General features: G+C 38.2%; 2 protein-coding genes across 3 annotated transcripts; one reads left to right on the top strand and one right to left on the bottom strand.

Annotated features, from left to right (window-relative positions):
* Nucleotides 1–67,840: 67,840 nt before the first annotated feature.
* Nucleotides 67,841–81,945, top strand: SLC5A12 (solute carrier family 5 member 12). Its single transcript, XM_063397312.1, has 15 exons — nt 67,841–68,197; nt 70,258–70,323; nt 71,333–71,384; nt 72,663–72,730; nt 73,716–73,870; nt 75,045–75,185; nt 76,363–76,492; nt 76,837–76,925; nt 77,831–77,943; nt 79,056–79,123; nt 79,476–79,562; nt 80,193–80,371; nt 80,576–80,679; nt 80,930–81,051; nt 81,787–81,945. Exons 1-15 carry the CDS (start codon nt 67,841–67,843, stop codon nt 81,943–81,945), a joined length of 1,890 nt encoding a protein of 629 aa, XP_063253382.1.
* A 2,452-nt stretch (nt 81,946–84,397) lies between these two features.
* ANO3 (anoctamin 3) lies at nt 84,398–231,769 on the bottom strand. Of its 2 annotated transcripts, XM_063397999.1 has the most exons (27): nt 231,096–231,769; nt 189,239–189,451; nt 188,281–188,352; nt 181,749–181,885; nt 167,412–167,564; nt 165,661–165,761; nt 161,861–161,905; nt 154,709–154,840; nt 153,306–153,412; nt 151,955–152,010; nt 149,488–149,609; nt 148,124–148,258; nt 136,673–136,769; nt 129,776–129,836; nt 105,304–105,386; nt 104,225–104,365; nt 103,700–103,864; nt 102,351–102,387; nt 100,166–100,277; nt 98,923–98,980; nt 97,207–97,304; nt 95,876–96,021; nt 95,617–95,769; nt 94,831–94,978; nt 93,538–93,618; nt 92,602–92,707; nt 84,398–91,842 (listed from the first exon to the last, which is right to left on the bottom strand). In XM_063397999.1, the coding sequence occupies exons 1-27, from the start codon at nt 231,139–231,141 to the stop codon at nt 91,660–91,662; spliced, it is 2,988 nt and encodes a 995-aa protein (XP_063254069.1). In that variant the 5' UTR covers nt 231,142–231,769; the 3' UTR covers nt 84,398–91,659. The 2 variants fall into 2 exon arrangements, with proteins under 2 accessions (XP_063254069.1, XP_063254070.1); XM_063398000.1 differs by lacking the exons at nt 188,281–188,352; nt 189,239–189,451; nt 231,096–231,769 and adding an exon at nt 182,384–183,435.
* Nucleotides 231,770–238,011: the final 6,242 nt, after the last annotated feature.

Genomic DNA, 238,011 nt, shown 5'->3' on the forward strand with positions numbered 1-238,011 from the left:
ATTTATTGAGTGAGGGTTATCTCCCTCACTCAGCCCTGCAGAGGTTTGTGGATAGAAAAAATTGAAAGCCTATTCTGCCTGCTCAGTGCAAGGAGTGGACAGTTAGACAAGTTAAGAATCCCTCTCTTTTTCCTAGCTTGACATTTTTCTGGCTCTGCCCTTGATTTTCTCTGTACCTGTGTGTAGGTCACTTTCTTTTGTGTGACTTAATTTTTTGTGCTATTTTGAGAGCTGATGGGTACTTCTTAACATGATATAGAACAAGTCTTTGTAGGAACACAGCTTGTGTTATGTTCTTGGAACTTGCATCTTCATGTAACCATTTAGGTTGTAAGTATCAAGGTATAGGAGGACCATATGGTATGAAATATATTTTTTCAGATATTACAAGAATCTTACCTTATGGAGTTTAATTTCTGGGACAGACACTGTCCCTAGTGCTGTCTTACCTTATGGACATAGTTGATTCTTCTGGATGTCAAGGCCAGGTTGGATGAGGCTCTTACCTCGTTGAAGATGTCCCTGCTCATGGCTAGATGACCTATTGAAAGGAGATAGCAAAGCTGGCACTGCAGGAAATTCCTGGGAAGCATGAGAGAAAGTGGATTACACACTTTTTCTTCGAAGCCTGCAAACCTTGAGGAAACTAACAGTCAGGCCGATGGATTTATTACAAGCCTGCAACCAGGTTGCGTGGATTGAACAAAGATTCTCACCCTAGGTGTGTAAGTACGGTCTTAACTCTGCAATAAACAGGTTCATTTTGCTCTCAGTTTGTGAGTCTTGTTTTCATACACTACAAATGGCTCCCAATTCAACAGGGACTTTGTTACTACTGGCCTGATCCAGTCACGTGGCGCACCCCGATTGAATAAGGCGTGTGTGTGTTCAGCTGATCACAAAGGAGATTCTTTCATCGCTGGCTATAGAACAGGTTAGCCATTTGCAAAGGATTGGGCAGCATTATTTATAATGGGCCAAGGCACAGTGAAATCCCAAACCTGCATAGAGACTGTCTGTTGCACATCACCAGGGAACAGAGAGTTATAAACTCCAACCCCAATGCCTCATCCTGTATGGGCCAAACTATTTTGTCCCTTGATGATCCATCACATGATCTTACTCACTGGCAAAAGGTCGGTGAAAGTTTACACACCCTCCAAGTTTCTCATCACGATGTCCACCCTTGATGATATTATTACTTGGCATGTGGTGTACTTGGCTTTGCAACAATTTAAAGAAGCAGATCACGTCCTTGTGGATGCTCTGCCAGCATCACCATCAGAGTCTGTTATTTTTGTTAATGAAACATCCCCTGAGGATAATGATCCAGAGATAAAGAATCCATTTGATCCTGGTCCTATTGATTCTGGACAAGAACCAGACGTATATCCTTCTTTAAACCCAGTACATGCTAAGGCAGAAGGTGCTCGTAGCGCAGAAGAAATACTACAAACAGCATGCAAAAAGACTGCAGTAAATATTTCTGAGATTCAACCACTGTCTTATACCTCATCCCATTTCTCCAGCAACCATGATGAGGAAAGAATACCACCTATAGGACCTGAGCCAGAAAGGTTTATACAAAGATGCCAGAGGTGAGCACTGGAGGAGAATGATATTGACTTTTTTCAAGCAATGCCTGTTGAATATTGTAATGAAAACCCACATCATAAACAACTGTTGTATGAGATGGTAAAGGAACTGAGGAGATTGGTGAAAGAAAATGGTTTACATTCCTCCTTTACAATAATTTGTTTGGTGCAACTGCAGAAGGACATACTATATTACCAGTGTATTGGAAATCTCTTTTTAAGACAATTTTGACAGGAGAGCAATAAATACTCTGTCTGGTGGATGGGGTTTGTAGATTTGGCTCAAACTCAGGCATTGAACAATGGTAATCAGCAACCACCCATTAACATCACTGCATCACAGCTCTTTGGCACAGATGCATGTGCTACTGCTCCGGCTCAGTTAAGACTCCCCCCACAAGTGTGGGATCTGTCTACTGTTATTGCCATGCAGGCACTACAAAATGTACCTGATACAAAAACATTGTAGTCTGGTTTTGCTGCTGTGAGCCAGGGGCCTCAGGAATTGTGTATTACCTTTATTGATCAATTACAATCTGCCATTAGACGGCAAATTGATATGCAGGAAGCTGATGCGGTCCTTAAATCTTTTGCTTATGAAAATGCTGGCAATGACTGTAAAAAAGCCATGGACCTGATTCATAATAGTGCTAATGTTGAACTTTCTGATTATATCAAGACATGCGCTGATATCAGCTTGGAACAATTCAAAGCAGAGCTAATTGCTGCTGTGATAGCCCAGCAGCTAGAAATGGCCAGAGCCTGATAGGATATGATCTGGCAGTCACACATCTCCCTATCGCTGCAGCAGAATTAGAGAATCTGTTCAGGGATTCACTCGCATTTCAAATTGCTCTTGCAGACTTCATTGGTCAGTTTTTTCACATGATGCCTCAATATGCCCTGCTACGATCCTTCAAAGAACTCCCCTTTCAACAATGACGACTGCAAATGAAAACTCCTGTACCTTATGCAAAGACTGTTTTCACTGACAGATCAGGAACGATGCACAAAGCTGTCACCTTCTGGAGAAATGGTAAGGGACAGTGGGAACATTCAATAACCTTTCAACCTGGATCTACCCAGCTAGTCCAGCTGGAAGTTGTGGTAGAAGCATATTGCCTTTCTTCACAGGAACTTATTAACGCTCAGTGTGATTCTCTTTATGTTACAGGAATTGTCTAGAGAACTGAGCATTCATTCCTGAAAGAAGTCTCTCACAAAGGGCTTTATGTGTTATTAACCACTCTGTACAACTTTTTACTTCACAGGTCTCATGAATATTACATTTGCATCTAAGGTCACACACCACTCTGTCTGGATCTATAGCAGAAGGTAATGCGAGGGCAGGTGCCCTCACCATGACAGTCACTATACCACAAAAGCTAGGGCAGGCAAAACTTTCTCAGGAGTTTTACTATCAAAATGCCTGAGCACTGGCAAAACAATTTGATTTAGCTTTGCCACAAACACGGCATGTAGTGAATTCTTGCTCACAATGTCAGCAGACTCTTTCTTTGCCACAAACATTAGGTACAAACCCACAAGAATTGAAATCTGACGACATTTGGCAAACAGATGTAACACACATATCAAGCTTTGGGACTTTAAAATATGTCCATGTTTCTACTGATACCTTTTCAGGATTCATAGTAGCAATAGCACACAAAGGTGAGAAATCAAGAGATGCCATCCGACATTGGCTCCGTGCCTTCAGCATGATGAGTGTTCCTCAACAGATAAAAACAGACAATGGATCTGCATATACATCTCATTAAACACAAGAATTCTTCCACTCTTGGGGTATCAAACATGTCACAGGTATTGCCCATTCCCCAACAGGGCAAGCAATAGTTGGAAGGGCGCATTTCACATTGAAAAACATGCTACAAAAACAAAAGAGGCAGAATCCAATAGGTATAGCTCCTTAAGAGGAGATTGACAAAGCAACCTATGTTTTAAATTTTTGAATCTGTCCAGTAGAGATAACTTCACTGCATATAAAAGGCTTCTGGATCAGATCACTGATGGAGTTCACCCAGAAGTTACATAAAAGGATGTACACAGTGGTCAGTGGAAAGGTCCAGCTCCACTGTTAGCTTCGGGAGGAGGTTATGGATGTGTTTCTTTACCCACAGGACCATACTGGTTCCTGGCAAGATACATCAAACCAAATCAAGGATGACAACAATGAACCTTGTTGTCTTTCTTCTGCTGTACTGCCATCAAATGGCAGAAGGGAGAATCTTCTGGGCCCACATCATTCAAGCTTTGCTGTTTTGGCCTCTGACCTGGTAGGATCCCGAGCCTGCCCTCAGCAACAATGGAACAGAATGGGTAGGAGGAACTTGGCCTCCTCCCCTGGATCAGGATATTGTAGATACATATAGTATTAACACTGCTTTTGTTACTGATTTACTGCCAGTGTGTCTAACATGGTGTCTTGGGTCGCAATACAAAATGTAACTGGGGGTATGTATTTTATTCCCATCTGTTCAAACCAGGTGGGGCAGTGTTCTTCTTCTGCCTTCCTTAGCAGACACCTGTCTTTCCAAACCAGGACACACTGAATCAAACAAGTACCTTTTTACCTTTACCTTGTGCTAACAGTTCTATGCAATTGCATTTAATATGCACACACTCAGACAATGCAAGAAAATTGACTGCTAGTACACTGCCAGCCATTCTGTCTACCTCCAGCAAATCTGTGGATGCCACTCCACCTAATTTCCCAAAATGTCATTTTACACCCATCTCCAATATGCGGTGTTTGGAATGGACATCATATATAGGACAGCAGCACAACAACAATTCTTACAGTATGGGAGGGTACTTGATTGGGGACCACATGGTAGTGGGATCACTGCAACCATTCTTCCATCCCAAAAGGCAAACCACAGTGTTGTTTGGCATGATGGTGGAATAGCTGAATCATTAATTCAATATTTCTTAGGTAATAATCAGTTTCATGTGCACAAACACTTGTGGAAAATGTTGTTACCTGCTGTTGCTAACAGGATATACTAAGTAAAATTAGATAAGAATGCAACAATTGCTACTTTAACACTGCAAGAGGAACAATTACTAATGACTTGTACTTCACATCCATATGTTTTTGCTTTAGCTAATGATTTCTTGATAGAATATAGAAATTGTTTGTATTTTTTATCCACTGATTCTTTTGTTTTCAAATCATGTATACCCTATGGAGATATGCATAACTATTCTGTCCTTCTTCCATTTAAAAGATCTGAAAATTTGGTACCTTACTCAAGCGTGGGAAGGACAGGATGGTCTCTCGCAACTGGCTTGAATAGTCCAAGAAGAAATCTGAATGAGTTCACAAATTTCAGGGTTAGTTAATCTTTGCTATTGTTTCTGCTGTAATAATATTAACCACAGCCTCTGTGGCTGTTGCTGCCTGAACTAATTCCATTCAAACTGCCCATACCATGGGACAAGCTTTAACTAATCTCACAAAACAATTAAAAACACAAGAAAACATTGATAAAGAAATAATGGCCAGATAGGATGCCTTGGAAAGTGCTCTTATGTGGGTAGGCAAGAGAGTTGAGGCCCAAAAACCTCATCCATCCCTGTACTGTGATTTGAAACATATCCATGATTCCTTGTGTGTCACTCCCCTTCCACGGAATGACACAGAACAGAATTATGAGACAGTTAAATACCATCTCCAAGGAGCCTTTGATAAATCCTTACAACAGAATATACAGTCATTTCACACTCAATTAAAAGATCAGCTCAGAACTTTACAAACTCTGCAGGAACAAAAGGTGTTGACAGATCTGATCATTTGTGGCTGAATCTGAGAAATTTTTTTTCTGGGATAAATTTAAGAGTTTGAGTTTTCATTGGACTGAGTTGTCTGCCAATTATATTCTTTTTATCTTCTGTCTTGTCCTTTTAACATAATCAGAACTGTTAAAAGCATGCAAAAACAAGTCATGGTTACCTTAGCCTTTTCTATCACTCCTTTAAAAAGGAAAGGAGATAGCAAAGCATGCCAGTGCAGGAAATTCCTGGGAAGCATGAGAGGAAGTGGATTACACACTTTCTGAGAACAGGAAAGGAATCCTGTGTCTTTGAAGCCTGCAAACCTTGAGGAAACTAACAAACTGTCAGGTTGACAGATTTATTACTGGCCTGCAACCGGGTTGCATGAGAAAGACTGAACAAAGATTCTCACCCTAAGTGTGTAAGTACCATCTTAACTCTTCAATAAACAGGTTCATTTTGCTCTCAGCTTGTGAGTCTCATTTTCATACGCGACAAGCTATAGAAGTTCTTTCCAACCCAAGCCATTCTATGATGTAACTGGAATTCAAATAAAGAATATCATTGGTCTATACTAGATTCAGAATTCAAACATAAATGTGAACACAGGAACAGAATTAGACAAAAATAATCTAAAAAACTTGGACCTGAAGTGCTTCACTGGAGTGCCTCAGCCTCATCATATTTTCACTGAACCCAAGACAGGGATTTGTGACTCCCCTGACAAGCAGTTTCCCAATGCTATGGCAATTATTCCCAGGTGAAGTCCAGACACTACAAATAAACATTACTCATTAGCAACAGGTTTAAGAATGACTACTCCACTGAGCATCTGAAAGAGCCACTTTGCTAAAAAGAGTTGATTTTAGTTTTATTTAACTCAAGCTAGACTTTGAGGAAAATATAATTTCCTGGAGGCTTGAAACCTAGCTTCTCAGGGACCTTCAGAAATGAATTTTGGATCCCTGAGGATAGTCCTTGGCTGCTGTGGTGGCTGATATGTATAATCCTTTCCATTACCTGATTGCATACCTGCTTTTGATATAGCTGACGAAGAATGACACCTTAAAATATCTTATGAAGAATTTCACAGGAAACAAGATTTTATTAAATCTTCAATCATAGTAAGAAACTGTCTAGGTTTACTAATAGATCACCCTTCAAAGGTAAACTGATTTTTAGCCTGTTCCCAGAGTTAATGGAACATTCTTATCCCTTGTTTAGGTCTACTGTGATATTCCATAGAATACCTGGAAAATTCTGCTTATGAATTTCTGATTGGATTATTTTTCCTTTGTTAATTTTCTTCATGCAACAAGTGGAGGCTAAAAGAAAAAAAGATGTCTGTTACTTTAAAACAAGTAAAAATTAAAGTGTCATGTTAAACTAACAAGTACAGCAGCCAGATCAATTTACTTGTTTACCAAGTATTTTTACATCTCTACAATAAGACTGCTACACTGTATTTCATTCTTTGATTAATGCTGTTCTAATAACATTTTGGAACACTACAAATCTTAGAATCACATAATGGTTCGGTTTGGAAGGAAACATAAATATCATTTAGTTCCAACTGCCCTGCCATGGGCACGAACACCTTCCACAGACCAGAGCCCCATCCAGCCTGGCCTTGAACACTTCAGGGATGTGGCAGCCACAACTTCTCTGAGCAACTTATTCCAGTGGGTCACCATCCTCACAGTAAAAAAATTCCTCCTAATATCTAACAAGTTAGAGAAAATGTAATACAAAGATACTGTGGTTTACAAATATATGTTTTCGTGCCAGTAATGACTATTTGGCAGTCCCCAATATGTTATAGAAACGGTTGTTAGTTGCCATCAAAGCAATGTACAGATCAGGGGTAAAATTAAAGAAAAAAAGTTACAAAAATTGCAGTCAGCATATATGCTAAGGGGGGATGAAAACAGAGGATGGAGCAAGGTGGAAAGTTACAGACATGTTATAACAATATATAAAATTCCAGAGAGAAATTGCTTTTGTTACTCCCAGGATAGAATGCCTGACTTCCCACCCACAATACATGCTGAGGGGGCCTAAATGGAGGTTAAAGTGGAAACATCAAGGTCAGGCTTTGTTGAAATTCCTGCAAAAGGGGATACTAGGTAATACCTTGTGCCTGATAAGCCACATAGCACCTGTCAAATAAGCAAGGAAAAAGATTTCTTGCTGTCAAACCAGCAACCATGGTGAGATCACAGGTACCCACCTTCATTCCAAAAGGTTACCTCAGATGCAATACTGATGTTACCTACCTCCAAAGTACAAACATCTGCCACTGAACATGATATATGACTGGTCACTCAAGCTCCAGCTAAACACAAAAATTAGTATAAAAGTAAGTTTAAAATGGAAAGAAGATAGGCAAGACCCCATTGATGCTTCTGGCATCACAGTTGACAGGCTGAACGTATCTTCTCCACCAAATAGATGTCTATGGAGTAAGAAGTGTAGTCTGTGTGCAGATCGCTTAGCTCAAGCTAGGTTTTTAAGTGATTAGAGCTTGATAATATATTGCTTTGAATAGATTTTTTCTATCTCCTTTAGATACTATCATCTTCAATCTTCAAACCTTAACCTTAACAATTTCTATTATATTAATAGTGCTCCATAAATTATTATGTGTGAGTCCTTCAAGGGGGCTACCAGTTGCCAGCAGTAGATAACATACTTGACTGTGGAGGCCTGGGAGGGGGTGTCTCCTATGCTGTTGGTGTGTGTCTCTGAATCTTCCCTGAGGCACTGGCAAACTAATTAAAGGCATGAAGACTTGGGAGGAGGTATTTTGGTTTCCATGTGACCCTGAACTGCCCTCCAATCCACCAGACCTTTTAGTGAAGGGTTCCCATAACTGGACTCTAACAGATTTGGTTGTGCGCTACGGTTTGAGCTGAGCCAAGGCACTGACAGACTAATCAAACACAAAGGGTTTGAGAAAATCACCTCTTTCACATGACAAGACCTTTGAATTTATATGACACCATTCGTGCAAGTGTTACAGTAACTTCCCAGAAAACAAAATAATAGCCAAGATTTAAATAGTGAATTGGAACAAAAAAGGTTGCTAAGAAGAGCTCATTCTTTAGAAATAGGCAAAATATGTAGCTCACATATTACTGTTTTCTTCATTGGTAGACATAATAATTCCGTTTTGAGCTAGGTCTTTGTTGACTCAGATAGAATAACATATATCTTTAATACTTTAAAGTACATCCAGATTTTGTGATATAAACTAAAGAATCCCTTATTTTCTTGTCATTTATTAATTTTCTGTAAAGACAAAATATACATCACTGACGTGCATCATCCACTCCTCCTCTCTTGTAAGATGATGCAATTCAGTTTTTGCAAAATCTATTTCTGTGACACCTGGTAACTTAGGTGACTATTAACTTAAAACTATGTGAAGAAAGAGAAAGACATGTTAAAACTGTTTGCTTTTACTGTGCATTTTTGCTCAGTATGAAAAGGGGAAAAAGAACACACTTTCATTGTCCAGGAAGTAAATGAAATTCTCATTAATTCCTCCTTATATTTTAAGCTAAGTTAGAAATTTCAACTGAGCTAAATCCTGAAATTCAAACCAAACGAAATTATCAAAAGAGTGAATTTTTAATGATCCTGACAAACCCCTCGCATACACTAAACAGAGCTGGGAAAATGTAGCATCTAAATTCACAAGGATGGCAAATTTCTGCTACGAATAATGTTTTTGTTAATGAATGATGTCATCATTGTTAGTGAGTGATGTTAATAACTGATGGGATTTTGCTTTATGAGTCCAACATAGTCATGCTGTCACAAATTGCTCAAACTCCCCAAATTGTGATTTTATCATTTGTTATGACATGAAAATACTTATTAATGATTTTAGAGGAAAAATCTTACCTCTAAAGTAATCAGCAAGCATTATATAATCCAAGATAAGTCTCTCCTTCCAGAAATACTGAAGTGTTCCTAAGATGCAACATCAGGTCCACAATTGCTTCTACTGTAATAAAATACAAATATCCATCTTCAGCAAGATAACTTACTGAGTTCTTAAAGAGCTGTTCTTGGAACTAGCATAGTTTAACAATTTCATTAGTGACTTCGCCACAAAGATCTGTAACTTTAACTAAATATGATGGTGCCCTAAAGCAAGAAGACTGTCGTGGTTGAGGAGGAGGTGAATTTTCCAAGAAGTTGTGGGCAAACTAATCAGTGGTCAGGCTTTATGCTGGCACTCAGAGTAGCCACTGGGAGGTTTGGACACGCCTCTGAGAACACAAGGGGTTAAAAGCAAGGACTCCCGAAGGGTCTGCCTCTTTTGGGTTCTGGTTTCAGCAGAGAAACATCTTTGCCTCCTCCCCTGCTCAGCTTACAAGGCTGAGTGGGGAAGGGGAACCACACGGCCGGGCTGAGGTAAGCTGGAGCCCCAGGGTGGGGGGGGCAAGAGAGTGAACATGACTGGAGCTGAGCTGGCCCCATCCAGGATGGAGGGGTGGAAAACTGTAGAGGTGCCTTCCGTCCCGTCCCGTCCCACCCACCCCCCCACCCCTCCGGGAGAAGGTGCCCAGCTGCTGTGGGAGTTGCCGAGCCTGGGAGTGCCTGAGCCTGCAGCCCCTGCTGGGAGCCAGGAACTGTTAACCCTTTCTGAGGCAGAAGGAAACTTTTCCCAGACATTGATTCTCATGGCTAGTGGTTTCAGAAGAGGGAGAGAGACAGCCTAGGACCAAGAGGATAAAAGAATATGTAAAGAAACCCAGATGGGCAGAGATGAAAGAGGAGTGGCTTTTGAGCTGGACTTCTCTTGCTTAATGTTAGCCATAGACTGAACTTGAGTCTTTTGAACATAAACTGCATTTGGGTAGATGCAGCTGCCTCTACTTTTGCTACAGTGACAGGCACTTTAAGAGTAGAGCGAACAGAGAAGAGAGGGGGAGGATATGGTGGTGCCCTCTGCCCTCAGGGGAGACCTGCTCTTGGAACCCTCGGCCCCAGGGGAAAGATGGGGAGAGCCCGGCATGCAAGCGTCCTTAAAAGAGCCCTATATGCAGCTTTGGCCCATGGACAGTGGTGAGAGCGCTAGACATAGAAAAGAGAGTGTCACCCTGGCAGACTTCTCTAGGCGGTGCCACAAGTGACATAGAAACACATAAGGGGTAGACCTATGTTTTCTCTGTAGTGCGAGAGAGACTCCTCTCTCCCTTGCTGAATTGAAGATTAGTTTTTTGAGTGGTGATTGTTTGATTTAAAACCCAAGGTTTTGGTCTATAGAGAGTAACGTGTAGAGGGTAGAAATTAGGGGAGGAGAAGAAATGTTCTGGGAAGCTTTCATTTCTGTTTTTGTGTGTGTTTAAAGTTTTCCCTTCTATTTCTGTTCTTATGTAATGTAATAAAGTTTTGTTCTCAGTTTTCAAGTTTTGAGCCTGCTCTGCTCTGTTCTTGACCACATCTCACAGTAGCTCATTAAGAAAAACATACACTCATGAGTGCATTAACATCTTGCCAGTGCTAACCCATGACAAAGACATAATTAATATAAGGAGGATAAAGAAGAATTTATAACTTGCAAATGGAATCAGTATAAAATTTGGCAAAAACGTGCTCTGGAACTGAGAGCAAGAATTTCTGTCTTGAGCTTGGAACTCAGCAAACTAAAGCCAGGAGAAAAATCTTTGGATGTTAATTGATCACAGGATAACTAAACCACTCTATTACAGCTGTTAAAGAATCTGAGTGAAGCCCATTCTATTTCAACCAAGATATATTGGACAGAAATAAATAAGTATTAGTGTGATTGTATTAATTGGACACTACTTTGCAGTGTGTTAGCAAAAAATTCCTGTTAGAGCAAAATCATTTCAAATTAAGAAAAACCCCAACAACATAAAACCAGAAATAACTGCCTTATGACTCAGACTGGAAGACACTGCATTAAGGCTACTAAAATAAAGCCAGAGGAGCAGTATAGTTACTTTCTATAAATACACTATGAGCTCATAGGAACATATGAGAATGATTTAAGCTAAATTACTATATATGTGCACATACATACAGCAGATAGACATAAACTGGAGAGAAATGAACCATCAAAGAAAAAGAGTTCTTGAATATCCTCCCAGTAAATCACCACAGGCCAAGGACTGATACAAGCCAGAAATTAAGTTTGAGCAGATTGTGAAAGTAATTATCTGCTGTGGTTGAACCTCATAACATGGTGATGCTTTCTGTGAGCAAAAGCACTGATGGATACTGAGGCCCAGGTTCTTGCTGAGCTCAGTTTGATGAGCAGAGAAAAGCCCAGGAACTAAACAGCACAATTCAACAAGTCTGGATAACTCACAATTCAACAAGTCTGGTGGGTGCACATCAGCAGAGCAGTTGCTACCAGGGACATGGAAAAACCTGTGCTGAACAGGAGATGAATGGCAGCAATTAAAATTGCTGAATACTGTGATACTGCTGGGGTGGTTCGTACCACCCTGACTGGCACATGCAGAAGGGGCAGGAGGAGACTGGAAGGGGCGGCGAGTTACAGCTGGCTAGAAAATCAGCTGGAAAATTATATCTGCCGGTGATGCACTTTTTATTTTCCAGCTGCTTAACTTGAAGACCTAGACTTAATCTTTGTTACAATGTGTAATTTTGTGTTTTAATACCCTATGGTTTATTCCTTCCCGCCCCCCCCCCCCCCCTTCCTGAGGTGGTGGTTTAGCCTGGGTTGTCTGTCTTCCTTGATACCCACTGTTATTCCTGAATGTTCCCTGTCCATCCTCCCTGGTACCAGCCCCTGCCTGGACAACCCCTTGGGGAATCCCCTATTCTTCAAAGCTCCATTGGTTTGTTTATATAAACCTCCTTATATTAGCCTTCCCACTGGTTTTATGTTTTGTAAGCTTTACTCTGTGTCCCTCCCCAGTCTTCTCCCTATTGGCCCCTTGACCCTAAACCCCACCTAGATTCTGTCCTTTAAAACCCACAGTCCTGGCTTTGTCTCTTGTCTCCACCTGTGCACAATGTGTGACATGATAATGAAGAAATCTTGGACTGCATGTGAAGCCCACTTCACTCCTTTCCACGCAGACCCAGCAGTGACCACATAGGACTCTCAGGACTGTGGGGGCTGTACTGTGGCTCTGCAAAGTGCCTTATCACCAGGCACGTGATGGCAAATCTTGAAAATTCATGCACTTGAAAAATCTAGTCTAAAATTTCTTGCACTGAACACTTCAAAATACTATGCAAGTTAGGTTCTCAGACCTCAACTGACTTCAATCTTCAACTGAAAACACTCAGCATCTTCTATGAAAAACCTTCACACAAATCTTTCATATCCAGTTGAACAAACATTTCATTGAAAGATTCTACAATAAAGACTAAAGACTCACACTATTTTAGGTATTTCTCTAGTAAAACACTATCTGTGTTCCTTAAGTGTACTTTGTTTCTTGGCTGCCTTTTCAGCAAAATCTTCTTAGCCTCAGCATACATTATCACAACTGAAGTATCTATACCATATATATACAATGTCTAATTAAACTGATGCCATTTCTTACTTTCAATGTCATTGGGAGCTAAGTCTTTTCAGAAAAATCCTGTTGTAGGTGGGGTTTTTTGGTCTATGGTTTTTAAATATAGAGAAATACTGGAGGAATCTATTTCTCTGCTGCCTTCAGAAAGACCATGCCTTATACATATATACCTACTTCCCTCTTTTTTTTCCCCTTCTGTCTTGGTTTGAGAGACAGGTATCTGCTAGGGAGGGGCAGGACCTCCCTAGGGATGGAGAATCCAAATCCCTTCCCTCCAAATTGTTATGATTTAGAAAATTAAAGGGTCTTTCAAGAAGAGGTATGGGGATAGGAATAACAGTTCTTTACTGGTATGTATGGCAAAGCAAACAAACAACAACTACAGTATTAATAATAAACAGAATCAGAAACCTCGATGGCTTTCTTTCACAAAGCCCAGGGCAGTTTGCTCTCAGTGCCCCTGCACTCCAAGAGACTCCAAGAGACCAAGCTGGAAGGGTGGAAAGTCCTGGGCTGCTGGATGAGATCAGATGCTCTGCGCTGGTAGCTGGAAGAAGACACAAGGGCGGGATGGCCAGCCCAGCAGGGCAGGAGGAGGAGAGCACAGGATTCCTGGGCACACGAGCAGATGATGGTGGATTTCCCAGGACAAGACAGAGTGATGACAGTGAACTCTTCCCGCAGTGTGCAGCAGCCCAACCATCCTCTCCAATGCCCAAAGCAAGAGACCCAAACTGCCCCAGCTCTGTCCTTTACCTCCCACAAACCTCGCATTATCTCCCTGCTATGAGAGAAAACTCCCACAGACCCAAAAACAATAGGTATAGCCCAGTGATACAATCTCCTTTGACCACTTCCTTGTTTTGGTCAAGCACCCAGTAGTTAGTCTTCTAGGAACTTATGAGGAAAAATTCTATAAGTAAAAACCAAATCCAACTCCCAACACCTTGGTATATTCATTGTCCACTCAAAACAGGTGTTACTGTAGTTCTTTACAAACTTTAGGTCAGAATTTGATGTATCCATTATGGTGGTTAGTGAAACCTCTCAATTAAAATGTCACATAGACAAGTAAACAGTTATATTGCTGTTTGTGGAGGGCAGTTTAATTGGAAAATGGTCAAAAAGAAATGCCTGCTCCACTGTATTTTACAGTGAAAGAAGTAATTTTTCAGGTAGCATGTTCTTTGAAAGGTGGATGCGTGCCTGTGAGAGATTTTGTGTTTGCAGTGCAGTTGGAGTGGAGTCCAGGGCTGGTCATAATCTGCATCCACCTAATCCAAGCCACATCCAGAGTCACAGATTTGGTGTGCACAGTGGCATCTATCAGCACTGGAGGAATGCTTTTGAAAGGCGTAAGGAGTGTGATTACAAAGATATCACTGAAGATATTTAGTTACAGCTGAGCAGTTGGCTGTGCATCCCTTGCTAGGTGCCAGGTCCCAGAGCAGAAAGGGCTTGCAGGGGTAGCTTGCAGGGCTCAGCTGTGAAGGGCACACAAGATGCACACAAGCCACACAAAAAAAAGTGCTGCCTGGGAAAGAAGGAAGTGACGAGGGAGGCTTTGAGAAGAGGAGATGCAACAGTGAGTAGCATCACCACTGATGGCAAGAGGTGAGACCATGAAGGAATGTCTGAATGTCACACATACAGGCACATGTTGTGCCTGAATGCTGAGGTGTCTTGGTTTGAAAGACAGGTATCTGCTAGGAAGGGGCAGGACCTCTCTAGAGATGGAGAATTTAAGTCCCCTCCTTACAAATTATTCTAATTTAGAAAATTAAAGGGGCTTTCAGGCAGAGGTATGGGGATAGGAATAACAGTTCTTTACTAGTATATATGACAAAACAGCAAACAAACAACAACTCCAGCATTAATAATAAACAGAACCAGGAACCTTGAGGGCTTTCTTTCACAAAAGCCCAGGGCAGTTTGATCTCGGTGCCCCTGCAGGACTCCGAGAGGCCGAGCTGGAAGGGAGGAAAGTCCCGGGCTGGTGGATGAGATGAGGAGCTCTGCGCTGGCAGCTGGAGCAGCAGGGGTGTCCCGGCAGGGCTGGGCAGGGCAGGGACACAGAGTAGCAGGGAAAAACCTCAAAGCTCAGAAGAAGCAGCGGCGGTGGGGGGAGGGCTGGAGAAAGCGAGCTCAGGATTCCCGGGTACACGAGCAGATGATGGTAGATTTCCCAGGATGAGGTGGAGTGATGGCCGTGAACTCTTTCTGCATCGAGCGGCAGCTTGACTGTCCTCCTCAATGCTGAGAGCAAGAGTGAGCAACTGCCCCCCCAGCTCTGTCTTTTACCTTTCCCAAAGCTCGTGTTATCTCTCCCCTCTGAGGAAAACTCCCGGAACCCAAAACAATAGGTGTAGCTTTGTGCTGCCTCTCCTTCTGCTACTCCCTTTGTTCTGGTTAAGCACTGTCATTAAGTTTTCCTAGCAACTTATGGGAAAAAATTCTTTAAGTGAAAAAGAGGCAAATCTAACTCTAACATGAGGGAGGAGATGGCTTGACCTAGAAGGAAGCAAACACATAGGACCTGCAAAAGTTGTAATCTTCCTAAATAGCTTTCTTGTAATGTAGTTTAAGTTTACACAGCTCCCATCTACAGTAGTTGCACACTGGCAACTGACCAAGTTGTTTCAGCCTTACTGTCCATAAAAAGTTCTCTGACAATATTCAAATGCAAGCCAGCTTCTGATTGTCATGGTAATGTGTTTTTCTATGCAAATACAGACCACAGAAAGACCTCGCAGGAGTTTTGAGAGGATTTAGTAGTATTCCCTCTCTTCCATATCGTCACCTGAGCAATTTTTTCCCTTGTGTTATAAATGACATGGGATAATTTGTGTTTTAAGAATATATTTGTAAAAGTATGTGTGTATAAAATAAATATAACCAGCAAGCTGGGATTTGCAACGAGAAACCAAGCAAGCCCAGGCTTGTAGAAGTTGCTTTTCAAAAAGAACAAAAGCCGTGGCCAGGTGGAGTTGACAGGGAGAAGTACGGCCATTAACTAGAAGAGAGGAAGAAGGAGCAATTCTTTCTGGGCAAAGAGGACTGTTAAGTGCTCAGCCATCAAGAAATACAGATCTCAGCAGCACTATCGAAGGAGACACACCTCTATTCATCAATTCAACTCCCTATTCAGACACCCTGAATAATCAAAATTATTATTCATCTCTCCCCGGGAAAATTTATTTTGCAGCTGAGAGGACCAACCGAAAACCCAAAGTTATTATTCATCTTTCTCCGAAGAGCCTATTCAGAAGATGGGGCGGGAAAATAAGATAAAGAACTTTGGGTGTTGCGAGTTAAAGTGTATTTAAGGGGGTCCCCAGGACGGGTTTCCCTTTTGTGAACAGGGGAGGGTCACAGTGCAAAACTGTGGCTACTGTTCACCCAGTGTAGATCCCGGGTTATCAGCACTGCACTTTCGATTGCTGGTTTGACCAAAATTTTTGATCTGTAATTCTTTAATTAATAAAAAATATTTTATTAATCAAAATTGGCTCATATTTATAATACTTGGTAATATATTTAGACCTCTTGAAATCTGCACTCTGCTTGGGACTGAGCATGTACGTCCAAAAAGCACTCATGACCTGACTATCTGCAGAGGCCAGACTCTACCCACAATTACCACAGTCACCAAAAGGGATACAACTAGGGAAGTTAAATCCAAATTTCAGAAACATAGCAATAATATATTATGAATTTATATGTAATATATCATTATATGTTATTATATATTATATATTATATAAACCCCATCTCAATATCAGTTCCCCAGTTTCTCCAGTCTTCCACAAATGATATCAGCTCTAGACAGAGTTACTTACCCTTCCCAAGAATGACAATGTAGAACAATCCTACATTGCTCCTTTTCTACTCTGACTTTTTCTCCTCAGGAAAAAAGCCTGTCCTTGGTTAAAATTATCAAATAAATTACATTGTTTTGATATGGCATTGTGTGCTAATAATTAAGAATTTGGATTCTCTTTTGATAAAGTTTGTTTGCAGCAATGAAAATGTAGGACTGCAACAATTAACCCTTGGCTGCAAGTTACTTTCTGTAATAAAATATGGACCGATTTTGCCTCTCTGGTAGGCTTAATTAATTAGTTGTCAAAAAGACCCATGTAATTATAATTAAAATTGTATGTAAGCTTTACAATAAATTCAACTGGCTAAATTCCTTTGGTTATTCTGTTTGAACATCTAGTTAACATAGCTGGTTAGAAACTTCTCTATGCGTACTTGTGCAGATGTAGTTTTAGCTAAATTCTAATTTGTATTATTTTAGTTGAAGTAAGTAAATCTATGGTGTCTAGACTTTCTTTCCCACATGACTCCACTGTGGATGGTTTTGACCAGCACTGTCCCAACCTGTGTAATTTATACATCTGTAGTATATTTTCTCTGTATGCAGGCCAAGTTCCTGTGTAGATGGATCTCTGCCAAAGAACTTTTCCAGTCCTTTTGTTTGATCACTCAAGCCATGATTCTAATACTGATTCACTTCTTGCTACAAACTGACAGGAACCAAACACATTTGTTAAAAACTATCCACTGAAAGTAAAACAAAATCATCTTTCTTTTTATTTTTCTGGTTTTATGCTTTTGTTAGTATTTTAAATTTGCAATTAAATGGAATTTGTCAAGCTATTTCTTGGTGGTAGAAGAAGAAATCTTTTCCATTTCTTAGCTTCCTTTTGATTTCTTACAGAGGGGTCAATGGCTGTTGAAATATTTTAATTAAACCTGAATATATGGAATGTAAGATGGTAATTTGTTTCAGGCAATTCTGCACAGACATTTTTAAATGTACTGCTCCAAACAGTCAGTTAAAAGACTCTATAAAAAATGCTTTTAAAATAAAATATGAATGATAATTCAAGTCTAAACTCTAATGTCATCTCACCTGTAGATTTTGCCCATTTTGGAGAAAAGGTATTAAACTGATTGACTTTTTGAAAAGCAACAAAACTACTATCCTGGCTTTGCTTTAGGGTGAGATTTTATGTGCTTTGATAAGCACATAAAATGCCTTGGGCCCACTTAAACAGTGGGGAGACAATGTTTAATCACCAAAATACACAAAGAATTTAATGAAAAATATGGTTGACAGGGACATAAAATTACTTCAGCCTTAGGGCTTGGTCATAACATGTTTTTCAGTAGTTTATTCATATTGCATTTAATTGGCTAATTGGAAGCAAGATTTAAGTCCTGTTGGTGTCTAGCTTTTCAGGATCCTGCTGCAACTTCCATAGTATCTGAATCAGTAGCTCACACTGAAGTTCATTTTCATGGGTTGTAACACTTGTTGTTAATAGAGTAATTGAACGACTTACATGGTGAAACCAATTTCATGTTTCACCCACAAGGAAAGGAGAAAGGCAAATAACATGATGCTGACATCATGTTCCACTTCCAGGGTAGTGACTACTTGAATCATTAGACAAAGAGAGAGAGGCGATGTGTATCTGAAGATATATATTTACTCTGTGACTCCTTTCCCCATCTCCAGAGCCAAGCACTGCATTCCAATCCTAATGTGCCTTGCTGCATTTTATCATCTCTTTTTGCCAAATCTCTGAAGCACCTCTGGGGTTCCTTGAGTGGTTCAAGATGATGAGTTATAGCCAATATCTTTCCTGTGAGATTTCTGGTGTCTTTTGACTGGCTCAGGAGTTCTGAGCCCTACTAAGCCTTTTTTGCTCACTATGTCCTACATCCTTTCAGCCTCTGTGAAGGACCAGACACAAGCATGTTTTGTCTCAAATGTTCTGACTGTTATGACAGTCAGATGGAAAGATGCGATTGGAAGAGAGGGTCCCAGAGAGATGGGGCAGGCTTGTTCTGAATGAACAACCTGTATCGAAGGTCCCAGGCTCCTGGGCTCAAATCCTGGCTAGCTCTAGACCCCAGTGTGTTACCCTGATAATGGACCAAAGGCAAAAGACAGAGGCGCTCTTCTTCCTCAGGACCACAGTCCCACTGTTTTATTTTAGAACTCACCTCCCAGCAGCAAAGAAAGAGGGAGAGGCAACCTGTTTGAGGAGTTTTATGCCTGGGGAAAAGAAGGTCGGAGAGAGGGGGAGGAACTACAACCAATGGGAAACGACCTCGGGAAAGGGAGGGGGCGTGGGGAGGAATTGAATAGGGGATACCAAAACCCAGAGAGGGGGAACTGAATATACCATGAACAAAATATAACAAAACTACTTCTGTGTGCAAATACACCTAATCATCCAGTGCAGTATAAAATGAACTAGGTACTTAGTGCACTGCAACAATCCTGCTCCACCTTGGGACTGATGCTCAGTGCACCTGCCTCTCTAGTCACTTGCTGGAGAAAGGTTCAAAGGGACTGCCTGCACAACTGAAAACAGAACAACAAGAAATATCTAGTTTGCATAAGAGGTATGCACCAAGTTAACTGTAAAAGCAAGTGGATCAGGCCCCCTTGTGCTCTTTTTCTTCCCTTTCTCTTTCACTCTTATTGTCTACCCCTGCTCTGGACCATCCATGTGGCAGGACCAATGCAGCATCTAAGAACTGGTGATATTCTTTGTTCTCTTTCTCTATTTTGTCTTTATTTCTGTCCTTCTTTGCTTTGCCTGTGGAAAGAACATATTCTACCCCAGACTCCATACAGAAGTTTGTTGCTAGAGGGGGGAGCTTGTGGAAGTGTGTTGTGGTCTGTTCTAGTACCTTTGAAAAGCAGTATTGTGGCTTATGCCAGCACCTTTGAGAAGTGATGTACTGTGACTTCTTAGCCAGCAACTTCGAATACTGTACTGTGAGAGTTGAGAGCTTTTTAAAGTGTACAGTAAAAATTAAGGGCATATTAGCCACTGCCTCTGAGAAGTGTTAAAATTTAAGGACTTGTTCACCAGTGCCTTATGTGTCTAAAGAGTGGGCTGGTTGCTGAATCTAAGGCAACTATATAATAAAAGCATAAGAGTTCTTTGACACATAATCTTTGTTCAGCTTGAAAAGGAATTAGAACAAATATCATGCCCCATACCACTGCGTCATGACAGCCTCCAAAGCAGCCTTTCTGCAGCATGTGAGACTTTGTTAAGCTCTCAGCTATTTCCTATTTAATGATCCTCCTAAACTCCAATATCAGCAGCATCGAGTGATCCTGGAACAGGCTTTTTCAGGAAAACAGGCTTAGTTTCATTAGCCATTCTCATTTGAGCTTCAGGGTGGCATGTGGAAAATCCATGATATCCTGCCTGTCACTAAGAAGGCTACAAAGCTGCTGCCATGGTTTAGAGAACTTGTTCCTTATGGGTATTTATTTTCCAACCTGTTATACTGCTGGTGCAGTTTTCCAGCCTTACAAAACCAATCTTCTCATCCTCAAATCTTGTTTTTTTCAGGATACACATTCTGCTCTTGGTATTCAGAAAGATGCCATCTGCATCTGCATGTCTGTGAATACTATGTACTTGTATATGTGTACATGTACACATACACAGTTATATATATATACATACATATACATATATATATATAATGTAAAACATCCAGTTGCCACCTCTAAATGGAAAATATTCTGATAGCTCACAATTAATTTATTTAAAAACCCACAAATAATATGATTTGTATTTATAATCACAAACATCTTGCTTCACAGCAGAATTACAAGCCACGTTTTTCATGATATGACACGTGAAGAATGAGCCATATGTCTGCAAAACACAACACGAAAGTTGCTATGTAAAAGCAGAATCTATGCCTTTCCTACTTGGAAGCAAAATACACTGGAGTCAGATTCAGTCACAGCTCAAGATAATGTAACTCAGATTAGTTCACTGCGGTTACATTAGTGTGAACACTTTTTGAAATCTCAAGACAAAAGCTTGTAGTATAGATTATTTCAAGTGATAAACCCTACAGTACCGCTGTGTGGCATGTAAAAACATAGCTCTTTCTCTGCTGCAGTCATCCACCCTCCAGCAACTTCTCCCTTGCTAGAGAGATCCATGCAATTTCCCCATTCAGGTGAAAGTTATCCCTCTTGACAAGCCAGCAAACCTTCCTCCTCTGTGGCATTGAAGGTAGTTTGAAACAAGAGAATCCTTTGTTTTCCTTTGTTTCAATGACAATCTATTCCTTTGGCACAAGAGGAAGGCAGTTTTTTCCCTGTGGCCCCACTAGCACACGGCTTGTCCCACCGGCTACACCCAGAGGCAGAAGGAGATTTCTTCACTCTTGATGCAGAACCAGCTAAACACAAGGGCTGCACTATTAGCATATTTCTCTTTTCCACAGATGCTCTTTTACTGTTAAGTCCTCCCTGGGGTCTTACCACGGACCATTCTGGAGTTACCAGTTTTTTGACTGAAAAGATAAAAATTGCATTTATAGAGACAACAGATATTCCTATAAATACAGACTTCGAGATATCTTTGGATGTCACAGAAAATGGAATTCCATCCTTTCTTGGCCTGCCTCCAAGCTTGAAAATAGTTTCCAGAAATAAGGAAGGTTTTGGTTATTCTACAAACTTGTAAGATCCTACTACCAAGTAAAATGAACAAAAACTCTACTTCAGAAAATCATATTTTCTGATTTCATAGATCATATTTTTAAAGATCATATGAGATCATATCTTAAAAATGTTATTGTAACGATCATTGATGACAGTTTTAGAATTGGTCATCTACAGAGAATTGCTTTCATATACTGAGCAGTAAGGATCACCTACACTCGGATGCCAGAGTATGCCCTTGGAAATGATGTGCCAAGAAGTAACCCAAGTTTCTAGAGAAGGCAGAGGGGATAGCAAGGAACCATTTGGTCCCCTTGGGCTGTGCTACACTCACAGTACATTGACCCTTCAGTGCAGTCAGTACTAAAATACAGCTCGTACTTTCCTTGAGTGCTTGTGATACAAAGCTCCATATATTACATACTCACCAATGCCTAAATTTCTCTGATTTCCCAGTTTTTATTTTCTTTCCACTCCCTTGCAGCAGCAGCTACATTTGTTTTAAAGGCTTCAAGGAAAAGCCTGTCTACATAAAGTCTAGTCTTGTAGTGAGACCTACAGCAGTTCTAACACCTCACAGAATCCCACCATTGTCTGGTCTGTGGATGGCTTTATTTGTGGTCAAATATTTGGGTTAAATTAGGCAATAGGCACTTCAGTTGATGTTAAACATGATGGGTATTGGATAATACCCATTCTGGGGTTGCTGTAAGGACAAAAACTTTACTGTAACAGTAATAAGCTACAACTTCTAGGTCTACAGCTTCCAAATTTCCAAGGATATTTTTTATTCTTAATGATTTCATCATCCTCTAAGAGCTTTTTATGGTAACTGCAAGTAAAATTGAACTTATTTTCACAGATCCTGTACACTTTGCTATACTTAGTGCTTAGTGATATTAGAGGACTGAATCTGCTGCAATGTATCCCTTCTGCTGTTCCTCTTTAGTGCTGGTAATATGTTGGATAGTCTTTGGTTTAATGCTAATGTAAAAAAAAATCCAAACTCTAACTAATATCTCTGTTTATGTTTTAAATATACAGAATATGAGGCTAAACTTCTCTGTGTTGACAATTTTAAACCATGTCAGTTGTGGTGGTCTGGTGCAGAAGTAGATGTGAAATGCTTGAAGGCCTGCTGTCTGCAATTGGAATTTAATAGTAGTGGTCAAATCTAAATTTTTTGATCTAAATCTAAAATTATTCAATCTTTAAAAGCGTTAGAAAAATACAGTGACTGGTAATGAGAACAATGTAATTTCACTTTTTTTTTCATAGAGGAATCAGATGGAAATCTTTTTTTTTTTTTTTTTGTCTCCTTCAGGCTTCAGTTTTAAAGTTTTTTCATTCTGTTGCACAATGCTGCAGCATTTGGAAGAGACCATATGCCTGGTGGGAGACTTGTTGCCTTCTTTAAATATCAAACCGAATAAGGATACAGTTTAACGGTTTAATACATTTCTCAACTTTTACTTTAATCTTGGTCCTAAATTCTTTATAAAATAATCAAAATAATAGCATCTGAGTGCGCCAAGGTAAGGTTCCAAAACATGAAGGGTTTTTTCCTAAAAACACGAGTGCAGATACATGCCTTGTTTTCTCATGTAATTACAGATTAAGTGTTTTGTGTATAAAAGCCTGATTCTTTTGTACTCTCCCTTGATTCTCCCTTGATTGTATGGCTTTGACTATTGGATTGACACAATTTTTGTTTTCCATTACAGAGAAGGACACTTCTTTCCATTTTGAATACCAGAAGAAATGTGCCCGTAGAGCTTTCAATTTCTGTTAGCCTTTAGAAAGGATTTATCACTCTTGCTGATGGAACAACCTCAGAGCTTGGATGCACAGAAATCTCAGCGCCCACTGCAAATGTACCTCCTATTAAAATTAGTTTCACTTGAATTCTTGTTTGCAAGAAAGTTAATTGCACACAAACTGTGGAAACTTGCAGCTCAAGATAAAACTGAGTGTGAAACACCAAACTGGTTAAATTGCATTGAGAATGCCAGTGATCCAGTTCAGCAATCAGCCAGAAGCAAAGAAATGAGGCTTTAATCCTGGTCTCAACCTGTTTTCCTTCAGTGGACAGACAAGTGTCAGAACAGGCAGGAGCATCTGTAAGAAAACAGTGCCTAGGAGGTGTTACAGAAGTGATGTCAACCCTGGTCTCAGGGACAAGCCTGTCCCCTCTTTAGCTCTTTCCAGGGGAGGGGAGAACCACTCCTCCTCAACTGCCCACCTCCTCAAATCTGCCTGTCCTTTCTCTCAAGACAGAAGGATACCAGAAGCAAGGACCATTAGTGTACTTCTGTTGCATTCCATACAATAATGAAGAACGGATGCCACTTGATGTTAGAAAAAGTTGTGTCATGTTAAGACTCCTTGCAAGCTACTAGTCATCCATCAGGATGGTACAGCTTCACAGCAGATTAAAGCATACTAGTGCTCTACAATTTAAGCCTCAGGTTTATAATAGCCTTATCATAGGCTGAAATCCCAGAAGTGTCAACTCTTCCTTCTGGAAAGAGAAAATTAGTATTATGCAGGTGGTTTTCATGCTCATTTCAAGCGGGGTATAGCTTTAAAAATAAAGGGTGTTTTTATATGCGTTATTCCAAAGTACTTTCTTTAAAAGGGAAGGAGATTGGTTTGGTTTTCACTTTCTACTTGCTTTGAAAGCTGACCTGAACAAACAATTGGGAAACCTAGAGCAATCCCCCAAATTCCATATGTATGTATATGTTTATACACATATAAGTGCGTGCATGATATTGTATTAACATTCCATAATAATAATTTATTGTTCCTTATATTGAGTAGCATATACAAGACTCCAATACAATACTCCCAGGCTTCAAAACAATACTTCAAGGCTTCAGTACTCTTGCAGATCAGACAGCAATTCATTTGGGATCAAGTCCACAAGAGTACAGAAGGTCTTGCAGATACTGCACGTACTGTGTTGCAATCCTGTGCAGGAGTCAAAGTGGACATTCTTTGACATTATTCTCCCTAAAAGCCAGTTACATTCTCTGTGTTCCATTTCCCATTAATGGATCCTTTGACAAAGTCCCAGCCACAGCTCTTAGATATGTGAAGCAGAAGTGGGAGACGTCAGGAAGTCTGAGCTCAGTTTGTAGGGGCTTATCCATCTGGCAGACAGCCTCACTCTAATGGTAAATTGTCTCACATTTGGCCAGTAGCCTCGGGGGCAAGATGCCAAAACACAGAGGATATTTCCCCAGCAGCAGATAAGCTGATGACTGTTCATAGTCTCTCCATTGCCAGCTCTTTGGTTGTTTCATGTCTTATGAGAAGAACTCCCACAGCTGCCTTGTCTTCCTAGAAACTAGATGGTTGACTGACACGCGATTATGTTGCAGGAGAATTAATCACAGTTTTCTGGCATGGAGGTCTTTTGTCACTGAAAAATAAAATGTGCTTATGTGTCATCCTCACTTTTTATCTCCAGATTTTAAGACAAAGTGGTACTGCCTGGTCAGCCCTACAAATCTCTTTCTTTTGAATCTATCTTTCCTCATACTCATCTTGCACAAGCAGCACACTGAACAGTGTTGTTGCTTAAATAAAGGAGTTACGGACTGGAGTTCTAGTTACCCACAAATATACAAAACATTACTGCAACCTGTAAGTGAAGGAATTTCCAGTCTCTCATTTGTTCTTACATATAAATTTAACTTATTTAAGGTTGCAAGTCACAATTTAAAGGGCTGAAACTAATATCACTATTTTCTCTTGACACTGAAATGATATGCTATCTCTAATGCATTGAACGTGTCATGACATAAAATTTTACACCGCTTACAGGGCTGCCATACATTATTCATTAAAGGCTGAAGTTTCATAGCATGAGTATGTGCACTGCTGTCATTTTTTCTAATGACACTAACAGTCTGAAGGCAGTAGGGCATCTTCATGGGGTAAAATTTCATATATCTTTGCAGTTTAAGGGTCTAATTAATTGTACAAATTTCTAAGTCCGTAAATACCAAAGGACAAGGAATTCCAATGACTTTTTACAGCAACCATAGAGCATGATCAAGATCTGCTGGTGTTACTCGACTAGATGCATCCCAGCTCCCCTGTGTTGAGAGAACCCTGAGTATATCTCTGATGAAGGTCTCCATGACCTTTTACAGGGTGGGACACACAGCTGCTGGCAGAGTTTGTATTCGACAAGAATAAAACTCTATGGGGCAAATTGGACCTCCCATCAAATATCAGCAACTTCCCACTACCTCCTGTATAAATTACTATGACTGTGTGTGTTAAAGTTGCTCTCCATAGGGTTTGGATAAGTTTGTTATACACAAACACATCCTAAAGAGTAAAGATGGTGATAGTAATTAATTTCCCATTGCCTAATATACTCTATGTGGGTCAGAACACAATAAAAATACATGAAAGTATACCAAACCCTTTACAATATTAATACTGACTTTCTACAAAAGCATTCTGTCTCTCAGTCTTGGTTATTAATAATTTTTGTGACTTCCTGCATTGTTTCAAAAAAGGTTATGCCCCAAATGATCTCTCACTTGTCAGGAAACACCTATTAATTAAAATATTAAGGAGTGAAAATTTCACAGGAAATAGCTATATCACTACTCATACAGGATTGCTTTAGATTACATTAGATTACAAGTTACAAATAATTGATAAACTGTGCCAGCATCACTAAACCAGTTCGCCAACACTAATCAAACAAAACTCTCATACATAAGCATGTACTGTTGGTATGTGTAATTCCTGGAATAGATTCAGAAAAAAATCATTAATGTGTCAGGTATTTAGAAATAGCTCCATTCAACAGCAGAGAAGTGTGTTTGACTCTCATTCCAGATTCCAGAGCAAGAAACAAATAAGAAAGTGCTGGTTTCAGTTAAAATATAGCAACTTTATTACATTCCATTACCTCAGTACATTTATAATTCTTTTGGGGATTATTGATAGTATTCCCAGAATAATGTAAATTTCCATAAAAATTTGCATTCAAGGATTTTGAGCATGACAGACCTCAGTAACAGTTACCGTACTGTACTCAGTTTTACGTGTTGTTTGCTAATCTTTATATTTATGATTGCTATTGCAGTGGTCAGTGAGATCCAAAGAACATGAACGCTGTCCAATGTGGATGCTGAAACCTAGGTCAGAGAGAGAAATCAGGCAGCAGCAGATCCTGTGGGAATCCAAGTAACATAACTTTCTCACACTGGCTTGAGAAATTGTGAGGAGGATCGTAACAGTCCTTGAACAGTTTGCACAGGTGTTGTTATTTGTCCTTGCAGGTGTGTTTGCCTGACTAGCTGTTCATTCACAAGTGTGTTTGAGGGGTGTTGTTCTGAGTGTCCAATCTTTTCTCTTTTCTCAGAAATGTCTGTAAAAGGATGGTGAAAATCTTTGCCTTCTGAGAATGGAGAGTCTGTGTCGTTGTTCTTCTGCCATCCTGAATCCTACAACAACAGTCCAAGAGCAGGCCAAAAGAAGTCCCCTGCTCAGAAGGTCCCCTGCTGCCAGCAGATCTGATCTAAAAAAGACAAGAGAGGCAGGAGCTCAGCCGTCATCCTCCAAGGGAAACTAAGTAAAAGTAATGTGCTCAAAGCTCAGAGCACACTGGGGACCTTCTCCCTCTGCCTTGGACTTGAGCTATAGGATTATGTTTTCTGGTGGTGACAGAATGAACTCTGACAGCCTAAATCTGAATAATCCTGGCCCCAAGAATCACTTATGTAACTGAGAACAATTGAGAGCACACCATCCTGGGTTTATCTCTCACCTTAGTTTGTTTTTTTTTTGAGTTGTTCTGTGGTTAGGCAAAATGTTTGCCCTGCTCCAGCAGTAAAGAGCACACATTACTTGCTGCCATAACATCTTGTCTAGCCAGCTGAGATGCTTTGGGAAAACACCTGTGATGCAAGTACATGTTGTGCTTGCGAGCGTTGCCAAAGTAAACCTTTAATCCATGTGAACATTGCATCGCTTTTCTTTTTTCCCATCTTTTATTACCAGATCCCTTTTCCACATGATATGGAGTAAAAAGTAAAGATGCACTTAACCTCAATGCAGCCCTATAGGCAGCACATGCTCAATCACTCAAAAAAAAAAAAAAAAGAATAAACATCCTGTTATTCTTTTGCTGGTTAGCAAAACTGGAAACAGCTTGAGCACAGGCTGGTGGGAATGAGCCAGGACTGTGATATTCTGCAACTGGAAACACTCACTTCTGATGTTCTGAACTTTATTAAATGTTGTTATTGCTGTGTGGTGGCAGCTTCTTGGGCAACTGCTGAGCACATTCCTCTTGTTGTCTGGGGCTGTCATGGGAAAAAGTGCTTTCAAGTGAAGGCTTCAAAAGAAGACAAAGAACTGTCCTTTCCCTACCATTAAAGACTCTAAGGATGGTAAATTAAAAATAATAAAAACAGACACTACAGTACCACTATGTACAACACTGATAGGAGGAGGTGATGATGTCCAATTTTGCCAATCCTTTGGAAATAGTCTGCCGTAAAACAGCAACTTAAACTCTTCTGCATGCCAAACAAACACCTACATCTAAAGCTAACTGCTATGGTCCCCAAAAAACAGAAGTCATGAGTTGTCTTAGGGCATTTATGACACTTAAGGTAATGAGAAAACCAAGAAATGTACCAAAGGTCTTGAGGACAGAATCCAGTCATACTAAGTTGGTAGGAAAATAAGTTTAAATTTACATATTAATAAAGGAGCAGTTTGCACATGTAGGGAGCCTAGTGTGTGTAGCAGGAAGGGAGATGTAATTGGTAGCAATTTTTAACAGGTTTAAGCATAGAAGGAGAAAATTGTCAGAGGGGAGGCAAATATTTTCTACATAAAAGTGTCAGTATCATAGATTTTAAGAAGAAATATGAATGTAAGCATGAAGAAGTGGAGAGTAATAAAGGTTTTCAGTCAGTCTTGAAAAAATCTGTTGCGTCTGTTCCAAGTAAATAGTGGCTGGAAGCAAATTGATACATACATGTTCTGAGGACATTTTCTCTCTCATTACCATCAGTTTTTGTTACCAGTTGCATGTAAGGCTCAAGACTGGAAATTTTCATCCTAAAAGAAATTTGGTTCTAGCTTCAAGATTCTCAGTTTCTTTGTAAATAACCACCTCAGTCTGCTCATCTATTGCACCATATTACTTGCTAATGTAGACACAGCAAATTTGATATAAACCCCAGACTTTCAGAACAAACAACATACAGGTCTGAAAAATGATCAAATTATCCCAACCAAACTTCAGACTAAATCTGAGTCTGGAGTTTTGAATACAAAGTGAATTGCAACTTTTTTATCAAACAGTGAGTGTCTCAAAATATGTGCTGCTATTTGCATTTTGGTTGCCACAGGACCTAATTCAAAGCTCATTAAACTCACTAAAGGAATTCATTCTCTGGTCTGCAGTGTCCTTCCTTTCAGCTCATAATTATTTGTATACTTGGTTAGGAAGGATCTAACCAACACAATTTTTTTTTGTTTTGGAGAAAATAATCAAGTTTTTTTATGTTTGTGAACAAATGAATATCTGTCCCCCTCTCTAATGCCAGTTAGCTATCTTTCAAATGGTACAAGAATTCACAAAAAAAAGCAAGTTTTTGCTCCCCATAAACCCAAAGCTGTAAAGCTCTTATTCACAAACCTTGCATCACTATATCAAAAACCTCAGTCAGTAAGGCCATTTCAGTATGAAGGAGCAAATGGAGTTTTGTGTCTGAGGAATGGTTATAATTATGAACAAAGACCAATTTTCACATTTGTAAGCAAATTTATATATGCAGTTATCCTCCCTGTGTTATGCAATTGTAATTTTCCTAATGACACAAACAGACTCAGTCTTGGCAAAATATGATCCCGGATCTTTGCATGAATAGTCTAAGACATTACCTTTAATTTCAGTATAGTTGGTGCTGCAAATTTCACCACCACTGAAAAATTTCTTTATTTATTATGTTAAAAATAACTAAGTGAAAATGCCATTTCAAAATAACACAAGACTAATAACTAATAACTTTTAGCTTCCATGCCTTTCTTTCTGCTTTGGAATATCTTGCAGGGTCATATTATACCCACAGTCACTGACATGCTTCAAAGGCTACCAACATTAATTTGGCAGCAACAGCCAACCATTGTGCCAAAGCTGACTACAAATTCTTGTATTTCTGCTGTGTTGTTCAAAGAAATATAACTGAAGGGTGAAAAAGAGGGATTCTTCTTGGAGGGATTTTAAATTGCAGCCACACATCTGCAGTTATTGCCAAATAACTTTCAGGCAGCCCTCCCCCTAGAGGCTCAGGGCATTTATCATTACCCTTGCAAAAAAAGCTTGAGCATTCAAACTGCCAACAAAAACCTAAACAAAGGAAGAATGAAAAATTAACATTAAAGGCAGCAGAAATATACGGAAATGTAAATAATTTGTTTTAATTTTGATGATGATAAAATGTGGCTTTAAGAGGCTACTCTTGCAAATAATAACAGCAATGAATGAATGAAGCAGCCAGCATAAGTGCCAAGAAACCAGTGATATTCAGCAGAGACAAATGGCTCAGGAGGAAAGAAATCTGCTTGAAAGAGGATGAGATGTAATGGCTTCAAAATGCATATCAGTAAAAAAAGTCTTTCTGTCTAACTTTCCAGGTATACCCTTCTGTGAGGATTTTAAACACATCACAGAGGCAGATGTAGGTTTAGTTTCACATAAGAGAGCACTCCCTCTGACACTGAGATGTCCCCCATGCTACTAGAAATGTTTTCTTTGGTCTTTCTTCATGCTGTGGATGTAAAAATTAGTATTAGTTTAATGTTGTCCTAAGTGCAGAGCGCTCCCTTTTGGTGAGGGATAGTTGGTGAAAATGGGTGCAAGAATAGGTTATGACTCCATGGTGCTTAAGTACAGCAATTGTATGAAGACTATATGGAGTCCAAGTGAAACACTGGTTAAAATGGTATTAAAAATAGTCATGGGCATATGTTAAAACACTTAGCTGATTTCAATCATACATAGCATTTAGAGGAAATTTAGCAAAGTTCCAAAAGCAACACTGATGTCTTTAATTAAAAAAAAAACAAACAAAAAAACCACAAAAAAACATAAAAACCACAAAAAACCCAAAAAACCAAAAAAAACAACAAAAAAAAACCAACAAAAAAACCAAAAAAAACCAAAAAACAAAACAAAACAAAACAAAAAAAACCCAAACCAAACCAAACCAAAACACACAAAAAACCAACCAAACAAAAAAAACCCCACCAAAAGCTAATAGTTCAAATAAGTTCTAGAAATAGCCAGGAGAGGTTAATAAAAAATATCTCCTCTTGATGACCTCTTGAAGACATTTCCAGATTATAGAGTTTTTCTTATAAATGGTTAAAATTGCCTACAGCAATATACCACTGTCTACCAAAACTCAGGTTTTTTAGTACTTGTACATATATATACACACACACACTCCTATACCTACACCTCCTGTAGACACATCCCTATGCACACACTATGTATATAATAGTATATATACTGTACCAGTGCACATTCTAGATTTACTGTTTTATATAAACATATATAAGAAAAATGTTTTCTGCTGTTGAACACACCTAGCATTTTACCAAATCAATGAAAGGAGAGGAAGTATAATTTAAGTACTATGCTTTCTATAGTGGCAATTAATAGAAGAGATATCAAAAAATTATGTATTGTGATTTATAGTAAGGTATGGCATATAATAATGAATGAGAATTAAAGATGTCAAAATAACTACTAGTATTCAGCAACAAATGACATCCCTATAAAATTATATTATCTATGGGCATGATCTGAAATAATATACTGCCATTTATTTTATATAAAGGACTATTTTTTACATCATTAGACATATTTCATTTATTTGTAAAAAGAAAAAATAATGTATATAACTACAACAACATCTATAATTTTTAGAAAGTGCAACAGTTAGCATTGGATGCAGCTGCTATTAATGTTTGTTAAAGACAGCATGTACATTATATACCCACTGGCAAAGTGCATATATGTTTCTGTGATTAGGTGAGTGAGTGTGAGAAAGATGTGTACAAAATCTGTTGCCAAATTACAGCAAAATTCTCCCAAGCCAAAGCTAACATCCTTGTTCATCCATCTTTATCTTTGGAAATCTGTGCTTTATTAAGTGATAGAACTGGAATATGCCATTTTTTTTTTCTTTTCTTTTTTCTTTTGTCTGAGTTTACTACCTTGGGTTACTTCTTTTTAAAAACAAATTTGCATCATGCACATAAATGAAAGAGATTGTCCTTAGCTGGGCATTTCAGCAAATTGGTTTCCATTGGTAAAACAAGCAGCTTTTGCTCAATGGTCTTAGATGTATCAAAGGCATCATACTGTTTTTACAGAGTCATATTTTTGATTTGTAGGCAGTCATTTAACATCAGACTTTGGAGGTGAGATCACAAATGCATGGTACAGTGGTTTATATCCACCACTCAAACACTGTGTGGTTGACACATCTGAAAGACAGAAAACCATCCAGCAGGACCCAGACAAGCTTTAGAAGTGGTCTCATGAGAATCTTGGTAGATTTAACAAGGCCAAATGTAAGGCACTGCACCTAGGTCACGGCAACGCTGGGCATCAGTCTAAGCTGGGGATGAACTGATCAAGAGCAGCCCTGCAGAGAAATACTGAGGTGCTGGTGGATGAGAAGCTGGACATGAGCTAGCAATATGCTCTTGGAGCCCAGAAAGCCAATCCCATCCTGGGCTGCATCCAAATCAGTATGGGCTGCTGACTGAGGGAGGGGATTCTGCCTCTCTGCTTTGGTGACACCCCACTTGCATCCAGCTCTGGAGCCCCCAACACAAGAAGAATGTGGACCTGCTGGAGTGAGTTCAGTGGAGGCCACTAAGATGACGGATGGATGCACTTTCCTGTGAGGAAAGGCTGAGGCTATTGGGATTGTTCAACCTGGAGAAGAAAAAGCCTTGGGGTGACCTGCTTGTGGCCACCTCTTGCAGAGGGAGCCTGCAAGAAAGATGGAGATGGCTTCAAACTGAAAGAGAGTAGGTGTGGTTATGTATAATTTTTGTTTTAATACCCTATGGTTTGCTCCTTTTCCTCTCCCCAGGTTGGTGGTTTAGCCTGAGTTGTATCCACCCATTAAGCTGTCAATCTTCCCTGATACCTACTCCTTATTCCCAAATGTTCTCTGTCAATCTTCCCTTGTACCAGCCCCTGCCTGGACCACCCATTGGGGAATCCCCTATTCTTCAAAGCTCCATGGGTTTATATTAATCTCCTCCCATAAGCCTCTCCATTGTTTTGTGTTCTGTAAACCTCACCCTGTGTCTCTCCCTGGTATTCTCCCTATTGGCCCCTCAACCCTAAACTTCACCCTGATTCTGTCCCTTAAACCCCCACTCCTGCCTTTGTTCTCAGGTCCTCACCCCTGCTCTGCATTTGAGTTATATGTTAATAAAGGATTTCTCAGACTTGTGTGCGAGGCCCGCTTTGCTCCTTTTTACGCTAATCCTGTGGGACTGCTTAGGACTCCCAGGACCCTGGGGGTTGTGTCGTGCCCCCCCCAAGTGCCATATCACCAGGCACACACCAACAAGTAGGTCTAGATTAGATATTAGGAAGAAATTCTTTACTGTGAGAGTAATGAGGCACTGGAACAGATTGCTCAGAGTGTTGTGGATACCAGCAAGTGTTCAAGGCCAGGTTGGACAGGGCTTTGAACCACCTGGTCTGGTGAAAGTTGTCCCTGTGCCTCTGGGAGGTGGGTTGGAATTATACGATCTTTATTGTGCCTTCCAACCCAAGCCATTCTATGGTTCTGTTATTCTGTGATAAGTATTTTGCTGCAAAGAGATGGATTCACATACTTGTATTCATAAATGCACCAAAAAAATTAAAAACCAATACAAATCCAAAGCTGAGTATCTGAGCTTTTGCAGCCTACTATGAGGACAGATAGAGATACTTTGCAGATATTGGCATGTTGTCATGATCCACCAATATAGGCGCATATCATGATGGTTCATTTTTAATCTTGGAGTGCAAAAGACACATGAGGGGACTTCCAATCAATCTCAACAGCAGTGCACTTTTATTGAGTGCTAACAACACAAGCATGCGATAGATGGAGAGGAAAAAAGAAACAAAGGATAGAGAGAAAAGAGGGTGTGGGTGAAATAGATACCAACAGAAGAGACTATGTCCTCATGGTCATTCGCCAATAGATTCATCTTCTTCCACAGGGAGATCTTAAAGTCTTGGTAAACTTATGGAGCTTCTTACAGTCTTTTCAGAGCAACAGGCAGCTTGCCAAAGGTGGAGAGATCTGAACAGTTCAGCAGCAATCGCAGCCAGGCCAGCAGCAAGCCCAGCCAGTCCTGCCCATTGTTCCCACAGTTCCCATGGGAATGCATACCAGTTTTTGGTCCAGCAAGCACACCTGCAGGCAACACTTGGCAGGCATCCCACCTCAGCCAGGCAAGGACTCCTGTGTTGGGGTTTTAGGGTTTCAGTCTCTGTCCTTGGGGTTTCAGCCTCTGTCCTTGTCGACAATCATGAGGGGATGATCTTCAGATCGTCTCTTACACATGTATAAATGAATGATATCTAAAACAAAGATTAAGCTGCTTGTATCAAATTTAAATGATCATATTCTTCATTGCTGTATAGACAAGAAAGGGTGTGAACAAAAAAAGGTTCAGAAAGAAGATGTATATACAGGGAAAAAAATGCCAAAGTTCAGATTAACCATATTTTAGTAGGTAATCCTCTTGTATACCCCACTTTTTGTGAGGAAGCATTTGTGGGTACAAAATCATGTTTCTTTTTGGCAACATATGTATGGAAGGAGATAATGGCTCCACTTTAGGACTGTATTTTCAGAGAAACACAAGGTGACAAAGCTCAGACTCATGCTCTGACCTCGCTTCACATTGAGAACATTTTGATATAAAGCATGAGGATATCTGCCCCCTCTGCCCCTCTCTCAAAAGTATTTATAAACAAGGGATGCAGAAGGTCCTCCTAGGTCATGGCTGCTACTGCTGTGCTTTTAGTGCCGGCACAGTTCCAGTCTGCCAACTTCATGTTCATTTTAAAAGACCTGGCAGGCATGAGGATTTGAGTCATACCAGTCCAGAATAAATGAAAATTTGGAAGGTTTCAGAAAAAAAACCCCAGAAAACCAAAACAACCAACTGGAAAAAACCAAACCAAAACCAAGCAAAGAAACTCCACCCTGAAATGTCATATTCTTTTAAGTGAATTTTTCTTTCCCCCAGACTGGAGCTATTTTTAAATCCTATTTCCTTAATGTTCTTTCCAAAGCAAAGCAAAATCTCTCCTTCATACTTACAAGTTAAAGTTGCTTTCTCTTTATTTGCACAGGCCACTAAACCATTCTCATGTTCCTTATGGTTCAAGAAGTTCATTTTGCAGAAGAAACTATTATATCTGGGTTACATCAAGTAATGTTCACTCTGGTTCACAGACAGCAATTTCCTTGCCAAGTTTTATATTATTAATCCCTTGGTAACCAGAAAGGAAAAATATCTGGTCCTAACTCCTCATAAAGGGAAGAAGGGAAATCCACCCTTGTGGAAGCAGGGAGGGGGGAATAAAAATTTAATCTGTGGAATTTTAACCATATTTATGAACAGTGCAGTTAAAAGTAAAGGAATAAGAAAGGTTGAAGTAAATTTCAGCTCCTAATAAATACAATTAATTAAAATATTTACAACAAAATGGATGTTTTAAACATAACAACTAGGTCATTTTTAATAAGAAAACACTAAGGAAACTCCAGACTCTCTCATGTGTCTTAAAAAATTAATTCGCTCCAGATATGATAGGTATTACCTTTCCCCTACATATTGTAAAATTTATTAACTAAACTTCTCTGGCTGGATCAGCATAAAGCTGATGTAGATGTATGTGGAAACAATCTGCTTTAGGTGAAGATATTCCAGTACAGGTGTGGAAAAATGTGGAAAAGTGCTTAACGTGCACACTTTCCCTTTATGACAGAAGGCAACCCTTGCCATGTCAGCCCCCTCACTGTTGATCTCTGGATGCAGTATCCTCACAGACAGCCACAAAGTACACTTTCTGCATTTCCCTCCCTGGATTACTCAAAAGAGAGTAATGTGTAGAGTTTATATATAATGTTTTACATTCTTTATGTGTTCCTTAAATCCTGAAAATGTTTGTAAGAGTAATCCATAGGGCAAATGTGTTCTCAATAGTGACTTAATGAGAATTTTTATGTACAAGTAAGGAAACAACTATCACTTTAATAAAATGATGTTTCTTTGTTGCTTACTGCCATCAGAATCTGAGGTAATCTATCCTGGTCTTGATAATTGCTACAGTGGCAAACTGCACCCCAATATCCCAGCATGCTGGTGAATGTAAGTATAGCCCAAGGCAAAACCTGTTTCACTTGGCATTAACCATGAGTGCAGGCTGGATGCTTGAACTGCACACAAGCCAAAGACAAACCATCTACTCAGCTGCCTGGTTAGTCAGCTCCAGTGGACTGTGGAAACTCAGATTTAAATACTGGAATACAGCATTCTAAGGTACAGGACTTCAAGAATACTCCATTTTTCCTAGCATTTGCTTTTCTTCCATTTTATTTCACTCCTTCAGGAAATCTGTCAGGTATCTTTTAGTGTGAGCAAATATGTCTACCAAAGCATTAGCAAGAAAATATCTTTGCAAGAAATGATATGCCAGAATATTTAGGACAACTCCTTCAGGGTTTTATTACATGGTACTTAGTAGCAACAGCTAGATCAGCAATATTGAAAAAATGTCCAGATGCACAGGACTGCATTTCACACGTGTCCCCATTCCTATGATTCTCCAAGCTCATTGTGTAAATATATTAACTTATCTCTTTTAAAAAAATCAGTCAACTGTTTTGACATGCTAAGTTGTTTGAAAGAAAACACCATCAAATTTTTAATAGAAAAGTAAAATAAGCTCAGAGAGTACTCAGGCAGACAAATTCCTATTTGAACCATGATTTGAAACCTTATTCCACATCCCCTGCACACACATAATATATTATTTTCATTGTCACAACAGACTTCTAAAGCATACATTTAAATAAAATACGAATTTTCCAGATTTCAAAACTCTGTGTGAAACTCTGTCTCACTAATGAGACATAGGCATATGGCCGCATCCCTATGGGGCTGATGATTAAAATTTCACACTGAGGTAAATGCTATGTAAATTCAAGATATCAAGGAGGTGTGGTGTAACTTGAGAAGGTCCTCAAGTGCTCTAAATTCCACATCCTAACTCCTAATCATAAACAAAATATAATAAAGTACTCTGTGGATATTTGCTAGAGGTTCCTCTTCAGGCAACCCTTCCACTGAGCATGTCTTTTCCTTCATTCAAATAGTCGTAGCAGAATATGTCCTTAATGAATATGAGAGCAAATTTTAAGGTTTTGTCAGATCCTAATAAAAGAAAAGTTCTTTCAGAAGCCTGAAGCATACAGTATACAAAAATAAGATGCAACAATGAGAGAAATAAAAGCATAAAAGGGGAAAAATGAGACAGCTGTTATGCAGTCAACTTGAGCTGATCATAAATTTTTATTAAAGTAGCTTTACTTGTGAGTTAAGCCTGTTTAACCTGGTTATGGGATTATAAGTTTTGCATAGTATAATATTTTGTGTTTAGATACGCCTGTATCTTCTGCTTCTGCTATCTTTTACATACTGCATTGAGATGATTCACTCCATAAGAAACGCCTTTTCTTCTTCCCTTACTAGATCTAAAGCAGAGGTATTCTTGTAGATTTTGTTTTATACCACATTTCTATGGAATCATCTTTATGTATTAACTCAAATGAAATATTATAACCCAGTTCATTCACATTTGGAGAGAAGGATGCAGGGCTGCTATGGAAAAGGAGGCAACAGCAACCTTTGGCAACACAGTCCTACATGGCAAAGGTGAGAAGTTCTCATGCCCAGTGTGCTTCAGAAATCACTATATTTCTACATGAAAAAAATCAAAACAAAACAAACCTTTCTCCAACTCTGCAGCAGCATTTATACTACCTGACAACCATTTAAGTTTCCTGGAGTTGGAATATGATTCGTTTTGCTCACAATTCATGCCATGGCACAAGACTAAGAAGCAAAGCTCTTTACTTCTACTGGGAGTCTCTCAATAACCAGTACAGTAATGTTTGGTTTGCCTCACAAGCTATGGTTCCTTAATGAGAAGAAATCATACAAGAGAAAAAGAATGATGCTGATATAGATTGACAGAGACTGGAAAGGTTGACTGGAAAGACATTTTGGGATGCATGTGGATAGGTAGGGCACAGGTCAGGCCTTGCCATGGTGAGGCAGTGAACTGCTCCACAGCCCCCAGCTCTGCAGCCTCTATCCCAGCCCAGCAGTGGTGGCAAGCACAGGCACACTGGAGGCAACGCTCCACTCTGCCCTAACCCAGCTCCTGAGTGGCTATCCTGGTTCAGGGCAAATTTGGGAGGAAACTTCCAAAGGGACTCCTCTAGAAAGCAGATTCAAGCAGCCCTTCCGCCTATTGGTTCAGGAAAAGATTTCCTTGCAGAAAAGTGGAAAAACCTGTTTATTTAACAAGCAACAACAACAACAACAACAAAGTAGTATAATATTAAACAACGGAACCTCTTTCTGTTCTGAAGAGATGGCAAGTTCAGGAAGTCCCTTTCACAGAGTGTAGCTTGGCTCGCTCAGTCTCTTGTCACTCCCTGTGGCGCTGGAATGCAGTGTCCCAAGCCCCGGTGGGCCACAGGTGTGAGCTCTCACTGTTCTTCTGGGTTTTCAGTCCAGAGCAGGTTTGAACAGATTTAAGAAAACCACAATCCAAGGAACTTCTTTGCTTGAGCTAACTAAAAAAACCCCAAACTAAAAGCAAAGGAGAGCTCTCTCCTCCTCTGTGCTGCAGATAACACAGTCCATGAGAAGGAATTATGGGGGAGCAAATGAAGTTTCTGAAAACAAACTTCTTGCTTCTTCTCTGCCCCTGAGCTCTTGGAACCAGTATTAAAGGTGCAGAAATTATTTCTGGGCTAAACAGACAAATGGGGATACAATTCAGCACCATAAAGTCACGCCAGGACAGTGGCCAAATGATCCGAAGACCCACCTGGGAGAAAGACCTAGGGGCATTTAAGGCCGAACATGAGGCAAACCATTTGTCTTGATCTTACGTTCATCTTGGAGTTTCTATCTGAATATTGCTATATGTGAGCTTTTCTGTATATTTTCTGGTTTTCTCTCTTTCTTTTTCTTCTAATTACCTCTTCTTGGAACACTTTGAGTAATATAATATAGAATGAGTTTAATATTTGCCAAGTCAAATGGGCCAAGTTAATGCTCTGAGATGTGTTTTTTGTTGATTGGACGTTGTACTAAATCTTTTACCAAAGCTTCCTGACTTTCTAAAGTTTGCCAGTAAAGTTGTTTTGACCTCTTGAGAATACCTGGTTGATATTTCTCCCATGTGCCTTACCTAGAGTTACAAGAACTATTGTAACCCCTTTCAAAAGTCTCATTGAGTTAAGTTTATTGAGGCCTCACAGTGGATATTATTTGTTCATTCCAGTACCATCCATTTAATGGCAAACCCACCCTTTTCTTTCCAGTCTCTATCTTCCGCATGCTAAGCCCTTCTCTGGCATATCCAAAATTTAGCTGCTTAGGGTGCAAAATCTGAAGCCATATAAAATCTAACTTTCTCATTTAAGAGTTTAAAAATGCCTATCTGATTAAACTGTGGTCTTAAAACAGTCATTACTGTACCAAAGAAGAAAACCCAAACAAAACAAAATCAAACCTAACAGCAACAACAACAAAAAATCCCAAACAAATTCCAAAACTAATAAATACAAAGAATACATGCACAGGTCTGTGCTAAGAGAGGAGAGATGCATCTTATACATAATATGTGCATCCATATTTTTCAAACATGTAAAGTCACAGGATAGGTCTGAAAGAACCACTTGGAAGTTCTGCAATTGAATGGTGGGAACACAACACTATAGATTACTTATATGTATAAGAAGATTGTCATTGCATGTAATGGTATTTATCCAAACCATTTTTCAAAAGATGTCGTTCTATTGCAACATACTTAACCTACAGAGATGGAAAGGTAAGATAAAGTAATGTTCTCCTTCTTCTGACTTCCCTTCAGACAGAATTGCCTGACTCCTTGTGTTAGCATGGATAATACTTGCACCTCAGCTCTGAGCACAGACAAACTATCTAGCTGCTCATCTAGCTGCCCCTCTTCAGCAGTAAGAGTAAAACCCCTCTGCCAATCATTCAGGAGTGGTGGTCAGATTTAAATCTAGTAAAAATTCTTTTATTTTATTTCACAATTTTCCACTGGAATAAAATACTACTGAGCAGGAGATTAATGTGGGTATGGGGCCATTAAACATTTCTGCGTTGCATCAAATGCAAGGTACATAATTTTCAGAAAGTGTCAATGTGTTGGATGTTTTCTGTTCCAAAAAAAAATCTTGAGTCCTGTAGCTATAATAGCAATGTTTAATAATAAAATTCACATAAATTATAGCCATAGTAAAGCACTGCTTGTGTCTTTCATCTTTAAAAAATATAACACTTATGTTTTAACACTTATTTTACACTTACGTTTAAAGTTGGTTTTTATTAAATTAGATGTCCTGACATTTAAACACTCCAGGAATAGTTTCCTTTTTTTGTTTACACCACAGGAAAAGTCAAAAGTATCCAAAAGGAAGAAATAAAAAATAAACCATTGCTGACAGTAATCCTCTATTGTGCTTGTGACATTTTTGAAAAACAAGATTTTATTACTTCTATTTCTCTTCAGGTTTTTATCAAATTACTTGATTTTTGAAAGATTATATGCTAAAATTGGCTAGTTGTACCTTGACTCAGAGAAAATTATTGTGTTTTTTCTCCCTCTTATATTCACAGGAAATCTGTTACCAGAATCAAACTGTATGTCACTAACATCAATTTACCTTCCAGCGGTTTTCATTTTAACTTTTCCAACAAAACCAGCTGCTTCAAATCCAAAACCAGCTTATCAGAACTAGATTCTTTTATAAACACTGTAAACTATTCAAACTTGAAGATAATCTTTAAGGAATTAAAAAGCAAATATACCACTTCTGTTTTGCCCTAATTTTGATCATTTCTCTCGGAGATGTATATTTGCAAGTATTGAGTAAAAACCTGATTATTTTTATGTGAATTGTGAAAGCAATACGTGAAAATAATGCTCCTCTTTCACTTTGCTTTATATAGTTAAGTGTATTTTTTTTAACATCAATTAACATGTTTTTGGAAATTTATAAGCACACTCATTAAAGTTAAAGAACTGAATTTTCCATCCAAGTATTTTTAAAAGGGAAATTATTATCACTTCTTGAATTACTGGTAATTTTAAAATTAACAGCCTTGAAACTATTAAATAGGTATAAAAGACTTATTCCAACTTTAGAGTTGGAAATATAGGCATATGAAATATATCTGCTTTGATTAATTTAAATAGAGTTTTAATTTAGAATGTTAAGCTCAGGAAAAAGATTATTTAAAAAATAAAATCATAAAGATGGTAAAATTTAAGCATTCAAGGTAAAATACTGTTATTTTCTCAACAAAAAGGGAGATTACAGATATACTGACTAAACATTTTAACCAACCCTTTAGCTATTTCCAAGACCAGCCTGTTACCAAAGTACATCAATAAATAATTAACCAGCACAAAGTTAAAGTCCTGACAGAGGGGAAAGATACTTCCCTTTTGTGTGGATATAGAGATTGCCAATATTCTTCCTACAAATTTGTAGGGAACATCTTTTTTGTCACAGCCTCCAGTCATTTGTATCCTTACAAAAAGTAGTTCTTATTACAAAAGTCTAATTAAAAGAAAATAAAATTTCCGTTGGCCAAGTTTCTAATGGGTCTTCACCTGAAATAGTGTTGGAAGTCAAGTCAGACACTACACTCAAGAGTGCTTCATTAAAACATCAGAAGGCTCCAAGCATCAGCACCTTGTTATCTAGCAGTGTCTCATACCTTTTCCATGCAGTCTCCTAAAGGTAGCTCCACACAGCTTTTAGGGTCTGTCCATTCATGCCAGCAGCTAGTCTGTAGACTGAATGATTCAGCTCTTCCTCACACACTGATGAGGGAAGTGTGCCCAGCTCCATCCAGACTGACCTGGGACTCTGCTGTCTCTAGCACACAGCTCCAGCTCTTTCTCTGAAGTCTTCCCTCTTCCTTCTGCAGTTCCAGCTTACTCTGTCCTGTCCCTAACATGACCACCTAACCCTGTCTGTCCTACATACAGCTTCTTGCCTTTTCTGTCCCTTGCACAACCTCCTGTCCCTTTTTCTTCACAGCACACCCAGCAGACTCCAGCTAACGCCAACTCCTGGATTATTAACACAGCTGTAATATATTAAGGGTAAGATTGCTTTTAGTATTATCTTTGTCTCCCCACAATCTGTCTCCCCACAAAATGGGACCTGCATATCACATGGGAATGGATATATTAACATATTTTCAGGGAGATCCTTTCATAGGCATTCCCAAAGAAAATGTATATACAACTGTTTGTTGGTTTTGTTCTGTCATACTCTCAATTTTCCTGTTATTTAGTATTAAAAATAGTCAAAATTAATTTTGGGGACATTCTGGCTCCTTGTTGGTCATCACATTGGTTGAGGGAGGATAGAAGGGATTTACATTACTAAAATAGCCAGAATCATATCCTTGGAATTGCTTCAAAGGGAGAACTCTGAGGATGCAATCTGATGCAATAAAGCAGTTACTTAACAGGACTAAAAATATTCAGTCATTGTATACAATACAGCTCCGAAGAAGCAGGAAAGGGTGGGTAAAACCTTCATCTGTGCTTTGGTTGGTCTTTTTTTTATTATTATTATTTCTTTGTTTTACTTTTTTGTTTTTCTTGATAAGGTCAGGAATTCCTTCTTTTAAGCATGATCTAACTTCACTAAGGAGAGCATTGCTGTAATTTAAAAGGGAATAAGCTGAAGTTACAGACTGAAAATATGCAAGAGAAAGGAGGAGAAATGTTATGGATTTGAGAAAGCAAAGAAGATTTTGAATTTTTGTGACACTGTAAGACCTACCTAGCATAAAAATTTCAAGACAAGTGATTTGTCCAAATAAACAACTTTAGTAGTGGGAAAGTTAGGCAGTGGAATATTGTCATCCCAGGAACTTCACTGTGATCGTTGCAAGGTCAGAGCAATATACCACACAGTTGCCTTACTGGACACAAATTTGGCGGGGGGAATCAGTTTATGTCAGTGGTGTAAAATCATTGTCAGAATTGCACAGAGAAAATGCTAAAGGTTGTGCAATGCTGTCATTCACTTAACCTCCCTGAGGAATGACTTAGGGGAAAAACAGAGTATTTAGTTTAATCTTGACTTTTCCTATAGTGTATTCATATTGAATCTCTCTACTGATTTAATTTTCTATTTCTTCAATATAGATTCAAAATAGTACTTAGATTATTCAGCACTTCGCAGTTCAGCAGCAAATACCAAGTAGATGCACTTTGCAAAATATTATTCTGAGTACTTCATCTGGGCTAATGGCCATTTATTATATTTATTTGATTTGATTTATTTTATAAATCACTTTACAGAGTGATTTAGCTTTAATTTATTATGTTTCAGCTTATCAATAATTGGGTTTTTTCTGATGCCATGTCATGAAGAATGTTGAGGATAAATTCTAGTTTCCTCACAGTTATAAAACTGCTTTTTGTTTTTCTCATCTCCTTACAAAAAGATGGAGGGCAAAACCACATCATACCTGTGAAAAGCATTTTGCATCAAATGATAGTGGAGAGGAAGATACTGGAGAAGAAAGACATCACCACCCATGGATCCAGCTACAAGTCTTGATTGCTGCAATTCAGACGTGTGTTGGTTGAAGTGATGGACGCTGTCTTGATCTGTCACAGTGGGAGAAGCCTATGAAACAAAGAGTTTGATGCCTTGGAGTGGCTACCTAGAACAGAGGCTTGACAGAGTTAAGAGAATAAGGTGGGTATTTATTAAAGGCCTTCAATAGATACACCTTGGGCAGTCAAAATCCTCCCAGAGACGAGACCCAAGATGGATGATGGTCATGAGTTTTGGTGTATTTGCATATCAGGCATTAATCCTCCAATTATGGCTTCAGGTAATGAAGTCATATTTCCCCAGTTTTCCCCCTAACTCATTTCTGTTTATACTTTTCTGCGCCTGAGGCTCTAGGATGTCCTTGGATCACAGGCCCAGAGGGACTGTTTTGTATAACCAAAATATGAAGACAGTTAACTACACTTTATATGGAGTTTAGAGCTATGCACTAATGCAATATAGAATCTGAAAAATATAAAATCTAAAATCTTAAGGCATCAAGTTGAACAGGTAATATGTGTTCAGGTTCAGGTGGGAATGTCCAAGCACCTCCCCAGGGGGATAGTTTCAACACTGTAGATCATACATAGTCCTCTGACGGAACCCCACAGAAATGAGTCTGGGGGTGCTTTGTTGGTCACTGGTGGCCACAGATGCCATCTGTCCCATAACTTATGGTGACCTTGGTTGACTAGTGATATGTGTATGAGCAGTTGCTTCCTTTCCCAGTTTGCCTCAGTTGGAATTTTTGTGTGGATGTGTTAAGCAGAATGAGCTAACCAGATCTCATCTCCACCAGGCCTGGAGTTAGCGCCTTCCTTTCACAAATTCCTCCCTTCTGTGCTTATCTCAAGTTCCTGCTGTGGTGGCTTTTCTTATGGCAAGTTCTTTTTGTGGCTTTGACAGTGTTTGAGACAGGCAACTGTACCCTTTAGGTCCTTACAAATGAGGCTGCAGAGTATCTTTCCTTTTGTAGGTCTAATAAATTAGGTCTAATAAAATGTGATTCTGAAGTCACATTTAAGTTACAGAATTTTTAACCATAGTGTGCACATCACTGTGTACTGTTGTGTCTTCACTTTCTTCTTAAGAGGAAGACACTGTAGAGAGGATGAATAAGCCACAGAGAAAACATACCAGATCTCTAACCAGGTCACACTGGAAATTAAAAAATATTTTTCATATGATAAGCTCACATTACTTTCCAAACCCTTTAAGATTCTCAACCCTTCCAAATACAGGAAAGCAATAATAGAAAAATGGATCACAATGACACCAGAAGTAAATTAAACATTCCCCCCCTTTTTTTCCTCTAACAGCTAAAATGTATTTATGTTATTTACAACACTGTTCCTGGTAAGAAACCTACTTAATACATTCTTTATACCATATCAAGCTCCTGTGTAAATAGTGGTCTTGCTAGCTTTTTTGTAGCAGTGTCTTTTCTCTGTTGGAAGCAATCTTGAAAGAACAGGAAAAGCTGTAAGCCAAGGAAAAAGTCTCAATTACAAGACATATTTTGGCAAGTGTCAATGCAATGAACATGTGGTAAACATTGACTTGGCCAACCTAAGCACCACTTGCCTTGTCAGATAATACTATTGTAGAAATCACTTGTTTCAGGGTGGGCCCTTTCAAGACTCAGTAATTTGCAGTTTATCTGAAGCTAAATATGCAGAAAAATTGGGGGTTTATGCATATGTAGAAAGTTTTTTTACAGGAACGTGCAATTTTTTTCAAGATTTGAAACTGGCAAATATATGTTTCCATTTTCAGGGGCTATTATCTCCTTCTGAAGAAAAAAGATTGATGATTCCATATAGATTTACAATGTATTTTTTAAAGTGTAATTACTTATGACAATGATTATCTTGGTCCTTCAGAGTTTATATAAATGCCAAGAAGTCCGAAGTAAACATCAATTGCTTATTTTGACTATCTTTTAGAGAAAGTATATTCTTTTTTGAGGAGAACTAGAAAAATTAGTAGAACAAATTACTAGCACAAGGAGAAACCCAAACTAGCTTTTCAACCTATGGCTATAGTGTCATGTGGTGGAATGGGCTTGAATATCAGAAATAGCACAGTGTCTGGGCTAGGTTATCCCTCTAGAACAGTTCAGTTGTAATCTCAATGGTTTGGGTATCAAAAACTCAATAAAGGCTTTTTGGAAAGGCTGATAGAGATCTTACAGTTCTTGGGAGCCCCTTGGAACTTTGCACATGCCAAGAAAATAACTCAGGATCATAGAATCACAGAACGGTTCAAGTTGAAAAAGACCTTCAGTATCATCAAGTCTAGTTATTGACTCAGCGTTGTCAAGTCCACCACTAAACCATGTCCAGAACAGCCATATTTGCCCATCTTTCAAATACCTCTAGGGATGCTAAATGCAAGATCGTGTTTTTCTGCCCATTTTAAATGAATCAGACTCACAGAAATATTCATCTGAATATGAAAAGTATATGAAGTTTCATTTTGCCATCTCCTACAGGTAGTAGAGGAACAACCCAGTATTTTGTTGAATTAGGATTATCTTTAAGCAAATTTTTTTTCATGCATTATAATATTTAGGGCTATTTAGGCTGAGCAATTAGTGTATTGGCATTTCTTGAAAGTGAAAAGAAATAAATGCACATCTACTGCAATAAAGACAGAACTTAATGAAGATGACTTGGGACATAAAAGAAAACTTTGATTTTTATCAAGCCTATTGTGCTCTGTTTTTATTCATTGAGGTGTCATGGGTTGGTGCTGGCCAAATGCCAGTGCACCCATGAGTGTATATTTTTCCTAATGAACTACTGTGAGATGTGGTCAAGAACAGAGCAGAGCAGGCCTAAAACTTAAAATAGGAAAAAAACTTTATTAGACCAAATACCAGACAATAGAAAAGAAAAGAAAACCCAAACACCTAGAAACAGAAATGAAAACGTCCCAGAACATTTCTTCTCCTCCCCCCAATTTCCATCCCTTACTTGCTCAACAGTTAACACTTTGCACATTACCCTCATCTTACTTGCTTAAAACTTCCACAACCTTGGGTTCCCCATCAAAGTCATCATCCCTTAAAAAAAATAATCTTCAATCCATCCAGGGAGAGAGGAGTCTCTCTCGCACCACAGACCCCCCACAGGAAACACAGGTCCATCCTCCCGTGTTCCCATGTCACCCATGGCACCACCCGGAGAAGTCTGCCAGGGTGACCCCCTCCTTTCCATGTCCAGCGCTCTCACCACCATCCATGGACTAAAACCACATATAGGGCTCTTTTAAGGATGCTTGGCCAAGTACCAAAAACCAGCCATCTTCTCATATTGGGACAGCAGTCCCCCCCACATTTACCCCTGGGGCTGAGGGTTCCAAGAATGAGGCCACAAAGTCTTTGGTTTCGAGCCAAAATGCATCCACCCAAATACAGTCTTATTTATGTTCAGGAGACTTCAGGGTCCATCTATGGCTAACATTACACAAGAAAAGTCCAGCCCAAAAGACCACTCCTCTTCACCTCTAGCCATCGAGGGGTTCTTTTCATCGTCCTTTATCATCTCAGTCCCAGGCTGTCTCTCCCTCTTCTGAAACCACCAGCCATGAGAATCAATGTCTGGGAACAGTTTTCTTCTGCCTCAGAAAGGGTTAAAAGCTTCTGGCTCCCAACAAGGCCACAGGCCCAGGCACTCGCAGGCTCCGGCAGCTCCCACACACAGCTCGCAGCTCGGCACCTTCTCCCTGAGGGGGAGACGGGACGAGGGCAGGGGGGACAGACAGGGGAATGGAAGGCACCTCCAGAGTTCTCCACCCCTCCATCCTGGATGGGGCTGGCTCAGCTCCAGTCCCATTCTCTCTCTTTCCATCCCCTGGGACCCAGGCCTACCTCAGCCTGACCACCTGGCCCCCCTCCCCCACCCAGCCTGGTCAGCTGGGCAGGGGAAGAGGGAAAAGCGGAGCCAGGGAGAGGAAGTCCCTCTGGGAGACCTTGCTTTTAGCCCCTTGTGTCCTCAGAGCAGTGTCTAACCCCTCAGTGGCCACTCTAGGTGCCAACATTCAAACCTGGCCACTGATTGGTTTGATCTCAGCTTCCTGAAAAACTCACTTCCCCTCAAACCAAGGCATGAGGTTAGTAGTATTCCACACTATAACTGATCTTCTCAGCAAGAGGTTTCATGAGAGCACCCTAGTATTATATCCATGTTTAGAACAGGAGACGCCTATATTAAAGATAAGCCACGAAGAAATTAGTATTATACACTTGAAATATAATTAGTTCTATACATAGAAGTACATGTCTCATTCCTTCTTGTAATACTGGTCCCAGGGCCCCCAAAAAAGCAAAAGATTGTGTACAGGTACCAGTGATCCACAGCCCTGCCATATTCTCCTCTGGCAAGGGACAGCCCTTCCATCAGGCTGGAGCATGATCCCAGTGAGAGCACAGTTCAATAGAGCTACAATGCAACTTTTTGGAGGTACCACTGGAATAAGTAAGAGGAAATACCTACCTTCCCCGCTCCATTCCTCACAGACATTTAGTAACTAATTACATTAGGCAGTCTAAACTTAGAAACAAACCAGTGTAGTCAACAATACATTTTTACTGCAAGTACTGTGATACTCAGGTTGTGTTCTTAAGCCCTGGAAACTGGAGCTATCTATATTTCACAGTAATCTATGCTGTAGAGATGGCAATTCAAAGAAAATTTTTAAAATATTTTTATAACATTTAAAAGTATTTATTTTTAAAAATAAAATCTTAGTATTTTGAAGGTTCAAGTCACCTCTTTAAAATTCTAAAATAAGAAACCGTAGAAATAATTGTTAATTTCAAAAAAAAAAAAAATCTCCAGATTAACTTTCTTGGGATTGATATATTCAGCAAGTGGAATGTTATTTCTAGGCTGTATAATCACATCCTAGCATGCAAAACCATATGGATTTAGTTATCAGTAAACTGGAGCTGCTTTTAAATGGTAGTAAATGATTCTGCATTCATTCTCCATTTCATTTTAACATAAATTACTTCTTTCCTCTCTTTGCTATAAATAAATACTCAAGTCTGGAAAAGCTCTTCTAAAATGCCAAGGTAAACATAAGAAAAGTCACATGCTTCCATTTACCCTCTCCAGCTGTTTCTTGGCTGCTCTGAACTGTAGTCAGAGCAGCCCTGGTGGTGACAGGATATGTATGTTGCATCATACGAGCTGAGGAAAGAGCAGCTTAATAGAACCTCTTTGATAGCAGAAAATAAGGTTATTCAAGAAATTAGAAAATGTACTGATTATATAGATCAAAGCATTTCTAATTTTGCCAGAAATATGCAAAGTGTATGTGAGCATGTATGTTTACATACAATATATTTTAGAGATTAAGTATATAGAGTTTAATTACAGAAGTTTGAAGCCAAATTATCAGAAATTATGAGAAATATTCCCCAATGCCACTGACATTAGCTCAGCTAGTTAGAGCATAGTACTAATAATGCTAAGATTGTGGGTTTGATCTTTCTATGGGCCATTCACTTATGAGTTGGATTTGATGATCCTTGTGGGTATCCTCCAACCAGAATATTCTGTGATTTTCTTATGAGCAGGCCTGAATCCTGACTTAAATGAAAAAAATTCCAGGGATGGGAAAGCCACAGAGATCTCTGGATCAGAGGACATGAAGGTAGCTTCTGATGCAGGATCCTGTGGCCCAGGGACAATGCTAGTAAAGGGGAACGCTGCAGATTTCTCCTGCATGGTCAGCCACCGACCCTGTCCCTCTTCTACCTCCTCGTGTCCTGCACCTGTGTCCTTTCTGTTCCCAGGGGAGCAGGAAGGGTCCAGGTTTAGTGCTGTGGCAGTAGCCACAGTATGTCCCGTTTATAGATGGACATCTCCCTCTCTGACATGCTGCTCAAACAAGCCCATATGAAAAGAGCTCCATCTGATGAAATTCAGGAGAAATATCTTTATATTTTAGTTCTAGCAAAGGTTCCAGGAGTTTGTGGAGGGGGATGGGGATGGGACAAGGATGTGGATGCGGATGCGGATGCGGATGCGGATGGGGAGAGGGAGAGGGGGAGGGAGAGGGAGAGGGAGAGGGAGAGGGAGAGGGAGAGGGAGAGGGAGAGGGAGAGGAGATTCGAGGAGAGGAGATTCGAGGAGAGGAGATTCGAGGAGAGGAGATTCGAGGAGATTCGAGGAGATTCGAGGAGATTCGAGGAGATTCGAGGAGAGGAGATTCGAGGAGATTCGAGGAGAGGAGAGGAGATTCGAGGAGATTCGAGGAGAGGAGAGGAGATTCGAGGAGATTCGAGGAGAGGAGATTCAAGGAGAGGAGAGGAGATTCGAGGAGAGGAGATTCGAGGAGAGGAGAGGAGATTCGAGGAGATTCGAGGAGAGGAGAGGAGAGGAGAGGAGAGGAGAGGAGAGGAGAGGAGAGGAGAGGAGAGGAGAGGAGAGGAGAGGAGAGGAGAGGAGAGGAGAGGAGAGGAGAGGAGAGGAGAGGAGAGGAGAGGAGAGGAGAGGAGAGGAGAGGAGAGGAGAGGAGAGGAGAGGAGAGGAGAGGAGAGGAGAGGAGAGGAGAGGAGAGGAGAGGAGAGGAGAGGAGAGGAGAGGAGAGGAGATTCGAGGAGATTCGAGGAGATTCGAGGAGAGGAGAGGAGATTCGAGGAGAGGAGAGGAGATTCGAGGAGAGGAGAGGAGATTCGAGGAGAGGAGAGGAGATTCGAGGAGAGGAGAGGAGAGGAGATTCGAGGAGAGGAGAGGAGATTCGAGGAGAGGAGAGGAGATTCGAGGAGATTCGAGGAGATTCGAGGAGAGGAGAGGAGAGGAGAGGAGAGGAGAGGAGAGGAGAGGAGAGGAGAGGAGAGGAGAGGAGAGGAGAGGAGAGGAGAGGAGAGGAGAGGAGAGGAGAGGAGAGGAGAGGAGAGGAGAGGAGAGGAGAGGAGAGGAGAGGAGAGGAGAGGAGAGGAGAGGAGAGGAGAGGAGAGGAGAGGAGAGGAGAGGAGAGGAGAGGAGAGGAGAGGAGATTCGAGGAGAGGAGAGGAGATTCGAGGAGAGGAGAGGAGAGGAGAGGAGAGGAGAGGAGAGGAGAGGAGAGGAGAGGAGAGGAGAGGAGATTCGAGGAGAGGAGATTCGAGGAGAGGAGAGGAGAGGAGAGGAGAGGAGAGGAGAGGAGAGGAGAGGAGAGGAGAGGAGAGGAGAGGAGAGGAGAGGAGAGGAGAGGAGAGGAGAGGAGAGGAGAGGAGAGGAGAGGAGATTCGAGGAGAGGAGAGGAGATTCGAGGAGAGGAGAGGAGATTCGAGGAGAGGAGATTCGAGGAGAGGAGAGGAGATTCGAGGAGAGGAGATTCGAGGAGAGGAGAGGAGAGGAGAGGAGAGGAGAGGAGAGGAGAGGAGAGGAGAGGAGAGGAGAGGAGAGGAGAGGAGAGGAGAGGAGAGGAGAGGAGAGGAGAGGAGAGGAGAGGAGAGGAGAGGAGAGGAGAGGAGAGGAGAGGAGAGGAGAGGAGAGGAGAGGAGAGGAGAGGAGAGGAGAGGAGAGGAGATTCGAGGAGAGGAGAGGAGATTCGAGGAGAGGAGAGGAGAGGAGATTCGAGGAGAGGAGAGGAGATTCGAGGAGAGGAGATTCGAGGAGAGGAGATTCGAGGAGAGGAGAGGAGAGGAGAGGAGAGGAGAGGAGAGGAGAGGAGAGGAGAGGAGAGGAGAGGAGAGGAGAGGAGAGGAGAGGAGAGGAGAGGAGAGGAGAGGAGAGGAGAGGAGAGGAGAGGAGAGGAGAGGAGAGGAGAGGAGAGGAGAGGAGAGGAGAGGAGAGGAGAGGAGAGGAGAGGAGAGGAGAGGAGAGGAGAGGAGAGGAGAGGAGGGACATGTTTTTACTCCTCACTTCTGGCTAATGCTTGCTGTTTTGCCAAGTCTGTCAATTTTAGTTAGTCACGGAAATTAATTACTTGTAGTAATATCTGGGAACTGGCTAAAATTCAATATGTAAGGCATAATATTACATGTAGGTATAGCTATCTATGTTTGTAGATAGATATACAGATGCAAGTTTTGTATTGAACTTTGCTTACTCTCTTTACAGAATTGCAAACCAGAATCACCTGCTTTACTGTTAAAACGTCCATGTAATTTTCTATTTAAAAGTGTTTAACTTCAATAAGAAAATACTTGTAGTATCAAAACCAAACGTTTGTTTCAAATTCTTTGTTACAAAAAATAAAGTCACTTTAGATCTCTTTCTGTGTTTTTTTCTGATGAACAGCTTACTATTCCTTAACATTTATAAACATATAGGTTTGGAGTCTGAGTAACCTGGTTACTGTCCCTGCCCATGGCAGAGAGGTTGTAACTAGATGGTGTTTAGGGTCCCTTGCAACCCAAACCATCCCATGTTTCTATGATACATTTATTCTGTTGTTCTTCCCACTGAATGGAGAACTCTTCCATCCTCATTATGTGTCTTTAGAGAAGTTGTATTCTCTTACCTTCAGTTCAGCTAAGACAGATTGCTATTTTTATATCTTAAGTCCTGCAAACTTTAGCCTTATAATGCCACACACTGTTGATTATAAATAATCAACAGTGTGTACCATCTCACTTCTCCTAACATCTAGGAACAAGACCTCAAGGCAATAAGCAGGTGGGAAAACATAAAACAATAGTCTGAAAATTCAAAGGTGATCAGTGATCACAACACAACGTCTGCTTGTCCCTGGCTGAATGTTTTTTTTCCTTTTTTAACTCTCAAAACAGTGATGGATACTGACCATGGAGTCTAATGGTCTTGTTATATCCTATGAGACATTTCAGCCCTGTGTAGGAAACAGCATCTTTCCATCCCTTGGGCAAAATGGCAGCAGTCAACAACAGAGAGGCAGGATAGTACTTGCTATAAAATAAATACCTGCTAACATTGTCTTAGTCTAATCTACAATGTATAGCATGAGTCAGGAAAACAGTCAGGAAAACAAAAGAGTTATGTTTTGTTAGCATATCAAAGAGGAGTAGACTGCATTTCTGAACTCCTTGGAGTTCACAAGGAAGGAGACAAGCATACAGGAGCACATATTGCTTTGAAGTGAAAGATTTTAGAGCTCATGTTTTATGATACACAATTTAGAACAACTGCTATGCCCATGGAAATGTCTGAGACAAACTGAGATTTCAGCCTGAACAAAAGTAAGCTCTGAATCAAAGAGGTAGTCAGGCAATGATCAATAAAGAAACACTAGCTAAAGTCAAATTTCTGAACAACTCTGGTCAGAAAGAATCAGGTGGTGAAAAACAACCAAAGGAGAGAAGCAATTTTGGAAATTAAAAATGAATCCCCATAAAAAGTCAAATGGAAATATCTTTTATCTCATAGCCAGTATTAGAGAGATTTTGACAGAGTACAATAAAATAAGTCAGTTTTCAATAAGAATACACTTTTCCCATGATTCTACAATTTAAATAATTCAAGAAACTGCCAGCATAAAATCACCAAGTGGAAAGATATTTCAAGCAAGCATTTAAATACTACTTGAATTTGTTTTGAATTATGACCAAATGCTGCCCAAGCCCTGACAGTATTCCCATGCTTGAGATCCACAGCACTATACATAGAATCAAAATGCAGGCCATCTGCAAACAAGCTTGTAGGACTACTACACATATATTTAGAGTGTTGTGCCACAGAGGCTCTGTCATCCAAGTCTGCTAGAGGAACAAAAGCGGTTTACTAAAGTCGTATTTGGTAATAATACTGAAAGACCTTGCAGGATAGAGGTCCTCTTTAGTTGAGGCCCCATGGAAGTATGGTAAAAAACAAATATCTGCAGATCATTGAAATTGATATGAGGGAGAAAAGACTAATAGCTAGTTATAGTCCTTCAGCCAACCCTCTCTCCTGTTACAGCAACAATATTGCTGACCCAGCTCTCCCTGGGCCCTCACAGGAGCTAGAGGAATACTACACTTCACAGTCAGACTCAGAAAAGTCCAGAGGCTGCTTAGGGACCTTTAAGCTTTCATTATTTTCTAAGTCATACAGTATTTGTAATTCCTCTGAAGTGATTTTGAAAAGGATTTGGATAAAACTAGTGGTAGGAGAGTGTTCACAGTAACTCACATTTTCTTCATCAATGGAATGGTGAAGCAGATGTTTGCATTCAGCTCACGTAGTTAGTTATGATTGCACAAACCACAGTGCTAAACTAGCTACAAACAGATGTTTGTGACTAGAGTTATCCTTTTATTTTTAAAAAAAGCTAGTGGAATGTATGTGTACAACTTGTTAATTTAAAAATTTGTAAATAAAGAAAGAACACAACATATTCTCATTGCAAAATGCTTTCTAATCTGAACTAATATTAATGGCAATTTTGCCATTAATGACTAGAGGGTGAATTTCCAAAAGAAAGGGAATGTCACCACCTAGACTAGAACAAGACATAGCTGTAATTTTGTTCTGTGTCCCTCTGTCCCTAATCTGCTGTTTACCCTTCAGAAAGTCCCTCATACTGAAATCTTATTGGATTTTTTTTGAAATACAATATTAATTACTATACTTTCATATCATGGTGAGTGTACCAATTTAAATAAAACAACACTGAATCTTTCTAAGAAATGTTTATCATCTGCTGCAACACAACCTATATACTCTTTTGGTTTGCTTTAAACATTATTTCCATGCTTTTTATAAGATATAGATGTTAAATTAATGGTTCAGAGTGTTTCAAACTGGCTCTCCATTCCCTGGCAATTATTAAAATATTCGAATGTCATTTGATACCACATTTAAATGTTCTGAAACCTTATATGAGTTAGGAAATTTTTATAAAGTTATATAAAGTTATTACCTCTTACTTTTTCCTTCTCTGCCTCCTTTCAAAACTCATTATGAACATGCGTTGTAAACTTGCGGTTTGTTCTAGATTCATCCCTCACCCAGGTTTTTTTAGTTATTTATTCCTGTGTTTTTCTTCAGAAAAATGCAGGAGATGCTGCTAAACAGTACTGTGGTGTACTTTTTTTTTGTAGCGAACAAGATGTCTCAACTTTTAATTAAACCACCACTGTTCAATTATATTTACTTATTTAAATCCTGTTAATTTAGCACATTGGTCTTTAGGAGACTTCAAGCCAGCTTAAGAAGTGAATATTGTTCAATTTGAGATGCTGCTGTCCCCAGTGAGCTGGGGCAGTGCTTCAGGCTTCCAAAATGCATGTGGCTTTGGACACCCTAGTGTTTTCCAGGGAAAAGCCAGCAAAAGCACTTCTGAAATGTGCTCAGGGGCTTGGAGGAATTAATAGCACATACTCCTATTGTGTCTCATAGGCTCAGTTGTTATTACTGTTGAGGAGGGGAAAAAGAGGATTTCAGGTTTTGTTTCAAATTTAGTAAAACTTGGACCAGAAGGGCGAATGAGTGATAGGGCTGGAAGATACATCTACTGGATAAAATTATCTCCTGACTGATCTGACAGCTCCAGTTTTATAAATATGCTTGCAACCTTCTTTCTAAATGCTGTATTGCTTTTAAGCCAGGGCAGCTGTGGAATCCTCCTGTATTTAGGAATCTGATATCTGATCTCACTCTCCTTGTGTTAACTTCTCCCTTGACCTAAACCCCAAGACTGCTCCCCTGCCATACCCTAGAAACCCCATGACCCTGCCCCTGCTCTTTCTCTTAGTCTTCCTCTCCCTCCCTGGCCCTGGGGGAAATAAAAATGGATTCTCAAGCTTAGCAAAACAGAGACTTGTCTTGTCTGTTTCCCTGCCGGCAGCTGTACCTCCCTGGACACGATTGTGTGTGGATCATCAAAGGGTGAACAGGGACGCAGCCTCTAGCACACTGCAGTCCCCCCAAAGTTCACAAATTGACCCCGTTTGGGGTCCAGGTTTTATACACTTTGTTTTGCCCCTGGCATAAGATTTCCCCACAGTTCTTTGTTTCCCAGGACTAGTTATTCGAATTCATAGCAGTCGTTGGTCTGCATAAAGGAGTCTCCTCTGGGAGGGAGAGATGCCAATTTTAGTCCTCCGGTGGGTGAATGAAAATTGAGATTTGTGAATGGAAAGGCCTTCTCCTCCAGAGATCAGTGTGATGATGATGTTCTGATGGCTCTGCTGCCCACGGGAGGAAGGACTGATTGCTTATCTTAATGTGTCCTCTTTTCTGATGCCAATGATGGTGCCTGGGTTCCCAACATTTCATTGTTTCTTCCTAAATGGTGGTTTCAAGGTGGAGCCTGCCTCAGAACTCGTAAATTCCGCGGCTGGCTGGAACTAAGGTTATGTTTTCATATAACATATTTACAGTTGGTGCCTATGATTTTAACATATTATAATCCATAAGAACACGAATTAAACATACCATATTTATCACAATTCCTCCCCCTTTTAACTTTACCATTTAATTTGTGTTCCCATTAATCCCAATAATTTTTCCTTCTAGAATCTAATGAGTTCCTTTGGGACTGTGCTTCAAACCTTGCTAAGGCTTGTGCAGCTCTTTTTTCTTGTTTTCTTTTTAGATGCATTATCTTTAAGACTTCTGTCCCGTGTGCCATCCAATATAGGGGGCCTATACACCTGAGTGTTAGCTGGGGAACCATTAGAATCCCGGCTACCAATCCTAGTAGTAACAACCCCACTATTCCTTCTCCCCTTTTAATTATCCACCCCCACCATGGGTCTCCTGAGGATATGTTTTCCTTTTTAATAGGTATTTGTTCTTTCCTATAATCCTCCTCTTTTTCCCTTTCTGTTAGAAGATATTTTACCTTTTCTAATTGCTTATTTACCAGGTCTTCAATTTTGGCCCAATTTTTGTCTTTTAAGATTTTTAGGGTATAATTTCTTATAAATTCTATAGTCATCCACAATTTTTTAAACTCAATTTGTACATCATTTACGGATTTACAAGTCCCTCCCTCTGGTTTAGGCGACAGGGCAGAACTATATGATCTTACTGGTTTTAAACTTGCTTTAGGGGCCTCATTCTGTGGAATATCAATGTGTGGACGGAGCAAAGTTGACCAGCGATCCCTAGACAATGCCTGTTTGTTTGTGCATTTTCTGCTCATCCAGACCCCCTGGTCCCAATTTCCCTTAAAAGGGCAGTTCCTGGACGGACGGAGCTTGGACTTCTGGGCCATCTATGTCAGGCAGCCTCAGGCAAAGTCCAGTTTCATTGGGCTGGCCCTTTATTGGGCACACATCTAGGCTCATAACCACTAGAGAAATCCAGAGATATACTCCTCTGTCTGTGCCAGTTACGGTGACGATAAAACCGGGATCTGGGACGCAGCCTCTGGTGCACTGAAGTCCCCCCAGAGTTCACCCTTTGATGATCCCGGGTTTATCGTCACTGTAACTCCACTGGGGGTTTTTACCAAAATTCTGTAATTTGATTTTTAATAAACCAAATCATATTTTCAATTGGAATATTGAATTGGCATTTATAACACGATGATCACTGTTGCCACACAATGCAACAGGCAGCATTTGTGTTGGTTTTGCTTGGCCTTGTTTTTTCATAGCAGGGTGGCCACAGAGGTGGCTTCTGTGAGAAGCTGCTGGAAGCTTCCACCATGTCTGGCACAGCCGATCCCTGATGGCTCAGAAGATGGACATGTTACTGGCCAAGGCTGGACCATCGAGAGGTTGGTAATGCCTCTGTGATAACATATTTAAGAAGAAACCAAAATAAAGGTAGGGGCACAGTTTTAATTCCAGCCAGAGAAGAGGAGGAGGTGAGAACACGTGAGGGAATCAACATGGAGACCCCAGGATCAGTGGAGAAGGAGGGAGAGGAGGTGCTGCAGGCACTGGAGCCAAGATTCCTCTGCAGCCTGTGGTGATGACTGTGGTGAAGCAGGGTGTCCCTTTGAGGCCCATGGGGATCCACAGGGGATGCAGAGATCCACCTGCAGCCTGTGGGGAAGGTGCCCATGCCAGAGCAGGTGGAGTCCTAGAGGAGGTTGTGATCTGGTGGGAGACTGGGTGGGGAGAGGGACCCTGCTTCAGGCTGGAGCAGCCTGTTTGTGGAAGATGATCCACATTGCAACAGCTTTGGGAGGACTGTGTGCCTGTGGGAGGAATTCACGTTGCAGCACTTTTGGGAGGACTGCTGCTCGTGAGATTGGAACCATGTCAGTGAGGTTCTCAGAGAACTGTCTCCCCTGGGAGAGTCCCCATGGTCTCATGGGGAACAAATTCTCTTCCTGAGCCAAGCAAAAGAAAATCTTGGGTGCTGAACTGACCAAAATCTCACTCTCTGTCTCCCTGTGCTGTCTGTGGGAAGGAGGGAGGAGTTGAGGAAAAAGATGTTTTGAAGGGCTTATTTTACTTCTCATTATCCTGCTCTGATTTTGTTAGTAATAAATTCACTTTGTATCTGTAAGTTGAGCCTGTTTTGCCCTTGGAGTGTTTTCTTCGGGTCCTTATCAACTCATGAACCCTTTGTTAAATTTTCTGTCCTCTACCCAGCTGTAGTAGGGGCAGGAGAGTGAGCAGCATTTGTAGGTGCCTGGCATTTGGCCAGTGTCAAACCATGACATCTTCTAATCTGCAATACTAATTGAGATTAAATAAATCTGTGCTGCAAAGGCTTAGATGACATTTCAAACCCTCTTGAAATAACAGAGCACTTTGCTTCATCTTCTCCTCTAAAGAAAACAGAGGCATCTCCCAGGCTTCATTAATATGACAGCAGTAAAGAGGGGCCATTCAACTACCTTTTAAACAAGCAAGAATTTAAGTTTACTTCTAAAAAGCAGTTTAAGTTTGTACACAAGGAAAATAAAATAATCAAATAATCTCTTTAGTCACTCTTGCGTATGAAGTCTGATGTTCAACCCTTCTTTAAGTCCCTTGTAACAAGCAGAAACTTAAATTTCCCCTCCACCAAAAAACATCAACAAATCTCCATCAATCTAATTGGGATTTGCTTATCTACTACATCAGGAGAATCAAACCTCTAGTGTTCAGGAAGAGACTCTATTTCCAGCTCCCATCCACGGGACTCCAGGCAGACTGAGAATAGTAACACTAGTAGCCAGAGTACTGAAAAAACGATCTGCTTCTAAACCTAAGGAACGTACTAATTTCTACATCAACACACAGACTCAAAAGTTCCATGTATTTGAAAAACCATGTTATATGATCCCCACACTACAATCACCCAGCTCTGTGTCAATATTTTTTCCTGTTTCTTTTGATTTTTTGTTTTCCAGATGAGGAATGGGGTGATGGGAGCTAAAAAATATATATATATTGAAAAAGCATTCTTATTCTGTAGTCTTCTCTAACTATGTTAAAATTAGCTTCATTTTTGTAAGTCCCCACTGTTCCTGATTTACTGTTTTTCTTTCGTCCTGATTTATTTTCCAGATGGAGAGCTGTAGAAGGCAGACAATTTTTCAGCATGGTGTCTTATTTCCTGCTGGGTTATTTTTGTCTGTCCAAGGAGCTATTAGAAAAGAGAAGACAAAAATGCACTTATGTTGCTGTACCTGAAAAAGACACACATAGCTACACATGAATTTTTTTTTTTTTCAAAGGCTTTCACTGGCGATTTCACAGGCAGCAATATGCTTTTCAATTACATTAGTAACAGACATTAACTGCAGCAAAGTATAACAAAATACCTCTACTTTCCCCCCTTGTCCTCCACTCCCTCATCCCCCATTTTGCAACCTGCCTGGCAGGGTATCTTACACACACATACACACTTCACACCTTTATTTATGATGACTCTGACAACATCATCTGCAATACCAGTTTTAAAGCAGCAGCCATGATGTAAAATAAGCCCAGTGAAAGGTTTAGAAAAGAGTTTCATAAAGTGTAGTGTTACATTTTTGTGAAATGGTGTGCTCTGTTTCACCCTTTGAAAATGTATGGTTTATTCCAAGTCTGTAATCCTCCCTGAAGTATCATGTATCTGTAATCCCACTGGCCCAAGTCTTATTCCACGCCTATTTTGAATCTCCCTGTTAAACTGTGCAGGGAGACGAGAAGCTCTCTTGCTCTCTCCCTTCTCTTGGTCCCCTCTCTCCCTAGGCTCTCCCGCCCCCTTACTCCTCCTTCCCCTCAGAAACCATGCTGCTCCCCGGAGTTAAACCCCCAAATAAATCCTCATCTGACTAGCACCCTCAGAAGCCGTGTGGAGCCTCCTTGCCTGCCTGAATATGAACATACAGCTTAGGGGGCCCCTAAAGCACTGCAACAGTGTAGGTCATAGCCATTCATTTTTTAGTGAAATTGCTCTAAAACTTAGTAACCTTCCAAAATTAAAAACAAAACCACATAGAGCAAGATCCAGTAATGTCTCAGTTCTTTAAGCATCTGATCAGTCTTCTATTTTTGACCATACCTACCTTGTATTTATTGTGCCTCTCAGATATCTTCTCTTGTCTTGATCCACCTTCTTTTTTGCCTTACAAAGAGGCTTCACACAGGTTATTTACATTCACAAAAATGACATATGCACACTTTGACACAGGGAAATACTTCTGCCCAGAGAACTTGTGGATGCTCTATCCCTGGAAGAGTTCAAGGCCAGGCTGGATAGGGCCTTGAGAAACCTTGTGTAATGGAAGGTGTCTCTTCCCATAGCAGGTGATCTTCAAGGTCCCTTCCGATCCAAACCATTCTTTAATTTTAAGATTGTACTTGAATATAACTGTACAGCTATAGTCAAGAATGAAGCCTTACTTCTGTGAGAAATAGCACTACTCCTTTTTCCCAGAGAATTTACAACTTTTATGAAGGCAAAGAAAAGAGTGGAGACAAGCAGGAGAAGCAGGAAATACAGTGAAGAAGTAAGAGAACAAAGATAATGTTGTAAGATGTAGAACTTTCTTCATTTTCCCCAAGGACTTTCATCAGGGTTTGATTTGCTTCATTAATATGAAATTTAGTACCAGGAGTTTTCATCCACTGAAAAATTAAACACACCACATCAGTCTGAAAATATGAAAAATACCAAGAATTAATATATAGCAGATGTGATATATTTAAGTTGAGCATGAGAAAAGTATGCATTTGTGTGAATGTATTTCAGCTGCAAAATCTTCAGAGCATGGTGATACAACTGTCAACCTTCTGTTGTGGATAATGCCACTGGTTTTTCAGCTATTCATTCAGCAAAAAATGAGATAAATTCTCAATTTATAAGTTACTTATATATAGAATACAATAATGAATTAAAATACCATTGTTTATGAATCAAAACAATGTACCATGACTGATACTGTGGCCCTGAGTAGAATTACACACCAGCCCATGCAATTAAAAAGCGATTGCATTGTTTTCCAAATGTTTCCCACTGATTTACACACGATTTCAATTAAAACAGAATTTGAGCTAAAAATGTGAGGAATTTATGAGACTGGGTGACATTCCATGTGGATAGGTTTATGAGATTAGCAGTATCTAATTTTGAGTTATCTTGAGGATAACATGTTCCCAGTTTTTTCAAACTGTGACTCTATAGAAAACCAATATATGCAATTTCTATTTCCTTGGAACATCATCTAAGGTTGTCTTTGGAAATAATTTTTCTTTCATTTCACGTCATTTTATTTCTTTCATTTCTTTCATTATCACATGGTAAATCCAAGCAGCTGATTCCCTAGAAGGAAAGCAATCTCTTGACATATTCAGATTTCTGTCTGACAGAGTGGCAGGATGTGGAGCATCACCTGCCCTCTTCCAGGAAAGTTTATACAGAACAGCAACAACCACATAAAATCTTTCACTAAGCATCAAAAGAATGTTTTGCTTTACATTATCTTAGGATTTACTTTAATATTTAAATATTAATTACGATAATATAGTTATATAATAATTATTACTTATAATTTAATTAATTTAATTAGGAAAGCTTTGTTTATTCCGTTCTTGGAAAAAGTCTAAGCCCCATCTTCTTCAGCTTTCTTTGTTCAGAATTGTCCTACTGAGATAGTTGCCACATCTGTATAAGCAAGATTATGGGGTTAAAAACATGGAGAGCAAGAATTATATTGGATTTCTGGCATGGGAATAAGTATAATTATACTAAGTCTTATATAATACAAATATAGTATAATTTAATGTATAATAAAATATATAATAATATATTATACTGTAATTTTACGTAGAACCCTATATAACATTATATAAATAAAAACATAATATAAAAATAAATATATACTAAACTAAATTATCAGTATAATTATACCATGTGTCAAGTAGATTGTGGTTTTGAGTTCAGTATTGTCTATTTAGCTATTATTTAAACACCATCTAAACCCTCACAAAGCCCAGAAATAATATTCACTAGAACACAAACAAAATTGTGTTGGTATAGGAGTTTTATGCCTATTATAAAGGTGTTTACTCAATAAATTATATCCAGTCCTTATGTCTTTTTTCTAAATTAGTCAACTCCTAAGAAAGTAAAGCATCAATACTCTTCCTATGATTTTTACTACTACCCATTTGTAAGCAAGATGTTTAATCACACTGCCTATGCCTTCATAAATATAAAAGCAGATCAAACACTGTACTACAAATTTAACGCATAATTTCAAAGAGAAAAAACTTACTCCTTCCAAACCACATGTTTTCAAAACAATATTAGTCCAAGCCTTATATACAGTTGTGTTCCAAATTTTTTATTATTATTTTCAGTTTATTTCTATCTCATTTCTTCTCCCAACTTGTCAGTTCTCAGCTGTTTCTGTGTCAGGCAGCTGTGCCTAGTCATCATCTCTTAGGAAGAAAAATTGTAAAGAACTATACATTTTGCAAAATGAACTCACAAATATTTAATGTAAACACCAGTAATCAGGAGAAGCAGCCCAGTGAGGGCTCCTTTGTGTTAGCATAATCAAATTACCAGGTTAGATAACATTTTGACTTCAAAGTGTCCTACAACTTGTCCTATTTATATAGGAGCACAGCAGATTTTCCAGCTTGTTTTGTTTCACAAGCAGTCCTGCACCAGTTGTTTCACACCTTCACCCCACTCCAATCTGTTATGAGTGCTATCATTTGCTATCATTTGGGCTATCCAGCCTGTGATCTGACTGCAACAGCCAGTCATTTATTTTGAGTGATATTTGGATAGAAATATCTTTCTACATCGTGTCTGTGCCATTTCTGGGAAATTATTCATTTGCTTGTTTCTATTTTCCACATAGATGCTGTGGCAAATACTTCTTGAATGGTGGGATTGGGAAATGTCCCGTCCTGTTTTGGATCACTCCCCAGTTATCTTGTCAGGACGTGATGTGTCTCATACTTGCTCTGCACTGGTATCTGTGTAAATTTATAGATTTCAGAGGAAGATATTCCCTGGGCAGATGAGCAGCAAATTACTTTCCTGTATCCTACTTTTCCCTCTACAATAAAATTCAAGGGAACTGAAGGGCTGGTTGGTGGCTAGCATGGACCTGTGGAGGGGCCCAGCAGAGAGGCAGCTGGGAAGATGTGAGGACAGCTTGGGGCTTTGGGAAACTGCAGCCACAGAGGGATCCTCATCCCCCACAGTAGTGGAAGGGTAAATGATAACTGACATATAATTTTAAGCTGTTTATTGCTTCCTGAAAATATGACTATTCAAAATACAGGGTTTCAGATTGTTTATTCCCATGCAACTTTCTAGCTCTCTTTGTAGAAGAAAATCCAATTCTCAGTGTAAACCAGGCATTTTTCTCCTGAAAAATGCTCACACAGTGAACAATTGTGTTTGCAATCAACTCCACAAACTTTTCATCCTGCAATGACAATAGAGGGAAGCAGGACTGGATGGGTCTTGACCACTGGCCACAGAGGCCACTGGGTGTCCTGATGTGACCTAGCACTTCCAGGGAAGAACAATCCATGGGGAGGACTCTGTGTCCCCAGAGAATGATCTGTTTTGAAACTCTAAGCAATACCTCCAGTTCCTCATACTACTGGACTAGAATGATCTTTTTTATAGATAAATGGGCATGGCTTTCTGAGGAAAGAGTAATCATTAAAGAAGAACCTCTTAGAGGAAAATCAAAGTCCACTGTCAAGGGAAGATAATAAGCTCTAAGTTTAACAGGGTTTCTGGAAAACACAGTTTTCAATGCATTTTTTTTTCTCCAGAAATTGACTTTTCCTCAATAAACTAGTTATCATTTCTTTTTCATCTATCCAATCAAATGTGACTTAAATCCTCCAGTGCCTTTTCTATGAATTTTTCACAGCTTGATATTGAAAACAGTGAAAAGGAATAAGAAAATAATTCAGTCCTGCATTAGGATACAGTAAAAGCGTTGTTAATTATTTAGCAAAATTATTTATTCACAGATTTTTTTTTCTATTAGCTGCATTTTTAGAAGAAAAAATGTCCTTCAGTACTGCACATATTTGTATTTTACTGAGAGTTGCACTTTAAATGATTTCTAGTGGAAAGCAATACACTGAATAGAGAAACTTTCTGACCTAGGTATTAGAAATTCTTTCCTTAGAGAAATACATGTAACGTTCAATTTTTATAATAATATTTAGAGGCTGTTGCTGCTTATGGATACTTTGCAAAGTGTACAATCTGTGAGGAGATCTTAATTTTTTAAGTTAGATCAGGTGTATTTTCTATGCATAGGTCTAAGCATTTAGAGTAGCACCAACAAATGGATGCCAACAAATGGATATCAAATTTTACATGTGACTTGATACTATGTTACACTTATGTTTATAACAGTGGCCAGATCTCAGACTCAAATACTGGCCTTTAACACCAAAATAGGTGCAGAAAATGCAAAAATTTTAAGTAATTTCAGAACTCAAAGCTCATTTTTCTTCTTCTCGGTACTAATGATGAGTCAGTCTTGGATCAAGGGTCAGATCCTGGATCTCTTTCATATGACAAAGGGTATATAGCAGATTAACTCAGCTGAAGGCAAGAAAAACATTCATGATCTGATCATTGAGCACCAGACTACATGATTCTAGTCTGGGCTCAGAAAGAGTTGACTTCTATCATCTCAAACTGGAAAGCTCTCATTGCAAGGAAAAAAAGGAAGAAAAAAGGAAAACAAGAGTGGACAACGCAGCTGTGGTGGTGAGAGCAGCAGGCAGAGGTCTTCAGCTTCCTCCTAGGGAACTGCTTGTAAATATGTAAGGTGTGGCACATACAGCATCGCTTTTCTGCATATTAGGATAAGGCAGGTGCATCTTGCAAGTGCTAGAGGAGATGCTCAACTCTCAAGCTAATAGAATGCTGAATTAAGGTTTGTTTTTTTCCTAATCTCAAATCTAAAGGTGCAATGATATATATCCACTCACTCAAACTAGGTCTCCTCTCCCCTTTAAAAGGCTGTTCTCATGTTCCCCACAATCAGGGGCAAAAAGGTAAAGCAGTTCATGCATTCCTTGCAAGTTTTCCTGCCTGACTGCAGCAAGTCAGGCTGCAGCTCATTAGTCACACCCTTAACTTTGCTGTCCTCAAGTACTTTTTTCAGATGTTGAAATTAGGCCTGAAATAGAACCTCAGATGCATACAGACTGGAGCAGAAAAGTGAGACATTGAACTTGGAATTTCTTATCAGTTTCTTGTGCAGGTATTGAAAGAGGTATTGAATCTTCAAAAAGTGAATGTTCTTCCTTTGGTTACCCTGGCTAAAAATTTCACAAGAGTTTGCATAAATAAAATTTTTAAAATATTGCTATTTCAGTTAAATAGAAATACCAATTATTCTCACCTACAGAATAACATCATGGCACAACGACAAGTGTTTCCATACTATTTAAAATTTTTTTTCCAGAAATTGTATTTCTAAGTTATGTTATTTTTTCTATGTGAGATTTAGCTGAAATGGTTATTCTGAACAGCCCCATGACATGATGCTGAAAGTGTCAGAAGACTATAGCATGATAAATACACAAATTTACATTTCTAACTGATTTTCAATTTGTTATTCCACTAGTTTTTCCTACTTTATGTAAAATACTACCGTCCAAAAAATTCTCCACTTTTCTGCTAGAAAAAACATTTGTAATTAAAAAAAAATGCTGCAAGCATATATTTATGTGAATAAGCATTTTTTACACTGCATTTATTTTCCTAGAATAACTATTTCAGGGATCTTCTACTTACAGTTTCTTTGGTAACATGACTAGGAGAGAAGCCTTCTGACTCAGATAATTATTATTTCATTTGCTTTACATTTTACTTTACAGTTCTCTGCCCTCTCAACACTGTAAGACTTATAATACCTTATTTACATAATGGAGTTCAGCAGCTCAAATTTAAGAATAAATACCCTCTAGTTAGAGGATTTTGCATATTTTTGTGAATCCACTTGATGTCCCTGTGATCAGACCAGATCAATCTATGGTTTTCCTGGTCAGCCCTACAGGCTGCATTAAATTAGCCTCCTGCCAGACTGGGTTGATGGTTGACCCCAGAAACTCCCTGTTGTAATGGCATAGCTTTTACCATTGCCAAAGACATTTATTAATAATACCCTGTAGGTATGAAATAAAACATGCAGAAAACATCCATATCCATATCCACACTTACAAGGAGAGAAGCGAAAAAAGGCGGGGGGAAGGGAAAAAAAACCTCTCAAAAGCAGAGGAATACTTGGCTGCTTTTTTGAGAGTGTAACACTTCAAGGAATTTGGTCTGTACAAAAGAGAAATATTAACTAGTGATGGTTCTATACTTGGATACAGTTGTATGAAAACTCTCAGATTGTTGCCTATACTGACTCACTTTGACTTATCAGCATAATGGAAAGTGGTTCATTGCTGTCTCATCTGGTCCCTCCATCTCACCACCCACGGGTTACAGGACACAGTGGTGTGCTATGCAACTGCTATATCCATATCCTGGCTTTCATAGAGGGCTGGGTCACAGATTCCAAACCTGCACTTCATATTTTCATGTGGACTAAAACTGTTTTGTCTATAGATGCAGCAGTACCTTTAAAGAAGTAACTTTGCATATTGGTTTGGGTTTTTAGTTTGTTTATCTTTTTCAGTTCATGTTTGTCAATAAAAGGGGACTTTCAACTCCCCTTTTTATACTTAGTTTCACCAAAATCAACTATAACATTGCACAATCTCCACTGCACACTTGGACAGAAGAAGTCCTTCTCCTAAGCAATGAATGGGAATAGGCAAGACCTCAGGTCTGGACCCACACTAAGTTGCTATTGACACAGCAAAACTACCTCTATTTACCAATAACTTAAGAAGCAGATGTGGGGATCCATCCCCAACCACAACAAAGCTGAAGAATAGGATTTCTGCTAGTTAAAGCTCTCCCAGGTTACATAATTTCTTTTTCAAAAAAATTTTCTTCACAATATACCCTCCACCCTTCCTTCAGGGTTGTGACTACACACACTACTTCTCTGTACAAGTAATTTCCTGCTTCTTTGGAAAATGTATTGTTATGGCATTAATAAAGTGAAAATGAATATTCCATTATTTAAAACAAAACCACAAAAGCAAAACCTAAAAACTGAATGTACAAAATTAAGCCATAGTTAAGATAAATGTTGCTGGTCAGTCTGGTTTTCTATGATTCTCTAGTCCTCTAAGTCCAACAAAGTTGTGTATGGATAAATAAAGTCACTTCTCACATGAACCCATACAAGCTATATTGTTTTTTGTAGAAATCAGTTAAAAATTAGTTTCTAACTGAAATTCATCCTCATACAGTGCAGCACAAACCACACTTCTTCTGTTCATCTGGAGGTCCATTGGGTTTCCAAACACAGCAAGGCTGGACTACAGCAGGCAGGGGGAAGCACCATAGTTCATTTTAACCTTTAAATACTTCAGTTTCTTACGGCCACGTTAAGTTCCAGCGATTCTAACAAGGAGCACACTTAGCATGTCAAAGGACAACTGTAAAGCCTATTGCTGGCATTTAAGATCAGTTTTTAACCATATGAGGAAATTGCTTCTCTGAAAATAGACTCACTAGTGAGACAACAGGTTTGTACACTGAGCTTTCCTTCTTCTCTCTCTCCTGAATTTTTTCTCTATTGCTCTCATTTTATTATTTAAAAATGCTGAGATGTTAGAAAAGAGTTGGATCAAGTCAATGTGTCAGGCTAATGTTTAACCTTAAATTTACACATCACAGATAAAAAAGGGATTGTACTACAGATTTCACAGCTAAGTCCCTTATTTCAGCTTGCCTGGCAGAAGAACCCAGAGTATTAGGGTCTAAGTACATTCTTCCTTAACTCATCCTTAGCTACCTTTCTTTTAAGTCCTTAGAACTGACCAGGATTAGAAAAAGTCTTCTGGCTCAACAGTCTTTCAGTTTATTGTTTTTTAATGCTGAGCTACAGATAAGCTTCAGCTTTGCTGTCAACAGAGTTAATCTGGTCAGAGCACCAGACATAGCAAACCAGAATCTTCCATCAGAGAACTATACTATTGGTGCAATGCTAAACTTTGTAGCTCCAGAAGTCAAAAAATTTGTGACTTGGGACTATGTGGTTTTTGCGGCACTATTTTTAGTCTCTGCCAGCATTGGAGTCTTTTTTGCTGTTAAGGAGAGGAAAAAGAAAACTTCAAAGGAATTTTTGGTGGGTGGTAAGCAGATGACATGTGGACCCATAGCTTTTTCTCTTACATCAAGCTTCATGTCAGCAGTAACAGTCCTGGGGACGCCCTCTGAAGTTTATCGCTATGGGGCATCCTTTGTGCTCTTCTTTCTTTCCTATACACTTGTCATAATTTTTACTGCTGAACTTTATCTACCTGTTTTTTATAGATCTGGCATTACAAGCACTTATGAGGTAAGTAAAAATCATTTTAAAAGGCACTATTTTAGCGTAATTAAGTATCATGCATATATTTTTTAAAATCTTTGACAGAAAGCTTTTTGCAGTGTTTTACAGAACAAAAATATAATATAATATAATATAATGTAATGTAATGTAATGTAATGTAATGTAATGTAATGTAATGTAATGTAATGTAATGTAATATAATATAATATAATATAATATAATATAATATAATATAATATAATATAATATAATATAATATAATATAATATAATATAATATAATATATATAACAATTGATATATTAATTATTTTTAGAAATCATTTGCATTATTCAAACTAGTTATTTATATTGCATAAGCTGAAATCACAGTCTAGGGGTCAGAGCTCCTTTTATGCACATATAGCACAGACAGCAATGGGTTTACACACAGCACCAAATTAAGTTACACTTGGAAAATATTTAAGCGTATCCAAATGCTTCTGTTCTTTTGAGTATTCTGCTCTGGTTTAGAGAGACAGAATTTAGGAACAACATTCAATACTATCCAATTCAAACTTAGTCTAGATATGGTGATTTTGGCCAAGCTACTATATCGAAATAGCTGAGATGGTAGGAAGAGAGAGAAGGTGGCAGACCTGTTCAAAAAATAAAAACTTTGCCTGGCATTTTCCATGGAACACATTTTTTCCTTCATAATACAGTTCAGCAGCAGCCCTTATAACCTGCACAACCACAGGACAGCTACTGACCATTTGGGATGGCCTCTTACTCACTTCAGCCAACTCCTGCAAGTTTGGTTGCTCCTGTCTGTGGGCAGTTTCAACTAGAAGAAACTAGCAAGCATCCAAGCAAGAACTGGATGATGAAACTGGCTTAGTTCACAAGGAACTTTCTAGCAACAAAAGCCCAGCCCAAGGAAGGGCTTTCACCAAGCCCAAACCCAAGGAAGGGCTTTGGTTAAACAGATCTTCCTGGGTATTTGGAAATATTTTCAGGTCAGTAAAAGTAAAATTGACCATTGCTGCAAGTAGTTGCATTTTCTAGTTGGTTTTGATCCGATATCAGAGAAATAATTACTTTTGTCATCTGAACCAGCAAAAGTATCATTGTAGACAGAGAGACCCTTCAAGCATGCTAGATGACTGTTGGCTTCATGAATTATTTTTAGAAATAGGTCAAGTTACATAAATTAGCTATGTATTTATGTGGCAGACTGCGGTGTTCATTATGCAAGAAACGCAAGATCAGCACGAGCAAAATGAAGAAAAAAGATGCTTTGGCAGTACAAAGTGCACAGTCTACGGACTTGCAAAAGAGAGAAAACTTGTACAGTCCATGTCTAGTGTCTGCTGGGGGGCACATGGGACTATGGCCCAAGAAGAGCCTTCCTGCATGAAGGCTGCCATGGGGCTGAGAGACTCTGCAGAGACCCTAGGTGATGATTCAGCCTTAAAACCTGGGCTTGTGGGGCTAGAGATCCACTCATCTCTGCAGTTCTTTGAAGGTGGCAACACTTCTCTACATCCTTGAACCTGGAAGTCCATAAGATCCCCCTGCTTGCCTCTTCATATTGGCGATGTGCAGATTTGGCTTTAGACTGAGACAGAACAAGTGGGAAAGCCAGCTTAGCTCATGCACTAGGCATCCATGTGGCTGCTTCACCATTTGCTCCATTTCCACTTTTGTCATTACTGGAGTTGATGCTATTTCTGCTAGAGATGAGCTCAGGTTTCCTCATTGTATAGTTGGAATATACTTTCATTTGAAGTTTAAATTTCTTTGTAGTTCTTGGGTTCTTCTAGTTATTCCTGGTACAAGACAGGTATTGACTACTGCAACCCAATATAGAACTTCAAGTACATGGTACAAATGAGAAGATTTCTTAAATGTAATTACTGTTATGTCTAATGACATTCTTGCTCTCCTCGTCAACTACTCATAACAGCAATGCCAGCTGCCAGTAAGTTTACTTGCACAGTAAGGTGTTACTTAGGGCAAACAGAAGGGTAACATCTGTGTCACAGATGCTACATGTGCACTTCATTGAGATTACGTTTTTTCCTAGTATTTGGAGTTAAGATTTAACAAGATTGTCCGTCTTGCTGCAACACTGATTTACATCCTACAGACGGTAAGATAAGATTGACTCTTTTTTTATGCTAATTTCACTCAACATTCATTTTCACAGACTAGTCTCACACAGCATACTTTTCATAATGACATGTTTTAATGAGTAATGTTTTTTCTTAGCTTTTTCACTTGAACTGTGAATGCTAAAAAGAAAGTATGATTATGTTTTTTAACTAACTTTCCCTATTTAGTATTAAGAATGCCATTTTAGTTGTCTTTAACACTCAGATGTTGTGCTGTACTCTCACAGCACATTCTAGGTCTCATGTTCACTTGAAGCCTCTCTCTTCCCAAACAAGTGAATTCTGTCTTTCTTCTGAGAAGCTGGTCAAGCTTTACTGGGTGTTTTTAGTTACCCACTTATGACATTGAGGTGAACTATCCTATTTGAAAACTGTTGCAAAAGGTATCCTGGCCAGATGCCCTGATAGCTGTGGTCCTGTGATGGTCACTGTTGTGACCATTGTGAAAGGTTAGATTAGTTGTGTATTTAATGGAAAGATGGGATTTGATGGGAGATTAGGAGGCATTTCCTTCTGCATTAATTCCATTATAATAATTCCCAAACCTTTGGCAATAGATCTGAATGCCTACTGACTTTGATGTTTTGTTTCTCCATCTGTTCTCTCAGATCTTACATGTAAAGGGTATTGAGTTAGTTACTTTGAATGGGGTTGAATGGAAAAATGAAAATTTAATTCCTAAGGTCAATGCAACTTTATTTCTGTATCACTATTTATGTTTTCTGGAGACACCCTTTTACTATTTCATGAGAATATTTTGTCATCTATTTGTCTTAGCAGCAGAGAAAAAAGTAATACAGAGACAGATTATCCTTTCCTCAGAAAGGAATTAAACACAAGATTTTAATTTTTAAGGGCTGAAACAGAAAGCCATGTACAATACACGCTGGTCTAAAGAAACCCCTAGATCTGGTATTTTGCTCAGAGCCCTGCTCCAAATACAAGTTTTATCACTGAGCATTCAAATAGGTAATTTTTCTCCTTCAGATCCTCTACACAGGAATAGTGGTCTATGCTCCATCACTGGCACTCAACCAAGGTGAGTTCTTATGCTGCACTTCACTGCTACCCCAAATAACCACACCAGGAGGACTGCTTGAGTAAATGAAGTAACAAAAATAGATAAAGACAAAAACCTAACCCTCCTCAAAGGTTCTATAAGAATGTTTTTGCCTTCACCTTGTAGCTCTGCATTTCTGACTCCCCAGGTTCCTCTCAGACCCAAACATTAGCAGGAGCCTCAGGGTTGCTCTTCTGCTCTCCTTTCCACTCAGAACCACCTGAAGAGATTTGAAGTAAACAATTTCCCAACATCCTGACAAAGTTCACAGTACAAGCTGATGATCCAAGACCATACTATGCACTTTGATTGCTCCTATCCCTGTCTTTTATATTCAGGTTTCCATGGGCAGAACTCTTTTCCCCATAGTCAGAGATGAATGCTGTTCTGCTGTCTGTCCCCAGACTTCTTCAATTAATATTTGCAGGCTAGGCATAGAGCATCCATCACCATAAAGGGATTGGTAATTTTACCGTCATAGGGCACAAGGAATCATCATGGCCCAAATCCTGATTTTACCAAAATTGATTGGGAAGATTGTGAGGCTCTTCTCATTGTTCATTATTTGAGTTGTATTCAGTCTGTTCGATCCCACCGCTCACACAGTGCCAAATTTTATTCCTCATCATGCAGCTGAATTCCATGTGGAAGTTCTCATTCATTATTATACTGTACTAACTTTGCTAACAAGAGAACCTTTACAAATAGATTCATCCTTACAGTCTATGACTGGTGGGTGAGATTTCAGTATCAGCCAAAACAAAATTTGTTCATCTTGTGCAAAGAAACTACAAAGTAAAATGAATGCAGAAAGTTGTTTTAAAGAAAGACATTTTAGCATTAAATCGTTCTTAGATGCAGGTAATGGAATTTATTTAGGGGTTGGGGGTTTTTTGTCCTAGGATTTTGGGGAATCTCTGAAGAACATGGTTTCTCAAGACAAAGTTCTGGACTAAGAGCAGAAGTGAGGCATTTCTTATAAAGGTCTGTCCCATCAGAATGACATTTTTGTTTTATGCAAGTATTCTTAAGTGTTGCTTTTGCTTGAAAGTTAGTTAATTTCCATTTGAAAGAAAACAACAATGCAAAACAGTGTTCTAAAAAGCTTGAGAAATCTAGCAAAGCTCCTAATAGACACAAAAGATTAAAATTAATAATTACTCCTATTCTTCTAAAGCTGAAGGATTACAGTGCTTCTGCTGCCTTCTAGAGGACCTACCATTTTCACTAACAATTTTGTTTTTGTTGGTTTTGCAGTCACTGGATTTGATCTCTGGGGCTCTGTAGCTGCAACAGGAATTGTCTGCACTTTCTATTGCACTCTGGTATGTAACAGGCATAACTGAACAGTTGGAACACAGACGGTTAATTTGACCATCTTTTAAACATGACAGACTATCAGAGAAGGATGGCTCCTGTGGAGAGCATAGAGATGAATTTCCTCCACACTCTGTCTTATAAGGAAGTCTATTTGGAGAAAAAAAAATCCTCTCTTATCTTCTGCTGTATGACTCCATGTTTAAACCACCCATCCTGAGACAGAGTTCAGATAAGGAGGCCATAAGATTCCCCTGTCATCTTTTGAGATGATTCCTATCTTTTTACAAATTATAGGCTGAAAAGCACTGTAATGAAAATTGTGCTCGAGAACAAAGCGCTAAAACCTAGGAAGGATAATCAACAGGTCAGAGAGCTTTACTTTTGAGTGAAAGCAACATAAGACTCCAAATTCTAAAATAAATATGTTGTATAGATATTTGCAGTGAAGCAGCAGAGCCCTGGGGCTCAGCACACAAATTAAGGGCCATTCTCATTGCCACTGTTTTTTTTCAATATATCACTCCACTCTTGATGAAAACTCTTATTATATGCTCTAGTACAGATGGGATCAAATATGAAAATAGCTATGGAAGAAAGGTGAATGGCAAACTTTCCAGAGCTATTTTTCTGTGTTAGGCTAATTGTGGACCACTGGGCCCTGAGGATGTATGGAGTCCTCTGGGATGTAGGAACAGGCCAAAACTCCCTAAGCTTTTGTTCCATGCCATGATATGTTCTTCAAATAAAGGAGGCAGAAAAAAGCATTTAACTGAAAGTGAAATATTTTCCTGTGCCAATGGACAAACTATTTATGCTGTGAAATTTTCCAACCTGCAAAAATACACACTTTGTGGAAGAATGCAGAGCCCTGATTTACTAGGTGCTGTACATACAGCTCATGAACTGCCAAAATAAGAAGTCTTTATACATTTTTCAGTACTTGAGCAATAAGAAAGAAGATTGACGGTATACAGGTTCTCTTTGTTTTAGGGAGGATTAAAAGCTGTTGTCTGGACAGATGCATTTCAAATGGTTGTTATGGTGGCTGGCTTTGTGACGGTTTTGATCCAAGGAACTAGTCTGAATGGTGGATCGACCAAAGTCTGGGAAGATGCCCATGAAGGATCTCGGCTAAACATATTTGAGTAAGGAACAAATTATACAAACTGTTCCCTTTTGTATATTTAATGTTTGGAAACCATACCCTCAGTAAGCCAAAAATACACAGACTTGGTTTTAAACAACCTTGGTCACTCAGAGAAGCCCATTCCTCATCTCTGCAGCTATTGGCAATGCATTTGACCTTTAGGAAAGCTTAACTCTTTCAAGAAATCAAAGATCTACTGAACTGAAGGGTAGATTTTTAGCTACAAATGCAGCCCAATTATTCCTTCCAAATTCATACACAGAAATTCTGAGTTGGAAGGGATGCATAAGGATCAACAAGTCCAGCTCTTAAGTAAATGGCTCATACAGGGATCAAACATGAAACCTTGATGCCGTTAGCACCATATTCCAATCAGCTGAGCTAATTTCAGGGGCTAATTGTATATCTCTTCCACTTTCTATTCATAAAACTGACACTGTGTTTTACTTGCACTCACCACAGGTGCTAGCAATAGTGCACTAGTGCACCGGAATAGAAATCTGATTTTCCTTTGGCTGTTTGGGGCATTTGTTGGTTAAGCAAGGCAAGTCAGTGAAAGACTCCAACAGCAAGGTCAAATGTTATCTGCTGTCTTGACCAAGATAAGGAGAACTGCAAAGATGACACATTTCAGACAGAAAGATACACTTGTGTGAGTTAGATTTGCTGAGTAACAGAATTTTGTTGTACAAAAGATAACACAGCATCTGAAGCAATTTCTTGTAAAGGAAGTTACATCACAGTGATGTGTTATTAAAAGTTGACAGGATTTTTTTAGAGTTTGGTAAGAAACCTTGTTCCTTACAGAAGATGGGGCCCCAGGCAGGATGGCTTGTAGGTCTGCTATAATATGACACGGGTCTGATGTCTCAGAATAAGCATCCTTATAAATTCGATTAATCTCAATGAAGCAATCCTCTGGCTAGGTCTGAATGATATTTGTTTATCCTGACTTGAAAACAATGTTTTTCAATATAAAAGTAAAAGCTTCCAAACCTGAGCACATCAGATGTTGTCTGTTCTGCAAAACAGTATTACCAATGCAGAATTTTTGATTCAGATGGTAGGACATGCCAGATAGTTCTGAAAAAAATCACCTACCTCTTGCTGAAAAATATATGTTTAAATAAAACCCTAAATTGCTTCTTTCTTTCTTTCTTTCTTTCTTCTAGCTTTGATGTTGATCCTTTGAGACGACACACCTTCTGGACAATAGTTATTGGGGGAACATTTACATGGCTGGGGCTCTATGGAGTCAACCAGTCCACAATACAGAGATGCATTTCCTGCAAATCGGAAAGGCATGCTAAACTGTAAGCTATCTGTCATTAACCTGTTCCTGCAATCAATTAAGAATTACACTAAGTTTGTCAGCTATACTAAATAAATATTGGGATCCCATAAAGTGGTAGTAAGCTAATTTTGTTCTGACAGTCTTACTACCTCAGGCTCGAAATGACTTAAGTCTATGCAGAGAAAAAAGAAAAATTCACCTCTTGCAGCTTATCAATTCATTATCAGGCTGATAAACTAATTCTCAGAAGGAGAGTATGGCAAAGATGCCAACACAGAAGTCATGCTATCTACAATCTCATTGTAAAAATGTATCTATTGGAACTGTGTTTATGTTATACTGGATTAAAAGTTGTTATTGATTTAGTGGGACACTACAGTACATGGTAATACCTAAATTAAATTAAAGATTAATAACTTCTTAAAATTCTGCAGGATCAGAATAATCAGAATAATCATAACTGATGAAAAACAATATAGATATACAGGTCTCCAGTTTGCTACCTGCCTCAACTTCAGCAGTAGTAGAAGCATAGCTAGACATATTTCACTAAACAATCAGATTTTTTTCACACACCTAGGGCCAATTGCTTTCACATGTGGCTAAAGAATAAAGGTGTTATTAATTCCTTTTTAAAACAGCTTTTTTTGCTGTCTGTAAACATACTAATTTTTCTGAAGGTCATAACTGTCTATATGAATTTATCCTGTAGAAAATTCAGTGTCTGAAAACCTTTAGAAGTCACACCAGTGAGAACATCATTTGTAACAAGCTGGGTTAACCTTTGTTTCCTGGTAGCATACTCTGAACCGGCCTTAGCAATAAATCTTGCACAAGGTGATGTCCAAACACAGTGTGTGCTCTATAAAATCTGGCAGCTCTCAGAACCTACAGGATTGCTGACTCACAGAATAGCAAAAAAACCCAGACTGTTAGTTTTCATGGTAACACTGGAAATAATATTCTGTGTGCTTTAAAGGGAGGACAGTATCAACATCTCCCAACAGGCAAAATCTGTCCTTACAGGAGACAGGAATCACAGGCCCAGCACTCAGTGCAGCCCATTCTGCATAGAGGTTACTTGACTCTTAATCATTTGGGATTAAGGGATCTCCTAAAAAAAAGGTTCAGAATAAATATCTTGTAACAACTTTTTTATTTATCTTCCATTAAACAGTTTCTCTCTTTTGCTCTAGGGCACTTTACCTGAATTTACTGGGACTTTGGACAGTCCTAGTATGTGCAGTATTTTGTGGATTGGTGATGTACTCTCATTACAAGAGCTGTGACCCTTGGACTGCTGCTTTCATTTCAGCTCCTGACCAGGTATAGATGTCCATTACAATAATTAGGAGGGGCCTTGGACTCAGATATAGCACATAACAGGACAGTTTAATTTTGTGCAATTATCTATGTCCTTTCACCACTCAGCGACTAAGGTGAGTGCCAGATCAGGGCTGCAATAATATCTGTTCTGGTACTCCTGCAGTACTAATTCAATTGAACATTTTTGCCAAAAGACATCTCCTTTGCTCAAAATCTGAAACCATGTTATTTGGGACAACACCAGAATTTAGCATCATGTTCATAAACATAAAATACTTCTCTTCCATTACCTAGAGAACTCTTAATTAATTTCTTGTGTTGCTCTTGTGCTCCTTCTATGCCAGCTCATGCCATACTTTGTTATGGACATTTTTTCTTCAATGCCAGGAGTCCCAGGACTGTTTGTCGCTTGTGCATTCAGTGGAACCCTAAGGTTTGTGAATCTGAATTGACATTTTAGCTGTTTATGATAATTTCTTGAGGATCCAGGATGAGGTCAAAATATGAAACCCTAAGAAAAGCCCAGCTGTTTTTCTTAGAACATTCTAGGAAGTAGCAGTAGTTCTTTATTGAATTATGTTACATCTCTGGAGGTATTTAAAAGACATGTGGATGTGGCACTTAGGGACTTGGTTTAGTGGTGGACTTGACTGTTCTGGGTAAACAGTTGGACTCTGTAATCATAGAAGTCTTTTCCAACCTAAATTATTCTATGATTATGTTTATAATAAAGTCTTACTCCAGATCTCCAGTATCTTTTTATCCGAAATACATTTTAGAATAATGTTATCAATACAGAGAAAGTGTAGAAAAACTGAGTTTAACTTCCTAAAATACTCTTGTGAGCTGCTCATGGTGAAATTGTCTTTACTGAAGTTAACTGCCACAATATCACAGCCAGGGGTATAAATGTTTTGAGCAAGTCTATCTGAACTGTGTTCACCAAATATAGGGTCTCTCATCTAGCTAAAGGAGTTGGGCCATTCATGGAGGACCAGGGTGGCAGTAGTGGTGACTGCACATCTTTCTATTTGTAAGGGAGTAAAGTTTTAATTCTGGAATATGTCTATGGTTAAGGTCTTTGCAAACTTATAAATGGAAGGGTCAGTTAGGATGTGTGTCTATCTTGTTCCATGCCAGCATGATGCAGAAGCTCCCAGAATGGCAGAAGTAGCAGAAACCTCCCCAGTTAAAGTAGCACGTATGAAAAATACTATGAATCATGCAGTTCTTGGAGAGCATTAGTGCTGAAAAAGAGGAAGTATTTCTTTATAAATACAATGTGATTTCAGATTATATTGCTTCCTATTTACTCACCATTCTTCTCCCTTTCTACAGCACAGTAGCTGCCAGCATCAATGCTTTAGCAACTGTTACCCTTGAAGACTTGGTCAAGAAAGGTTTCCCAAACCTCCCCGACAAGATGAGCACGTGGATCAGTAAAGGCTTATGTGGGTACTGTAGATGAGACCCATTTCTTTAGCAGCAGAGGGCACTGTACAGAGAGACTCCCTCAGAAAAACTTGTACTTTGTAAACCTCCACAGGAATAGGGCACTTAATAAACCCTCAAAGAGAACATCAGCCTGATGCTTCAGTAGCTTGAAGTATCAGCAGCATACAGCAGAGAAACAAGTATAGACTAGTATTAACAACAGCTACTCAAAATCCTTGGAAAAGTTTGATCTACTGAAAATATTCAAAAGCACTATTTATAACACAGAAAGAATATCAATGTAGTTATCACCACATTACTCTATAGTAGTATAAATTTAGAGTAATACAAAAAGTAATTTCTATTCAAACTTAAGGTATGGCATAAGCAGGTTATTCAGCTTTTCAGAGAAAAAGTGTGAAAGCAAAAAAGTAAACAATCCACAAAATAGCAACATATCAAGCATCCAACATTACTTTAATTTTTAGGATATTTGTTACAATTATTGCAGTAAGATCATAACCTTTTTATGAATACCATAATAACACCATAAGAATTCTAATAAAGTTCATAAATATCATGAAAGAGCCAAACCCATGTATTTTCTATCTCTGTAACTGCTTCTAGTCTTCTCCATTCTTGTTTTTCCACTTACTACTTATTTTTTTTCGCTCTGGACCTAGAAAAATAAATATTTATGTCTGAAACCAAGGTGTACTAGCACAGACATTTTGGTTGGCTTTACTCAAGACTGCTGCATACAGTGTTTCACCTACCATGAAGTTAAAACTGGTGTCAAGGGAGGAAAGCCATGCTGTTTTATCATTTCTCAGCTAATTTATTAGATTATTTTAAAAGTGATATTTAAAGGCAAAGAAACATTTCTACATGAGTCGTAACTTCTAAATTAATTTCATTGCTATTGTTCTACTTTGTAAGCAATATCAATCAACCAAAAATCCAATGAGACTTCACACAAGATACTGCTGGGTGTGTAATGGTCTACACTAAACATCCAACAAGAAGTGCAAATTCTTCCAGGCTGCCTTGTCATCTCAGACACTACTGGGCTAGAAACCATCCCCACTATTAACCAGCACTGAGAACCTTGCTACCTTTTCTTTTCCAGGTATATTATATGGTGTCCTGTGCACTTCAATGGCTGCAGCAGCATCATTGCTGGGAGGGATTGTGCAGGTATTTCTTGCTTCAGAAATGCAATTAATAGAATAGGAATGAACAGAAAATGTAACGAACTGAGCAAATAGTGCTGCCAGCTCTGCTGGCTGCTAGGTTGCCTAAATCATTTCTGTGGACATTTTGCTGAGAGGAATAAGTAGGGAAAAAAAATCCCCTAAGTCCTTCACTAATGACTCACTGCTAGGAAACAATACTGGGTGTGATTCTATCTTTAACTGTGCTTTGATATCACTACTTATCCCTTCTCCCTCACCATTTTCCCCCTGAAAATTATTGAACAAAATCAGAATTGGGCATGCTTCCCCTCAGCCTGCTACCCTGAGCTTCTCTTTCTTCTCTGCATCCACAGGCTTCCCTCTCCATCCATGGGATGTGTGGGGGGCCAATGCTGGGATTATTTACTCTGGGAATTGTGTTTCCCTGTGCTAACTGGAAGGTAAGGAAACAAAAATCCTGATCCAAAAGAAAATCTCTTGGTGTTTTTTGGTCAAAACTCCATTTAGAAAATTGTTTGGGTCTTTTAGCTGCTTTTCAGATTTAGTGCCTGAGGATCTAAGATCTATTTATACATGCCTTTGCCCTGCCTAAATGTATCCTGCTGAATTAAAGTCTACCCAGCTGTGGAATAATTGATGATTGGATTCACATGAGGTTGTTTTTTTGAGTTTGTTTGTTTGTTGGTTGGTTTTTTTGTTTGTTTTGTTTCTGTGTTTCATTAAGAAAAATTATTCAATATTTGCACCAGCCTTGGGATGCACAGAGTGACTGCAAAAGCTTTGCCTTCATTCTTTCACTCTAAACACGAGCTCATTCCGTATTGCCCCATCAGTATTCCCATCAAGGTTAGCAGAAGTAAAACTAAAATCTGTACCACAGCTTTAATCGCACTTCTGCTTCAACTTTTATAAATAGAGGGCACTAAAACACCATTTTTTATACCTTAGTTGAGAGAGAACAGAATTTATTTACACTGTAATCCATCATTACCTACTTCTGCCTAATTCACATTCATAGAAAAGCACTTTACACATATGACCTTTAACAGTATCTTTCTATACTTGCCAAGGGTGCTCTCGGAGGCCTCTTAGCTGGGATCAGCTTGGCTTTTTGGGCTGGTACTGGCTCTTTCATTTACCCTGCACCACCAACAAAGTCCATCCCTCTGCAGCTGTCTACCCTCAATTGCACACTGGCTAACAGCACCAAGGCACTGGTAACAGCAGCTCCCACGGTGGCTCCAGAGAGGTATTTTTCCTATTGTTACCACTTACGCCTATGTTTTGCCAAGTGTGCCACCCCAGCCTGCAGCCCACAGAGCAGGCTGGGAGTGCAGACTGATGCCAGATGACACCCCAGCTGCAGCATGAGCTGCATCTTGCTGGCACAGTCAGGCAACAACTTAAACACAGCTGTTGCTCATCACTAGCTGCTTTTGTCACCTCTTCACAGGCCTTTGCTGGCAGACACCTGGTACTCCCTGTCCTACCTGTACTTCAGTGCCATCGGCTGTGTGGGCTGTGCCATCACAGGGTTGTTGATAAGCTTTATAACAGGTTGGTGTTCTAAACATACATAGACACACACACACACATATATATAATACATATATAAACAAATATACTTTTGCATAAGCTGACTCGGCTGCTAAAAAAAAACTTTTTAAAAGTCCAGTAGGTGACTTGAGACACAGACGCAGAAGAGGGCAGTGGGCTGTGATCCTGCTCCCCCACCTCATGGCCTGAGGCTCCCAAGGTTCATACCCAGCTATCCATAGACTCATGTATTTTTATTTTCTTTTTGCAGGACCTAGTAAAGGAGAAGACATCCCACCAGTGTTAATTAAGCCAGTCTGCAACCTGTTTTGCTTTTGGTCCAAAAGACTCAAAACATTCCTTGGGTGCGGTGTGCAGCATGACAGCCTGGAGGTGAGTACCTGGCCCCCTCAGCTTGGCCTGCTGTGGCCCAGGAGCAGTGGGGACAGATGCATGTGCCTACAGGAGGCCGTGTGCTGAGCAGAGAACTAATGAGCTTTCAGCAGTCGCTTTTGAACTTACACAAGGGATGCTGCAAAAGCACCACAGACTGGAAATGAGATCAGCCAAACCCTGGTTAGTAATGTTACCTATTTTTCCTGTTTTCATCAAATATGGGGACTCAGGTTCTCCAAAAACAAACAGCCCTTGGGAATGCCAGGAGCTGATGAAACGGGGTCTGACTTCCCTCTCCCTGCCCTCCCTGCTCCAAGCAGCCAAGTGGGGACAAAACTGCACTTCACACACTAGACAGCTCACAAGCTTTCTCCTTCCACCAAGCTCAGAGAGGATGACTGTAGAACTCCTATGCTTATGAAGCTCTCTTGCTGCTGCCATCCTCACCATCACAGCCTATGAGGCTTCTGCCCTCCAGAGCAGCACCAGAGAATAACAATCAGGTTATGCATTGGTGCTGCACTCACCAGTACCTGAGCTGCTCTTTCTACCTCCACCTCCTTCACAGCAACACGGCCAGCTATTCTCCAGGTGTCTCAAGGCTTTGTAGCTTATTTAAAAGGCATACAAAATGAACACCTTTCTTCTTGCACTGTTTTAACAATTTTCCTTTAATCAAAGGAAAAAGGCAGTGAATATAGGCTTCAAACTAAAAACTTTCTTTTTTTTTAGATGGACTTTGAGAAAAAACTGCCTGAAGTTGCTGCAAATAAAACTAGAACAGATAACACCTTCAAGAATAACACCAACAAAGAAAATAATCGCCAGAACCGTGCTTACAATTCTGAGGAAAATTCATATACAAACATAAGCAGACAATCTCGCCTCTAGAAGCTGAGGGCCAAGGGACATTTAATTAAGCTTCAGTTCTTCAGCTTCAGAAATTAATAACTGCTTGTACTGCACTTACCAGCTTGTAGGTGACTTAGAGAGGGCAATTGCTCTCCATAGCAATAAAGGCCAGATTTTTATTTATGAATTTTTTGGCAGACTTGGGAAATGATCAGAAAATAAGGTTTTGGAAGTACTGCTATTTCAGAAGAATTGTTTCATGAATTTTGTGGAAGCTTCCATTCAGATGCAGCTGCAATACATCTGTATCACATGGTCTATTCTTCATCATTGAAGGGAATGTGCAAAGGTGAACTTGAGATTAATTAAGACTTCGGAGAGGTTTGTGAGATAACTCACTGAGTCTGTGAGCTGCCCTCTGGTGGATGGAAAAAAAGAGAGGTCAGGTTCAGTCTACACCAGATATCACAAAAATTTTCCTCACAGGAACCTTGTATAGACCAGACTGGTCTTTCAGTCACCGAGATAACTGTTCACATCCTCTGGGGAATTCAAATTTTCTTTACAACTTCTCATTGTAAAAGCTAAAGGACAGAGCAACAAATTTTATTTTGAATTCGGGACAGTTCCTTATCTGTGTTAGTTTTGACCTCAAAAGGATCCACTTTTATGCAATAAAGAAAATAAACCAACATTTAATGATGATCATGCCTCCTAATTGATAATTCATGCTGAATTTTGAAAGAAAGACACAATTAGGCAAAATAATCTGTCTGGTACAATGTCTTGGAAGTACAGCCCACTCAGTGCTCTCTTTCAGGGAAACATATTTCTTCTAAAACTTGCTGGTTGTAAATCAAAATCAACAGATCACCTCTCACCTTGATAAACTTCTGGATATAGTTTTTTGATAAATATATTTGGTTTTAAACAAAATTCACAATTGAATGAAACAGACTGAATGAAAATATCAATGATGACTCATGGACCCAGCTGATACATTTAGCTTGTATTTCTTTGAGGAGCCCTGCTGTTGCTTTTGCTTTATCAGTGACCATCCTTATGATGTAGATGTATATTATTCTGGTCCTTGAAATTACCTCCCCTGTCTATGTTCATGCCTTACCCCTGGAAGTGGTCCCAGGATTTTAATTAGAGAACACAAATAGCAGTCTGTAAATGACACTCCCTTGCTTGCATGGAACAGTTTGTCAAGAAACTGAATTAAGTAAATATTTGTGTTAATCTCTTTTACACTGCTTTTATAATCTCATTTAAGTTTATAGCTGAGTCTGGCTAGCTGCTTGCTCTCTCGTGTGGCATGCTTTCCATTCCTGTTTCCATTCTTGGGATTGTTAGCAAGGCAAAGATGGAAACTCAGTAAATACTACTTTATCATTTATATCTCATGGCCACACACCTTACTGATCAGATTGGATTAAGAAAGTCTAATTACCATGCATAAGGATGTAACACAATTCCTGAGTGAAAGTGGTTCAAAACACCAATATGAAGCTATATAGTCAGATGGAGGATAATAAAATCATCTCTAGTCATAGTTGGAGGATATCTGATTCAGAGATCTGTAATTCTGAAGACAACCAAGTCTCATCTGAATACTTCTTAAGGAATTTCAAGCAGTATCATTATACTCTGCACGCATTTCACAAGTTTGGCAGCATTGGATGCACTACAGACTTTACATCTTTTGAAGCCATTTGCCACAAAAGAGAATCTTAATTTATCCATTTAATGTCAGGAAAAAGTGAATTAGGTTGGCTAGAACTGCATTCTCTCCAAATGCTATTGAAGAAATATCCTGAAGGATTTTTCTTCAACTATTTCCTTTACTTCAACTTTTAGTTTTGTTACAACTAAAGTTGCTCATTGAGCTCAAGTGTTTTCTGTATTTGTAATGGAGCCAGCCACAGGGTTATACTAATTCCAACATGTGAATCATACATGATAACATATGATGGCTAAAAGCAGCAGCTCATTATCCAGCCTTCTACTAAGATTTAGGCATAAGTCCTAGCAAAACTGGAACTCAGAGAAATTCCCATTCTGTTTAAATATTCATGCTAGTGTTGTTTAGTTATCTTCTCATTTCCTCTATATCCTGAGCCACTGATCCTTCCAGAGGCAGATCTAGCATGTCCATTTTGGTTGAAAAGCTGAGATTATGAAACTAGGAACAGATAAATCCTAGAAGAGCCTAAATTTAAGAAATGGTTAGTCACTAGTGAAAGCAGTACAACATAAATGACTAAAATTTGAAAACTCAGTCTAGCTGTGTGCCTTGGGGTCAAAATAATCAAATATTTAATTGTTAAAAATGTCTGAGTATGCCAAGTATGACCCTGAAATTACTTTCTTACAAGACTATAGTTTGAATGTTCATGAGCACTCACGTTCCAAGTATATAATTACTTTTAATTATATTTGAATATTTGGAATAATAAAGCTCACAGCCTTTTTCAGAGATATCCAAGTTTATTACTGAAAAAGAAAAGTAATAATCAAATGTGCATGATACAGCAAGTAGTTGCATTTGTATATGTAAACCTTAATAAAGTAAACAGCATCCCAAAGACAAATTTATGACAAAAGTGTCTTACAATAGTTAAGCAGATTTACAACTTTTTGCTCAGTGAATTCTTTTACTTCTGGGGTACATAGCTGCTTGTAAAAGCAATCTTAAAACACAAAAGGTTCTTAAAACAGACTTGCTGGAGGAACGTATAGTTTTTGCACAGAAAAGTAGATTTCTCCAAAATGCTGATACTGTAAACTTCTTTTAAATATTACTTACAAAGTGTAGATTCATGAGTAGAAAAAATAGCAGAAATTTTATTCTTACTCCTTACTTAGAAATCAAGTTGTATTTAAACATTACATAAATTTCAAATATATACACATTTTAAGAAATCTCTTATGATCATGATATTGCAAGTTAGCCAGGACTATTAGAGTAAAAAAATGACTGAACTATCTTATTCAGTTACATTTTACATGAGATTATTTCAAAGAACTGAAATTTCAATGATACTACTCTAGGTAAAAATTAGAGCCAACAGTTTGGAAGATTTTTTCAATACGAAACTCCAAGTAATTCAAATAGAACATGAAAAGAAAATGTGATCTGATTTTTTTTCCATTATTAACAAAAAAATAATTGTGTTCTCAGTGGTTAAAATCTCAGTAGCTTTATACTCCATTTGGTTTAATTTCCCAATTAAACCCCTAATTTCTCATTCTGTTGCATCCTAACAAGTAGCCCATGTCAATAAGAATGCAAACTACAGAGAACAACTAGCAATACAGAGGCTGTATCAAGAAGATAGAATGAGCCAACAGAACTAACACAAGGTCATTTCAAGTGCAGTGAAATGGTAATACACCATTACCATTTCAAGGCTAAATCTCAGTCCTGGATTTAAAAAGTTCCTGTATAACATGGAATAGTGATTTCCCTACTGTTCGGAGTTGTGCCATTAGAACATTGTGCTGTTGTAGTAACATTGTGCTATTATGGTTATGCCAATCCAAATTTCTCGTAAATGTCTTTGCAAAGGAAGTATGAGATAAAAATTGTCAAAACAAATCCATTATAGAAATTTCAAAATTATACAATTGCGTAGGATATTTAGGATGTGTGTGTATGTGTAGGAAGGGATATATGGATAAAAAACTGTGGTGCTTGGGGAAGTGACTGAAAGGACCAAAACAGCACAGGTACAAGTACCCCATACTGTCTCACACTGCCTCATCCTATCAGTGCATACTGATTTGTAAAAAGCACCAGACAGACTAGTATTTGTGCACTTTCTGCTTTGGCACCTCAGTAAGGGACATCCAAAACCAGCCTGTAAAATAATCTGCTGTTACCAAATTGCCCTGGAAATTGGACTGTCACCCAGAAGGCAGTATGTAATAAAACACTGAGGATAAGTAAAGAATAAGCCAAAGGAGAAAAAAAAAAAGATCAGGAGGCCTGTCCCCATGCTTCATCCTCAAACCCTTATTTTTCAGAGCCTGTTGCAATTCTGGAGCAAAACTTGTTGGAGTGAGCATGAGCCCTTTGCTGCCTTCTGCTCGTTCTTACCCTCCACATGCTGGTTGCTGAATTTTAACCTCAGAAGAAAATGGGTTTTGCAAGCATGAGGTTGAGTATGAAAAGACTTAGGGAATTTTTTAAGCTACTAGATTTTCCACTACAGGAATATAGGTTAGAATTCACTTTAAAACTTCCAAAAAGTGTCAATATATGCATTTTAGTCAGACAAAGTATGCATTGGAACAGAATAACAGGTCTGCCTAGAAGTGGACTTCTGTTTGAATTCTAGACTCAGACTAGAATGAATTCAGACTTTCATAATTATTATGAAATCCTGCTCTTATATTTGTTTCAATCTTTGCCCCCAAACAAGCAACATCAGCACTTTATGAGGATTCCAAAAAATATAATGCTTTGGAAGTACTACTGCATTGTAAGTGATTACTGACACCATTATTTTTATCTCTGTCCATTTTCTTACTAGAAACAGACACTAAATAGAAAATATGATTTTTTTAAAAAAATTCCATCAATTTTACCACATTTATAAGTTCCTGTTTGTATAAAATCAGTTTTATTGATAAGGCTATTGCCCGGTATATGTAAAAAATCTAATTCATAATAATTTTAATGAAAATTGGTGACATTTATGGGATAACTATGCTAATTTGCCTCCAAACAAACTGTGACATAATGCAAAAGTTTGCTAAGTCCCACAATACCAGGTAACTCCAATGGATTCCATGGCTCCAGAAATTCTCTCTGCCAACACTCCCAATTGGAGTCTGCAGTGGAGGAAGCCACAGCAAGAAAAGAGCAGATGTGCATTACACATATGATTAGACTGATTATCGTAATGGCACATTAAGAATAAAACATCACCAAAACCCTTGCCTTTGCCCATAGTAATACTCACCCTGAAGCTGTTTCTCAAGGTATTTTTCCTTCTGTAGAACCTTTTATGAAGGAAACTTCTAGAAATTTATTAGTTTTTCTGTTAAAGTATTTATCTACTAATGCATTTTTAATAGTCTGTCTAGACATTTTCCTTTTGAGCTTTCCACAGGACAACTGAGCCTAACTGTGCCTCAGAAGATAACTTTTGAAAAGTTGTTGTGGGAAAAGGGCATAGCCCCAGCTGATGTATATTTCATACTAGTGAACATATGTACTTCCAAAGAAACATCTAACAAAAAACAAAAGCTTATTTGTCATCCATCATCACTATTGAAATTTTAGCCCTGTCACCATTTTCTCTATAAATCCTTTAATGAAAAGGGTTAGGAAAAAAAAAATCATTAATACTGGAAAAACTCCAAAATTATCAGGTCCAGTCTTTGACCAAATATCACCATCACAAATAAATCACACTACTAAGGGCCATGTCTAGTAATTTCTTGAACACTTCCAAGGATGATGACTCCACCACCTTCCAAGGTAGCCTGTTCCAGTGCTTTAAATGAAAAAATTCTTCCTGATGTCCAACCTGAACCTTACTGTGTGCAGCCTGAGGTTATGTTCCCTTGTCTTGTCACTAGTTGCCTGGTAGAAGACACTGACTCCCACCTTGCTACAATCCCTTCAGGTAATTGTGGAGAGTGATAAGACTCCTCTGAGCCTCCTCATCCAACTAAACAAGCACATCTCCTTCAGCCACTCCTCCTATGACTTAATCTCTCTAAATGCCTCACCAGCTTCATCGCCCTTCTCTGGACAAGCTCCAGCACCTCAATATCTGCCTGGAATGTGGGACCCAGAACTGGACACAGGTCTCAATATGTGGCTTCATTAGTCCTAAGTACAGATGGACAATCACTTCCCTAGTCCTGCTGGCCACACTATTTCTCACACAGGACAGGATGCCATTGTGTTTCTTTTCCACCTGGGCAGATGCTGGCTCATGTTCAGCTGCTGTTGACTGGGACCCCTTTTCCACAGGGCAGCTTTCCACTCTGCCCTCACCTTGTAGCACTGAAGTGGGTTGCTGTGATTCAGGGATAAGACTTGGCACTCTGCCACAGTGAACGCTCCACTGACCTTGGCCCATTGATCCAGCCTGTCCATATCCACCTGCAGAGCCTTCCTGCCCTCCAACAGATCAACAATCCCACCCAACTTAGTATTGTCTGCAAACTCACTGAGAATGCCCTTGATCCCCTTGTTCAGATCGTCGATAAAGACATTTAACAGAACTGGTCCCAAGACTGAGCCTTGGAGAACCACACTACTGACCAGCTGCCAGCTGGGTAAACAGCATTCACTGCCACCCTCTGGGCATGGCCATCCAGTCATCTTTAATCCAGCTAAGAGTGCACCTGCTGCCACCTTCTCCGGGAGAAAGCCATAGGTCACAATTTAGAAGGCTTTGCTGAACTCACCATGAGGTTTACCTTGTTTCCAAATATCCATTGAAGGATGCTCCATCAGTGTGCTGTGGGTGCCTGAGCTCAACATTCAGGCAAGCCTTACCACTCAGTTGTGAATATTCTTAATGCCTCCCTCTTTGTAGAGACAAACTTTGGGGAACGTCTCATTAGGATAGCAAATAAAACAGAACTCTTATTTTCCTTTTTTTATTCACCAAAATTCAGTTCTCACACATTAGGCACAAATTTAGAATAAAAAGTCATAAGAAATGAGGTGTGTATCATGTATCTGGACTTTGTGCCATTTCTGAAATGGAAATTTTTTTTTGTCTGAATCAAGATGCAGAATTTGCTTAAGAATAATTAACACATTTTGAACAAATACTTTATATATAAAAAAATCTAGTTGCTCATGCAGTCTCTCCAAGGGCACATGCATAGAGGAAAGTTTTCATAGACTAGATCTGGAATGATCTAAAGCATTTTTGCAAAAATTGAGGTTCTAAAGCTTTGTCAAATTTCACAAATGCAGCCTGCATGCACAGTTTAGTCATATTAGTCATTTGTTTGAAAATAAATATCTAGAATATGAAAAGCTCATTCACCATTCAAAAAATACATTATTCCTGAGGACAGTGTGTGCCTTATTTTTTAGGAAAATAACGTGCAGTCAATGAAAACAGCATAAGCAAAGTCTAGCAAAAAGGTTTCTCAGCTTAAGCAAATGGCTAGACAGTGGTAAGACCTTTACACATTGTTGATGTCCTCCATAGGTAAAGGACACACAGAACGTTTCTCCAAACTTCTTGTGCTTTTGCAGTGCATAAAATGCACCATGTTAGATCCATATCCTTGCTTTTCATATTCTCTTATATTCCAGCATTGAAAAAATTCATAATATAGATATATGTAAATCTCAAATACAAAAAGATTTTTAATGTGGTTTTTCAAGTCCAATTGGAATTTGCGTAGGTATGTATTGACATGGGCCAATATAAATAGCAGAAACAAGAAAATATATAATTATATTCCTAATTTTTGCCTGATTTTGCCCTTTATAACTCGGGCCAGCCAATACATTTTGTTTTTAGGGAAAATATTAAAAAGAGCTCATCTGTGACCTTCTGAAGCATTAAAATATTATCACTAGGTGGTACAGAAACAAAAACTGTGACACAGGGTTAATGCTGTCAAACGGTGCCTAACAATCCACAGAATGAGACACAGAATGAGAGACAATAAATTAAATCAAATGTTGTGATTCTATTAGCACAGTGTAGAGGAGGAGTGTAGTAATTTTTTTTTTCTGATAATGACTCCTGAGGGACTTAATGCACAACCCTGAATACGAAGGAACAAAACAGCCGTTGCAAAACACGGCAAGCTGAGTTCCATCAACCCTTTATCACAGAATGAATGGGTAATGAATCTGATTGGACCAGATCTTCAAATTTATTTCCTCCTCTCATGCAGTGCTATAGATACTCCTACAAGTGCCTTGTCTGGTAACAGAGCTGAAATTAACAACAAAATCTCATGAATGTGGTGAAACAACTGAAGAACTTAAAAGTCTGATGTTAGGCTCACTAGATACAACATATCCTATTTACCCACTTTGATGGCCTCTTGACTCTTGAAACTAATTTCAGTGAAATAAAATAAAATTATTGTGCTAATAAATGCAAGTGAATACTGGAGTCACACTTTTTAATTCAAAAGGATGATGTAAATATCAAAAATTCAGGTAGTTTCATATCGGTCAGCAGTGATTTTGCTGTAGCTTTATCCCTAAAAATAATGTCAAAATTTGTAGACCTTGTAGTTATTCTGCTTTGCTGAGTCTGTTTTTTAGATTTTTCTCATCCAATATAGAGAAGCATTATTTAAAATTGTACAAGAGAAACAGAACAGTAACTCTGTTTATCCATTTCCTTCCATGCAAGATATCCCTTCAAACTTGTTTAAACATTAAGTAGTTTTCCTGTATTATGAAGTGTTAGTAACAGAGAATTTCATCAACAAAATGTGACTATTAACCACAAGCAATACCACAGTATGCTGCTTGCACATAAAAACTGAAATTTGATTCTTCAATTAACATCTACTTTTTTAGTGATTTTATCGAAAAAATCCCTCCCAAAGTGTAAGAAGGCATACTAATGCTAATGCTAATGCTAATGCTAATACTAATACTATTACCACTAATAATAAAAGTAAATCTAAGAATAACCACCATGTGTGTATGCATTTATATACAATCAGTATACATATTTGCCTGTATTCAGCTCCAATGTTATGACATATTTAGGCCAATAAAAGAAGTGTACATTACTGTAACAACAATAAAAACATTATTACAAATTTCTCTTCTTCTCCTTCCCTGAACAAGCAAGCCACAAAGTTATACTGTATGTCTCATACATACCTGCAGAAGCTTGCATACTATAAAGATATAATTGTATTTTGAAGAGAAAGTAATTTGCACTGCATGGGAGCATTTCAAGTTAGCATTCTGTGAAGTCATGGAATCACTGCCCAGACAGATCAAGAGGAACAGTAACACAGCATGAAAATGACAGTTCTTTCATCCTGGAAGCATGTGGAGATGGCCTTTCACACAAAAATAGAAAGACAACTCAACAGTTGTGTAATTTTCAAACAGAAAATTACATTCTCCTAGTACTGCTGTTTTCTTTCTGAATTTGGACTTTTTGGTTTTCAACTAGATGGATAAATTAATGACACTGATGTGCAAATCTTAAACTGCATAGTATATATTCAGAAGCCACAGACCCTTTTTTAAGGGTAGGACCACATCCACAATCTCAACAAGAGACTAGGACAAACCTGACAAAACAGTAAGCCTGAAAGTTCAAGTCATGGCCACAAAGGCAACAACTGCTCTTTTCTTTAGAGGCATTACAGATGGAGCTGAGCAATCAGAAGCTGTAGAAGTTAGTTAGTTTTAGTCATGCCCTGACTCCATAGATTCACAGGTAATTTTCTGTTTTCATCATGCTGATATTATCTTCATAAATAGCATGAAAATCCATTGCCTTTTTTAAAAACAGTGTCCAGACTTTTAATCTGTCTGCACGTTTCTGAATGCCAATTGTCATTGGAGCTCATCACAGACCAGTTACAGGTAAGGCTTTTCAATGTCATCATTGGAAACACCTATTTTTCAGTGCCCACCAAAGTATGCAACTGTACTGCCTAGCGAGAACATATATAGACCACCACCAAATCTCACACTGATGCCAGATTGACTTAATTTTGTAACTTCACTCTCCGATTTCTAACAGTGTTTTCATTGCAGCATGGTAGTGACTAAGGCCATTCATGGTGATACTGTTTCCCATTCTTTTTCCTTTCTCTTTGCAAATGTTCCAGTTCAGCCTCATACATCATTTCCTGGACTAAGTATTTCTCTCTTCTCATTCTGTCACACAAGTCTTTGGGTATGTCTGGAATTAGGTAGGCAATGAAAGACTTTATTCCAAAAACAAGGTGCTGAAAAGAAAAACAAAAATAATTGCTAAACATATCAATAAGTATTTCTTTGTAGGACTATACTTTAGAGCCAAAAAGTCTGTGGCAAAACTAGAAGAGATTCAATTAGTGACTGAAAGGCAACTCCTTTGTTTTTTTTAATAAAAACTCTCATATGGGAGTAAATGAGTGATCTAAAAGAAATGGGCAAGTGCTGACATTTTCTAAAAAGTAAAAGAAATGGTATAGTTAGTGACTTAAATGAAGAAGTAACTACAGGATATGCTAGTTTGATCAACAAATGCAAATGCTACTTAAAAAACATCTTTGTTCAGGGCTTATAATGGAAATTGATAGATTCCTGGGTAGTATGCAATATTGTTCCTCAAACTTAGTATATATGTTTCTACTTTTATATTAGGCTAGAATCATGTCTCATTTTCCTGACACAGATTCTATCTTGTAATAACTATGCCTAATATACACAAAACTTGCATTTCTTTTTTTCAGTAAAATAGGAAAGATTGGGCAGGGGACCAACATTGTGTAGAAGATGACTGTTAAGGAAATATGATTTTAGAGGAGCTCTAGAGTAAGTGTATGGTATGTCAATTCTGTTTCAAGCAGCTAATAGGCAACAGTTTGGGGAAGATTTTTCCTCTCTCTGGAATGTAATGAACAAACAATTGATTAAAATGACAATTTACTTATAGTTCTGCTGTAAAGAATCAGCTCAGACTTCTAAGAGATAGAAAGGAATTGTTCCCTTCCACAACTAACCTCAAATACTATTATGAAGGCCAGCCGTGCTGCCAGGACATGCCAAAATTGCAAAGTGAATTCATATGGAGTTGAACTCCATGGTGGGGCTCTGTAGTCTCTATACCTGCAAAGCAAAGAAAAATCCAGTAAGTTACCCTGTTCTCAAAAACGTAGACATGGTCAAGTGGTCTCTAGTTCATCCCAGTTCTGGCTAAAAGGAGACAAATTGAAGAGAAAGCAGACTTCAAGAGGAATTAAACAGAAAAGGAGAGCAACTCTCCAGAATACAGGCTATTGAATAAAGCTGTTTATGAGACAGTACTTTTTGCTTCCAAAAATCCAGAGCAAAAATATGCTTTTATTGTTACAAAGCTGGAGTGTTAAGTGTGTTGATTCTAAACTGGTTCTTTTCTTTGCTTATAAGCATTTGAGATTCTCCAGAAAAAGTTTGCATAAATGAAATATGATTCTAATTTAAAGTAATGCTCACTGAAAAACTAAGTCTGAAAACAGGAGTGCATTCATGTCATATTTTATTTTTATGCTGCATTTCTTTTATTCATCTTGTATAGCTGTTTGCAATCTCAGCCTGGGTTAGATAAGTAACAAAAATTTTAATTGTGTATTTTAATTAACTGACTTCAGAATGCTTAACAAAATTGAAATGAGGATTTTTACCCTTTTTGGTAGCTGGTAAAACTTTTAGATTAAATAACGCATAGAGACATGAAAGATAATGGCTTGTGAGAGTCCTGCAAAAACTTCACAGGTTTCCAATATGTTAGTAGTGTATCCTACTACACACTTTGCATCTGAGGCTTCAGTGTTGAACAAACATGAACTCCAATATTTTTATAGGCAATAAAGAGATGCTAGCAATTTAAGCACTTTTACTTTACTATCTGCATTGATGTCCATGCCTGTATTACAATAAGTGAGAGCATCAAAACATACCGACAGTATCCTGAGTATCCCATCCCAAGTTCACTCAGATCAAATACTGATAAACTGCTGTTGACATATCCTTTTAAGCATCTGAAAGAAAAAGCCAAATAGGCAGAACTTTCTTCATAAGCGTGTTATACAATAAGCACCCTGTATGTAAACATATTTTGCTATCAAATATAGTGAGCATGATACTTTATTTGCTTATCAGGACAAAAGCAAGTCTAAAATTTCATGCAGAGAAGAAAAGTTTATTGGGGAAAAAAGACTAACATCTGTTTCAGCTATAGCACTGTTTAAAAGGGCTATATTTTCAGCACTTCTTATGGTTTTGCTTCTTATCTACTGGGAGATATAAACCAAAATTGTTGCTACAGTGTTTTTAACTGTTTCCTAAAATTACTGGACTTTGAAAGATAGCTAGAAAGGCAGAGAGCAGAATAATTTAACACCCTTGCAGAATTTGCCACCAATAATGCAGCATATACAAAAAAATAACAGGTTTTATGAGTTTTCACCAACAGTATAATGAACAATGCAGATAAACCAAACAATTATATTAAAGGCAAAAAAATTATTACTATTACAGAAATCATATAAGAATATTGATTTATGACTGTAGAAGTGAATTTTTGATGTTGCTTGAAAACCACAGACGTAAGACATTCTGTCTTCTTTGAAATCAATCTTGTAACTTAACTAAAGCACATTTGAAAGTCAAAGAAGTTTTAAGAAGAGATGCATGAGGAATCCTTTTATAATCTGGATCTTCAGGTTTGCTGTAATACCTCAAATCACTACTGGCAAAAGAAGATATAGAACTACATAGTTCTCTCTTAAATGGGTAATGTGCATTAAGCACTAACATTTTTCTGATACTGCCTCTTTTCACCTATCCCACCTCATTATTTTTGCCCTTAAACTCTTTTCCTGAGCTGTGAACAGCTCAGGAAGAGGAAATCTCTGTTTTTGGGAGCATATACATGTGTTTGGGAACGTACTGGGAGAAGACAGTATAGACCTACTGCAGACTAGAAGAAAAACTTATCTAGAAAAGATCTGAAAACTGACGCAATGTACAATTTTTTTTGTTTTTGCATTTAGAAGGCAAGACATGATTTTTTCACTTATATAACTATCTACTTTACAAACTCTTCGGAATGGTTGACTTACTTGCACTTCACATCTGTGGTTTGCACAGATGTAAAAGAAATGTATCTGATATATGTTATCATAGAAATACAGTGGTAAATTGTGCTTCTACTGAAAAATACGTGTATATTTAAAGAATATCCTAATTACTTTTCTTGTCTGTACCCTTGATCTGTGCAGGGACCATATTTGTATGCATAGACAAAACGTGGAATGTAATCAGAAGTAATGGCAATAACAAAGGCATTGGTGATGACAGCCAGAACTCCAATTCCTTCCAGAATTCCATACCAAATACCTAGAAACAAGAGAAATGTCAACAAAGTAGTCAGTTTTTTATAGTCATACTAAGTCATATAAAGTCATACTAGTGATAATAAAGTCATTATTAGTCATACAGTTTTCCTTTCTTATTGAGAATGAATTATGAGACTAGAAAAACTCGCCAAGATTAACCACGTCCCCACATTCCAGCTACCACCCACAACACCCAAATGAAATCTTACAATAGGGCACACCCTGCTGAGAAGGTACAGCTAAGCAACAAAGGCATAACCATAATTTTTTGTTATAAAGGCCAAATAGGAGAATCTGGAAAGAGATTTCTTATTTAATTCAATTTTAAATTAAAGTTAATTTAGTCCTTTTATTTAATTTCTAAATTCAATTGATTTTAGACCTAGAGTTCCACAAATCAGAGGCCTATTTTCAGTATTCGAACTATTATGATTGCTTACTGTAAATGGAAAACAAACTTGAGGAATCCTCTTAGCAAAGCAACCAACTATCCTTTGTTGCCTAAAAGGAAAGTTGTCACTGAAATCTGTTGGTTACATTACCATCTTGACACATTAAATACTTCAGGGATTAAGCTGTTTTCAAGCAGAAGATACAAAGAGATTATACCTGACAGTGACAGCCATTAGCTTCTCTCACCTATATCTGTTGCTCTTGCAGGCATGGGTCTTCGCCACTGAGTGACAAACTTGTACGCATCTAACCTGATTTCTATGATATTGTTAAGCAGTGCCAGAAGAGGTGCCAGTGGGAAGGCAGCAACAAAGATGGTGGTAAAGCCAAACTGTAAAACTAGACAGGCATTTCTATGGTTAGAAATTGGAAATTCAAAAGATCTTTTAACATGCAACATAGTTCTACTTTCTGAAGAAAACCAACACCTCCCAAATTTGCTCACCCATCTCTAAATATTCATCCATTAAACCATGGAGATTCATAGGTTGCAGATTCCAATCTTTTTCCCACTGAGGTAGAGAAATTTTACTCTCCATTGATTGCCCTCTTCTCTTCATTTTGCGTCGTGACCACCAATTCTGTAATAAACTTTATTAAATAAAGATAGTATTAATGACTGTATCTGCCAAGTGATTTAAAATATCTTCTGGTACTGTTTAGAGATAAGTAGGCATATTTTGAACAGCACCTGGATGATTAATTAGGTATTTTATGGAATATCTTACAATATCATCTTAGATACAATGCAAAAAACTTATAAAAGACCTCAAAATTCTGCATTATGATTTTAATTATGTTTTTAATATAGTATGTTCGGCATTGTACAAATAAGCTTTTCAGAATATGGAACATGCTTGCATAGACTTTTTTTTTGGTAGGATTTTCCTGAATAACTAAAAAAGAGTAAGAAAAAATAAAATCATGCATAGCAAAAGCACTGAAAAGTAAATAATGCTTTATCTTCAATCCTGTAAAAAACAAACCAAGAAGAATGACATACTAAAATACATTGAATAATAGAATACATATATTTAGAACAAATCTAAAGATCTAGATGCTCTACAGAATATTTATTTTCTTAAATCAGGACAAAGCATTTTAAAAGGTGTTGCTGAACACTGAAGGTGGAAATATTTAAGACTATTACTCATAAGGCTGTTCAGAGATCTATTCACAAAGTAGTTATAAATATTAAGGAGATAGTAGGCTCATAAATTAAACGGTTATTTAAATTAAAAATATTATCCACTTCCAAGACATGGACCAACTAAAGACCACTATTTGTTTCTAGATATTATGGAAAAGAGACTAAAGATAGGAAATACCTTTCTTGTAAGTATTTTTATAAAAAGGCTGCTCTTTTTTCTAAATCTAATTTAGATTAGATTTAAAAAGAGAGGCTGCTCTTTTTTCTAAATCTAATTTTCAAGTCTGAGACTTCAATTAGATCAATATTTGATGATCAACATTTTACTGGAAATGTATTCTTACAGTTTCAAGAGAAGTGTAAGATTCAGCTCATTAGTCATTTCAGAGGCTGAGCAGCTCTGTATTATGGAAAATGGAATAATAATAAACAATTTAGATGTTTAACATATCCTGAGAAGCTTTATCTTAGAGCAGACGTTAATGCTTTCCTTGGGAATAAAGTGACAATTTGTGACGTGCAATGAGTGAAAACATTCTCCAAACCTATAACCATTTTTCCCTATCACTGAATCACGCTAACATGTATTTACTATTTTTAAAATGAACTTTAACATCTGAACTTACGGATAGCCTAGTTCCATGAAGTTGTTCCACATTTGTTTTAAAACCATAATGACTCCCATTTGTAAGCACAGATCTATCAAGCAGCCACTAGGATGACACTGAAATGAAGTGGAAGAGATCAATAGCAAAAATCACAGAATTCCTTTATTTTTATTTTTTCAGACTCTAAATAAAAAATATTAAGTGTGTGTTGAGAAAAATGAATCTCCATCAGCAGAAATATTAAAAGATATATTAATAAAATAAACAGACTTCATCTGAACAACCTTTAGGCATATTGTTGGATATTAGATCATATAGCCTAATTTAAAAGTATGTGTGCTAGATATATAATGAATTATATAGACCATTTCACTTAGACCAACAAATTTAATTTCAAAAAAATGGAGCCATATTTCATTTTTAATAATCTAAGTCTAAAGAGAGATTTACTACCAGAATTTCTGGTACTGCTATGTTAACCATATATATATATATATATGTATATACACACACACATATATATGTACTGCCATATTAAAATGTTAAGTATTACAGAACCATTTTTCAATTAATGGACTACAAAGTCATGATATTTTACTCTGCGGTGACCAGGTTTCAGTAGAAGAAATCTGTTTTTCAGAGAAGAGGAGTTTTCAGCATACTCATGAGCAATTCTAACATTCAAGTTAAATTTTGAAAGTACTGTTTTTCTTCTTTTAGAATACTATAGAATTATAGATTAGTTTGGGTTGGAAATGACCCCTTAAGATGATCTAGTCCAAAGTCCTGCAATTAGTATGGCCATTTTCAACTATATGAGTCGCATCCAACCTGACTTTGAATGTTTCCAGGGATAAGATATCCATCACCTCTCTAGGTAACCTGTCCCAGTATTTCGCCATAACAGTAGTAGGAACAGGAATAGGAATAGGAATAGGAATAGGAATAGGAATAGGAATAGGAATAGGAATAGGAATAGGAATAGGAATAGGAATAGGAATAGGAATAGGAATAAGAATAGGAATAGGAATAGGAATAGGAATAGCGATAGCGATAGCAATAGTGATAGCGATAGCAATAGCAATAGTATTAATTATTATATCTCTTCCTTACACCTAGTCTAAACCTACCCCCTCTTAGTTTTAAATCATTAACCCTTTCGCTGTCTTCAACAGACCCTGCTAAAAGTTTGTCCCCTTCTTTCTTATAAGCACTTTTAAGTACTAAAAAGCAGTAATAATCTTTCCTTGGAGCCTTCTCTTCTCCAAGGTGAATATCTCCAACTTGGCCTGTCTTCACAGGAGAGATGATCCAGCCCTCTGACTCATTTTGTGGCCCTCCTCTGGACCCATTCCAACGGATCCATGTTTTCTTCTGTGCTGACGAAATTTATAAAGTGATATAAAAGCTGATGGCTTTATATTTATGTCCTGTATCCAAAAATTCCAAGTACCAGAAGATTCCAATCGTGTAGCACTCATAGGGCTTGTGAGGTAAGGGACTGTTATTGATGGTTTTTCCCTAAGGGGCAGGAAGAACTTGTGTGTCTTGGACACAGCCACTCAGCACACTGGAGAACACAGAAGGAAAATCCATTTTTTGTATCCTATCCTTTGCTATAAAGAAGAGTTTAGTATTTGCTGCACTTGGAATAACAAAATCCTTAAACTAGGCTTCAGCCATTTCCTTTTTACTCATAGAAATATTACAGGAACACAAAACAGGATTGTTTACCTCTTCCAGCCTCCATCTGTTAAAAAGCTTGTTGTATTTTCCTGGGCGGCCTGCAAATCTGGAAAATAAGACTTTTGTTTCTCAGTGGACATTCCACAAACACTCTATATCAGTAGCTGTTTCATAATATCCACTGAATTTAGGAACTATCAACAGAATAAATCACACAAGCTTAAATCTGGTGTCCGTAGGATATGGAAGTTTCAGAATGCAAAAAAAGACCATCATTTTGCAAGTGATCCTAAACTTTTATTATTTCCTGAGTAAAAACCGTAGCTTTAGAGATTTTAGATGCTAGATATTCAAACTCTAATCTACTTCTAAGATAAGCAAGCTATTACAATTAATAGGAATTAACCTCAGCACAGGGAACTGCCTGCCTATGTGAAGTGTATGCTTGATTTGTAAAACAAATCCCAATTCTTGATGACTTCAATGAAAGTTATAAAAGAGAGAAAGAAACCCATGCCTGGTCCTATTAGATACAGGAGACAGCAAGACACAAAGAAAACTCGATACTGTAAGGCAAATGCACCAGCAAATGCAACAAACAGATTATCATCAACAGTGTTTACTAGGCTTTTTTGTTTAATTGCTTGTTTTTGTTAGTTTTTTTCTAAGCAATCTTGAACTGAAATCATGCTATAAAACTTTATAGAAAATACCTTGAAATATTCTATAGGTTCTGTAGGTTCTGTGAGCATAACAAAATTGAACTGAAGATGAAGCAAGGTTAGATCTGTGCTGTATCTCATGCTCTAAGCTAAAGATACACACAAAAATTGAAGCCAGAATTTCTGCTTCCTACTCTTGTGTAAGATTTTCCAGACAGTATTTACATTTTGCATTACAAATGCAGAAATACATTCTTGGTAATGTAACTCAAGAGGAATAAACAAGAAAATATTAATAAAAACTATTAATACAGGGCTAAATACAGACCCACATCTAGGAAATGGTTGCATTTTAAAAAGTTCTGAGTTTTTATTTAGTAGAAAAGTCATGTACACCCCTATAAAAAAGTAGAATTTTTACTCTATAGTTTCATGAGTAAACATTTCAAGGGTCTAACCCTTCCATACATTTAGCAATATTTAGTGTTTTAATTATGCCCAAAAACCAACTTGTAGGTAAACCTTACAGTTCAAACTGTCACTGTATTATCTTCAAATCTATAAAATTAGTGAAGATTTTGAGTTCTGTGCAAGTTTTCTTTTAAGTGCAATTGGCAAAGATAACTTACCTGCCAAGAAAAAAGGCAATGTAGAAGATGGAGCTATTCAAGTTGACAAACTGGAAGAGGAACATTTTCAAAGCAAAGCTGTTTTCCCACTCAGATTCTGTTCTAGGGTGCTCTTCAGAAAGACACAATATACATTACATGAAAAAATGAAATCAAGTTATGCATAAGTTTGCTTACAAATCAATCAACACTAACAAAACAATTAATGGTTTTAAGTCATAGTGCCCCATCATGCTGCAATTGATTTCTTTTCATTGCCCCAGCTCAGACTTTTTTGTTTCTATGTGGAAACACAAGATAGAAGCCCCTTGATTCCAAATAAATTATAATACTATGGGAAGAAACCTGGTTCACTTCCATGAAAAAATTTGGAAACTAGTGTGAGTTTTTAATCTTAAGATTAAAGGTATATTGATTCAAAGAAAAAAATTCAAAACAAAAAATTTGCCACAAAACCCAAACAAACAACAAGAAAACCCAAACCAAACAAACAAACAAACCAACCCAACCCCCCAAAAACCTGAAAGCACTTGGAATCAGTGGAGCAATAGATAGGGGATGGCAAGGGAAGCAAAGGTGAAAGAGTCAACTAAAAACCAGTTCATTTCTCATACAAGCTTCTCATCTTCTAAATGCTTCTGTAAAACCATTACTTCATTCTCAAGACCTCTCTTTCATAACACTTGTGGAGTGCCAGTTTATAATTCAATGAGGAAAGGACAGAGGTTCTTTCTTGGCTTCTTTTGGAAAGAAATGTAGAATAGTAGGGCTACGAGTGTTCTGTGTGGGTCTGCACTGCCTTGGATATCTTTCCTTAAAGTTTGTAGAACATTATTTATGTGTGAATTAGAACTTGGTGATAATGTATACAAATTAGTTGTTACAAAATCCATCTTTGATGGACATATCAAACTTGGAATATAGTACATTTGTAAAAGTTATACAGCACATGAACTGTAAAGCATATGAGTTGGAAGCCTAAATTGCCTGGATTTGTCAGTTCAAATTTCTATTACTTAACTACTCTGGTCTTATGATGACTAATTTTGGATTGAAATATACAGTATACTAGCTTTACATATGGACAGTTGCTCCCAGAAGGGTGTGCTTTTCTGATGTCAAACGCCTTAGCAAAGAAGAAGTAGCCACCTATCTGAAACACCTAATGCTCACACTTTAGGAAGAAGAAGGAGCTATCTAGCTCAAACATCTAATGCTTCATTATGCTTCATTCAAGAAGTCTTTTTTGAAAAAAAATCTTTCACATATTTTGGAAAAAAATGCTTACACACTAAGACAACTATTTTCTTTCCCATTCTATGACCTATTACAATACAAAATATTTTAAAAGGAATAGAAAAACTTTGATATGAAAAAATACTTTACAATATTTTAATAATTTGCATAAGTTGACTATAAATTCTGAATTTTTCTAGCCTGTTCTACTGCCAGTTACCTGAAGCACTATAAGGGTTTTGAGCACCTCGTTTAATACTTTAGCCAAAAGAGGAAGCTGCGGAATTTGAGCTGCCAGCTGGCATTTAACAAAGACAAGATCACTTGCATATTTTGACATGGGCTAAAAGTGAGTATGTAAAACAAAACACTAAGCAGTAACACATTGACACAGCCAGAGATCTTAAATTCTGTCTTTGCTTTCTTGTTCTCTAAAAGCTAGAAAGCTTTACCTCTGTGATTGAATCATGACTAGAGGCTTCAGTAAAAAATTTAATGTTAGAGAATTGGAGCTACTTTAAAATTCATGACTTAACATTTTTATCTGGGACAACTTAATTTTATCTTAACTCATTTTTTTCCATGTGAAAAATCAAATTAAAAATTAATAAAAAATAAACCAAGCATTTGGGGAAAATGGAAAAAACCCTTTACCATGCTAAGAAAATATGTTTTAACTTTTGCTCCAAAATAAGATTACTGTTTTTCAAAGTATACTATGAAACATTAAAAGTAGAAGAATAAATTCCTTAGTTTATTTTATTTCCTCAGTGAAATAATAATTAATTTTCTTTCTGTGATATTTCTCAGTTGCTTAGGGAAATGTCAGAAATGTACTTTAGATAGATGAAATTTTCAAAACACTACTTTAAAGGTAAATAAAGAAGTATACTGTAAAGGTATATGCCACGGCCAACAAGAACCATACCATTAGTAAAGACTTACATACCTAGGTCTGTCAGGAGATAGGCAACCTTTTCATATACCTAAAACAGAAATGAAATGTTGTAAGTATAAGACATCATGGGTGTTGTGATGACAAATCCAGAATGAAAACAAGCATCAAAAGCATGGTATTCTCTTGCTCTACAGCATTAAAGGTACCTGGACAGACAAGGGAGAGTGATGCTGTAGTTATGTAATATGTATAGTTTCCTATAAAGACTTCATTGAACTCCTCCAGTCCCATTCTCTTTATATATGTAAATGTATATAAGCATGTATAAATGTACTTTAAATATACAATAAAGATAAAACAAACAAACAGATCAACAGAAATATTCAGATATCAACAGTTTTCTTAATCAACATTTAAATCTTTATCCTTTAATTTCAAGAATAACTTATGTAATCTAAAAGTAGGCAGAAAGTCTTGACACAGTACAGTTTTCCTTTGCCTGAGTATGGATACTGGTTGAGGATATCAACCTTGTACTGAAAACTTATCTCTCCATATATTGACTACATCCAATCTTTATTTTAAATGACACTTAGTCCCAGGCAGTTGCCAACTCTGAAATATATTTCCTTGACTATACTATAAACAGCAAGTTATTTTTGATAGCTTTGCTTGTTCACTTGAATATATGTTTTATGATGTGGAGTGATCATATATAATAAGAGAAATAACTACAGGACTCTGATTGGAAGAATTATTTCTTATTGCAGTGAGTGCAATTCCTTAAGAGAATTAAAAGCTAATGTTTGCTGGGTTATTATTCCTTTTTATCTGTTTGTGCTTGCATGGGAACAGAAAGAAGATAAATAATAATGCAGCTGAAAGAATAATGTTTCTGTTCATGTAACACTATAAGAGCAAATTATTAAACCAGTGTTGTTATGTGAGAGAAAAAACTTAATACCAAAATCATATATCATATGATTCTAGGACTGTGCAACACTGATATCACAGTCACATTTTAATAAGAAAGGGAAGAATCCAAAGTCATTAATCAAAAACAACCCAGAAACCAAATTCTCAGTCAAGAAAAGAATGTAGTTCCAATTAGACGTCTATTGCAAAAGGTAATATTAAAAAAATACAAATATAAAAAGGACCCTGTACCCCTGTATCTTGGTGACATAAGCAAAGGTGTGCAGTGACAAATTAAGGAGGAATTAGAGAAAAACATTAACAAACATCGTATCAGAGCAGAAAAATCCACTGCAATACTACCTTCAGACTCTGGTATATGAATAAGCATGAACATGTACATATCTAGTACACGGTTAACTCGGTAAGCTTCTAAAAATTACTTTTTTAAATTAACTGATCCTTTAAAAGAACAGAAGACTTACAACATTGAGTGACATGATGATCATAAAATTGATACAGACTCCAGTGCCAGATGTTGCAAACTGCCAATACTTCTTGATGAAATACCACTTGAAAGAAGCAAACTGCTCCATGGCTACCAGTCGATATACCACAACTGCAAACACTGCAGTAAGGACCAGTGAAATCTACAGGTATATATATTTATGAGCAGAGGTATTAGAATAAAAGAAATCACATCTGAAATCATTTCCACTCAAATAATAAAACAAGTGTTTTAAAGATTGGTATTCGTTTTAGAGAGCAGAATTTGAGAGAACTAGATAACTAGATGAGTTAAAACATTTCTTTACTGTTCTTTTACAATATAACTATATTCCATCTTGTGAAACAGAGATCCCTGATAAGCAGTAAGACAGACAATCAGTTTTGCCCATATTATGTAAATTCACTAATCTTAATGAATGGGCTCATGCTGAGGTACTATTTACATCAGAATTACAGATGAATTACATACAATGATTCTAATAATAATTATTAAACATCACCATGAAGAATATTCCTGAGACAGACACCATCAGTCGACTGAGCTTATCAGGGAAAGGCTGAAAAGGTTCAGGTTTTCCTGTGATGGGGTTTACTCTTTCCACTTGGGAATATTTAGCTTCAAACTGAGGACGCAGCTCCTCCTGGAATGACAGGGTGGATTGCATTTGTTGTATTACTCATTTCTCTCAAGAGTCAGACTTATATGTGCTATAAAGTAGAACATTATACTGATACAAATGATTTTCTATAATGCTTCAACTCAAATACCTAAATAATTTGCCCTTTTGAAAATCCTTGGAAGCAATGCCAGAGACCAGCAAAGAACAGAAACCAAACTCACACCACTATGTGACTGTGTTTAAAAGAATCATGGTCATACTGCTGACTTACACACTACATTGTCTGCAAAAATTGATAAGAAAACTATAAATTAGGGACAATTATAATGATGCTTTTTGTATTATGAGAGCATTTATTAAAAGCCACCATGTTCTATCTACTCATCTATGGAAAGCTGTAAAACAAATGAAGTTTATTAAATTGCAGTTTATTGATTTAAACTGCAATTAAATCATCAACACAGGTAAATTACAGCAATTTTGACTAGTGATTTATGGCATAACAAAATTTTATTAATGCTGAAGCTGATAGCAGAATGTTCAAGGATAAGCTATGCCTTTCCAAAGGATAGAAAATCTAGTTTCTGTCTTGTTGCTTGTATTGGTCCTTTTTTAATGCAGGATCAGGAATTTCCAGAACAAGAAACCGTGGAACTGAAAGGCATCTGTGCTGACATCAGAAGTAGCTCCTGTCCTCTGCACAGGAAGTATTTCCACCCAGTTTTTCCAAGGATACTTTTAAGAAATGTAGAATTATATTTGGAATTATAATGTTAGCTGCAAAAGGCAAAGTATTCTTGTACAATCTCAAGCACATCTTTGTATTCTGCAACTAGTGCTACAAATAGAAATATGATCTGAATGACAAACTCAGATGACTGTCATACAGATGGGTTGATATTGAGACTTTACCCATGGTGATAGCAAGGCTTTACATGTTTATTTCTGTTTCTTCTTACCTCTTCATCTTCCCAGTCTATGAGGTCCCAATCATAAGTTAATACAGCTCTCCGTCTTTTCCAAAACTCTAGAAAGACTGTTGCTGTGGAAAATAACAGTACTTTAATTACAGAGGGAAAAAGGGGGCTATGCAGATCTTAAGAAAATCAGCAATGTAACATGTATCATTAACCACTTTATGACAGTTTTCCCCATAGAATCTGGAACTCTAAGTAGATTCAGGATAATCCCTGTTCAAGTTAAAACACTATCTGACAATGTTTATCTAAGAACCATATTTTCATTGTCTGCAGTAGCTGTACAGAGACAGGTACCTGTCAATATGAGACATTGCCATCCCTTTAAATTCATCATTTTGCTTTGCATTTTATTCAACATATAAAATCTCCTCTTGAAGAAACAAGGATACACATATACAATGATATTCATTAATAAAGAGCTAACAGCTATCTCATTTTATTCAGTTCAAATAAGACAACCTCACTTCTTTCCCAGTTTTGTACTGCAGCAGTTTTGCTACTAGAATAATTCTTTAGACAATTATTTCTAATCTAGGTGTGAGACCACAATCAGATTCTCCATGTACTTAGGGAGTTTGATAAGATAATTACAACTAATAAATAACTCCAAATTTCCAAAACACTGTAGTCTGCCACTAAGACACCTTATTTAGGATGTTATTCCTGACAAAACATAGTATTGTCTAATTATTCCTTGGAAAACAATTAATTCAAATGGGAACTAAGAAAATTTGCTTCTTTCTAAAAAGCCAACTGCTCAGAAGTATTTCTAACTCTAAAATAAACAGGATGGTCTCGTAGTCCTACCTTTATCTATATTTCTGTATTATGTTTAATATCTTTTTGGGGTTCTATACATCCTTGATACATAATTAGTTATATATATTATACCTATACCTATAGAAATACATATAACTTGTCTATATAATATATTAAGGCACAGCAACTAGAAGTTAGCAGAAGTTCACCAAACCACTACCATAAATAACGGCTTGTTGAATGAAAGGAACTTGCCCCGAGTATTATTTTTAGGTAGTATGTACTTTTAATCTTTGAAGCATGGATCTACAGATATAAGTTCCAGACACTCTTAACAAGAACAGCACCCAGCTCTCTATTTAAGCAGTAGTGGAGTTTGTACTCGAGTAACATGAAGTGAAACAACCTTTTTTCACTCAGATTGCTAGTGTTACTGTTATGGGTACAGAGACTAAAACCATTTTTTTTTTACTAATAGTGTAAGTATATTAAGTGTATAAGTATGTATCCTGTAAGTTTCATTCCAATATGTAACTAAGTATGTTTTCAAGAAGTTCTTGTGGCTGTGTGCGGTTACGAATTGTTACTGTTATAATGTTGTGAAACTGTTTGTTTAATAGTTAGAGTTGATATGTATAGTTTTGAGTAAATATGGAAACGTTTGTGAGGTTGTGGTTATGCAGTGTTTCAATAGCGAAGGGCTTGCCAAGAAAATATACCTACGAGAGAGAAGATTGTTTTCTCAAGCAAACTCAGGGATTGAAACTTAGAGCTCTCACTGGCAAATACAACCAACCAATCAAGCTCTAGCGGGAAAAAATTATTGGTATAGAGCACACGCCAATAAAGAGCAATGAGAGATGAAGAAAGGGAACAATCCCGTGGAGGATCCAAAATGAACCAATCCCTGAGGAGACTGAAACTATAAAAGAGACTGACCACCCTCAGAAAGGTGCTTTTCCCTCATGAACAGACAGCTCCGAGGGGTGGCCCGTATACCTGTTAGTGTTTGCTCTGGCTTGCTGTGGGAGGCTGGGACCAGCTCAGCCTCCAGCTCCTGTAGCCGTTTGTATCAATAAATGATTAGCCTTTTTCATTTTAACACCTTTGGATTTTCGGCCTTGTTTTTGATACATTTGTAACATTACCACAACTAACAGGTTCTGGTACTATATGAATAAAAATAAATTATGTCTCTTATGTTACATGTGTGCATAAAACATTTGACACTGCAATGATAAACAAAATCTTCTATCTAAATGAAGTAGGTGAGGCCAAACTGTTCACTATACTTGTCAATTAAAGTACCTTTTCCAGATTCACCTGAGATGCTAAAAAAGCTGCAATGTTCTCTTTCCGCAGTAGAACAGAATTCAGGGTAATTTTGCTGTGCTACAGGGCTACTGAGAAAAAAGTTAAAGGTGTATCAAAAGCCCTGCATTTTGAAAGAAAATCAATTTAAAAAACTTTCACTGTGGTGTAAAATTCCAGTCTAAATAACAGTGAAAAAACATCAGAATTTTGAAATTCAAGTATGTGTTATAGATCAGTAATACAACTGTTGGCTCTCACGATTAAGGGATGAATATTGTATGATAAGAGAAGCTTTATTGACGTATAGTTATGTTATTGTTTTTTGTTGTTTAGATGTCCTATACTTTCCCCATAGTCCTCTTCCCCCCCCATATGGTTGCCAAGGGATGCCTTGGTAGTCGAGACGTGGCAAGAGGGCATGTGCCCCTTGCATGGGGCATTTGGGAGGAGGGAAGGCTTGTTTCGAGGAGGCGTGGCATGGCAACGCCTGACCTCCAATCAACTTGCAAGAAAGCAGCCTCCACCAATGAACAGCACAGAGGAGTTGACTGACAGACTGTGGGAGGGGCCAGAGTGGCCTGAGGCAACCTCCAGGGGTATAAAAGGCAGAGCAGCCATTTTGTAGATGAGCACCTGGCAGGCAAGTCAAGTGCTCCCAGTGATGCTGTTCTTTTTCCTTGTTCAGTCCTTTCCTGTATTTGTTAAGGTTTGATTAATCTTCTGAAATTTAAAAGTGAGCAGTCATTTCTCACAATGTCCAACTCTACAGAAAGCCTGGATCCTTCCTAATGTCTGACGTTATTATATTGCATCATGCTGTTGGAAAACATACCAGTTTAAAATTTTTTTATATAACTTCAGCCAAGTGTATTCACCTTTGCCCCGGGGAAGGGAACTGAAGCTTCTTTCCAGGACATTGTTTCTCTAGCTTAGGCCTGATGTGATTAGCACTTCAACAGACTGGGAGTAGCCCCAAAGAGATAAAAGGCAACTGATCAACAAAACATCAGTGGCCATCCACAAACATCTATGAACATCTACCCCAGACCTTGCCTCTGACAGAGTTGGAGACATCTCCTCTAGAAAAGACTGATAAGAAAATCAAGGAATGAAGATCTAATTAATATCAGAATAAAAGAAATCCAGATCCGATAGGAGACCAAATACTAAGAACTACACAACTTGGGACCAATGAACACGGACACAGTTAATTTCTATGAGTTTTGACTATAAAAGATCTGAAAAATCTAGTAAATCTACGTATCATGGAATGATTCTCTCTGCACACCCAGGCTATGTGTGGATGAGATGATTTCTGTGGTACATCTTGGCCAGAACAACATCCTGGCCAGATAATAAAGTAATACCTTGATTCTCTAACATAAAAATGTTGTTGAAGGGTTTTTGTTTTTCCTGCAGTTTCAGTGACAACACTACTAATTCTACGTGTTGTGGTTTAACATAGCTTGGTTTTTAGTTAAGGAGAAAATCCATCAGCTAGGGAAGTGATTCCCGTGATGACCTTGGCAGCTTCCTTAAGACTTGACAAAACTGATCATCTGGCTAGTTTTGAATATTGCCACCCTGTTACGGCACTTAAGAAAGCTGACCACACCTCTGTGAAATGACATTTAGAAGTGAACAAAGCCTGGGAAAAACTCTATTTTTTCCAGCTTTTGGACAGGTAACTGGGAGCCTGCATGCAGCCCGGCCAGGTTGGCCCATGGCACAGTGTGGCTTGGCTGAGATTCTGCCACTGCTGAGTTCCAACCACAGCCGGCAGGTCAGGCCAGCTCCACTCGGCTTTGGGCAGTACCAAGACAGGCCCCATTCTGGCCATGAGCAGCCAAGCCATCCTGCTGTGGGAAATCATGTAGCTAAACCCAGAGGCGGCTCTGCAGCCTGTGCAGGAAAGCAGTCCCACGGCCAGAATTAAAGGCAGCAGGGGCCAGAAAAGAGCCATGCTGCCAGAGCAGGCCCCACCATTCTGGCCCAGCCCCTGTGATCCTGGCGAAGTGCCCCAGCCTGACATACTACACCACGATTGCTCCGGCTGCTGCCTGGCATATATCCCATGACCATCAGCAGGACCTGGGCAAGATACTAACTTTTCCAGTAAACACATGAAACTTACAGACATCAATCCTCTCTTAAATAAGAGAAAAGGAAGGGGTGAAGACACATATACAACATAGGGTCACTGATGTCAGTGCAAAAAGTCAAATCCCAGATGGGAGGAGAATGCCTTAACCTTGGGCTGAAATTACCTTGTAAGGCTATGGTGAAGATAGAATTGATACACCAGACTCTTTTCCCTGTAATTCATGAAATGTATTTGGGGTGGATGTAATTTTCAAACCATAGCCATGAGCAGAGGCACCCATGCTGAAGCAAACATGTCAAAGTAACTATGATCTAATGAGAAGCCTGAACAGAGAGAGAGGTGAGAGAAATGAAAAACCTTTCCCCAGGGACAGAAAAAGAAAACCTCTCTTCCCAGAGATAAAGATGGTCCCAGAGATAGATGAAAAAACTTTTCCTTTTATACTAGAACAGTTCATCCTTAAAATTGCACCCCAACAGCAAACAAAACACACCACCCATCTCCAATTGCTCTCCATGCAATCCAGCCAGTTCTGGTTAATAGGAACTTCTTACTGAATCATCTCTTATCGTGATCTTCACACTCTGAAAATTATAAGCCATGATTTTTATCAATCATTACTCTTGAAAAACAAGACATACGTAACCAATCGAACCATTTGAATAGCAAGATGAGACCATCTTGAGAGGAGTAAAAGTTGTATAATCCCTAGCTGGTTATATTTTCAAACATAAAAATTAATGATATCTGATAAACTCAGAAAATTTGGATTTACATTGTTTTCTTAAATTATTGCAACTGTGAACATACATGGAAATAGGATCAGATCCATTTCCAGCAGCATGCTTTTCTTAATGGAAGTCTCGTACTGCTGCTTTATTTTGTAGAATTCAGGCCTTTACCAGTTCTCACCTTACCAAGTGTACTGTAGGAAACTGCAAGGAAAAGAAGCTATCTTTTTTAAAATTAATAGTTGCATCATACACGGAGCAGCTATAGTTTATATAGTTTACAGAAAGCAGTCACCCTTCTGAAATACTAGTTCAAAGACTTTGAAATGATTAAGCAATAAGCACTGTCTGCCCACTTTACTACAAACACTGCAATTTCTGTGGATTCTGTAAAGACAGAGCTGGGTCATGAAGCAGAGGGTTGGTTGGGCTGGATCCCAGACATGCAGTAAAGGGCTCCCCTACTTCGCCTCACCTTACCACCATGGCATGTTCCTAACTGCTGACACACAGCCACCCTTATTGTACCTGCACTCCTCTCACCAGATAAATTGGGCTCTGGGCCACAGCAGTATTTCAACAGATTCTTTCAAGCTTTGTAGAGCTTAAAGGTAAGTCTGAGATAGTTTTTTATGCTTATTAGTGGATCTGATTAATATGCTCTTTTATATCGTATTCAGGAAAGCAATTATTACTGTTGTAGTTGAATTCTACTTGGAGTGTATTTCTGAGAAAATACTTGAAAATAAAACCCGTTTTGTGATTTTGTATATATTAAAGCAGGGAAGTAACAATCATAAGCAATTACAATATTTCTCTTCAACTCATACTTTTCTTTAGTGGGTATTTATGCTCCTTATCAAGCAAGCATAGAATTTCTCTCAAAGTTCAGAGCCATTTTAAATGCTGGTGAGGGGTGATGCTGGTGGTGGAGAGAAGTATTCTGTCTATGACACTTTATAGCAAACTTCTGTTAGAATCTATCTATTGTTACTATTGTAATCAATTGTTACTGCTTCTGTTGAATTTAGTGCTACTAAAAACTGACAGGAAAAACACACTTGGAAGCTAGGCCAGTGAACTTATATTTGGCAGGTTGCTAGATAGTAAACAGAGGTTCAAAGAAAAATTAATTATAGGCTACAATTCATATTTATATTCCTCTTTGTAATTTACTAAAAACTTAAATACTATTTTTTCTCAGGACAAAAATTAAAATACATTTAGGCTTAAATATGTAATGTTTGTTACTCATTAAATTTAGAAGAATGTCATTTTTGGAGAGCAAGCTGAATTTTAGAGCAAAGAGCCATGCAACCAAACAACCAGTATGTTTCTGGGACCACATTTGCAATTATTTCTTTGTGAATTCTAGAAGTTAAATAGTCTATCTGTTACTTTAAATGTTCTGTTTTCAGCTCATTAATGTAAAGGTAGAAAGTGAGGCTTTTGTTAAGTTTGATAATTCTTCTAAATATGAACATGTTATCTCAGATCAAAAAAGTGCTGTCAATAATTTGTTAATCACATCACCATTTACTCCATAAATTAATTTACTTTCTAAGTCAGGGAAACAGTGAAAGATTCAATTTAACAACATGCAAAAGAATGTGATTTGAATTTGTATTTTTAAAGACTATATTATTTTATCCATAAAAAGAAGTTGAAATTATTATTTTCTTGACAGTTGCAGAGGTTTTGCAGACATTATGCCCATCACTGGTGGGTGATGGGTTGTGGTTAGGGTTGCAATTATTTAATCATGTCAAAAATCTATTTTTACATACTCATGTTCTCAGTGGAGGGCCATTTTTATGGGAAATTCCATTCACATCCTGTAGTTAAATATGGGCCACAACATCTCCTTGTAAAGCCATACACTGAAGGAGTAATTTCAACCTTCCCCAGCTGGCTTTTTTTTTTCTTCTCAGCTGGCATAGGTCTCAGATGCAATGTGACTCCAGCAGCACAGAAAAAAAATGCAGCGTGCAAAATCCACTGAAGTAACACGACAGTGGCCATCGTATGCAAAAACCTCCTTTTTCTTGACAAAAACAATAAAGGTAGGTAATTGAACTGCAGCCTAATACCATGCCAATGTCAGTTCAACTCATTTTAAGCTATACCTATTGCACTGACTTTCACTGAGCTGGTACTGAGGGATGTGAATACCAGTGAACAGATAGCACAATCTGCTTTGGTTTTTGCCATTAATAATCTGTTTGTAGCTTCCTTAAATACCTACTCAACCAGTTAATCTAAGTTTTGGGTTCTTCCACAAATTTGGCTAATCTATAGCACTGCTGTTTTACTTCATTAGCATTGCTTGCATATTAAGCTCTAAAGGCAATGACTGTCCTTGAAGAACTTCAGTATTTTTCTAAATTGTATGAACACTGATGTAACACTAGAAAAACAAAAGTTTAGTACTGCACACAAAAGGAAGCAGTTCAACATAGCCTGAGAACTACAACTTTCAAAGTAAGGAGGTTTATCCTCAGTGGTTCTCCACAAAGATTTCACAAGTTAATACTATCACAAAAATGACAAAATATTTGTTCAGCAAGGATACTGACTCCTTTGTACACTGCTCTAGGAATTAAAATTATAGTGAATGTGAATGGAGCATAATTTCCCTATGTAGTTTAGTTACAATGAAGGACTAATAAGCAATTTGACCAAAGACAATTTGTATCATGTAAAGAACACAATACTGAATTGAAACAATAATACTGTTAAAATGAAAGCATGTGTTTTGAAAATTTTGGGTCTTTTTCCTCAAGGTTTTAGGGGCTTTTGCAGTTATTTCTAGTAATGAATCAAAATCTAATATTCAGATAGTACAACATTTAATAGTCCTCTGGAGGGCTATTGTTCATACAGTAAACACAACTGAAGCTGATAATTTAACTTCAACATGGTTTTCTTTGGCTTGCTTGTTTGTGATCAAAGTTGTTATCCTGAGTTTAACTGACAAGCAGAATTTCTTTTTGTTAAGAAAATTACATTTTTTTTCCAAGCATAGGCCCTTCACCATGGAACTGGTCTTAACCTGGGAAATAAGCAATGTGGAGAAATGGGATATACATTAAAAATGGATTAAATGACATTGTATAAGCACACTTGTGTTTCAAGTAATGGTGCTGCCTTCAAAGCACAAAATCAATAAGGCCAAAATGAAATACCTTGATGTGATATTTAATTAGCTATTGATAGAGCATTATCCATAGCTGACTCCTACCTACCATCACTGTATGTGCTTTTCAGATTGTTCTTAATGGTGTTACATACAAAGAAGCTGAGCTGGGGAAAATACACAACTAAATAAAAAAAAAAAACCACAAAGTAACATAAAGTAACAAATTATTAAAACCAGCCCTTATTCTCTCTGTGCCCCTCCCTGCCCCCCCCCCCCCCCAAACCCCACTTCAAAACAAAAAACAAAACACAAACCCTCTAAAAAAACACCCATAGCAAAAAGCATAAGAAAGTGGGAGAGGCTTGAAGACAAAAGAAGTGGTTACTTTTTCCAGATATAAATCTCCTTCCTTCAGGTGAACCACCCACATACATGGATGTTCAATTAATTAATGATGATGAAGAATAACTTATTATAGAATTTACTATGCTGTTATATAAGATGTGCTGTTATATAAATCATGTGTGGGAGTTAAAAACTAGATGATCCCAATCTGTTTCACACATAGAAAAAATACCCCTCAACAAAACCTCACTGAACAACATATACTGAACAGCATACATAGTACAATCATGTGACTTCAAGATGAGTTTTTCTCATTCTTCTCAATCTAACATTTGAAAAATTAATGCCTAATAACACAGTTTCCAGTTCTGTATTGCAAAAGAAGTTTGCACATGAATTCAGCCTCATTTGTAACCTCTGGACTGATTTAATTTTCAATTTGCTCTTGGCAGCAATCATACGACACTCACTGCTCAAGGTCACAAAACATTATACATCAACTTTCCAGGTTAATTGTAAAAATTCTAATTTTTCACAATACAGTATAACTCTTTAGCGCACTCTTAAAATTGCTGTCTGCCCAGAAAAATTGCTTTGAGAATACCATCCATATATGTTCCATTACTTCACTCCACAGCAAAGTGGTTTTGAATTATTCCCTTTTGAGTATGATGTCTGTTTACAGAACCATAGAATTTTCTTATGCAAATAAGCTTTTGTTTCAGAATCATGGAATGGGTAAGATTGGAAGGGAGTTAGATCATCTGGTCTAACCTCCCTGCTCAAAGAGGGTAATCCAAGAGTACATGGCACAGGATTGCATCCAGGCAGTTCTTGAATATCTCCAATGAGGGACACTCCACAACCTCTCTGAGCAACCTCTTCAGTGCAAGCAAAGTCCTTTGTCACATTCAGATGAAAATTACTCTGGATTAGTTTCTGCTCATTGCATCTTGTCCTGTTGTTTGGTACTGAGCAGATACTGGCTTCACCCTCTTAACACTCTCCCTTCAGATACTTATATATATTGATGAAGTCCTCTCTCAGTCATCTCTCCTCAAGGATGAATTGGCCCAGCTCCCTAAGCCTTTCCTGTTAAGAGATATTCTCCAGTCCCTTAATCATCTTCATAGCCCACCACTAGAACCACTCCAGGAGCTCCTTGTCTGTCTTGAAATGAGAGTCCAGAACAGGACATAGCGCTCCAGATGTGCCTCACCACGACTGTGTAGAGGGGCAGGATCACCAATCTCAACCTGCTGGCAATGTTCGCCCCAATGTACCACAGAATACCTTTGGCCTTCTTGCCTGTTGTGGTTTGATTAAGTTCCATTGTTAATGAACTATTCTGTATCCCCCTGTTTCCCCAAATTAATGGTTTTGTCCTGAAGGTTGTTTCCACCCCTTGAGCTGTCAGTTGTACCTAACCCAACCCCTTTTTTCTGAATGTTCTGTGTCAATCCTTCCCTTGGGCTAACCCCTGCCAAAACCCTTCCCGGTAATTCCCCTAATCCATGACACCCCATTGGCCCATGTGATCTGTTCTCCTCCCACTGTTTTCCCATGGTTCCTGAAGTATGAAACTCCTCCTTGTTCTTCTCCCACATCCCCTCCCTATTGGTTAGAATTTGATGGCCAACCCTGAGACCTGCCCCATTTATAAGCTGTCGCAGACTGTATACCGAGTTCTTTCTGTCACTGACCATTTAGAAGAATAAACCCTTCTGGATTACAAACAGAAGACCTCCCTCTCATTCCTTGCCCCCAACATGTGCCGATCTAAAAATCTTTGTGCCATAGAGCAGGAAGCTCTAAGCTGCATCTCTCATTGCCTGCTTGGGAGATGTGTCCCACTCTTGGTGCAATGCCATGGTGGCTGAGCTAGCTAAAAGACTCCAGCACAGCATCACTTGCCCACAGGGCACACCGCTGGCTCATGGACAACTTGACATCCACCAGGACCTCCAGCTCTTTTTCCACAAAGCTGCTTTCCAGAAGATCAGTCGTCAGCCTGTCCTGGTTCATGGAGTTATTCCTCCCCAGGTGCAGGACTCTGCATTTTGCATTGTTGAATTTGAGACCGTTCTTGTCTGTCCATCTCTCCAACCAGTCGAGGTCAATCTGAAGGGATACACACCACTCTGGGGTACCAGGCATTTCTCTCATCAGCAAACTTCCTGAGGGGGTGTCTTGGGTTGAAAAATGTAACCAAAAATGTGTATTCTATTTTCATCTGTTGAAATTGGTTGGGAGATATTGTTCTTTTATCTCTTGTAACTCTAGGGGAGGAAGAGGGCAGATGCCTTCTCTTAATGGGACACCTGATAACACCAGATAAGGCAGTGCCCTCTTTTCTCTTCCTCCACCCATCCTCCTCCAAGGGACATCACCTGTGAATGGGCCATTTAAGGCCTCTCAACATGACTGATAACATTACTTCATTCCATTGTGAGATGCTCCACTCAGTGGGAGGAGCCAAAGCCTTTCCACCAGCATAAAACCTGGAGTCCCAAACACTAATTGGGCCGGTTTTCTACTGAATTCTTGGAGGAAGACCAGACCCATCTCGCCAGCACTGGACCCTTTTTCCTACACAATCATCTTTATTTCACAGAACAACATCTGTTACTCCAGGAAGACTCATTTGGACTGCTTCCAACACCCTGACAACAAGGTGCCAGGTCGTATCTCTGTCAGGGTTTTCTAGGACTTTTGTTTGTTTGCTTGTTTGTGTCTTTTTTTGTACTACTGTATTTTTATATTTTTTTATATTCTTAGTAAAGAACTGTTATTCCTATTCTCATATTTTTGCCTGAAAGCTCCTAATTGCAAAACTGTAATAATTTGGAGGGAGGGCTTTTTACATTCTCCATTCCAAGGGAAACTCCAGTTTTCCCTGGCAGATACCTATCTTTTCAAACCAAGACAGAGGGCATTTGCCCCTTTGTTCAAGTCATTGATGAGTAAGTTAAACAACCTTGGGGACACCACCAGTGACAGGCCTCCAACTAGACTCTGTGCCATTGAATGCAGTTCTCTGGCACTGAGGTAAGGCTGACTGGTAAGTAGTTTCCTGGGTCCTCCTTCTTTCCCTTGCTTGAAGATTGGGATGACATTTGCTTTCTTTCAGTCTTTAGGCGCCTCTCTTGATCACCAAGACCTTTCAAAGATGTTTGTGAACAGCCTAACTATGGTGTCTGCCAACTCTCTCAGCACTCGCAGATGCATCCTATCAAGGCCCATGTACTTGTGGATGTCAAGTTTGTCTAAGTGTTCTCTAACCCAATTGTACTTGAACAAGGAAACTGACCTTCTTTTACCCTGGGAACCTGGGACAGAGATTCCTGAGGGCTAGTCATGTCAGTGATGACCAAATGCAAAGAAGATGCTCAATAGCTCTGCCTCCTCTGTCTTGAGCTACAAGAGCCCTCCTCCATTTAGTAAGGGGCCACATGATCCTCAGTTTTCCTTTGTTATGGATAAGCCTTTGAATAAGCCTTGTTGACATCCTTGCCCAGATTTAATTCCAGATGGGCCTTGGCCTTCCTTGTTTAATTTCTATTTACACTGATAACCTCTCTATATGCATTCCAACTGACTTGAACCTGCTTCAGTGTCCTGTGTATTTCCTGCTTATGCTTGACAGGAATTCTTTATTCATTCACACAGGTGTCTTGACCACTTTTCCTGATCCTTTCTCATTGGGAAAGGTATACAAACTCAGCTAGGTGTCTCAATAAATGGCTTCATGTGTGCAACCCATGGAGACCACATCTCTTTGTCAACTGTCGTCAAATGGTGCCCTCATCTGAGAAGCGATAATCGCCTAGCTGAGCAACGGACGAGCCATGCAGAACAAAGTGCTGCTGGCAAGGAAACAGGAATGCCGGTTGGCAAAGAAACCCTCTGGGATCTAGGTGAGCTAACTCTCTGGGATATTGGAGGTTAGCTGCTGCAGGGGACAATGGGTCAGGGAATGTCTGCCCAGGAAAAAAAACCATTTTTGAGCTTATGAATAGGCTGTTGCGACAGCATAGTAAGACTTTACCCTCTCATGACTTAAAGGTCTTATTACAGTGGGTAGCAGCTAAGATCCCTGAAGTCACTGAGTCCACAATCTTTACATCAGATCTGTGGGACAAAGCAGGAGTTAAGCTATGGGATTTTGCTACCAAGGGAAATAAAGCGGCCCCAGATATGCTACCCTTGTGAAGAGTGACTTTTGAGACCTTAAAGGCTCAAGAGAACTCCTGGGATACAGGGAATGCCTGCTCTTTCTCCACAGCAGAACCTCAATGTCTTTTAAAATCTGAAGAAACTGCTGCTAAAGTTAAACTGCCACTTGCCCCCCCTTTATGTCAGAATCTAAAAAATCCTTACATTCCGAAGAGACTGTATCTCCATTCTCCCCTGCCACTCCCTCCACCACAGCAAACACAGTCCACAGCCCTGGCACTGTCTCCTGAGAAGGAAAGGGAGGGGGGCACTTCAGGCTTGGTTGAAACTTTCGCTGCTGGCTACAGTCCAGAAGACAGCAAGGAAAATGACCAGGATGGTCTGGAGGAGGATCTCTTTAATCCTGGACCCATTAATCCTAACAAAGAACCTGATTTATATCCCCCTGACCCTCATGACAACTGAGTGCATTTAAAACAACAAGCATTAACAGAGGGATTTTGACACTGGGGAAAGAATTATGGCACCGGTAGTATATTTGCCAGATGCCAGCCCCACAAGTGCAGCCACCAGGAATGCCCAGCAGAGGACCGCCTCAAGTCTTTGACCAGCAACTGTAGGAAGCACCAGACTGGACCTGGCAACCTCAATCGCAGTAACATTGCTTGACTTTTCTGTTCATTTACTCCCTGCAGGAATTTTTGGCCCACTAGGACCCCAGACAAGGGCTGTGCTGGTGGTGAGGTCTTCAACTACCCTTCTAGGACTTTTTGTTTTACCAAGAATTATAGACTCAGACTCTGTAGGGGAAATGAAAATCATGGCTTGGACTCCCTTTCCACCCTGTAGTGTTCCTCAAGGTACATGCATTGCGCAATTGATCCCCTTTTCACACAACTTGTAACCCCCTTTTACAGAGTGTAACACAAGGGTGGGAGGATTTGGCTCCACAAGAACCCCACAAATATTATGGGTGCAAGAAATTTCTGATAAACATCCCAATTGCAAGTGTACCCTGTCGCTACAGGGACAGCAGGTGACACTCACTGGTATTTAGATACAGGGGTGATGTGAGCATTGTCTCTCAAGCCAAGTGGCCCCCCACTTGGCCCCTCACAAGAGGTATCCCAAACCCTCACTGGGACTGGAGGGAGCAGTCGTAGTTACCAAAGTCTCCATTTAATTCAAGTGACAGGACCTGAAGGTCGCATAGCCTCTGTAAAGCCGTTTGTTTTGCCTATGCCCATGGTGTTATGGGGACAAGATGTACTTTCTCAATGGGGACTCAAAATTCAGTGTGATTTTTAATAGGGGCCATTGTGGGACGTGACCCCCTGAAATTAACCTGGAAAACTGAAACACCTTGCTGGGTGGATCAACGGCCCCTTCCACTCCCTAAATTACGTGCACTTACTGACCTTTTTCAGGAACAATTTCAAAAGGGACATATAGTCTCCTTTACCAGTCCCTGGAACTCACCTGTGTTTGTTGTTAAAAAACAAACTGGCAAGTGGCGCTTGTTCCAAGATCTCCACAAAATTAACGATGCCACAGAGGATACGGGAGACCTTCAGCCTGGTTTCCCATCCCCAACCATGATTCCCTGGGATTGGCATTTGACAGTCATTAACCTGAGAGACTGCTTTTTTGATATTCCTCTGCATCCTGATGATGCACCTAAATTTGCCTTCTCTGTTCCTAGCATTAACATGCAAGCACCCTTGCAGAGATATCACTGGGTGGTACTTCCCCAAGGCATGAAACATTCGCCCTCTATTTGCCAGTGGTTTGCTGTAAGGAGGCTCAGCCCCATTCACCAGAAAATGACTGCTGCCTTGTTATAACACTACATAGATGACATCCTTGTTGTAGCAGAAAAAGAGGATATCACGGAGAAAGCCCTAGCCCTTGCCACTGCTGCTGTAACCCAAGCAGGGCTTTGTGTTCCTCCTGAAAAACTCCAATGTCCATCCCCTTGGAAATACCCCAGCTGGCGCATTAGGACCCAGAGTATTTCTCCTCAGCCTTTGCAGATTCACACAGACATTCATACTTTGCATGATGCTCAAAAACTTTTTGGTTCAATTAATTTGGTTTGTTCCTTGTTAGGAATTTGAAAAGCCGACTTGAACCCTTTGTTTGATTTGCTAAAAGGAGAATCAGATCTCCTGTTGCCTTGACAACTCACCCCAGAAGCCTGCCAGGCATTACAACTGGTAACTGATGCTATTTCAAATCGGCAGGAGGCCAATTCGATGAGCCCCTGAGTTGCCCTTTTCCTTAATTATTTTGAATCACCTTATGCTTTGATATTCTAATGAGACCCTAAGGCGCCTGACCCCTTGCTGATTATTGAGTGGATGTTTTTGCCACATCAGATGTCAAAAACTATAGGCACGCAACATGAAATGTTTGCTTTGCTCATTGTTAAGGCTAGACAGAGACTTACCACCCTTGCAGATGTGGATTTCTGTTTGATTGTTTGCCTATTACTACTGTTCACTTACAGTGGCTGTTTCAGCAATCTGAGGTCTTTCAAATGGCCCTTACTGACTTTTCTGGACAGCTTTCTACACATCCCCCGAAGCACAAGCTTGTGGCAACCAGCTTTAATGTCCTAACATGACCCAAGAGAAGTGAAATCCCATTACAAGCTCTAATTATTTTTACAGATGGATCTGGCTGCACCCACAAGTTGGTACTGCTTTGGTGGAACACCAGTCTCAACCAATGGGATTCGGATGTCACCACTGTATCAGGTTTCCCCCAGATTGCTGAATTGGCAGCTGTTGTCCGAGCTTTTCAGAGATTTATCACGCCTTTTAACTTAACAGATTCTGCTTATATTGCAGGACTTGTGGAGAAAGCTGAAGCTGCTGTACTAAAGGATGTACCCAACAAGGAACTGTTTCAGTGGTTACAACAACTTGTTTTCCTTTTAGATACTAGACAGCACCTCTACTTTGTTATGCATGTCAGGTCTCACATGACTTTACCTGGTTTTACTGCCGAGGGGAACCACCAAGAAGATTTACTTGCCTTACCTGTTCAACTCCCAGACTGCTTTTCCTAGGCTAAACTTAGTCACTCATTTTTTCACCAGAATGCTGCTGTGCTCACCCGCACTTTGACTTGACCACATGCCAAGCTGCTAGTATTGTGGCTGTGTGCCCAGACTGCCAAAGATACTCCTTCCCCTCCCTTGTGGGGGGTGTTAACCCTAGAGGGCTCAAAAGCATTCAGATCTGGCAAACAGATGTTACCCATTTTCCTGAGTTTGGCAGACTGAAGTACATTCATTCCTCTATTGATACCTTCTCAGGTGCTTTGTTTCCATCCTGTCATACAGGAGAATCAGCAAAGGACATTTGCTGTCACTTTGCGGGTGCCTTTGCAGTCCTGGGAATCCCCTTGCAAATCAAAACTGATAACGGCCCAGCATATATTTCCCAGAGGGTTGCAAATTTCCTTGCCCTCTGGGGGGTAAAACACAAAACGGGGATTCCTCATTCCCCCACAGGGCAAGCCATAATCGCAAGGGCTCATGCTTGGCTGATGCGTCTTTTGTTGCAACGGAAAGGGGGAATGGGGAATGCTACCCCAGCAGAGCAGTTACAGAAGGCATTGTATGTTTTTAACTTTTTAAATTGTTCACTTATGGATCCTAACCCTCTAATCATAAGGCATTTCAGCAACAACTCCAAGTTAGAAGTTAAACAGAAAGCCCCGGTCCTTATAAAGGACCCAGAAACAGGTAAAATTATGGGACCTTATCCCCTTGTTACATGGGGAAGAGAATTTACTTGTGTCTCAACAGAAATCGGCCCAAGGTGGATTCCGATAAGAATGTGAGACTGTTCAGAGAACCCCTGAACAGCTCTCCTGAGGATCCTGATCACCCTGACACTCCCCCCACAGTTTTGCCCGCTTTACCCTCAACTCCGCTCTCTCAGACCGCTCAGCTGAGTCCAGAACCACTGAGAGCCCACAACCACCCAAGCCAGCTTCTGCCTGACCCAAGAGGACTCATAAACCTCTCACCACTTTGTGAGCTGCAAGATGGACTTGTTCCAGAGATAGCTGGTTTGGCCTTTTCTTCAGCAGGGTGGAAGACTCACAAGCAACCAGGAGACAGATTCAGAGGACTTGCAGAGTGCTTAACCTATTGTTGCCACAATACAGAGGTAATGATGCTTACGAGATAACGCATTGCATTATGCCCATATTCAGGCAAAAAGGCATGTATATAGGGTAGCACGATGTCAGTCACATAATTTTGGCTGTCACCCAGTAGTGACAGCTGTTTTCTTACAGTGTAAGATACAAACTACTCGTAGAATCACATATGTTGCTAGCATTTCATGTTACTATTGCTATTGCCAGATTACCAAGTAATTTACTTCATTTGCACTTATTAGAGAACAATTAGAACCCAGAGTTCTTCAGCAGCATCTTTCTGGTCCTATGCCTTTAGGAAATTTGATTTACGGGGATTTTTGCAGAGAATAGAATCTACAGACCTTTAGCTATTGCTCTATATAATCAAACAAGGGATAAGTTGATCGTTGAATTGTGGGATCAGCAAGCTATAATTAGAATGAGATATGAAGAATTCACACATTAACTTTTCTATGTCTGTGGATTCTCAGCAAAGGAGAGGTGGTCGTAATGCCACCCCTTCCAGAATGTAATGTGTGGCTTACTCTAGCTCAAGCCTTAAATGAACTCACATTGTGCCTGTCTGTAACTTCCCCCAGTGATCTTTTCCAGACTTGTTTAGTAGCCATATCTTTGTGAAAAAGTGAATGGGATGTTTCATATAACGAGACAATGAACAGGGATTTTACCACCCCAGGTCGAATTGAGCCAGCATGGTGGTGCAATGATGAGTATCGCAAAAAAAAAAAAAAAAAATCAGCCAGCTGAGTGGTATTTTGCCAATGATAGATGGTTAGGGGTAAATAAGGTTTCTGACTTTTTTACTTTTTCCCTACCATCTCAAGAATTGGATATTTTTGGATCCATGCAGCCCTTTGCATGTTTCTTTCTAAATCATACCACTGGACCTTTTGCTAACAAAAAATTTGGCCTTGATGTTTCAGGCACGGGAATTTATGCCAATACTTCTGCCTTGTGTAATCATACCCTGCCTCAGTCAATAACACCTGGTATTGTTTCTATTGGTTTAATAGACAATATATTTTTGATATGTGGAAATGAAGCCTGGAAAGGAATACCAGGAAGGGCTGTAGGAGGTCCTTGCACTTTTGGGTTGCACTAACCATGCTTGCACTAACCATGTTTCACTTCTTTCAGGGCAACTTGCCATCTCTACATAGATCAGTGCAAGCAAAACATAGCACACACACGTATAGCCCAGATTGTGATGATAATGTTGAATCCTGGAACCTCAGAGCCCAAATGTTTGCCTCAATTATTCCAGCTATAAGCATGGTGCAGGCATTAAAAACTTTAAATAACCTCTGCTGTTGGCTTGCAAAACAAACTAATGCTACTAGCTCTGCTTTAACAGGCTTATTAACAGATGTTGATAGCGTGAGGCATGCCATGCTACAAAACAGGGCCATGACAGACTTTCTGCTTTTAGCGCTTGGACATGGTTGCGAGGATTTTGAAGGTTATGCTGAACGAACCTTTCTGACAACTCTTTGTCTATTTGTGCTAATATACAAGCCCTTTGAGACAGTGTAACCAAATTAAAGGTGGTAGATTATAGTGATTGGCTTGGACATATGCTTGGAGGATGGGGGCTTACTGGCTGGCTTAAACATTTAGCTAAAACAGGAATTTATATTTTAGCCATATTGTTGCTTAGGATGATTTGCTTGCCACGTGTTTTGCAATGTGTGCAGAAACTGATTGATAAATCTACAAATAAAATCCTGCTAGTGGAACAGAAAGGGGGAGATGGAATACAGCTAGAGAGCCGAGCTGGGAGCACTGTTCAGCTCAAGACAGAAGTGGATATGTTAGCATTAGCAGCATTAGGCTGCAAGCCTTGGCAACAGAAAGCAGAAGTTTGAGAAAGGAATGCAGGAGATAGGGATGTGGCTGGTACAATAAGCGCTTAGCAAGCAGAACTTATCTAAGATAGAACGTACCTGTATTAGCTAGTACGAGGCATGAATTCAGCAATATTACGTGGCAATTACTGGTTATATAATGAAAAAGGTATATAAACTCAGCTAGGCATACCAATAAATGGTTTCATGTGTGCAACCCATGGAGTCCATGTCTCTTTGTCAATCATCACCAGATATTGATCAAGATGAGACCAATTGTTTTTGATCATCAGTATTATTTTAGGTGATTCTTATGTCATTAACACTTACGGACATAAAGTTTCCAGCATCAACACGTGGTAAATCAGTGAGATTTCTATTGTATAACACTAACTTCTTTTACCAACTGATTTGGGTCTTCACTGAGTAACTTGGTTTGATTAAATAAAACCATAAATAAAAGTGAATTTCTTGCAGGTTCTGTATAAAACAAACTTTGAACTCAAAACCATGACACCGTCCTGCGGAATGACTCTCATTTTTCTGCTTGTAAGACTGCAATGGAACAGAAGCAATACTCAGGCTGGAGAAGTACAAGAAACAAGTAAAAGAATTCAATTACAAAAAAAGTCAGTCTCCAGAGCAACTAACTTCACAGAGATTTGTTATGCATATGACTACCACAATAAGTCCTTCTACCATAAGTCATGCTGCACCAGCAGCTGTCAATGCCAAAGAGAATGTAATGAAAAGAACAGAAATTATGGGTGGAGCAAAAAGCATATTCCTAAGGTCCTCTGATGGCACCACCTTGTCTTCAAATGTGCAAAAAATACAATAAATAACTCAGCAATGAACATCCACAGACGCCCAATGTCTATAGCAATATTTAGAACAACAGGTGACTTTTCTGAAGTGACCAAAAGTGCTGCAGCTACATCTACTTCCCCAGTGACATCAAGTCATTCCACAGTCATCTATACTACCCTTGGGGTTTCAGTGCTTCCCAGTGATAACTCTTCAATCAAACCCCCCACGTTGTTCTCCATCAGCATCATTCTGACATCCCCCATGGTGAAACTGGACAGTCTTACCCTTAATTTCAACCCCATTCAGCAGAAAACAAAGCTAAATCACAATTCCAGCAATCCTACTACTTTATCATCTAATCCAAAAGATGCCAATGAAGGTAAGGATCTAACTAAAGTCCAACTGGTTTAATAAAATTGTAATGCTGAAAAACCCCTTTTTTAAAATTGAACTGGAAGCTTTATGAGACGTGTGAACTCACAAGTGACCTAGTACGGACTAAAACTAAAGCTCACCCAAAATAAAATATGTATTTTTCAATTTATTTACTCTTTAATTCATTATTTAACACTTCCCAGAGCAGGAGATTCTAGTGACAGGTATTACCTATTTACACTGGAATAGACCTTCAAAGCAGATGTGCAGAAATTAGACTTAAACATACATACAGCACATCAACTTGTTAAAGTTTAGAAACTTCTTGTGACCAAAGATGACTTCTTATAAATAATTCCAAAAGAATTACTCATTGTACATTTAATGACCAAGTTAAGTATGCGTGGGAAAACAACAGAATATAAAACTGTCACAGTGCTTTTCTATCCTGCTATTCTGAATCAGGTCTTCAGGAAAAGATTAGAAGGCACAGTAATTTTTTGCATTAATTAGCTTTCAAGCTTTTAACACAGGACTGAAAGTACCATTTGTACTAAGAACTGAAGGATCATCAGACTTTCATTTTTCCCATCATAGTTAATACATAGCTAATAATTGCAATGTAAATGATTTTTAGATGATATTGAAAAGAAAGGAGAGTTGGAGACCATGTTTTTTCCAAGAAAAAATGAATACCTTGAAGAAAAGTTTTAAGAAGTTTGTGGGAAAATCTTGAAGAAATGCAATTATTCTGCTAATCAAAAAGGTGCAAGAAGCATTACTGAATTTTTAACTTTGCACACACATAAATTGAAATTCAGAGGCTGCAATTTCAACTGCTGGTTTAAATGCTTGTAAATAATTGCACTCAAAGAATGATCATTGCTTAATTCTTTAATTAAAAAATAGTGGTTGATTCAGTAGTTAAACCTGAAGCCTTTTTATTTGATTAAAAAACTCATTTAGCTGTCTTTTTATTTTTCCTAAACCCCCAGTATTCCCTCATATCTCAAGGATGTAGATTCTTTTACAAAGGCAGAAAGTTTCTGCAGAGAGGCTGGCTTACTCATAGTTTGCAAAGTGTTTCAGATCCCTGCTGTAAAGTCTCACTCACTGGTTTTACAGATTTGTTATTTACATTCAACTGTTTCATCTTTGTTTCTTTTTCTCCCAGACAAAAACAAGAAGGAAGAAGTAATGGTTGGCAGCACTGTAGGAGCCATTTTGGGATCTATATTAATTGGCCTGGTTGGATATTTTATATGTGTTACGAAGCAGCCTGAATAACTTTCCCACAGATGGCTTTATGATGATACAAGGAGTGACCTAGGTAAGGAAGAGTATAAGTGTTTTGAACAAGAACATTTCTAATTTCTGTGCAAGGCTGCTTCAATAGTCTTGTCTTACTGAATTATTAGAATATCACTGACTCCAGTCAAACTAGCTTTCAACTGACATTAATTTATTATTTTTAAATTTTAGCTTAACCAATATGCCTCTTAACTGTGCATCTCCTCATTGTAAGTAATTTTTTTAACCTCTGAAATACCAGGAAAATCATATCTAGTATCAGCAAACCTGTTCAAAGGATTGTGGGCAAGTTCAAAACTACAGCTCAAAAGCTCTGCCAAACCTTGATTAACTGAAAAACAGCTAGACTCTTTAGTCATGCAATGTCAATTACAAAATTAAGGATGAAGCTACATCTGTTTTCAGATGTAAAAATATTTTTAAGAGGTTTAAAAAGATGACTGATTTTTCTTCTCCATGAGTATGTAAAAACTGGTATTGAAGTGCAATCACAGTCCAAATATCTATATCATGGTTCTGGACTTTATTTTTAAATGTTTAAACAAATACTGAGAGACCACACACCTTTTTTCTCACAGAAAATAAAGTTAAAATACATTCTGGCAATATGCCCTTTCCAGCTTAAATGCAAAAGCTGAAAGCTGCCAGAACATTAGATTAAGATGAAGCTTTGAAAGTTGACCACCCATGGGGTGCTGAATAGGTGTTGCTGGGAGGACATGAGTTACCTTCAGAAAACCGTGAATCAGGGCCCTCATCTTTTGCTCTCCCATATGTCAGAAAGCAGTTAGCTGGAATTACATGTGAGAGACTGCTGAAGTAAACCATGAGCTACCCATCATATAGTGATTCCAATCCCTCAAGCCATATTAAAAAAATATTATGTTATTCCTTCAGTTCTTCACTAAGACAGCTCTCTGGAACTATATGTGTTTCAGAGGTGCATCAGATGACAAAACCAGAACAGCAGACAAGACAGAGAAAGACAATGCAGGGTGCCCATCTAATGGCATTCCAATGGCTGACATCATTATAATGCTTGCTTCAGATTATATTCTTGTCTGTTATCTACACCCCTTTCCTTTTTTTCCAAAACAACTTAGCAGTTGTTACCTTACAGCCATTGCTGTGTAAACAATATATTGAAAAGTAAGAAAAAAAAAAAGATACACCAATATATAACAGGCATGGTTCATTCAGCAGCAGAGCATCACTCCTCTTCCTTGTAACTAAATGATCAACCTATGGTTTTCCTGGAAGGATATTATAATTGCTTTTTAGAAATAATACAGAGAAATAGCACCCAGGTAAGATTCTGCTTTGTCCAACTTTGGTCAACAATGTAACAGAGAAAAATCTGACTAGGATTACAACTTAACTACTTTGAAGTGAAACTACTCTATACAAATATAATTTCTATCTTATAAATTACTCAGGTCATTATTTTCCCAAATTTACATTTGTACCTTCTTCAGTGAATATGTCTTGGGTTAGGTAACCAAAAAAAAGTGTATTCTATTTCATCTGTTGAAAGCAGTTGGGGAAATGTTTTTTTCTTTCTCTCTTGTAACTCCAGGGGGGGGAGTGGGGCAGATACCTTCTGAAAACAGACCAACTCTTAAAACCAGGTGGGGCAGTGTTTCTTATCTCTTTCACACCCCCTCCACCCTCCGGGGGAGATATTCTGGTAATGGGCCATTAAGGCTCACCAATGACATGACACATTACATCATCCCATTGTGAGATGCTCCATCCAGCGGGGGGGGGGAGCCAGCCATTCCCTACCTAGATAAAAACTGAAACCCAGGAACAACAGATATCTGGATTTCCACTGGATTCCCAGAGGAAAACTAGACCCATCTCACCATCACTGGGCTCACGTTGCCATCACTGGACCCTTTGCTACAGGATCATCTCTACTCCACAGAACCACACCTGTTACTCCAGGAGGATTTATTTGGTCTGCTTCCAACATCCTGACCAACAGGGTGTCAGGTTGTATCTCTGACTCTGTCAGGGTTTTCTAGGACTTTTGTTTGTTTGCTTGTTTATTTTTTTGTACTACTGTATTTGCATTTTTCTTTTTTTTTTTTTTTCATATTCTTAGCAAAGAACTGTTATTCCTGTTCCCATATTTTTGCCTGAAAGCTCCTAATTGCAAAACTGTAATAATTTGGAGGGTTTTTTTTTTTTTTTTTACATTTCTATTCCGAGGGAAACTTCAGTTTTCCCTGATAGATACCTGTCTTTTCAAACCAAGACACAAGATTAGCAGAAAGTGAAGAAATATCAACAAGGCAAGTAGTCAAAGTGTGGCCTTTAGTTATATCATGTTAATTTTTAACAATGCAAACATAATTTTTGCCTGTATGGGGATGTGCTTCTGTTGTCCATGCAACTATTTGATATTTTGCTGTTGTTTGCATATGATTACTTGCTTTTACAGTGCTAACCTCCAAAATTTGTGACACTTGTTCTTACTTCACTTTAGGAGTAAGTTTCTTTTACTTCACAAGTTAGAATCATTATAACTTATTCATATGCATTACATAAATAAAGCTGTTGTGTAAAACTCCAGCTTGGAATGCAGACAGCTCTACGTATGTGAACTAGTGTAATTTTTTTTGGTGTTTACACAAACATGTACATTGTCAGAATCAATCATCTCTGGTTCTATTCTTCTTCCCTATTTCCCAGCAGCAAGATCCTATTAGCTGCAGTGAAAGCTAATACTGAGAATTTCATGCTGGAACCATTAGATCTTTTAAAGCACTGTAACACTGACCTCCTACAAGAGGCAAGATTCTTCTTGGTAACTCCTGCTCAACAGTGTCCTCTGTGGATATCCCCCTTCTTGACTTTGAGCCCCACAACATGATGTGTGCAATGTCAGTGTGAACATAATGAGAGATTCAGACTAAGAGTTTGAATGTAAATAATTTAACTGCAGTAAGCATTTAACGTCATACCTTTCCTATACTTTCCTCTAAGTAGCTCCCATAAAACCAACCTCTACAAATTGTGATTTTTATATTGGCTCAAGATCAGTAACTTAACCTATGTGTTTTCCTCTAAAAGGAGTTTGCCCTGAATAATATAAAATTCAGGCTTAAAGGCACTTAGGATCCTGAAGAAAATCATTACATTAGCCATAAAATGTGTTAACCATTACTGGCATAGAGATATAAGTTAATGAAAACACAAAACAAAATAGTTTGTGTGGCAAAATCATAATTCTTCTTTAACTTTTATCAAGAGCTATAATCTCCCTTTGTCAAGTAATCATGTAAAAGGTCAGGTGAACTAAAAAAAAAAACCCAAAAAAAAAACAAACCAAAAAATTCACAAGTAAAAATGTACTTACCCCAAATTGCCATGAAAATTGCAAAGAAGACAGTCCCTCCATTATCAAACAAATGTGTAACCTGAATAAAAAATAAATGCATCAGGAAAAATAATACTGCCACCTCATCTATTGCCCCAAATAATCCCAGCTAACATAACTGGTGGCAGAAACTAAAAGCTAAGCATTCTCATAAGTAGTCCTACTAGCATGTTTCTTCTACAAATCTTTAAGATTTGTCAATGTCACACTCTTACTTCCAGTAGAATTTGAAATCTGCATCAAACAGGCATCAAATTAACTTCATGCATGACCAGTGATTTTGTTTCACAGACACTGAGCTGTTTTGTCCATGTCCAGACAGGCTAAAATTTCATCCAGAATTCTTGTCATATAGTAGTTCAAACTTAATCTCAACCATTTCTATTTTAAGGCTTTTATGAACTAAAATAAAAACTCTTCCCTTTTCTCCCTCTACATACTTACTGTCTCTTGATTCCATTTTGTTCTTCTACCTAGGTATTTTGCAATTTCTCTGAAGGTAAAAATAGCATGTATTTCTTTTTATCCAGACACCTCAGCCTCTCCAATTGTTGACATTCTCTTTCTTAAAAGGCCTGTGCACCTAAACTCCAACAAATATTAAATTGTTTCTAAAATCACTCCACACAAGTCTCCATAATTCTAAACTGTGAAGTTAATTTCTTCCATGAATGCTCTTCTCTTAGTTAGATTTACCCCTTATGTAAGTCTTTGTTATAAGGTTTTTTGGTCAGAACAAATTCAGCTGCAATTCAGCTGCAATTCAGCTGCAAAGTCTAAGGCTTACTGATGGAAAATAAGTTTTGAAATAGAAAGTATTTATTTATTTATACTTTGTTCATACTTACTGAAAACAAGCATTGATTGAAAATTACGTTTTGCATGCCTTTTAAACATCTGAGTGGATGTATTTGAGGTCTCACTTATGAAAACACCACAATTTATATTACAAAAGTCTGAAAATTCTAATATTCTACCCATAATATGAAACTATTTAGGAAGCTGGTAAGATCAATGTCCTTTCAGTAAATTTAAGATCCCCAATTTATAGCAATGTAATTTATCCAAGGATAATGTGCCTACATTTATACTAATAAAAAGTTGGTTTAAGATGTTTCTGGTTATTATTAAGCAGTGCAGAGGTTTGAAATTCCTATTCAAAAAAATTTAAAAGCGCAAATCACTATAAAATACTACAGCAAATGAACTTATCATCAACAGGCATAGGTTAAAAGAGGACCTGAAGAGATAAAAGAAATGAAAAAGTGGCTCTGATATGTATTTTTCTAAACTGTACAGAAAATTCATGGTGATTTCCCACTATCTGAAATAAAAGAGAATATCTTGAGATGGCATATCATTGAAAAGACTTCAATTGTGTTGACTCTCTTGCTGACTTAAGAACTAATTTTTAAGCTTTTATAATGAAAATAAACCTGTCCTTATGCCAATGGAAGGGTGCAGGTAACCAGACTGTGTTTTGCTGTACTGTGACCTTCTCTTACACCTGAAGTTACACCAGCCAGCAGGAATGTTCTGTACAGGTGTGCCAGGATTTTGGGGCTGACAGCCTGCCTCAGGTAGGTTACGTAATCTGCTCCTTTGAGAGCTGCATGCTGCAGGAACTCATTCTGCAGACAGATATTCACTCTTCTAGAAAAGGCTGGCATTACTACTTCTGCCTTAGAAATCAAGAAAACTGACTCAGGAATGCAGAAAAAGTTAATAGAAACTGTGTTTCTTTCCTCTATTTTATTTCTTATGGAGTAAAATTATTATAATATTGTGAGAATTAAATTAAAAACATATATTCATCTGTATGTCAGTTATGTTTTTATTTTTTTTTAAGGTTCCTAAATGGAATTGACTATTTGGTATTGGAGATGAATAAATCCAATATGTCCCCTGCCACGATCATACAGTGGGATCAATTAATTATGCATTTTTTCTTTTTTTTTCTTTTGCTTCCATAAAGGAAAACACAAACATAATGGGTATGAGACTGAAAATGTGAGAGGTGAACAAAAGGAGTACAATGAATCTGATTCATTGGTTTTGATTATTGGTTTTGAATGTAGACCTATGTCAGGATGTGATCTTGGATATTCTACTCAGGAAAAGAATGCATCTTTCCAAGAAAATACAAAATGAACCAACCAAACCTAACCCAGTGAAATTAATGTTGCTAGGAGTAGAAAACAAATACTTGGCTCCAAATTGGGCACTGTCTTGTTATAGAGTATTTGGGTGAAAGTTTTATAGCACCACACTCAAAATTAAGACTTGCCTCTATTAAAGGCTAAATGCACAGACTGAGACTCTGTTGATCAAGAAGGCCTCTAAGCAGAGGTGAAATCTCGTAGGACTCTGTCCTGCTTAGTCAGCATACCTGACTGATGTTGTCATCATCAGATAAGATTTCATGCACTTCAAATCCACCTTGAATCAACATCCTGCCCCAAGTCAAGGCCAAGGTGTGCTGGGTGCAGGACCATCCCCAAACCAAAGACCATACAAATCACCACAAAGAGTCCACTTAATGTGGATGAAAATGACAGCCTGATCGTTCAGTCATTCAACTTCTATTTAGATATTACCTGCCTTTCCATGAAATTGTAAACATCACTCCAATGTGGCATGATTAAATGGAAGGGGGAGGGGATGAACGAAATGGGCAGAAACAAGGAAAAAGGAATCGTCTGTATTTTGTCTCTAGCTTTGCAAAACCTTGGCAGAAAAAAGCATTTGAAGCATATGATTTTTTCCAGTATTAATTTGCTCTGTCCAAAGTGATCATCTGTAGGAAAACTTGGCAGATATTTAACAAAGAACCCCTGACAGCAGGTTTAATACCCCGAAACATGAGTACATGCCTTACATAAATGAGCTAGGTCTCAGGACATAAGCAAATCTGGGAAGATCAATATCACTTAGAGGAACTCACTAATTAACTCAATATTTATGTACTCTACAATGAGCTACTTGAATGAGTAAGGATTAAAACACTTATTCCAGACTAAGGGTGCTGATTTCTGAAATTATTCATGAATAGCCTCCCTTGCTTATTAGCTCTTTGGTTATGTACTAGGTAGTCAGAGAAGTAAATTATGTTCCCACAACAACAAAACAAGAGGAAAATGCTTACAGCTCCATCTCAGGAACAAGAAAGAAGCAGGAAATGCCCTTTTCTTTTCCAGAGGGCAGATTCTATGCTTTATTTTTAAACATGTTAGTTCCACTTACTTAGAGCACTAATAGTACTTCAGAAAATACCACTGATTTGAAATCAGACTGTAGTTTTCTAACATTACAAATGGTTTTCATTTACTAATTTGGGCACAAACACAGTGGAAGCACTGATACATGTTTAGGTATTTGTTGCTCAACTTGAGCAACACTGTGGAAACCAGCAGAATCACAATCCCTGCCAGAAACCAGGCAGTTCATAGCAAGAGGTAATGAGTGAAGCTGCTGTGACGTTTTCTTTAAAGATATCACCGTTAGTGAAGGCATTATAACCTTTAGAAAAAGCTTCATAAAGCTATTTTTTGATTTTTATTTTTCTTTGCCATTTGAGTGGCCAGATGTAATCCTATTCACACCCAAAGAGAATTCTCTCTCCCCCCAGTTGGGGGAGATCTAGAACAGACAAATCCTGAGAGGAGACATTTTTTGTTTGTTTCTGTATTCTAATGCAAGGTTGATCAGTTTTTTAGAACAACAGCACTGGCAGGAAAAGCTGGGAGCTTACATGAATTTCCATAATTGTAGACACAAGAAAAGAGTGCCTGCAACGAATGGAATATGACTCCTTGTCTTCTCTGGTCATCATTCAATCTTTTTTTTAAAGGATTGATTTGAAAACAAATGAAGTATGGATGGACTGCCACATTTTTTTCCACTGCAATGCTATTCCCAATGTGACATTGTGTGGACTTGGCATGGCCTGATTTTCTGGTAGCTGCGGGGAGGGCACACAGGTAGCTTCTGTAAGAAGATGCTAGAAGTTCCCACCATATCTGACAGAGCCATCCTCTGATGGCTCTGAAGACAGGCATGCTGCTGGCCCAATTAGGGAGGCTGGTTAACACTTTTGTGATGACATACTTAAGAAGACAATCAAAACAGCACAAGTGCAGGTTTCTTTCCAGGGGTGGGGAGGCACTGCAGCCACCACCATCCTGGTGCATGCTGTTGCTGCCGCCATCCTGGCACAGCCTGCAGTGAACCTTGCCTGCCTAGCCACCTGCTCTACAGGCAGAAGGGTAGGGGTGGGGGTGGCAGCTTCTCCTTCCTTGTGTTTCGCATGAAAAGCTGGTGGCAATGCACCACTGCAGCTGCTTACATGAGCACAAGCACCTTCTAAAAAGAGGCATATCAGGGATGGGTTGTATAGCTTGTGTAATGTTATTTCAATTAAGAAAGCCTTTACTTTAAGTACACATTTTTTAAAAAAGAAATTAGTAAAAAAAGCAGTTAACCCCTCATGGAGCTATTTTCCGTTATATAGTTATAGCAGTATTTAAAAACAAAACCCACTTCAGAGCTGCAGATTACCGAGTGGCTGCTTATGTGAGAGTTAAAGGCCACAAGAGGACTGCTCTTTCTTGTGGGCAGTTACCATACCATATCAAAAGAGACTTCTGTCTCTAAATGAACTGATGAAAGACTATTTTATAAGTGGTAAACTGACCTAGAGTTCCAAGTTTTGTGTCTATACTTTGTCTGTGAGAAGGGAAAGGAATCTTGTGGGGGAGGGGAAGTGTTTTAAAGGTTGTATTCTGATTCTTACTAATTTTTTTCTCTCTCTTGTAGTTTTGCTAATAAACTGTCTTTATATCCTTTTAAGTTTTGAGCCTGCGTTGCTTCTCTCATAATCCCATCTCACAGCAAAAAAGAGTAAATTCTAATGGGCACTTAAATCACTACACTAATTTTGGGAAACAGAAATTGGCAAACTGAAACCACTACAGAGGGGGAGAAGGTGCTCCAAGCGCCAGAGCCGAGATTCCTCTGCAGTCTGTGGTGAGGACTATGGTGAAACAAACTGTCCTGTGGTAATGCATGAAGTCCACAAGGGACGCAGAGATCCATTTGCAGCCCGTGGGAAAAGTGTTCACGCCGGAGTGGGTGGATGCCAGAGAAAGCTGTGATCCAGTGGGAGACCCAAATGGAGAGAGAAAGCCCCTGCTTCCAGACACAGAGAGAGAGGGCCCTTCCTTCCAAACTAGAGCAGCCTAGTGTTAAAAGACTGCACCCCATGGATGAGTGACCCATGCCACCACTGTTTTGGGAAGACTGTTTGTCCATGGGAAGGACTCCACAGCATAGTTCACTCCTCTCTGTGAGTGAACAAAAGATAATCTTGGCAACAAACTGACCAAAACCCCCATGCCCTGTCTCCCAGTGCTGTTGGTGGAAAAGAGGGAGGGGCTGGAGGGGGAATAAAGATGGTTTAAGGGCTTATTTTGCTTCTCATTGTCCTCCTCTGACTCCATTAATAATGAATTTACTTTATACTGTTAAATTTGAACCTATTTTGCCCTTAGAGTGTTTTTCTCCCAGTCATTAACTCAGGAGCCCTATGTTAATTTTTTTTTCCACTCTCCTCTGCCCAACTGCAGCAGGAGATGGTAAGCAAACAGCTTTTGTGCATACCTGGCATTTGGCCAGTGTCAAACCACGACAGACATTAAATGTGAAATTTGCATGATTTAAGCACATGATGTCAATGTAAATATAAGTAAGACACAAAACCTGCTTCTTATTAACTGAGGATGTTAAAATAACAGGATCAGTTAAAGGCATACTGCAATTTCAAATATAATTATTTCCTGTTAAAACTGCAGTGAACTGCTGAAGAAGCACCTTCTAAAAAGAGGCATATCAGGGATGGGTTGTATAGCTTGTGTAATGTTATTTCAATTAAGAAAGCTTTTACTTTAAGTACACATTTTTTAAAAAAGAAATTAGTAAAAAAAGCAGTTACCCCCTTATGGAGCTATTTTCCGTTATATAGTTATAGCAGTATTTAAAAACAAAACCCACTTTTTCTTTAAGTACATTTCCAGTGGTATTTATTGCTGTTGTTACAAAACAACCTCCTAACTTGTGCATTGTACAACAGAAAATTAAATGGTAAACATCAGTAATTTTTAAAAATATTTTCACAGATAGGTTTGAATTGTTGATTTTTACTCAGCATTGGTCCTATGTATAAGAAATTTTGACATCTAATACAAAATCCATTTTCTCTTTGACACTTCTGCAGTTTTGTTGTAATGCCATGGTAAAGAGACAAACATGTTTTATAAATACAGGCTTCTGAGAAAGATTTATTCTGTGGGATAAAGAATACAAAGATAAAAGCCAAGGCTGCTTTTCCAGCATTAAAAACATACCACATATCAAAATATTTGCTCACCTGCAAACACTGCATCATACAGAGGTTTTTGTGATTATTTAAGTTCCAAAAATAGCTTCTTGTAGCAAAATATTTAATTGTACAAAATTTTGCATTAGTTTGACAGAGCAAAGCAGGAGCAAAAATTCAAATACAAAGTAAGCAAGGGAAACAGAGTAATAGAATTGGTATAGAGGAAAGTAGCAAAAACATTACAAAAAGTTTTATTATGAAGTCCTCACAGGAGACTTAATAAGTTAATGAAAATAAGAGGAATTTATTAATAAGGAAATGTTCACAGAAAGCAATTTTAGAAAAACCCCAGATAATTTTAGACCATTTCCTTATCAGAAAGATGAATTACAAAGGCTGAAAACATCTGTAGAGAAACAACATGTTTTTCAGGAAACTTGGTTGAAACAAGGGAAGCCATTATAAAATCAAAATTATCTTGATAATAATACAATAATTACCTTGGCATATATGCAGCTTTCGTTGAGTTTTTGTAGTGTGCAGTTGCGTTCACACATAGGGCACATAATGGTTTCATTTGCCTCGCAGATCTCTTTGCTTTAGTATGATAGGAAAATAAATGTTATAAAAACAATTCTAGCATTCCCAAGATTTTCTGTCATTATGCCATTTATTGTTCTCTGTTTGTTAACAGTGCTTGCACCACAAAACTGGACCAATAAAATAAATTAAAAGTGAGTATTTGGCTTGGAAAACTTAATCCCAAATCACGAACATGAACACTATGGGCCATAGAGTAGTATACAGTATTTTTGGGCATCATGTTACACTTCTCATGGTAGCAAATTCTCTCCCAAATGTCACAAACAGAAAAACAAAAAATTGCTCACTACCCTTCAAATGCATTTATAGCCTATTTTTCTAAATTATGTAGAAGATACCAAACATTCAGAGGATAGACAACACTGGTATATCTACACTGATTTCCTACAAATGACACCATTGATATCAGCTGAATGTTTGTTCCACAGGACAACAGCATACACACTTAGATCAGTCACATGTGAAAACCCACTAACGGGGATTTCTGGCAGTACTATTTCAAGTCTCTGCATTTTTATTTTCTGAAGAAGAACTTACGGACAGAACAAATAAAAAACCCTCCACTTTAATATCCTGTTTTGGGGGTCAATATCTTCAAGCCATGTTCTGGTGTTTAAGAATCCTAAGATCGAAGAAGATGAAGTCACTGTTTTCACTGGCACCATTTGTATTCAAAGCATAGTACATAGCTAAGTGTCTCAACAAAGGCAAAACAGAACTAACAGAAGTGCAAAAATTAATTTTAAAGCAAAATTTAACTGCAGTGAGTTAAATCAGCAAACACCTTTCCCTATCTCTTAGCAATGATGACATGCCTGAAATGATCCTGACACACTAGGGAAGTAGCAGTATAAAACAAGTGCCAGGAAATCCCCACTAATTTGTTTTAATAAACATGGCACTTTTATCTCTCCTTCTCATAAAAGCTGTATTTACACTTCTAACATTGCTTGGAAGATCATGCATATTTCCAAATGAGTGCATCTATTAAATACTTTTTGGCATAACAGTAAATATAAATAAAAGATTAAATGTAAATATTAATCATCGGTCATATTTCACGTAACACCAGAATCGCCAGCTCACTTAAACTCTAAACAAAATGTGAACCTGACAAAGAAATCGTCCCGAGTAACTGTTAAGCCAGAATGAGCACACCCAATCATTTCAGAGTTGCAGACTAACAGAAATTTTAGTGTGTGTCACATCAGAGAATCTTCTTGCTTACATTTTCATTCAAATAATTAAGTGTGAAAAATCATATTTTAACCATATGTTATAACGGTTTGGCAAAAATGGAAACTACTACCAATTATAAGGCCAAAATGTACTGTACTTGGAATTTAAGTTCAAGATGATAAATACTACATTTTCTGAGTTAAAGTGCTGCTTTGCCATATATCCTGAGTTAAAGTGCTGCTTTGTTTTTAATAACACACAAAGTTTCACAAAATTATACTGACAGTGATAGGTCACATGCTTTTACACTACTTTGCAAAAGCAATAACATTTGTTATACAAGTGCTATGTTAAGTGCATTTGTGACAGGTGCTATGTTAATTGTTATTGCAATTCAAATCTTCAGTAGAAGAGCAAAATAAGCTGCTTTGTACTGTTTCCACCTATATATCTGAAATCTGTCTACAGCACATGGTGCAAAGACAGCTCAAGCTATGCTGTGTTCATGCCTGGCATTTCTGTTTGACTGATAATAAAGGAACAATTTATAACAGTGATAATTAACAATACCTATAAACACATTCTAAACCAACTCTTTCAAACCATCAGATTTAATTTTATAGAGACTAACTGACTTGACATCTAACTTGAGAATAAAGATAGGTAATAGATATTGCACATAATTTGTTCATAGAATCCCAATGATGAGATTGCTGTAGGACTATTTAAGCCCTTCTGCTTGACTGTAACTTCGTATTTCCTCCAGTTTAGCCCAAGGAGGGCACTTGGATCAAAATCTATTCAAAAGTGTATGAAACAAATACAATTCACATTCTCCCTTTTTGTTTCTGCACGTCCAAATTCTATTAATATAATCCAAATGTCCTGGGAGCTACTATGGAGTTTTTTCAACTGGATTTTTCTCTTGGTTACCTTCTTTTCACAATAGAATCCTGCAATGAGCTGCCAACACATTAAACTCAGTACCCTGAGAGACCTCAGTGCTGCCTTATGGAAATCATGATATTACTAAGCATGATTCCAAACCCGTGCAAGACAAAGAACGTCTTCCATTTCAATGTGCATTTCAGTAATGCTGTCCAGCTTATGCAATTATTTTGTGTCAGGAAAGAGAAATGTGTAGAATGGAGAAACTTCTGCTTCTAAACATGGGACAGAAGTGCATATTTTCTTATCATAGTGTCTAGTCTCTGATACTACAGTGTTCAGGGTTTTTTCTTCCCACCGCATTTCATGTTTGTCTTTACTGTACAATACGTTTAAATTATCAAATTATTCAATCAGACTTGAAAGTGTATTGTTTCTCTGAAACTGTAATTGAGCAAAGAAGAGAGACGCTATGACAAGAGGCAAGAGTCAGTATGAGAGGATGTGCTGGTTTGGCACTGATTGAAGAAAAGCTGTGGCAAAACCAATCAGTGACTAGCTTTGAATACTGAAAACCTGTGGAAGCAATTAAAGAGCTGGATATGCCTCTGGGACCACACAGGTTAAAAATTGGGAAAAACCGCGCTAAGTTCTCTTTTCTTCCAACCCGAGAAGAGGTAACTGGGAGCCAGTGGGGTTGGCCCCACTGTGCTGCGTGGCCCCCAGGCCTGGCGGGGCCTGGCCAGGCCCTGCTGCTGCTGCAGCCCTGGCAGGGCCGGGCCTGGCAGATCCCGGGCAGGGGAGGAGAGGAGGTCCCATCCTCCTGGCAGCAGCTGTTAACATCTGCCACTAAAACCACACCCCCTTCTCTCCCTCCCAGTGTGCCTTCCTGAAGAATCCTCCAGACAGCTCTGGCCGCTGCTAACAAGTCATCTGGTGGGGGGGAGAGGGGGTGGGTTGCAGCCATGTGTGGTGTCCCACAACTGGAGTGTGGCTAGGGACCCTGGGATCCCGGTGCAGCCCTGGCATAGCCTGAATTTACCATCGTCAGCCACTGCCCAGAGGAAACTCTGAAAAATGTGAAATGATTCGTTCATTTTCTTATAGTTAATGGAATGTTATTGAAAACTATAAAACTGTATATCTGTGTGTGTTATATGAAAATGTAAGTTTCAGGACACCTTGTAACATTTGGCTAAACCAAATGTTGAAAAGGCAGGTGCCACCCGAGGAACTCACATTCTGAAAGAGACAAAAGGTTTACGGGAAACCGGCGGCAGCATCCTCAAGCACTGGGAGGAGACCCATCAAGACACCCTCACAGATCATCAAGCATCATCATCCATATCTCGACCATTCATCAGCCATAAGGATCTATAGAAACTGGACATTAATGTATGAACTGAGAAAAGAACTCTTTCCAGCCTGGTCGGAGACACCCTTGGATTTGTATAGCTGGTCGGGAAACAAAGGGAAATATGGGGAAATATTGCCGAGGGCAGAATAAAGTGTATAAAAACTAAGCCCTGAACTGGGCAAATTTTTGAACCATTGGGGAGATAGCAGGCTGCTACACCCTGTATCTCACGGTTCACCCTTGGCATTTTCCCAGGAAAAAGACTGTCAACTATCTCCGCTGTTGCTGGGTTTATCGAAATTCTGTAATTTGATCTTTATTAATAAACCAAATTATTATTTTAATTGGAATACTGTATTGGCATTTATTACAAAACCATCCTGACCTCTTCAAGATTGGGTGATAATATTAACTCTTTCCTTACACAGATAAAACTTGCAAAGCACTAATCCTCTCTTAAGTAAGAGAAAAGGACAGAGTGAAGACACATAGAGAAACAGTATGAAGACATCCAGGTTAATAAAGGAAGAGTCAAGGTCTAAATTGAAAGAGAACGAGAAAATGCTTTCGCTTGAGGCTGAAATTCTTTTGTAAGCCGTAGTAATGGACTGTGATATACTAGAATATCCGTTTAAGTCAGGGAAGACATGGATGGGGAGAAGAGAGTGTTCAGATTGCAGATATGAGCAAAGGCATTTGTGGTGGACTAAGTAAATATTGAAGTACCTGTGGTCTTATGAGAAATTTGAACAGAGAGAGAGAGACAGAGATGAAGATCTGTCCCCAGGAGAAGAAGACCTCTGTTCTCAGAGATAAAAAATGATCTGAGAGAGAGATGAAGAGAACCTTTGCTTTTGAACTGCTCATCTTCAAAACGGTACCCCATGAGTTTACATGGCCCATAACGCAGCTGTGGGAAGGCTGCATAATATGGGAGGGACTTCAAAAATGCAGATTCCTGGGCAGCTGTTTTTGTAAGAATTAAAAGCCACGAGAGGACTGTTTGTCTTGTGAGGAAGTTTCCGTGGCAGACCAAGGGAGACTTCTCTCTCTAAAAAAAATTATGAAAGACTATTTTATAGGTGACAAACTGACCTAATGTTCCAAGTTTTATCTCTATATGTTATCAGTAAGAAAGAAAAGAAACTGTTGGGGGAGAGGGGAGTGTTTTGAAAGTTTTATTCTGATTCTTATTATTTTTTTTTCTCTCTCGTAGTTTTGTTAATAAACCTTTCTTTATACCCTTTAAAGTTTGAACCTGCTTTGCTTCTCTCCTAATCCTATCTCACAGCAGAAAAGAGTAAATAATTCTAGTGGGCACTCAAACCACTTCACTAATTTCAGGAAAATAGAAATTGGCGAACCTGAAACCACTACAGAGGGGGGTATTTGCTCCCTTTTAGTGGTACCCTTCCTTCTTTTCCATTTCCAACTTGCCCATGGCAACCAGAGATGAACTACACAGAGAATCCTTCTCTTACACAGACAGCAGAGACTCATGGCCTTGTGCTGAGCTGAGATGGGCTCCTGACATAGGCTGATACATATACATATACGTATACATATATCACATGTAGTATATATTTATATTATATTTTAATATATGTATATATAAAGAGCCAACTGCTAGCAGAACCTGCGGATAGAGCAGAGGCAGGCACTTGGACAAGTTATAAATAAGACAAACTAATTTTTAGATATGACATCATTCTGCATCACCTTCAAATTATTGCTGCACCAAATCTATGGCTGGCATGGTAAGCAATGTTTGGTTCTATGGAAGTACATACTCCTGTATTTGCTCATTACTTTTCAGCTGAAACCGTGCTGGATATCTGGAAAAAACCTGAAAATTATTGTTGCCTGCAGCCACTAGAGGTGGGCTGATGGCAGCTTCCTGCACCTGAGAGGTGAAGACACATCACTGAGCAAAGTATCCTTCTGCAAAACTGATCTGATCATTTCTTAAGTTCAGATTTTGTAGTACACAAGACAGATAAAAAATAGGGCTTTTTGATGGAACTTATCATACTTAAATCAACACTTTCTTAAAGCTATGGATTCCTCATAACAGGTGTAGTGAACCTGTTTCACCTGAAACAATGTTCACCGAATAATACTGAATCTGGGGCAAAAGTTCTGACATTGCCATAATGCCCTAACATTGTGCTTAAATTTCTAATTTCCACTGGGTTTCCTGTGTCTAGATTTTTTAAAAGTAACATATCCAATTCTTTTTCTTACAGATTGCTGCTGAACACTGCATTTGTGTATGGTGTTAGCTGCAGTGTTTAAAATCAAATTATAGATTTTAAAACTCTTACAGACGCTTATCTAGAATTTTCTTAAAAAGAATGCAGAAACACCAGATTAATAATCTCTCAGTCTCAGACTACAGCAAGAATAAGAAAGGTGTGCAGTCCATCTATCTGCTAATGGATGACTCCTGTCTGCTCTAGGTACAAAGTTTCTGCCTAACCCTTACTAACATCTTCCAGGCTAAGTAAAAAAATATGGCAAGGAGTAGCATCTCTTATCAGTGGCCTTTAGAATTGCCTAAGTACACAAGATGATACAGAAAACATCTACATACATTTTATCAGGCCAGGCATAAACAACTCGAGTTACACATTTCACAGCTGTTCTTACTAACACAGTTGTAGCAATGCACTGACATGACAGTATTGTGTCATGACTACCCAGAGGGCCTGCACAGACTCACACCATCAAAGGCAAGTAGTGCCTTCTCCACAGAATTAACACAACCAGATTACAGATGTGGGGCTGCCACAGAGCACATGGTTAGGACTTCTGCAATAACCCATCCTCTGTCAGTATTTTGAAATGAACATTGGCTAATGATAGCTATAATAAATATATGATTATTTACCTTCCCTTGTAGGCATATAAGGCTTATATGGGGGTTTACCTAACTTTCAGTCTCTTGTTTCTGAAATAGAGCCCAGAGACCTGAGGCACGTTGGCACTCTATAGCACAGCATGACACTGACCTGCCTCAGGATGAGACCCAATACAACCAGCCCCCACAGGGACAAACTCAAACGTGTTTTGTCTGTGTTTTGTCTGTGTTTTTTCTGCAGCTACTAAACAGCAGCCAAGGGAAAAAACTGAGGACAGAAACCCTCAAAAGCTAGCCTACCTCTGTGCTCAAGTGATTTACAACACCTTGCAAGCTTCAGTAAGGAAGATAACTGCATTCTTCTGTTAAACAGGAGTTGTATCTTCAAGTCTTCCTGGGAGAAGCATAAGACACATAGGAGGTGATTGTCCTGTTCTATTCTGCACTGGTGCAGCCTCACCTCGAATATGGTGTGCAGTTTTGGGAGCCACAATATAAGAAAGATATAATGCTCTTAGAGAATCTCCAAAAGAGGGCCACAAAGATGGTGAAGGGCCTAGAGGGGAAGCCATATGAGGAGCAGCTGAAATCACTTGGCTTGTTCAGCCTGGAGAATAGGAGACTGAGGGGAGATCTCATAGCAATCTAACAACTTCCTCTTCTTTCTGGTGACCAGTGACAGGAGCAGAGGGAACATATGAAGCTGTGTCAGTGGAGGTTTAGGTTAGATGTTAGAAAAAGGTTTTTCAATCACAGGGCAGCTGGAAGGTAGTCACAGTGCCAAGATCTACAGAGTTCAGAAAGTACTTGGACAATGATCTCAGGCACATGGTGGGATTCTTGGGGCTGTCCTATACAGGCCCAGGCACTGAACTTCAATGATCCTTGTGAATCCCTTCCAACCCAGGATATTTGTGGGATTGCATTTTATGGAAATGGTTTGCTCTGGCTCACCCTTGGAAAATGTATGGTTTATCCCAAGTCTGTACCCTCCCTGCAGTATCCTGTATCTGTAACCTCATTGGCTGGAGAATGTTACCGCACCCCTTTGAACCTCTGTGATAAGAATGCTAAGGCAGAAAGCTCTGCCCCTCTTGCCCCTCTACCCCTGGAGGCCTCCTGATGCTCCCTTTCCCTCTCCTCCCTTCCCCCCCCTTCCCTTCCCCTCTCCCTCAGTGAATAAACCCTCACCTCATCAGCATCCCACCGGCATCTGAGTCTCCTTGCCTGCAAGCCCGGGAACACCACGACCCCAAAAGACCCCGGGGGTCTCCGGGGGCACTCCCCGGGGACCCCCCATAAATTTAAACAACAACAGATGACGCACCAACGTCGGGCAACGGCATCGGCGACCCTGGGGCAGGATGGACCATGGTAACTCCGTTTCTGTGCCGTCTCCGGTGGAGCGGCCGTTCTGGGCCATCGCGGCCCGGGGCGGCCCCTCCCCCACCGCGCAGAGACCTCGTGAGCCACCACGCGGCTGTCCCACCACCGCCGACCAGCCCGGCGCGGGCCCGGGTCCCGGCCCCTTGGGGCCCCGGCCCGCCTCGGCGCTGCGCGGGCTGCGCAGCCCCGCCGGGCGGCGCGGCCCAGGCGGCGCGGCTCTGCCACAGCGAGGCTCCGGCGTGAGCCCCGGTGCGGCGGGACCGCTGCTGCGGCGCGTGGCTGCGGCGCGTGGCTGCGGCGCGGCCCCGGCCCGCCTCGGCTCGGCGGCGCGGGCTGCGCGGCAGCGGCGCGGCACCCTCTGGCCCACGGCAGCCGCGGCGCGGGCGGCGAACCGGCGGTGGAGCGGCCCCGGCCCGGCGCGGCCCCGGCGGCGGAGCGGCCCCGGCCCGGCGCGGCCGCGGCGCGGGGCAGTCCCGGCGCGAGCCAACACGTGGTCCCGGCCCCGCCGCAGCGCACGCGGGCCCCAGCACCGGGAGAAGCCGCGCGAACAGGCGCCCCTCCCCCCGCCCGGCAACAGCGGCGAAGCAGCCCTGGACAGCAGCGAAAGGAACTCAGCCAGATGGCCATCAGAGAAGGAAAAAGCAGTCTTCAGTTGTGCCCAAGCCCCGCACCTTCAAAAACTCGGTTTTGTAAATTGTGTAACCTCCTTCCTTACCCTTACCCCCTCCTCCCCTCTCTGCTCCTTCTCCCTAACCCCCTTTCCCTTAACAAACCCCCGAGAGTTAACCCTTTCCTGCTAAACCCGGCACGGCACAGCTGACACCACGTGCTGCGCTGTGACCGCATGGCCACCATGGCCACGTGCTCTCAGTCCCATCTTCCGCTTTCCAAGTCCCACAAGGTAAACGCTAAGAAACCAAACCCCAAAGCTAAAGTGAATTTGTAATACCAGTTTTGCAGCCTTGTATAATTGTTAATGCTACTTCGATTCCCTTTCCCTGTTTTTCTGCCTCTGTCCCTTGCTGTTCTGGCCAAACAGCAGGGTGTCCCAAACCCCTCCATTTCCTTCCCATCCCCATGAAGTAGTTTTTACAATTATGCCATTCTAGTTTTGTGTGTGTTCATATTGCAGATTCCCCTGTTTTCTAATTTAGAAAGCAGAGGCCTTTTCAGGTCACAAGTGTGGATCCAAGGGAAGCAGTTTTTAGATTGTCTTCTTGTAAAGCGTGAATCAGTAGTAGATTACTGAATCGATAACGCTTTTTGGGTTTATACTGTCCTCAGTTAGTTCTGAGGGTGATTGATAACCTGATAGAGTGTCTGAGAAAGTATTTGACGGTTTTTGTAGTTTTTTTCTTTTGTTTTTCTTTTGATGACCTAAAACTGGGGGTCTTTTGTTAGGTCTCTGACAGTTCTGGTGCAAGTATGGACGAAAAAAATCCCCAGTGGGTACATATGGACGAATGTAAACAATTGCATGCAGAGTGTAGGTCCTTTCGGTTGAACCAGTTGGAAAGTGAAAGGAGTGATTTGGCTCAGATCCGTGGGTGAGAATCTGAGGCCGTGTGTGGAGCCCGGGGAACTCCACGTGTTTTCCTGTCCCTGGAATGGGAGCAGAGGTCAGCGCCTCAGCCTAAGCTGGGGGCTGTGGTGGGCTGAAAAGCCAGTTGGAAAAGACTAGACACTATTAGGCCAGTCACGCTGGAAAGGCTCAAACAAATTTGTTAACTTGTTTCAAATCTTGCAATATAAACTCACATAACCCGTCTACTGCAATTACAAGGTCAGATCAACTGTTCACAGTATAACATAATCCTTACTGCAATTGTATTTGGTTTCATGCTGCAAAACTGTGTAATTACTGTTTCATTTTTTAAATTGTTAATTGTCATATGTCATATTTCTCTTCTCACATTTTAAAGAAAAAAAGGGTGACTTGTGGGATTGCATTTTATGGAAATGGTTTGCTCTGGCTCACCCTTGGAAAATGTATGGTTTATCCCAAGTCTGTATCCTCCCTGCAGTATCCTGTATCTGTAACCTCATTGGCTGGAGAATGTTACCGCGCCCCTTTGAACCTCTGTGATAAGAATGCTAAGGCAGAAGGCTCTCCCCTTCTTGCCCCTCTACCCCTGGAGGCGTCCGGACGCTCCTCTCTCCTCTCCCCCCCTTCCCCCTCCCCCCTCCCCTTCCCCTCTCCCTCAGTGAATAAACCCTCACCTCATCAGCATCCCACCGGCATCTGAGTCTCCTTGCCTGCAAGCCCGGGAACACCCACGACCCCAAAAGACCCCGGGGGTCTCCAGGGGGCACTCCCCGGGGACCCCCCATAAATTTAAACAACAACAGATATTCTATGATTCTATTATATAAAAGCACATGATAGCTTACAGTTTTGAAAAAAATGAAATTATTAGAAATTTTGTTCTTTCTCTTGGGAAGTTGTCAATGACACACCTGTCTCTTCCACAAGGAAGAAGTATTAGGCTATACTTTGATAATATATTGTAGATTATGGCCTCTTGTTCCCCCTTTGTTGGAACTGTGCCATTGTACATGTGACAAATACAAGACTGACAGTTCAACAGCTGTGGTCCCTGTGCTCTAAGAACAAGCTGATCCTCGACTTTAGATCCACTGCATTTTGAAGACATTTATAGTGAAAAACAATCCTAATACAGAGAACAATATCTTAAAGATAGCTTCATTTCCTGGCTTTTAAGTTTATTGCATTTAACTGTATTTAATGTGGTTTGAATTCGTAGTTTCTCAGGAGTTTGCTGTACAAAGCAAGCTTTAAAACAAATGTTCATTATAGCACTGTAGAATATAACTCACTGTGAAATAGAAGTTAAAGAAAACTCCTTAGATAAAACTTGAATGTAGTCTTGCTCAAAGCCAGAGAAACATTTTCTATGAAATTTGACTCCAAGTATACATACAGCCTAAGCACCCAAACTGCTTGGAGCAACAGCTGTAATTTTAAGAGCACTGATACTGATACTGTCTGATAACATTTAAAGGAATACTGTGCAATTTGGTGGATCCTCAGAGAGTTCCTAGAAGTACAGTTAGCATTTAAGCACTCTCATCACAACATCTAAATTAACATAAACCCTTCTCAGAGCAATATCACAAAAGTGGGAAACTTGAAAGCTTGACACGGTTGTAATGTCCCTGAAGCTGTCTCCTGGCTGCAAGTTACACTGACACAGATAAGAATTTTGTTAGACTCCAAGTTTACCACTATTAATGAAGAAGAAAAAAAAGACATAGGCAAAAGTTGAAGTTTAGTAACTGTACTACACTCTAGAAGTTATAGCAAGATTAAGGTAATGAGAGAATATATCTGGGTTTTTACCCATTAGCCTTAATTAGATGAACAACTATTGCAGTATCTGCAACATGAGAATTGGTCCTTACAAACTGGTCTGTTTTTCCTTAATGGAAATCACTGCAGATGCAATGATAAGAATTCCCACTGCCAGTGGTACACGTCTGGCTTGATGCAAAACAAATATACAAAGTGTGAATACTTGACTCAAATACCCAATATTCTATTTTGGTTATTTTTATATTACCATATCTGCAAAACATTTAAAAGTATAGTAATCTAAGTTGTACCAGACTGTTCTTAATTTTCAACAGGCTATTACATATTATTAAACAGAATTTTACCTTACTTGGCTGGAATCCATAGTAAATAATCCATAGAGGAAAACAAAGAGCCCAACCAGGGCAGCAGGAATGAGCATTCCAGTATACCATCCCAGCCAGGCAAAATACAGTCCAATTTTTTCACCAAAGTATCGCCTACATGAAAAGGAAACACATATATTGTTTAAAACTAAATTTTATGGTGACCTCTATCTATCTCTACTATCACAGTAACAGAATCATTCTAACAAGGAACTATCATAACAAGTTTATGGCAAAATTGTCACTTTAGCAAACAGATTTTTTTCAGGCTAGCATAATATTTTAGTGACACTAATTGCAGATTTATGAGAACAAGGATATAACTGTAGTGTCTCTGTAATTTTCATGTCCTTGCAATGACTAAGTAGATGGACTGGTAGCAACATTATTAAACATAGGATAGATAGATAGATAGATAGATAGATAGATAGATAGATAGATAGATAGATAGATAGATAGATGTACACAGACACAAAAAATCTGGGAAGGGATAAAGGGAATTAGTAAGACTTAAGTAGTCAATTTAAAACCCCATTTTTTAATGTTATCTAATTATCTAATTTATGGTAGATAATCATACATAGATAATATGACATATTTCAAACTACTATTAGTGAAAACAATGCTCTGAAAACACAAGCTGAAGACTAAACTTTAATTTTTCAAAACTTGTGTATTTATTGCTAAAATAGATGAAATAGCAGTGATCAGAAAGTCAGTCAAGGATGACACAGCATAAAATTGTCCCATGGCACATGCTTAGCTCCACCAATAATCCATTATGACACAGATCAGGAATAAAAACTTAGAGCAAGGAAAATGAATTGTTGGTATTCAATGTCAGAGGAAGAAACTATGGAACCCAAATACCATTATTATTTAACTTAAATTATATATATTTGTCTATTTTACATTTGGTAACATGTGACTAAGTTTAAGACATATAAATAAGAGTTCATTTAAACCTACATAGAAAGGTTATTATGGGGTAGCATTTTAAGTCCTCTGCATCTGGTAACTGTGACTGGTGTCCACGTGGGTAAGAGTCTGCTCTCAAAGGTGGTCTCATGAGTGGCTAGTGTCTCTCATCAGCAGACTACATTATCGGTTTGTATTTTAACACTGCAAATTCCTGAGCAGTTGGAACTACGTTTAATTTATGTAAACTCCTTTGGAATTAACCTACAAAAGACCACCCAAAAGAGGCAACTTAGTGAACTCCAGCCTTATCCAATACTAGGGAATATCTAAATGTTATATGAAAGCATAAGGAATTTATAAATATAATTAGCACACTGTTGCCAGGCTTTCTGTATCAGAGAAAATCTTCAAAGTACACATACCTGATTAAATCAAGAGGCTGGTATTTGTACCACATTCCCCATCGTGCCCAACGCTCATACAAGAGGTGTCTGTGATTCTGTGCTCCATGTGTTTTGATGGGATGTCTGCTTTTATGACTTCCCTGAAAAAAAAAACAAACAAAGAAATATAAGTACATTACTAGGTTCTATGGAAAATGTATAGATTTCTTATGTACTTTTTATTATAATTTTAATAGAAATGTTCTTTATATTTAATAAATAGGTCTCTTTTTCTGGGCACATCTGGAACATGTCATCAGGAGCTAATATAAGCCTGACATCAGAGACAGGGTTACATACACATCTGAAATGGCCAGTTTCTCTAATAATTAATGACTGAAACATATTAATACGAGACTTTAAAGAAGTACTCAACTCTTTATATGACCTCAACTCAATTGTTTCTATTTCACTAATACAAACCTACTTGTATGCTTTTGCCTATTTAAATTTTTCAAGAAATGCTTGTAATATATTTTTATTTCTTCTATAAAATTTTAGAAATTTCTAATGTGTCAGTTCTCCTAGACATTTTCTATGACTTTCTTTCACTACTGTTGAAGGTATAGAAAAATATATTCTTTCTGTGATACACACTTTCTAAGATGAAGGAAACAGAATTGGCATTCTTTTGAAGCTACATAGGACTCTTGAGGCATTAAAAGCAAAACAGAGTCAGTCTGATCCAAAAGGAGTCTTTCCAGGCCATGTATGACATTTACAGACCACCTAACTGACTAAAAGAATAGCCCCATGCTTGGCAGTCAAAAGGTAACAGACAGATTTGCTAGAACACTCTTGAGCAGAATCTCTTGTTGCATTTTTAATTTTGCTCCAATTCTGAAGTAGGACATATCCCTTAGTTGAACTTTTTCCCCAAAAAACTTCCATCACTCAGTTGTGGTAAATATTTCATCAATTGACTGCAAGTGAGCCAAGTCATTTCTTGTGAAGAGAGCAGAGTTCTCGAGTGCCGTACTTCAGGTAGTGATCAGACAGATTCTTGTCCCTGGTAGATCTAGGTCACAAAGCCATTTAGATTTTTATCATGTATTTGAAATCTTGAGCACTCCCCACAATTCAAAGAACACCATTTACTTCTTGCAGTCTGCTGATTCTCTGATTTAAGAATGAGTTAAAAACCAAAACTAAACATAGCAAAGAGTCCAAGTCTACTCCTTTCTCCTTACAGTCAGCAAAGCAGCATACCAAAGATGTTAACACCGAGTGTGACCTTTGCAGCATCTAGGAACACCTAGGAAGAGAACATCAACTTATTCTCACAGTAGGCTGGATAAATGACTGCAAAGCATTACCCAGTATTACATGTTGTTTTTTTTTTTTCTCCTGCTTCTTTCTGCACTGTTATCCATGAAAGAGTTCAACTCCCAGCATTCCCACTGGGATTGAATTTTCACTTTTATTTGTTCATGTGGGAAAGAAAAAAAAATTAAAAATAAATTGAGTGTTTCACTACTAGTCCTTAGCATCAGTCAAGCAGCAATTAAGATGAGTGGCTTAAAATATGATTTCACTAATTTTAAATGAGATGTGGAAACAGTAGCTTATGCTGTAACAAAGGAACATATAAAAATGGATATGACAGCATGGCTTTGATGCCAGAGAAAACTTCACAGGTTTTTCTGGTAGTACAGCCAGCTTTTCTGTGAAGTCAATAATGCACAGCTGAAGCATTAACAATGATGTTACATTATTTATCTAAAATGCTCCTTCTCTGCATCCCTAGTTCTTAATAATTTAAAAATTACTCTCAGCCTTTGAAATACGAGACCAAGTCACAATATTCAGCTGAAACACCCCGAGTTCAGAGCTGCAATTACCATGTTTCCTGAGAGCATTTCAAAGACTGAAGATATGTTGCTTGCTTCTTCTTTTCAACATCAAAAGATTTTCTGAAAAGCCTCTTAAGTCATACATAGGTTTTTAGTTTATTTTATGGGTTTACACTCTTTAGCTGACTATAAACTACAGGGAAAAGTATTGTCAAGTAGAAATTATCCAGAACTATTCTGAAAATACTAAACAGGAAATAATTGAGCAGTCTCCCTAACTGTGATCAAGTGGCCTAGCTATTAGAAAAACAAAATCTTTTGTAGATGGCAAGCAAAAATAATTTACTGCAACTAACTGGAACAATTTGGAACAACTGATAGTCTCCTTAAGAACTCAACAGGCAATGTCCAGTTCATAAAAATCAGAGAATTATAATATCCTAGTCCAACGAGAAAATGTTTCAGGATGTTATTATCATATCCGAATTATCTAAATACAGAAACTTTTAAAACCCAGTATTAAATAAAAGAAGCATCAACAAATTACAATATGAAATTAAAAGTTTGCAAGACAAAATTAAAGTAAGATCCCAAACCACTAGTGCAAGCTTTAGTCTAAATATGAAACTAAAAATACAAATTAAGTAGGTTACCTCATGTGGTGGAAATGCTGCTTCATATGATCCATTATTTAGTAACCTATTAATACCTAAAAAACCCAAAAAAAGTATTAGTTATGAATATAAATTTTTATACATTTTTTCATGTAGTGTGATTTTTCAAGTTACATTTGGAGAATGTAACTTAGTGCTAAATGATAAGAATGCTGCGAAAGATTACAATCAATAACCCCACCAACTACTTTAGCAGGTATTGTGGATCTTTCGAGTTTTCTGGGTCTGTCAAACTAGACAGCAACTTGCAAAAGTGCCAAAGTCTGCAACCTTTTTCTTAGGGTTGAGTGCTTGTACCACATTGAGTCTGAGAAGATAGTTTCATTCACATTGTATTCCTCAGAGCATATAATACAGATTTTATGGGTGACCAGATGATCTGATAGCAGTGCTCCGTGCCAGACTGACTACTGCATTTTGGACCAGTTCCTAGAGTCTTCCTAAAACCAGGTTTGTTGTACTAGCACAGCACATGATAATAAATGAAAAAATAAATAACCATTGATAGGTACAATAAAAAGATTCAATGGCCTTTAAGGGCAAATCTGTAGCCAATAGTTTCCCCAAGAAACAGGTATGTATCATGGAATACAGATTTGCCTCTTCAAATATACAAATTATACTAAACTAATCTCATAATGAAATTTGCCATCATCAGCTGCAATGGTGTTAGATATGAACATTTATTCTCCCTGTTTTTCTTACTACTGCTTTTGTTCAGAAGCTCAGGCAACAACTTTCTGAATTGGTATCACCCAAGCCTCTGCATAGTTAATCCTTTATTTAATTCCTGCAGAAGAAGTAGAAAATGATGCATACATCCCCTGGTCATTGAAAATGAAAATGGATAGTTAGCCCTTCTAAAAACTAACACTGTATTATGAGTGTTGATATAAACCAAATTTAATTTTCAGATCGACTGTCTCTGAGCTACACAGAGACTTCAAATAAATCAAGTGTAGCACACAATTGATTCTGCTGGACTGAAATGGGTGGATAATAGCTGAAATACTAGGATCAGTCCTGGAAAACATTGTCAGCTTTCTGAGGTATATGTAACCCTTACCATGGCTCTCAGTAATGCAAAGTTATGATAATCTGTCCATTTTATTTTAATGAATGAGTAATTAAGTTAGAAATATTGCAGATTTTCACTGAGATATTTAGATAGAAAATTATGGGACATTGTTTCAACTCTATTACTGTGTGAATGAAAAGATTTCAAGAACAGGAAAAAATTAACTGAGTTAATTCAAATGATATTTTTTCAGGCAATTAAAGATGAAAAATGTTATAGCTTTGGGTTAGGTAAAAAATACAACATTCTCACCCATTTTGGATTTTCCATCTTCATATTTAGTTCTCTGTAGCACATGATGCACAATTCTACTTCTTGTGGAATTGCTGAAGAAGCTGTCTTTGTTGTTTATTGTAAAACTATTAAAATAATTAATATCTTAATATTCAAAACAATGCACGCACATTGAAATATAACTGTTCAAGTGTTTTCTTTCTGCAATGATTTATTGGATGTTTACATTCCTTAGACATAAGATTTTACACCTTTACAGCAGGTCCAATAAAGTTATCCTTATCGCAGATTGTTTTTGAGAAGACAAAACTAAAACCAAAAAATCTTACTATCTAGTTAATTTTGGTTCTGGATATAATTAATTAAATCAAGATCTTCAATTACAGTGATGGCCTTAAATTCAAATGACTTTTGAGTTAACAGTTGTCTGTGTAGTGGAACTACTATTTAAAAAAAAATTCCCTGCACTGGAGACTTGGGTAGCAGCAGCACAATCATTTTCCTTTAGAGGATCCTAGGATGGAGCCAAGTAAAGCATCCTTGGCCAGACGGCTCCATTCTGGACATCAGAAATCTGATATGCAGGAGTTTCTTCCTGCTCAGCTGTGCCAACAATGATATTATTACAATTAATTACATCAGCTGAGCTGATTGAGCAGAAAACACCAAAAGCAGGGGATTGATCCAGTGCAGTATGATAAGTTACTGGAAAAAAAATTAAATGCAATTACTCTGTTTTTCTGGGGTAAAGTCAGTTCACTACCATTTAGCTTCTTTACTGAGTGGAAAAATCCTGTTTATCCTCATTCATATTTCTACTTTAGCTTTTCTCTCCTAAAACAGTTTTCACAAAATAACTTTAAAATTAAGAAACAGAATTTTAAAATCAACTTTATAGGTACTGAAAAAATGTATGTCACATTTTAACTATAGCATCATCAACATGCTGATTTGAACACGTATCATTTTGTTGTATATATATTTGTATTTTTAGAGGCAAAAGACCTTTTTAAATGCAGATCTGATAAGAGAGAAAAAATCATCACTGGTTTTAGCTTGATTCCAGTGTTCCAAATTTCAACAGCTGCATCAGGTTTTGCCTAAGTAAAACAGGTAATAAGCACAGAAAACTTGAGCAAATATTTGCATTTTGTAATGTAAGGGAAAGAAAAACCAAAAAACTTCTAAACTGAAGTGACAACATTCATTTTTCAGTAAAATTTCAGATCATGTTACTCAGTGACCATCAAATAGCAAGTAACACAGAGCAGATTTTCACTTTAAGAGAATATTATCAAATATAATATTTAGTATTGCCAGTGACCATCTGTTAGCAGCTACCTCTATGGCATTTGCTTAGAAGTGAGAAAAGAGAAAATCCTTGTGGTCTCTGGTACTGCTTTTGCAATGCCAGCACTTACTGGTGTATGCGTGCACGGCTAAAGGGTGCTGTGTAGCAATCTGTTTCTTCCAAATCGGGCAAGGCCTCCTTATCAAGCTTCATTGGATTTCTCGGCAACCAACTTTTTAGCTCTCTAATATTCCTCTGCAAACTGAGACAATAAGAAGTCAGATTTACACACTCGCAATTCCTTGTTATTTCTATTTCCAGCATTGCATATCTAGTGACATCATAGTAGAAATGAAATTAAATGAAAGCAGGAAACTTCCACATTAGGTAAATAAAAGACAATAAGGAGGTAAAAAGCAAAATGAACAATATTTATTTGCAATCCATCTTGAACATTTTACTTGAGTAAAACTCATCCTAAAATTAGTGGGATTGTGGCTCAAAAGTGGGACTGCACTATTGAGTCTGGATCTGGTAGAATGGATGCTTATGCTTTAGTCAAGAACATATCTAGCCGCACTGAACAAAACAAGTGAAACTCCTTCCCGCTCTCTTGCCTGGCAATGTGGACACTAAAATTCCTGAAATTTTTAAGTAAATTTGAGAGTGCTAAGGATCAGATTATGGTTTTCTGATCGCAACAAAGTTTTCCAGTGCAAATTTTTTTAAAAAAACCAAGAGCTGATATTGCCCTACAAAACAGCATACCTAAATAGCAAATAAAATAAATGATATGTTACACCAAAATGGTTATGCAGTATTTAGGCAAAAAACCACTAGACGTGGCTTCCTCCAGATTCCTAAAAGTTGATACTACAAAACACAAATAGAACATCAATGTTGCATCTTTTAATTAAATTATATACTGGCAACATACTTTTTTTTTCTCTACTGACAACTTGCCTAAATGATGTCTCAGGACATTATTTATGCATGAGTAAATCTAGTCAACTGCAGTTAATTTTCAAGCAAATGCTCACTTTAATTTTGCACTCTTTGCTCACCTATACTGTTTCATATTCAACTGCAATGCAACATGGTTATTTAAGGAGTAGATCTCAAATTAAATGTGCTATATCATAACACAATAAGGACATCAGAGATTCAGAAAAACTCTACTTTTTGAGAAACTTTTTTGAGAAACTCTACATTTGAGAAAACCATTCCCTAAATAGTATTTTTTGAGTGGATTTGGGTTCTACTCAACAAATATGTATGCATGATATATAAAGCACATGTATTTTATATCTGCAAGAAGTGTAAAGCTAACCAACAATTTTTTTCTCTGAGCTGAATACTTCATTGCCTGTGCTAAGCAGAAGCACAGCTACATGTTTCATAATGCCCATAGTAAAAAGTTTTATTTCATAATGTTAATAATATTTCATCATGTGAATGAACACAATTTCATAATTTCATAGTAAAGACTAATAAGTGACGACACGGTAAATTGCTCTCAGGCAACAAAGTGACTCTTGTGAAAATGCACTTCTAATTATCAACATCAGCAAAAATTTTCTAACCCTATTTCACATAGTATCAGATAGAAATTTTAGTAAAATGTGGGAGAAGGATTTTAGTTACATTTTAAATTCTCAATTTTTTTTTTCTTGCTGTATATTGCAAGATATTGGTGCAGATGGTGTTGTAACTGATGGACTTGAGAGACACCACTGGTGTTTGACACCAACCATTATAAGCCAAAGAACATAATATGTTAATTAAATTGAAATACAGAACACAGTTCACAGAAAGGTGGATTCCTTAAGTGAGTCCTTAAAAATATCTCAGTAAGTGAGTTTATTATCTTTAATAGTTCCAGTGGAAGTTCTCTTATATATAAGCGCAGTTTCCCCTTTACTCTCTTGAACTCTTTTTTCTGTTGTACACTTGCTGACTTTTTAGTCAAAACCCATAATTCTTTTTTAATGAGGAAAATATGCAGATGCATCAGGAAGAAGAGAAAAACAATGCATCTAATTTCAGATTTTTTTATTATAAAAGTACTTTAAAATTGGTTATGGGAAAAGTATTGATCATTTTTCCCATACAAAAATTTAAAAAAATAGTAGATAGATATTATGTTAAAAAATGAAGTTCTTGTTTAAAATTCATGGCTGCTTCTTTTAACACAAAAAGCAGCATTGAAATAGATTAAGGCTTGTGTCCACATTACATTTTCAGTTTCTCTTCAGAGACAAAATGTAGTGCCTTTAGTGCTAGATAGCATAGAATATTGCAACTGAGAAATGTATAAAAATGATCCAACAAGAGAGATATTTTTCTTACGTTATTTTATTGTTGAGGAGGAAACTGAATTTTCATGGAGCCTGCCTTTAAATACAAATTTTTGCCTAAATCATAGGACTAGGTATTAGCATTTTTACTCAGAGTGGCTTTCTGTAGAAGAGGCTGACAGCTGGCTTGTGAGCCGGAAGTGTAAGTTAGCTAAAGAAGAAGCTCGTAAGATTTGTGTTTACTCCTGAAAGGAATTTTATCAAGGTCATAAGCATGGAAATCAAGAAGAGAAGGAGAAGATAAACAAAAGAAAGTTGCAGCTACAAGAAGTACTTTTAGAAAAGTTTTGTGACTGCTAGCTGAAAACAGTGGTGGAGACTGCTTTGTACCAATAAACACTGTTGATTTATTGTAACCAATGAATGAAGTGTAAACTCTTCTAAGGAAAGTATAAAAGACAGTGTGCAGCCATAATAAACCAGCTAGGCCTTCTGAAGTTTTACCACGGCATTCTGTATATTGTAGCAGTCTCAACAGTGACAGCTTTCTATGTTAAAGGTAGCAGTATAAATAAATTCCTGACTTAATCTATTCAACGTAGCCTATTTAGCGACAGTAAAAGCAGAGACAGTTAGCCTGGGGAAGTCAGTAGTTCAGGCAATGAGATAAAAATAGTCCCAGTGGAATGGTGCTGCAAAGTTATGGGATAGGGCTTCAGGTATGCTTTTAATGAAATCACTCCAGCTGGTGCTACTGGAACACTACGCACCTTGTAGCAAGGGGTATTACTCTGAAATGCATCTGCATTTCATTCTTAGCTGTACAATGTAATATTTTATGAAGATGCTTGTAATTTCAGCTTTGTTCAACTCCCATTCTAAGTTGTACCATTCTTATTTGTTTGGTTGGTTAATCTTTTTTTGCAGAACAAGTTCATCCAAAAATCCTTGCAGATCACATTTACTCAACAGACTACAATGTAAAGGGACACAGTGTATAGATAATCATAGCATTATCTGATCAAACTCATGGAATGTGATACCAGAATTAAGCAACTTCAGCAGTCATGTTAGGTAGTTTTGACAGCAATCATCACCCAGTAGTTTGCTTGTTGTCTGTCTCTCAAGACTTGCCAGAAATGTCAACTATATGCCACCAAGTTACATGGGCATGGTGTGTTTCTATATACTGTAATGGGAAACATGTTAGGGTTGACAGATTCAACATATAGACACAATCATCACTAAAAAAGAAGATTATAATACCTTTGTTTAATGGAATGATACCAACAATTTCTCTTCAATGTGCAGACTGAAATCCAAAAGATTTAAGAAGTCCTTCTGCAAAGCAAACTTACTGCAGGTCAGGTGCTAAACAAAGTAATTTTGGTTCTCTACCCTTAGAAGTATTAAGTGATTTTAAGATTTCAGTGGTCAGACTGAAGCTGCATCCTAATACAACTATGTTTTAATTTTCTTTTCCTTGATGCCATCCTTTACCAGTGTGAAGTCAGCTGGTCCAATGTGGCAATTACAAGACAGTTTTACTAGATTATTCAGTGAACAATCTGAGAGTTCAGGCAATTTTTGATACCTACCCTATTTACAAGTATATTTCTTACCTTTGAGAAGAAGAAAGCTTTCCAAATGTTGTTCATAATGAATATGACAAATTTATTTCTATAGTGTGATTCTATTGATATGTCATGGATTAACACAGTTTGGTTTTTAGTTAAGGAGGAATTTGGAATATTGCCCTGTCAGGACCTTGAAATTGTTTTGAAAGGCACCTATCAGAGGCCACTTTTAGATACCGTTTAACCACTAAAGAACGAGTTTGTGAACACACATATAAAGCTGAGATTTGTGTCCAAGCCCGCCCTTTTCCTTCCAGCCTGCCGGCAGGTAACACTGAGTTGGGGCCGCTGTGTGGAGCAGCCCAGGCCAGCCAAGCCCCACTGCTCACTGCTGTGGGCCCGGTTGGGTTGGGCCTGCCCCAGTGGTCACTGATGAAGGGCAGGGCAGGAGGCATCAAGCAGCCGGATCGCTCCGAGATCCCTGGCAGTGAAGTTCCCTTCACCATCCACATGGCTTTGGAAAATCCTAGAGGCTGCTGCCCAGCAGAGATCACCTGACCATCTGCAGGCCCAGTCGAGGATGTTAACTCTTTCCTGGTGCAGATGAGACTTTTTAAAACTCTAATACTCCATTTGAGTAAAAAGAAAAGGACAAAGTGAAACACAAAGACAAAACATGAGACGGAAGTCACATGGAGAGAGAGTGAAAGGCTAATTGGAAGAAGGATGGAGGATTTGCCTTGTTGGCTGGACTTTTATTATTAAGCCATGGTAATGAACCCTATATGCAGATTATTCCTTTAAATCATGGGAAAATATGCATTTGGGGAGATGATTGTTCAGATTTGTGGATTTTTAGCAAAGGTGTCTGTAATGGACTGAGTGATATTGGATTATCACTCAGTAGTAGTTGGGATTCTTGTGATCCCATGAGATACTTGAACAGAGAGAAATGAGAAGCCGTCTGCACCAGTGAAGTGAGAAGGCATCTCTGTTCCCTGAGATGAAGAATCCTTTGCCTTTGGAGTTGCTCATCTTTAAAAAGTGACACCCCAGTATGCATGAGTTCCCATGACCCATAAGCAGCTTGGGAAACTGCTAATGGGAGATTTCACAGAAGCAGGTCTTCCCGGGTGGCTGTTTTTGTGACAGTTAAAACCCACAACAGAACTGTTCTAGGTTGCCAGTGGGGGGAAATTTCATGGTAAACTAAGAGAGACTCCTCTCCCTAAAGAACTGATTCTTTTTTAAATGGTGAAACTGGCTAAAAATCACAGGTTTATATTTGTGGGAAAGTGAACACTTTGTGGTGGGATTGAAAGTTTCATTTTGATTCCTATTTTGCTCTTTTGGTGTGTTAATAAACCTATCATTGTTTGGGGCCTACCTGCCTTTTTTCTCCTAATCCTATCTCACAGCAGAAAAGACACTTAAACCACTGGACTAAATTTGGCAAACAGACAGGCAAATGTGAAACCACTATATAATTGGTGTTTCCACCCGGTTATTGAATTTAACCCAGCACAGGATAGAAATCAAGTTTCATAGAATTAAATACAATGTTAAGGGCTTTTAAAATATGTATAAATAAATAGAGAGACACCACATAGATACCACATAAAAGAAATTAAGTATTGCGTTTTTCTTGTACTTTCATTCATGCACCTATTAATCTTTTGCAGACCTTTTAAAGAACATTCATAGATACATATATATCTATCATATAACTGTGTCAATGAAGTTAGAGAAATGTACATGTCACAGCAGGTCTAATATACTAGTGTTACTTTGTATTCTTAAATTTTAGGAACTTTTTTGCCTTAATATTTTGATATACCAGAATTTTAATATAGTTCTTCATTATAGCTCATATAAACTCTATTTAACTTAGAAATTTTAACAGAGATTAAATAAATTAGAGAGAAGCACTTAAGTTTGAAAAGTTGTAGAATGCAAGGTAACAATGACAGTTGTAGAAGTTAAAGCATGCACTGTGTATGACAGCAGTTTCAGAGGTAGCTTTCAATTTTAAATCTGGCTTGCTTTATTTTTTTGTTTCACATAATCCCTTTGTGCACTGAATTATATAAAGTGCCAGAAAATATATTCATAAAAACATTCATATCCAAATTCTCACAAAATAAATCACAGGTAAAAACATTTAGCTCAAATACAAAATCAATCTGGCATGGAAATTGCATATTACTAGATTCACAGGTACTGTGCAACTTAAGTTGCACCTTTCAGACATCTGTCCTTCTAAATAGGGAAAACAAAATTTATGTAATATCGAGGACACACCAGATGGATTATATATGAAATGATACCATTTTGAAGTAAAGCTTGTTGATTTTGCCTTTTATTAAAAGAATATCACTTAGAATTTTCATAATGCATGCTAAAATGGAGCAAACATGAACTGGGAAGAGGACAAAATGCAGTTGTAAATCTATGTTACAAATTGGTTTATTTCAACATATTTTATCAGCTTATATGTTTCAAGTTTTTTCACTTTACCATTCAACATTCTGTTGTTGTTAGCTGATTATCTTGGCAACTGTTATCATGAGACTCCCTAAATGGTTCTAGAGAAATGAGAGCTCTTTACTATCTAAAGTAACAATAAGAGAACCTAAATCAAAAGTAATCTCATCTGAAGATCCATCTCAAGAAAATCTGTGATAGGGAACTCTTTCAGGAGATTTCCCTCATGTGAAATATTTTCACGTATCTTTTTTGCTGGGGATTAGGATTTACAAGACATAATTATGACTGACTAAAGTGATGGGGAGTAGGTACAGCTCAGTGTCTCCCATTCTCACTCCCTAGCATTCCCAGGCTCCTTCCACCTGTCCCTATGGCCTCTTGCACCCTTCTGGCTGACAAAAATGCTAAAAGCAGCAGCAGCTAGCTACAAGTGAGTTTTGCAAGTTACTCTCTCAGCCAGCAAATAAAAATTCAAAGCAGCCTTTAGAATGTGGCATTGATTTATTCCTGATCACGAGGACACACAGGAGAGAAAGTATGTTTGCGTGTCTGAGGAAGTAGCTGACTGTCAGAATCTGCGACATGCACTCAAAAGTATCCTTTGTGCCAAAGAAGTGTGCCTTTGTGTCAGCAGATAGAATGGCAGAGACAGATCCAGTATGAAATCTTTGCTTCAAGGATAAGGTCTTTTTTTTCCTTAGCATAAACATTTTTACATTTCTAAAATGAGAACTGGCAAAGCTTTAAAGTACTGCACCTTGTTACAGATGAATATTTTAACACTTTGAGCTGACATATTTTGAGTTTTCAGGGAAATAATCTAGTTTTTCAAGTTTCATGGATAAATTTACAACTGCGAATGGATTTTCTTTAGCAGGGTGACTATCTGACAAAATTAGAAGCTACACATCACCCACCAACCTGCCCATGGTTTTGCTCCTCCAGTCAGTGTAATAACATTTTTTCCTGAAAGAACAGCAAAAATCAGCTGAGATTAATCAAGTAGAAGACAGTTGAAAAATATATTTATACGTTACAAAAGAATTCTAGGCATTTTAAAACATGCATTTTCACAAAGAGGTGAAAAGCACTTTAAAAATTGAATGAGAATAAGTCATTACAAGAACATAGTTTCACATTTTTCAAATTTTACCTTTGTTCTAAAATTACATTTTAGATTTGTAGCTATTGACAATAATGATAGCTAATCAATAAGTCACTTAACAGTTCTTTGCTCTCCATCCTTCACTAGTTACAGACATTTAGACAAACAAGAAGAGAAATTCCCAGTAAAGCCTTCTGAGAACAGTTATTTTGAAACTAAATGGAGATGTATTTGCTGCATGGTTACATTTTCCACATCTAGTTCCAGTTTTTCAGGCTTTTTTTCTGACCTCCTCCTATAATTTCACATCACATTTCAACCACAGAAAAGCCTTGATATTGCAGATTCCTCAGGAGTTAGCAAGATCTGCAACTGCACACCTGTGCAGTATTTGAGATTTATTAAAGCACATTACTTTCACTGAAGATCCACTGAAATTACTACATTAAAAAGAGGGTGAAAGGCAACTTGTCTGGAAAATACATGGCCATTGGAAAATTATGTATGTACCAACTGCAGACTGTTGGCAGCCTGACATGGGTACTGCTAGGCAGAACTGTAAATGAAGCAATGAAGGGTTACTGAAAGGTTTTCAGACTGTTTTAAAAAACACTTCTTTAATTCCCTTTAGTTACCCTTAGCTGTTTTACACGGATGGAGATGATGGAGTTCAGCTAACTTACAGATCCAAATAATTTATTAATTACAAATAATGATTATGTGTCACAAGATACTTGTAGACAAATAAAATTAAAAAGCTTTGTCTCAGTTCTGGAAACATACAGTAGTTACATTTCTACTGACAGACCATATACTTAAAAAAAAACCCCATAAAAATTAAAAAATTGTAATTCAGTCATGATCTAACTTTGATGCAAACCCTGTTTGAAACCATAAACATATGCTTCCAAATAAAGTAGCATTGCAAAGTCAGCCTTATATCCATGACAGTAATGATTACTACACCTTTTCTATTGAAATTTTAGAAAAAAATCCTTTTGCAATTGAAACATCAAGATTCTATCTATATTATGTATGTGATACATATTATATATCTGCCAACACATTTTGGTATATATGCCATGCTAAAATAGATCTGGGGTTGTGAATGAACCTCAGAAGTATTTTTACTTTTCAGAAACAGAGAGAAGCAACCTGTGTGATAATAATTCTGTGGATTTTGTTGAGATTCCTGGACTGAGCAAAATGAAACTAAAAAGTATTAATTTAATTCTTCATGTGTTATTCATATATTATATTGACATATGGTATATTTTAGTGACCATAACTAAAAGCCAAAAATTTGCAAGACTGTGCAAGAGCAAACAAGTATACTGCATTAAAATACTGCAGGGAAGGTTATCTGTCATCTTTAACTATATACTAGAACCAGTCAAAAACCACTGATAAAACAGATAAAGTCTAAGAGCAATAACTTGCTTTTTACAGTTACAGAATATCTCAAGTAAGAAACTCACAAAGATCATCAAGTCCAACTCTTCCTCTCCTCTTAGGCCTACTTAAATCTACCTAAGGATGACTTAAAACCTTTTGGGAGGAAGATACCCTAGTTCACTGAGTAATCACTAATTGTGGGAAAATTGTATCTTTGAGGCTGGTTTGTCCATTGAATGATTATCTTAGGAAAACAATATACACCATCCAGGTAGGAAACATTTCATCAAAAAAGGCAAATTCAACACTTTAAACACATGTGGTTTTAACAGAATGTGTAATTAAATTATAAAATGTGTGGTCACAGGATGTTGTTACAGGAGAGTAGCCTTATATTTTTGTATCCATGAAAAAGTCATCCAGGCAAATATGAACAAAGATGAAGACTTGAACTCTGTTTCAGCAAGTTTCTAAAGCACAGCCTTCTACAAATAGTGAAAGTACTATGAAAAACTGTTCATCCTGTAAGGGACATTTTAGAAAGGCTGCTGGCAAAGCAGGGCAGACTGTTCTTCAATTCTGCTATATCCAGTTTGTGTTTGTAACAGAATTGTGTTGAGTCTCCTATTTTAAAAGGTATAGAAATTCAAGAAATATACTGAAATATTCACACAGGTTTTAGACTGCAATTTCATTTAAATTCACATTAAAATCTTTTTTAAAATAATAGAAATGCTGACAAATTTACTATTTCTCACAGTTCTATTATGGAGGTAGAGGTGGAAAAATTTCTTCCCAAATATATGTATTTCATTGTACAGCAAAACTACCAAAAAGGTGACATTGGAAAATTTAGTATTTTATCTACTTTTGCTTTACTGAAATGAACTGGATTAAAAGAAGCTAAAGCAACAGTCCAGGAATAAAGACACTTTGGGGGAATACTAAAGAGAATATGTTTATATGTCATTCAACGATACAACAAACAAACATGACCTAGAATGCCTTCCAAATAAAGTAGGATTGCAAAAGTCAGGCTTTTTTTGTTCTGAGAGCACTATGGATCTATGATGTAACTAAAATTATGAAGAACTCAAACCATTGCTAAAACACTATTTTATGAATTGATGCATTAAAAGTAAGATAATAAATTTTTAATTGGAATTTAGATTATGTATGTATATGCATACATAAACACTTCTATATTTAATATACTGGCAAGTATTTTTTTAACTAGGTAAGTTCAAATAACACTATAATGATATTCTTACAAATAGGGAAGATGACTGCTACAGAAACTATTTTCTTGTGGGAAGGCCCTTGAAAGCATAACGGGATGATGTGAAAACTCATTACAGAACTGGTTATGTGGAGCAAGATTTGAGCAATGGATGCCTCACAATCACTGTTTCTGTCTTAGGACCAATGCAAGAGAGCCCCACCACCATAGCATAGAAGATTGAGCACTTGGCAGTTTGAGAAAGTGCTGCAAGGGCATTTTCCATGAGTCACACAACTTTGGCATCTAGTTACCACTTTAAGTCATAGAGAGGTTTACAGCATACTATATGCTCTTCTCTCTCTCTAAGAACATTATTAATCAATTTGAAAATGCACATTTTCTCCTTTAAAGACTTATGTATTTTTGCAGGAAATATTAACCTATCTCATACATTGAATAAATATTTTTGCAAAAACATATAAGAACTTGTTTTGCATTCAGACAAGGCACTCAGTTCAGTCCATTATTCTGCCTAAAGAAAGCTACTGGACCTCATTTTACTCAAATTGTGACAATATGTGTTATATTTGAGTCATGGAAGACACTAGATTTTTCTGTCTTTTCACTTGCCTTTCAGCACAACTTCAGAAAAACCCTACAATCATGGAGGATTTTATTATCTAACCGAGCTCATATGGAGAATATCTGAAACTCTGCCAAGAACATCCAAAACAATGTGTGAACTAGTGTTTTTTAAAAGATATGCTCAACTTGATTTAGAAGGCAAGTTTGAAAACAAGTAACACAGAGCACTGTGTAAAAATGAGGAAAGAACAAGACTTAGTATTTGTTTCTCCTGTCTCCCTATCACATCACTAAAATAAATATGAGCATGCCTGGCTACAGAGCAGCAAAGACTGCATTTTAGACTTAAGTAAGTGAGGAACTTTCAGTATTAAGCACTAAATCATAAGTTTCTGAAAATAATTTCCACAATACCTGAAAGGCATCCTGATATTCATTCTTTCTGCATATTTGCACAATGTCTCCCACGGACAGTGAATTTTAACAAACATGATATCACTGTTGGTAACAGCTGGCTGTAAAAGCAGTAACACACAAATACATATTAATAATTTAAACCTATAGCAACCACCCTTGTAGAAGCATTCTTCGGGGTCAAATTCTGATTTTAGGCCTGAATTGGGCATGTAACTCTGAAAATAAGTGCTCTTCTAGACAAAGGAAAATCAGTAACCTTTTTCCATTACAAACTCTGTAATATGTGTAGACTAGTGGGACAAAAGGAATCTGTAGGGAAAGATCTTTGGTCATAAACGTAAGTAAAGACTTTATGCACCACCTTTTTACATGGAATAAATTTTACATGGAATTAATTTTAAATCTCAAAAAAATCACCTTAGATAAGCAGATTAAAGACCACTCTGTGTGTCTCCCATTAAAGGGAGCTGGTCAGCTGCCAGAGACATAAGAACAGATGAGAGAAGGCTCCAGGTTGCATTCTGCCAAAATGGTAACTCAAGGGAATGGTCCAGTAATTGAGTTATCTGCTGGGAACTTTTAAACATGTATGAACTGAGATGGTTTTTTGTTAAAATTACAATGTGTACTCTACGCAAATGTTTTTCATCACTAATTTATTTATACATAAGCGTTTCAGCCTTACAGATTTCTATATTCACCTCTTCTTATGAACACTTCAGCTCCTCACCCTTCTCCCAGATGTATTTGATTGAAATTTTGTAACTAAATATTTTGATATTTGAGTTGAGTCTGATTAAAGCCTTCAGAAACTTGAGTTTGTAATATTTGGTAAGTAAAGGTTAAAGAAAATGTAGTTAAAGGGGTAATAACACTTAAAGGGTTTACAATTTTAACCACCAGTTCCATAAAGTCATATCACAGTTCCATACTGTTACTCAAATATTTTACTTTCTTGAAAGATATGGATAAAATAAAATACTAGTGGAAAACAAAACATTTCAAATCTTATAAAACCATTTATTTATAAATGTCAATTATTTAAATTGGAACAAAACCAGTTATTTTTACTACTATACTGCAACAATTCTTACAAGCCTTAAAATCAAATTTTAGTCACATTAGTTGTTTGTGAATATTCAACATGCTATATTGTAAGCTATATCTTGCAAGCTCATTGCTTAAAAACAGACCATATATTACAGTTCTTCTGAGATGAAAAATCAAGTCGAGAGATACGTGAACAATAGGAGCTTACATCAAAATAGACTAAATATATACCTGTTGTGTAGGTAATTCATGAGACAGCAAAAATCTGAGGCTTCATTTTCTTTAGTTTTTATATTAATACTAGCATTACTAGCCATGGATTAACCAGAATAGTGTCTACCTTAAGCCCTTGAAAAACAGTGAGACAATTAACATCAGGCATTCTGCTGAAAGACATAGAGGCTATGTATTAAAGCAACAACATAGGTTATTGAAGCTTCTTCCATTCTGCAAGCATAAGAAGCTGGAACTTTTCCCTTTGTATTGCACTACACTTCAGTGTACAAGCATGTATCCCAAAATAATTTTAAACACACACTACCAAACTATTCTTCTTATTAGTTTAATATAGTTAAGTAGATGATGGTAATAGCCTGACTGGAAAGGCTTGTAATTTTGTCTGTAATCTTTTATCAGTTCAGTAAAGTACAATAGTATTATAAAGGGTTTTTTCATGCCTCATAAACTACAGGACTCACCTCCCGTTCTAACATTAGCCCTTCTGCTCTCAAATTCTTCTCAAATGTGCTTCTTTTTTCCACCTGTGGACTTGATTTCTTGTAGACCAAGATGTAGTCAATGCGCTTTTTGCCATCTTTGAAGAAGAGTCCTGATGATGCCATGGCATCACTCTAGCAAACATAAAAAAAAGCGCTCTAAATATGGCATCTATAAAGATGAAGAGTCTCATCATGAATTGTATATAAGATAGCACCTCCTAAACCATGGAAATATCCATATATCTGAAGGATGAATATGCAACAAACTCAGAAGAGCAAAAATTTGATATGCATCAGTTGCTCAGGATTTCAAATTAATTAGAACAGAACAAAACAAAATAAAATAGTTTCACAAAACCTGTATTCCAGTTATTTCAGCTGTGCAAAAACCTTAAAATTATTGTGTGGTGTGTATTGATATGAACTTTTGTTAATCTTTTCTTTCAAGTGGGAATTAAAAAGAAAAAATAAAGGCAAGTCAAGTCAAGTAATTTTCTCAGCTTTGTACCTGTGCAAATTTTATAGAACAAACATACTTGTATTTTCTCCAAGACAGAAATACATCTAAAAAATTAAAAAATAAGTACTATTGATTGGAATGTTTGCATGGATAGTCTAGTTGAAGTGTTTTTTCAATGCCACGTTAGCAATGTTTAAATCTTGACTAATTCCTTCCCTCCATGCTTGCAAACACAAGGAATTACCTGACCGTGATATGGAAAACCCTGCTTTACATGCTGCTGCTGCTGCTAATGCAAATTATTTTTGCATTCTGTGCTTTGCATGATTCAGAACAGAGACCAAATCATCTAGTGACAGAACCACAGAATCATTAGGTTAGGATGGACCTCCAAGATCACTGAGTCCAAACATCGCCTTGTGACAACTAAATTATAGCACTAAGTGCTACATCCAGTTGTGTCTTGAACACTTGCACAGATGGTGACTCTACCACCTCCCAGGGCAGCCTGTTCCAATGCCTAACCATCCTTTCAGTGAAAAAATTCTTCCTGATGTCTAATCTGAGTGTCTGCTGGTGCAATTTGAGGCTGTTTCTTCTTGTCCTGTTGACTGGTAGAAGAGGCTGACCCCCATCTTGCTACAATCTCATTTCAGGTAGCTTTGGAGAGAAGTAAGGACTCCTCTGAGGCTCTTCTTCTGACTAAACAACTCGAGTACCCCCAGCCACTTCTCATAAGACCTAATCTCTCTAGACCCCTCATTAGCTCCACTGCCCTTCTCTGAACACACTCCAGCACCTCAATGTCTCTCTTCAAATAAGGGGCCCAGAACTGGATATAATATTCCATGTGTGCCCTCACCCGTGCAGAGTACAGAGGGACAATCACAGCCCTGATGTATCTCTGATACAAGTCAGGATGCCATTTGCCTTTTTGGCCAACTGGGCACACTGCTGGCTCATGTTCAGCCAGCTGCTGACGAGCACCCTCAGGTCCTGAAAACTTTGAAATCTGGAAAGGTAAATTGAGAAACTGTCATCATCTTCTGGAGAATGCAGCACTCATTTAAACTCAAACCATCCAGAAGAATGATTGTTTCAAGTAGTATACATTACACCCTTCATATATGGGACCAAATGTTTATGAATGCTGCATCTTCTGAAAACAGGATGCCGATCTTAGAAATTAATCCTATTTGGATTATTTAGATATGAAATTTATAATACTCAGAGTTATACCCAGTAGGGACACTCTCTATTCATAAATAGAACCATGTATCAGTGCATGATATCAGTATTATAAATACTGGATACCAGCTCACTTGTTTCTATGTGAATTTTTTTTCTTATGCCCACATCTCTCACTGCCAGCTTTCTACACATTTAGCACTTCTGAGAACTCCTCAGTCTGCAAAACCTAAAGCATTCTAACAAGATTCTTCCTCTTTCTCTGATTTTTTAACTTCCAAAAATAAAAACCAACAACAGTTGTGGTGGTGCAAAATTAAGATTGTTAAGTTTATTAAGTTTATTGCAATGGCTTGTTCCATGTGCCCCATTTTCTTAGTTGGTTCATTCTGGAAATCCCCTAAGTTATATAACTGCCAGTGGCAGTTATCTGTCAGTCTTCCCTCTCTGTCCATGTAAACCCCACCTATCTATTCCCAATTGGTTTGTGTTCGATTACTTCATTGTTGTACCACCCCCTGAGCCCAAGATTATTGGTTGTTGCTATCTCACCACTCCCCTCACCATCTCGGAATAAAACACTGTGGCACAGTAGCCTCTAGGGCTAGCTGAGGCTGTCCTGCAGGTGGTAAGGAGGTCTTTCCCTACCCCTCAATAAATTCCCTGTTGGATCCCTCAGCTGGCTCCTCCTTTAGTTCCTCCATCGTGGTCAGCGCACGTTCCATCAGTCACTAGAGCTCTCAGGAGCCAAGGACCCACAGGAATCAGCCCAGCCTGCGCGTCTCGCTGGCTGATCCTCCAACAACTGCGGCCGGTGCCTGAGCTAGCCTGGCAGGCAAAGAGACCGTGCTCTCTAGTGGCACCGCGACAAACAGTCTGTCTCAGATCATCAACCGTTACAAAGGAGTGCATCATCTTACACCTGGGAACATTATTTAACTACATTAAGCTTCAATTTAGAATCTTAGACCTTTAAGATCATTTAATCTAATTACTAACTCAGCACTGCCAAACCCATCACTACACCATGTCCCCAAGGGTCACATTAAACATCTTTAAAATACCTCCAGGGATGCACACTTCCCTGTGCAGCGTGTTCCAATGCTTGACCACCCTTTCAGTAAAGAAATTTGCCCTAACAGCCAATCTAAACACATCCTGGTTTTACTTGAGGATGTTTTACCTTGTTACTTGGAAGAGGCTGACCCCCATGTGGCTAAAACCTCCTTTCTGGAAATTGTAGAGAGCAGTAACATTCCGCCTGAGCTTCCTTTTCTCCAAACGTGTTACTCCAGCTTCCTCAGCCACTCCATATAAGACTTGCACCCTGGATCCCACTTAGAACACACTCCAGCACCTCAATATCTTTCTTCATATTCAGATAAATAATATCTGAAATCCAAATTAAGGTAGTCAAGAGTGTCAACCAAGACTGTTAGTGCTGTGAATATAGGGTCTGTCACCCCTTCTAAGAATTCTGAATGGGAATGGTAGTAAAAACATTATTTTTATTATTTTTATAATGTTATAGATTTAATGATCTAAATCTGTAAGATACAGAGGTTTGAAGGTGATGTAACAGGCTGAAAGTTCAAAAGTGCAAGTTTGAATAAGCAAATTTTTAAAACAAACATTTTCAAGACATAAGCAGTGAATCTGCTCTTCAACAATGAAGGATTCCCGCATGAGTATTTTATAAAACCAGACCAGTGCTGCTTTTGTGGTTTATGAAGCAGGCACAATCAGATACAAAAAGCCTGGCCAAAACTCCCTCAAAGGGGAGATCTGAAACTTCTCTAACATATCTTCTGCTCATTTATTTTCTGTACGGGCATGCTACAAATTACATCTACCTTTTGTAATACACTTTTATTGCCTTTATTTGCATTCTCATTTCTAGTCTTTCTTTCCTCATTTCTGAAACATCTGGTTTTCTTCAGTCTTGGACAAACATTCTTTATTCCTCAGATTAATGACGGTATCCAAATATGACCTCAGATTCATTAGTATCAAACAGAATTATCTGGGGTCAATGTTAAAGACATAATGAGCAGTGAGGAGAGTAGAAAGAAATCTTCTGTCCTGTTTATCTCAGACCACTTTCAGAGAACACTCCCCACAGGTTGAGAAGTACGATAGTAAAACCACAGTAAGTACATTAAAGTACTTACCACATTCATGCAGTGAACCTGGCCTATACTACACTGATTTCATGACTGATTCACTTTAATGCTACTGGCACTATTGTTTCCCTTTTGTGCTATTCACAAGCAATGATGACCACCTATATTAGCAGTAATATAGTAATTACTTAAGTAACTAAGTACCAGTAAAAGAATTTATATGGTTGATTTGAATGGATGATTTAGTTGGCTTTTTTCAGTTGATCTGAAGGAGCTCCATAACGTGAAAGGACAACAGGGAGCAGTAATTTCAATTAAACATATAAGTCAGGGTGTATTAACTATGCCTAGCACAAGGAATCAGCTGTTGGTACAGTGGGCATTCAGGCACAGATCATTTATTATTTATCTGCTGGTTTGGACCAAGACATTAATTCATTCTTTCAGCTTTTTCAACAGAGAAATGGATCAGAAAAGGAGAAAAGCATAAAAAGAAATATTTTGTGCAAAGACCTGACTCTCCTCTGTTCTGTTTAAGATTTCCTGTTTCACTTGAAAAATGTGTACAAAAGGACTAATCAACATTCTCTTATCCACTCCACCCTCTCCACCACCTTACTCCTCCAGATTTTCCGAAACAGTATCCGTTAAGCTTTCTTACATTTAGACATATATGAAAACTCATTTGTTTTGAACAACTCCTTTAAGAGTATTGCAATATAGTTCAGATAGTAAACTCAACAATTTAACTTAACCTTGTTCTTTCAAAGTCTTTAAATAGAAGAACTTCAACTGCAAGGCTGTGAGATACCACTTCACTCAAGCTTGTTCATTATGCAGAACAATAGTACTGGTTTGCATCAGAATAAACTATTACCTGAGGCTTTGATATTATAGATCTGCTGCAGTTTCTTGTTTTTATTATGTGTCAAAAGTTTTGGCTGCTTCATAGCATGTATAACAAATCACATGACAGACTGCTTTGAAGTCTGAAAGTGTAAAATTCAAAATACTACCACTATAATTCTACTGAAGTTTACATAAGGCAAAAGACATTGATCAATTTATCCTAGAAAAAGGAGATTTGGCTCAAGCAAAAAAAAGAAAAAAAAAGGTGGAAGTGCCACGGAATGCAAATATTTACCAAAGCTATGAAATAAAAAGAGTTTATATTTCCATTCAAAAGTACAAAAATAACTTCCTTGGATTTAGCCAACATGGAAGGATTTTTCAGTAAACTACTTTTTAGATTCTAATTAATGAGCAATGCCCTTTTTACAAAGTGGGAACATCTGGTTTACTGGCTCTTTCTCTCACCAGTTAATTTAAGTAGTACAATTGACAGTAATTGTAACTATTTCAACTTCATTTATGTCTCACTACTGTTCTGATCTGTAAATTAAACTCTTATCGTTTTTTCACTCCATACATAGAAAAAATATTTCTAAAGAGTTGAAACCATTCTCAAAACAGGAATAAATTTTAGATTCATGTAAGAGTAAATTACATAATATTCACTGTATCCTAATTTGGTAGTATTTTTTTGTTTTGTTTTCCACCTTATACTGGTAAAAAGTTTAAGACAGTAAATTATATACATTACCTAGGTACATTTAGAGGTTAATGAGAACCACGCATAGGTACAACATATATGTTGTAACCATTTATTTCACTTTTATTCCACCACTGACAACTCTCCTCAAAACTAACATAACAGCAAGTCTTAAAGGCTGGCAAAATCTCTGTAGGTGTCTACATTTTAATGAATTTTAAGAACATTCCCATTCACTTGTTCAAATATTTGCAGCTTAAACTGTGCAACAGCTAAATATCAAGTATACTCAAACCACTATGAAAGGTTCTAATTTTTTTATACATTAAAGGTACTGCCTAGGAGAGAACATGGAACTAAGAAACAAGATACTTCCCTCTACCACCTGCCCAGTGTTCAGCCAATGTCCACTCAGATTTCTAGGTCTTCAGTAGCTTTCTATAACATTGTCCAGCACCCCCCAAATCCATATAATCTTTTAAAACCCAGAAGACCTCTGATAAAGATTTCCCCAGCTCATTTCTGAGAGATCTGCTTGCTCTTCTTAGTTTTGAATTCAGGACAAATTTGCTTTATTTAATGCTTCATGGCTGTAATTCTACAATGAAACATGTATAGTTTCTTAAGCTTTGTAGAAACTTTTCATTATGCTAATACAATTGATGAAATTTTTTGACTCTAATATCCCCTTAAATTTACTGTTACCCTAAGGTATATTACATAAATGAAAAATCACTATGTTTAAAATAATCACTATTCCTCTTTCCCCAAACATGTACACTCCTCTTCTTACAACAGACTATTTTACTAAACTTGACAATTAGCTAGTCAGACATGGCTATTAATATAAAATATCAATGTAGATGAAATATTATTATGTTAAAATATACTAATATGCTACTATGCATGTACTATACATAGCAATAGGATACTATAATATTTTACAATATTAATAATGTAAAATATTGACTATATTAATAATGTAAAATATTGACTATTTTGAAGACTGAAGTCAGATTTCAATATTCAGCCACATTTAACAGCATTTAAGTCAAAGCAAAAAGATAAACTCCTATACATACACCTTCACAATTCAAAGACATCCGTTGTGCTTTTAAGCTTGCAGTGGTAATCCCTACTTTTCTGACCACTGACCAATTTTTGGAAATAGCCTTTAGCAGTTTTTGTTGCATTATTTATCCTAGGGAATGAGTTAAATAGCCATTTGAGGAATCTTAAATTTTGTTGGCATTGTTTTGTACAGTGAAAACTATAGACAACTGAGATTCTAAGCTGTGATTCTTTAACCTATTTGACTGATCAACTTGGTGTCTGCTTAAATGCATTTCAGCATAGTCAATAGACTGTGGCTGAAATAGTGACAAAGGGCATTTTTATTCAGGAAAAATAATAAAAGTACTTCAGTATGAATTTAGCCTTGGAATCATTGCATTATTACATTATACATGTCTTTATTTTAATAAATGAATTTATTCTAACTTACTATTGACATCCAGTAAATCAAGTCTGACATGAAAGTAATGGTGTAACTCCTCTCATGTACAAAATTTTCATTACCATTATTTCACACATAAATGTTAAATGAAAACCTGGGAACAAGACTTTTATTCATGATATTTTATTATTTGCTTAACAGTTTCCTAACACTGTCCAGAGAAGGCAATGAAAATGAGCATGATTTCTACATATTTTATATATCTGTACACGTAAACACAGAGACTGATGACTGTATTTTCCCAACATCTCTTAGTAGTTTGCTGCAGATTTACTTTGTTAGTGCTTTAGAGCATATCTAAAAATAGTTTCATCTACTACCCTCATATTCAGTAGTTATAAATAAAACATCAATAAAAGCACACACACAAAAACATGAGTGCTAGTCTGGTAGGAGGCACAGAGCCCATGGGACCCAGCCCAGAGCAGGTTGTTCTGACTGAACATGTCCAAAACAAGGAGACACAACTTTTACACTGGGGTGTAGCACAGGCAATGAAGAGCCTATTTCAGCTTCTGACTTCAAGGAATGTTGTTCACTTAGCAAAAAGAATATTAAAAAGTTTCACATCTATATGAACATAGAAAACATCAATTGTCAATCATAACCGGCAACAGGAGCATTCACTTAAACAAGTGACAGCTTATACAGTACACAAGAATTAAGCTCCCGCAGCAAAATAGGTTTATTTTGTCTCTGCAGTATGGAGAATGAAGTTTAGCTTTCCTCTGTGTGGGTGGTGTCATCTGGATTATATTTGTAAAATTATATAAAGGAAAATAAATATACCAACAGGCCGGTGCTTGGGATCTAAAAGATAGATGGGTACACACAACTGGGCCTCAGGGGTCTTATTTGTAACCTAAACAAATTGCACCCTAAATTTGCTAAATTTCTCTCCTCAATTTTTTTTTATGACATGGTGATGGTATTTGGCACAGAATTAATTTCCTTCCTAAGACAGTTGAATTCTGATGCTTAATGTGCTAGAGAAAAATAATTTGACTAAACCTTTACCAATAATGAAGTAACATACTAAAGAGAGACTTACTCAAGTGTCTCAGGTTTTTTTCCCAGGGAAACTCTGAGAAGGGAAGAATTCATCAGTAGAAAAAGTTGTGCAACCACTGGAAATGCAAGTACTGAATCCAAGCACTGAGTCTCAACTCCATCACTCCATAATAGCAACACCTCACCAGTGGCATTTTTTAGAGACAAATACACAGGGAGAAGTTGTAGAATCAGGAGACAGAAGAGGAAGAAGCAAAGACAATTAGGCAGACTTTGAAATGTATTTGCTTCCTCATGGAAACACTAATGTACTGCTGACACTTAGAAATTTGCAAAAACCACTATAAAAAGATGTTTATATGTTGGTATGGTATCTTAGAGCCCAAAAAGGACAGTATGGATTGTCAAATATATATATATATATATGTGTGTATGTGTGTGTGTATGTGTATATCTATATCTATATCTATATCTATATCTATATCTATATCTATATCTATATCTATATCTATATCTATATCTATATCTATATCTATATCTATATCTATATCTATATCTATATCTATACTATCAAACACACAGTTATGTATACATGCATATACACTATCACTCTGTACACTTGAAATCAGCTTGGAACAGAGGAGTAGGAAGAGCAGGAAGACACTTAAAATGCAAAAACACACTGGTTACCAGAGGTTTGTCAAGGAAAAGCAGTCTTCTGTATCTCTTCATGCTTTTAAGAGATCTTTCAGAGATAATAACGGATTAATTCAGGGCTGTTAAATCACGTGTAAGCAAAAGTAGCCATGGAAACAATTTGAAGAACTAGCGCTGGAATTTTGGCAGGGGTAAAGTCTGGTCTGTTACTTTCTTCAGCATGGCAATTACCTGAAACTAAAAAATCTACACGAACAGCTTTCCTCTTCTATCTCTGTGTAGAATGGTTCTCTCTAACAAGAGAGATCTTTCTTCGAAAATAATTTATTGTTTGTCATAAGATGATAATAAGATGATAATGCTTTTCATATGATGAAAGATTACTGGCTGATTCATGAAATCCACCTCATTTATTTAGATTACTAATACTCCCTAATACTGTTAAAATGAACTTGGCATTAACATCTTCAGTAATATTCCTGCCAAAGAATGCCAACACCATTTAAGTGGTTAGTGTCCACATTCAGAGCCTATGATTCAACCCATACCTTAAGTATTTTTTGGAAATAAATACATCTCTGATGCTAACTACAGTGGACTTATTCCCATGAACAAAAGTGCGTTACCTAAATAATGCTTGCTTTGTTTCAGGATGTTTAAAAATCAAAGCTGGGACCTCAGTAAGTTTATAGATTTCTTAAGTTATATGGAATTAGCTGTGAAGTGGCTTTAAATACTACTAGACCCATTTTTTTTACATTTTAAGAGCATACTCTGATTAAGAATAATCTAAGGCATGCGTTGTGTGAAATTTTCTAAGCACACATCTAAGTCAGACTTCATCTTTTTTGTTTGTAGGAATGAATAAGCCATAAACATATTTATTAGAATCATCCTTTCAATTACTTAATTTCAAAAACAGATTGATGATTTTAAGTGTATATTGCTTTAGTCTTCTTCTTGTGCAAATAACCTTGGAATGAAAATTAGGGATATATTTGCATATGCAAAGACATCCAAACTATCTTGGGCATCAAAGACAACGTGACAAGCTGCCATAATTACCCACGCTATCATATTTCTGTAGGACTACACTGCTGTGCAGAACAAAGATTTTTTCTATGGAGACAAAGACTTTGAGAAATACCTGACCTTCCTAATTAAACTACAGTTTAACATTTTAGGAGTAAACTAAAGGAATAGCAATTATTTAAGCTTCTTCACAGAGGATATTTATTCAATTTGTATTCTACTCAGACCTTTAGAGTAAGCATGAAAAATGCATTTGTATATATTATGAAAAACATATTTGACTTCAGGAAAGGAGTAGGTTAGATGATATGCAAAATTTTTAAAGAAAATCTGTTCAATATTACCATATCAGGGAGCATCAATGGAGGATGTTTGGAGACAGAAGAACGCTTTTTAATATTTAACCTCTTCTATTTGCTCTTGAGGTCTAATAGGGAGGTCTTAAGATGCATAGTAATATTATCACTGAAATTTTTTCTTTACATGCTTATTTTCAAACATTTTTGTCTTTTGTTGCACTTTACCACATCCTTCTATTCTGGGATAATTTTCTTATCTGTTATCATTGCTTTTAGGCTTTATTTACTTCTGTGTTATTAGACTGCATTTTTGGACTACCAGAAAAAGGCAGTAAATTAGCCTATTGTATAGGTAGCATTTCTTCATAGTTCCTGAATGCAGTGATAATAATGTGAACCTTGTTCTAAAAATCCCTTCTTTACCTTGCCAGATAGCAAAATGCACTACCTAGATAAAAAAAATTATTAGATCAGGGAGAGTAACAGTGATGTAGTGAATGGAAGGAAATTGAAGTGTAATTTCTCAAATATTTCTATCTTGCTACCATACATGTAATAACAATAGGTAAAGAATTGGCTGCTACTGATTTTGCTGCATGTCTGGAAAAATGTTGTCTTCCACTCAAGTGATAAAGTCTGTTTAAGCCTTCTTCCCTTTCCTAAGGGAACATTTAAAGTATCAGCTTTCCACTCAGGGACCTTCCCATTTTCTCTATTTTCCTTCCAAAGCAGATACTACTCATTTTTGCTCTACAAATACGTGTTGGCCTCATTCTTCCTAGTCAGACCCCTTGGCAGAACCACATACATGAAGTTGTACTTTCTATGCAATTTCAAGAGCAGCTGGTGATGAGAAGTTGGCAGAGAAGGATAACGATGACAGCTTTTTCATAGATCTGAGTGACTCACAATTTTTCAATATGAAATCTGTGAGTTCTGAAATGATACCAACCTACACTATAGGAAACTACCAGTTATAAATCATAATCATGGAAACAAGAAGAGTAGATGAGTACATTGGCATCTGGTTGCTATAAGAAAAATATCTAATTTTGCAAAGCTTTAAAGTGCAGCAACAAGAATCAGATTTATGGATGTATCATGCATGTAGTCTGAAAAACTAAACAGTTCCTGAAAAAAGAAATGAATTTGCTTTCATCATGTCCACAAGACGTATTCACTACAGCTGAAGTATTGAAGCAGCTTATTGCTGAGAAAGATCATGGCACCAAGAAGTAATTGCAATCAAATTTTTTAGCGATTTTCCCCTGTATACTTGTCTCAAGTATACAACCACCCTTTCAAAACAAACCAAAATTAGAAACATTAAAAAGAAGAGAAGAAGAATATGCTTTTATCCTTGTACTCCTGGCCAATGCAGTGTTTCTCATTCTCATTATCTGGTCAGACTGAGGAGATTTTTTTTACTGTGTCAGATCAGTTTACATTTCAAATATGTGAGAGTACTTACCAGCTGTACAGCTGTACTGCAGTATTCTGTGTTTTCAGCAGTCTCAGAAAGAATTAGAAGCCTTATTTTGCTAGTTTTATACCCATTTTGGGAAGAAGTTTCCCTAAGCTTTTTTTAAACTAATTGCCACAAAGATTTCTACAATAATCGAAAGGCAGACAGTAGTGTTCCCTTCTAATATAAGACTAATCTAAATTCCTCTTGCCTTTTTCCTATGGAAGCAGGCAAAGGTAAAGGGAAAAAGAATCCTGCTTGGTTGCATCAGGTGCTGGCTTTGGCTGGGATAGCATTCATTTTCTTCACAGTAACTGGTACAGGGCTGTGTTTTGAATTTTGGGTTTAGCACAGCTGGGGTTAAACCAAGACACTTCATTTGCAAAAACAGTCATTCTAGATGCAAAGGAAGTTTCCAAAGTAGTTGCTGTGATAAAAGAAATTGTCAAAGTTAAAAGCCAGATGCACCTAGAGAAGACTGTTTTTAGACTCTGAACCAATTTGTTCAGTAGGTCAGTACATACAAAGACGGAGACATGAAAAGCGTATTTTTATTTAAACAATACAAACATATAACTCCTCTTTAAACTTGGAAAGAAAGTAAGCGTACTGGCTGACTATGAACTTCATAAGCATCTTGAATGCAGGGCTTGGAAAAACACAACTAGTGCTTATTTTGTATTTCACATGGAAATACAAAAAAAAAAAGTATTTTGCTTTAGTGCAGTGAAATCCCTGTTACTAGACAGACAGTATAGCATCTGTCACTAGATTCTTTTGGCAGCAGCCTTACCTGTTATTTAAAATATTTAGTGCTCAGTAACATGATCTAAATTCTACACACTCCACATTGGTTTTCTGCCTTTTCAGCCACAATTAACATAAAAGGCTTAGTCTACTAATCAACAAAATTAAACAAGAACATTCATTATTATTTTTCTTAGTTCAGCTAGTCTTTCAGAAACAAGCAAAAAAATCTTTGAATACAAGAAGTTCTCATTGCAACAGTTCACATGAAAATGTAGCTCAGGAAATTATATATATGACATATATATAATATATGTTATTCCTGAAGTTTCTTTTTCATGTTGCAGATTTCCAATCTGTAAAAACAATTACCTGTAATCCTATTTAAAATTTATTAGATAGTTACTATAGAAGTTTTTTCTAAAAGCATCCTATGAAATGAAGTATCAGAGGTCACATCAACCTGTGTTCCATAATACTGTAGTAGTGATGATGAGCGTGATGAGCATTAGAACTGTTATAAGACTGAAGTAGGCATTCAATGCTAAAATCACAAAGTGCCACAGGTACAATCCATGAAAGAACTCTATAATGGTCTCCTGAAGAGCATATTGTATGTGCTGTGTATACAGCGCAGGAGCTTACAATAATTCAAGCATTACTAGATTTGTAATACAGGATTACTGATGCCTACAGGCACATATAAAAAATCCCAGAATCACTGGTTAAAAAAAACCCCTGTGCTGCAGCATTCACTATTTCCAGTGCACAAAGAAGAAAATTATTCAGAACTTCTTGGGGTTAAGTCATTTTTCATTTGTATGCAAGCAATTATGCTTAATGGAAAGGAGAATTAAGGGTCTCCTAGTTGAAAGTATGACTAAAAAAAAAAAATACATGTTTTGAACAGAAAATCCATGATAATTCTTTGACATTATAGTGGAATAACTGCTGGAGAAAATGCATTGTGATGAATAGCATAATTATGTAATTACTAAGCAAGATAGCATGTCAGATTTATCTGGTGAGATGAGAAGGCTTTTCCAGGGCTTTAGTTGAAGTTCCTGAAAATACTCCTACACTCACCTATACATAAGTAAGTTTATATTTCATTCAATGTGTCTAGATATCACTGCTTAGAAGAAGGATCTTATACTCTATCTAGATCACTCTTGACTGACCATTTGCTACTTGAACATAGTTCTCCACACTCTCAGAATTTCTGAGACCTCCCAGATAACATGAACTCCACTCCATGCTCAGAATCCTATATCCTAAATTCTGTGCGACATAAATTTACTGAAAGAAGGCTCCTGCCTCTTGGATGAATCAATAAAAAGAAATAAGAATCCTTGATTTTATCTAATTTTGCTTGATTTAATACAGAGAATTTTATTCACTGATTCTGTCACTCAAATATAATATTGTTACTAACACCCTCCAAAATCATAAAATCCTCTAACACTGTATTCTTAGTGTTAGCAAGCAAGGCATTACTTCATTCTTGATGAGGTGTCTGTGTGGCCAACAAAATTCCAGCTCCAAATAAAAATTGATACAAAACTTTTTAACCTATTTATACATTTTTAGCAAACAAAGAAATTGGTGTTCATTAGTTCTAAATTACATAATTATCTTTCATTAACTAATATTCTATCCCCTATTGCTTATTTAGTTGTCTTTCCACATCCTAATTAGTCCATATTTTTAATATTTTTAGTATGTCTTTCCTCCAGTAGGGACTTTGCAACACACATACTTAGTCTCTTCTTTATCTTCTGGTTTCTGCAAAATGACCTTATGATCCATAAATTAGGGATAAATGCATAAATAGCATTCCTTGTATCCAATTTCAACAATACATCTCTCTTCTCCCAGGCTTTCTTCATTGAGGCATATAAAATTTAGTTTAACAAAACCAATTCAGTTTAACAAAACTAATTTCAATAATTTTACACACTTGTGTTCTTACAGTAGCAGCTCCTGACACCTTTGCCAAATGCTAACTAAAAGTGATTTAAGACTTAACAAACAGCTTATGATTCATTTAAAAATTAATTGAAAGTTAATTAAAATAATTAACTAAATAATTAACTAAAATTAAGTTTTATCATTTCCAACAGCTTGGGAGCCACCTATATTTCTTACCATCAGAAGCTCATTTACTTAGGCTGCAAAATATGTAGTGCTTTAAAAATTGCACTTTAAAAATATTTAAGCACATTCTGACAGCTGATACAATTTCATAGAATTTTGCGTCAATTACCTTTAAAGATGATTTGGTTCGAGGTTCTGTTTTCTGCCTGACGAGCTTATTTTGAATAAGCAATGAGTGATCTGTACGAGCATCGTAATTCCCATGTTCTGAATCATCTGTATATGTATCTCTGTCCTTTCCCACATCTGAAGGAAAACCAGAAGAAACCAATGGGCTCATTTTAGATTACAGTGGATAGAAATAAACAGCATTTTTACAGCCACAGTTGAATATTCATTTTATGTATGCACTTTTTAATTACATATTTCTTTTCCTATTAAAGCTTTACACTTGAAATGTTATCATGTTTATCTTAAACTAGAAGTGACTGCTATTTTTAGTAGAAGGTCTATAGAATTTTTTTTTATTAACATTCAAATAAAAAAGTCCATAATGTCCTTTACAGTAGTTTTAAAAAACAAACAAATATGAATATTCAACTGCTTGACTAACAGTTGTTGAGGCTCAAGATGTTTCACCAAATAGGTGGCACACCCTGGGGACCAGAGTAGCAGCTCATGTTTTAAATCTAAACAAGCAGTTGAAATGCCTGATTCCTCTAGTCCCATGCAGATATAGCATCTGAGAATTTTTACATTAAGATATTGCAGTAAGTGCTTCAGAACACATTTTAATAGGCATACCTGATAGTGGTAGAGGGCCTTCATGAAGGAAGTGTTCGTCTTGTCATTGGATTTAGTTTTAATTGCTCAGCTAGACTTTTTATGAACTTAGTTAAGTACCCTAAGAGAGCTGCAAGAAACTGAAGACCTCCCTCAGAGCTTACCCATATTGTCCATCAAAGAATCATGACAATACTTGCCATATACACCCAGCAGGAGTAAAATGAACAGCAGTGCCTGTACAGTGTTGGACTGTAAAGTTTTAATGAAAGTTGGAAAATGGCTAGTCTTGAAAAAAGATGTTAAAGATTAAAAAGATGGAATAATCATTGCTACTCAATATTATCTTAGGCAAATTGGAAAAAGAAATATATTCCCACAAAAAATTTACCCATAAATCCTGAGTCAAATTCCCATATCAGCTTTCACATCAACATGGGAAAAGTCAGGTAGATTAGGAACAGCATTTAGCTCAGTAATTCTAAACCCTATACAGAAGCCAAGACAAAAGTTGTGGATGCTGTGGGAACCACAATCTTAAACTTCATGGATTCTGAATTCATAAATATTCACCTGCAACATTTAAGTATTTTTCATTAAGTTGTTCAGTTAAATTCTCTACACTAAGTACCACAGAAATTGAAAAAAAAAATACAAACAAAAAACAAACACAATTATCTCATGCACCCTGAACATTTTGCATTTCTGAGATGGAATATTAAAAACCAGAACGTTTACTGAGCACTATTTTTTCTTCAATTTAGTTAGTACATAATTATTATTCCCTTGATAATTTCTAACATTGATATTAACCATGGTATATCCGTGATGGGATATCTTAAAGTACAAAACAGCTCATTTTAATTGTCAATGTGCCTAACTCAGGGGTTTTATTTATTTTAAACAATGTTTTAACTTAATATACAACCTTATCTCTGCTCAACAAAAGTGAATGTAGCTAAAAGAAGCTTTCAGGTAGTAGGTATATAAAATAGGAAACAGTACTTAGCAACTCTGGAGATTTGACTTATGCCAGGTTTGATGAGCTCTTAGTTTCACTAAAGATCAAGAGCTTGTAAAAGGACCCAGTAAAATGAAGAAACAGGCCTATGAAACCTAAACTAGGTCATTTAAGCTGAAAAAAAGATTATACTTACATTAAGAAGTCTATTTCTATGAGGGAAGTTATAGAGGATTAGACATTATGAGTACACCTAGTACTAAAAACCAAAAACCTTTTGCAAAATTTTTGCAACTTTTTAAATTTAAATAATTTGAAGTTATGAATAAGTTTTCCCTCTGTGCTCAACACACTTTACCTGCTAAACATTTTTATGCTTTCAAGGACACATATTTTAAATTGCAGCATCTCTCTTCTGTAAAAAAAAAACTTTCACCTAGAGATATCTCCTATCCTGCCTGAAATGTAGTCAAAATTTGTTTTAGCAAAACAAAAACCCAAAACAACTCTTAAAATTAAAGATATTTATAATTATAAAGAAAACTTATATAAAATCCAAAGATACTTCCTATTGTATCTTTGAGCAGCTGATGAGTTATTTTATGCACATAAAGCACTGTCCCACTATATAGTATTAATACAGTAAAAAGGGGACGAATATTTAGCACTTAAACATTCCACATTAATAAGCTTTTGTTACACCTGTTGAAAAAAATGTAAAACTGAGACACATACCATACAATTCATATTTCAAAAGTATATTCAAAAGTGTGCATTGTTCTTACCATTCACATAGATTTGGACACTAATGTCAACAAAACTCCTAAAATACAGTTTGCAAATACTAGTCATCCCATTTACCTCTTTTGCAGCATATATAAAAGAACACTGTTTACATAAATAATTATACTCAAAGTTCAATGGAACGCATAATATTTCTATACCAGAACAGGTTAAAAAGAAACATCATAACAAGTATTTTGGGAGGCTCATTTCATATCTTAAGTTGAACTTTTCGCAAATTTCTTTTGATTATTTTTAAATGTTTTTAAAGAACAAAGAACAAAATAAGTTGATTTTAGAAAAACAATTTAAGAGAAGATGACAGCAGATAACCTTTGCTACTAATAGCATTGGCTGCTTATCTGTTTTTTATGACCAGGTGCTTTTTCTGTTATAAAGTATCCACTACTTTTATTAAAAACTGAAGTCTCTTTCCTCTATTTTCCCACCCACAAAGCCAAAATTACATTTGCTTAAAGATAACATGCATACTAAATGTTTTAGTCCTCGAGACTTTCTTCAATAACTGCAATTTCTAAGCTTCTATGACATTTTTATATCATATTTGACTATAAAGTAATGAAATTTTCTGTCATCTTTTCCTCCATGTTATAAGTACATATTATACTATTGGCTTTTTGCAAGTATTAAAATGAATGCTATGTGTATAATGTTGGAAAACTTTGCTGTATGAATATAGCTTTATTTCTGCTACTAACAAAAGAAACATTAGTGTGATAAATATATATATTTCTTAGGCCATAGCATAATAATAAAATGGAAACTATGTGATGTAAAATGTTTTTGTAGCTAACTCAGAGAAGGGTGAAGATAATCAGGACTACATTCTTGGATTCTCCTATCCAGATGAAGATGGCAGTGACAGACACCAGAGCCCCAAGGTAGGAATTAATTGACCCTCTGTTATCAGGGAGTGTGGGGATGGCAGGATGGAGCCACAAGGAGAAATAAAAATGTTGATTTGATCTGCAGGATGGAATGGGGGCAGGTCGGGGGTTGAAACCAAGCAAAAGAACATCTAAACTCAAAGGAATGTTTGAATAATGCATGGGTGTCTATAAATATGCAACATGCTTATACATTTAAAGAAGTGTTTCTGAGTTAGTGGTGTGCTCTTGGCTGAATGCCAAGCATCCAGTCATAATTTTTAACCCTTTTGCTTTTGTGTCTCTTATTGTCTTTTTATTAAACCTTTTAAACTCTACGAGAGAAGTGAATCTCATTTTTCACATCCACAGTCTCTATTATTTGATTGCGTATCTCATCTTCCATGTGGGATTGCCACAACACAAACCAAGACAGCATCCCTGAATCTTGTGTCTCAAGCTGTACTTCTCAAGGATGTTTTGAATGTAACTTACCCCAAAATCAATGATATGGACTAACAGTCTTTCTATTTGATTTGCAGTATAAGTATCCATGTTTAAATTAAAACATGATTCTTAATTTGGCTGCAGCTCCACAAAACGTCATGAGAAAAACTTGATTGCCTGCAGTTCTGCCCCTCAACACTGTGGGAAAGCTACTGTTTACTGCATTTTTATTTTCCATCATGTCTTCCCTGGCCTATGACAACCCATTTGGTTGTTACTGTCGAGATCAGCTGCCAGTGCTCTCTATTCTTGTACTTTTGGATAACCTCTAATGCCAACCATCACAATTAGTCTCTTTGACTTTGGAATGGAGACTGGGTCAGCATGAAATCAATGGAGTGTCCTGGGTTACAGAAGGAAAGTGCCAATGTGGTGTGTAACCAAACTGTGTGTTCTACAAGGGTGGTGTTTCTTTTTCTTCACAATAGTGACTCAGCCCTGATAACTCCCTCCAGAGAAGCAGCAGCACAGTCCCACCCATCCTGAGGGGGTCATGTGTGCTAATGGGCCGTAATGAACTGAATGGCACCAGCAGAATAGGCAGCTGCAATGACTATCAAAGACTCAAAAGAAAAAAAAAAAAAATCCTACAGGTATACATCATCCCACTGTGAAACTCACAGCCCCCGGGGAGGTACTGAGCATTCCTGCTGGGACCTGAGTATATATAATTGGAGACCTAGGACATTGCCAGCACCACAACTCGAGAGAGTGAGGGCTGGACCAGAACTTCCACAAGGATCACCGCTTTCGACAAGACTGCAACTATCACTTCCACAGGACTGCATCCACCATTTAATCAGAATGCAACCACCACCCTAACCCACAGGGTGCCACTCTGAATTTGTGGGTTAAAGCCAACTTCTCTGTATCATTGCATTTATTGTAATCTTTCCATTAAATTGTAGCTCTGACCTGAAATTTCTCTCAAGGTATTTGTATAGAGTTCATTCCTGGAGGTTTACTTTCAAACTAGCAGGAGGGTGAGAAAAGAAGAATCCAGTTAATACTGCTGTAGAAGCTCAGGCTTTTTACACCAATTGACAAAAAGATAAGTCCTGAATAGACCTCAGCTGTTAGACAGCTGCCCAAGCCCCAGAGGGTTTGTGAACTCCTCATCCTTGGAGGTGTTCAAGGCCAAGATGGATGGAGCTCTTAGCAACCTGGTCTAGTGCAAGGTGTTCCTGCCCATGACAGAGAAGTTGGAACTAGATCATGATTGAGGTCTTTCCCAACCCTAGCCATTGTATGATTCTGTTTTCTTTGCTGCTGTTAATAAATGACACCCCATTTGTATTTTGCTGGGCACAAATGAAAGACAAGACATGAGCTAGGAGTGTCCCATTTGTATATACCAGTGGACTTGCAAGCCCATACAAGTTTCTTCCTCAAGTACAGCTGTAGTCAGAAGAGAAGAAACATCCACACCAAACTTTAACACAAATTTGAACTGAAAAGAATCAATCTATCTTTTCCTCAGCTGCTGAGCCTTCCATGTATCTCTTCAGGTTAAAACTAAGTAATGTGAACGAAAAACAGCATCTTTTACTATGAGAAAGAATTACAGCTGACATATATAAATACACAACAATATCACCATGTGTATGTGTAAGCAATTCAGTGAAAAATAGAGTAGGAGACAGACAGACAGACAGACAGACAGACAGATAGATAGATAGATAGATAGATAGATAGATAGATAGATAGATAGATAAAAGGCAATTATAACAATAACATCTTCCAGTATCCATGCTTGCCAACCAATCACACCATGAAAGCGCATCAGCTTTAACTGGAACTTACTAAGAAACTATTTTCTTATATAATCTTCATGCCAAATTTTTGGTCTGTGCCATGATTTTGGAATATCTGGTTTTGAAGAATTATCAATTTCACTATTTCCAGTAGTTACCTTTTCAGGAAACCTTGAGAAGTCTCTTATCTATCGTATGTTTTAGGCACCAAGAAAAGTCGATGGTAAATCATTTGAGAGGTGAGCAGATCTAGCTTTCTGAAAGTAGATATGTTTTATTCAGCATGAAGACATGATTTCTAGTTTAATGCTTCATCAACTGTGAGCAAAAATACCTTTCATAGTAGTTGTGCAAAGTGCAGCAATATCTTTGTGTCTGTATGGGTAAATAGATGGCCAGGGAATTTCAAAACTACTTCATCTTGGAATTTGTAAATTACTACCCATGTGTGTACATGGTTCAATTTGCAGTTACAATGAGGAGATTATTCGAACAATAACTTCTTTCCTACTTACTCTCACTTAATTACAATATCAAAATGATAGTAAATCAGTACAAATAAGGCCATTTTCTGCATTACATTTTATTTTTGCTTTCCAAATTTTAATGCTTTTTATATGTAAATGTCTAAAGCAAATAAACAAAATATCTAAAACCAAAAACAACAATAGAACTGCAGCCAGGACAATAGTGAATGGCATGACTATACAGGAAAAATAAGTGAATAATAACAACTTCAAAGGAATTTCAAGTACATTGGTCAAAATGATTGTTTTATGAAGGACTGTTACTGGAAAAGGATACACTGAATGTACAACACTTCTCTGTCTGTAGTCCCTACTTTTAGTCTAAAAGGTGAGACAGTATCAGGAAATCTATGACAACACACATTTCTCTAGTCCCACTTAGTCTCCTCTTTCAAAAAAAAATGGAAGTTCAGGATAAGTAAGGCCTTTCCACACTTAAATACTGTGACTGTAATCCAAGAATCATTAATTTGTCATTATTTCATTTCAGACAACTTACCTAAAAAAGGATCACCATATTCTGTGTTAGACAGCTTAAGTAAGTTGTTTTCCAAAGTCTCCATCACTTTAGCTGGAATAAATGCAATATCTGTATCAGCATTCACATGTATTTTGTAAGCTAAAAATTCTTTACTGTAAAAACACTTTTTAAAGCTGTCAGTAATTCAAATAAAAAAACTTGACCTAAAATTTTGAAAACCACTTTCTATCAATAGAAAAGAGAGCAATATAAATTTAATGAAGACCTTCAGTCTATTTCCGAGAGAAGTTTAACTAAATAAAATAACTCACTTGAACAATAATTAGTGTCTAGTGTCTATTAAGATTAAGGAAAGACTTATCAAAATCTACTACCAGATGAGTTAATTTATTCTACAAAGGTTCACATACATCTGGCAATAGAGGATGGCTATAGCTGGCAACAGGTGACACACAGTGATTCCAACTAGACTAGTTTCTCTGATAAGGCATGTGTATCTGTTAAATTAGAAATCCTAAAATAAAAGTAGTTTCTTATTCCACACAAGCTAAAATTTGAAGGGATTTTCTCCGTTTGTTCTCATTCTTTCCAAATCACTCTTCCCTGATTCTACTGTTCACGAATGAATGCGTCTCCTCCTACGTGTTCATATATAAAGACTTTTTTGCCAAAAACCTAATATTTATTCTTTCTTTCTCATCTAGGACAGATAACAGAAACCTTCATACTTTTCTCCAGCATAAATGAGCAAGGCTTTCTTGTCTTACTACCGAAGAGAAGGAAATGTCATCATTGAGAAAAATAAAAATTACTTTAAAACTCACTTCAAACATTACAAAGATTCACTCAACAACCTGTTAAAATGGCATGTGTAGGTGTTTTGTGCAAAAACATTTCTTCAACAAACTGCAGATATCTAAATAAATCAGAGTTTATTAGTGCTGGAACGAACTCCTAATAGAGAAGAAGCTCCTACCTCGTTCTGACACGACATCCACTGTAGCTGCCGATGTCCCTGCACTTAAAGGCTGGGGCTGGAGCTGTGGCTGCACACAATTTGGCTGCAGAAATGATGAATGCTTGCTTAGGCTCTGAGGATGTGTCTGGCTCTGGGCAAGGCATGGCATAGATCTTCTAGAAGGCTTTAATGGGTGCTCTTTCACTGTCTCGCTCTTGCTTGTATTCATACCTGAAATAGCCAAAAGAAAAATAACATAATAAGCTCTAGCATATTAGGCCATGACAAAGAAAGATGGCAAATTATGAAGCCACTTGATAAGCAACTCCTCAACTAAACAAAAATGTCACGCTATAAGGTTTGATGTTATTAAAAAACAACCTAATGAACTAAAATACAGATGCTAACAGTATTCCATTGTGTAAAATATTTACATTTTCTTTTGAAAGCTACAAAAATTTCCCCTTCACCAATATGGAAATAAATTAATGCTCTTAATCCTTTCACCTATTGGGTAACCTTTGTGAAAAAACATCACAGAACAACAAACAAATGTGGCAAATAAGACCCCAAACATTCCAGGGTCAGTTAGAACAAAGCAGCTGTGACGATGATTTTTCTCTTAAGAGTTATTTCTGAGAGACACAGAAATTAAATAGCTTTCCTAAGTTTACCTGGAAGAAGAACTCAATATACACCTCCTGATTCAATATAGAGCATTGACACACAGTCCTTGTAAAAATTAATTCAACACTGAGCAAAACCAAAGTCCACTGGTGTGGTTAGTCTCTTTCACTATACTAGTTCTCTGCTTGACAGGAAATTTTACTTTACAGCATGTTTTTATAAATCTTAGGTTTTTAGTGATATATTTTATCTCTTGTCTGTGCTAGAAATAATTAAGTAATCTCAACATTTCTCTTCCTTGGAGAGCCAGGAACTTTCCCCATCAAAATCTGTGCCACTCGAAGAAGGACATCAGACCCAGCAAGTCTGTTTCTTATGTAAACTCAATGCAAGTGTTAAAGTTTCCTGTCTGACCACCCTAGAGCCACTGTGGCAGTCATACCTGCACCACCTGAGCTGGGACTAAAGCCCATTCCCAGCCAGCTCCAGGGAGGTGAAGGGTGCCCCTCATGACGGCCTGCACATCCCACACTCACACGGTCAGAACATGGTTTCCCTACCAGCTCAACACCAGCTTTCCCCTGGAGCCTCAGAGATGTAGTTCCTTAAAATAATTTAACTGTGTTGCAGCAAATAACAGATTGAGCTGGATGACTCCAAGGAGGAGAAAAGGAAATCCTGAGGGTTTATACCCTCACTGTCTAAGCACTCAAAAGTCTGGAGCCAGGGCCATGGGCTTCTTCCTTGTTTCTGAGGGTTCCCTGAGTGTCACCTGCTTGGAGCCACAGGTCCCTGGACCCTTTGTCATGCAAAGGGTCACCAGTTCACTGTCTCTTGTCTCCGGCTCCCGACAGCCAGAGCTCAATCTGCAGCTGTCCTGCAGCTGTCCTACAGCTGCACACACAGCTGCCTGCACTAAATGTGCTCCTCAACACCAGAGTCTACAAAGAAGGTCCTTCGATTAGCAGGATACCCCCCATATTTAACTACAATAGCTAAGGCTTAAAAGGGCCTTTCCTTTAAAAACTTCTGTCAAGCTTACAGACCATTCTTTCTTCTGTGTGTTTCTCTTATCAAGAAATGCAGAGCTTCATTAGACTGAGAAGAATTCTTTCCAGTTCTGCAGCACAGCACAAGTGCTCTTGGTCAGACAAATTAAGTATTTAGTACCAGGTGAAGGTAGACATGTAAGCTTCTGTTCCCCCAGAAGGTGTCATAGGTCTTTAAATAAGTATGTGCAGAAAGAACTCTGCTTAATAAAAAGACTGCTGTGTGTGAGCACAGAACACAGTGGACACCGGGTTGGCACCCTTGACAATGCCTTTTTCAGAGCAGAGCAATGGCACATATGTCTGTTGTGCTGCTTTGAAGGTTTCTTGGGAATCTCCTTTATAGTTCTTCCTAAATGGACATGTTTATTAGACAAAAATCTACAGTAGTTAGACACAGCAATGGGTAATATAGAATAATATATAAAGACAGATACTTTGTAATTGCTCTGGATGGCTTTAATGATCGGTTTTTTAAACAGGGATAGGATTCCAGTAACTTTGGATCCTACTGCATAATTATTACTGTTGCCAAAGAGAAACGTTTCTTTCATCTATACTGGAGTCAGTATGTGTAGCAAGATGAATTACTATTAACCAAAGAAATTTATGATAATGTAAAAAACACATACTGACATTTAATTTCAACCCCAATTTAAGTGATACGTATAAAAAATATATTATAATTCTTTCATTAGTTAATGCCTCAATTCAAAAGAAAATTATTCCCTTTTGCTCTCTCTTGCTCTATATTCCTCTGTGTCATTTCAAACAAATTCCTTAATACCATCCTGCTTCTGCTTGGAGAAAATGAGTGACAGCAAAGTAACCCCACAGCAGATTTGCTGTTATGCTAGTGGTATGAGCCACCTTAAAATTTGGAAAAGTTAATTCATACTCTGCTACTGTGTCAGAGTCCAGCTCTGTGATATGCTAGTTTTGATGGCACTTGCTGTTGCATGCAAATGCTTACCCAGCACAAATACCATGTGGCTATCATCAACTGGGCACTAAATTGATTTACTGAAATTATTTTTATTCCTTCATCTCTTTTTCATAAAAACATTTTCTAGACTATATATTTCCAATTAGAATTTTTTTACAGAGTCCTTGCTTGTTCAGGGATCTTTTAACCTGCAGTAGTAGACATGTATACACCTAGAGAAAAAGAAAAAAAACGAATTTACTTGTTTTTCTATTACAACTCCATTTATTCGTTCTTTCTGCATAAAATATTTTTCTGGCAGCTAGCGTGAGCATGGAAATGATTATAGCATGAATGTAAAATTTTCTCATGTTGGCAAAAAAGGTGATTAATGTTTATGGTTTAATTAGATGCTGCCTTTTTTAAATTTAGCACTTCTGTCTAGGAAAGTCTTTCCAAGGGGATTCCTGTTAGAGAGGCAAATCTCTACATGGCTCAAAGCCAGAACAGAGACTGTATTATGTCTCATAGCTGTCTGATAGGTCAGGCAGGAAAGATGGAGATAGAATATGATAAGCTTTTCTGGCTTTTATATTAGTATGCACAATTTAATGCATGCTCTATATTATGCCAATCTAGAACTGACAGAATTATCTGAAAGTTCCCCAGGAAAACTGACACACATGACAAGACTTTTAAAAATATATTATTAGTTCAATGATTTAAAAGACTACAACCTGTAATAGCCTTCAGAGATGGTGAATTTTTCCCCATAGATCTTGTAAACAGGACTAACATTTTGTGCAAGCTTCAGTTCCTAATATTTATTTGACAATATCTTATCCATTAGATTAAAAGAAAGCTATTACTTTGATAGCTCATAGGTCTTTATACAAAATCACCTCTTTTTAAAATTCATTTTTCTGATGAGCTATTTAGAAAGAACTTCAGTATAGCACTATAAGGAAGGCTTAATGGAACTCTATCAGTATTTCAGATTTTTTTTTGACTTGACAAGACAGCAGCACTCAGCTTTCCAATAGCACTGTAACAGCCACAAAGACAAAAGCTTAGAAGTCCATTAGCCATTTTGGCTATAGGCCTTTCATGGACAATAATTTTTACTTATAAACAGTTGCCCCTTGCAAAAATAAAAATTCCCGAGACACTGTTTCCACGGAAAAGACCCCAACTTCTATGCTGAAATGCTTATTATTGGCCAGCACCCCATTTGGTGAGATATTCAGTACTCATGACTTCTGGACATTACTTCCAGGTCACTACTAAAAATACCAGCTATGGCTGAAAGTGATTCCTAGAGAACTCTACAAGAAGAAAAAGCTCAGGAATAAGTTTTCCTTGGTTTAAGTTTCTGAATTTTGTATTTGTCTTTGGGTTCACAGTGATATCCCCATTACTTTGGAACTCTATTTAATACTCTCTAGAGGCATCATCTTCACCTAGGCATTTCAATTGCACCAGGAGAGACAAATAATAGTGCAACAAAATCTAAGAATTAATGAATGCTGAAAACATTTCTCCCATTTAAGTTATGTTTACAAACAGAATTCTCTTGTTCTGCGACTTGGATAGCAAACCTTTTTCCAATTTTCATGGTCTTATTTTTGTCATAAAAAATAAGGAGTAAACAACAAACAAACAAGAAAACCCTCAAGCACAGACCTACTACAGTGCCTTCATGGAGGATGAGAAATGACATTACTTCCTTTAATTACCACTAATTCAGGCCAGTGAAGCAACGACCTAACTCCTTGTGGAAGCAGCAGGAAATTCAACTGCCAGAATTAAAGGATCACTTACAAGCTGCCCAAAACTCTCCTTCTAAATATAGCATAAGGTTGGCCCTGCTCCCCTGTGGTGTCTATCAAGGTAATTAAGATGAAAAACTGAAGTAAAGTCTATTATTTAAAAATCTTTACTGATAGAAATTATATCATTAACTATGATATGTATATGACAGGATTAGAGAAATAAAATTTAGAAGTATGGACATGTTCTCATTGACACAGACAAAGCAGAGATGTTTAATCTTTCTTTGCCTCTGTCTTCAACACCAATGATATGCTAAGGTGCCCCCTGTGTCCTGAGCTGGAGGACCATTGCTGTGAGAATGATAAACTCCCAGCTGACCCTGAGCTTGCACAGGATCTGCTGCTCCAGCTGGATCTCTATACATGTATGGCCTTACAGGATTCATCTCTGAGAATAGTCATTACTAGCTGATGTCATTGTGAGGCCTCTCTCAATGATTTCTGAGCCATCTAGGGAATCAAGAGCGGTCCCAGTTGACTGGAATGTTGCCCCAATTTCCAAAGGCAAGAAGGATGACTCTGGAAATTACAGACCTGTCAGTCTCACTTCAGTCACTGGTAAAACTATGGAGAAGATTATTCTGGGAAGTACTGAAAAACACTTAAAGGACAACATAGTCATCAGTCACAGCCAGCATGGCTTCTCATGAGGGGAACCTCCTGCATGCCACACTTAATTTCTTTTTATGACAAAGTAACCCACCTGATTGATCAAGGGAAGCCCATTATTGTAGTCTTTTATTATTTCAGTAAAGCTTTTTGACATTGTCTCTCACAGTATCCTTCTGGACAAGATGCCCATTCCACCGCTGGATAAACTTATCATGCAATGGGTGAGCAACTGTCTCACAGTTTGGGCACAAGGAGCTATACTGAATAGGGTGACATCAGGCTGGTGAATGGTCAATAGTGGGGTTCCACATGGCTCCATCTTTGGCTCTGTGATATTCAACATCTTGGTAAAGAACTTGGGCAGAGGAATTGAAGGGATACTAAGTTTGCCAATGATACAAGTTGTGAGGAGCTGTTGACTCCCTTGAAGGTAGAGAAGCTCTGCAGAGACTTGAACAAATTATAGAGATCAGCAATCACCAACTGCATGAAGTTTAAGAAGGGAAAATGCTGGATTCTGCACCTGGGATGGGGCAAGCTTGGATGTATGGACAGGCTGGGGAAGGAGAGGCTAGTCAACAGCACTGTGGAAAGGGACATGGGAAAGTCCTGGTCAATGGCAAGTTGAATATGAGTCAACAGTGTGCCCTGGCAGCCTGAAGGGCCAACCATGTCCTGGGGTGCATCAGGCACAGTATCACCAAGCAGTCAAGAGAGGTGACTGTCCTACTCTGCTTTGAGCTGCTGCAGCCTCATCTTGAGTTCTGTGTGCAGTTTAGAGTACCACAGTGTTAGAAAACATCCAAAGAAGGGCTACGAAGATGGAGAAGGGCCTACAGGAGGCCATATAGGAAGTGATTGAGGTAATTTGGTCTGTTCAGCCTGGAGAAGACTGAGGTGAGATGTCATTGCAGTCCACAACTTCCTTGTTAGGGGAAGAGGAGGGGCAGACATTGATCTCTTCTTTCTGGTGACCAGTGACAGGACCTAAGGAGAACAGCATGAAACTGTGTAAGGGGAGGTTTAGGTTGGCTGTTAGGAAAAGGTTCTTTACCCAGAGATAGTTAGCCACCAGAATAAGCTCCCCAAGGAAGTGGTCACAGCCTGCCAGAGTTCAAGAAGTGTTTGTACAATACCCTCAGGCACATGGTTGGATTTGTGAGGAAGGGCCTGGAACTGGACTTTGATGATCTTTATAGGTCCCTTCTAATTAAGAATATTCTATGATTTTATCTATCTACAAGTTGTAGAAAAGTTATTGCAAATTGAAGGAGAGCAACATTTTATACAGGCAGATAAGTGATAGGAAAAATGGTAACAGTTTTAAACTAAAAAGATGAGAGCACCTCTTTCTCCCCCTCTCTCTTTTGCACCAACCTTAGTATCTCCATATTGTTCTCCTCATGTGTCCTCACTTTCCCTTTTCTCTGACTCAGGAGAGAATTGGTGTTTTCAGGTTTGTTTGTCCTCAAGTTCTATCAATTGAAACAGTTTTCATAGAGCTCTGCAGCACTGAAAAGTTGATCTTGTCCAGGTTCTGCAATCGGGGAATTTGCTCACTGTGCTTTTCTATTGTTCACGTGGTCTCTGCTGGCACTGCACAAGCCACATAACTGCTAGCTCCACTCTGCACCTTTTCTTCATGCGGGATGCTGAAAAAAGAAAAGCTGCTACTGCCGCTTTTGTCTTTCTGTCTGCAGCACGGCTGGTTAAAAGCGGCTATGTAAAAAAAGTCCATTGCAAGCCATGCCAAAACAACCACAGCCACATGGCACTGCCCTGGCCGAAGCATGGCTAAGCAGCTGCGTCAGGATGGGTCCAGCGGCCCCCACCGGGAAGAGGCCCCAGCCCTGCCGGGAAGGGAGGCCCAGCCAGCTGCATCACTTCTCCACAGAGAGCAGGGAGCAAGACAGCTTCTCAACGTTTTTTTTGGTTCTTAAATAGGTTATCAGAGAGGAGTTTCCAGCTTTTCTAATTGGCTTAGCAGTGTGCCAATTCTAAGAGCCAGCCAGCGACTGGTCCCACCAGGTACGGAGGAAGTTGCTAGCAGCTTCTCACAGAGAAACACTTCTGTGGCTGATTTTCTCCCTCTTCACCAAAAATCAATTATTGAAAAACAAGCGCACTAAGTACCATGCAATGGAAAGCAATCTGCAATGTCCTTTGTAAAATATTTAGAGGTAATACCTGTTAAAGTTGCCTAGAGCATACGCTTAGCAACATGGTTCACATTTGAAAAAAACAAAATGGAACAGAACAGAGAGAAATGATGGGGTTTTTCTTCTCTTCATCTCCCCATGATTATAATTACTCCTACTTTTAAATTGCATTAAAAGCTAAATCAGCAATTTTAGAAATGCATGATTACAGGTAAGTGTAAAGCTTAATCCACCTTCCACCTTAAAATCAAGTATCTTAATTCTTAAGTGTGCTTTTACAAACTGAAAATACTGCAGATCAGCTGCATCCCCTTCAAAAGCCTCTATTCCTACCCTTGTGTCTTGACCCTCTGCTAAGGGAATCTTATCCACTGCAGAGACATTACAAGAAAACATGCAAAGCCAACACAGAGTTGTTCAAGCAAACGCTTCTTCGTATTAATGTTTTTCCAGGTTCAATGTGTTCCAGTAGCATTATTTTTGCTTCACTACTGCTGAGGTGAGAGAAGCGGGACAGATATTCCCAAAGGAATATTCAGCATGCCTGGATGTAAGTTGTAAGACTGGATAGATCCTTTTATCCCATTTACTCTTTAAGGTCTCTATTTTTTCCTGAAAGAAAAACATACTCTCAGCTTTAAAATCAACTATGAATACATGCATTTTTCAAGTTTTCCTATTTGGAAAAGACATCAGACCCCATGCTGTTGAGAAAGAAAACTGAAGATGGGATTTGGTACTCAGCCAGATTGTGTTTAAGCTTGTTTTTCCTCTTGTAGACATTTACATCACCCCTGAGGAGACTTTTCCTTCACTCAGAATTATAGCAGCTGTTATGTAACTTATTCTCTTCTTGCATTTTCATATAACTTGGAGAGAAGCACTTGTGTTCAGATTCCTTAGTACCTGTAGAAATGACTGTATTTGTCATTGCATATCATTCCTTTATGTATTTTACTTTAAAGCAGTGACAGACTGCTGCCTGATGTCTGGGAAGGAATACTTTGAATGCTAAGCACACTTCTGAGTTAAGTAAGATATATTTGCTTTACAGTATTAGATAGTGTCCTGAACTAAATCATTGACACTTCCTATTTTGCTGGTACATTGTTTTTGCAATAAATTGGGTAAAATTTCATACTATTAAGATATGTAATAAGGTATTACAAATAATTCCTATTAATGTTATCTAGATATGGGATATAGTACTCCAACATTTCATTAAACATCATGTAGATTGGAATGAGAAATTTAAAAGAAATGCATTTATTTGAATGACTGCAACCTCCATATGTCCCATGTGTCTCGTACACCACATACACATTGTTCTCCTAGTGTTTTGTACCTGGGATGAGTCTCAGCCATCTTTTAAATTTGTTTTAAACAGGTCCTCTTAAACCAGTCAGAAAACTCCTGGTACTTTATTAGGAAAAACAAGTAAACAAAACAAATCAAACTCATATTGACACTATCCCTTTTCAAAAGCCATTTATGACGTCTAGGCAGTAAAACCTGGATTTTTGTCCAGGAGCCACAGACTCCTGAGCTCTACAGAAGACAATGTGGTGAATTTGCTGTGCATGTCACAGAGAATACAAACTGCAAAAAAGCTCAAACATCCTGATAAGGTCTCAACATTTTTATAAGAGACTCCACTGGGCCTCACTGGAAGTAGGAACTTACACTTTTCACGTGAGGCAGTAGTATGATAATTAACCTGAGGCCCATGTGAAGATCGTTGTCTGATTATACTCTCCAAGAAGGAAGAAAAAGCTGAACTGACACTGCAGAACAGCAGCAGTGTCTTCTGCATAGGAAAAATGGGTCTTAATGTCTTCACAAATGACTCGATGGATGTAGGGGTCTTCACTACTTATAGGAGAAATGGGTCCTAATGTCTTCAGGAACAACTAGGTCTGAAAAAACAAATCAGGTTCTGGAAGAATGACTGTGGGGATCTTTAGGAGAAATGGGTCTTAATGTCTCTATGAATACCAAGCTGCACAAGTTTGTTATAAAACCCAGACAGCTTGAACTTCTGCACTTCAGGGTAGTAGGAGAAATGGGTCTGCACAAGTCTATTGCAGATCCCAGACAGTCTGAATTTCTAATGGATCCACAGAATCCAGACAGCCTGAACTTCCAAACTTTAGGGGAAAATGACAATACATATTCAAGGGGGAATATGTATTAGGTGGTATGGGAAGTCTGTACCTTCTTAGTACCTCAGCCAATGGGGAAAGGAAGACAGCAACATGTGGTCAGGAGTTTAGGATAAAAGGAGCCTGAGTCCTCCAAAACCTGCAAAGAAAACCCACGGGGTATGCTCCAGTGGACTCTCTCCCTTTATTCGAATAAAGTTCCAGGACTCCTCTGCCTCCTTTGTGGATAATGGCTTTTCATAGCATGGCTTTTCCACACACTTCAAAATACTATGAAGCTGTGGAGAAATATGGAAGCTTGCCCACATTTTCAAGACATATTTTCAAGACATGTTTTTATTCTCTTCATTCACATCAAGCATACAGCATTATCATAGCATCTCTCATTTCAAAATTCACTCTCTATGCGGGGAGCTGTGATAATCATCCCACCATAAAACAATCAAACAAGAACTGAACAGTGCCTTACACAACACCCTTCTCTGAGCTAGCAGCTAACACCACAATGCAGCCCTTCTGCATGACATGATTTTCACCATTTGATCTGTCAAGCATTTATTTAAATGTTGGATAGCAGCTATCTTTTGCTGGCACAAAATCATTATCCTTAACACTTTGATAAACTATAATGTTATGGACATTTAAACTCCCAAGAGCAGGCCCTCAACTAAATTTATCTGTTACTGGTTAAGAAATAAACATTATTTTAAAGTCTTGTTTCTACTATATGATGTGGCCAAGAAAGGACCAGAGATTTTATGTATTCAACTTGTGTGTCATATTTTCCTTCTTATATTTACAGGAAATAATGTCTAGGTCCTTTCCTTCCCACTTCTAGCATATTTCCTGCCTGTATCTAATAACTAGGGTAAAAGAAAATCTGGTTTTAATGACTTCTTAAGTATTTAGAAATTTAATTTCTAAACATTTTGGACCCCCTGGTTCTGAATCATCTATCTTTTGAGATTGTGTGTGTCATCAAAAATACCATTCATTTTATTGTAAAAGTAACAATTTTACTTCAGTAACTGAAGCTGAATTATTTCTATTGGTATTCAATTCTTCTGGCTAAAAAAATTAAAATATGCACCAAACAGACTGAGTAGCTACACTCACTCAACAGGCACAATTAGTACAGACTTTGCATAATTATCTCCATCAGATTGCAGTTTATGTGCTGCTAGATAAATTGAACTACTACTAGGTATGCAGCACCTACACTGTAGATAAATAACAAAGTTTAGTCTTGAGGAAATTGAATACAACATTTCTTTTCTAAGAACTCCGTAAATTCATAGTTTGGTTTTCAACTGCCATGGTGATATTCTTTTCCCTGTCACAGGGTTATTTGAAATGCTTAGGTTATATTTTTAAGTCTTGAAAAGCTTTTGCAGAAAAAGTGATGCATTTTACTACTACTGTAGAAACACTGCCTATAGGGTTTCAATCATCTAAAGCCTGAAAGGGATCACAATCTCTGGCATTACTAAGCGCTACACCAATCAAGTATCTCATTAGAATATTTATTTCTCCTAATTAATCATAATGTTGTCGATTAAAGTGTTTATATTTTTAACAGCCATCTCATTACTGAAAAAACACAGTGCACCAGAAGGAGGTTAAAATGTTTACTGAACAAACAAGCTATCCTAAGGAGTCTCAGCTATATAAGACTTCAACTTTCTCAACCAGATACATTGGAATCCTCTATTCGGTATGGGCAACACTACTTTTGTTGTGTGCGAATTGCTTTGATCAAAACAAGGAACAAAAATTCCTTCAAATCCTGCAAAACATACTGTGTTTATGTTCCATCAGATAGACTGTAGTTCTACCTGGACCAAGATAAAACTTTCTGAATTTTCATGTGATGAAGCAAGCTCAGAAGCCTAAGACCACAATTTCTAAATCTGCTTATTTAACAGGTCACTGTAAAACTCCAGTGTAACTCCCAAGCTTTTTAAAACAAAAGGTTTAAAATTGATACATTTGTTACATAAAGTCAACTGGTAACAAACTCCAAGCAAAGTAACACTATCTAGAAGCAGAGCTATATACATTTCTCTCCTAAATGCATTTGGGTGAGACACAGATCTGCATGACTTCACATCTGAGGTTACAGACAAAGACTAACAAAGAGGCACACAGTATGTTGGTGTGAGACCCTGAAGAACTGATCAGTTGGGATACCTGTAAGAATAGAGGATTCTCCTTAACCCCAGCTTCCAGTTTGCCCCATGAAAGTGAAGTTCAGCTTTTGTTCTTGCACATTTGTTTGCTCACACTGAAACAAACTGAGATGCAATTTTGTTGGTCATAGCCTTATATGAAAGCCACATTCATCATGTGTTGGCAGTTTGTCGTTATAGCTTATGGACAACATGGAAATAACAACATGACAGCTTACATCTTTATTCTTCTAAATCTTCTTTTTATACAGTACAATGAATACGATTGGTCATTCAGAGCCTACACCTCTTTGTAAACATACTTGCCAGTAAACAATTTAGAAAAACACCACTTGCTAAAGGTTTTTCACCTCCCAAGGATTGTTTGGATTCCTCCTCAGGATTTTCACAGGCCAGAATGAGAAAGTCGCTCACTTGTCTTTCCCATAGACTCTAGCTAGTGCCTGAAGCCTAAAATCTGACCACTGTCAGTACCCACAGCAGCTCATGGTTGTGCAACTACTGTTCACCTGAAACTTGTCTGCAGACCGATAGAGCTCTCAATCCCAAAGAAATGAGCATTTTTTTCCTTGTTCGAACTGCAGTGCAGTTTCATGGTAGCTTTACGTGACTGACAAGAGTCAACATGTGAAAAAGGGTGCACGGACGAAGGGGCAAGAGACCTGTCTGTTTTAACCTGTTAAAAAGCCAGGGGTTTTTTGCCTCCTTCAGCAACCTTTGAACCAAACTCAACTCAGCTACTTGAACATTAGGCCCACGTAGGCAGCTCAATGCTCGGGAGATGTACAGAGCTATTTTTAAAATCTGTAATTTTACAGTTTTCCTAAATTACACAGGGAAAGTTGAGATTATTACTAAAGCACTTAAGAACTCTAAAGGTTAAATATCTGAAAAAAAAAGTTACCCATGCTCTTTCAAAGCTTATTATTTAAAGAGAAAATTACATCCTTTCAATAAACACAATTAAGCAAAATGTACAGAACTATGCAACTCTTCTGTGTTCATCTTTGCGCCTGATTAAGATTTCAATATTACTGGAAGATCCTTTTTCTTTGAATGCATAATGTGTTTTATTAATGTTCTATAATTCAATGAAATTACAGAATTGCTCACACATAACATAATTCTTATCTCTGTTTCAACACTAGATGCAAATACATTTCAACCATTATTTTGTCACTTTTTAAAATAAACACTGCATCTCCTTTCATGAACACACAGAACATCCTTTCAACAATTTCTGACTTTTGGTGGAAAAAGATTTAATTTGCAATAGGTTCACGAGACATTGTAGAACAATGCATCCTGCAGTATACGTGTCTTAATACATACACACAGGCACAAGGAATTAGGAGTGACAAAAGGTCTTTCCTGAAAATGCCCTTCATTGAACACACATCCCCATCATAAATGTATACAGATTGATCTTATCTTTTTTCAAATGAAGCATCCCACTGAACCAATCAAGCATATTACATATTAAAACACTTTAAAAAGAGTTATGAAATACCAAGATGACCCTGAATTATTAAAATTCAGTTAAATCAATTAGATAATCTGAAAGAAAAGACAGGGGATCATGTTTAACAGATGTTATTAATCTCATAGCAATTTCTTAATTTACATTTCAAATTTGCAGCTTTCATTTCAGATTTACAAATAGTTCTTACATGCTAAACAGCTTATCTGACTTTTCTAGTTATGGTAACAATTAAAAGACACTTCCTCTAACACTGCAAAACTTGCTTCACTTTCACTCTTGGAGCACTGTCCATAAAATTATTAACATTACAATAAATTCTGTGGAATTTACTGGAATTGGAATTCCTCACATACAGAGGAAGCATATCCAACACAAAATCAAAGTCTAAGTTAAATCCATGAAAAGTTTTTCTGGAACTGATTATAGACCTTTTAAAAATTACTACTTCCATTTAGGGATTTGAAAGCTATGTCTATATATGTTAATGCATAAAAGAGGGAAAAAAGTAAATACTTTCATTTTTAAAGATGTAAAACAAAAGTGAATATAATATTAAGAATAGATGGCACTAAAGAGATTGAAAAATTTGTAATTTGCAGTTAACTCATTTAACATGAATACTCATATATCAATTTATTTTTTTTCTAATTTTTCTGAAGCACAATTCAGAACAGTAAAACTTGACTAAAAAGCCCACTCCAAACACCCAGTAGAGTGTGTGGACCTAGTTACCAAAATCAAAAGATGCAAGAATGATGCTGACCCAGGAAAAAGTTGCTTAAATAGCAGACTAACATCTAAACAAGAAAGATAACAAGGTATTTGTGGATCAACCACAGTAGATGGATCAGCCACACCAGGACTTCAGAAATAACGATATATCAATCCTTGAGATTTGCTAGTCTAATGTCTATTTGATTTTATCTTCTGGTCTGCAGTCACAATGTCTACTAAAGAACTTTATTTCATTTCTATACACTTCCAGCCATTGCCACCAACACGCTCTCAATCCAACAGCTATCCCTAAGAGGGGTCATGCTGAAGAAGACAATGAGACCAGTTGCTAACAGAATTCCAAACCACTTCTCACTGTCCACTCTTTTCTTCATTCCATCATATAGGCAAATCATTACATCAACATGACAGCTAAAATCTGCCTTTCTATAACAACTTATTAAGACTACAAAAATGGGTCTAAAATTTTATGTGGTGCTATGACAAAATTCTATAGTGCTCCTTTGGATTTATATTGCGTAGGTTTCCAGCTAGATTAAATAAAGTAACAGTTCTTGCTGCTATCACCCATAATTTTTTTTTATCTTAGTTGAAGAAAAAAGGGCTGAACACCTCTATAATTATCTTTTTTCATAAATACTTTCACAGGACCTTTATATATATAAAAATTAATTTCATTCAAAATTTACTTAGCATTTGGGGTTCATAAAAAACTTCTTGTTCTTCTGCAGGATATAAAATATTGTTTATAGTTAGATCTGTAAACAACTGTCATTTACATGAAATTAGCATAAATAAAAAAATAATGTCCTAGAGCTCCTTTCTCTGCAATCCTTTTCCCTATCACAAATAACAGATCAGAGCAAAATAAAGACAATAGCAGGAACAGGAACAGAACTTCTTAATAAACCCTCAGGGCTGATTAACTATTTGAAAGAAACATAACCTTAAAAAGAGGAAAAGAGACAAAATGTATGAAGCTTTTTTTTCAAGTACACTTGAACCAAAATCCTGATAATATATTAGTTCTAAAGACAGCAATGTTCAGCTGACAACCAGTTATGTGCATCAGCATACAAAGCAATGACACACCGTGATATACAAGACCTCACAATTCTTTTCTAATAATTTATATTTACAGATGCCTCCTTTCACTTCTTGAGCCATGAACATTTCAAATGGAGGAAACAAGTGTCTTTCAAGTAAAATGACAAAGTTGCCTTCGATGTTATTTTTGTTTCCATACCTGGAAGGTTTGTTAATAATTTGTAATGACACTGCACTGGCTAGGCTGCCAAGGGCATACCTATGGACCTTTCTGCTCTTCTTGTCCTCCCACCCACAGAAGCTGCAGGCTGCCTTTTGTCCCAGTCAGGTTATACCAAATCTTCAAAGGCCCTTCAGAGAGGCTGAAGCATTTGCAGGGGAAGGAAGGCAAATGGAAGACTGATAAAAAGGGCAGATGCAGAGCTGTCTTCTCACCCATCAATGTGTTTCCAAGGTTATCTAAATTACCAGATGAGAATCTCGCTGGGACTACCCAGTGACAGACAACTGAGAGAATAGAAATTTTCAGCTGCAAGGCAGAGCTTAAAGACTAACTAGCAAATTAGACAAAAGAATATAAAAGTAGAGACACAGCACTAAACATAGCTGGAGCCAGTGGATAAAAAGATAATGAGGAACCTAAGTTGTTTCTGTGGCAAAGTTATGTAACCAGAAACAACAGCACATGCCCTTGGAGAAGTTTAACACAAGGTCACCAACAATTTTGGGGGATCTCAGTCAATGTAACTACCAGGAACCTCTTTAGACAAACCCTTAAGGCCATAAAAGGACTTCCAGTAAGGGGCAGAGGCATGTAAATTGGTTCTAGGAAAAGTGATGTTTATGTATTAGCTAATAAGCATGTTGTAAGGAATATGTATGATCATGATTGAGTAAATACCTTGTTGTAAAATTTTATGACACACATTCAATTAGAAGAGATATCCTTTGAATGTGTCCAGTGCTGTAGGAAAGAATGTCTGCTTTCTAATATTCAAGTTGTGTTAGAAACTCTATTCTTTGGACAATTTCAGTATCATTAGGACACCAGTGAAGTAAAAGCAGTTTAAAGATGACGGCTGATTTGCACATTCTACTTCTGCATTAGGAGAAAGTGCAATGCCCTGGGCATTAGGAAAGCGCATCAAACTTAGGGGTTAATACCTCAACGCCTAGAAAACTGCCACTGTCAGAGAGAAACGAGCTCAGAAGAGTTCCCTAGTCTCATCAGAAGAAAATAAACTTAGATTAGATTTGTATGGAATGGAAAAATAGAATAATTTCAGTTTGAAGGGGCCTACAGCAATCATGTTGTGTGACCATTACCTGACCATTTCAGGGCTCACCAAAAGTTGATGTCATGAAGGGCACTGTCCAAATGCCTCTTAAAAACTGACAGGCATGGGGCATTGGCCACCTTTCTAGGAAGTCTGTTTGAGTGTTTGACCAATTAAAAAAAAAAAAAAAGAGAGAGAGAACTGAAGGTCTAGAAGAGTCATGTTACCCAGTATGGTTAAGGCAGGGAATATAGATTAATTACTGGCGTAAAACAGAGCTTCACCTTTCAGAAAATTAAACTCTTCCCTATGTGTGAGGCATCTTTGTCCTATTTCAACAGAAGTAAATTAATGGAGAAGCAAAAAAGTATGTATGTGGACAGGGTAATCACAGTATTAGGTTAAGGCATAGTTTTTCTTTGGCATGCAGAGGTATAAAAATCGAATAGGGTGGGGAAATTTACATTCTAGAAGTATCCTAGAAAAAGGATTTCACTAAAAGGAATATCTGTGAATCTTTATGAAATTGTAGTATTGTATGAAATTAAAGTGTCAGACAAGAAAGCAGCTCATTCTCATAAATGTATTATGAGTATTATTATTATTATGTATTGTATATTATTATTATTATTATTACATATTTACTGCTTAAAGTTTTCTTTCATTTTGACATGCCAGAACTAATATTTTGAAGAATAGACATAAAATTTGGGAGGAGCATGAGGAAATATGAGATGACAAATAATTTTTTTGTATATTTATTTGCTCTAACAAAACCAGAGTATTCTATAAACTTGCAGAAACAAAATCCTCTTGCCTTTGAAATGGTGCTAACAACATGCTAAACACAAACAGAATACAACCTCTCCAAACATAGTAAAGATTTAACTCTATTTCCAAATAATGAAGGGGGAGACAAGGATAGATAATGATTTCAGTGTTTGATTTGTAAGAGAGGGCTTCTCTTAACTTATACTGCTTAAATAAAAGCATGAAAAGAATGCAACAGAAATCGTTATCCTAAAGGATAAGGAGAGCTACATACCTGTAAGTCAAAACCAAATAGCAACAAATTAAAAATCAATCAGCAATTGGTTCTATGGAACGATTATTTTTCAAATAATGCCTAAGACATCTGGGTAAATTTTCTTAGACTAAAAGGCAAGGGGGGAAAGAAGGAAATAATGAAAAAAAGAAGGAACAAGTGCTATTACACAAAGGAGAGACAGAGGGATGACAGGAGTTTGGAGAATAACTTTTACATATTCTCTGTTCAAAAAAGTGTTTTAGAATTTGACCACCATAACAGGGGACAAATTAACTTTTTATAAAGTGCTTGTTATGAAGCAATTCAATAGAAAGATCCCTTTGATACTATAAAACTTCCATACTTTTCCTTGGCTTCAGCTGCAAGCTCTGCACCTCTACCCAAAATTCTGCTTTCATATTCCTTCAGGTAAATAGCAAAATAAATGAGAATACATTCTAGAAAAGAAAAAAAAACATAGAAGCTCAAGTCTGTTCTTTGTCCATTTTTCTTTCTTTTATGTAAAAGCAATTATTTTGCCTTATCATATGAAATTCAGACCATGGATGGAAAAGTAAATTTGCCTTCCAATGAGAACTACATTTCTACTTACACCATTAAAAAAACCCCAAAATTTCCCAAATTAATCAATTCGCCAAATGGATTTTCAACCTTGAGACTGAATTAACTTCATAATACTTAATCTGACAAGCTGCTTAGATTCAATTTCAGATAAAATAAAAAAAAAAAATCTTGATATTTGCAAAGAGGCCAAGAGATTAAACATCTTCTGCTGCAGTGATTTCTGCTGTCTCCACAATCTTCCTATGTTGGATTTCAAAAGTTTTTTCAAGATACTAAGGGAATTACATTTTGCTAATAGAAAACCTTAGCACATTACCATCAGAAACACTCTATCACAAGAACTGTTCATTTTAATTACTTTCTTTCTTGACTAGTTACTGAAGCATAGACAGTGATGACCATGGAAATAAATATTACCTATCTTACTAGAGAAAAAAAAAACAACCTTACAGGAATATCTGCTTAAAACAAACCCGAAGCACATGCTTTCCTATAATATTAAAACAAAATTTTAGTGAGGCAATTGCAAAAGATCAGCTTTCTATTATATTGCTCTGACAATGCCATTTAGAACTAGGCTATGCATAATATGTAGTATACAGCAACTAGCTTGAAAAAAAAAATTACACATTTCCTTCAACTGATCTAAAGTCTGCTTTTTCTGATACACATGAATGATGGAAAACACCTATTTTTGTCTGCAAATTATTTTATTTAAATTGAAAAAACTTGTTTCTATTTGCTTCTGTTTTCAAGTTAGAGAAAAAGAACGTCTAAAGTAAAAACATCAGATAAAAGAGGACTTCAGTGTGCAGCTACTGTAAAATTTTAACTTCTTAAAAGCTTCCTTTTTTGCTAGGAAAAAAAAAATTGGCTGGATGAAAAATCATTTGCACTTCCCATGTTTTAAGTTTGTCAAACAAGTTTGGAAGAAGCAATGCCAAGAAAGCTCGCATTGAAAGACCTGAAATTTTCTGGGAGATCTGCAGTCAGGAGCAGAGGACAGAATGGTCACTGAATGCAGATAAGCAGACTTAATTTTGAGTGCTGAATAAATAAAACTTCAAAGCAGATGTAAGATATTCTCTACCTTCACTAAGTCACTGTCATAACAATAGATATTATACGTGATTTGGAAAGTCATGCCATACATTAAATGTTGGATTTATTAAAAAAATGGATCAAGTCAAATCCTGATCTGACTGAAAAAGAAATATGAAAATAAAATTCTTGTAAATTTTCAGTAAAATGATGCCTGCTCTATAGAATCAATATTAACAGTAATCATTAAAAACAGTTTGAGTACAAAGTTTTCCTTTTCTTTCAAACATAATTAATAAAAAGATAACTACCAATTCTGGTTTGGTCATTAATACTCTCTTAAGTTATTTGAACCCTGGCTGTGATTCATGGACACTAATAGAATGGTTTGCTAGTGCTTACAGCTTTTAACTAATTATTTTAAAGATGAACTTTAAAAAACCAAAAAAACCCCAAAAAAAGCATAGCAAGTAAAAAGATTTGAAGGAAAAGAAAAAAAGCCCACAGAAGAGATTTTTTGTGGAAAGGTTTAGTATGAAATTTTGCCTTGCATCTGAAGTCAGCAACATCATCTTGGTTTGCACACAAGGGTAATTGGCAATGGTTACAAACACTTATCTCACACCTCTTGGGGCTCATCAACCACTTTTGTTCAATCTAACTAGTCCGCTTTAGTGCCCTGAGTTGCCTTCAACTTTTTCCAAAGCTCTATCTGTAAACTGCACATTTCAATATTTCACTCCAGGAAGGTGGCCCACTTGCCCTAAGAACTCAGTTTTCTTAGGTACTGAAATCACCACTAGAGCCTTATTCCTGACTGACAAATTGTCACACTGATGGAAAAGTCCTCCACTAGTGTTTTTTTCACCCCTACCAAAAAAAAATCCCAAACTTTTGAAAAGTTGCTTTAGGAAGGGTGAGGATTTATTCCCTTTTTGTTTTCCTTCTAGTAGGACACATGATGATTGTAGTTATTTTACTGATGGCAGCTTTTTAGGCCAAATTCTTTCACTGTGTTGGGTTAAAAGTAAACTAAAATAGCACAGGTCATCTACAATTGGTGATCTGCCCTTCTTTGAGTCATCTATGCCTATAAGATCTTCAAATTACAGCCAGAATTACAAAATAGAAGGCATACAGTATTTGGAGCCTTGAAATCAAAGTTTCGTAGATGACCTGTTAGCTATTCAAAAACTTTACAAGCTTTTGCTTCTCAAGACATTAACCGCTCCAGTAGCCAAACCATTCATCATTCACAGCAACTTACAAAGCCATGCATACTTCTTTTGAATGGTTTCCTCCTCACTTTGCTGTTAATTAAATTAACATTTAATTTAGAAATTCATGGCATTGGCTATTTACTATAGTAACTGGCACTGCACTTCTCAGCAGGTTGGCTCCCAGTGGTGTCAGCAGTGGGGCACTTGCAGAAACAAAGGCTGATACCTTCTTGAGCTACTTTGACAAGAGTGAAACTAGGAGGTCAAGGGAAGAGATTACTCCTCTCTAGTTGACTCTCCTGCTGCCACATCTCGAACAGCATCCAGCTTTGGGGTGCTCCTAGTAAATAACATAAAGAACATAAATTTTCAGTTCCCCTGAAGTTGCTTAACAGAGCTTTAAGACTAACTAATAAAAAAGATAAAAGGATGCAAAGGTATGCACACAGGATTATCAATATAGTTGGAACCAGTGGAGAATTAGATAAAGAGAACTACAGCGGGGTTTTTGGCGAGTTATGTAACAAGAACCAGCAGCACATGCTCCAAAAAAAAGTTCAAGGAAAGGTTGCCTGTAATATCAAAGTATTGAGGGAATACAACCACCAGAGACCCCTTTAGAGGATCCTCCAGGGCCATATAAGGACTGTAAGCAGGAGGCAGATGCATGTAAATCAGTTCTAGGAAAGTGATGTTTAGGTATTAGCTAGGAGGTACATTGTAATGAATATGTATAATTATGATGGATAAATACCTTGTCGTAAAGTCTTGTCAAACACATTAAATTAAAGGAGATAGCCTTCAAACATGTCCAGCACTGACAAAGAATACTGCTTTTTAATGCTTCAAACTGTGTTACAAAGTTTATTTTCTGGTCGATTTCAGTATCACCTCTGCACAGGACACCTCAACATACTAAAGGCAATCCAATGAGTTATAAAGATGTTTAAGAAGCTAGAGGGCATGGAACAGGAAGAGCAGCTGGTGAATCAGCACTTTACCAGAGCAGTCTAAGAAACAACTTATCTGCACATCATGGCTGCTCTGAAGATAACTCCACTACCTTAAAAAGGGAATTACAGAGAGAGAGCAACACAGATGCCCAAGAAAAAGACAACTGAGGTCAGAAGATCCAATGAGGAAATTTTCAACTGGTCATAAGGGAATGATTCATCTCAGCAAGAGTGCTGAAACACAGTGATGGAGAGGACTGTGGAATAGATTTCCAAAACTTAGGCCCTGAGCAATCTGACCTAGTTTCAAAGTTGGGCTGTTTGGAGCAGTTTTAGTCTAGATGCCTCCAGAGACATCTTCTGACCCAATTTCTCATAAAGTTCTGGAAGCTTTCCTCAGCATAAGAAAGACTAAGCAGTTAGGCTAATAGAGCAACTACAGCAGAATGAAGACAAGATTTTTTATTCATTCATGATGAAGCTTCAAAATATGGGAACAGAAGGGACAGTAAGAAGTCGAAAATGGTCAAATATGAACCTAAAAAATTCTGCAAACTAGCAGAGAAAAGAAATAAGGAAATTGAATATGGAAAGGAATGGAGACAGCCATATCCACTTTTAAAGAGTCTCCTCAAAGAAACTTACCTTTGCTAGTCAGACATCCAGCATATTCATGGTGGCTTATATTGGAAGTTCCACCTCTCAAACTACAAAGCTTAACTTCCTGTATCTGTAAGATGATTACTGCAAACTGACAAGGCCAATGTCTCTTTATACTGATAGTGTTTGTCAGGAATATTTTACTGTTCAAGTATCTAATTCTTGAGTTTAATAGTATATATGCAAATTAATTTTAAAGATTAAGCATTAAAAAAGTAAAGGTTTTATAGAACTGAAGAAATGGAAACTCTGAGATGTTTCTCCACAACCTTAGCTTTACCTAAGTAATCTATTGAGAAGTGCTGGTTTTCCTGCACTTTTTTATTAAAAATGTAAACCCCATTTCAGAAAACTTGGCCATAGAAAAAGATGTGTGACCTCTGCAGTTACAGAAGCATGCAATATGCCAACTGTCACTACTCTCAAAGAAACAACAGCTTCCAAATACATAAAGATGGCAACTGTGTGCAAAAACCACCTGCTTACCAAGAAAGAGAAATTGCACTTTATATAGAACTATCAGTGTCCCACCATTATGGACTGAATTTCTGAATGACTTCCAGCATTGAAAAAATGCACTATTTGTGCTTTGCATCATATTGACTTTGCATCATATATTCATTCATAACATACAGTCATGAGACAGTGAAACAGCTCTGTTCCTTAAGAAATTGTCACATACTCCCTAATACATCCTCAAGACCTCCTTCTTCATGAACTTAGATTGATACAAATTCTAACCTCCAACACAATTTTATAAATAACTGAAAAAGCAAATTTGCATTAAACAGGGAGAAAAATAAGAAGAGGATCACAAAACAGTAATATTTTCTAGAATAACTTCACATATGGCCTTTATGAGTATTATTTCCTATTCCAAAGAGAAGTGTTTTTTCCTGCATTGGGAAAAATTGTTACCATAGGCATAACTAGCGGGGTTAGATCTTCTGCCCTTTCTCAGTCTCTCAGGCCTCTCTTCCTCCAGACCTTTCCTCCCTTCAGTTTAGGCTCTTGGATAGGAACCATCAGTACAGACTCCATCTACTTCTATAATGCAGTGTGATAGAGTATTTACTTACTTACTGGATGTCCAGATTATTGGACTAATACAAAAAAGGGGAAAAAAAACCATGGAGGGAAAAAGGGAGATTATCAGTATTTTCAGATTCTTTTTCACTACTATAATAGTTGTAATTTTTGGTCAGGTTCTTAGGTATTTTTTATTGTGAAAAGTGAAAAATAAAAGCATATTTTACAAATCTGAAGAGAACTGGACCATCAGAGCTAAGTAATTTTAAAATTCAGACAATCTGCAGGCAAAACAACACCCTAAAATGACAGATGATAAAGTTGTTCTCATCAAATGAATTACTTTGGCTCACTTCTTAGAATACAAAGACCTCATATGCAGTTGTAATCTTATTACCATCCCTGATACCAATTCTTAGAAAAAAAATTAAAAAGCAAGGTCTTATTAGTAAGAAATAATTAACTGCTTTTTTCAACACTTACCTCTAAGTGTTGAAGCTCATCTGTCCAGCAACATCCAGAATTACTTGCAGAAAGCTTGCAATAGTAATACAAGTTTTGATCTGCTGCCTGACTAGTTTCAGCAAGGATTAAAAAAAAAAAAAATCATAGAACTGCCAACTCAGTGTGATTTGGCACAGCCTGGTTTTTGGTAGGGGTAGCTTCTCTGAGAAGCTGTTAGAATCTCCCACCATGTTCAACAGAGCCAATCTCTGATGGCTCTGAAGATGGCCATGCTGCTGACCCAATTACAGAAGTTGGTAACACCTCTGTGGTGAAATATGTAACACAGAAATCAAAACAGCTCATGCACAGTTTTTTCCCCAGCGTGGGGAGGCGCTGCAGCCACTGCTGCAGCTGCCAGCATGCTGGTGTGGCCTGTGGCAATACACTGTCGTGGCCGCCACCATATCAGCATGGGCGAGTTTTGCCTGTGTGGCCACCCCTAGCTAGCCATACCACAAGCAAAAGGGCAGGAGCAGCTGTGGCAGCCTCTCTTTCCCCGTGTTCTGCATGAAGAGAGGTGTTTAAGTAGCACCAACACTGCAGCAATCACCAGTTCCCATGAGGTGGCGGCAGGGCCACACGGCCAACAGCAAAAACGGGAGGGTCACTCCCCTGTGTGGAACCTGGACGAAATGGACCTCTCGGCACTGCAGAATCCAGCAAGTATCTTTGAACTAGTGGAACTTGTCTGCAATGACACCTACGAGCAGCAATTTTTCTTCTAGTCAGAGAAGACTCAAAGAATCACAGAATCACTAGTTTGGAAGAAACCTCCAAGATCATCAAGTCCAGTGCAGCCCTAATACCTCAACTAAAACATGGCACCAAGTGCCACATGCAGGTTTTTTTTAAACACATCCAGGGATGGTGACTCCACCACTTCCCTGGGCAGACTACTCCAATACTTTATCACCCTTTCTGTAAAAAACTCTTTCCTAATATCCAATCTATATTTCCCTTGACACAGCTTAAGACTGTGTCCTCTCATTCTGTCAGTTGCTGCCTGGAGAAAGAGACCAACCCCCACCTGATACAACCACCTTTCAGAAAGTTGTAGAGCGTGATAAGGTCACCTCTGGGTCTTCTCTTCTCCAGGCTAAACAACCCCAGATCCCTCAGTCATTCCTCATAGGGCTTGTGCTCCAAGCCCCTCACCAACCTTGTTGCCCTCCTCTGGATGCACTCAAGCATCTCAAGGCCCTTCCTAAACTGAGGGGCCCAGAACTGGACACAGCACTCGAGGTGTGGCCTCACCAGTGCCAAGTTCAGGGAAAGAATGACCTCCCTGCTCCTGCTGGCCACACCATTCCTGATACAGGCCAGGGTGCTGTTGGCTTTCTTGGCCACCAGGGAACACCACTGGCTCACATTCAGTTGGCTGTCGACCAGTACCCCCAACACCCTTTCTACCTGGGCACTGTCCAGCCACTCTGTCCCCAGCCTATAATGTTACAGGGGTTATTGTGGGAAAAATGCAGGACTCAGCACATGGACTTATAAACTTCATCCTACTGGACTCTGCCCATCCATCCAACCGTTCCAAGTCTCTCTGCAGAGCCCTTCTCCCTTCCAGTAGACTGACACAGGCTCCCAGCTTAGTGTCATCTGCAAATTTACTAATGAAAGACTCAACACCCTCATCCATGTCATCAATAAAAACTATTGAACAGAACTGGCCCCAGCACAGACCCCTGAGGGACACCACTGCTGCCTGGCCACCAGCTGGATGCTGCACCATTCACCACCACTCTCTGGGCCCAGCCATCCAGCCAGTTCTTAACCCAGCAAGGAGTGCTCCTGTCCAAGCCATGAGCTGCCAGCTTTTCCAGGAGCATGCTGTGGGAGAAAGTGTCAAAGGCCTTGCTGAAGTCCAGACAACATCCACAGCCCTTCCTGCATCCACCAGGCAGGTCACCTGTTCATGAGAGGAGATCAGGTTGGTCAAACATGATCCAAACCCATGCTGGCTGGGTCTGATACCCTGGCACCCTGTAAGTGGTGCATGATGGCACTCAGTATAACCTGCTCCATTAGTAGTAAATAAATAATGACAATAGTAGCAACAAAATCCAGGTTGCCCCTCTCCCCGCCAGCCTTTCATCTCTGGAAAACTGTGTCTTTCAAATGGAGAGAGAAAAATGAAAGAGGAAATTACCCTAATGAAGATAAAAGAGGCTAAATTAAACTAGAAGTCCACTAAATGTATTTTTCATGAAAGTATACACTTTGAGGATATCCTTGATGAAATCTATGAAATGTTCTGGAGAAAACTTCTGATTTGAATTCAGCTGGAATCCTTTATTTTTTGCATATTAATGCTCATATAATTATTGTAAGAGTGGTGGTTTAAGGCTAGCATTTTCACACTGATAACTGCATACTTCTTCTGAAGTATAGACTTCATATAAACATAAATATATATTTATATATAAATATATAAAAATATATAATATAAACTTCATATATATATATATTATACATATATATATTATATAAATGGACATTTGGCAGCTTGTCAATCTGGAAATTAACTACAGATCTCATAACCATGTAGAAATGGGCTATTTTAAGGCCCCGGTGTCACACAAAGTATCACCAGATGAGTACAGTAGATGAAACAGCTTCACATATTCAACATATTTACATATTCAAATTTACAAAAATTTTACCTTCTTTTTAGCCACTTATTCCTTCATTGCATCTTCAGAAGCCTACAAAAGGGCTCCAAGAAATACAAAATACCAGATACCTGTCACATACTGCTCCTAATAGCATAGTCTTCTACACAAAATATTGGAAAGTTGAAAAGGAAATTGGAAAGCCTCAGACAGAGTATAGCTATGGTAAAAATGGTTTTCAAAATTTAAAAAAATAGCTGTTTTGAAAGCACTTCTTTTTTTTTTTTTTTCCTTGTTAAAGGGAAAAAATGCTGAATAATCAGTTTCATCCACTACTTGACGCCTTGCTTTGCCTTCTTTCCATTACAGGCTGCAAGAAATTTGGATTCCTTCTGCTTAGGCAGAAAAGACGGACAACAAATAACTATGATGGTCATAGGTATGAAATTAATAATGCTTAATAGATTAACTAATGGCACTAGTAGGCTCCTAAGATAACACCGCAGAACCAACATGCCAAAATTGAACGAAAAACTACAAGCAGCAACCAAGATGGAAAACAGCCCAGTCAGACTGACAAACAGATCATTGTCACCATGACACAAAAAAATCAATTTTATCTCTAAAAAAACCCTTCCATTAAAGTACAAGCATTTATGAATGAATACTTCAAAATATTTTTTTTTATGCCTCAACTGAAATACAAGTTAATCTCAGGTTTACTGTCAGATTTCCACAATATAAAAAGTTGTGGATGTTCCTTTCCAACACCACAAAACAATAGAAAGTTTTGATTATTCCCTACCAATACATTATATTTAATTCAAAGTAATATCCTAAAAGGTGTTTGTTTCATGCCTCAGATGTGAACAAACCTCTCAGTCCAGGAGACAGAGACCAGGGTAAAAACTTGGAAGTACTATTCTCACCTTGATAGCCTGCTCTCATCATTATTTTGGAGCATGGCTAAAGTAATCTTATTAATTCCTCGTCATCCACTGTTTACATTTGCTAATGAGATACAGGAGGCATAATTTCTTATTCATAGCTAATAAAAGCATAATCCATAAAATTAAATCAAATCAAATCAGAATCTCCAGCACATCTATTGTAATCCTACTGCTATCAGTGAGGGTATAATGGGCTCCTGTGCAGACTACATTGACTAAACCTTTACAGCAAAGGTTTATTTAAATTCAAGTATGCTCAAGATAATTATCAAATCAATCACCATGAAATACCAACCACACTTCAGGAGGGACAGCAGAAATGGGAACTAGTTTTTTATGACAAGCTGTTTTTCCACTCTGTTTTTTTCATTTTATGTAGATGCTGGATTTCTCAAATGGCACTTCAAAGTCCTGCATTGTGGGATCTGATAGTGGTCGAATAAGAGATTTTCAGGCTTCAGGCACTAGCTTGAGCCTGTGGGAAGTCAAGTACACGGCTTTCCCTCTATGGTCTGGGAAGTCATAAGGAGGAATACAAACAATCCTTGGAAGGTGAAAAACCATTAGCAGGTGGTGTTTTTCTAATTTGTTTACCGGCAGAGATGTTTACAGAAGGGTATAGGCTCTAAATGACCAATCATATTCATTGCACTGAAGTGTTGTATAAAAAGAGTGTGTTTGTAATGAACCTTTGTTATATGCCCTCCGATGAAGGCTCTGAGACTCACATTGCTATTTTGCCATCCCGAATCGTAACGATACGTGGTGACCTCTGGCGTTCGTTGCAGCCAAGAGCTGAAGAACAGCAGTCTCCCTCTGCCTCCCCTTGACAGGTAAAGGAGTGTTTTCCCCTGCGTGTTCCTGGAGAGCCACAGGTCTCAGTGACCCCAGAACCAGCCTGAGCTGGTTGGGACGGTGCCCAGCGAAGTGAATGTTTGCATCTGGAGCAAACGAATGCATACAGGCGCTAGCCGCTGGGACAGGCTTCTGAACTAGGAAACCGGCCCTCTACTAAAAAGGACAAATTGTGCCTTGTCTTCTCTGCATTCTTTGGCTTCTGATCCTCCCTTCTCTGCATTGCGAGTGGCCATGAAAGATTCTCAGCTGCAGACTGCTTCCTTCACCTTTTCCGGCGCTTCTGTTTCCATCTGCAGGATCAGAGCGAGCACCCGCCGTTGCTGCCTCCCGCCTCAGCATTTCTAGCCCGGACCTCTGCACGGGACTCTGCGCAACTCTGGCGTGCTTCAGTTTTCCCTCGGAGATCAGGCAGGCAGAGTGTTGTCTTGTCTCCTCCTCCTCCTTTCTCCACATCGTGAATGGCCGCGGAACTATTTCTGCTTCATCAGCCACCACGGATGGTGTGTACATCGAGTCTAGCGGACACCAGCCCATCTCGGAAACAGCTTGTAGAGCACCGACCTTTGTATGCCCACAGTCCCGGTTACAAACGCAGGACAGACAGCGGCGGCCTGGCCCTTGGTCGCAGCAATTCCATTCAGACTTGGCGGGGGGGAAGAGGGGGGGAATCTATTGGCAGCCTTGCAAAACATGGAGACATTGCTGGCCCAGGAGGCGGGGGGCAGAGACCAGGATCTCAATTCCCAATCCCCTCAGTGCCCCGTTTCCCATGTCTGTTTTAAGGACCGCTCCGTGTGACTCCTAGGGTTTGGTAGCTTTGTTTTCTCTTTGCCTTTTCGTTCTGCATGTGTTTGAGGGCGGGGAGGGGAGACCCAGATGTTTCACCCCCGAGAGGTTGTGGCGGACGGAAGCGGGAGGGGCTGTGCGGCTTCCACCGCCGCCACTGTTCGTGGCTGCTGAGCGGCAGTGCGGGTTGCCTCCCCCATTCCCCCTGCGATAGGGGCGAGGGCGGGAGCAGCCGATCCGGGACCCGAGTGCTGGACGCAGCCCCTGCCACTTCTCGGCTCTGTATCTGTCTGTGGGTGCTGCGTGGCGAAACTGCCAGCCCCCCATGGCGCCACGGGCGCTGCAAGCAGCGCCTGGAGCGTCTCCTTTCTCCGTGACTTCCCCCGCTTCGCCCTCCAGGCCCCTGTGCGGCGCCGCGGGCAGACGCTTCCCCCACTGCGGCGTTGGAGGGGGCACCGGGGGCTGGGCCAAGGCGTGGAGGGCTGGAGCTGGGCCTCGCCGCTCCTGGGTTTTGTTGGCTGCGGGCAGCCGGCAGAGGCTTCTAGTTTGCGCAGTCCCCGCCTCCTTGCATGGAGCTGCGGGCAATACGGGCAGGGCCTTGCCGCTGCTATGCCAGAAGAGAACAGTGACTGAGCTGGGCACGTAAATTTAAATTCAGAGCAGCCTCCGCCATCCCCTGGGGAGCGGCGGAGGGAAGCTGCCAGCCCACTCTGCTTGAGGGAGAAAGTTTCACGCGGACCCCACCCCCCTTTCCTTTTCTTCTTAGGGCATCACTAATTAACAGTGTTGAAACTTTAAATGCCTGTTTGTAAAGAGGAAAATAAGCAATTAAGTGTTATCTCAGCTTCATAGAATAATTATTACTGATATAGTGATTACATAATGTGAATTTATTGATATGATATGATATTGTTAATAAGTTACAGTTTTATAGCCAGCTTATTCTCATATGCTTTGCCATCTCTTTGAGTGCAATTACCTGTAAGACACATGTTACTCAAGGATTTTTTTCCTTGTTTTCTAGTTTTTTAAAGTATTTTTCAGATTTCCAGAAAAGGTTATCTGAGCCTTGTTGAAGGCCTCCTCTGATCCAAGGGTATTGTGATGCAGCTCCAGTTTTGGTCCTAAAATGACTCCAACAGTTTGCTGAGCATCCCTATCCTGACAGGATTTCAGAGAACATCAATTATTATACGGTTTTATTAGTCTTTACCACAAGATTCTTAAGAACCTTGTTTTAAAATTCATGTAGAGGATTCTTTTCCAGTTAGAACTTTGGCACTGGCCATGCCTTAGGTTCTTTCTGGATAGGAATTTGCCAACAGGCCCAGATGTTTCTGGAGCAAAAATTACATACGAGTTATTTGACTCGGCTGCTTGACCTGTAAATGTAACAGCTGAATCGATCTTTGGAATGAACCTGAGACCCTCACCTGGGAGAGGGGTCCAGGTCTTTACTGGAAAGAAACTTCAGCTGCTTGCAGTTTCTGCGCTGATGAAAATTATAGACAACAGATAAATCTGAACAATGTAATATTTATATTAGAAATTTGGGAAATGAATTATCAAATCTAAATTTTGATTGACTAACAACGGTAAAGCCTAATTAATTTAATAACGTAGGAGAAGATATGCCTGTGTTTTATCATTAGCAGTCACATCAGACATCACCCTCGAGGAGTGAAAAGGGACACATTGCATAGCCTTTGTGGCTAGATCAACAACAGAAGAGTGACTGCAATAGAGACAATCATGTGTCTGAAAATTATAGAGACAATTCGACAACAAAAGTCCTGTGTCTCAATGTCTTCAGCTGATGGACTTTTCCCTGAGTTTCATTTATTTGGACCTAAAGAATTATTAATTTTCCTAAAAAGATGTAATTGTACCTCATGTAATACCTCGTGTGTGTTTGGTGTGCTTTGTAGTTACCAAGGCCTGTGATGTTACTTTGTGGTGATTGAGATCATGCAGATTGTTGGGAATCAGGTTCATCACCAATTCAGATTTACATCCTACATGTATCATTGGCCAACTGAGTGAACAATGATCCTGCACATCTGGCAATGCATCTCTCTACACCATACAAGTTACAAAGCCCATACAGCTGCTACCTGAATTTCAATGGTAAAAAAGTGTAAGTGCAAACACACAGATTTCCAAAAGCTCTGAAAGTGCTTTGGAGATTCAAGGTAGCTTGCAGCCTTTATCGGAGTAGACCTTCTGCTCCTTGGGGAAATAGGTCATCTCATTAGCTGCTATGAACTATCTTCTCATCCACAGCATGGTCACAGTCTGTCACTTTGGCCCTGACACACATCCTCACATGCCCTTGGTTAAAAAAAAAAAAAAACCCAAACAAACAGAAGACAGAAGCCATGTTGTCTGAATTGCTCCTTTGATAATCAAATGCCATTAACAGTGTTTGCATTTAATGACAGCTGATCTTGCAAAAATTGTTCTTCCAATATAGTAGGAAGACTTTTAGTGGAGCTTTGCTAACAGTGAACAGTGCTCCTTTGCAAAATGTGGTGCAAATTTTCAGGGCACATTGCTTATCATCTGCCCAGTCATAAATTACTGAAATTGATAAAATCAACCCATTTGTTATTGAGGCCAAAAATAGCTGGGTGCTGGTGCAAGGGCCACTGTCTTTTACTGACAGCTCAGAAAAACAGGAAAAGTCATTGTTACCTGGAAGTATGAATATGACTGGCAAGTGCTAGAAGGTTACAAACCAGGCTCGGCCCAGTTGGTTGAATTGAAGGTTGTTGCCATGGCATTCCAACAATTTCTTCAAATACTGCTGAATTTGGTCATTGAATCTGCTTATATAGCAGACATGTTATAAATGTTTGGATGGTTCACTTCTGAAAGAAGTCAATAATGCAGGTTTTTTTCTTATTGAAAACTTTGTGGTGTGCAATTCAAGTCCAAGTTTATCTATACTACATCCTGCACATTTGGAGTCACTCCAGTCCCAGGGTTGACAAGTTAGCTAATCCTACATGGGCAGCCCCTCAGCCTGACAAAATTGTCCAAGTCAAAGCATTGCATGACTCTCCATCAAAGTGCACATACTCTGCAAAAGCAGTTTCAGTTAACATCAGCTGAGGCTCCTGACATTGTCAGTTCTTGAGCTGTCATGGCCTTGCTGCACCTTTACCAGCAGGGGTAAATCCCAGAGGCTTAAGGCCATGCAGCTTTAGCAAACAGATGTCACTCCTATTGCTGAATTTGGCCAATTTAAGTATAGGCACATATTTAGTAACACCTTCTCCTCTGCTGTGAAGGAGAAAAGAGATGCGATGCTATTGCCCATTGGAAGTTAGTTCTTGCAATCTTAGATATACCTTCTTTTATGAATCTCACAAATTTGGTAGTACAAATTCTCCAGCTGGTCAGGCCAGTGTTGAATGTGCTCATAGAGCTTTAAAGCATGTTCTAAAAATAAAAAAGGGGAATTCCTGGAGAAACCCTGCACAGTTGATAGGCAAGGCTCTATATACAATTGTTACAGTGCCACAAAACTCAAATAATCCTGTCATTTCAAATTGTTCTCCTTTGTTGCAATCTCCGGGCAAGATGCACCTGCCTTGAGCGAGGGTCTGGGTACAGGATCTAACCACTAATAAGTGGAAAGGCCTGTATGAGCTTGTCACTAGGGGTTGCAGGTATGCACACATTTCCATGGATATTGGGTACAGTGGATGCCTGCAACGTGTGTTCACCCTGACTTGCAACACCAAGGCAGAGTATCACCAACAGGCAACTTTCGAATGATGATCAGGATGCCAATCATCATTCAGATGATTTTTCTACAAGTAGAGAATGAGCATTCTATCTCTTCTTTTTTTTCTAGAGTAGTGAATGTTGACAAGTTATACTGCCAGTTCTTTGAGTAGACCAATGATGTTTGTTTACTGTATTAGAATTAGTAACTGACTCCTTGCCAGAGTGAATGGCGAGACTTGATGTTGGTGCATGGATGTGATTGTGAAGAATCTGATAGCATATGCCAGAGAATCTCCCTGACCATTCTAAGTCAGTGTCTGATTGACTGTCTTCCACCTTCAGAACAAAAAGGGTGAAATGTGGGATCTGACAGTGGTCAAATAAAAGATTTTCAGGCTTCAGGCACTAGCTTGAGCCTGTGGGAAAGTCAAGTACACGGCTTTCCCACTATGGTCTGGGAAATCATAAGGAGGAATCCAAACAATCCTTGGAAGGTGAAAAACCATTAGCAGGTGGTGTTTTTCTAACTTGTTTACCGGCAGAGATGTTTACAGAAGGGTATAGGCTCTAAATGACCAACCATATTCATTGTACCAAAGTGCTGTATAAAAAGAGTGTGTTTGTAATAAACCTTTGCTATATGCCCTCCAATGAAGGCTCTGAGACGCATCGTTATTTTGCTGTCCCGAATCGTAACGATACTGCATATCCTGACAGTGTCAATTATTAACAGGAACATGTTTAACCATCTTTTTATCATTCGTTCATTCATTCACTCATTCATTCATTCACTCATTCATTCATTCATTCTTCATTCCTCTAGACTATTTATGTTACTGAAAATCCTACTTTTTTACTGAACTTTGTGTACCAAGGCACTTCACTATAGCAAGAGCCATGCATTGGTGCTTGATGAATGAACAGCATCAGCTTATAATAGAAACATGTTACCTGAAAAATCCTTGGTTTTTCATATTACAAGAATCTTTTGTAGTAAATTGATGATCCTAAAGCCTCTTGATTTCTCTCTCTCTGAAGTCATTCCTCCTCCAGCAAGTCATTTACAGTCTTCAAATACTTTTGAGTCTGTAGATACCCCCTACATCCAGTGATATCTATCTACTTCCCCACTCACTGACCATTCCCAGATCTCTTCATCAATACACACCCATCTATGTCTGGATTTTTTGAATTTTTTGTGCATGTCTTTTAAAAATTCCTCCCTACGATCATTCAAAAATGCTGGAAACTCTTAAGATTGCCTTCTTCTCCCAACATTTTCACTGTTTGGTAAGTTTTAAAACAGCCACACCAAAATGGAAGCTAAAGGACTGTGTTGGAGGGTAGAATTTTTTTTGTTGTTGTTGTTGTTTTTCTTTCTCTCAGGGAATGTTCCCCATTTGTTGCCTAAGAGATGGAAACAACCAATACTTAAGAGGCAAAAGATGTGGCTGAAAGGAGGAGGAGGGGAGAGGTGCAGTTGGCTACACTCCTAGCTGGGGGGGTTTCTCTTGGGAAGTGCAGATATATCAGGAGATTTTGGCTGGGGGGTGAGGAGGCTGGGCTCAGCTCCTTGCTCTCTCTCTCACTCTTGGGACCAGCAGGGAACAGTTGTTGCTACCACAGGGAGAATTCACCTTTACTTCTTCTTCCACAAAAAAACCTACTAATGCTTCAGGAAAATCTATTCATTAAAAACACTAACTCCATTAGTTTAACGAACCAGAAAGATAAGAGAATACAAATATTATATACATTAGACTTTCTGGACTATAAAGACATACTATTGATGAAGCTACTGCACAGTAAGGAGTGAGGAAATTTTTGAGCAAGAGTAATTCTACTGAATCAGACAAGCAAAGAATAAAACATGACATTTCAAACATATTCTAACTCCAGAGCTTGCCATCATCACAGGAGCTATCTGGAGCATACGTGACTAGCTACAACTCTTCTGTAACTGTGATGTATTTAAAAAATTTTCAATGCAGATTTGAGAAGCTCTGAATTCCTTTGTTTGCCTATCCTTCTAGTGCTAGGGTGCCACACAGGAATCCAGTAAGAAAAACAGGTAAGAAGCAATAAAACATGTGTGGATTTGTCCAATGTTGTTACTAAAGAAATCAATGAAAACCATATGAACAGTGGCTATTTGTTGTTCAAAAGACTCTTCAAACTACACTTCCTTTTCCTGAGTTACAGATGAAATCTAATTCAGCATGCTTTCACAGTATCTTTTTTCCCACTCAGAAGATTGTACCTTTAAGCAGATCAGTTACATAACAGATGTTGCTATTTGCCTGATGTATGAATATTAGACATGACCCAAAAGGAAAACTTAAGGTATTACTTTCTTCAAAACGTCCCTTAAATACTCAAATATACTGTAAATTACAATGTGGCCTCACCAGTCAGACAAATGAACAATTCCTCCCTTAAGTAACTGCACTGGCTAAAAAGCCCTCACAAGACAGCTGATATTCCAAATTGAGGCACACTCAGAATCTCTTTCGGAGAAAATAGTGATGAATTTGCATTCATTGTAGCTCAGAGTTGTTAAAACAAATTGCTGTACACTGCAATTTTGTTTTGAGTTCACCTGTCTCTGATAAATAATCTACAGTAATATAAGCTGTAGAATATAGAACTGACATAACTCCAGACAAGTTTGGTAAAGATTTGTAATCAGGGTAACCACATATACAATGCTTTCTGTAAATATCATTGCATGTTTGGCTCAAGACAACACAGACACTCTCTTCAGCTTATACAGGCCAAAGCAGAAAACAAGTAATCTTCATGTTGCTCAGTAAACTTGTGAATTTAACGTATCTACTTTCTGCTATCATACTATGTCTAAAATATGGATAGCGATTTTTTTTCATTACTTTCCCAGTTACTACTTAGCCATCTGCATTAACTGTAAAGCAAGGCTCTTAGTACTGTTAGCCAAGACAGTGTTTCAATTTCTCACAGTTGTTGAAACTTTAAAATACCTCTAATCATAAAATAAATACCTCTAATCATAAAATATGCTGACTACTGCTGATTTTGCTGCAAGACTTTTAAACAATAATTGATACATTCAAAATACTACTACAACAGAATATAGACTGACAGGACTGTTTCATTTATCATACTCATTTAGCAGATTTCAAAAAATGATAAAAAGCAGAATAAATAAATCAAAATATGAAGGCAGATCAGGAACTCTCAATTTTGTGGTGATACCTAGTGAAATATAACTGACAAGGGTTCTACAGAAAATGAGCCGTGGTGAGAGTTGCCTGTTTTCACAGGTCCTTATTCAGGAAATTTTGAAAAGTTGTAGAATAGATACACAGTTTGTCCACAGATACTACTGTATCAAGCTATACTTAAAACAGAGTGTAGGAAGCTAATGCACAGACATCTAATTACAGCATCGTCATGTGTAGCCGATAGAGTTATGGGACATCCCAAAATTTTCTGATATCCTGAGCTTTCTCACTTAAAATATTAATTCAGTTAAAAAAAAAAAATACTTTTTTCTACAGCACTCATGCACCTGCATAATATAAGGTTTAATATGTCACATTTGGTGATTGTTTTCAAAAAGCTGTATATTTTTTGCAGTTAAAACCCACAACAGTATAATCTGGGATAAAAAGACATTATGGGCCCTTCAAAGGTGTCTGAGTGAAAAAGATGGAGTGCATCCTAGGTTGAGCAGTTGTATCAGGCAAAATAAGTAAGAGCAAATATATTCTTATTAAACATTGGACCTTGTCTTTCAGTGCTCTGAAAAAACAGGGTTTTAAGTAACACTGTTTAAATATACTATTGTTTTAAGGGACTGTATTAATAGCTGCATTGCTCTCAGCTTTCAGAGTCAAGATGAGTATGGCTTTGAAATTTTCTGTATATGTTAGTGCTCCTTGAAATTAAGACTGAAGAGCTGAGGCCAAAAAAAATGCTGTATTCACACTGACATGAAAACTTGGCCTTTCTGCTCTGGAGAATAGTGGTAAAGGGTCACATTCTCATGTACATTTTTGTGTCAGAAATCCATCTTCTAGTAATTTCATCAGTCTCTTTGGATTATTAAGTTTGCTAGGTTCACTCATGCCACAGAAGCACCAAACATCCTTGGAGAAGTCTCCATGTGATTCTTAATCACAAGTCCAAATTCCTGAATACTGAAAACTCTGGAACAATCAATGTGATGCTTACAAATTCTCATTTAAATTCACAAGAAATGCAAATCAATTTCACAGGTTGTTTTATAAAGAATGCAGGTCATTAAGATCTTAAAATCAGAGTAAAGCAACCATAATGGAAAGCTCTAATCTACAACAGCAGTGGCTCTCAAAGTAGCTCAAAGTGATTTAGCAAAAAAAGTCAATGAATCAACAAGCTACACTGTGAAGGCAGAGCTATTAGAGATTCTCAAGCCAATCCTCAATCCCTCTAAATCACACTAAAACTTCAAGTGGCAATATAAAAAATGAAACAAAATATTTGGCACAGATGAGAATTGGAATACATCTAGAAATACATAATTTATGGAGATCCTTTATTTCTTCAGAAGTCTCAATTCAAGCTATTCCAAGATAAATCCCTTGAGAGGCTAAACCAGTACTCTCAAAGACTTAATGTGTATTGAAGTTGTTGAACTCCTTCCTGCCTCATTTCAACCAGGAAACATTGAGCTGCTTGACCAGAAACATGAGAAGCACCCCAAGTTAGCTGCTAGATTTCAATCTGAAGTCACGTTCTTAAATCTCATACACCAAGATGAAAGCAACTCAACTTTAAAGCACAAACAGATTTTCTTTTTTCCAGCACTGAACTCCTTCATTAAAAAGCTTTGATAGAAGTATTTAAAAATCACACTAGTCAATAAGAGCACTATCTTGCAAAAACCACGGGAGAATTAGGCTGATTGGAATGCTGAGCAGCGAAACAGGCAAACCTCACTTCTACTGCCTTGAGTGACTTCTTATCAGATAAGGAAATTACCAGGCAAGCTACCATTCAAAACAGGGCTGCCATCGATTATCTGCTCCTCCTGCACAACCATCGCTGTGAAGAATTTGAAGGTCTTTGCTGCCTCAGCTTGTCGTCGAAAGTGGAGAACATCCATGTCATGATCAACAAAATGAAAATCATGGTGAACAACATCAAGAGAGAGACAGAAGACTGGCTGAGCGGACTGTTCAAAGGCTGGGGACTCTCAGGCTGGGTGGGATCTGTGCTGAAAACTGTGTTTTTATATTGTTTATTTTAGTTATTGTTACTGTAGTTATAGTTATTGTAGTTGTTAGCATTGTTTTTGGGCTAATCAAGCAAATGGTTTTTCAATTAATCTCAAGCTCATATTCCCCTCCTGAGGTTTACCATATAGAAACCCTCAGTGCTCCAACAGATGACCTAGAGGCCCCAGTTGAAATCACTAGACTTCCCGATGAAGAAGGACCAACTTACCAACCTTGGTTTGGCGAGCATTAAGCAACCCAAACCCAGTCCTCTTCTTTTTAAACAAAACAAAACAACCCAAAACAAACAAAAAAAACCACACCACCAAAAGAACCAAAAAGGGAGATGTTGCAATGTGTTTAATGATGTGAGAGTTAATTCCTGTTAATAGTTTTTCCCTATCCCCACCCACGTTTGAGTCAGTCCTCCCTTTCTTCCTTTTCCCCAGACCCCCAGAACCTTCTACACCCCTTCCTAGAGACATGTCCATCAACAAAAGGTGTTTTACTCCCTCAGGGGAATCCCAGAGGAAGGCATCAAATGATAGGAGAAAAACAAAGGAAGTAAATCCCCCTAAAAGACACTGGCTCACCTGAATGTCCCTCTACCTAAATTATCTCCTCCCCTGTCCCCTCATTGGTGGGCTCCTTGCCCCTTGCTCCCACTCCTTCCCCAAATAAAAGGGACTGCAGACCATGTGATCGGGGTCTGCCACGGGTTGTTTGACTGGTTCAAAGTCTGTGCTGCGCCTGAAATAAACTGTGGACTAAGAAAACCCCTCTGCAGTCCAGCTCCTGCTCTTTCATCTCGTCCAGTTTCTCGGCAAGTAAACACCAAGGAAAGCGGTCTCCTTTTCCCGGCTCCCTGAGGGTCTGCATCTACTGTCCTCAGTCTGAAACAAGTTGAGACTTGAACCAACACGTGGTAAAGGTGTAGCCAAACTTTCTTGCAAAGTGTGCAGGAAACTGTAGTCTGCGTACCAGGGTAAAAGTGCTAGATGTTTAAAATTTTAAGCATAGTAATTGCCTTGACCTGCACTTTAAACACAGATTTATTCAAATCCACCCACTGAGTATCTGTTTACAAGAGCCTCTTGTAAATTAGGTTGCCTCTCCGTCTGAAGACTGTAAGTTTTCAGTAGAGTCCCCCAATAAAACAAGCAGGTGCTTAGCACCTGCCCCGCATCTATTATGGAAAACACAAGATCTACCATAAGGCTGCAGTATATTTTTATGCCCTACATGTAAAAGATTATGATTCCTAACTAGCTATCTTTCCCTGGAATTATTATACTACAAATTACTGTAGAAATTATCTTTGCCCTTATCAACATTATCTTATATCTCCTTTATGAATAACTAATAATTACTTACCAGTTTTAAACAAACCTGTATATTAAAGTATATACAGTAATAAACAGTATGTATTACTTGTATATTAATCTTTAAGGAAGAAGATTACTCTTTTGTAAAGGATGGTTAGGAAGAATTTAGTAAATAATAAACATTTCTTTCCCTTTCCTCTGACATAATTCCTTAGAGGCCACAGGTTGCTTCACCTTTTGAAAAAGTAAAAAGTATAAAGATATATTTACTAATTTGGTTTTTATCTGAGAATATTAATGAAAGAAATAATTTCAGAAAAAAACAGTTTCTGCCAAAGAAGAGGACAAAAATAGCCCGAAAATACTATACAGATGGCTAAACAGATCTAACACACTGCTGTGCAGAGACACAGATTAGTCTACCTCTAGGACACTGCTCTTTTCAATAGACATTATCTTTGGATACAAGTAGAAGAACAAGAATTGTGGGGGTGAAGAAGAATGAGATTCATTTTTTTCAATCCTTTTTGTGTCTTTTTATAACACTGTGTTGAGCTCTGCTGCAGGTTTTGAAACTGAGGGTTTCACTCTGCATACACAATTTGAACAAAGAGCAAGACAAAACGATGGAAGCAGCCTCCTACTGTGAACACCTCCTCACTCTGTCAAGAAGGGAAAGATAAATTAAAGAAAAACAACACCTAAATTCTAAACAGTAACAAATCCTCGAGACATAATTTTTTTTTTCTTTCTTTCTTTTCTCCTTCCTGTTGAAGGCTTCTAGACACACAAGAGACTGGAGAACTTAGTCTTATTCCTCCAAACCTTGTAAAAACAGTTTTGGTACTGAAACCACAACTTCTGAGCTAGAAGAAACTGCTCAAAGTAGGTAAGAGGAAAAAAATGCTCTCTACCCCATTCTGTCTCCCATTTTAAAGGTTATTCCTCTTTACAAGTGAGTTTGAATATTATGTTACCTGGCAATAGGTAGGTTCTGTTTCTGAAGACTTTAAAATTATTTTGTATTTGTTTTCAGGAACTGTGAGATTTGCTGCTGTATATTTTTCATAAAGTGAGTGAGAATCCACATAAAAATAATGCCCTGTCAATGCTCCCCCAAAAAATGAAGCTTGGTCTTAATGCAAGTGAAGCATACAAGGCACAGTTGTGATGGGCATTTGGCCATTTCCTGAAGATTACCACTGATTCTGTAAAGAAAGGGAATTTAGGGCACTATTTTGTGAGCAGCTGGAAAACAAACAATGCATTTAGTCAAAATCTCAGCAACAGTAAGTTAGAAATTATAGTAAGCAAAATATTAAATTTTAAGTAAAGACAGATAAAAAGTACTAAATTAAAAGGAAAAAAAGACACATTTCTTGTTTCTGAGATCAATGTCTGTGAACTTCAGAGTACCAGATGCTCAGCTTCTTCTCAATACCTCACGATGACAAATTCTTGATTACGATTTATGTTTGCTTAGTTTTCCTGTAGCATTTTGATCAAGATTTCGTACCGTCCTTCCTCATTCCTAAAAGCTTTAGGCTGAGAAAAACAGACTGAACTCAGGTACATGCTGTACAAAGCACACTGCATTTGAGAAGATTGAGAAAGCTAACACAGTCATGTTAGTCAATACTGCACAGGTTACATAGCTCCATAAAAGCATCCTCTCTTTTGCAAAGCCTGATGACTGGCAAGGTACCATAATCAGGATTTCTTCAGGAATAAGGAGATGAGAAGAACAATCTTCTTAAAAAGTAACTGGCAAAACTCACTTAGTTTTTACAAAGTTTTATGAGTTGTGCAAATAAAGAGTTTCATAAATCAGAAGTCAAAGAACTTGAACATAATTTAAGCTGAACAACAAAAGTTAGTTTTGGGGTAGGTTTTTTAAAGATTATTACAGAACAGCTGCATTTTTTCTGAGGGTTTTGGCAATGATTCTGGAGCTTGGTAATTATTGCTTTAATGTAAGAAATACTATCTTATGAAAAATTAAGAATTAACACTGTGGCTTCAAGGCTTCTAATGCTTTTATAAATGTAGATTTGACAGTGGAAAAAATATGGTTTTATACTAATTAATTACCTTTGAACTTGACTAAACCAGACTTTTTACAGTCTGAGACAGCATCACTCATTATTGCACACAAGACTGGCATTAAATGCAAAACCTCTATAGCAAGGAAGTAAATTTATTATGGGATTACCAGAATGGAAAAAGTGCTTTGAATTATTTATTTTCAGCTAACAAGTCAAAGAGAAGGACTTGAATGAGGCAAAATCCAATAAGTGACCTCATGATTTATGTATAAAAAATACCATTTCCTATCATAATTTATGGCATATTACATTATAAGAATAAAAAAAAAAAAGTTTGTCAGTGACTGAAAGAGAACAAAAAGAGAAATCTTGGTTCATCTGATCCATCAAAATAGAATTAGAGAGTAAAAATATTGGTTCCATGATCAAGAAAAAATAAAGTTCATTGAGAGAATTATCTTTTTTCTAACATGAACACAATACAAATTTTATAGTGATGGTACTCACAATTGGAAATTCACCTTTATATTTGCTGATCAGCAAAGTGCTTCTATTAAATTGAGCTTGACAATCAAATTCCCAGACAAAAAAAAAAACTCGAAGAGATAGATTGAACCTATAGCCAATATTCTTCCTCTACATTTGTATTTGGATGATAACAGGATGACAGGAAGACTAAAACCTGAAACAAACCAGGTAACAAATGCGGTGAACCATAGAGGGTGAACGACCTGTCTGTATCACGCATATGGGCATCTTTAGATGCATCTGTACAACAGCTGAGACCCAGAGCCGCACCGCCTTTCAGGAAGAAAACATTTCGGCGGGGCGGAGCCGCCGTGGGGCCGGGGCCGGACCGGGACCCTCCGGCCCCCGGTACAGTTCTGTAGCGCTGCTCGGCTCGGCTCGGCCCGGCCCACTGCACGCCCCGCCACTGCAGCCGCATTATTTGACATCCAGTAGAGCATCCGAGAGCATCGGCTAGTGCGGCTCCAGAGCGGGACCCGGGCTGCAGCCCGCATGCCAGCACCCATGGTCAGAGAGCAGGCACGCACACAGCAGGCACCTGCTGGCACCCACGGGGCGATGCAGCACGGAAACCGCGGCGACACCCGTGTGCCCCCTCCCTGGGCACCCGCACAGCGGGCAGATGCGCGCAGCTTCCCCACGACCGCCACGGGGACAGCGGGGTTTGTACTCACCTTTCTGCTGCCGGAAAGACTGGATGGAACCCGAATGGTGAACCATCCTCGCGGAGATGAGATGGAGAGCACCATCCGATTTGCCCGCCCGCCGGCTGCGGCGGCTGGGGGCGGGCGCCCAGCGCTGCGGCCCGGCCTGGCGCGGCCTGCCGCGCAGCGGGGGCCGAGGGAGTGGCGCCGGCAGCGCCCGCCGGGGAGGGGACAGGAGAGGAGAGGAGAGAACGCCGGCCCGGAGCGGCGAGGGGCGGGCGCGGAGCCGGCGGCTGCTCCTCAGCCCGCAGCCCGGGAAGGGAATTGTGTCAGCGGGAAGCGGTGGGAGTCCGTGGAGACCCCGCTGCGGAGAAGCGCCGGCCCCAGCCCTGTTAACGTCTTGTCTGTGTTATTCCTATTGCATTTTTGTACCCTCGTCTCCCTTTGGAAGACATCAGCTGTTCCTATTAAGATGAAGGGCAGGGAAGTAAAAATTGCACCTCCTTTGCGCAGTTACAGCTGCATTTAAATCTCAACGTTGTGAGTTAAGTTCGTATTACATCACCTCCATCCCTGTTCTTGCACCATGTCCCTAAGTTGCATCACCAGCTTTTTTTATTTGTATGTATTTTATAAAACTTAAGAGTCTCAAACTTACTGCATATAATTTTTTACAAGATACTAAATTGTACATCCAAGCCTGATGTGGCCCATTTCTATGCTATTTGTGTTATAGTTTCCCTTCCTCTACAGTGTGTGCCAAGCGGCTCATTCCAGACAACACAAGATTCAAACTTAAAAGGTTTTTATTTCTTTCCTTGTTGCTGTCTGCTCACATTATTCTCTCTGCATTCTGAATAAGTTTTATGATAGCATCATGAAATTCCTGTAGAATAATTTGAGTTTAATTTTCAATTCTTTTTTCTACCACAATAATCTGGGGATTTTGGTCCTCCTAAATTCATTCAGTAAAATATTCTAGTCTGCATCTAGCAATATCTATATCCTCTTCTCCATTTAGGGATACAAACATTATTTATTCATCAGAAGTTAATTCAATCACCTAATTAGCACAGCATTACTACAGCATTCCTTCAAAGTTTGTGGCTCCATTTGTGTGCTATAAGATTTTTTTCTGACAGTAAAGGCAGAACTTCCCCACAGCTGACTGGTTCTTGTCATATACCATCTGATTAAAAAATTATGTAATTACCACCCTTTACTACAGGCCAGTCTGTACTATAAAGTTGTACTTCTTTGTCTGTATCAGTGTAACTAAGCAACCAAGATGGATAAAACTTTTTGATTTTTCTGTAAGAATGTTTTTCTACTATGAAAACATATTAAACAACCATATAAAGCAATACACCATGCATGGGCTCTTGTAGAAAGGTAAGCAAAATAAAAATTGCATCCCAACTGGTGAGGTACTCCCCAGCACATTTTTTTTAGAGTATAACAGATACTTATCTTACATAACATGCAGCTGGCACATCCATTTGATACCATAAGGGGAAGAAATAAACTGACCTCCTCAGGATAGGTGACCACATTTCGGGTTGGTTTGCAACATTTGCAGAAGGTTTGTTGTTGGTTTAGGAAAAGATGCAGAAGCTGTAGTGCTGTGTATCTTACTCATTTTTTGGTCTCCAGTAGCTGTCTGCACACCAAAGGTAATAGAGGAGGCATTCCTCTGCATTCTTGCAATTTTAGAAAAGCTGCTGAGAACAGCTTCTTCCTGCTGAGATACAGCACTATAGATGTTGCATGGCAAAATAAGTTAGCCAGCAGACTTTTGCTGATCAACAAGTTCTGGCAAACTAAAAGCAAGCTTAAAAAAAGAGGTAGAATAAAATCTTTGTTGTTTACTTTCAAGCTTTAATGTAGACATCAGAATAGATTCATAAAGATTAAAACCAAATCTATATCCTGAAAGCCAGGTTATAGCCAGAAAAAAAACCCCAGAGTGTAGTAAAAATTATAAACTTAGTCATTAACAAACATATGCAATCTGCAAAAAGCAAATGTGGTTCTTCCACTGCAATGGTCTAAACCTTTGTCAGGTTGTAGGGCAGATCTATTTCTTTGAGAAACCTTGGCTGACACTTTTTGAATTGTCTATGAAGTAGAAGAGCAATACATTATGCTCCTTCTCTTACCAGCACAAAACAAAAGAGGACCACTACGGGCTCTGCAATGATAATAATTACAAAATACAGAAGAGGGAAGAAGAGGGGCTCATAAGTAAAATTACAGATTAAAGAGATTACTGCACTTCATCTTGGAAAAGAGGCTGTCAGCTGCCTGGTAGTCAGGGACATCCTTCTAATTTCTGGTCCACAGTCCTCCACAAGGACTTACAGAACTCCTGAATTCCAAGTAGATTTCACAGACACTAATAATACACAAAATGATGGAATGAGAAAGACAGGGTAAGGCAGTGCTAGAAAAACCCTGTACAGGGATTAAATTCTGAGACTAGAAAATTATAAATTATTGTAATTATAAAGCTCTATTTCTAACAGTAGGTGGTATGTATGCATGAAACTATGGATAAGACGGCTGGGATTAAGATCTGCAATGAGAAGAACAATACCTCTACAACAGTAATTTTTAAATAAAATCTTTCACACTGTCAACTGACTAAACTTGATAATTGTAAAATATGATCATATGAGGATCTTGGAAGATAGTTCTTTGGTAAATAAGGAGAGTTTGAAGATCTTTTTAGAGTGCAGGTAACAGAACAATTAAGAATTGATGGCTAAGCTATGTAGGAAATGCACACATTCTTAGGCTTCATATGCACAGGTTACATTGGCTCTGAAGTTCATTGAAATAAAAATCTATCTGCATAAGCACTGTCTAATAAATGCTCTCCTTTGAAATATTTAGTTATATTATGCTATGTCCCACATTTATCACTGTAAGTTTTTATAAATCTTTTCTAAAACAGATGAAAGATGGAGACATCAGGATCAAACAGAACTAGATTAAAATATTCTGCCTTGAAAATCAGCAGAACCAAAATCGTTACTTTAAAGCTTAAGGTTGATATTACTGTGTTTTGATCTCAGTTTTAGGTTTTTAGTTTTGACAGTGAGTCTAATTCTCTGTGATAGACATCCTTTTTCACAGGATAGTCTTTGTCAGAAGAGATAAGGAAATAAGATTTGGTCTTGCTTCACCATATTACATCTAGCCTTGTGAGAATCTGTATTATTTGAGATCTGTAAAATTTTTAAATTTTAAGAACAGGAGCACTGAGTTGTTTTGCCACTAGACCAGGCTCTGAGAAAGTCATGCTTTAAATTAATTTTTGTACTTCCACAGTGCTTTTCAGATAGATGAACTAGAACACTAAATTAAAACCTAATTCACCTGTGTTGTGTCCTATGCCAATCATTTCCTTAAGAAAGTAGCCACCTCAAAAGTTAACTATAGCCAGTGTTAACTACTGCCCAGAAAGAAAATGAAACTTATTCCAGAGAAACTGCTGCAGTTCAGCAAGTGCACCTGAAAAATCCCCATACATCAATTCAGGCTGAGCAGCAGCTCTAGTAGAAAGGACCTGAACATTATGAGAAGCACTACCTTAAAAACCAGCCAACTGTACACTTGCATCACAAACAAAGAGACCTTAGAAGAAATGTAGCCAGCAGATCAAAGTGTTATTAATCCCCTTTACTTGGCATCACTGTAGCTGTACCTGCAATTTTGTGTCTAGCTTTCCCACTTCACACCTACTCAGTTCAGGAAAGGTGTTAGAAAATTGGAAAAGGTCCATAAAATGCTACTCAAGAAGGTCGGGGGGGTCTACAAGAAATAAACTGTGAGAAATTGAACGAACTAGGCTAATTTAATATGAAAAATAAACTAAGGAGTTCCAGGAGTCTATAACTACTGGAAAATCACGTGCAAAGATTACAGCACTAAACTCTTTATAGTGCTAAATGATCTGTTTAGTGACAATAGCCGCACATGATGGCATGGGAGGTTCCGACTGAGCACTAATAATGAGGTTTTACAGCATTGGTCATACATCATCAGAACATGTAACTCAAAAAGAGGTGAAATATCTGTCCTTGAAGGTTTTCAAAATATGACTTGACAAAGCTGTGTCTGACCCAGTCTGATGATGGCAATGGTAAAGCTTAGAACAGGAGGCTGGACCTGCAATGGTTATAATAAAGGATGTAATAAAAATAAAATGCAAGGGAGTTGGAACCAGATTGATTCAAAACAGGAAGTAGACACACAATTTCAAATTATAATTAAAATAAACCATAAAGTTAATTTTTCGTATCTACAGTGAGTGACTTAGTTGAATATATGCTTATGTGACTTTTCAAAGGACAAAATAACAAGATGATACTAAATGTCCTTTCTCAAACATACTAATTTCTAAAATTCTTGTGAAGTACAGTTTCTAATCAATTTGCAAGAAAGGTTTTGAGACAAGGTGATTCTTAAGTGTAAAATGTTGTGTGAATAAGAGCATTAAACATTTACAGCAGCACCCAAAATTGTCCCGGTGCCTTTAGAGAGCTCAGTCTCTCTGCCTGCCCAGGCTAGCTCAGGCTCCGCAGCAGGCTAAAAGGTGCAGCCAGGCAGGTCACACAAGCCTGCTGAGCCCTGTGAGTTCCTGTCCTGAGAGGCTGTGTGAGGCAGTGGAGAATGCTGACAATGACGGAGAAGAAGAAGGGAGGAGCCAGTCCGGTAAAACGACAAATTTATTTGGGGGTCACACGGGACCTCCCTACCACCTGCAGAATCCTTGACTGCACCCCCTAGGCTGTTGTGACCTGCCCTTTTATAGAGCAGTGAAATGGGGCGTGGTAAGGAGGTTACAACCAATGGGCTTCAACCAAAGAGGTGGTACCAACATGGGGTGACATTACAGAAACCAATCAGGGACAACAGGGAGGGGTTTACACAGACCATGAGGAAAGATTGACAAATAATGAAGAGTTATATGACTTGGGGAATTCCAGGATAATACCAACAGGGGAAAATGGGGTACAAGGAACATACTGTTGTACAATCAACCTGCACAAACCCAACAAACCTACCATGAACTTAATTCCACACCACCGCACAAAATTATTTATTTTGCTATCAATTTTTATGTAGTATATTTAAATAGTATGAAAAATCAGTATTTACAGGATTGTTGAGTCCACCTCTCAAGAACAGCAGTTCTGTACTACCTAAAGTTCTGCAATGCAAAATTCATCTTGTTTAATATTTGCAATAAAGCTGTTTCCAAATTTTTTGATCTTACTGAAAACAGAAGGAATTTTGCCATAGACAGTAGCACAATTATTATCTCTCATGAAGCTCTCAGTCGCCATGGAGAATGTCTAGAAAGCAGATTTTAGAGCATGCTAAAGTATGTAGTAGATCAATGAAAAAACTGAACATATTGATAAAGCTTTTACCTTGTGTTGCTAAGACACAAACTCTTGAAATCAAACTGATTTCCATATTTTAATACTTCATTTCTATGGTAATTTAAGAGACATTTTCTCTTGGTATAGACAGAATTTTCTTACATCCATAGAACTGACTGTGTTTTCTGACTGATCTAAAGTGTTTGGGATTCAATTCTGTAGCTGACTGCAAATGCATGCTTACTTTTAAGCTTATACATTACTTTTATAGATTCATGTTTGCATCCTGATCGTCTCCCTGAATGTGGTTACTTCTGCAGTTTGAGATTAATTTATCAAGCTAACATGAAAGAAGGAAACAAAAACTCTACAGTCCATATGTTTAGTAAAAATTAATTTTCCTCAGAAAAGAAACTCAAATTTGTTGTTAAATATTTGGGTCAAAAGCTAAACTAGAATTGGAAAGAGTTCCTCATTCTTGTGCCTGGTATACACTGTAATCCATGTAACATACCAATACGGAAGTGAAAAAATAAGGGAAGCGTCCATTGCTAAAAATCCCTTATATCATAATGCAAAAAGATTATAAGGAAAATACTAATGTCAAGAAACAGGTGAAGAGGAAAAACAGAATCTTGATAGCAGTATCCAATTTACATACTTATACATATTTTTCAGGAAGGCAAACTTCTACATTGTGGTATTTTTCTCTTCTATTATACATCTCAGTTTTCTTATTTCACATTTTATCTGAAGCAAACTGTCACCCTGATTTTTTCAGCCTTCTGGTGTTTTCATAGTTTCTGAATTCTTTCTCACATGAGTGTTATAAATAAAAGTAATGTTTTCATTAATACAAGTATGTTTTTCATTCCTCTCTTGAGGAGAGAGCAATTTGATGGACTTTTGGTTTGACCAATGTGGTTGGAGAGGTGGCAACCTTATCCTCCAATCCATGGTCTGGTTGAAAATACTATATATATTGGGGTCAGATAATAAAGGTCGCTCTTTTGCCCTGTTAACTGGACAGAGTCCATGCATTCCTTTTGTGTCCTACTGAGGCAGCAAACAGCAAGAGAGATTATTCTTCTCTGACTCTACAGTACCAGCTATCAAACTGCTGCAACAGCCTAATTTTTCAAGTAAGGAAGAAAACAATCAACTAGACTAATAAAAGCCACTGCCAGTGATGAAACTATCCATCATCTCAATTTTTTTCACTGTGCAGACCTATTCTGCAAACGTGCTCATTGTTTCTTGAGTATCATGTTCTTAATACAAGGAGCTTCAAGAGTTACAGCGCGAGATACTCTTAGAAACATGATGTTGATATAGTCCTTAGCTGCATGGTCTAAAATTACAGTTAAAAGAAAAGCTACCATTTCGGCATTTCTTCCTAGATTTATGAAGAATTTCTTGTCTTGTCTCTAAGAAGATTTGGTCTCCTGGGTCATCAGCTCATTGTTTAGAGCTCACTGTTTAACCCTCTATTGCTGCTTAATGCAGTTTTGAGAGCCAAGCCTTTCATCACCTTCAAGCTAATTCTTTGTAGA

The sequence above is a fragment of the Prinia subflava genome, chromosome 5 (assembly GCF_021018805.1).
Source record: "Prinia subflava isolate CZ2003 ecotype Zambia chromosome 5, Cam_Psub_1.2, whole genome shotgun sequence".
Lineage (NCBI taxonomy): Eukaryota > Metazoa > Chordata > Aves > Passeriformes > Cisticolidae > Prinia > Prinia subflava.

What these genes read in the sequence shown, in the direction of transcription:
- SLC5A12 (XM_063397312.1), top strand. Translation starts at nt 67,841, where the DNA reads ATGCTAAACTTTGTAGCTCCAGAAGTCAAAAAATTTGTGACTTGGGAC. An exon ending in ATCACTGGCACTCAACCAAG is followed by an intron (nt 71,385 to 72,662) that starts GTGAGTTCTTAT and finishes TTGGTTTTGCAG; the next exon opens with TCACTGGATTTGATCTCTGG. An exon ending in TCATTTCAGCTCCTGACCAG is followed by an intron (nt 76,493 to 76,836) that starts GTATAGATGTCC and finishes CTTCTATGCCAG; the next exon opens with CTCATGCCATACTTTGTTAT.
- ANO3 (XM_063397999.1), bottom strand. Translation starts at nt 231,141, where the DNA reads ATGGTTCACCATTCGGGTTCCATCCAGTCTTTCCGGCAGCAGAAAG. An exon ending in ATGGATTCCAGCCAAGTAAG is followed by an intron (nt 136,770 to 148,123) that starts GTAAAATTCTGT and finishes ATCATACTAAAG; the next exon opens with CAAAGAGATCTGCGAGGCAA. An exon ending in TCATCATGTCACTCAATGTT is followed by an intron (nt 102,388 to 103,699) that starts GTAAGTCTTCTG and finishes TTTCTGTTTTAG; the next exon opens with GTATATGAAAAGGTTGCCTA.